We start from the raw sequence: 288,358 nt of genomic DNA on the forward strand, positions 1-288,358 counted from the left end.
ATCTAGAGGGAAATAATTCAATATTTTTTTTCTTCAGGAGTACAGACTGTTGAATGAGATCTGTGTGTTGCACTGCCTTGAACTGTAGATAACATAGTTTTGGTTTAAGCTTTGATAACAATAATTCTAAATAAAAGGAAGTTGGAACAGTGAGTGGTCATACTAATGAAACATATGCCTTTGATAGCAATAGAGCCTTTGTTATTTACCCAACTTGATGTGCCTTTTACGAATGTCAAAATACTATTGTCAGTGTGAGCTTATAATGAGTTTGAAATTTGTAACAAACTTGATGTTAAAATTTTTAAGTTTATTTAGAAACAAACTTAACTGTTCTGTGTAACTCAGCATTTTCTATTATTTATTTTCTTAAAAAAAAAAAAAAAAGATTTTAGAGCAGGAGAAGGCAAACTGTCTTTTAAAGGGCTATACAGTAAAAAAAAAAAAGTTTAAGGGCCAAAAGGTAAATTGAATGATACTATGTATGTACTTGCATAAACTTGTCAAATGTAACCATTTAAAAATGTAAGAACCATTCTTACCTTGCAGACCATTAAAAAAAAAAAGGCAGATCTGGTCTGTGGGCTATAGTTTGCAAGACCCCTTGTTTAGAAGAAACATTTGAAGGTCAGATATCTCTATTCTTTATTACAAAATTTATTCCTCAATTTATCTTACTATAGTGAGTTAAAGCAGTTTTGCATTAGCAGAGGTTAATGATTATGTTAATTAATATAGCTAACACTTCTTGATTTTCCCATTTCAAACATATTAAAAAGTAAATAAGCATTGTAACTAATGACTTCTATGTCTTACCTGGATCACAGTTTACCACCACGTTGGTGCAGGTTTACCACACTGCGGTCAAACTGTTCCAGAAGGCGTGGGAAGGGACATGGAAGAGAGAAACATTTTGCAGTGTTAGTACAGCCAGGCAGAAACTTAAATGCTAAGCTCTATAGACATTATTGCAGAGACTTAAAAGCCACATATTCTTGACACCACAGATGCCCGGCACATCCTGGAGTAGGCAGTAGATTGTGTGGTTTTTATCCTAGCATTTAATTCCTTCTTAAAACATCAGTCTAGGGTGATGAATTCTGCCTTCTATGGCCTCAGGGCCTAGGGTGAAGCTCTCTACAGCTGCTAAAGGTAGTTCTTTCTTTAGCCATCCCATCACCACCACATGATAACTAACCAAGTCACAGTTATGTCTAGCTTCATTAACATTGATTAAAATGTCAGTAAGCATGGGCGAATCATAAGTGCCATGAATAAACACTTAAAATAGAATTCTAAGCAATGTTGGGACTTCCCTGGAGGTCCAGTAGTTATGGCTCCAAGCTTTCACTGCTGAGGGCCCGGGCTTCAGTCCCAGGTCAGGGGACTAACATCCACAGGCTGTGAGGAGTGGCCATTAAAGAAGAAACGATCCTTAGTATTGTAAAAATTGGAGCAAGCTCTTAGGTCCTTGAAGTAAATTTGACTTTCTGTATTTTCAGTTGTTAATGAGCATCTTCTGAGATGTTTATTTCACATGAAGAACTCTGAAAAAATATTCTGAAAAAAAACTGGGTAAATAGGCATTGGAATAATGTGGAACTAGTAATTTTAACAGTATAATTAGAATTTTGCATTTCTGAACTTGACTTTGCTATTGAAGAACTGTGGATATATAGCTAAAATCTGACTTTCAAACTTCAGCTATGCAATAGGATACCTTTTAGACTTGTAATTACCTTGTGTTTCCACAAGGTGGACCCCCTATGTTAGGTGTTTTTTTAATCCATTTCAGTTGTCCAGAAATTATGTAATGTCACGGGACATTCAGCCCCTTTAAAATTTTGTAAATGTACTTTTTACAAAGTCATAGTATGTACTATTCTTCCTAACATACTGGCTTAAAACTTGATGCTTCTGGCTGTGATTCAGTTTCTTGTCACAAAATTACTAATTAAAAAAAAATTTTCAACTCCTTAAAAATAATTTCTTTAATGACTTAATATTGTTACTTTAATAGTCATTTTATTCTGTTAAAATAATTTAAGTCAATGCACAAGAACCTTATTAATGACTACTAATAGTAGTCTGATAATTCAGATATTGTATCTAATTGTTATTGAATAAGAAAGAATTGTTTTTTCTAAGTCTTCAGCTCCTAAGTATATAAACTTTCTCTTCAGATTTACACAATATGTGTAAATTTAAATTTATATCCATTTGCATGTATATCACCATTATCATGTGATTAATGAATTGCTTTTTATTTCTGTTCCTCCAGCTAACTAGGATGAGAGACTGGAGATGCCACGTCATACACTTACTTAGTGTAGGATTACATACACTTAGGTGCCGAGTAAACATACATACTTGATTCAGTTTTAGGTTATCTCAGCCTCTAAAATACCTGCTAAGAACATGAAATATGGAAATATAATTTAGGGTAATAGTTTATGATTAATAATACAAATACAGTAGTAGAAGTTAGGTACCTTTGCAAATATTTTGATTATAATGAAAATGTCTTCTGGTTTTATATTTTAGAACTGTTGAGTCTTGACCAAACCAAACTCTGCTTTGGATATCTTGTACTTTATCATAAATCTTTAATTTTATTTATCTATTAGTTGTGCATCTTTAGTTGGGCAAAAAACCTGAATTTTTGCCCCATCTATCAGATTGTCTCTAACTATAGCTACAGTTTAGATATATTCTCAGCAGTGATCCTTTTTGCTTTGGGGGCCAGAATGGTTTCTAAATAAGGAAACTTTTTTCATTTTTTGCTTCATAGTAAAGCAATTATGTGGATAGTTCTATGTGATGAAGATTGAAATCTTATTTTTATATAGGTTGGCTCTAATATTTTAAATTGAATAAAATATAAAATAGGAAGCTGCTAATATGTAGCTTAAAATAGAAATTAAGTATTTAGAGGGTTGACTGGCCACAAATAACAGCTTACATATAAAATATACATACATAAATATAATATATATATATACACACACATAAATGCTTATAAAATTAAGAGATTGGCTTCTAGTTAGAAAGGATTTAGGTATCATTTCATAGACACAGAAATTGAGGCTTAGCGAAGTCAAGCGATTCACAGAAGGTTACACAGCATGAAGAGGCAGAGCTAGAATTTTTCTACTCTACACTGATTTCTTACAAAAAGACTCCAGTTCGACAAACTAAAAGTATGTTTGCTTGCATCTAGGATTGATCACAAATCCCTTAGGACAGAGTGCTGCCACAAGGGCTGAGCAGTGGGCTCCTGACCCAGTGCAGCCACAGAGCAGCACAAGAAAGGTCCTGGGAAGTAGTGAGGTAGCTTGAGCGGTGAGAAGTCACGGGACATTCAGCTGCCCCAGGGCTACCTGGCAACCACACCCACATGATGGACTCGACACTTTGCTGGTACTTTACACACACACTTCCCCTCCTTTTTCTCATTTAGAGATTCCAGTGGTGGTGTGTGTGTGAGAGAGAGACTGGGGCAGGGTCGGGTGGGGAGCAGGTGGGAGAGCTTCCTGCAGAGAAAATAAACACCTTGCTGAGTGGTGCAGAGCTGGGATCTGGGCACAGGTTCTGCAAGATCCCAACGTCGTGATGGAAGCACTGTGCTCCTGGACTCAGGGGACCAGGAGGGCAGGCTCATTTTTGCAATGATACTTACTCAAAGGCTAAGTAAAAATATATTCCAGGGAACATTTATTCTTATTTAACTTACTTTCCCCTCTTTGTGCCAAGATTACCTTTTACCTTTGTGCTGGGATAAACATCCTCTTAGAGCTCCACTCAATCTAAACCTTTGTCTCTATTGTAAAGTCTCTGTTGTACAGAGTCTTTAATAATGTTTGCAAATACGAAATTAAAAATACTCTTAGAGGTCATCATTTTCCTTTTAGTAGAGTTTTTCAACAAGTTGTTACTTATTTCTAGGTTTATTACTCAAATGCTTTATAAACTTAACTTGAAAAAGGTAATTTGATTTCCTAAGGCACAAACCACAAATACTAAAAGAATTTACAAAACACACACAAAGTTTGAATTCTCCTTTCTGTGTTTGGCTTCTGATGGCTCAAAAATAATAAAATTTGACTTGTTCCACAGATCCTTTGTCTAAAAAAATCTCTTACCCCACCCCAAGAAACTGTAACACCCAGGTTAATTTCCTGCAATAAGTAGTCATTTAATTAAAGAACAAAATTAACAGGAATCAAAATGTTGCAGCTGTATTTTTTGTTAGACATTATATAAAAAAAGAAAAAGTATAATACAGTAAATCATTTTGTATAACAGGAACTTAAAGAGTTCTCTAATTGTGATGAGAATAAAAAGGTCTTTTGCACATGGTACTGAAGACACTGCGTACATGTCCCTTGGTCACAGCCTCAGTGTGGTGACCCTGCACACGCACGTCACCATCCTCAGTCACACCGCAGAGCTGCAAGACAAGGCGGGAAGGCAAACAACAGTTTTCTTCGGGTCGAGTCCCTGGGGTTTCTCCTGTCCCCAACAGTTGACACTCCTCAGGCCCCAGAGAGTGAAGGGTGTCCTCTGGTCATTCTCTCACAGGTGAGCGTGGCCAGGATTTCACCTGTGTGTGTGGTCCTGCTCCTCTGGCAAACACAGCAGGTAGTAATGAGCTGAACTTCAGGAAAGCTCCCTGATGGATGTTCAGTGTTGGTATCAAAAAGTAAGCACAATTCTTCTCAGAAGAAAATCTCTATGGCCTGTGGAATCTAGAAGTTGTAAAAAAAAAAAAAAAAAAGACAAGGTTATACATTTCAAAGTTTAAATTGCCAAAAACCTTCCACAAATGACTCTGTTGCTATTAAAATCTTTGCAGAAGTTCAACATGTAAGACATGAAGATGGACCTGCCTGGGTTACAGTGGTGTACAGCCTCAGAGGGCACCCACCACTCAGGCCCCATCATAACCCAAAAGGAATCGAATGGTGAATTCTTAAGCCTATCTAAAACTTAGCTTGAAAACTGCTAGGTAGGCCCTTGAAGTTCACAGAAACAGCAGGGCTTTGCTGAATCAGCAGATGTAATGAACTGATTAACAAATGATTGGATATTATAGTAGAGTTATAATTTTGTTCTTGTAGAACTGAAAATGTGTTTGTGGTACTGTTTAATGCACTTGAAATTTCATATCACTAAAATCATTGCTCTTTTAAAAGTGGGCATTGAATGCTAAAATGTGGTGGTATAAAAATCTTAATATTTCCTGATGTGTAAGTTTTGGGCTCACTCTGAAAATTCTGTCATCTAAAAAAGCTATCAAGGACTTATGAGAGAAAGTACATATCTTTAGTAAATATATTTTAATAATGTATAGTGAGAAATGTATTAAATATTTTCACATTACCATACATAGAATATGCAGTAATTACATCTTTTTTCTGTAACACGGGATTGAACATTAAAAATAACTCTGAATATTTTACAAAGAATGTTTATTTCCTAAACACTTTTTAGTGTTCTGAACACTCAAAAGTAAGATGATTTATTCCTACCCCAAAGTGTGTCAGTCATGGGGGAAACCTTAAACATCTTTAAACAAACTACTTGCTTCATTTTTCCTGCTCTTCCAACCTCTTCTTCCTCCCTTGATATATTCAAAGTCATCTATCTCATAGGACAGAATTCTGTTGGCTTGGTTTCTATTCCATAGCCACATTGCACTTTACAGAGTAAATCTTATAAACAACAACCATGGTGGCCACTTTGTGCCAAACTGAAGAGAAAAGGAGTCCACTGTTTTGACTTAAGGCAGTATCTCCATTCAGGATTTCCTTTCTCTGTGTGTCTGGGGCCTGAGCATCTCTAGCCCAAGGGAGAGATGACCAACAGCTGGTGCAGGTGAAGGCGTGTGACATCAGGCAGTCCTTTGAGGATAAACGTGTGTGAGAACCTCATCATGGCTGTTCATGGACAGGAAGAGAAAGTGCTGGGGGAACATGCCACCCGTGAGCACACTGGCATCAGCAGGCCAACCCGTGCCACCCCTGTTTATGGGTGTATTCCCCTTGGATGAAAAGTCTTTGATTATGGAAGAATCAGCCATGTCCCCATTGGGATATAAGCTCCTTGAACACGGGACCCTCCTTTACTTATAGCTGACTCGCAGCATAAGAATGGCACACAGTGATACTGACATATTTGCTGAAGGAACAAAGGCTGTTGGAAGACCTTCGGGGCAGCGTGAGCTTGTGTTAAAGATGTGAGTATAAACTTAAATAAAGTGGGAAACAAGTGGGATTGGTGCGGAGAGTAATTTCACAGCACTCCTCTACATATAAATCGAGGGGGTGGGTGCAGGCGGGTTCTGAATATGAGAGAAGGGGAATACAGGCAAATTACTTTCAGTGCTTTGAGACTAATGTCTTTAAATATACATTAACTACTTAAATAAAACAATGTGTAATACTGTTCTACATCCCACCCTTCACCAAAAGTGTTAGTCCCACAGTCCTGTCCAATTCTTTGTGACCCCAAGGACTGTAGCCCACAAGGTTCCTCTGCCTATGGAATTCTCCAGGAAAGAATACTGGAGTGGGTAACCAGCCATTCCCTTCTCCAGGGGATCTTCCCAACCCAGGGACTTGAATCTGGGTCTCTGGCATTGCAGATGGGTTCTTTATCATCTGGGCCACCAGGAAAGCCTGCCAAGCCCTATGTGAAACCACAGGAACCAACAGCACTTTCAATTGAGTTGCATTCTGTCTTCAAGACAGTTCTCTGCAGACATACTGAATTCTTTTTCACCCTAACATAGTGATTTGTGACATTTTTTTCTCTTAAAAAGTACCATATTGCAAGGATCATGAAATTCATACAAATAGAAATCTGACCTTGTCAGATGCTTGCTTGATGCATGTACCTCCATTTCATTACTTTTGTATTCATTCAGTTCTTTACGAATTGCTGCCTGGAATTTAAAAACAGCACATTATTTTTCAGGACTTTAGAAAGTTAGCATGGGAAATGAGTATCATGGTTGTGGATTGATAGTCATTCCTAATACTTGCTGACTTTGTTATTTTGTGATAGAGTAAAAAAATTTTTGTGCTTAGCATTTAGGCTTTTACTTATTTTTATAGCCCTACCAACCTAGTACATAACTGGTGTTCTGGAAGTATTTAGTGAATTTATTTACTGTGCTGGAGTGGGAATATATCACCCCCCTGCCTTGACCCCGCCCCCACCCCCGTCCCATGTCACCAGGATACATAACAGATAGATCAAGCACATGCTCAGGGCACTTGTAAGAACCTCAGAATAATGAGTGAGGTTCAGGTTTTGGTGAACTTACTTGGAATTTTGCAACTAGATAATCTAGAAGTTATTCTAACTTTGGCATACATTTATATTTTGTGTCATTTGAAACATAATCTTCTTGTTACATGTGGGTGAGATGTGCATCTCAGTCTTTTCAGGGCTTCTCATCTGGCCCTCCAGCTTCCCAACGCCCATTTTCATCGTGTGCGTCTCTCAGATAAACTCTCAGGCCAGGGAAGACAAACATCAGACACAGCCTCTGGGGCAAGGAAAGGCTGCCAAAGATGCCTGAATTCTCCCTTCATGGCTGGGCTCCTCTGAGCACATCCACCCTGAGCACCTAACTATAGCCTGTCTGCATTGTTCCAAGAGGATGCAATGCTTACGTGCGTTCATGTATAACCTCACAGAGTCACACTCAGCTTATGAAGACAAGGAACCATTAGCAATTTCAGCACACACAATGGCTGAATGTATTATGTTCCTCTCCTTTAGGGATGCTTTAAAAGTTCTGGAAGTCACTCGAAGTGGGGAGGTAGGAGAGACTCTGTAGACAGAGACTCCCAGGTCTAAGTCCTGCCAGTCTTTCCCAGTCACCTGTTCAATGGCACCTCTACAGGGATAATAACAACACCTCTCTCTCAGGAATATTTGGGAGGATTAAGTACCTGGCAGGCTGGGTTCAGTCCAGGCAGCCTGAGGGCTCTTGGTGGTGGTGGTGGTGGTGGTGGTTTAGTCACCAAGTCATGTCCAATTTTTTACTCCGTGGACTGTATGTAACCTGCTGGGCTCCTCTGTCCATGGGATTCTCCAGGCAAGAATACTGGAGTGGGTTGCCATTTCCTTCTCCAGGGGTTCTTCCCCACCCAGAGATTGAACCCAGGTCTCCTGCATTGCAGGCAGAGTCTTTACTGACTGAGCTATGAGGGAAGCCCATATGGTGGTAACCAAAAATGTCCCAGCCATTGCCAAATGTCCCTAGGAGCAAAACCATCCCTTAGTTGAAAACACGACCCTAAGCCCAGGTTCTATTTGTGATCCCACATCCGGTCAAGCACAGCCTTATTTCAACAGCTGATGGTGCCCACTGTCTTCTGACACATACACACCCATGAGCCAACGTGCACAAGTCTGCTCAGTACCTTATCTGCTGCCGACAGTCTCGTCCAGGGTTTGTCTGCCCGTCTGTCATAGTCCTGTGCTTTCGCCACCTCCACATAATCACTGAATCGTATCAGAATTTTTCTGTCTCTCAGTTCATCAACCGTGGGTCTCTGATTAAGCTAAAATAAAAGATCACCATAGTTAGGTCTCACATGCCAAACTAGCTTTCTTAGTTTGTTCAAGTACCCTGAACAAACCAGGACCCTTCTATAAATAAATGTAAAGCTCTGAAGCTGAAATATAACCCTAGTGCACACACACACACAAAATCTCTAATGTGAAGGGCTTAAATTATACACTCTTAAAATGACAATCCCTTCCCCTTAACACATCTTGTCACGAGCACTCACACCCCCAGGAAGCTAGGGGTGCCCTGTCCATGGCACAACTCAAGGAAAGCTGGATGAATTACCTAAGGAAAAATTCTACAGCACCAGTTGTTGCTTTTCAACTATCATTAGGTAAGGTTTTCCCAAAAAAGCTTCTGATAAAGTTGAAATACTAAATACTACTACTAGCACTCATAATTCAAGCTCAGAAAGGATATTCTATTAACTTCAAGTAGGACAAGATTTTACTATTATTATTATTATTAGAGAATACAGTAGAGAAAGGGAACACCAGAAGACTTGAATTTAGAGATGGTCAGGGCTTTAGAAGGAGACCAAACTTTACAGACTTGCTACCTATATCGGCCATAGTACATTTTGACTTAACTATTTGAGTCTCAGACATAAACTCTTGAAGCTGATGAAGTTTTCTGTAGTCAGGAGCTTCTAGACAAATGGAAGGTAACCAAGGAGTGTGAAAGGCAACCTGACACATTGATATCCAGGCATGCTTTGCTTGAGCACTGTGTAAAGAGCGCAAATAAATGAAGAGCATGCCCAGTCAGCATCTGACTTCCTAGAAACAATTGGCAATATCATCGAGGCCACACGGCTGCAGTCATGTACTCCATGGCTGGGTGAGCACGTAGTCCACGGGGACATCAGTCACCCCCAGCTTGATGCAAAAGGCACTGCTTTTTCACTGTCCAGTGAGTGAATTCACTGTTGCCCAAGAAATCACAGGTCAGCATCACAGAGTGATGGCCTGCATCACCTATCCCAGTCTTTCCTACCTTAATATTCAGGAAAGAGATTCTTAAATGATCATACCTTTCTTGTCAACCTTTGCTTGATTTCTCTTCTTTCCTCTTGCTCTGTCTGATCATTCCTTTCTGTGAAAGAGTAAAACAAAAGAAGGGAAAAACAAAGAATCAGGTTGAGACTTTCTCCTCTTTAGCAAGGACATGTGCTCAGATCTGGACATTCTGGAGGCTACAGGTGTAACAGGAATTCCGGACACCTGGCAGGTGACACTTTTTTCCATATCATTGCACTTTGCCAATCACTGCTCAGGGAATTATGGTCTCATTGTTCCACAAAAACACTTATAAAGGAAAGTTTTGCCAACATCACAGCCTGGTTCTCCTGGGCCCTTTTCTGTGTTAGAAATAACCACACAGATTGATGCTGGGCATTGATTTGCAGGAGAAGCAGGAAGCAATTCTCTCCTAATCAAATATCATCTCTGTGTGTATTTACAAGTAGGAACATAGATGGCAAACAAAATTGTTTTAGTAGGATAAGTTTTATATACACACACACACACACACACACAATATATTCAAGTATATATGAATGAATATTGTTAGAACTGTCACTGCTTTTCCATGTAAAAGGGATTCATACTTTTAGCCAACCAACATAAGGAACATTTGCCTCAGATTCTGGGCAACATATGCCTGCCTGGAATTCATATTTTCTGGATACATTTCAAATCCAAACATACCCAGGAACCCAGATGATGCTCACTGCAGAAGTGAGACACATGACCTGCCTTTTAAAGGACCTGAGTCTCTCACCAAAATTGGTTTTGCCTAGTGAGTGTCACTATTAACATGCAAGCCGTGCTTACACCTACACTTGGAAGCTAAAAATGGAGCAGAATGCTGAGTCTTAGTGTAAAACGTAAGCTCCGCCCTGGGATACCAGATAATGGATGTCCTATTTCTGGCTCTCTCTGTTGCTAAATAAAGCCTCAGGTCCCTGGAGGGGGCCCAGAATTCCATTCCTGGGAAACAGCCCTCATCTGTCAGCACTCCTAGAATCACCGCCAGGTTTGAGGAAGGGAAATTCTGCAACTCTCCGTTAACATAAGCTCACGTTACCTGCCTTTCTTTGAAACATTTTAAACATCTGTGCAGTTAGGAGATTTGGTGATGGGCATTTAACATACTAGCCATTGTACTTTTAAGTAATTTTTTTTAAAAAGGAAGATTCATCTTTCATTTGGATGTTTTAGAAAAAGAAACCAATCCCTGTTATGTTCTCTGTTCTTAATCTAAGTGAAAAACCAGAAGAAATCACAGTTATAAGCTTTCATCTGAGAGCTGATAATACAATTAGAAAAAAAAATGTGAAAATACCACATAGAAGGCTAACCATAAGAGATTTAAATGATGATATGAAACTAATTCTTTCGATTTTTAAAAAATGTTGGCCATGCCGTGTGGCACTCATGATCTTAGTTCCTGCCCAGGAATCGAACCTGTGCCCCCTGAAGTGGAAGCAAAGAGTCTTAATCACTGGACAGCCAGGGAAGTCCCATAATTCTTCATATTTCTTAAAAACAGGCCATGAACAAATCCTCAGTACACCCTCCATATAGAAACACTGAAACAAGAGCAGATCTTTCTGTTTTTTAAATTGTGGACAGCATCAGCATCATTACAAGGTCATCGGAGCACAGCAGGGGTCGTGGAGGTGCCCAGGGAGTGTGCCCCTGCAGGCCAGGTGCTCTGTGGGGCGCCAACTCCAAGGTCCTTCCTGAGAGCCTAAGCCACAGACTCTCTGAGCTCCCCTGAGCAATGGGTTTATAGATCTCTTATCCTCAGACTCAGAAAGCCCTGTGCTTTATACAAAACAAGGGAGAAATAATCAGAGCCTCCATACCCAGATTTTCTGGAAATAGTGCCAGTAGCTTGGACAGTCACACAAGCACCTTCTGTAAATAGTCAGATGCACTATTGCTCCTTAGGCAGTGGTCAGAACATGGATGATGGAGCCAGGCCACCTGCGCATGAACCTCCACTCCTTCCCTCGGCCAACACTCATGTAAAAAAGTCCTATTACCTCCCAAAGTCTGAGCTTCCTTACAAGGAAAGTGGGAACAGCCATGCAAACCTCACAACTGTCTGGTAACAATTCAGCGAGGGAACAGAGGCAAGCCCTGAGTACAATGCCTGGCACAGAGTGGGCCCACCTTGGAATGACCACTTCTAATACAACCATATAAAAGAGGGCCACTGTGTTTTGACAGTCTCGTATCCACAAACGCACAAGCCCAGTTCTAAGCGTTCTTCCAACATGGTCACAGTTAGCCATGAGGCCCCATTTGCAGGGGAGCAGGTACAATGTGATGATATTCTAAGCCATTGACTCAAAGCAGAAAATACAGCAAGAGTGGAAGCCAGTGTCAAGGGCTGTGGGGATGATGCTCTAGGCTGGACCATATATAGTCAGTCGATCCTCATCTCCACGGAACCAAACCAAACCAAACACCCACCTCAAACCAGCAGTGACATTCTCAAGGATGCTGCCCAGGGCACTTGAGAAGCTTTCAACTAGGGACGGACCTGACTGGCTGAGTGGCAAGGAAGAGACTGTCAGGGCCGCAGCAGGGAGCCTGTTTTCCTGCCCTGGAGGTGAGTGCCCTCAGTCCGGGATCCACCTGCCATCTCTGCTCACCAGGCACAGTTCTGATATTCAGGCGTTCACGTCTAAGTGTCTATGTGCAAAGACTAACACAATTATAAGCACTTGCTGGTGGGAGGACCTGGTCATCCACTAGAGCAGAGAGGAAGTGACCACTGACAGGAGAAATGGTTCCTAAGAGAAAAGCCTCTGCCCACTCTGGGCAGCAAACCAGGCTGAGGGCAACACTCCTTGGGCCTTTAACTTGCCCCATTTGAGTCTTAGATTACTACCTGAGGGGGCATCTGTGACTGATGAGCTTTATAAGTCAGTGACTTAATTTTTTTAAATTCAAATATTCAGTAACAGCTTCACATTTGTATGTACCCACCTGATTAAGCAAGCTATCCATGAAAAGATGTTCTTGAAATTCTCAGATACGGCTTAGTTGATGTAATATAGAATAGTAGTCACCATATCAAGTTTAAAAATAACACTTTTTTTTTTTTTTTTTTTTTTGCTGCACTGCTCAACATGCAGGATTTTAGCTCCCTGACCAGGGATTGAACCTGTGCCCCCAGCAGGGGAAGCCTGGAGTACTAACCACTGGACCACCAGGGAAGTCCCTAAAACAAAAAATTCATAATCTTAAGGTTTAAATATTTCCAACAGTCCTTAAAAGGGGGAGTCTTCCAGGCAGTTAATAAAGGTGCTGAAGTCAAGAAAGAGGAAAGAGTCAGTTAGGACTCAACACTCAGACCAGAGGTTCTGCCTTCTACTTTTGGACAGTAGGTCAGCCATGGGACTATCTTAACTTTGTAAAAAAGGCATTCATGGAATGAAAAACCAAATTCAGAGAATGTCTGCAGTGCTCCCTCCTAAAGAGAGAAAAACATTTTAAAAATCCAGGCCCTTAGAAGACATGCTATAGAAAATACCTCGCAAACTAAGTCTGTTGACCAGATACGACAGAAGTATCTGGGAAACACCTTTGAAAGGGTTCTACCACCCAAATCCTCAATGCCTTTAATGAGATGGAGCAGTGTCCTCTGCACCACGGAGGCTCTTCCTGCATGCTGGTGCTCAACACATGTTGGAACCACAGCTCTACCTGGGAAAACCCAAAGGATGTGAAGGAGGGAAGGATCTAAAATTGCAGAGTTCTAAGCCACAGGCAACTTCCTAGGCTTTTCTGTTCCTTTGAGCTGGTACTTTACTCCCCCCAGAGGGAACTACAGAGGGCTGAGCCCTTCCCTGGTAGGTTTCATACTCTGTCCACACCTGCCTGTGATGTCCGTGACCATGAGGAGCCCTAGTCCCAAATTTCCAGCGACACCTGCTTGAAACCCAGCCTGCCAAAGGACATCATTTCTCTTCCATCTAGAGAGCTGACTCATGACATAACCCCGAAGTAGGGACATTTTAAATGATGCCAGGAGAGCTTTTTCCTTTTTAATTTTCAACGGGATGTTGCTGGCTGTTTCAACTTTCCCGGGGGCTTGCTTTCAGAGTTGCCAACAGTGGCTCAGGGCGAGGGGAACACAGGAGGGCTCAGTCAGCCTGCAGAGCCAGGTTCCCGCAGCAGCCTTGGAGCACACGTGAGGGAAGCCCCAGGGGGCCGACACTACTCACGTTTCAAGATGTTTCTTCTCTCCAGTTCCTCCACCGCGGGTCTTTGGCTCAGTCGTCTGCGGAAAAACACTAGAATTACATTTTGCACCATGGTGGCTGCCGGCGAATTGCATCCAGGGTCTGTGAGGGTACGGGGTGTCTGGCGCACCCCCTGAAGATCGCCTCCCAAAAAACGGGAGGAGGGAGGAGGTGGGGGGACCTCCGTCGGAGGCAGCCTCCTGCTGGCAAATCGAGTCCGACCCCCGCGCGGGAGGGAGGTGGCCCTCTGTCACCGGGCGGCTAGGGCAGCCTGCGCTCCCGCTCCCGCTCCGGACAAGCAGCTCCTCATGTCCAGATCTGCTGCCAGCCCGGCAGGCTGGACGGCTCCCTAGGCGCAGGTCCGAGATCCAGCCAGGAGATGGTCCCCTGTCCGGGGGCGCAGGGAGGGGGGGGGGGGCAGCCGCGTCTCCAGCTTCTGTGTCCCAAGCTCCCAGCGACCCGAACACTGGCACTCGCCGGGTTCTGCTCTAGCCGCGGTCCGGCCTCACCCGACCCTTCCTGCAGGGAGGCGATGGGGAAGCTCCTGCCTCTAGCGGGCGCGGAGCCCAGGCGCGTAGGGAAGAAGCGCATCCAATCCTGGCTGGGAATCTCCTGGGCTGAGCGCGCGCGCCGGCCACGCCCACAGCCGCCCGCCCACCGCCTGCTCTGCTAGTCCGCTTGGTGAGATAGGAGGACAAATTATCATTTCCTTTTAAATGGCTTCTCATCGAGGGAGTTGGAGGACGTAGCCAAAAAGAAGAAATACATAAATAAATAAAAGGCTTGTCAGGAGAGGGAGGCATAACCAGTCAACATTAATGCCAAGCTCCAATTATTTCTGTAACTCCAATAATGTTATCCCTGGGGCAGAGCCAGAAACGTCCCCACTTCCGGATCCTTCTGCCACTGCAGGGAGGTGACAGGCGGAGCCTCTGAATGCCCACAATGCGGGGCCATAATCCTATTTATAACCCCTGTCCCAGCACAAAGCCCAGGCCCCCGGGGGCTCAGCTGCTCCTCCTTCCACACTCAAGGCGACACTGTGCTATCGGCTCCTAGGCGGGCTTTGTGTGTCTGCTGGCTGGTGGGTGGTTGCTTAACATCTTGTCTGCATGTCTGCTGAGACTTGAGCGTGCCCTCAGACAACTCCTGGCTGGCACCCAGGGGCCAGGGCCTCCCGCTCCCTGGCAAGCAGCAGGCACCAAACCAAGCTGTTTGGGTGGGGCTCCCTCAGCCTGGTCAAACCCGCCCCCCCCCCCCCCCCCCCCCCCCGCAGATGCTATTTATTCATTCACTAAGTGACGGGTGGGGTGGGGGTACCTGCTCTGCAGCAGCCACTGTCCCAAGCCCCAGGACACAGTGGTCCTGCCCTTAGAAAACTCAAGTCTAAAGAGGAAGGCAGACAAACAGCAAGTGAGCAATCATCCCAGTGAGCGGGCAATGGCATGGAGAAGAGAAAACAGGGGTGGGGACGTGATGGATGAGGGAAGGGGCAGGGGCAGGGGAGGTCCATTTCCTAAGAGATAGCAGAAAAGAAGGAACCAGCCTTGAGAAGCTCACATTTCTAGACAGTGTCTCCTAACTGTTCTGGTGCTGAGCTTGGAGACAGCCGTGGGGGCAGTGATCAAGGAGGACTTCCTGGAACAGGAAACTTTGGGCAGTGTTGAGGAGAATCCACACGAGGTGCAGAGCCTATTCCTTAGGGGCTGCCAGCTGACCAGCTACGATACCCACAGGGACAGCTGAGGATGGAGACCATACATCTCCTCAAGCATGAAAAGTACCCCAAAACTCTACTCACTTTGCCCCCGTGGAGGGCTTTTTCTTGCTGGAGCCCTGTGTTCTCTTCTAAAACGAGGACTAATAATAAATCTTCACACAGGTGAGAGAACTGAATGAGAAAATGCACAAATACACTTGTTATACCAAGCTTGCTTGGGACAGAGATTTCTCAAGAAATGTCTGGAGAGAACCCAACCTGTGGGTTGTCAGCTGATCATGGACTGAGTTCCCAGAGAGGCATTTCATCCAACTTGCACGTCTCAGAAAGGTGTGGATATCTCACCACCATAATCTCCGCTGCTGGCTCTAGAGGTAAAGGCAGGCCTGCCAGGGTGAGGGCCACAGCAGGCCCCCAAAGCACCTCCGAATGGCCCAGAAGGGGCAGTCCACCAGCTGTGAACAACATGTGACTGCTGGGTTGTCAGCAACCTGCCCCTGTACCCAGAGGGAGCCCAGGAGCCCACAGCTGGACTGCAGCCAGAGCCGCTCCCTGGGGGACCCCAATCACAGGGAAGGGTGGTACTGCAGGTCGAGGGTCCCCATTTGGACTCACACCTGCCTGTACCTGACACCCCAGCTCAGGAGCCTGAGAACTAACGGGTTCACCAGGCCTCTTGTGTCAGAGGTTTAGTGAGCGCAGAGGACACGCCCAGTCCTGGGATGTGGCCGGAAGAAGTTAGACCCAGCCCTGCCCTCGGGGAACACAGGCTCTAGAGGGGACAGACATTCAGTCTGTTATCACTCAAGTCAGTCAGTCAGTTCAGTTGCTGACTCTGCAACCCCATGGACTGTTGCACACCAGGCTTCCCTGTCCACCACAAACTCCCAGAGCTTGCTCAAACTCAGGTCCATTGAGTCGGTGATGCCATCCAACCATCTCATCCTTTGTTGTCCCCTTCTCCTGCCTTCAATGTTTCCCAGCATCAGGGTCTTTTCTAATGAGTCAATTTTTTGCATCAAGTGGCCAAAGTACTGGAGCTTCAGCATCAGTCTGAAGTTATCACACAAACCACCTTGCATTTCCATAGTGACCAGCACTAGGAGGAGGAACCTACAGCATCATGATAGCCTAGGGGGTAGGTGGGCCAACCTGGACACACACGAGGCCTGGGAAGCTGATGTTGAGTCAAGATCGGAAGGGTAAGTGGGGATTGCTGAGCCTGGAGAGAGTGGAGGAGCACACGTCCTGAGAAGAGAAGGTCTCCTAAGTGTTACTGGACTGAGTGAAGGTGTGTGTGCACCTATGGGGCAGGGGTCAGGGCCCACCCAGCCTGCAGTCTGGATCTCTGGAGCCCCAAATGTGCTGAAGGGTGTGAAGCAGGCAGGGCGGGGTGGAGAGGATCTGTCTTTGGAAGCACCTCCGGACTCTCCTGGACTGCAGTCCAAGGAAGGACAGGGCAGAACCTGCCCACAGGAGATGTGGAGCTGCTGGGGTGGGGTGGGGGGAAGGATCTCCATCAGACAGGAACCTCTGGGAGCCAGGCCCACAAATGGTCACAGGCCAGTGAAGTGTTCCAGACAAGGGGAGATATTGGCTCCAGAGTAAGAACACTGCAAACTCCAAATTACATCATACACATTGGACTAAATACATATTAAACACAATATTCCATTCATTTACTACCTGAGACTCGGCTCCACTCTCCATGTGGGGATGGGGCTTCCCAAAGCAGGAGTGACTACGACCTTAATGTCAAGGACAGACAACGTGATTATGCCCATTTTACAGATGAGATCGGCGGGGCTCAGAGAAACAAACTTGTAAGCAGGTGTTATTCCTCGTGTAGACCCCAGAGCCTGGCACCGACAAACATGCGTGGCCTGAACAAAGCAGCAAACCATGGGCTCCCTCCGTGTGACACGTTCTTGGTGTGGCCCTGGAGGGGTGCTGCTAAAACATCCCTGGGGCCTCAGTCGCAGAGGGTTCTCTGGGGACCAGCGAAGACATAGCCCCAGGCTGGCTGCGCTTTGGGGGAGAGGGGGCGGGGCCCCAGGAGGGGAGGGGCGGAGCCTCGGGAGGGCAGGGGAGGAGCCTCGGGAGGGGTGGGCAGGGTCAGCACTCTGAGGGATTCCCCAGCTCTGCCCACACTGTCCGCTCCCTCCTGATTCAGAAGCTGCTGCTGTGGGTGATGAACAGGTGCCGCCTGGAACTGGGGAAGCCACAGTCTATTTCTGACTCTCCCCTCTGAGAAAGCACAGCGTGGCAGCCAGTTACAGCACTGCGTGGGCGTGGGAGCGACACCAAGAAAAGAAACCAGGAGAAAAGAGAGGCACCTGCCTATCCTCCCGCCCCATCCTTGGGTGGTCCCCAAGGAGAGGGAGCTCCCGCCTCCCTTCAGGGGGCTGTGGGCAAGATGGCAAGGTGGCAGAGCCTCCACATGGAGTGGTCAGGCTGGCCTGTGCATGAGGTTGGCTGCCCTGGAGGGTCACCCAGACACAGCAGACTTCTCCTGCAAGAAATAAGCCTTTTCTAGGTAAAGCCCCCAAGATCTGGGGGTTTCCACTGCAGCACAGCTGCACCTAACCTAGTACACGCGTGCACAGCTGGCCATGACGCTGGCCCTGTCTCCCAGGTCACCGTGCAACCAAGGCCAGAGCCGCCTCCCCCTTGCTGCCCTCAGCCAGGTCCAGCCTGGAGCCTTCCCCAGCGCAGGATCAGGGCTCCGGAGCCTCAGAAGTCATATGCAAGCTCCCCACTCCCTGAGCCCACCTGAGATGAGGGAGGACAGCCTGGTCACCACCCCCATCAGATGACCGTGGTCCAAATCCATCCAGCAGCCTCATCGCTGCCCCCATGACACTTTTTAGAATGTGAATATGAAACAAATGTTAATCAAATTGGAGTTTTTACTCTTAAAAACATCAGCTTCCCTTGAAGACATGGGAGAGCTGGCTCCTCAGATCCATCAGCACCCCTACCCCACCCCCAGCTCCGCAGAGCAGCAGCCAGGCTGAGGGGGCCCTTGGTTCCTCACCATCCCCACGGCCCACACCTCCCAGTGGCCTCGCTCCCGCGTGGACACTCCACCTGCCTCACCCATGGGACCAGGCTCCTGAGTGAGCGGAGCCCCAGGAATCCCCTCCTTGTCCTGAGACCCCGTGACCCCCATCTGCCTCCCATACACACTGGAGGGGAGTGGCTGCATTCTCGGGAGCACCAGGTGTGGCGGGAAGGCGACCTGAGGACAGCAGGTCCAAACCTCACCTCTGAGCCCAGTGGTGGACAAATGGCCCTGGCTGGCCACCCAAGGAGCATCCGGCAGCTGGTGTATCCCTCAGGGAGGCTCAGCGCACAGTCAGACTCTTTCCAAGCACACTCATCTCCATGAGTTGGCTCACACAGTCTATGGGCACAGGCCAGTTCCTCTCTCTGAGCCCGTTTCCTCTCCTAAGATGGACTGACAATAGGCACCTGTTGGGGTTGCTGTGTGGTAAGAGAAATGGCCCAAAAAGCACCAACCAGGTGCCTGGCACTCCAGGCCTGTCTATGTCAGTGGCCATGTCTGAATTGTCCTTTGCACACCCCTCCTTGAGAGTCCCTTGGACAGCAAGGAGATCAAACCAGTCCATTCCATCCTAAAGGAAATCAACCCTGAATATTCATTGGAAGGACTGATGCTGAACCTCCAATACTTTGGCCACCTGATGCAAAGAGCTGACTCATTGGAAAAGACCCTGATGCTGGGAAAGATTGAGGGCGAGGAGAAGGGGGCAACAGAGGATGAAGATGGTTGGATGGCATCAATGGATGTGAGTTTGAGCAAACTCTGGGAGATAGTGAAGGACAGGGAAGCCTGGCATGCTGAAGTCCATGGGGTTGCAAAGAGTCAGACACGACCGAGTGATTGAACAACAACATCATCAGACAGGAACTGAGCCGCAATCTCCCTAAGCAAGGCAGAACGCCTTCCTGGAGAGGAAAGCCTTAGTGGCAGACAGACAGCTCTCCGCCCCCAGGGATGCCGGCTATTTTGGGAGCTCCTCCCTGGGAATACCATCCTGCTTCACCAACCAGCCTTGAGTCACCAAGGAGGATCTTGGTGTCCCTGCCAGGGACGGGGTTCCCCAGCAGAGGGGAGTAGGGGGGGAGGGGGTGTCTCACTCCATCGTCACCATGACTCCTGAACTAGATGTGTGGCTCAAGAGCTGTGATTGAGAAGACAGCTCCTCTGTTCCCACAGATGCTGTCCGGGCGACGGGACCACCAGGGACACATGGATGGGCTGGGGAGCAAGAATCAGGGAGGGGAGCCCTCTCCAGGAGGTAACATGAAGACGAGGCCATGGACAGACCAGAGCCAGGCTGCAGGCTCTGAGGGGTGCAGCTCATCCATGCTGAGAACAATAGACTCCCAGACCTTAGCCCCCTCTGTCCTTGCAGTTACCTTGTGAGAATGAATTATCAGCCCACTGAGGGTTTATCCAGCGAGGTGCTGGCTGTTGGCCCCCCATCACGGCATCTCACAACCCAGGAACCCCAACCCCACCTCCTCACATGTCCCCATTGTCCAGCATCCGTAACTCAGAGGCTGGTGCCCACTGTCACTCCTACACTCACCCCAGACCCCAGGGCCACCCTCTGCTCCTCTGGTTCCACATTCACATTCCCATTCCCCAAGGGTCTCCAAGTCCACTGGGTTCTAGAGCCGATACCTCATATGTCCATCTGTCTCTCCATCCCCAGGCCACCAGCCTCTGCCAGCCCCCAGCTTCCTTGATGCCCCATGGCAGCAAGCAGGCTGGTCATGTTTCTGAAACATGACCCCCCGCTCCCACCATGACCTCAAACCTGGGGTCCCCACCAAACTCCAGACAAGCCCCACAAGGTCAGCAAGTCTGCGGGGTCCCCTCCCCAGATTCTGTGCACTGTGATCCTCACACTGAACTGCCCACACTGCCTCCCTCAGGCACAGCCATCCTGCTCCTAACTCAGGTCCACAAGCTCAGATGCTACACCCTCTTTACAACAAGAATTCGGTCTCATTTCCCTTACTCCAGTCCACCAACATGCATACTTTTTAAAAATTGATGTGACACCCGGCTGTAACATCCAGGAGGAAGAAGGGAAGTTTTAATCCAATAACATCCATTCAACACACAAGTGTTCAACAGGAGCACATCAGGTGATGTGGTGAAGGCGGCTACACAAAACAGTTGCCATGACAACAACATCAACTACAAACACAGAGAGACTGGGGTCCGTGCTGGTCACTCACACACCCACAGAGATGACACCATGGGGGAGCTCTTCCTGAAATGAGTGATTCTTGGTCAAGTTCTGAATGAAACAAGGTGCGTCAATTTCCACCAATTTCCAAGACACTTATGTTCAGGGAAACTCAGCGACAAAGCTCTGCCGAACCCCTCTGTGCGTGCACGTCCACTGCACACCCGGGTTGCAGGCTCAAGTCATACTAACATCTCTGGACCCTCCTGTTTGAGTGTCCAAGGGAAACCGTTTGTGTCCTGTTTTTGATGGCCCTGTTTGAGCGTCCAAGGGGGTGCGGGCAAGTCTCCCCGGCTGGGGCCTGGCTCATCCCAGTGACAGCCCACGAAGTCTCCCCACATGAGCCAGGGGCACCACTGACTTAAACCTTGTGGTCCCAGGCAGACCCCTGTCCTCCTCCAGGAAGATCCCAGGCTGGAGAAGGAGGCCCATCCTTCACTCCAACCCTTGGCCTTGGGGTGTGCTGAGTGGGTGAACTCTGGTGATGATGATTTGGTCTTTACCAAGGTTGCACCTGGGCTTCCCTGGTGGCGCTGGTGGTAAAGAACCCACCTGCTAATGCAGGAGATATAAGAGACACAGTTTTGATCTCTGGGTTGGGAAGATCCAAGGAAATGGCAACCTACTCCAGTATTCTTGCCTGGGAAATTCCATGGACAGAGGAGCCTGGTGGGCTACAGTTCCTGGGGTCACAAAGAGTCAGACATGACTGAGGCAGCTTAGCACAGCACAAGGTTACAAATGCAGGTATTTATCCTTTGCCCAACAGCTCAGGGCTAAGAGGATGTTCTCTGGAGAGCTCATACGGACACCGTGTGTGAGAGCCAGATTCAGGGCAGAGCTCTGGCATCCACTCAGAGCCTGGGTGGAGATGCCGTGGTCAGCTGGCAGTACAGCTCCAGGCACATGTGAAAAAGCACGGGCATATCTAGACTGATCCTCCCTGGAAGCCCACCTGGCTGGTCTCTGGAGCATACATCAGTTCAGAAGATGCAAAATCATGCCACGATTAAGCAGTGGAGCTCTAAATCCAGTCATGGCATGAACTCGAACGCCACCCTGTCCGTTCACAACCTTCTCTGACCACCAGTTGGTGGAGGTCACCTGGCGAGGCCCCGTCCCCAGTTCTTCATCAGTCACTCATCTAGGTGCCATGGTGGAGGCGTTTTGTAGGTCAATGTCCATAAGCGGGTGATAGTCCTAGATGGCCCAGGTGGGCCTGGTCCAATCGGTGGAAGGACCTGCAGAGCAGGGCTGGGGCTCCCTGGTGAAGAGGGAACTCTGCCTGTGGACGCCAGCTTGGGTCCAGGCACGGGAGTTCCGGCCCTTCCTGACTGCCTGCCCCATGGGTGGGCCAGACCTGTGCCGCCAGCCCCACACCACTGCCACCAACGCCTTGCCATAAATCCCTCAATACACACCTCCCCTGGGGCCTCCCAGGTGGCTCAACTGGGAAAGAATCTGCCTGCCAAGCAGGAGATGTGGGCTCAATCCCTGGGTCAGGAACATCCCCTGGAGAAAGAAATGGCAACCCACTCCAGTATTCTTGCCTGGGAAATCCCAAGGACAGAGGAGACTGGTGGGCTTTGGTCCATGAAGTCACAGAGTCAGACATGATTGAGCAAGTAAACACCACCACCTCCCCTGGGAGCTGGGTCTCTATGTCACAGTCACAGCCTCCTTCTCCATAAACAGAGATGACTATACCGTGGGAAAAGCTCTCTCAAGTTCCCTCCACTGACCTAGCCTGGATTAGCCGACACTCCCAGTCCTTCTGGAAAAGGAGACCCCACCGAGCACATGTGGCCGGCATCCCGGGCCCCGTGTCAGCAAGCGGGTCCCTGTCAGGAACACAGGTCCCGTGTTCCCAAACCTATGCGAACCAGGTGAACATGTATCTGTAATTAGGTGATTTAATCAGAATGTATACACATTGATTTAAACGATTCAATATGGATGGAAAAAGAAAACATTCTTTCTAGGAGAACTGAGTTGGCTGCCTTGGAGCCAGTATAGGAGGGATGCTGAAACATGGCCACGCAGGCTCGTGTGGGAGAGGAAGCTATAAGTGGTGGGGCTTCTACCTTAGGAAGGACTCGGCTTCCATGAGTCTAATTCTCACTCCTAGACAACGCATCACACAGGAAAGAACACTAATTGTAGAGCCTTCTGCAATGAGAAGTCTTTGATTCCACCTCAAAAGACAGCGGAATAAATGCACATCTGAATTCCTTAGGTTAAAATAAAGTGTTCTGAGCATGAACACATCACATTGATCACTTCTTCCTTTAGCCACCTTTGGGGGTTTATCACCAGTGCTGTGTACAGAGGAGGGGGCTCTGCTCCCCTCCGTCATGGGTCTGTGGTCTCTTCCCAGTGATGCTCAGCCCCCGTGTAGGGAGGGTGTCCCCGAGCACAGGGCAGGGGGTGAGACTCGCCTCCGGGTGGTTCCGAACAGCCCCTGGACACTGGCAGCCTCTGATGGGGTGGGAGTGAGACGCGCTATTTAAGATCTATCAGGGGTGTTGGTCCCTTATTCAGATTTGGGAAATAAAATAATACACGATGCTTCCTGCTGCTGCCTCTGGCATGAGGATCACTTGGTCTCTGGTCCACACATTTATGGAGCACCTGCTGGGAACCAGGTCCTGCCCCTCCCCCATCCTCCACCGCTGCATTTCCTGCCCTCCCCCACATCTTCCCTTCCCTTCCCTCTCACCTTCCTGGGGCAGCTCTCCTGGGTGGTGGGTGGTTGAAGGCCACCCCCCTGCATCCCTCTCTTCATCTCTCCAACTGGGGTATCCTGAACATCCTGCTACTTCCCCAGGGCCCTGAACCCCAGGCTCCTCCTTGGCCAAGATCTCAACCACCCTCTGGGGCTGCATCTCTTGGTTCCTACCCCTACCCAGCAGGTTCGGGAGTGGAAGTCAGGTTAGTACAGTACCCCAGGCCCAGGGCGGAGGCTCAGCAAGGCTGCAGTGAACAAGCAAATATCAGGTGAGGAAAAAGCAGGGCAAAGAGACACACAAACTCCACAAAACTGCCCTTGGTTTAAAAAAGCAAAGGGCATCACCCCACACACCAAATAGTCTCAATAGGAGACAGAACTGCACAAGTACTAAGAAGCCTTGACTTCACCAGCCTGGGGAGAGAGGAGGTTAGGATCTACCCGGGGTGAGTGGGAGGGAACACGGGACCTCCACAGCCCCCTGGGCACCTCGCAGGCCACTTCCTCTGTCCCCCACGTGCTGCAGGGACCACACTCTCTCTTGCTTGACCTCCCTCCCCATCCCATGTCCTGAGGACGGCTCCTGCATCTCTTATTCCTTCCTCCATCTTGAGCATCCCGTGCCAAGCGGGGGTACACCAAGGCTGCCCAGGAAGTATCTCTCCTTGAGCTTCATTGTCATTTAGGGGTTACCACTGAGAAGGTTTCCCCGTGGCTCAGATGGTAAAGAATCTGCCTGCAGTGCAGGAGACCTGGGTTCAATCCCTGGGTCGGGAAGATTCCCTGGAGAAGGGACTGGCAACCCGCTGCAACATGCTTGCCTGGAGAATCCCTGGTAGGCTACAGTCCATGGGGTCAGAGTCGGACACAAGGGAGTGACTTCCACCACCAACACCAGTGGTGAGGAAGGGACACTGGTGTCTGTTCCAGTCATCCCAGGGGCCCCTCGGAGTCTGCACCCCTGCCCCCGCCCCAGCTTCCTGCCACCTCTGAAATCTCTGGGCCCAGCACTGGACAGTCAGGAACACAAGGCACTTATAAATGCCCATTATAGGGACTCCAAGGGACTCCCCAGACCAGACTGTTACCTCACAGACACAAGGTTTTCCACTCACTCATCCACCTGTTTACTCCCCATTTCCCTTCTTCCTTCAGTCTCTCTCACAACAAAATTAGCTTGAACACCAATAGTAGCAGAGACCTCTAGCTTCCTACACAATCTTCACTCTCCCCTCTTATGTACATGGCATCAGAAAGCCGATTCTATTCAAAGAAGTCTCTTTTCCAGCTAAGCATAGCCATATGAAGAGGTTCTGACCAAGAAACCGTAGGGAGAAGTGTGCCAAAAAGCCTCTAAAGAGCAGTCCTTTTGAAGAGCTGACTCAGCTGGGATCTATGCACCTTTGAGAGTTGAATGTGTCTGGCGCTCCTGAAGCCATCCTGGACCATTCAGGGTTAAGTGTCAGTGTGAGGATAACTGAGCAGGAAGACAGAAGGAAGCCTGGATCTTCAGTGACTATGGAACAAACATGCCAGCCTGACTGTCTACAACCATTCCATGAAGCAGGGTACCTCCAGACCCAGCCTGACTGGGTCAAATCTCAGCTCTAGGACATACTAGCTATATGTTTTTGAACATCTTACCTAACCTCTCTGAACCACCATTTCCTAAGCTATGAAAGACAGCTAACAATAGCATTTACATCTTAGGCTTCAGTGAATGCGGCAGAACACAATCTCTAGCATACAACCCACATTTAATAAATGTTAACAAAGCTACCCCCCTTCATGGATCACTGCCTTGTCGTGGCAAAGGGGCTTGTGCAACTCAATGAAGCTATGAGCCATGCTATGCAGGGCCACCCAAGACAGACACGCCATAGAGAAGAGTTCTGACAAAACGTGGTCTACTGGAGGAGGGAGGGAATGGAAAACCACTGCAGTATTATTTCTGCGAGAACCCCATGAATATGAACAGTATGAAAAGGCAAAAAGACACGATACCAGAAGATGAGCCCCGCTCCCCCCCTCCTCCGGTCAGAAGGTGTCTAATATGCTACTGGGGGAAGAGCTCGGGGCAATTACCAATAGCTCCAGAAAGAATGAAGTGGCTGACCCAAAGCAGAAGCAATGCTCAGCTGTGGATGTGTCGTGGTAAAAGTAAGGTCCGATGCTGTAAAGCAAAATATTGCACGAGAACCTGGAATGTCAGGTCTACAAATCAAGGTAAATTGGATGCAATCAAGCAGGAGAAGGCAAGAGTGAACATCGACATCTTAGGAATCAGTGAACTTAAATGGATGGCAATGGGCAAATTTAATTTAAATGATCATTTATCTACTCCTGTGGGCAAGAATCCCTGACAAGAAATGGAGCCGCCTTCAGAGTCAACAAAAGAGTCCAAAATGCACTGTTTGGGTACAATGTCAAAACAACAGAATAATCTCGGTTCGTTTCTAAGGCACACCATCCAACATCACAGTAATCCAAGTCTATGCGCCAACCACTGATGCTGAAGAAGCTGAAGTTGAACAGTTGTATGAAGACCTATAAGGCCTTCTAGAACTATTACCAAAAAAAAGATGTCCTTTGCATCATAGGGGATTAGAATGCAAAAGGAGAAAGTCAAGAGATATCCAGAATAACAAGCAAGTTTGGTCTTGGAGTACAAAATGAAGCAGGGCAAAGGTCAATAGAGTTTTTCCAAGAAAATGCTCTGGTCACAGCAAACACCCTTTTCCAATAACACAAACGACAATTCTACACGTGAACATCACCAAATGATCAACACCAAAATCACACTGATTATATTCTTTGCAGCCAAAGATGGAGAGGCTCTATACAGTCAGCAAAAACAAGACCTGCTGCTCACTATGGCTCAGATCATAGCTCCTTATTGAAAAATTCAGGTTTAAATTGAAGAAAGTAGAGAAAACCACTAGGCAATTCAGGTATGACCTAAATCAAATCTTTTATGATTATACTGGAGGTGCCGAATAAATTCAAGGGATTAGATCTGGTTGACCGAGTGCCTGAAGAACTACGGATGGCGGTTTGTAACACTGCACAGGAGGTGGTGACCAAAACCATCCCAAAGAAAAAGAAATGCAAGAAGGAAAAGTGGTGGTTTGAGGAGGCTTTACACAAAGCTGAGGAAAAAAGAAAAGCAAAAATCAAGGGAGAAAGGGAAAGATATACCCAACTGAACGCAGAGTTCCAGAGACTAGCAAGGAGAGATAAGAAGTCCTTCTTCAATGAACAATGCAAAGAAGTAGAGGAAAAATAAAAGAATGGAAAAGCTAGAGATCTCTTCAAGAAAATTGGAGATATTAAGGGAACAAATCATACAAGGATGGGCATGATAAAGGACAGAAACAGTAAGGACCTAACAGAAGCAGAACAGATTAAGGAGAGATAGCAAGAATACACAGAACTATGCAAAAAAAGTCATAATTAGCCAGGTAACCACGATGGTGTGGTCACTCGCCTAGAGCCAGACGTCCTGAAGTGTAAAGTCAAGTGGGCCTTAGGAAGCATTACTGCAAACAAAACTAGTGGAGGTGATGGAATTCCAGCTTAGCTATTTAAAATCCTAAAAGATGATGTTGCTAAAGTGCTGCATTCAATGTCAGCAAATTTTGAAAACTCAGCAGTGGTCACAGGACTGGAAAAAGTCAGTCTTCATTTCAATCCCAAAGAATGGCAATGTCAAAGAATGTTCAAACTACATTATACTTGTGCTCATTTCGCATGCTATAAGGTTATGCTCAAAATCCTTTAAGCTAGCCTTCAGCAATACGTGAACCGAGAACTTCCAGATGTAAGACCTGGGTTTAGAAAAGGCAGAGGAACCAGAGATCAAATTGCCGGAATTCATTGGATCACAGAGAAAGCGAGAGAATTAAAAAACAAAAATCTGCTTCATTGACTATGTTAAAGCCTTTGACTGTGTAGATCACAATAAAATGTGGAAAATTCTTAAAGAGATGGAAATACCATACCACTTTACCTGTCTTCTGAGAAACCTGTATGCGGGTCAAGAAGCAACAATTAGAACCTTACAGGGAACAACGGACTGGTTCAAAATTGGGAAAGGAGTAAGACAAGGTTGTATACTGTCACCCTGTTTATTTAACTTTTATGCAGAGTACATCATGTGAAATGCCAGGCCGGATGCAGCACAAGCTGGAATCAAGACTGCTGGGAGAAATATCAACAACCTCAGATACGCAGGTGATACCACTCTAATGACAGAGAGTGAAGAGGAACTAGAGAGCCTCTGGATGAGGGTGAAAGAGGAAAGTGAAAAAGCTGGCTTAAAACTCAACATTCAAAAAACTAAGATCATGGCATCCAGTCCCTTCACTTCCTGACAAATAGAAGAGGGAAAAGTAGAAGCAGTGACAGATTCGGTTTTCTTGGGCTCCAAAATCACTGCCAATGTTGACTGCAGCCATGAAATTAAGACACTTGCTCCTTGGAAGGAAAGCTTTGACAAATCTAGACAGCTTAGGATGTGAGAGTTGGACCACAAAGAAGGCTGAACACCGAAAAACTGATGCTGGAGAAGACTCTTGAGAGTCCTTTGGACTGCAAGGAGATCAAACCAGTCAATCCTAAAGGAAATCAACCCTGAATATTCATTGGAAGGGCTGACATTGAAGCTCTGATACTTTGGCCACCTGATGCAAAGAGCTGGCTCATTGGAAAAGACCCTGATGCTGGGAAAGATTGAGGGCAGGGGGTGAAGGGGGCGACAGAGGATAAGATAGTTGGATGGTATCACTGACTCAATGGACATGAATATGAGCAAACTCTGGGAGATAGTGAAGGACAAGGAAGCCTGGCATGTTGCAGTCTATGGGGTCACAAAGAGTCTGACATGACTTAGTAACAGAACAACAACCAAGCTACCACTGCACTGTTACTACTGGGACTATAACTTGTGCAGGATAAGCTCTGACTCTGGGTAAAGAAGGCAAGCATCACCAACCATTTCACAGGCTCAGACAGATGGAGTAATTACCCTGGCTCCCTCAGTCTGCACCTCCCAGCCACGTGAGCTAGCAACCACCAGACCACCTGTGCCCCTGGGTATGGATCATGTTTTATTGATGCTGAAGGGAGACTGGTATTGCTTTGCATCTCCTTATAAAACATGCTGTACTTTCCTGGACAGACTCCCAAGCAACCGAGGAAAACCAAGAGCAGCTGACGCCACGGGAAGTCTCAAAGGCCACGAGCTGGTGAGAACGAGGGGGCCTGAGCCCCACCTGCAGGGGGCCTGGGGCCCTGGGTGCTGCTCTTCCTTCCCTGCAAAGGAGTAGGGGAAAACACAAGAGTGGGAAAGACTAGAGATCGCTTCAAGAAAACTGGAGATATGAAGGGAATACACAGTGCAAGGATGGGCATGATAAAGGACAGAAATGGTAAGGAGCTAACAGAAGCAGAACAGATTAAGAAGAGATGGGCAAGAATACACAGACCTATTAAAAAAAAAAAGCCATAATGAGCCGGATAACGTGGTTATCTAGACACCATGTGCTCCACCCCAAGACCAATTTGTATGCATATGTCCTCGGAGGCTTAGATTTTGTTAAACCTTTCCTGATTTGGAAGTGCCATTTTCTATTGCTTAGCTACTTCCAACTCAAACCAGAACACGTGAGACTCAGACTTCACAGCCACTGCCCTGCCTGCATTGTCCTGGCCTCACCCACCTCCCAGACCTTGTGGGACCACCGCATCTCTCCCTCCAGAGTTGGGGGGGGTTCTCGTCTTACCCTCCCCCCAACATCCCACAGGGCCCACACTCAGCTCTGCCCTAAGAGTCCCTCTTCTGTATTTTTGCAACAAACTGTTGCAGGTGCCTAGTTAGCCCCAGCATTCCTCTTGACCTTGGAGGCTACATCATATTCACACGGGGCTCTCACCACAATAGCGGAGCAGGGAGGTAGCGCCAAGCTAGGGGCTGGGATGGTTTATCTGGATAGAACAGGCCCGACCTCTGTGTCCCCTGAGGTTTCTAACCAGAGAGAGACTATGAGCCTCAAGAACATGCCCAGAGTTGCTGAAGGGCTGGGGAAGTAAGTCAGGTACATTTGCTTCTCCACAAAAAAAAAGAAGAGAAACTACTAACACAAAGGTCTTTGCTCCTGGGATCTCAAAATCCTCTTTGGAGAGTTGTAGAGACCTGGGCCCTGCACCTCTCAGCCTAGGGGTGGCTAGTAACTTGAGATCACCACCCCAACCAGTTACTGCACTGGGTGCACCCTGAGCTGGACTGGTAGGGTCTGAGGGGTCCTCACCCCACCCTCAGCCTTCCACCACTTCAGGCCCCCCTTCTCTCCAGGCAGGAGTCAGCATGAAGCTCAGATGTGGGCTTCAATTCTCCTGGAAGTGGGGTACCTGAACTGCAAGGAGACTGAGAGCCACTGTTTCCTAAGTGCTTCCCATGTGTCAAAGACGGACAGTGAAGGTGCTGATGGTGATGATAAAGCTGTGGATGAAGAGGTTGTTAAAGATGATGGTAAAGAAGATGAAGATAACAAAATGATGAAGATAAATGATGTAGAAGAAGAAGAAGATGGATAAGACGCTGATGAAAATGATGGTGGTGATCACGAAGATGAACAAGGTGACGGACGAGGTGATGAAGATGGTGAAGAGGATCAAGACAGTGACAGTGATGAAGATGTTGCGGAAGAGAATAGTTAGTGAAGACACAGATGAAGAAGAACAGGATGGTGACACTGATCATGATAATGGGTCTTCATACAAGTATATCCCTCAACCCTTGTGACAGTAACTGAAAAATTATTGAGTGCCCACATGGCCCAGGTACTGTTCTAAGGATTGGAGATAAGGCTAAGGGGTGAAGGGCTCCTTTGGGGTGATGAAAACTTCCTATAATTGCTAGTGGTGATGGACGCACAACTCATGGATATACTAGGACCACAAGACTGTGCACTTCGAAAGGGTGGATTGTATGGTATGGAAGTTACATTTCACACTATTAAAAGAAACTCTCTAGTTTCATATTTATTTGTTTTATTCTCTGGTGCTTCCTCCCTACTACACAGAAGTTCAGACAATTTATGTATCCTGTCTCTCTGCACCCTTTCTGCAGCCCTAGGGAATAGGCTTTGTTGTAATAATTCCCATTTTACAGAAGAGAACAGTGAGGCACACACCAGGGAGGTCACCTGCCTGAAAACAAAGCCAGAAAACAGCAGAACCAAGACATCCTGCCCAGAGTCCATGCTCTCTCCACCACACAGAGACGCTTCCTCTGATCAGGATGAGAGCAAAGGGGGTCACACACAAGGCCTTCCAGGTCAGCCCCCTCACCCACTAGGTGCAACGATAAAACCCGTCGGGGCTGCACAGGGTGCTGGCACACAGAGTCTCCGGTCTTGATGCTTCTAATGCTGACCATCAATTCAGACCCTGACCAGCTGTTTTCCCTACAGAAATTCAACAGTCACAACCCCCCATTCTCAGCACAAACAAGAGCAAGCTTCTCATAAAATAGGTGATGTATCACAGGGTGACCTCCCCCAGGACCAATACAGCCCACAAATGTGTTTTATGGGGTCCACACTTCCTTTTTTAAAAGCACTGATTTAGAAAGATGATACAACGATCCTAGGTGCAAAGCAGCAAAGGAAACACGGATATAAAGAGCAGAATTTTGGACTCAGTGGGAGATGGCGAGGGCGGGATGATTTGAGAGAATAGCACTGAAACATGTATATTACCATATGTAAAATAGATGACCAGTGCAAGTTCAATGCATGAAGCAGGGCACCCAAAGCTGGTGCTCTGGGGAAACCCCAGGGGAATAGGGTGGGGAAAGAGAGAGTTCAGGATGGGGGTACACATGTATACCTGTGGCCGATTCATGTTGATGTATGGCAAAAACCATCACAATATTGTAAAGTAATTATCCTCCAATAGAAATAAGTTAATTAATTTCAAAAATTTAAAAAAAGCAAGATCCTTTCCTCAATGAGAATCTGCTCTCTACGTGGAGAGTCATACAAACAATCGTGAACCAGGGAGCGGTCCATGGACCAGCTTCAGGGTGTTATGAAGTGGGTACTTCAGGCAGGGCATGCTGAGAAAAGAACTCTGAGCTGAACAAGTTCAAGTTCATTCCCCACTCAGCTACTCACTGGCTACTAGCAATTCTGAGCCTCAGTTTCCTCACATGCAAGGGAAAGGTTGTGGACCCGCCACATGGGAATGAAACGCCATGAGTCCTCAGCACGTGCAGATGGTGCAGGACAGAGGGTGAAATTTCAGAAATCGTGGGAGGAATTTTATACCCAGTAGGACTGACCTGTGAAAGTGTTAGTCACTCAGTCCTGTCTGACTCTGCAACCGCATGGACTATAACCCACCGGCTCCTCTGTCCTCAGAATTTTCCAGGCAAGAATACTGGAGTGGGTTGCCATTCCCTTCTCCAGAGGATCTTCCTGACCCAAGGATCGAACCCAGGCCTCCTGCATTGCAGGTGGATTCTTAACTGTCTAAGCCACCAGGGAATTCTCAACTTCATGAGCCCCAAGGGTCACTAATCACAGACTCAATCACCTGCTTTGTAGATTCCAGGTTCCCTATGAAGTGGGGCCCCAATAGGCTAAGCCTCGCCCTTCCCACCCAGCTGTACTTCCTGCTGGGGGGGCCCAGCTGTTAGTTTTCTGATCAAGAATTACCTTGGGCAAATGAATTATCTCATCACTCAGCTCCCTCTGCTCCTCTTTTGTCTGAAAACCCCTTTAGAAGCTGTCCCCCCAGCCGTTTCAGAGCCGGGGCAGATGCATGTCCTATCGTGTACAAGAACGCTGAGTCCAGCCCTCTGAGGCTCTGGCCATGCAGTCGAGCTGGGCTGGGAGAACACCCTGTGCCTTCCTTGCGGATGGCGGCTCATTAACCAGCAGCCTCCTTCAACAGCGGCCTCTTCTGACTCAGTCCAGCTGGGCCCCCGATGGCAGTACCATCGGCTGCAAGTACCACCTGGCTGCAAGATTCCACCTCCCGAAGTCGGGGAGTCCAGGTCCAGCCCCTCCTCAGCAATGTGAGGAAGGACTCGGCTGCCCTTGTCCCATTTCATTCAAACAGAAACACCTGCCCTGATGTGCCAACCGAAATCCCCAAATTACTCAGCATCACCTCGTGGGTGGAGCCCTGCAGGCTTATGGAACAGAGGAATGTGGGTTTCAAATTCCCTCACTTCCCTTGGATTACATTTAATGCTGCCCACTTTCCATAGATGGACGGGACTTATTAAACCCGACACACCTGTTCTGTCCCCAGCGGTCCCCCTCGGGAAAACAGCCGGCCACTTGCTGTCCCTCTGTTGTGCTACGAGTTTGGAGGGAACGCACTGCGGTAGGAAACACACCCACGATCAAAGGAACCGCACAACCTGGAAAACGTGCCGGTGTTTCGGTGACTCTGATCTTGAGCTGATGCTGCTGGTAACTTGCATCCTGAGTTCAACACCGCCAGGGAGGCGCCTTCACGTGTCCTCCCACTCCTGCTCATGGGTTGGACCCCCAGGAAGAGCGCCAGGGACGCATGTCCAAACGTGGATACAGAGCCTCCCTCCTGCACCTGCCTGCCTTCTTCCTGTCTTCCCTCCCCCAGCACAGAGCATCAACTCCATCCTGTTGGGGCCACCTCCTCCAGCCCTTACCCACGTCCTGCTCCCCGTCCTCCCCCGGCTCTCAGTCCATCCCTCTCCAGCCCCATCATCACGTGCTGACGTTTGTCTCCTTGGGTCTTACAGACCAGAGTCACGTGCCCCCTTGAGGCCCCCTGCTGGTGGGGGCATCAAGGGAGGGTCCTCTGGGAAGGACCAGAGGTGGCTGTGTGTGGACCAGGAGCAGAGGGCACCCACCCCCTGGTCCTGCTGAGCCCTTCAGCCTCCCCCACCCTGCCCACCCCAGCTCCTCACAACCACAGCACGTTCTCCAAGGGGCAATGTGGATTCAGGCCTTGGTACACTCTTGCAGCTGCTCTCTGCCTGGGACATCCTTGCACGCCAGCCCACCACGTGGACTGACACGTATCAAGACATCAAGACCATGCTCCACGTCACCCACTCTTCAAAGCCTCACCCCAACTCTGCCTCCCTCCTGCTGGCTTAATCTCTTTCTCCTAGACCTCTGCTTCCGTAGCTGATTCATACGTTTATTTTGTACATATCTGATTAGATATGATGGTTCCCGATGCGCCTCTGCACCCCGGCACCCAACCCCTACGCTCTATAGGGACCTGAGGTTTGTGACGGGGTTTGTGCTCCCGGGAGACATGCAAGGGCGTGGAAGCGATGCCGTGGGAGAAACGGTCCTGCTCTGCTGCAGTCTCGACCAGAATCCCTGTTAAGTCATCACAACATCCCCTTACATTACAGTGAGCGTGCATCCACCGTGGGGTAGGAGGCAAATCTATGAGGAACTGAAGTGCGGTGCTAACAGCTGTCATTACACTAGTTGGGGGTGATTGCACCAGGCCCTCAGGAGCTGCACCCTCAATGATGCCATGGCAGGGGTACATGGCCCCCCCATGGCAGAGAACAAGAAGGAAGGTTCTAGAGCTGCCAATGCTGAAGCAGACAAAAGACCAGTGGAGGATGTGGACCTTATCCGCTTGTTAGTTCCGATGCACCAGAAATGGATGCTCCCCGGAGTGGAGTGTTTGGTTAAAATATGCGCCTTGCCATCCTGGCTGTTCCCCTGCCTGGCTGTTTTCAGTCACATGCCTGCCAGTGGTGGATGGCACGTAAACCACCACCCTCCAGGATGGGGTGTTCTTAGTTCATTATCAGTATTTATGCTAGTAAAATATAATGTAAAATATTTAAAAATATTTTAAAACTTTCCAGTCACTTTAACTGGGGATGAAAGTTTCTTTGTTACTTCATAGATTCTTCATATCTCTAGTTATTAGTGAAGCTGAATTATCTTCATATGTTTATTTAGAAATTTTGCTCCCTCCTTCCCAAACCATGAATTCCAGGCTATTTCCCAGTGATCTGCGGAGTTCTGCTAACAACTGGTCTTCATTCATGAATGATGAAATCATCTCACTCAATGCATTTTCCTTCCTCTTTTCTCATTTCTGGAAATGTTGTTTTAGTCGCTTAGTCGTGTCCAACTCTTTGGCGACCCCATGGACTGTAGCCTGCCAGGCTCCTCTATCCATGGGATTTTTTCAGGCAAAAATACCGGAGTGGGCTGCCATTTCCTTCTCCAGCGGATCTTCCTAATGCAGGGATTGAACCCATGTCTCCTTCATTGGCAGGCAGATTCTTTACCACTGAGCCAGTAGGGAAACCCTCTAGAAATGCTGTTCTTATGAATAATACATAAAAAGAATAAAACCACTGATGTGTGGAAGTAAGCATTGTAGGTAGTTTTATATTAAAAGTAAAGATTTTGACAGCAAGAGAGAAAAGGGAAGCTGGTTCCAGTCTGTCCCTTCCTTACACCCTAGACTACTATATTACAAGTGAAAATTTAAACACTAGCAGAAGAATGGAAAACCCTCTGCCCACGATGCTAGGTGGCAAAATCTCATGCATGCCAAGAGGGCCTCCACAAAAATATGTACTTTTAGTTATACTTTTATATTTAAAGTTGAGAACTGGATTTGAAATCATGTATAGAAAAATATACTTCCTAAAGATAAAATTAAGAGTTGAGGAAATTAAAGTAACATCGCGGAAAAAACAACAAAACAATCCCGCTCCTGGGCACATACCTGAAGAAAACCATCATTCCAAAAGATACATGCACCCCAATGTTTACTGCAGCTCTATTTACAACAGCCAGGCCATGGAAGCAACTTAAATGCCCATCAGCAGAGGGATGGATAAAAAATCTGTGGCACATATATGCAATGGAATATTACTCAGTCATAAAAAAGAATGAAATTGTGCCTTTTGCAGAGTCATAGATGGACCTAGAGACTGGCATACAGGGTGAAGTAAGTCAAAGAGAAAAACAAATATCATATATTTAATGCATATATGTGGAATCTAGAAAAATGGTACAGATGAACCTATTTGCAAAGCAGAAATAGAGACACAGATGTAAAGGACAAATGTATGGACACCAAGGGGGGAAAGAGAGGGGTGGGATGAATTGGGATTAACATTATACAGCACTATGTATAAAACAGATAACTAATGAGAACCTACTATATAGCACGGGGAACTCCACTTAATGCTCTGTGGTGAACTAAATGGGAAACCCAAAGAAGAAGGGATACATATACACATACACACACACGCACACACACACACTCAGCTGATTCACTGCTATGCAACAGAAAATAATACAACACTGCAAAGCAACTATACTCCAATAAAAAATTTTTTTAAAGCAATACAACCAGAGCACATCTGGAGAACTACAACAGATGGGAAAGAGAGGTGAGAAAAGAAAATTCAAACTGAAACAGAGATGCTCCCCAATAATCCTGTCTCACTCCTGGCTCATCACTCTCTCCACAACCTCAGCCTCCGGTGGGCATCGACCTTGCATGAATGCGTTAGAAAAACTTCAAGTTCTATGCCTTAGAAATTACTGGCAATTATCCAAAATCTCCAATATGAAGTCAAATGACAGGAGTCTATTTTAATACCGACATATTTGGTTTCTGGTAACCATGACAAAAATGTAACACAGGTGAGTTAGAACATAGTATGATCAATAAATGTGAGACTCCTTCCTTCCAAAAAAAAGTTGATGAAATTAAGACAAAGGCCATACAACAGAGGGTCAAACATAGACACACAACCCAAATGATACAAGGCAGTTAGTTGCACACTTGGCTCCGAGCTTCCTGGTAGCCAAGACAGAAAGGGAAACATGATTAACTACAAACATGCACGCTCCTGAAAAAACCAACATAATAAGTGTGGCTCATTTTGGTCCCGAGCCCTCCGAGAACAGTCTCCCAAGGGTCCTGAGGGAGGGGATACAGTGCAGCACAAGACAGCAGTGACACTCAAGGGAAGCGCTCTATTAAAATGCAGATTCCTGCTCAGGAGATTCGGGGTGGGGCCTCGGAATCAGCACTTTCACAAAGCTCCCTGGTGACCTGGATGGATGCTCTGATGTGGGCACTGGCGAGGATGGGATGACCGATGACCCTGCCCCCCACACTTCCTGCTGCGTGACAACAGGCAAGTGACTGCACTGTCCTGAGCCAGTTATCCTCATCCGAAGAATAGGGCCATTAACAGTTCCTACCCTACAGAGCTCTCACAAGGCTCCAAGGAGGTGATGTGTTTGAAACACTTGGCAGGAAGCTGGTACACAGAAGACACTAAATAAATGTTAACAATGACCATCATTAATAACCATGCTTCTCTGTCCCCAATTATATGATGTCTGCAGGGCTGGACTCAAGACACCCAGGAGGAGCTGGGCTCTTACCCAGCACTGCTGAAGAGGGAAATCAGCAAGTGTTCATCAATATCCGTTATTATGCAATCCCCCGCCCTCTGCAAGGACGCCTCAACACTTCCCAAAGGAGCAGCTTCCTTTCCAGCAATTAAGTCATTTTTTTTTTCCTGCTAAGCCCAGAAAAAGTCAGGTTTCAATGTTTTCAAAACCCTGTGTCCATAGAACTGAGACCCTGCTCTTTGCCCCAGCTTCCCTGGCACCTTCAGCAGAAACAAAGCCCCATGGCTAATACCCCATGATTATCAGGGGTGCTAATCTCCACCGCCATCCTGAAAAGCAACAAGCCTTGTCCTTAAGTTCTGCAGTTTTCAAGGCAGGTGCGGGGGAGGGGAGCAGTAGCACAAAACACTTATTTTCTGGGAACTTGTGTTTCCTGGAGGCCTGAGTGGCGGCAGTTTGTTCTGGAAACGGGAGAACAGGACGTGCAGAGGGACCAGCTCAAGGAGCATTTAATGCCCACATAAACGTTCTAACTACCAGCTCCTGGAGGATGCTACTGAGCATTCATCAGCTTCTCACAAGGCACCCCTTGTGAGCAGAGGAGCCCCCAAGGGAGACTTAATAGAAGGTCGTGCAGCATTCTGGAGGCCCCTGGCACCCCGCCCCCCAGCTCCAGGCAAATTGCACCATAAGGGCTTTCCTGGTGGCTCAGATGGTAAAGAATCTTCTACAATGCAGGAGACCTGGGTTTCATCCCTGGGTCGGGAAGATCCCCCAGAGGAGGGAATGGCAACCCTCTCTAATATTCTTGCCTGGGAAATCCCACAGACAGAGGAACCTGATGGGATACAGCCCATGGGGTTGCAAAGAGTCAGACACAACTGAGCGACTAACACTTTCAAGGGGAACAAACACAGAGTCGTTACCAACTACACTAACACAACCTGAGTCCTCCAGGTGCCGCTTCTATAGCAGCTCAGCACCCTGGCCTGGCCTCCGCCCCTCCCAGGAGACCACTAGTCACGTGCATCCAGCCAGGACCACCAGCAGCAGCTCCACATCCCTCCCCTCCCCATCGGGAACACACTTTCACCTGTCTGCAGAGGGACTACCCTAGAATCTTCCGAAGGGCCCAGGGGAAAAGTGCTGCCACGGTGCTGAATTTACAAACCAGGGGGAGATTCGGAGAAGGCGATGCTGGCCCAAGCCCACAGCACTGTGAGGGAGGTCTGGGATTTGAACCCGCCTGGCTGCCTTTCCCCAAAGCCCATGGTTGGCCCAGGGTCACTCTCTGGATATTTTCACTAACCATGCTGTTCCAGGTATAGGGGGCACATTTGCATCCTCTCCAGCAATCCCCACCTTAACACAGGCATGAAGCATTTTGCACAGAGGCCCAGGGCCTGGCTGGAGGCCTGAATGTCCTGACGAAAGCCACACAGCATAAGAAAACCCAGAGACTCAGATAAGCCAGAGACTGCCTCCGAGAACCTGCTTCGCCCGCCACCCAGGCTGGGGATTCTGAGGAACCTAGCCCGCCTCCTCAGAGCTGTGTGACCCCGGGCAAGTCTCTAAACCTCTCTCATCAAGCCTCAGTTTTCTCATCTGTAAAATGGAGATGATGACAACTGGTTCCTACAAAGATTAAATGAAATGAGGGAAAGCAAGCAAAACTCACTGCACGGGCTCTGCACTTAGAAGGCAAAGTTGTCATTTAATAACTTTGTAAACAAATGCCGAATTCTAGTGCTGGACACCTCAAGCTTATAATAACAACAACAATAGTAATAAAGAAAGCTGTCAGGCATCCTTATTACCGGCTCCACCTAAATGGTGAGCACACAACCGTACTGAAGCAAGACCATAACTTCCAGAACTCGCCCACTGTGAGAGTCCCTGGAGCTTTGGGCCTGTGAGACACTGCAGGTCCATTTACACACACAGTAAAGGTGGGCTGGGCTGCTGAACTGAAAGGGGATGAAAACTACCATGAGGCTTTATTCCCCCAAGCTGACTCTGACTTCATATGCCCCCGCCTAACAAGCAGCAGCACAGAGTTGGGGAGACCAAGACCACTTCATCTAAAAACGCTCTGGGACTGCCCAGAAGATGAAAGAGTAAGGGTCTGGAAATTTTTTAAAAATACACAAGACGAAAACACCAACTGCACTTCAGGATATGGTGAATGGCCGGTTGCCATGGCAACCAGAGGCTGAATTATTCAGCAAGTGAAGGCAGAAGAATCTCTGAAAGGAGGCAAAACAAAGACAAAGGATCCAATTAAACCACTTCTGTAGGGAAACAAACCAGGCAGCTGGGAGGGCTGTGTCTGCCCCCTGGGATGTGATTTCTCAGCCCTTCCGTGTCTAATTCCGGGCTTGCTTTTCCGTTTTTAAACATGGTGACAAACAGCCAAGGAGCTACTATGTTCTACTCCAAGATTTAAAACAAGCTACAGACTCAGTGATTAATGGAGGAAGTCTAGTCCAGGGCCTGCGTTTGGGGTACCACTTAATCAGAGGGACTTCGAGGTCCCAGCACCCTACCTTTTTCCACCTCCCGTCTGCCCTGGGAGACAGGAGTGGAGTCCCCAGAGTTCTCTTAAGCTGAGCATCATTGTGATCGTTTTGTTTTCCTTGAATCTCATTTACTTACAATGCTTACTATTTTTTCTTTAATTTGCTTAATATCTTATTTTGAAGGAAAGCTTGGTTTTGTTTGAGTGTGTACATGCTAAGTCATTTCAGTCATGTCTGACTCTTTGTGACCCTATGGACCATAGCCTGCCAGGCTCCTCAGTCCATGGGATTCTCTAGGCAAGAATTTTGGAGTGGGTTGCCATTGCCTCCTCCGGGGGATCTTCCGGACCCTGGGATCAAACCCACATCTCTTAATGTCTCCTGCATTGGCAGGCAGGTTCTTTACCACTTGCCCCATCTGGGAAGCCCCTGGTTTTGTTTAGCAAATAGAAAATCATTATTGGCTGGCACAGAAGACAACTGCAAAAGCAAATGTGTAAAAATCATGTTTTTGACATCCGGGCAGGGGAGGGTGTTTTAAGACTGGGCACAAATAGTATGAACCATAAAGTACATCAGGGGCCGGGTGGGCTGTTGTTCATGTTTGTGCATAAACCTCCATTGGACCCCGGCCGCACTCACTCACCACGCGCTGGCCGTGACTGAGTGAGTGTGATAACAGTTGTGTGGTCACAGCAGACACGGTAGGCCCCCAGAGGCAGCAAGACTCAGTATCTGGCTCTTCATGGAGAACATCTGCTGACACCAGAAGTACATGATCGATCATCTGGTGACTTTAGAAATGAAGAGCTTTCACACATCAAAGGGAAAGATCAACAAAATGATGAGACCGGCCCCAAAGAGGGAGAAGAGGTGCCATTCGCAGACCTGGAGAGGGCTGGGAGCTGAGATTTCCAGAGTAAACTCCTCAAGTCAGTAAGATAAAAGAAAACTTCGGGTAATGGACAGGAAAGGAACTGAAAAAAACAAAAAGCTAATAAGCACTAAAAAAAAAAAGAAAAGAAAAAAGTTTAATCTCGCTAGAAATGAGAGACAGAAAACCATGCCTCCTATGATAGTGCGTGGCGTCGTGAGACAGGCAGCCGGGACACAGAGCTTGATCGGCTGGCACATCCCCTCAGCCATGAAATCCATGCAGCTGTGTTCCCAGCCCACCCTCCTTCCCACCCACATGCACTCATTGAGCATCTGGTTGGTACCAAGCCCGAGAGTGGGTACCACCACACAGGAAGAGGTCTGAGGATGCTCTCAGGGGTGTGGGGCTCAGGGGACCTCTCCCCCTCATTACCCACAGCTCTATCTCCAGCAATAACCACAGCACCAGCCTGCCCTTCATTCAAGTGGGATAAGCCTTTGTTGAATAAGAGGAACAAGTGCTTGGGGGTCTGACAGTCTCACTGCAATCATCCAACGTGGAGAGACTCCTTCAACCCATTAAAATCAAGGAATTTAATAAAGTCCCCCCTCATCCCAGAGACGGATCCAGGTTGGGGGGTGGGGGGGTGGGGCTCAGCAATCAGTACTTTTAAAAAGCTTCTCCACAGGGAGCCCTGTTCTGGGTTTGGGGCCACCGGTCACCATGGGCACCTCAACAGCCATCCACAGCGGGCACCCTCGCCACGCAGCTCAGAGCCAACACAGAAGGAGAGGCTCCCAGGCCCTACCAGCTACGGTGAGCACTGATTTGAAAAATGTTAGTTGCTCAGTCATGTCTGACTCTCTGCGACCCCCTGGACGCTAGCCCACCAGGCTCCTCTGTCCTTGGGCTTCTCCAGGCAAGGATACTGGAGTGGGTAGCCATTTCCTTCTCCAGGGGATCTTCCAGAGGTCGAACTCAGGTCTCCCGAATTCAGGCAGACTCTTTATCATCTTAGCCACCAGGAAAGCCTGAGCACTGACTTACTGAGCACCTACTACACGCCCCCAGGTGTGCAATGCACCTTCCTTATGGGATCTCCCCGCAACTCACAATGATCTTGAGAGCATCAACACCCCACTTCATGAATGAGAAAACCAAGACCTGGGGAGGTGAGTCCATTGGCCCAAGATCCCCAGCACATTAGCACAGAGCGGCAATTCAGACTGGGACTATGTGATTCCAGGCCCTCAGGACCCCAGCCAGGGACCCCACAGCCTGTGGAAACATGTACCTGTTGAGCCCCCTGCTCCTTCTCTGTGAGACCACAGCAGGTATCACCCCATTTCACAGGCGAGAAAACTGAGGCCCAGAGAAATGCAACATCTGGCTGCTGGGTTTTACCAATTACACTCACTGCCCTCGGCCCTGAAAAACCTGAAGTAAAGGCATTCAGAGGGCGACACACTGGGCCCAAGCTCCCAGCAGGATGGGAAACAAGGGCCCATCTGCCCGCAGTGAGGAGGCCTGAGCCTCAGGCAGAGGGACGACCTGAAGGAGAAGCCCAGGGCGACCTTTGGGGGAGTGGTCCTAGACCAGGGGTGGCAGTGGCTCTATCCCCAGGGGATGTGTGGTTGTCACAGTGGTGGGGGGAGGGCGGGCTGTGAGCATCTCCAGGGCAGAGGCCAGGGATGCTGCTAAATGTCCCACGGTGCACAGGACACCAGAGTCACCCAGCCCCAAACACTGGGATCCCCGAGCTCGGGAGCCCCTGCTATAGACCCCCGCTTCTCCGAGGGTGCCACAGACCAGCGGCACTGGCAAACCCCACCCCGTCCCCCCAGAGCTTGCCCAAACACAGGCCCTGCTTCTATAACCAGTCCTTCTCCACAAGGAAGACTGGGCCCGGGCAGGAGGGACTCAGCAGTGTCTAGGGACATGTCAGTTGTCACAGGAGATGTCATGGGTCCAGGCCAGGGAGGCCACCAAGCATCTGATGCTCCAATGGCCCCCACGGCAAGAAACTTTGGTCCCAAACATTGACGGTGGTGGGCGCAACGCAGGGTCGGGCTGTGGGTGGGTGGGACCAGCCCCTCTGGGGCCCACGCACCCACACTTACTTGGAGAGCTTCATTTCTATCTGCTGCCGGATCTCCTGCCGCTCCTCATCCGTCCTCTGGGGGAAGATGTTTCGGTCCTCCAGCTCCTGCCTGCTGGGCCGGTTCCTCAGCTTCACCGCTAGGAGCTCCTTCTTGCATTTCCTTGGCAGGGTCCCTGGGAGAAGGGGTGATGAGATCACAGGTGTCAGGAGGTGCCGGCTGCCGGGCGAGATGCTCCCCATCCCAACTGCAGGGAAGACCCTGCACCAGAGCCACAGGGGTGAGTCCAGCAGCTGTGGTGCCCCCCAGAGAACGGTGGGCAAGGCACCTCCCTTCACAAAGCCCCCTCCACCCCACACCTTCCATGGGTGGGGTACCGATTGTGCATGCAGGTCTCCACTGACCATCATGAGAGACACTTGCTGTCCCAGAGCAATTATCAATAGCACCTCCTTTTCTTTCAAAAGTGTCCGAGTTTGGGTCATAAATTAGTTACTTCTATCCATGGAGGCCCTTCCCTTCCTCCCCACTGCCTGCTACCCCGTGGCCACCTGGATCCCCTTTCATTCCTGGAACATCCCAGCTCAGGGTCTCAGCAACATGTCCATCCAGTGCTGACCACCCTACTCTGCCTGGACCATCCTGGGCTGGCTACCTTCTGAACCATGTCGTTGGCCTGGAACCCGGCCCTCAGAGACCCAATAGGTCCTCTAATCTCCGTCACCCTTAGGATCATTTCCTCCCCTATCTGGTCTCTTTCTGGTTCCTTAGTTTATCGTCTGTCTCCTCCACTAGACTGAAAGTCCTATGACAGTCTGTTCTCCTGGGTCCTGGAACAGTGTTGATGCAGCAGGTTATCCAGTCGAGTGAGCCTGACTCAGGGTCTAGAAGGCTGACACTGATCTTTCTCTCTCCCTGTGTCCAGAAGCAGCAGAGTGACATCTGAGTGCACCTAAGATGTAAGATCTTAAGGAATGTTGTTCAGATTTACCTAACACATTATTGACCGGGAGATTTTTGCAGAAACTAGCATCTGTAGCTGGCAATTTACAAAAGTGAACATTGAAACACTCCAGTCACTAATTTTCTGGTAACAAAAGAAAGTGAAAGTGTTAGTTGCTCAGTCAAGTCTGACTATTAGCAACCCTATGAACTGCATACCCTGCCAGGCTCCTCTGTCCATAGAATTCTCCAAGCAAGAATACTGGAGTGGGTTACATTCCTTTTCCAGGGGATCTTCCCAACCCAGGGACTGAACCTGAGTCTCCCACATTGCAGGTGGATTCTTTACCATCTGAACCACCAGGGAAGTTGGGTAACAAAAGTAGTAGTAACATCTCTCTTGTCAGTAAGTTGCTAAGAGCAGAAATGGGGATTGGCTGCATTCAAGGCCAGAGAAGGGTCATGCCTTAGGTGCCAGGACATGGCACTGAGCTTTCTGAACACCAGAGTCCGTATCTGCCCCAGCCAGCGCACATGCTGACAACTGGCAAGAAACTCCAAATATTAGTACAACGTAGACTGTGATTCTGAGGGTATATGGTTTTGCACTTCTATTAGGGGGTAGGTTTAATTCCTGGAGTTTGAACCATCATCCAATGTGGTCACCCCACAGCTGGTGGCGAACTATTTATTAAGAATCATGGCTCCCTAAAGAAAGTCAATTCCCAGCGTGGGGTATGGATATACAAAGTAAGAAATACATCCAGCAAGGTGATAGTTTAACAGAAATTTGGGATAAAGTAAGATATAAAAAATCATACTTGACTGAAACTTGACTTTCTAATGTGAACTTGTTTACTATGTGTTTTATAGACAAAGGGAAAAATAATGACCCCAGAAACCATTTCAGCCAGGACTCCAGCCTGATTTTGCTTTAATAGCTTTATACATCATTGGAGTCCTGTATTTATAGAATCATAAAAGCCTAAAGCAGTCACATGCATTTTTCTGTTGATCTCTGCTGCATGGTCTGGGGAAAATTGAAAGCCAAACTGGCATTTATGAATCGAGGGAGCCTCAAAGGTCTCGGGACACGTCCTTCGTGAATGTCAAGGGTCTCATACATGGCGGGAAGGCGAGGGGGATTGCCATTTCAGACGAGTGTAATATGCTTAACCGTGAAATGACACTGAAGGCAGTTTAATCTTTTCAGCTTTTGATAAAGAATGTCTTTAAGCCTACTGCAAATGTCTCAGGCTTGTCATTACGAACTTTAAGCATATTTGTTCTTAACTGAAAGACCCTTTCATCAGAGATTTCTAGATGTGATGAGAATCTACTGCACAGGAAGTCTTAGTTCTAAGAGCGGGTAATTCTCCGCTTAATCTTTCAGCTTCTGTGAGCACAGCTTGGGCACCTACAGGGCCATTATGAAAATGTCCGGGCTGACAGTCTTTCCCAGGCTATTGGGGGTTACCAGGCTTGGCTACTTAAAAGTCAAAGAGAAATTTCCAGACAAATGGCTTAAAATGCAGGTTTTACATGAATTTGAGTGGTACTTCTACCAAACTGACAGCATTAGTCTAAATGAGCAGGTGATCCAGAGCAGGGTGTGATGCAGAGAAACTGAGGCTAGGAAATTTCCCTTCCTATGGGGACCATCATCTCTGCAAGTGCCCACAAACACACTTGTGCTCCTATCTTTGGAGCCAGAAATCCCCCTTCCAAGAGTATGCTCCCCAAACAAATGAGACAAGCACATAAAACACACATACAAGGGTGTCCACCCAGCCTTATTTACAAAATAAAGAAATTAAACACACCCAATACATTGGAAAAGACCCTGGTGCTGGGAAAGATTGAGGGCAGGAGGAGAAGGGGGTGGCAGAGGATGAGATGGTTGGATGTCATCACCAACTCAATGGACATGAGTTGGAGCAAACTCTGGGAGATAGTGAATGACAGGGAAGCCTAGTGTGTGGCAGTCCATGCGGCTGCAAAGAGTTGGACACAACTTAGTGACTGAGCAACAACAACAACAAACACAGCCAAAATATCCCAACAAGACAGCATGTGCCAAATTACGGCACATGTGTCATCTGAATATTCAGTTCAGTTCAGTCGCTCAGTCGTGTCCAACTCTTTGCGACCCCATGAACCGCAGCACGCCAGGCCGCCCTGTCCATCACCAACTCCCGGAGTTTACCCAAACCCATGTCCATCAGGTCGATGATGCTATCCAACCATCTCATCCTCTGTCATCCCCTTCTCCTTCTGCCCTCAATCTTTCCCAGCATCAGGGTCTTTTCAAATGAGTCAGCTCTTCGCATCAGGTGGCCAAAGTACTGAAGTTTCTGAATATTATCAACCTATTAAAAGTGGTAGTTGTTATTGCTTAGTCACTCAGCTGTGTCTGATTCTTTGTGACCTCATGGACTGTAGCCTGCCAGGCCCCTCTGTCCATGGGATTCTCCAGGCAAGAATACTGGAGTGGACTGCCATTTCCCTCTCCAGGGGATCTTTCTGACCCAAGGATAGAACCTGTATCTCCTGCATTGGCAGGCAGATTCTTTACTACTGAACCACCTGGGAAGCCCTGATTAAAAACAGTGGTATATTCATTATTGAGAGACAAAAAGACAGTCATGATACGTTGCTAAAAGAAATAACTTGTAGGAAAATATGCACCATATATATATATATAAATAGATATAGATATATATCTTTATCTATATTTGCATTTAATTTTGTAAATATATACAACCTTCTTATAAATTGGCATAGAGACACTAGAAATGGACTTTACTTATTAATTTATCTGTATTTTATTTTTAATCATCAACATAGTTTCCTTATCTCTAAATAATTGTTTAAAAAGAAAGACCCTAGTGGAGTTAAAGTAGCAAAGATAGTAGAAAATTCTCTCCTTCATAAGAGCAACAAGAAAATTGGAAATATCATCAGGGTCAACTTCTTCAGAATTCTAAAAATTAATCAAAGTAATTTAAGGCAGCACAGGGAGTCTTTATTCAAGAGGAACTGGTGGAATCTCAGTGAGAATGTTTTGCTCCATCCACTCCCCTGCCCCTCTCTCTAAATTGGAGCATGCTTGCAGCAGTTTGCTCTCTCCTGAGGACCAGGTGCCTGAAAGCCACTGTGGGGAGAGGAACGGCCCTCATCCCCAAACAGCTGCATCATTTGACGTGCCTCTGGTACCCAGAAGTCCCCACTGCAAGGCTGCCTACCTTGGATCTGACTCAGAGCCAGCCCAGTGCAAAACATCTTCTCCCTGGGGGCGTTGGTTGAAACAATATTGTCTTTCCAAGCACAAGGCTTTCATTTATCTTCAGACCACTCTTGTTCAATACTCTATAGAGTTCTTAATTGGCCAAAGCGAATAAAAACCAATGCATGGGCCAAAAATCCTAAGTCAATTAAAAGTAAAACCTTGGACTTTCCGGCAGCTCAGTGGTAAAGAATCTGCCTTCCAATGCAGGAGACATGGGTTTGATCCCTGGTATGGGAGGATCCCACATGCCACGGGGTAAGTAAGCCCATGCAGCACAATTACTGAGGCTGGGCTCCAGAGCCTGGGAGCCACAACCACTGGAGCCCATGTGCTCTAGAGCCCATGCTCCTCAACAAGAGAAGCCACTGCAGTGAGAAGCCCATACATCACAACCAGAGAAAACCCACGCCGCAATGAAGACCCAGCACAGCCAAAAATAAATGAATAAATAAAATTATATACAAAAGGATGTTACAGATCCAGTTCCTCTCCAGCCAATGCTGGAGAGCCTTTCCCAGACACGGTTGGCTGGCAGGCAGGGCTCAGCAGGCACGGTAGGCAAAGCTGGCTCTTCTCCCAGGACCCAGCATGGCCAGAGAGCAGCAGACCCCAGAGCTCTGACTCCACCTCAGCCGGCAGGGGGCAACCTCCTGACTCCATACAGGCTCACCACCAGTGAGTGCGGGATGCAGAACATCCCCCAGCCCTGTGTCATCAGCACCATTATCCACCCGGTAGGGAAAGGATGCTTGTGGGGGATGTCAGGCCTTGGACCACTCTCTTCCTTGTCAAGCCTACCTCTTCTCTCCCTAGGCACTGCACTGGCTGGCGTCCTCCCATCAGTGTCTTTGGCTGGTTCTTCATCATCTCCCCTCTAGACAAGGGTGTGCCCAGAACTCAGCCCTCAAACCCTCCTTCATGTTTGCTTCCTACATGACCTCACCTGCCCCATGACACTAGGGACCAACTACTAACACTCAGATTCTCCCTCCCCAGTCACATCTTCTCTCCTGAATCCATGCTGCATCTTCAGGCTGTCTCCACTCAGGTCCCAATCAAGTGTCTCAAACAGCATGGCCACAACCGAGCTCCTGTTTTCTTGCTGATGTGTCAACAGGTTAAGCAACAGAGCCAAGATTTATACCTGGGCTTGACCCCAGCATCCACACTCTTAGCTGTGACCTTCATGAATCTATTAGGTTCAGAAAGGCACCATTTCTAGTGGACCTGTTATTCCTGTTGCACACCTAGCTCAAGAGGAGAAATGACCAGGTGGGGCATACCCTGCTGAGCTCATTTGGGTGAAGCAGATGTGAAAACAAGCACCTCTAATGATCTGAAACACATTATGTGTGTTCCTATTTGCACACTCTCACAACATACCCCAATTATCTGTGTGGCTTCCTCTAACCATGGTCATTACCCAAGCTTGAAACATTTTCACTCAATGGAGGAAAACAAATCTGGTGAGCTCATCCACAGAGAGGATTCTGCCTTTTTCATTTCACTTCCTGCACAAACTCAGGAAATGTCTGCTGAGTTCCATAGTGCAGGCAAGAGAAAACAGGCCACACAAGGAAGGAGACTTGAGGTCAAGATCAAGGAAGGATTTCTAGAGGAAGCAGCATTGGGGCTGGATCCTGTAGGATCCTGTAGGAAGGATTCCCTCTGGGGGATTTGTCATATCAGGACACAGTTTGTTCCATGGAAGAATGTGCCGTGAAAATTTGTCCAGGGCTCCAAAGGAAAATTGATGATTTTGACTTCTACTTCTGACCAAGATAGAGTAATATATGCTGAATTTCCCACCCACAAATAAACAAAAATCAAAATATATGAAACAGTGGTTTTGACGACACTGGGAAGGATAGTGACCCTTGAGATGGGAACCAAACAGTGAGCTCTATGATCACCCAGCTGACTAGGTCTTGAGGTCATGGACCAGGAAGAGCCTGGAAAGCCCCTGAGTGAAGAAGACAAAGCCTGAAGACCAAGGAGATGGAGACAGCGAGAGTCTGCAGGGTAGGGGTGGGAAGGGGAAGCAGCACACAGAGAGGCTGGAGATCTGCAAAACTAAAGAGTAGATTTAAACCCAATGAAATCAATGGACCTGTGAAGTGTAAACAGTCTGAAGAGCTTGAAAGCAAAAGTGATCGTGTCCGACTCTGCAACCTCACAGACTGTAGCCCGCCAGGCTCCTCTGTCCATGTGATTCTCCAGGCAAGAACACTGGCGTGGGTGCATGCGTGGGTGCTAAGTCGCTTCAGTCATGTCTGACCCTTTGCAGCCCCATGGACTGCAGCCCTCCAGGCTCCTCTGTCCGTGGGATTCTCTAGGCAAGAATACTGGACTGGGTTGCCATTCCCTCCTCCCAGGATCTTCCTGACCCAGGGATCGCACTCAAGTCTCCTGAATTGTTCTCAGGCAGATTCTTTACTGTCTGAGCCTCTGAATAGCTTAACTAAAGGCAAAAATTCTCGGGAAGGACAAAAAAGTAAGCACAAACTACATGCTGCCTACAAAACAGGCATTTAAATAAAAACATGAAAAATAAGTATCGCATATTAACGCATATATGTGGAATCTGCAAAAACTGATATCGACAATCTTCTTTACAAAGCAGAAATAGAGACACAGACGCAGAGAACAAATGTATGGATACCAAGGGGGAAAGGGGCTGTGGGATGAATTGACTTTGACATATATACACTATGTATAAAATGCATAACTAATAACAGGCTACTGCGCAGCACAGGAAAGTCTACTCCGTGTCTGTGGTGACCTTAATGGGAAGGAAATTAAAAAAACAGAGGGGATATATGCATACTTGTAGATGATTCACTTTGCGGTACTAGAAACTAACATATTTTAAAGCAACTATTGTTGTGGTTCTTCAGTCACTAAGTTGTGTCTGACTCTGCAACCCCACGGACTGTAGCATGCCAGGCTCCTCTGTCCTCCCCTATCCCCTGGAATTTGCTCAAATTCATGTAAAGCAACTATGCTCCAATAAAAATTTTAATAAATAAAAAGATGCAAAGAGATGAAAATTATAAAGGGAAAAAGTACCATTCTGAGGTTAATCAAGAGAAAGTTAAAGTGGTCCATTAATATCAGACAAGGGAGATTCCAAAGCAAAGAGGTTTCTCAGGGATAAATAGGATCATCCCAAATGACAGAGGGACAGCTTAGCAGAAAGACAAAACAATCCTAAATATTTATGACCCTATTATAAGAGGTTCAAATATATGAAGCAAAAACCAATAGAACTGAGAGAAGAAATACATAAATCTATAGTTAAAGTTGGCGATTTCAGACCTCTGAGCAATTGACAGAACAAGTAGATAATGTGTAAGAATATGGAAGATGTGATCAACACTGTATCAAGAAATCTGATCCAATTAACATTTATAGAAACACTCTAACACACAACAGAAGAATACACATTCTTACCAAGAGCACAGGCAATGTTTACCAAGACATACTCTGGGCCATAAAGCAAGTATCAGTAAATTAAAAAATCCTCAAGTCATATAAAGTATATTCTTTGGCCAGAGTGGAGTTAAATTGGAAATTAATAACCAAAAGATCTCTAGAAATATGCCCAAATGTTTGGAAACTAAATTTTAAAATTCTGAACAACCTACAGTCCCAAAAATGTATCACAAGGAAAATTAGGAAGTATTTTGAAGTAAAAATAAATACAGCATGTCCAAGTGATATTGGGGGCAATTTACAGCATTAAATGCCTATATTTGAAGAAACTAAAAGGCCCAAATCCATGACCCCTGATTCTATCTTAAGAAACTAGAAAAAGAGCAAATTAAAACGAAGGATGTAGAAGAAAGGAAATAATAAAGATTGGAACAGAAACTGATGAAACAGAAAATAGAAAACAATAAAGCTAATGCTTTGAGAAGAGCAATAAAACCAATTAAACTCCAGGCAGACTTCTCAGGGGAAGTGGGGAGATAGGAGTGAGAAGGGAGAGAAAGACAGAGAGAGACACAGACAGACACACACACAGATTGTCAGTGTCAGAAATTAGAGGGGCAATATCCATCCAAACACAAACCATCAAGACTCACTTAGGAAGACACATACAACCGGAATAGATCTGTATATACTAAATAAATACAATTTCTACTTTAAAACCTTCTCCCATTTAAAAAAAAAACCCCTGCAGCCCCAGATGCATGCATTGACAAACACGTAAGAAGTAAATAATTCTAATTCTATACAACATATTTCAGAACACTGAAAAGAAGGATAGATGGTAAAACTCATGCTATGAGGATAGAATTTAGAGATGTCAAAACTAAGAAAGATACCCTAGTAAAGCCTACTAGAGACTAATAGCCCTCATGAACAATGATGTAAAATTCTCAACAAAACAGTAGCAAATCACATCCAACAATTGATAAAAATGACCAACTGGGAGGCAAGGTGGTTTAACATTTGAAAAGCAACCCATGTCATTTGCCAAATTAACAAACTTTGGAAAAGAAAAAAATATACTATTAGACCACCCTTTGACTGATGGGGTGCCGACTCTATCAGAGCAGACTGGCCCCTCCTGGGTTCTGCCTGGTGTCTTACTGGTGAGACAACAAGAGGGAAGGTTAAGTTCATGGAGGTGGGAAATGTCCCAGGTCACCACTGAGAGCAATGCTAAGGCAGGCTGCCTTCTGGCCCAAAGAAGCCTGATCTCTCACTCAGCTATGAGAACAGTGCAAACAACCAAAGCCCAACAGCATCAGTTAGAGGCAAGGATCCCCTTCCCCCACCCACATCTCCTCTCCAGCAGAAACCACTATGGCTGTTTTGCGGGACTTGCTTCCAGATCTAATTTGTCTGCCATTAACAACTGACACCCCCATTTAACTGTTTCACAGAAGTGGGATCGCACCACATACAGCACAGCAAAGGCTGGCTCGTTCACACATCTGATTCTAAAGCAGGATGACCTGACCCAACTCTCCCTTCAATGGCTCCAGACATCCCCCGAGTGTGGATGTCCCCTGATCCCATTACTTGTTGGTCCAGCTCCCCTGTGAATAGACATCTAGGTTAGGGCTTATTCTGGCTCTTTTAAGCAAAGCTTCAGGGACTGCCCTCATTTCTGTGTTTCCCTGCACATGAATGAAAATTCCCAACAGTTCCATTTCTGGGAAGGCAAGCATTCCTGAGCCAAAGCTGCTGTGTATTTTAGGTTTAGACAGACACTCCTCTCCCCCCTCCACCCTGGATCGTCTCCTCGCTATTCCTCCCAGAATCCCAGTCTTAGAGTACCATCTTGAGAAGAGGGAGGAACATAAATGGGGTCGTGTATAAATATGAACAGAAGGCTGAGGAGTTAAAAATAAACTCAACACGAGATCTTTTTCTCAATTAGTCACATTTCAGAATTTATCCTAAGGACACACTCATGGAGATGTACACAGCCTTAGCTATAAAGACGCATATCCCCACACCACTAATGCAGCCCTTTTCCCAATAAACTGCATGTCTAGACTGGTGATCCTGGGGGGTGGGGGGTGGGGGGAAGCCTCAGGTCACGTGAATGGGAGGAGGAAGGCATGAATGTCCCCCTACCCACCATGAGCTATAGGGGCCCCAATGAGAAGCCCTCACATCTGCTTTGGCACAAGCATGGATGCTGTGGGGCCGTCTTAAAGCTGCTGGGGATTTTTTGGTTCAGATATTATACTTTTTAATTCTAGAATTTGCATTTGGTTCTCTTTAATAGTGTCTGTCTCTCTGTGAAGATTCTCCATCTGTTCATTCATCCTGTTCTTTAAGGCTCTGAACATGTTTGCAACAAAGGCAGGTCTATTCCAGTTTTGAACATGGTTGTCTACTCCACAACACACTCCTTACTCCGAGGTTTGGCCTTTCTAGGGTTTTAAAATATGGTCCATGGTGCTCACTGAAATCTCTCTGTGGTCTGGACTGATCCCAGCATCCCCATTCTCCAGAATCACACACCTTCCTTGCTCCTACAGGTGATCTCTGCTAAGTCCTGAGGAATTTTGTCTGCCCCTGGTTGGCTGAATTTCCTCATGAACTTCGGAAGGCCCCTTCACATACCCCCCTTTTTCAGGACCCTGTCCTACAAACTCCAGCTGCTTCAGCACCACAGAACTGTGATTTGTTTCCCATATCAATGTGACCACCACTCAGCTTGGAGGTCACCTCCCTGCACCCTCCATCCTAGGAGGATGTTCCAGGCAGAAAGCAGACAGTTGGTTGTGGGGCTCACTCTGTTTCCCCTGTCATCCAACGATAAGAGTGAATTTCAAATGTGAGCTAGTACTGCAATTTCAGTGGATAATTCCGTGCATCACTGTAATTCCACACCCCCAGAGTTCTCTGGAGTCTGGAGCCTAGTTTGGGTTGGTTGTTGATACAATAGGAACTCTGTTGTATCAGATTATCTCTGGGCCTGTGAGTCCCACACACAACTCTGCTGCTTGGTGCTTTTGGTAAGAACCACCCGAGTCTCACAGGCCCCACCACAAACAGCCCACTCGCTTGTCCCAAAGCATCCCGGGATGCTGGTCTTGGGAGCATCCTGCATCCCAGTGACTCTCTGCAGCGCCACCTGGTGTGCATGTGGGGAATGGCCAGTTTCCAGGTGATGCCAAACCCAGAGCCCCAGGCCAAGCAGGAGCAGTGACAAGCGGTATACTCTGCGCTCATCCTTGTGAGGACAGGCAAGTTCTCACCCCATCAGACTGTGGGTGACTCTTCACATCAGAGGATTCGCTACCAGGGGCTGTTCAACATACCCTCCACCACATTTGAAATAGGATTCAAATAACACAACACACTTTAGCTTTCACTTTTCACCAGCTATGTCCAGGGGGAAAGGATGTCAGAGTCTGCAGAGAGGGCCACCCTTTCCTTCAGTTCAGGCAAGATCACAAGTGCCTGGCCCTGCCGCCCCCCACAGTGATGTCCCTGTATCATCGCATCGTCCAGCCCAACGTGTCAGGATTTCTCATCCAGACATGGCCCTCCTTCCATCTCTTTGCCTTTATGGCAGCTTTCAGTATAGCCATGAGCTCCCTCTGGTGCTCCAGTTTTCCCTGAGAATATCCAGGGACCCAGAGCTGGGACATGCATGTCCAATAAACAACAAAGCAGATTTTTGTATAAGACGCGGTAGCAAATTCTAGCTTTTATACTAGGGTGGACCTATCAAGGATGAGATGGTTGGATAGCATCACCAACTCAATGGACATGAACTTGGGCAAACTCCATGAGACCGTGAAGGACCGGAAAGCCTGGCATGCTGCAGTCCATGCGGACGTGACCAAGACACTGAACAGCAGCAACCAAGGATGGATTTTGGACAAAGTGCACCAGACACTGACCACCCCACCCCACCCCAGCTATGTTCTTCCTGAAATGCCGATCTCTGGGCCTCACTTTAAAGATTCAGGAGGTCAGGCTGTGGTAGAAAAGAAAAATATTTACACAATGGCTATTTCATGTCATCTTTCCTTCATTACTACTTTTGTGTACATTTTACAATGTTTGCAATAATACATGCATGTATATAAAGTTTATAAATAACTAAATGAAAATGAACATAATACACAATGAAATAACATACAAATACCCAGTGTGTGTGTGTGTGTGTACACTCCTGGGATGCACCAACAGAAAACTCGGTGACCCTCTCTTTAGACATAGACACTCAGTTCTAAACGCTCATCTGGTTGCAGCCTCACTGAGAATGATTTGCTAGGTCCCTTGTTTCCCGGGTAAAGCCCTGCCCCTGAGGGTCTCCAGCTGTAGAACCCATCTTGGGGGTTCTGTTTAGGTTCAAGTAAACATTTGGATGGCCTTCCCTGGTGGCTCAGTGGTAAAGAATCCACCTGCCAATGCAGGAGACTGCTTGCAATGAAGGAGATGAGTTCTATCCCTGGGCCGGGAAGATACCCTGCTGGAGGAAATGGCAACCCACTCCAGTATTCTTTCCTGGGAAACCCCATGGACAGCGGGCTACAGTCCATGGGGTTGCAGAGAGTCAGACATGACTGAGCAACTGAACGACAACAAACATTTGGAATCCTAAGACTATCACAGACCAGATGCCACACCTGTCTGCTCAGGACACAGGGCAGCCCCAGGGTTCCCATTGGGCAAGTCCTCAAAGCAGGTCCCACGGCTCCCCAGGAGCTCCTCCCCCAACAGGTGACACAGCTCAGCTGATGGATCAGGCAGGTGTGGGAGCTGCCCTTGAGCCACACCGGGGCCTCCCTCTCCTGTGGCTGTTGACTGGGCTGTGCTGCTGGGCCCCCTCAAAAATCACTGCCATTTCCTTCTCCAGGGGATCTTCCTGACTCAAGGATCGAACCCAGGTCTCCTGTGTCTCCCACACTGCAGGTAGACTCTTTACCCAATGAGCCACAGAGGAAGTCCTCTTCCCCAAACAGATGCAATGTACCAGTCATTAGTGATATTTTTCACCATTAGCAATATTGGCTGGTGACACCATGGCTGGGATTCTCAGCCTTCTCAGATTACCTAGGAAAGTGCAAAACGCGATGGAGGAGATTCTCCCATCAACCCTACGCGGACACCAACAAAGACTCTCCAGATTGGACCCCTTCTGGGCTGCAGGTGGTCCACGCCAGCTTTAGTTTCCTAAGTGCGCCCACCTCTGCCGTATCTCTGAGACTTCACCTGCCTGGCAAACTCTTACTCATTCCTCAAAACCCTATTAAATAGCCTCTGGTCCTCCTCCTGACATCTGCCCACCACCTAACCTGTTCTTAGCCCAGGCATCAGCTCCTCTGTTGCAGGCTTTGTTGAGTTGTATTACTCTTGCCTATCTGTGTGTTTGTAAGACTGAGAACCCCCCCAAAGCAAGAATGAGGGCTTTTCTAAAAAATACCTATCCTTACTGGTTTGCTAATGATAAAAGTAAGACATGTTCATTAAATCCGAAGTAAGCAGAAGACATGGCAAGAATTAGAGCAGAAATCAGGGAAATTAAAAATAGAAGAACATGGAAAAATCAATAAAACCAAAAGCTGGTTCTTTGAAAAGATCAATAAAATCAATAAGCATCTAGCCAGACTAAGAGAAAAACATAAAGGACACTAATTGCCACCAGTCAGAAATAAAAGAGGGACTATTAGTATAGATAATAGAATATAGATAATAGAATATTATCTATACTATTATCTATAGTATATTATCTATATATACTACCTATAATAGTGTAGTCAGTCAAGTTGCTCAGTCGGGTTCAACTCTTTGCGCCTACCAGGTTCCTCCATCCACGGGATTTTCCAGGCAAGAATGCTGGAGTGGATTGCCATTTCCTTCTCCAGGAGATCCTCCCAACCCAGGGACTGAACCCGGGTCTCCCACACTATAGGGAGACGCTTTACCATCTGAGCCACCAGGGAAGTCTTTATACTTTGTAATAGTATAGATAATAATATATTATATTATTAGTATAGATAATACAGATGTTAAAAGGATATTAAAGGAATACTACAAATAACTTTGTGCCCATAAATTGGATAACCTAGATGAAATGGACCAATTCCTAGAAGACAATCAGCCAAAACTCACACAAGAAATTGATCATCTGAACAAGCCTCTACTAAATAAAATGAATCAATAAATGATCCTCTGAAACAAAAAGCAGCAGGCCCAGAGGGGTTGACTTGTGAATCTACCAAAACTTGTGAGGAAGTATTATGTCAATTCTCTACAATTGATTTCACAGTTTAGAAGCAGAGGGATTACTTCCTAACTCATTCTATGAGGCCAGCATTACCCTAACACCAAAACCAAAGATGTCACAGGAAAAGAAAATCAAAGATGAGAATCTCTAATGAACACAGATGCAAAAATCCTTAAAAGATTAGCAAAATTGAATCCAAAAATGTGCAAAGAATTACATACCACAACCAAATGTAACTTTTACCAGATATGCAAGGCTGGTACAGCTTTTGAAAGTCAATTTATATAATGAATCACATCAACAGGCTAAGACTAATAATCACATGATCAAATTAACTGATGGACAGACCCAATACCACCCATTTATGACTTTAAAAACTAGTAAAGAATGACGTCATGAAATTCAAGCCATGAAATTAAAAGACGCTTGCTCCTTGGAAGAAAGGCTATGATCAACCTAGACAGCATTTTCAAAAGCAGAGACATTACTTTGCCAACAAAGGTCCATATAGTCAAAGCCATGGTTTTTCCAGTAGTCATGTATGAATGCGAGAGTTGGACTATAAAGAAGGCTGAGTGCCAAAGAATTGATGCTTTTGAACTGTGGTGTTGGCGAACACTCTTGAGAGTCCTTTGGACTGCAAGATCAATCAGTCAGTCCTAAAGAAAATCAACCTGAATATTCATCAGAAGATGCTGCTGCTGCCGCTAAGTCGCTTCAGTCATGTCCGACTCTGTGTGACTCCATAAATGGCAGCCCACCAGGCTCTCCCGTCCCTGGGATTCTCCAGGCAAGAACACTGGAGTGGGTTGCCATTTCCTTCTCAAATGCATGAAAGTGAAAAGTGAAAGTGAAGTCGCTCAGTCCGACTCTTAGCAACCCTATGGACTGCAGCCTACCAGGTTCCTCCGTCCATGAGATTTTCCAGGCAAGAGTACCAGAGTGGGGTGCCATTGCCTTCTCCAGGAAGATGAATGAAGCTGAAATTGAAGCTTCAGCTTCGATGCTGAAGCTGAAGTTCTACTCTGGCCACCTGAAGTGAAGAGCCGACTCATTGGAAAAGATGCTGGCAGGAGGAGAAGGGGGCGATAGAGGATGAGATGGCTGGATGGCATCACCAACTCAATGGACATGAGTTTGAGCAAGCTCCAGGAGATGGTGAAGGACAGGAAAGTCAAGTGTGCTGCAGTCCATGGGGTCTCAAAGAGTCAGACACAACTGAGCAACTGAACAACAACAACAAAGAAGGACGTCAGCAGCATGGTGGACGAGAAGCTCCTTGTCTGTCCCTGTCAATCTACAACCACGGCTCAAGAAAGCTGCCTCTGCCCACCATGTCAGGACCCTGGAGAACTCCACACACCTGTGCATCTACAGCGGGGTGGACTGGGAAACAGAGAGGCAATGGGACCTGGGCAATGGCAGAAGTGGGGCCTGTGATCCCAGACCCCCAGCTGCCAAGCCTGCAGCCCCACGGAACCCAGTAGTAGCACCAGAGAAGGCAACACACACAACTCCAGCCTCCTGGCCATGGTAGTGCTCACAGCCACAGGGAAATAGGTGGCCGTGGAGGCAGGGCCGGTGACCTCATCCCTCTGGTCACAGAAGTGCCCATAAATGCCCCCCACAGCCTGCAGCAGCAGTGCACACAAACCCCAAGACCCCAGACACACCAGAGCTACTCAGGACCCCGGCGCCCCCCCCCCGCCATAGTGGAGCCTGTGACGCAGGAGACCCTGGACGCAGTGGAAGTGTCCATCATCTGTGTCCCGGGTGGTGACCAGAGACAACGAGGTACCAAGACGCCGGACACACAAGCAGAGGCAACAAGGGCACGAGGTGGAGGGTGAAAGTGCTGATTCTCAACCAAGACCAGAGGTGGTGCAGGTAAGAGAAGCCAGAAACATGTGCTAGAGCACCACCTACTGGCAAAGGAAAGAAACGCTTCTTACTTCTCACCTGGCTAACTCATGTCCCACTCTTCTGCAACCCCATGGACGGTAGCCCACCAGGCTCCTCTGTCCCTGGGATTTTTCCAGGCAGAATACTGGAGTGGGTTGCCATTTCCTTCTCCAGGGGATCTTCCTGACCCAGGGATGGAGCCCACGTCTCCTGCATTGGCAGGCAGATTCTTTACTGCTGAGCCATCAGGGAAGACCGTTGAATTGTTAGAATCAAGTTAAAAAGTTAAAAAGCTTTACCTAAAGAAGAAAGTGGTTCACAGCTTCAAATGCAGCGGCAGAGGAACAACTCATCAAGTGCCATGGAGAACCACAGTAACATTGCTCCACCAAAAAAAAACAAAAACAAAAAACAAACATGACAATTCTCCAGAAACCAAACTTCAAGTCATGGAATACTGTGATCCAACTGATAGAGGATTCAAAACAGCTGCCACGGAGAAAAGCAATGAGCTACAAGAAACCTCAGAAAGGCAGTTCAACAAGCTCAGGAATAAAATTAAAGAACAGACGGAATACTGTACCAAAGAGATTCAAACTCTAAAAAAGAGCAAAGATTATGGAGCTGAAGACTTCAATAAACAAGATAGAAAATGCACGTGAAAAGCACTGGAGATAGAGGAGACGACAGGCAAGAGAGAATTAGTGAGCTTGGAGACAGAAATCTAGAAACGATTCAGGCCCTCTAGAGGAGAGAAAGTGAAAGGAAGCGAAAGTCACTCAGTCGTGTCCGACTCTTTGTGACCTCATGGACTATACAGTCTGGAATTCTCCAGGCCAGAATACTGGAGTGGGAAGCCAATTCCCTTCTCCAGGGGATCTTCCCAACCCAGGGATCAAACCCAGGTCTCCTGCATTGCAGGCGGATTCTTTACCAGTTGAGCCACAAGGGAAGCCCAGAAGAGGAGAGAGAATATCTCAAAAAATGAGGAAATTCTAAAAGAACATTATTAGGACTCCTTTAGGAGGGACATTAGGAGAGTGAGAAGGCAAGCTTTTATTTAAAGAAATAATAGCTGAGGACTTCCCTGGTGGCCCACTGATTAAGAATCCCCCTGCCAATGCAGGGGGGCACGGGTTTGATACCTGGTCCAGGAAGATTCCACCTCCTGCAGAGCAAATAAACCCATCCTCTACAATTTACTGAGTCTGTGACAGCAACTACTGAAGCCTGGGTACCTAGAGTCTGTGCTCCACAACAAGAGCGGTCACCTCAATGAGACGCCCACACACTGTAACTAGAGAGTGTCCCCTGCTCGTTGCAACTATGAAGACCCAGCAGAGCCAAAAATAATAAATAAATAAATAAAAAATAAAAATAAAATAAAAGTAATAATAATAATAATATAATAAAATAATAAAAATAAAAATAAATAAAACTCTAAAAAGAAATAATAGCTGAGAACACCCCAGACCTGGGGAACAAACAGAACAGACAAGTCCATGAAGCTAAGGGAACACCTAATTACCTCAAAAGAGACCTTCCTTCTCTAAGACACACAGTACCAAAACTGTCAAAAGTCAATATCAAAGAATTTTCAAGGTATCCCAAGGAAAAAAAAAAAAAAGGTGACCTACCAAAGAACCCCATCAGGCTGCCAGTGGAACCCTACAGGCCAAAGGAGGGGCCTGGCCTCCTCAAAATACTGAAAGAGAGGGACTGTCCCCCAAGATTCGATCCAGAAAAGTTATCACTCAGATAGGGAGGAGAAGTAAATGCTTTCCCAGACACACAAAGGCTGAAGGAGCCAGACCTGCTCTGGACCTGCCTTATAGGAAATGCTGAAAGGAACTCTTCCATCTGAAGCCAAAAGGGGACAGCTCACACCTATGTGAGTAAAACGGTAACAGGCAGAGTCAGAGACTGCAATTCTATATCAGAGTGGGTTTTTTAAGGTGGCTCAGACAGTAAAGAATCCACCTGCAATGCAGGAGGCCTGGGTTCGATCCCTGAGTTGGGAAGATCCCCTGGAGGAGGGCATGGCAACCCACTCCAATATTCTTGCCTGGAGAATCCCATGGGCAGAGAAGCCTGGTGGGCTACAGTCCATGGGGTCACAAAAAGTTATACAAAACTGAGCGACTGAGCACACATCATAAAGGTTAAAAGAGGAAAAATTTAGTAAAAATAACTATGTGGAAGTGTTAGTTGCTGAATCGTGTCTGACTCTGCGACGTCATGGACTGTAGCCCACCAGATTCATCTGTCCATGGGATTCTGCAGGCAAGAAGACTGGAATGGGTTGCCTTGTCCTCCTCCAGGGGATCTTCCCAACCCAGGGGTTGAACCTGGGTCTCCTGCATTACAGACAGATTCTTTACTGTCTGAGCCGCCAGGGAAGCCGCCAAATAACTATCGCTACCTTCAATTTGGTAACAAACTCAAACATAAAAAGGAATAATATGAAACATAAAAGGGGAAGAAGGACAGAAAGCATATAGGCCAAAGAAGATGAGAATGCTACCGGTAGAAAGAGGACCATTGTATCTACGATACGACTTATACAAACAGGGTGAGCACAAAACGTGAATCTAGAGCAGAGACACAAAGCATGAAAAAGAGAAAACAGAAAGTTTCATGGAGAATCACCAACCTCAAATAACAGAAACACAAGGGAAAAAGCAGCAGTGGTGAAGGCGCTACCAGAACCCAGACACAGAATGGCAGGACCAGGCCCTCTTTTATCAGCAATCACCCTAAACGTAAACGGATTGAACTCCCCAATCCAAAGACACAGACTGACTCACTGGATTGAAAAGTAAGACCCAAGAGGCAGTTCTCCAGGGCTCCCTGACCCTGCTGCTCTCTGCGCGAGTGGCCCTTTTCAACAAAGCCTTTTGCTTTGTCAGAAAGACAAAAAAACAAGACAACTATATGCTGCCTCCAGGAGACACATCCTGGCTTTAAAGACAAACACAGGTGCAAAGTGAGGGTACAGAAGATGATACTACAAGCAAACAGCAGCTAAAAGGAAGTGGATGTAGCCACACTTATATCAGACAAAATAGACTTCAAGTCACAAAAGTAACAAGAGACAGAGATGGACTTATGTTATCTTCAACAAATGGTGTTGAAACAACTGGATATCCATACACAAAATTGAAAACAAAAAATGAACCTAGACACAGACCTTCCTCCCTTCACAAAAATGAACTCAAAATGGATCACAGACCAAAATATAAACCATTACACCATAAAAATCCTAGATCACACAGGAAGTAACCAAGGGGACCTGAGTTATGGCAGTGACTTTTTAGATACAAGAGCAAAGGCACACTTCAAAGAGTAAACCAGTTGATCAGTTGGAGTTCATGAAGTTAAAACTTCTGTTAAAGACAATGTTAAGAGTATGATGAGAAGAGTTATGGACTGGGAATCAACACTTGTGAAATACATCTGATAAACAAATGTCATCCAAAATATACCAAGAACCCTTAAAACTCAACAATAAGAAAACAAACCACCCAATTGAAAAATGAGCCAAAAACCTTAACAGACACCTCACCATTTGCCATACAGATGGCAAATCAACAAATGAAAAGATGGTGCATCTCACGTGCCACTGTGTGTTAGCTGCTCTGCCGTGTCCGACTCTTTGCGATCCCATAGATTGTAGCCCGCCGGGCTCCTCTGTTCGCGAGATTTTCCAGGCAAGCATGCTGGAGTGGGTTGCCAAAGATGCCCCATGTCATGTGCCACTAGGAAAATGTGAATTAAAACAATAGTGCGATACCACTACAAACCTATTAGAATGGCCAACATCCAGGATACCAACAACATCCAGGACACCAACAACCAACCAAATGCGGGTCAGGATGTGGAGCGACAGGAACTTTCACCCACTGCTGGTGGGAACACAAAACGGTACAGTCATCCTGGAAGACTGGTGGTTTCTTACAAAACTCAACAAACTCTTTACCATATGATCCAACAACTGCACACTTTGGTATTCACACAAAGGATTTGAAAACTTATACCCACACAAAAACCTACACACGGATGTTTATAGCAGCTTCGTTCACAGTTGCCGAAACTTAAAAAGAACCAAGACTTCCTTCAGTAGGTGAAAGGGCAAATAAACTGAGGTCCATCTAGACAGTGGAATATTATTCTGTGTGAAAAAGAAGTGAGGGTGTGAGAGGGAGAGAAACAGGTGAAGGAGATGAAGAGGCACGAACTTCCAGTTAAAAAATAAGTGAGTCACAGGCAGGAAATGTACAGTATGGGGGATATGGCCAATAATTAAGTGATACCTTCGTACGGTGACAGATGGTAACTAGACCTACGGAGACCATTCTGAAATGTATAGAAATATTGAATCACTGTGTGTGTACCAGGAGCTAACACAGTGTTGCAGGTTCAAAAGCAAACTCACAGAGAGATCAGACTTGAGGTCACCAGCAGCAAGGGGTGGATGGAGGAGGAATTGGATGAAGGTGGTCAAAAGGTACAAATTTCCAGCTATAAGATAAATAAGGAATGTAATGTACATGATAAATATGATCAGTAGAGTTAACATTGATGTTTGGTATATATGAGTTTCAAAAGAGTAAGTCCTAAGAGTTCTCATCACAAGAAAAAAAATTTTTTTTTCATTTTGTATCTATGTGAGCTGATAGATGTTTACTAATGTGAAATTCATTTCAGGATGTAGGTAAGTGAAGATTATGCTGCGCACCTAACTTACACAGTGTTATTTGTCAATTATATCTCAAAAAACTGGGAAAAGTAAAAATAAGGGGGGAAAAAAGAAAAAAATTAAATGAGTCATCCAGCCACAAAGTGACGTGGCAGAAACATAAAGTGTATATTACCACGTGAAAGAAGCCAGTGTGAAAAGACTGCCTACGGTATGATGCCAACTGTGACACTCTCGAAAAGGCAAAACTATGGAGATGGAAAAAAGATGAGTGCTCACCAGGGGTTGAGGAGAGGGAGGAGTGAGTCGACAGAGCACAGAGGATTGTCAGGGTGGTGAAAATTCTCTATTGATACCATAAAGATGGACATGTCATTGTCCATTTGTTCAAAATCACAGCACATACACACCGAGGACAAACCCTAATTAAAGTAGGGACGTCGGGTGATGTGTCAACACAGGCTCATCAGTTGTAACAAATGCTGCCACTCTGGAGAGGGTGTTGATGATGTGGTGGGGGTGGGGAGGCTGTGCAGGTATGGGGCAGGGGATAAGGGAAAACTCTATTCGCTCTTAATTTGCTGTGAACCTAAAATTGCTCTAAAAAGCAAGATACTGTTGGGTTAGTCACTCAGCCTCGGACTCTTTGTGATCCCATGCACTGTAGCTTGCCAGGCTCCTATGTCCATGCGATTCTCCAGGCAAGAATACTGGAGTGGGTTGCCATTCCCTTCTCCAGGGGATCTTCCAGACCCAGGGATTGAACCCAGGTCTCCTGCACTGCAGGCAGATTCTTTACTGGCTGAGCCACCAGAGAAGCCCAAACAAATGCTTCCCTTACCAGGAACTGAACCCGGCCCGTGACGGTGACAGCACTGAACCCTAACCACTAGATCACCAGGGACCAAAAAGCAAACTCTTTGCTAAAAGTCAGCTTTGATGGACCTGAGAACGTGCTGCGTGTCCTGCCATTGTCTGGGGCTGACTGCGCATGCCCATAAAGGTATCAGGTACGCGGGCGGGTATGTGTGCAAATGTGTCTGAGAGCATGGACACATGGTAAGAGACTTAAACACATAGCCCGTAACACATCTTTCTGTACTGATCAAGGCACCATGTTTGCCTTGCATGGAAATCCAACAGTCAGACGCAGACTATAGCAAATACACTTTTCACTTCAACCGGATCCAACAGGACAGTCTCCTAGCTGGTTCAGGGGCAGGTCTGCCTCAGGTGGGGCCCCCACCACCTCAAGAATTAAGCCCTAATGTAGAGGCTACTAGAGGATTCTGGTGGACGAGATGTTTGATAACAAACACTTCCTGAAGTGATGACACTGGACAGACATACCCTGCAAAGGCTCCGTCGACACCAAGTTATGAGGATAAATAAATATCAGTGTAGTTTCTTTAAGAGAATTAGAGATACCAAGGGAACATTTCATGCAAAGATGGTCACAATCAAAGACAGAAATGGTATGGACCTAACAGAAGCAGAAAATATTAAGGAGAGGTAGCAAGAATACACAGAAGAGCTGTACAAAAAAAGATCTTCACCACCCAGATAATCACGATGGTGTGATCACTCACCTAGAGCCAGACATCCTGGAATGTGAAGTCAAGTGGGCCTTAGGAAGCATCACTATGAACAAAGCTAGTGGAGGTGATGGAGTTCCAGTTGAGCTATTTCAAATCCTAAAAGATGATGCCATTCAAGTGCTGCACTCAATATGCCAGCAAATTTGGAAAACTCAGCAGTGGCCACAGGACTGGAAAAGGTCAGCTTTCGTTCCAATCCCTAAGAAAGGCAATGTCAAAGAATGCTCAAACTACCACACAATTGCACTCATCTCACACACTAGTAAAGTAATGCTCAAAACTCTTCAAGCCAGGCTTCAGCAATACATGAACCATGAATTTCCAGATGGTCAAGCTGGTTTTAGAAAAGGCAGAGGAATCAGAGATCAAATTGCCAACATCCATTGGATCATGGAAAAAGCAAGAAAGTTCCAGAAAAACATCTATTTCTGCTTTATTGACTATGCCAAAGCCTTTGACTGTGTGCATCACAATAAACTGTGGAAAATTCTGAAAGAGATGGGAATACCAGACCACCTGACCTGCCTCTTAAGAAATCTGTATACACTGACAAAACCCACTGAAAAAAAAAAAAAAAAAGAAATCTGTATATAGGTCAGGAAGCAACAGTTAGAACTGGACATGGAACAACAGACTGGTTCCAAGTAGGAAAAGGAGTATGTCAAGGCTGTATATTGTCACCCTGCTTATTTAACTTATATGCAGAATACATCATGAGAAATGCTGGGCTGGATGAAGCACAAGCTGGAATCAAGATTTCCGGGAGAAATATCAATAACCTCAGATATGCAGATGACACCACCCTGATGGCAGAAAATGAAGAAGAACTAAAGAGCCTGTTGATGAAAGTGAAAGAGGAGAGTAAAAATGTTGGCTTAAAACTCAACATTCAGAAAACTAAGATCACGGCATCTGGTCCCGTCACTTCATGGGAAATAGATGGAGAAACAGTGGAAACAGTGACAGACTTTATTTTGGGGGGCTCTAAAATCACTGCAGATGGTGACTGCAGCATGAAATTAAGATGCTTGCTTCTTGGAAGAAGAGTTATGACCAACCTAGACAGCATATCAAAAAGCAGAGACATTACTTTGCCAACAAAGGTCTGTCTAGTCAAGGCTATTGTTTTTCCAGTAGTCACGTATGGATGTGAGAGTTGGACTATAAAGAAAGCTGAGCGCTGAAGAATTGATGCTTTTGAACTGTGGTGGTGGAGAAGACTCTTGAGAGTTCCTTGGAGACTGCAAGGAGATCCAACCAGTCCATCCTAAAGGAGATCAGCCCTGAATATTCATTGGAAGGACTGATGTTGAAGCTGAAACTCCAATACTTTGGCCACCTGATGTGAAGAGCTAACTCATTTGAAAAGACCCTGATGCTGGGAAAGACTGAAGGCGGGAGGAGAAGGGGACAACAGAGGATGAGATGGTTGGATGGCATCACTGACACAGTGGGCATGAATTTGAGTAAACTCTGGGAGTTGGTGATGGACAGGGAGGCCTGGCATGCTGCAGTCCATGGGGTCGCAGAGAGTCAGACACGACTGAACTGATCTGAACTGAGTGCAGTGTCTGTGATTAATAACTGATGAAGCCGCCACCTGGCACTTCTCTCATTCTGCACCTCCGTCTGTCAGTCCTAAGTCACTTCAGTTGTGTCTGATCCTTTGTGACCCTATAAACTGTAGTCCCTCCAGGCTCCTCTGTTCATGGGATTCTCCAAGCAAGAATACTGGAATGGGTTGCTATTTCCTCCTCCAGGGGATCTTCCCAACCCAGGGATTGAACCTGCGTCTTTTATGTCTCCTGCATTGGCAGGCAGGTTCTTTTCCACTAGCACCACTTCTGCACCTCAGAGATCTACAAATAACATACCAGCTGTAACCCTAGGGGTGAGGTCTGAACTCAAGAGAAGCCAAGAAAAGCTGATCTTTGCTGCTGCCCTACTGGGCAAAGCAGAATGTGTTCATGGGTTTTTCCCATGGTGAATCATTTTCCCCCAAAAGTAAGATGTGTAGACTCTTCCCAAAACAGATATGGAATTTCTCCCTCCAAGCATTTTGTCCCAGCGATCCGTAACCCTGAGAGAGCTATGGACACATACGAGAGTGTAATAAAGGTGAAGAGCCCACATTCTGTACTGGGTTTCACGGTTCAGGGATCCCAGATTGTGTACCATGGCCCCAGTCACAGATGTCAGGGCTCCCCTCTGGATGTGGGGGTCTTCAGGTGTGCCTCACTGTGTGCAATGGGCCCAGCCCTCCACGGATGCTTGAAGGGTTGGTTGTGAGCTCTTGACCTTGAGTCCCAATGCTGGTACCCACAGGAGGGGCAGCTTTGCCCAGGTTTGCAAATATAATCAGTGCAGCCCTTCCCAAGCACAGCCTGGTGGGACCCTGGGCACGTTAACACCAGCAGAGCTTCTAGAATGAGTTCTACCCTCCCTGTTCCCATCACTACTGTCAATCTCTAAGTTCAGTTAAGGACACTGGTTTTTGGAGACAAACAACAAGAGACTCAGGTTTGACCCACACCCTGGGAGAAACCTCGAAGGAGGAAAAGTGGCTGATCCCCACAGGAGACTACAGATGCCACCTTCTTCCATCCCGACACCCAGTCACGCATGACATTTATTATGTGTGTAGCACGCAGGGCTGCAGATGTGGCAGGAACCTCTACATGATGAAGCCCTGACCTCAGGCATCTGTGTTGGTGGCGAGAGGACTCAAAGACAGAAGGTGAGGGAGGGGCCAGCAGGGCCGTGGTGGGGAAGAGTCACTTGTTTATACCTGCCACCTTCCTGGAGGAGGTGGCGTTTTAAACCCAGTGGAGCTGCACATACCTCCTACTCAGTGGGAATGGGAGCCCTGTGGTAGGTGCACATGGAGGTAGGGGGTGTGGCCAGGTCCCCGGGGGCCCAGGAGGAGACAAGCCAGGTGATGGGGACAGGCCACAGGGGTCTCAGTGAGGACCTCATTAAACCCTCAGGAAACTCCTGGTGGGGTGTGAGCAAGAGGTGACATTGCCCGATGTCCATTTGTGTGGAGGGGCTAGAACAGAGGTGATGGCGGAGGCAGGGGGGCCCGGGGGAGGCTGAGTCCAGGCAGGAGTGGACGGAGCAGCTCAACAGAGGAGAATCGGCCTGACATCTCCAAGGAGGCACCAACTGCATGTCAGGTGCAAGATCAAGAGTGGCGAGATGGTCCCAGGCCATGGAAAGTCAGAGGCCCTGCTCATGGGGACAGGGAACAGTCTGGGTTTGGAGGCAAAGATCAAGAGCTCAGATCCTAAGGGGTCAGGTCAGAGACACCTCTGAGACCCCAATGGACGTGCTGAGTCCATAGGGGACCTCTTGGAGCTCAGGGGACATGGGCTGGAGGACCACTGGATAGGCAGACAGCAGTCAAAGCCATTCACCCAGCAGCTACCCACACACTCCTACTTAGAACTGGGAATGTATGGACGAGAGGCACCAGCCCTCACGCGGACAGCAGTGAAACATATAATAATCGAATAACTGATAGATTTGTGAAGAGACAGAGAGGCTTCCCTGGAGGCTCAGACAGGAATGAATCCACCTCCAATGCAGAAGACCCAGGTTTGATCCCTGGATGGGGAAGATCTCCTGGAGAAGGGCATGGTAACCCACTCTAGTCCTCTTGCCTGGAAAATCCTATGGACAGAGGAGCCTGGCGGGCTACAGTCCAAAGAGTTGCAAAGTCAGACACAATTGAGCAATGAACACTTCACTTCAGAAGATAGATAATCACAAAAATCACGGTAAAATCGCAACTGTGTGGAGTGCTGAAGCAAGGGTCAGAGTGCTGTCTTCAGAGTGGAGGGTGAGGGAGTTTGATCTGATCAGTGAGGAGGAGGCAGAGGTAGGTGGGGGCGGGACCGCCCAGGCTGCAAGTCCCAGCTAAGGCAGGTGGTCCCGCAGCTGAGGACCTGATGATGGGGTTGGTGGGGGTGGGGGGTAAAAGGCCTTGGGGGTGACCCTGGCTCCATGAGAAGAGGCACATGTTACACCATCAGGAGCAGCCGCTCCAGGTAGACAGTCACCCCCAAAGATTGCTGTACCCAGAACCTGGGAACATGACCTTATTTGGGGGAAAAGAAAAAAAAAAGATGTAATTTGCTTTTGCAGATGTAATTAAGGTAAGGATCTTAAAATGAGGAGATCATCCAGGATTATCCAGATGGGCCCTAAATCCCATGATAAGGAAAGGAGAGGACACACAAGAGCTGATGCAAGATGATGGCAGAGATCTGACTGACGCAGCCACAAGGCGAGGACCACCTGGAGCCCCCAGCAGCTCAAAGAGGCAGGAAGGATCCTCCCCTTGAGCCAGAGGGAGCACGGAGCAGTAGGCAGAGGCCAGGGAAGCTCCAAACACTGTACAAGGTACAGGGCAGGCTCACACAGAGGATGGTCCAGCCCTCACTGTTTCTGAAGTTGAAGGACCTGCTTCAACCCCGATCTGTCTACATCAGCCGTTCTCAGACGTCACCCTGTCCTGTGTGTTTAAGGGGAAAAGTTCCACTACCAGGTAAGTCTGGGAAACACCACAGGCTTCAGCCTCTTCTCAGATGTCCAGGGTCTTTGGCTCTGGGTTTCTGACAGGAAGACCCTGGTTTGACTTTCGTCAGCCACTTCCAACCACATGTTAGCTTCATCCCACGCCCCCACACACACTACGGCTGGTGCTCCCGGAAGTGCTTCACCAGCCAAAGTGGACAAGGTCCAGAGGGATGCAAGGTCACAGGAGGGGGTGACAGCCAAGGCCAGTATCCAGTCCTGGGCTCCCGGTCTGTCCACCTGGTCACGGCTGCCCCCACCTGACCCCCTTAGCACCAGCCAAGTCATAGTCAATACCAACCCTTCCTGTTTTCCATCAACACTGGGACCAGGTCCCCAGGAGCTCCCTGCAGACCGTCATGATTGTTACCACGAGATGCTTTCAGGAGGAACAACAACCCTCCCCTAAAGGCCTTACAGCCATGTCACTCTTGACCCTCCTGCAAGAGACGGCGCTCAGCACAGCTCACATCAGGACTGAGTACCCATTATCAGGAGGGGCTACGATGCTTTGTCTTGCGAGCCCCCATATCCTCAAGGGTAAGGCTGAGCAAATATTCTAACCTGGAGAACATGTTGTGAGGACAGACAGACCTCCAAGGACCTGGTGGACACATGGTCCTGAACAAGTAGACACTGCTGGGTTTACAGTAGTTCTGAGATGACCACTGGCATCAGCCTGCCCTCCCTTCCTCTCTCTTCCATCTCATCTTGCTTTCTTATTAGCATTTTCTGCCACATCTTCCAAATGCTGGCAATCCAAGTGCCACCAACACAATGACATCCTGCCACATCATCCCAGGCATCGATGCTCTCAGTCGCTGGCTGAGCCACTTTTGTGTTTTCAAATACACATGAAAATGTATATGTGACTGTCAGAATCAAACAAGTTTCCTCGGGTTCCTCCTAATTGTGCCCTGAGCCAGCCCACAGGCCCCTGCTCACATACAAAGGGGCATCTCTCTCCACTACTCTCTGGCACATGGCCTCCACCCAAGAACCCCCAAACCTGCCCTTGGGCTCCATGCCTCTGGAAGGAGGCTCCTGCCCCAAGAGACCCACCCTCTGCTCACCAGAGATGATGGAGTCATTCAGGGCCTCTTCGTCCTGATACAAGAGCAGGTCGTCCTTGAGTTCCACATTCAGGATCAGGTTCTCCTTGTTCTCCTCGGACTCCTTGGCCGCCGTCCGCTTACCGTCAGAGGCCCCGTCGAAGCTCCAGGCCTCCTCCCGCTCCTTGCCCCGCTCCACGCTGCATGTCCTCGACAGCCGGACGTCCACGCGCTTCTTCGGGGACCCTTTACTGTCCCTGCCTTGGAAACTGAAGCAGAGATGCAGCTCAGGTTATACACTGTCCCTATCACCCGAACACCCTGCAAAGTTGACCTGAAGACTTCTAATGGGTTTTGCAAAGATGGCCCCCAAGTGCGTGCAGCTGATACTCAGGACAAGAAGTGCCAGAGGCTCACAGGGCTTTCAGCCCAAAGTTGCTCAGAATGTGTTGTTCTGAATGATGCTGTAATAAAACCTGCTGAGACAGCGCAACCAATGCGCAGATCAAGGATTTCCTAAGAACCAAGCAGGGCATCTTCTTTGTCCAATATTTCCCAAGCCACATGTGTGTTCTGGTATCTGTTTTGCCCTCCAATGACTCACTAGTCTTCAGCCTATGAGGCGTGTGAGGTCAAGAGTAAGAGCCAGCTTCCGGGCAGGTTACTTGTGCTCTCTCCGGATGAAAACAGGCCTCGATCAGAGTCCCCAGACAACATAGCGGCTACTTCTCCCTCTTGATCCTCTCGTGTGATGCTCCCACTCGACCCTGGGTCCCTGGACCCTCCAGGGAAAACACAGGGGCTTAGGGCCTGGTTTTCACCCTCTCCCTCTCAGAATGTGGCCACTGAGAACAGCTGCCACCCGGCTGCAGAGCCCAGTGCAAACCCGAAAAAGGGAGCGCCCTGCTCAGCAGCTGAGAACTCCAGGACGGTGAGAGCAGAGCGCTGAGGCCAGCCTGGACCCACCCCCTGTGACTCCCCCGAGGGGGGCTGGCCCTGGACGGCGGTTCAGGCCCTCACCTGTCCTGGCGGTGCTTGGTGGCCAGTGCCCTGTGCAGCTCCTCAATGACGCGGCTGGGGGGCAGAGGCCGGTGGACAGTGGTGAGATGCGGAGACCCCGTGGGCGTGGAAAGCTGTCCTCGGAGGGAAGGGTCAGTACTTTTCCCGCCAGAGCCTTGGAAGAGTGTGGCCTGGCCTGGGGCATGAGAAGAGCCAGTAAGAAGGTAAGTCTTTGGGGTTAGAGACGAGGGGCTTTGCTGAAACACAGAAGCCTGTGAGCAGAGAAGACGCAGGGCTCCTGGCCAGGTGAACCCACTAGCATCCTATCTGAGACGCTGTGTCAGGCTCCCTCCCCACAGAGACGGAGATGGGTACATCCCTGATCAGTTCCCCTCTATCCTTGGGACCCCTGAGCCTTACAGACAGCAGTGCCCACAGGCCCTCGGCAAGGTCTCGGGCATGGAAAGCTCTCTTCCTATTTCTCTACAACAAACTTAACATCCTGAAGCCACGCTTCCTCTTGGGGAAGCTGGAAGAACTCCCCAAGCTGTCCAGCCATTGCTGAGCCTGGACCACCACCACAGCCTCCCTGTGCTTCCCCATCACCCACTCACGTCTGCCTGCAATCTGCACCTCTCCTTGTGGGAGTCTTCTGATCAAGGCTCTCCCATTCTCCTCAGGACAAGATCTGGGCTGATGACAAGTCCTAGGGCCCCACAGGTTGTTCCTGATCATATTTTAACATGCTTCTTTCTTTCTTTCTTTTTTAAATTGAAGTATAGTTGATTTGGGCTTCCCTGGCAGCTCAGCAGTAAAGAATCCACCAGCCAATGCAGGAGACGCAGGTTTGATCCCTGGGTCAGGAAGGTTCCTGGAGAAGGGAATGGCAACCCACTCCAGCATCCTTGCCTGGAAAATCCCATGGATAGAGGAGCCTGGTGGGCTGCAGTCCACAGGTTGCGAAAGAGCTGAACACAACTTTGCAACTGAACACTCACACGTAGTTGATTTACAATGTTGTGTAAATTTCAGATGTACAGCAAAGTGATTCAGTTTAATACTGAGACATATTTTGATGTTTTAAAAATAGGCAACATATTTTTAAAGTACTGAACACCACGCGTGTGTGTGCTCAGTGGGACTGACCCCATGGACTATCTCCTGACAGGCGCCTCTGCCCTTCCTCCTCCTCCTTTGCTGCCGCCTAGCTGAAGCAAACATTTCCCGGAAAAGGAAATGAAGACAAAGTTGCCAAAATGCAGACTCAGCTACAAGAGATCCAGGCAGAAGTCCACAGCAGGCAACCCTCCTGTCCTCTCCCAATCCTAATCCAGTCCTCAGACTCCTCACCCCTGAGGGCGGGTGGAAGTCAGAGGAGCTGACCACTGGCCCCTAGGACCCACGATTTAAGACGTGAGGAGAGTGGAGGGGTCATGGGAGACGAAATGGGCTGAGGTCTGATCACGTCCAAGCACAATGCGGGCAGAAAGTCTCCAAGCAAATTACACAGAAGCCAGAATAAAGTGGGGGGATGGTGCCTCAGCCAGTGGATTTCCAACTGATTTATGTTTCAATGGATGGAATGGGGATTATCGCGAAGATAGTAACAAAATACAGGACAGCATTATTTGCCTCAAAACTTCATCTGTGTGACCACATCACCCAAGGACTAAATGCTCTGACTCATTCCCAGAGATGCAGAAAGAGGCAGGAGGCAGACGAAGGGGGTCAGATCACCTGACTGTCCCTTTGATCAGTCACCTGCACTCACTGTGCAGACACTGGGGTCTGGGGCTGAGGGCAGAGTTCCCTCCCTAGAAAGGCTGGTCCAGGGATCAAGGGCTGGGCTCCTGGGAGTGCCTGGGGCTGGGCAGCTCCTGACAAGTGGTGAGTCGTCATATTATCGCTGGTGGTCAGGGATTAGAGCAATGCTGCTGAGCTCTGCTATCCGCTGTCACCTTCATGCCCACTGCCCGCAGAGGCAGAGTGTAAGGATTTATTCTTAAAAACAATCATAACTTTGTGAAGGGCCTGCTTTTCCTGAGACCAGCAGTGTCTCCTGTTTCCAGCAGTGATGAGACAAGATGCACCAAAACTTGAAAAGTCAATGTCTCCGGGTCCTGGGATCTTTCAGCCAGGGTGGCCAAAGCTACAGAAGGAGATGCCCTGGGAGGGGGGCGGTCTCTGCTGAGCTGGGCTTCCCGCTCTGACTACCACTCTACATGCTGGTGTGGATTCCTGGCTCTGCCTTGCCGGTCGGAGTGCCCACCGAGGTGAACAGAGATCATAAGTGAAACAGAGAGAAAGAAAGGGAGGGGAGACAGGGCTGGGGAGGGAGGGAAGGAAGAGAGAGAATGAAAGAGAAGGCGGGGAAGAGAGGTAGAACAGGGGGTGATGAGAGGGAGGGACAGAGGTAAAGGGGAGGGAGGGAGGAGGCAAGAAGAGACAGACAGACACTGACCCAGAAGCAGAGAAGGACAGTCAGACACCTGAGTACCCAGATAGAAAGGCTGTGGTTGTGTCTCCTGCCTCCAGATTCTGGAAGAAATCTTTGACAATTGCCCCATGTTTGCTTAAGGGAGCCCCAAGTCCCGGCTTCTGTCAACCAAGCTCCTCAACAAGGGCCGCCCTCCCGCCTCCAGCTCTGCTCCCCAGGACCTGCCCAGAACCCCACTCACAGAAGCAAAGGGTGAGAACCAGCCCACAGTGGGAGCCCAGCCAGGACCGGTGGGAGGCATGGATGGATGAGAGAAGGAAGGACAGAGGGTGGATGGGTGGATGCTCGTAGACCCACCTGTGACACTTCTTGTGGTTCTGGAGCCTGCCTTGGGTGGTGGGGTGGGCAGCAGCGGGGGGCTGGGGAGCTGGCCCACGGATCTCTCCAGGGGTCTGGGAGGACTGTCCAGGGAGTCGGACCCAGCTAAGGCTTGAGAGGGCTCGTCTGTGCTAGGTGGGAGGCTGCCGGCGGCGTCTGCTTCTTCCTCTCTGGATGCTGACGACACCTTGGCTGGTTCAAAGGAAAAACAGAGGTCACAAACAGCTGCTTCTCTGACTGGGGCAGGTGTGAAGACAGTGAGGGGCTTTGGCTGGGTGGGCTTGTTATCATGAGACAGAGGGGTCACTTCCCATACACACACAATTCCCTGTGAGCTCAACAATCAACAGAAACATCAGAAGCAGAGAGAGGAGGGAAGGAAGGAAGAGGGAGACAACTTCAAGAGTGTGGGTGACTCTGTCTCTTCCCCCCCTCAGCTTGTGGTACTGAGGCTCCCACCTCACCTGGGGTTGCTGGTCACCAACACAGGCTCTGGAATCAGGCCTGAGCTGGCCCTGCACTTTCTCTGTGCCCTTGGATGAGTTACTGACCTCCTGTGTCTCCATTCACACTGGATGACCTTGGAGTAACATCCAGAGTCCCTCCCAGGATTGCTGTGAGGTTTAACCAAGAAGCAACAACGACATGCATGCCTAGCACATTGCAGACCCTCAAATCCCTGAGTCACTGATTTTCCATGCCAGATTTTCCACAGCCCTGCACTGGGTGAGCCTGTGAGCTGAGTGGTGAGGGAGAAGCAGGGGGTTTAGCTTTGAGGAAGGGTCAGCCAGCCCAGAGGCCCCTATCCCCTCTCCTTCCAGCTGCTGGTCAGGCTCTTCCCCCTCCAGGAGCACTGCCTGTCCACCCCTGTGCCTTCTCCCCACCCATCAACCCTCTCCTTTCCCCCTTCTCTTTCCCCAGCTCAAGTTCCACCATCCATCCCTCAACCACCATCTCACCAACACCCCTCAAGCCCTCTGCCACCCTTCCTCTCCACTTAGCTAATTAGGAAAACCCCGTCTCTGGATGCAGCCTCCGTCTGTTGACTCCTGTCACTGTGGAGCATTGTGGAAGAAAGGCAGTGACATGGGAACCCCCATCCTGGCATCTCAGGACCACCTCCGTCCACGCCCTTGGCTCTGCTCCATCCTGTGGTCACTCAGCTTCAGACCTTCTCTGTGTCTCTCCTACCTCGACAGTTTCTTACTCCCTCCTCCCTTGCAGCCTCACCTCCAGCTTTACAGAGGAAACTGAAGTCATCAGACCAGGGGGTGCAGGGGAGCTCAAACACAGACCTACCATTCCTTCTTCCCTGACACAAGAAGAGAGGCAGCCTCCCATCCCCACCTTGGGACCCCAGACTCCCTACCCTCTCAGACCACATCCCAGGTGCCCAGCCCTGGGCAAGGCATTGCCCCACATCATGTAATTTCATCTTTGCAATCACCTATGGGGGAAGATCCTAACTCCCTCTGCAAAGCTGGCCCCAAAGTCACTGTGTAGTATTCACCCATCATCAGTCAGGGAGAATGCCTAGCAGGGAGGGGTGCTGTCCGTGGTGCTGACTGAGGCAGGCCTGATCCTGTCCTCACAAATCTCTGAAACTATAGAAGGGACACTGCATGTCCCATACACCCCACTGTCATCACCATTTCCATTTTCTTATTGCCCCTGTTGGAAGCTGAAGACCTCTCTGGCCAGACCTTCTCCCTTGTGAAGCTCATGGAAATGCAGAAGGGCTGGGCCTCCCGAATCCTGATGAAATGTCCCCTTCCCACCCACTGCAGATGTCAGAGTCAGGTTTGTATCACTGAGAACAGCAATTACAGCATGACCCTCACTTTATATCCTGCATGGATATGCACATGAAAACATTATGGTTTTGTTATTATTACATCTGCCTTATTTAGCTTTTAACTCGAATTTTTTTTAATTGGAGGAAAAATGCTGTATAAAGTTGTCTTGGTTTCTTCCATACAACAATGTGGTTAGTCACAATTTTATGTATATATATATATATATATATATATATAAATATTATATATATATAAATAAATATAAATATTATATATATATATATATATCTCCCCTCCCTGTTGAACCTCCCTTCCCCCCAACTCACCCCTCTAAGTCATCACAGAGAGCCAGGCCAGGCATCCTGTGTTATAGAGCAGCTTCCCACTAGCTATCTGGGCTTCCATAAGGGTCCAGCAATAAAGAATCTGCCCGCCAATGCAGGAGATATGAGTTGGATCCCTGGGTGGAGAAGATCCCCTGGAGGAGGAAATGGCAACCCACTCCAGTATTCTTGCCTGTTGAGAATTCCATGGATAGAGGAGACTGGCAGAGTACAGTCCATGGGGTTGCCAAGAGTTGGACATGACTGAGCATGCATGCATACACAGCACTACTCATCTGTTTTATGCATGATAGTGTGTATATGTCAAAGCTACTTTCTCAACTTGCCCCACCCTCTCCCCTTCCCCTGCTGCGTCTACAAGTCCATTCTCTACTTCTGCATCTCTACTCCTTCCCTGCAAAAAGGTTCATCAGTATCATTTTTCTAGATTGAATGTGTGTGTGTGTATACACACACACATACATAAATACATATTTGTTTTTCTCTGACTGTATTTCACACTGTATAATGGGCTCTAGGGTCATCCACCACACTGCAACTGACTCAATAAAACTGTCCTCAAAAGTGTGATTTGTTCATAGAAATTTTTTTAAGACTCCTAGACTTCAAGACTAATGTTATATCCTATGAACTGTTACCTGTTACTTCTAAGAGTCTACAAATCTGATTGTTTTAGTGAAAAAAGTTTCGCAAAAATATTAAAAGAAATGTTCTGCTTCTGGGTAAAAACAGACGTGTGGTTTCCTTGTTGAGCCATAGGCGAGTGAGAACTGTCCCTTTTCTCCACATGGGCAGCAGCCCTGTGACTGTGTTGGGTCTCCTGGTCTGTGTAAATCAGTGCAGGGCAGTGGACCCTGATTCCTGGGAGGCCATGCTCCTGGTCCAGGCCCTCAGTGGCCATGCTTGCAGATGCAAGCACCAGGAGTGGGGCTGGCATGAGCTTGAAGGACTAGTTCCAGGCTTGGTTCCTATCCTCTGAGCACCCAGCATGCTCCCCATGTCATGGTTTCGGGGCAGACAGGTGACAAAGGAATGACTCACCTGGCCTCAGGCTCCCCACTCTCCCACATCCATCCTTTTCTTCTGTTGTGATCAACTTATTCAAGAAGCGTGACCTTGGTTTCTAATCGCTAAACCTCAGTTTCCTCATCTGTATAAAATACCCGCTCCTGCCCACCACCAGGGAGGGAGGGAGACTTCCATGAGATCACAAAGAGGCTGTTAGAAGCTATTCAGCACTTTGGACAGTTACAAGCCACTCTGCCCGGAAGAAAAGCATTTTGGAACAGCATTCATGGGCTCCATCCACTAGATGCTGTGAGACAACCAGACTGTCTCCAGACGCTGCCCAGTGTCCCCTCCAGAGGGATGCCCAAGGCTGAGAGCCCCTGCTTGAGGAAGACACTACTTATACTTCTGAGGAGATGCTCTGTGGGGTCTCGTGGAGAGGGCGGCCCCTCATGAGACCCACAGCTGTTTGATATTAAGTCTCCTGGGTCCTGTCACCATGGACACTCCAACAGGCCAGTTTCTCCCTCTGGGCCTTGGTCTCCTCACTGGGACCTGGAAGTATGGACAAGGTGGGCATGTCTGAACTGGGTTCCACAGGTTCCCTTGGGAGGGTCACCGAGAGACAAGGAGACAGAGCAGCCCAGGGTCAGGGTCTCACACCCTTGTTGGCCAGAACAGGTCCACTTGGCTGTCTCAGCACAATCCTCCCACCTCTGTCCCCTCGTCTGTGGCTCCTGGACACCATGTCCCCTGGTACCCTCCCGCTGGTCTCACCTGCTCAGCCCCTCTCAGGCTCCTCCAGACTGCCCCAGCACTAAGCCCTCAGTCCTCTTCTCCTTAACTCACTCTCTCATCTAATTCTCTCCTCCAGTCCTCTGGCTGGAATCCATCCCATCTCTGCCGACCCTTGACCCTTTCCCAGCGCTCCAGACTCATCCATTACTGGCCACTCTGACACCTGTGTCTGGAGGGCAACATCAAAATGAAACACAGGCAAACCCATCTCCTGATTTCCCAGGAGAAATCCCTCCCCACTCCCTCTTCTCTCTCACTTATCTACCCATCCATCTCACAGGTGTCTTTGCCAAGGCACCCTCCTAGGAGCTGTGGACAACAACACTGATCAAAACAGAACCCCACCTTCACCAGACTCAGTTCATGGTCCCACAGCCCGCAGCTGTCCAGCCAGACTGGACAAAAGACTCTGTCCCTCTCCTGTCCTCCTCACCATCCAATGCATGAACACATCCTGGGCACACTACTTCCAAAATAGTTCTCAGAAATACTGTCCTCTCAGTGTCAGCCACTCCAGCCTCTGCCTGGACCTCAGCAGTGGCCTTCAAGCTCCTTTCCTCCTGCCCATGATGCCCCAAATCAAGTCTCTAAACAAGAGGGTGGCAAACTGTTGTATAAAGGGCTTTGACTTTGCAGGTTATAAGGTCTCAGGAATGGCAACCCACTCCAGTATTCTTGCCTGGAGAATCCCATAGACAGAGGAGCCTGGTGGGCTACAGGGCTACAGTCCATAGGGTCGCAAAGAGTCGGACAAGACTGAATGACTAACACTTTCACATCATGGCCCAAATCTATTGTCTAAAATAGGGGCGGCAAACCTTACTGTAAAGGGCTTGACTTTACAGCTTATAAGGTCTCTGTTGGTCTCAGCAGAAAACTCTGCTGGCGGACACAAAGAGCAAACTCCCCTGGCCACCCACCCAGGTGGATGTGGGGCCACCTGTCACCCCCAGGGTTGCCCAGTAGACCTTTCTCAGATGATGGAAATGCTTCCTCTTTCTCTGCTACAGCAGCCACGCTGGCCAGTGAGCACCTGACCAGTGGCTGATGGAATAGGAGAGCTGGATTTTTAAATTGGTTTTGGTTTAAATTCATATAAATCACCATGCAGCTAGTGGACAGGGTGGCTCTGGATTTCTGGGAGTCAGTGGCCACAGCCCTTCAACCAGAGAGATCTCAGGGTAAGCTTCCAGCAGACCCGTGGAGGTCCCCTCACCCCACTGGCCCAAGGTGGAATGTGGGTCCTCCACGTGCTCTTAGGGATCTGGGACTCAACACACAAGGCACTTGCAGCCCAAACCTCCTGTGAGTCTCTCCTCAAAACTCATCACACATTGAGCTCTCACACCCCAACCAGTCTGAAGGGTCCTAGTCTGGGGAACTGGTATCTCAGCACCTCCTCTCTAAATCAGCATCTTCCTTCATACCCTGTGTGAGCATGCAGCTACCACTGAATTCCAGAATACTGTGACGCTGAAACATTAACATCTCAAGTGCCGTGTTGATTTTTTTTTTTTTTTTTTTTTTTAAGGGTTAAAAGCGGATGTCAGTTTTGCATGTTCACTGCGTTTGGAAGTCCACCCTCAGGGTGTCCCTTCCTGTCCTGACCAGCAGAGGTCGCTGCTCATCCACTGAGCTTCCAGTCAAAGTCCTTCTGCCTGGGACATGCTGATGAGTGGGGGGGCTTGCTTTATAACCAGTTATTACCCACCAGCTGAGAGAGACCAGCCTGAGAGGAGGATGGGGTGGGCTGGGGGGGAAAGCTGCCATGGTCAGTTTCACTGAACCCCAGTGACATCCAGCACGCTTGGACATGGGCAAGGAGACTGGCCAACTCCCAGAAAAGGCCCAGCAGTGGACACTGGTGATGTACGGACACCTGCTGAGAGGCTGGTGTTGGGTACAGGGAGGGTGCTATCTCTGCCTGGTCCAGGTTCACGGTGCCAGCCCATGAGCTGATTGTACAGACAAAGGCAGCCTGGGCCTGACCTGTAGCCAGCAATCTGCTAACCCTCCTCTAGATGACAGAACAACCCACATTCCAGAACATGCCAGAAGCACAGCAAAGTCTGGCTATAGTTGGGGCTGTCGAATGTTATACTTAAGAGCATGTCTGGAAATCAAATCCCAGCTTCACCACTGATGCGCTCTGTGGCCTCAGGGAAGTGACTTATTCTCTCTGGTCCATCTTAAAAAAAATGGGGGACTTCCCTACAGCTGACTCAGGCTGGTGTTTGGCAGAAAACAACGCAATATTGTAAAGCAATTATTCTTTGATTAAAAATAAGTAAATTTAATTTTTACAAAGTGGAGGCCTTCCCTGGTAGTAAAATGATAAAAGATTCTCCTTGTAATGCAGAGGACACAGGTTCGACCCCGGGTCAGGGACCTGAGAACCCACATACCGTGGGGCAACTAAGCCTGTGACCACAACTCCTGAGCCCGTGAGCCCTAGAGCCTGTGCTCTGCAATAAGAGAAGCTGCTGCAAGGAGAAGCCCCAGCACTGCAACTGGAGAGGAGCCCCGACTCACCACAAATAGAGAAAAACCTGAATACAGAAGTGAAGACTCAGCGCAACCAAAAATAAAATAAAATATTTTAAAATGGGGCTAAGATAATCCAGCACACAGAGAACACACTCCCTGAATGCCACTTTCCCTTTAAATTCACGTACGCGTGGGAACACCGGAGCTCAGCCCCAGCCCCACAGAATCCGGTCCTGCTTAACATCAAAACAACGGGTCCTCCCAGGACTTTTCATGAATGTTCTATGGCTGATGCCACACCATCCACACAAATCCAGGAATCACCCCAAACACAAAAGCCCAAAGTCAACCCAAATCACTGAATCCAATCTTCTCAGCTCCCAGCCACAGTGACTGTGTGGGAACAAGAGCCCAGGGGGCGTGGACTTTGATGGCTGAAAAGCAGCTAGCTACACACGTGAATTTTTGTGAATGCTCCTGAGTTTTAAGCCCAGGCAATGTTGGAAGTGGTGAGTTTAAGGTCTCTGCATTAGATTTCAATCCATTTCCTCACTGAAGGGGCTTTGCTCAAGGTCAGGCTTCCAGAAGAGCCTGGAGCGGCAGTCCTGGTCCATGTTCTCGGTGCAAGATTTGTGACCTACAGCACTGCCAGAGATCCGGGGGAGTCCCCGTTCAAAGCAAAACTCAGGTGCACCCACATCCCCAAACATGCATGCTGTTAGTGTCAGGGCCTCTGGGGGGCATCGGCAAGCAATCCAACACCAGGAGTTAATGCATCGCCCTCCCACAAAGGGCTACTTTTCCACAATGTATGTGTGTGCTCAGTCGTGTCTGACTCTTTGTGACCCCAGGGACTGTAGCCCGCCAGGCTCCTCAGTCCATGGGGTTCTCCAGGCAAGAATACTGGAGTGGGTTGCCATTCCTTTCTCCAGGGGATCTTCCCAACCCACGGGTTGAACCCTCATCTCTTAGTCTCCTGCATTGGCAGGCAGATTCTTTACCACTAGTGCCACCACAATGATGATGACAAAAGTGATGATGATAAAGGTGACAATGACAGCAGCAAACACTTGTGAGCCCTCAGTGTGAGCGGCAACTAAGCTAAGTGGTTTCACCGTAGCAACCCCAAGAGGTGTGCGCAACATGACCCCATTTTCGGTTGACGACACAGGTTCAGAGAGGCTAAGTGACTCGTCCACGGTCACACAGTGAGGAGTTCAGTCACATCTTAAACCCAGGTCAGGCTGATGTCAATGACATTGCTCTCAAGTTTCTAGTTCTATACCTTTGTAGCTTCCCTGGTTGGCTCAAAGGTAAAGAATCTGCCTGCAGTGCAGGAGACGTGGGCTTGATCTCTGGGTAGGAAATAGCAACCCACTCCAGTATTCTTGCCTGGAGAATCCATGGATAGAGGAGCCTGGTGCAGTACAGTCCATGGTGTCACAAAGAGTCAGACACGACTACAACTAAAACAACAACAAAAATCCTTGGATGAGTTACCTGTTTAGCTCCTTTTCATCAACAAGTGAAAGGGGGCAACAGCATCAGTCATCTGGGTGTTCTTCCAGGGTTCCACGTGCCAACATACGTGACAGCACTTAGAACGGTGTCATGCACACAAGCAGCCATGTGCGTTGGCTCTTGGGGTCGCCAGCGTTATGATAAAGGTCAGTATTGGCTCTTGGGGTCGCCAGCATTATGATAAAGGTCAGTATTGGCTCTTGGGGTCGTCAGCGTTACGATAAAGGTCAGTAGCTGCTGTCACACTGACCACACCTCAAAGGAATGAACCAGGCCTGCTGCCTCTAAGGACAGCCTTCCACCAAGGCTGCTGCCCAGCGTGGGCCAGGATCCTTGTCTCACCCAGGTCAACAGCCATCCTCGGAGCAGCTCAACCCCAGGGTCCAGTCAATACCTGCATCGTCTGCCTGGTTATCCGAGGCCAGCGGCTCGTCCAGGGAGGCCTGGTCTGTCCCTGTGGCCAAAGGGCTCCCCGGCGTGGCTTCCTCTGAAGGCAGCGGCTCCTGCCGGGGTGTGGAGGGTTCGCTCTGTGCGGCACGGGGCTCTCCGTCGGGACTGCATGCTTTGTTCTCAGTATCTGCAAGAATGTCAGCTGTCAGCCGGGCCTGACTCCCTTCCTACTGGCTCTCACTCACACACAGTGACTTCCTGGAAGAACACCCTCCCAGGCCTGGGGTGGTACCCTGCATTGCTCGCACACCCCCTGGGAACTCTTCTCCATCTCCAGTCTCCCTAGGGCAGCACCAGTGTCACAGCACACCTGTCCCGGCCTCTGCCTGCACCACGTCCAACCCACACCTGAGCCTCTGTGATGCCCCTGTCCCACCAGCCAAGGCCACCCAGACAGGTGATGACAAGCGCCGATTGCTGTTCATCACCGAGGTGCTAGGTTGTTACCATCATGGCTATAAATAACCTTCCACTTCAGCACCCCCATCCCACCACTTGGTCCCCAACACACAAATGCTTCTCGTTTGTCAGATCTGACATTGTGCCAACCCTGGAAATCTGCAGGTTAACAAGACAATCCTTACCCACCTCCCACAGGAGGCTTAAACTCTGGGCGGCCACACATGGCATCACCAGCCCAGGAACCGGGCACAGCCCAGGACTGAGCGGGAATCAGGGAGTCCTTGGTCTAGAGAGTGGCCATCCCAGGACGGAGGATACCAGACTCCTAGCAGGACACCTCAAGAAGGACCAGCACCGCCCCTTGCTTGGGGCTCAGCGGCTGGAATCCTTGAGGGTCTGGCCCTTGCCTGGCTGATTGCCCCTCTGGGGTCCTATCTTAGTGTTGAGGGGTTCGATGCTCTGGAGCATAATGACTGATTGGTCCAGGTCACACAACCACACAGCGCAGGTCCAGGCTGGAGGCCCAGCCAGTCAATCATGGTCAGCTCTGAGACACAGCTCCCAGCCCTGGGCTTACAGCACCCACACAGCCCCTGCACACCCTAATCCCCATGGCTGGTTCACCCGGCCACCATGGGGCGGGGTGTCAGCGTAACCTGTGCACATCCACATGGCTGGCCTGCTCAGCACTGTAGGGGCGCCAGCCTGGCTTGGAGAACACGGAGGCGGGGGAGGAGAGATTTATTTCAGAGCTGGGGGTCCAGTGACCAAGTCAGGTGGCCGTGTCCCTTCCACTCCTCAAAATGTCCAGGTGGGACAAAAAGTATAAGGTTGCCCTCTCCACCCATCCCACCCCATTGCCCCCAGTTCTTGTGCCCGGGCAGCAAATGGCTCCAGGCCTCAACTTCCACTTCTGTAGAATGGGGCTAATAACTCCTTGCTTCAGAGAGTCAGTGCAAGGATTCAGTGAATTAATGTCTACAACATGTCTGACATAAAGCAGACACCACGCATGTGCTTTCATTACCCTCACTGCTGTTGTTGAGGAGGAAGAGGGAGAGGATGACAAGGGTGATGGTCTGGCCACTCGCCTGGGCCCCTCTGCCATGTGTTATCAACAACCTTCCTGAACAGGGCCCTCCCCAACCCAGGACCTGGGCCAGGCCCGTGATGAGACACCCTGGAGGGACATGTGCTTGTCTTCACTGTTGTTCATCTGCTGCATGTCCCCTCAGGGGAGGCAGGTGGAGAGGGCAGAAAAGACAGAAGTCTGAAGATCTGGGGCCCATAAGATGACATCTGTGCAGCCATGTCACCTGGCCGGGGGCAGGGTCTAGACCAGGTACTGGTGACCCCTTCCCAGAAAAGAGAAGTGACCAGTATTTCTATTTTAGACTTTCTGGACCACAGGCCGCAAGATCCATATTTTTTTTTATTTTTATGAGAATACTTTAAGTTTTAAACCATTTTAAGCTCAAGGGGCTTTACAAAAGCAGATCCTTGGCCAGATCTGACCAGCAGTCAACCAACCCCACCCCAGGAAAAGACCAAGACACAAGCCAAGAGAACTCGCCCAGTGGACACAATTAGAGGTCACCAAGCTCAGAACTACAGCATCTTGGGCCCTCTCTCATGACTGGTTTACACACACTTGGCCCACAGCCGTGACAGTCCCTGCTACCAGCTTACCTGTCTGTTGGTGACACGTGACAGCCAGCACTGACTGAGGCTTTGCGGGACTGTAGGTACTCTGCTAGCACCACCTCACCTGAGCGTCATAGCCCCCCACCCCTTTAGGTCCTATATAGATGGGGACCCCAAATTTTAGAAGCGGTGGCTCATTTGCTGCTGGTGATGATCCCTGTTAATAATAAAGGCATCTCCATCCTCCTCATCAATAAAATGGTCAGAACACTGAACCTGAAAGAGACCCAAAGTCCCCACCCTCCACAGGGCTCAAGAAATGCTGCACCCCAACACACGGTTCTGGGGTTCCTCCACCTGCTTCTACAGCTTAGCAGGTTTGCACGACTCTTTTGGGCTGTGCTCAGAGCTCCGGCTCATGATCATGTTCAATGAAAAGTTACAGTTCTCAAAATAGCCCGGGTGGCTGGGTCGTTGCTAAGCAACGCCGGGGGGTAGGGAAGCTGTGGGCAGCTGGTCCCCTGCTCCCCTCACTGTACGTCGGTGCTCTGTCCCCGCCAGGCCCTTCCAAGGGCGGCAGAGGAGAGCACGAGCCGGGGTCATTCACAGAGCAGCCACGGAGAGAGAGGACGTGCCACAAACATACAACACGCACCGTGCAAGCACACGCATGCATGCACACACATGCATACAGACACTGCCCTCGGCGTTCCCACCAGACTTGACTTGTCACTGCCAACCGCCCCAAGGAAAGGGACCCCGTGGTCTCTTAGGTCACTTGAACACAGCACAGGGGTAACCACCATCTCATTCTCGGACCACTGATGCAGAATGAAAGTCCTTAAATTATTTAAGATAAAGCCAAGAGGACACACACAGGAGGATCAGGGAAAGTCACTCAGGAGCACATAGAGCAACTGGCCAGAGAAGCGGGGGTACTCCTGTCCTTCCTCAATGTGCTTGGACCGGGGAACCCCATGTGGGGCTGGGATGCCGGCCAGCCCTTGCCTGACACAGACACATCACCAGCCAAAGCAGTGAAGAGAGAGTGAGGGAAAGGTCAGCTCCTCACTCCAGGCGGACCCGGTCCCATCTTGAGTCTCCTAGCAATGCCAGCAGGGTCCTTCCTGGATCCGGCAGATTCTTAGAGCTTCAGGAACCGAGGCGAACTCAGAAGAGTTCATACAAAGCACATGTTCACAGTATCACAAAATAACACACCACCCCCCTCACCAGGAGCGGGGAGGGCAAACGCACTCGCTGGACATAGGCTCGTCTCGGGGATGCACGGGCACCCCTGCAGGCCCGTCCACAGCCAGCTCATGCTGCCATGATCCTGATTGCCTTGTGGGCAAACTCTGGAGCCGGGGGCATGTCCATGTACACGTGAGTGCCCACCTGTGCGGGGCAGAGGACCTTCCTGGGTTTGCCTGGCCAAGGGGGTCCCAGTGCGAATTCCTGGGGCTGTGAAGGACTCCAGACCACTCTGGGCCCCTGGGTGACTATTACAGGCTCACTTGGCCTCCCAGGTGCCCCCCAGTGTGAAGTCCAGGCTGGGGTAGGGGAGACTGACCACAGGGGGGCACTCCTGGCTACAAAGCTCCTGGCTACCTACTGGCCCAGTTGGGCAGGTGGGGAGGGTGGGGTGGGGAAGGCCATCTTCTCAACTGTGTGGGGGGTGGATGGTTCAACTTGCAAGGCTACAGATTCTTATCAACCCAGCAGGAACTGTGCTGTCCCAACTGCAGGACAAATTAGGGACCAGGCCTGACCAAGAGCTGGACTTCACCTGCAGTGGGTACAGGCATTTTCTGGACAAGTGCAGGACCGAAACTATCAGCCCAACAGGCATTTGCCCCAGGAGGCCGCAGCCAAACATTCTCAGGTCTCCTCTCATCACTGTGTGTTCATTACACAGTCGGCGCAGAGTTTAAGGGGTACGAGTGGGTACTGAGCCCACATCCCTGCCCCCTCCCTGACCAAGGTCTCTTCCGAGGGCAACCCTTGCTGCCCGACTTCTCCCACGTGCCCCCCAACCAGTGACACCCCCCGCCACCAGCAATGCCCCCCAGCAACACCCCAGGAGGCTCACCCTAGGCTCCGCCCACTCGCCCTGTGGCTTTCTGGGACCCCCGTGGCCCCAGAGGAGCCTGTCACCCAGCCGCTCCTGGGGAGTCTTGTTCTCTTGGCTCTGTCCACGTTGGAGGAAGAGGCAGGAGGGCGCTAGGCCCTGTGAGACACCAGACTCTCTCCCTCTCCCCATTCCTGACCTCCCCACTTCCCCACCCACCTTCTCTCAGCAGCTCCTTCTTGAGGTGCCTGCTCCCTTCCCCCATGGGGTCCTGCACGGGCTGCTCCATGGGGCTGGAAGATGCTCCCCAATTCCCTATCGCTCTCCGTGTCTCGCCAGAGGCGGCACCAAAATTAGATCCAGCTGGGGAGGTTTATAAAGCAAGATGCCTAAGCCCCGCCCCCAGCGCCTTGGACAGCAGAGCACCCAGGTGACCCTAATTGTAGCAAGTTCGAGAAGCACCTTTGGACCCTCCAGCATCAGCCCCGCTTACGTTCTCCATGAGCTCCGTGCCTCTCCGTCACCACACTCAGCTCAGCTGTGATTGTATGCTGACTTGTGGGATTATCTAATCTTTTGTTTCCCGCCAGACTGTTGAGTTCTCCGGTAGTTCAAACAGTAAAGCATCCGCCTGCTAATGCAGGTAGACCCGGGTTTGATCCCTGGGTTAGGAAGATCCCCAGGAGGAGAACAAGAAAACCCACTCCAGTATTCTTGCTTGGAGAATCCCATGGACAGAGGAGACTGGCGGGCTACAGTCCATGGGGTCACAAAGAGTCAGACACAGCTGTGCAACTGAACAACAATCATAAAATTAAAACAGTCTGCATTTCCATCTCAGCGATGACATTCTCCTAAATCTGAGACACAGACTAGACCATTTAACATCTGAAAGTCCCAGGACTTGATACCAACCCCCCCCCACCTTTTTTCTTGTACCAGGCAAAGTTGGATTTTTAGCACTAATTTCCCATGTAGTTTTCCCTGAAAACAGTATCATTAAACTACTTTTCTTCTTAAATCCAAAGGAGAGGACATGAGGGCCCTGCCTGAAGCAGAGCATCTTATAAATCTGGATTCACTGACTCCATGGGCTCCCTTCCTACTTCCTGATGCCTGGGCCAAATCGCCAAGACACTAGGAATATCTGAGTGTCTTATCTTAGTATATATCTTCATATCTTATGGAAATAGGAATTCCACTTAGTCACATGTCCTTGGGGAACTAGCTCTGTAAGGCTGAGTTCCTTAAATCAAGGGGGCAAGAACTTGGTTCAGCTCCAGAAACACTGGTAAACAGCAGTGAGGTTTTCTGAGACCCCACCCCCACCCCGCCCCGCCTTTTCCCACTCTCGCCAAGCTTCAGGGAACTAGAAAGCAAGAAGCTTAAGGTCAGAATCCAAGTCCTATGCCTCACACCATCACCAAGGGAGGAAGATGGGGGATCTCAAGCATTCTGTAAATTAGTTGTGATGGTGATAAAACTGTGTGTTTCTCAAAGAAGCATACACAGGCAACCACGCAGATGCCACGCTGAGTACTGTCTCTGGACCAGAGACTGAACAGCATCGGGGCCCTCCCTCTGGCTGCGTGACCCAGGGCAGCCACCTCCCAGGTGCTCCCATTCCTCATCTGGAGACAGGGATAACACCACACCCAGTCCCGAGGATGCTGCGAGGACCAAAGGACAAAGGTGAAGCCAGCACAGCAGCAGGCGTATAGTCGGCACTTAAAAAACAGCAGCTGCAGTCCTAGGCAGTCATGGGGAACAAAGACTCAACAAATCAAGGACTAAACTACGAATGTGAAGAGACAAAAGTCACCGCTACGACTCCAGAGGAATTGGCACAAACCATCCACACCCGGCTGGGGTGGGAAGCAATCCCTCATTCCCCAGGGCGAGTGGCTGACTCACACTCATGGAGGGGTCCCTCAGAGGCGGGGGTTGAGCCATGGGTCCCGACTTGGAAAACTTCTCTAACCATGGAGGCCTCAATCCAGTGCAGCTGCCACCTCCGGACAACAGACTCCTGGGACACTCCACCCTGAGGGATTTGCTGGGCCCCCGTGAGACACCCAACTCTGTGTTCCCGGGCCCACTTACCTTGCTCCATCATCTCCAGCAGCCCCTTCTTGATGAGGTCCTCCCGGCCCTGCCTGCCGGCCATCTTCTTCTCCAAGGCTGCATGCAACACAAACATCAGGTGAGTCCTAGGCTGAGCATCTCAGGCCCCACCCTGAGCCCCGGCCAAGGCCACCTCCAGTTCAGGAAGACAGCAGTGAAGCAGCAGGTGACCGTGGGTCAGGGGGCTACAGGCGGGGGTGCGGTCAGAACCCAAGCTCCCTCACCAAGCAGTGTGCTGATCATGTACCGGAAAGCCGGGCCTTGGGGAGGTAAATGAGTTCTGTTTAAGGCAGTGGTTTCCTGCCTTGTCTGAGAAGCGATGCCCGGAACACCACCCTCCTCTAAGTTCTCACTGGCCATTCCTTGGCTGAATTCGCCTTCACTTACCAACCCAGGGCCCTGTTCCCTCTCTGCCCTCAATGCTCTGGGGTGCATGTCTGTGGTTCTATACATCCTGGCCACCCTTTTGTCTGTTCACAGATCAGCCTTCTGCACAACTGCCCCACTGGAGGCTCTTTCAAGAAGCCCAGGTTCACCCTTTCAAAGACTGTGCCAGTCAAATAGGAAGGAGGCAGGCTGGCCCCATTCCCCTCCACTGATTCTAATGTGCGGAAGGACCCTTGTCAATTTCTCCTTCAGAATAGCCCTTTGGCCCTTCTCCCAGAACAAAGCACTCCAAAAACTCGCCCCTGCCCCTCCCTCTCCCCTCCCAGCTCACTTGCTTGAGGAGACCCTTTTTCCCCTAACTGTCCAGAAACCAATCTGCCTACAGTAGAATGCAATTCCCAAATACAAACCCATGTCATTCCTCAGATCCTCTCCTTAAAAGATGCAAAGTGCTGGCTATGAGCCTGGGTCACCAGGGGCCCTGAGTCCCCCACACATGTGAGTGCTCAGCCCAGTGCAGGTTATGATGGAGAAGAGAACTGCCATCTGACCAGCGAAGCTTAAAGTCTAGTGGCCGATGACAAACAGATGATGTCAAAGGTCATCGAATTTATTCAAAAATATTTACTGAGCACCTATTCTGTGCAGGCATGGGGGAGCAAGAGAGGCGTGAGCTCTGCCTGTGGGCCAGCACTTTGGCACAGAGGACTCACATCTATTACAAGCAGGCCAGTGGCATCAACCAGAACCAGACAGCCTGGGACAGGGCGTCCAGGGAGCCCCGGTGGCCTCCCTGAGGGCATTGACTCAGGTATGACTAGGAAAACCCCAAATGTATCGCGAAAAGACATTTGGGGCAAAGGGAACTTAATTTCCAAGCCAATTTCCAGGTGCCAGAAGTCTGGATAAAACTGAGTAATTTGGTTGCTATTTCCTTCTCCTGACCCAGACCTGATAGAACCCAGGTCTCCTGCATTGCAGGCAGATTCTTTACAGCCTGAGTCCCCGGGGAAGCCCCATGAACTCTGGCTTTGGGAGGTACAAGCAGAGAGGCCGCCATCCAGCCCAAAAACAGGGGTGAGCACAGCCAGAGTGGGGTCTCTGAACTGAGGGACCCCGTCGTCCGACCAGCACTGGGGGGTGCTCACGGGAGGCTGGCCTGGGTGCAGGACATCACGTGTGCTGGCCTGTGAGTCCTCCCGATGTAGGAGGCAGAGCCAGGAGCAGGGTCCGTATCTCAGGGACACTCACCCCCAGCAGATACAGGCTGCACTGCCTCTTCCAGACTTCAGGCTTCGGGAGCCACCTTCATGGTGTCGCCCAATCCCCACTCTGGCCAAACTACTGTCTGCTTTGTTTTTTCCCTTTAAATCATCTTTATTTTTACTTCATCTCATCCTGGCCAAGGATGCCTGTGAAATCAGGGATTGGATACGCTGAAGTAAATAACATCCCACACTTTGGGGGGAGAGGATGGTTTAGAATAAATAAATGAGATGCAGTACTGTCTGCAGAATTCCAAATGCTTGATAAAGGACCCAGTGCTGGGGACGCCAGCCTGAAGGCAGGGGTTCACCTGGAGACCCTCAGTCCCCTGGCAGGGACCCCACAGTGCTCTGATAAGCTCACAGGTCACCTCCCGCAGCCCAGTGCCAAGTGAACCAGGGGCACAAGGTCCCAAGAGCACACAGCTCACCCTCCAATCCCACAGCTCAGAGAGCACCAGGGGCTCTCCGAGGTCACAGAGATCACCCTATTCCAGCCCCCTGAGCCTTTCACTGATGCCCAACCTGGGGCATCTGCACGGCCGTTCCCACAGCTGCGATGCTCTTCCTTGCTTTTCTCCAGGGGCCAATTACACCTCAGCTCAGGGTCACCGCCTCACCTGGGTCTTCTCAGGCCACCCATCCCAAGGCCATGCCCACCCCACCCACCTGCTCCCCAGCGCCTGCGCCGAGATGCTGACTGTCACGTGCTCATTCCCTTGCTTGTCTGTCTGTCTCCCGACGCCCCCCTTGGAGGAAAGCTCCAAGCAGGCAGTGTCTAGTCCCCCTTTCTAGCTCTCTGGCATACGGAGCCGCATCAGATTCATCGAATATCAGTGTTTGTTCTGCTTTCATTCTTGACAAGGAGAGCCTATCAATCAAATTCTTGGGCAGTTAGAAACATAATCTTGTGAAACGCGTACACAGTGTGAATGGAGGACTCGCTGCTGCTATTAGGAGCCCCCCGCTCCTCACAAGTGGCTTTGCCGCCGCTGTGCTCTGAGCGCTGGAGTCTGCGCCACTTCAAGGCTGGGACCCCCGGGGACCGTCAGAGGCAGCAGCCCGAGGAGGGCACTTCTCAGTCAGGTCCCCGGGGCCCAGGACTAATTCCACGCCAGCGCCTCCCTCGCTAATTGTTTCCAGCCGCAGCTAACAGGGCCTGTGGGAGCTGAGAGCCTCTCTCTCCCCCGGGTTTACCTCTCAGGGCACCGACCTCCCCTTCACCCAGGGCACCAGGCACCCACCCTGGCACCCAGGAGCCAGACCTGAGCCCGCCTGCCCCAGGACCCACTGCTGCTCGGCCCTGGAGGCGGCTGCCCATCTCATCCCACCTCCCACCCTGATACGGCAGGAGCACAGGCGATGGGGTGGTTCTGAGCATTTGGTTAGAAACATGCTGTGTCGCTTTTACCCTGACAGTTCTGTCATTGTCACCAAATCTATCCCATGGGTCTGGCTCACAGCTGGGGCAGGGGCAAAGGTACAACCTCTTGTTACCCAACTTCCCACAGAGCTGAAGGTGACTGAGGGGGGCTTCTAGAACCTCCAGTGGGTGGGATGCCCAGATATGAAGTCTCTTCAGGAAGAGCTTAGGAGCTGGCGAGTGGCAGGCCATCTTCTGTAGGAGCCTTGAGGCATCACAGCCAAACTGATGGCCTTCACCATCTGAATAACCGGGGGGACTCTTGGGGTCAGTGGTTGTCTCCAGGCCCCGGGTTGTCAAAGTGAGTGTTCTGGTGCAGAAGGGAGGGCGGTTCCTATTCAGGTGTGGTCAGTCAGGAGAGATGGTTACCAGCTGGGTCTCGCCCCAGACTGGCCCTGCACCGACCCCCAGTCTGCATTCTTAACGAGGTCAAGGGGGTCATGTGTGCCTCTTGGGGTCTGGGTGGTGCATGGGCTATGGGTGTGCCTGGGGCTGATGCCGCACCCCCAGCCAGGGACCTGGAGGGACCAGAGGAGGAAGGGACCCGCAGGAGGCCGAACAGCTCCTGTCATAGAGGCCACAGAGCACAACCCACCCCTCCCAACATCTGCAGAAGAAAGCGAGGTGATAGTGACATCAGGCCTCCGCCCCCCCACCTTCCCCCCAACCTCTCTCCCACACCCACACTCACCTGACGTGGTCTGCTTCAGTTTTTCATTTTTCTTTTTCCTCCATTTCCAGGGTTTGAAGATTCTGCCCAGGGTGGCCAGCTTGCTGTTCCTCCTCACGGGGGGAGTTCGAATCCCTGAGACCAGATATTCGGAGCGCACTGGGGGGGTTTGGTCCATCTCATCTGGAAGGAGAAAACCCAGAGAGGGGTCAGTGGTGACCAAGCCCACACAACGCCCTGGTACCACAGCGATCCTCCAAAGCCTGGGGCTCAAGAGGATGGTCCAGGCGATGGACACACACACTCATCTTCCATCGTGTACCAGCCCACGTTCAAGTGCACACCCAATAGGTTAATTCACTTCTTGCTTCCTGTGAGAAGGAGCTGGGAGCCTAAGTTTTTCCAGAACCAAGAAACCCCAGAGAGACCTGAAGACGCAAGAAGAGCAGGGCTGGAATGAGCGAGTACCAGGCCAGAGGAGACCGCCAGCAGTCAGAGGGGCCAGGGCCTGGGGCAGGCTGGTCATCACCAGACCCAGATGCCCCATGTGACAGGCCCCCTGGCCAGCAGCCTCCAGAGAAACCCCCAAGGTTTGACTTCCCAAGGGCATTTCTCATCAGCAGCCCAAGCCACTCAGCCCCCTGAGCTTCTGTGTCCACATCTGGAAAACAATGGTCATCCCTCATAACTCGGGTGGAGAGGAAGTTTCCGTGTGACCATAAGATGGCCATGAAGTCTGGAGACATATGGAAGCACACGAAATACACAGTTTATTGATAGCATGTTACAATCCATGTAAGGTACTATTATATGTGTTTTGAAACTGTAGATACTCTGATTAACATGGCACACCAGCATGGGGGACTTTCAGCATAAATTTTCAAGATATAATTTATATTATATAAGCAATATAATATTTCTTATGGAGTGAAAGTCACTGCTTGTTCAGGGCTAGATGCTATGGTATTTTATTCCCACATTAAAACTATGAAGTGGAGACTGTTATTACACCCATTTTACAGACAGGCACACTGAGGTTGTCAGAGCAACAGAATTCTGGTCTCAGGCAGTCTGACTCCAGAAACCTCTCTCATATCGCTAAGCTGCTTCTAGGTTGATGATACAAATTTATTGCCCAGAGCAGGAACCAAATGGATGGATGGATGGAACACAACAAGAGACATAAACCAAGATGGTCCCAGCCAACCACTCTCTCTAGCTGTCCCCGCATCCTCCCCCCGCACACAGCCAAGGGGGATATGGAATTTTAGTTCCCTGATCAGGAATAGAACCCGTGCCCCCTGCAGTGAAAGTGCAGAGTCTTAACCACTGGACCACCAGGGAAGTCCCCCTCCAGCTGTTATTAGTCGAATGTTAAATATATACTGGGGACTGGCTCCACAAAGCAATCCCATGTGGACAGACAGTTCAGGGGTGTCTTATTTGAGAACTTCTGCCCGCAAACTCAGCAAACCAGCCAGACTCCTAAGCCAATGCCATCCTCCACCTTGTGTTCACCTAAGACCTCAGGGCCAAACATCCACGAGGGGCCCAGGGCTTTTGGGTCAGGGAATAAGTGAGTCAGGGCAGTCCAAGGACTGGTCACGGATCCCCAGCTCCACGCTCCAGGCGTGCAGGTTGCAGACGGCCCTTCTTTCCCCAGAGGAGGTTTATTCCATGTTACATCCTCTCCCTTCCTTCCCCCGCCCACGGACGCCAGATGGGAGCAGAACGGCCAGAACCACGTGGCCCCAGGAAAGCTGACTGTCCTGAAGGCATTATTGGCACAAAGGGGAAAGAATTGGCCAGGTCTCCCCAAGGTTCTGGGCTGGTTTGAAGATAAAGACAAAGATCCCCAGAGATGTACCTGGGGATGGGGAAGAATTGCCATCACCTTGTTTATATTAATGCCTCTTCTCACTCCACAAAGGATGTGTGGCCATTACATAAACACATGCCCAACAAGATACAATGAGTGAGGAAATCCAAAAGAAAAGGAGTATGGACAGGGCCACCGCATCAAGGATTAGACACCACGTGTCACTCAGAGCTTCCTAGCAGCCAAAGCAAAAAGGAGCAGCCCAGAGAATAAACCACAAATCAGACCCCAAACCTCACTCTGTCTGCACCTGAATAGCTGGACTTCAACCCAGGTCACCAGCATCTCCATCCCAGAAGCCCACTTACTAAGTCATTTCAGTCGTGTCTGATTCTTTATGATCCATGGACTATAGTCCACCAGGCTTCTCTGTCCATGGGATTTCCCAGGCAAGAATACTGGAGCGAGTTGACATTTCCTTCTCCAGGAGATCTTCCCAATCCAAGGACTGAACCCATGTCTCCTGCATTTGCAGGTGGATTCCATCTGCTAAGAAACATACAGTGCAGTGGTGGCTCGAGAAGTTTGCAAAGGAGATGAGAGCCTTGAAGATGAGGAGCACAGTGGCTGCCATTGGAAGTTGACAACAACCAGTTGAGAAGATCATCGAAGCTGATCCTCTTCCAACTAGACAAGAAGTTGCCGAATGTCAACCATTCTAACAAAAGCCCATACGAGTCTTCAAATTGCTGTCCCCTGTGAACCCCGACAATGAAACTCTGCCCATATCACTTTCCTGCTTAATCCCCGTGACCTCTCTTCTCATTTAGGACAAAACCACCAAGCCTGCAAAGGGTTCTGAGGTCTGCTCCTGACCACGCCCACCTCACTCCTGCCCACTGGCCCCCCTTTCCCATTTCATCATCATCACCCTATGCATTAGTGTCTATGGCACTTATAGAAACCAGAATGTAACAGGTGTTAGGATGCAGGTGCCAGAACCAGGCATTAGGGCTCACTCACTCAGCTCTGTCACTCACTCCCTGGGGCTGAGGGGCTCACACCCACCCTCCTTCTCCCCTCTGCATCCTTACCTTTGCCATGGCCTTGCTGGGGGAACAGGGAACAGGGGACTTCCCAAGTCCTCATCTGCTTTGCTTGAACCCATGAGAGGCAGGCAGAAGGACAGCGAAGCCCCTTCCCCATCACCCCCTCCCCTCTCCCTCCACCATCACCACCATCACTATTTTAATCTATGGTCTCCTTGCTCCCCCACCTCACCTCTGCCCCCTAGTGGCTTGAGCAGGTACTGTGGTTCCCACCTCACTTTGGACACACCTGGATCCTCACAGTACAGTCTGGGACACAGGCAGCCCGTGGTCACTGAGCAGACTTCACTCCACACTCCTCTTGAGAGACCTCACTCATTCATTTATTCAACAAAAACCTACTGACACCAGGCATGTGTCGGGAACTACACCAGGCATGTGTCGGGAACTGTACCAGGAGGAGGTACAGAGGTGAACAGAAAGGATCTCTGCCTTCGTGGGGCTTCTACCACCTGCGGGATGAACAACAGGTGTGGCTATTAAGAAACCAGGCCTGTTCGCCACCTTGTTCCCTGTTGCCTTCCTCTCCTGATTTTTCCCCATCACATTTATCACCTGGAGTATGGGCTTTCCTGATGACTCAGCTGGTAAAGAATCCTCCTGCAATACAGGAGATACAGGAAGCGTGGGTTCGATCCTGGGTTGGGACCATCCCCTGGGGAGGACATGGAAACCCGTTCCAGTATTCTTGACTGGAAAATTCCATGGACAGAGGAGTCTGGCAGGCTACAGTCCATGGGATCGCAAAGATTCAGACATGACTGAGTGACTAAGTACACACGCACGTGTGTGTGTATGTGCCTGCATGCACTCACACACCCCTGCACAATTACTTGTTTGCCTGCTGCTCACAGTCCCCTCCCTAATTGGAAGGCAGGGTCTGCCTTTGACATCTGGTTTGCAGCCGAACCCCTGGTGTCCAGAACACATGAGGCAAGAACCTACGTGCTGAAGGCGATCTTTCCAGACACGAGGATGGATTGACAGAACCCAGCACCTTCTCAGGGAGCTGGGGGAATGTGGGGGTGACTGTAAACAGCCGGTTATGAAAGGCTGCTCTGAGCGGGGCTATTGGAGCAAAAGCCTGGATGAGAGGGAGCCAGCAGTGTAGACGGGAGTGGGGTAGGGAAGAGGGTCCCAGGCAGAGGAGGAGTGAGCTCAAGGGCTTGGAGGAAGAGCACAGTGGGGGAGGGCTGTGGATGGCCTGGGGAGGCAGGCAGAGGCTTGAACTTGATTCAAAACCCAGCAGGAGCCTCTGGGGTTCTTCAGCTCAAACAACTGGATTTGTTCATTTTTCAAATATCCAATGTGTGTGACCAGGAAGACACCTCAGTCTGAGGGACTCCCTGCGGTGGTGGGGGTGGGGGGGTGTCCTGCTGTCGTGGGAGGAGTAAAGACCCCTGAGCCCTGGTGGGGAACCCCTCCAGAGATCTGAAGGCTGTGCCTCCACCGCCCTCTGTCCCTGCCTGCCCCCAGGTGAGGACTAGGCCAGGTGAGGGCTGTGGCTTACAATCCAAGGTCAGAAACTTCAGAAGAGATGCACAGTCAGCAAAGGAACCGCTTACAAGCCACCCGAGGGCATGCATGTGTCACTGATGGCCTGTCTGGAGGTCTGAGTGAGCAAAAGTGGGGTGGTCCTCCCAGGCACGGCGTGGCCCACTCACACTGGCAGGTGGCAGTGAATGTGGCCAAGTGTGTATCTAGGAGAGAGGGTGTGCATATGTGTGAGCCTTTGTGGGTGGGCACATGTGCACCCGTACACGTGTGTCGCATAGAGAAGAGAGGCTGAGGGGACTGCCGCCCCCCTCCCCAGCCCCTGAATTTGCTCAGCATCCCTGGAGTTGCTGGGGAGCCTCCTTCCCACATCGGAGAGGATTCCTGGAGGTGCAGACACATCAGTAGACTCTGAATGGTGCAGTGGCACTCAGTTCCAGGGGCATCTCTGCCACCTGTGAGGCATTAGCAGTTAATTAATGAAAACTGTTTTCTCCACATCTGCTGAGGAAGTACAGCCTGCAGCGACAGGGCAGGCAGGAGGGGGGCCTCGCAGGCTCCCACATGATGGATGGGGCAGGCGCCCTGCCCTGGAGCTGAAGGGGCCAGCCCCAGTCCCTCCCTTCTCTGATCCCTTGGACCAGTGGTCCACACCATTTTTGGCACCAGGGACCGGTTTCATGGAAGACAATTTTCCCACGGACCAGTGCAGGGGTGCAGAGGATGGTTTCGGGATGATTCAAGCACATTACGTTTATTGAACAGGAGGCAGAGCTCAGGGAGTAATGCAAGTGATGGGGAGCGGCTGTAAATAAAGATGAAGCTTCTCTCATTCACCTGCCGCTCACCTCCTGCTGTGAGGCCCAGTTCCTAACAGGCCATGGAGCAGTAAGGGTCTGTGGCTCCCAGGTTGGGGACCCCTGCCTTAGACAACTCCAATCCTCTCCGGGTTCCCTCTGAGGCTCACAGCAGGGGAGGCGCTTGTCCCCCAGGACCCAATGCCCATCCACACCCATTGGTAGATCCCACAAACCTACAAGTCAGGAACTGCTAGAACAAGGCAGTGAAGGATACCAATTCCATGGCCAAGGAGGTCACTGAGCTTATAGGCTAATTTCCATGTCTGTCTCAGGCTCAGCTCCTTTATTCCTAATATTCCCTTCCATCCTAGCTCTGATCACAGTCAGATCTCATCTTGGGATGTGCTATTTATTGTTATCATCTGTCTTTCCCATCAGAACAAATATAAGCTTTATGAGAATAGGAACTGTGGCCATCTTGTTCATCACAGGTCCCTGGCATCTTCACAGGCAACTGGCACCCAGGAGGTGCTCAAATAAACACCTGCTTGATCTGTGAATCTGGGAAGCAGAGCTGCCAGGGCTGGAGCCCCCGTCCTCCTAACTGCAAAGTCCTCCTCTTAGTGACATCAGGCATTTCGGCTTCCTTGTCTTCTATCCATTGACCTGTCCTTGTCCCCTTCCACGTCACCAGGTCACCTTCCCCAAAACACCCTGGGAGGGAAGCCCCCCTCACTGATCACCAGGGGCCATGTGCTGAGCTACTGGCCTCACAGGGAAAACAGGCCCCATCTGTATCAGACAATACTGAAACACTTTTTGCTTGTTTCATTCGTTCATTCATGAATTCATTCATCAAGCATCAGCTGAGGCATGCTGTGCACCAGGGCTGCTGTGAGTTTGAGACAGAGCTGTAAACACAACTGACACATGGTTTTGCTCTGCATGAACCTCACCTGCTTACAGAAGAGGAAGAGAAGCAAGGACACGGTGACTTCAGGGTGTGATACGAGCTATGAAAGAAGCAAACAAGAAGTGGGGATGTGGGTCAACCGCACGGCCTCTGCTTCTTCAGGGAGTCCTTCCCTTCCCCAAAGAATCCGTCTGGCAATATGCAGTGCCCATGTTATGTAAACAAAGCACTGTGCCAGGCGTGAGGTGAAACAAAGAGATGCTGGACACTCCCCTGCCCTAATGGACTCACTGACTATGCAGGAAATCAAGATGCACAGAATCACCAAGACGGAAACCGACAACTGCAGAGGAAGCAACTCTTCCTGCCTGGACTGGGAAAACTCTGAGAAGGCTACCAGGGGTGGGGGTGACATTGGAGTTGGGCCTTGTAGGTTAACTAGGAGTTGAATAAAAGGTGCACACCCATAAAAGCATGGTTGTATGTGGTGTCTGGTGGATAACAAAGAATGCGAGGGAGTAAGATCTGACACCTCCAGTCTCTGAGGCTCAGATGCCCCATAAAATCTCCACATATAAAATTGGGATCCACACAGAGATTCCATCTGTCTATGGTGCCAACTCATGACCAACACACACCCACAAATACACAGACACAAACTTATCATCATTATCATCACCACTGACTATCAATAATAGGAAAAGATAATCTCAAAGTAAGAAAATAGTCTTTCTTATTGCTATATCAATAAATACATGGATAAATGAAAAAATAGCAAGTGTTGTCCTTAGTGTTTTTAATTTGCTGGCATGGGTCTGAGTACATGAAAACCCTTAGGCTGGAGCTCTCCATTTCTGGATGGAGAGGACGGAGGGGTTCAGCCAAGAAGAGCCATGTGTGGCCAGGATGGAGCCTTGAGGGCATGAGAATCACTTAGGGATCTGGTTTGAGACCAGTCCCATGGAAAGGCTCCAGAGAACATCAGTGTGGACAGCAGCTTCAGGGAACAAGGCTGAAGGCCAGGAGGCCCACTGAGAGAGGCCAGGCGGGTGAGGGCCATGGGACAGCAAGGAAGAGTGGGGTGGTCCAGGGATATCAGTGCAGCAGAGTCTTCACCAGATCTTGGTGAGAAAACAAGGGGCCAGTAACACAGGCAGAAGACTCAAGAAAACCAAGGTTTGTTTTGTCATCACTGTCGTCAGCAACAGCAGCATCTGTTGGGCACCTGCTGCGTGACAAGCTGTGTTCTGAGCACCTGACAAGGATCAGCTCATTCTGTTCCCATCAAGACCCGAGGAGGCAGGTCGCTATCTTCATCACTCACATTATGGTAAAGAAAATGGAAGCAGGGATGCGAAACAGCTTTCCCAGGTCACACGGCTAAAGTGACAGAGTGGGCTTGGAAATCAGGACACCTGCTCTGAAAGCCCTCGTCCTAACCCCAACGTCAGACCACATGGAGCAGATGATAACAGCACGGTTACCTGGGATACGGGATGAAGGAGGAGAAGCGGGGCTGGAGCAGAGAGCATCATTAAAGCAATGTACACGAAAATCATTGCATTTAGGGTATAAAGACCAATAACTTGTGTCCAGGCTGCAAGAGATGTGGCTTTATGGTGTCTGTCTATTAAGAAAGTGCTGGGTGCTTTCATAGACCCACCAGCTGGATGGTGCTGAAGGTCCAAAGCCAAATTCATGAAATGGATTTGAAGTTGCCCCAATATAGAACTAGTCTTGGTTTGACCTTCTCCTGTCCTCCTGGAGTTTGATCCAGAACCTCTGCTTCTGGAGTTCGATCCAAGTTCTGGAGTATCGATCCAAGAGCAGGATATGTTGGGGAGGGGTACTGATAAACCCAAGAAGAACTGGGCCACATGTGGACAGCTTCCAGGGAGCAGTGAGACCACATCCCCAGGTCACACTGCTCAGAATGCAGGAAGGAGCTGGTTGCTGAGTGGGGCAGGGGAGCAGGGCTTAGGAAGAAGAATGAATTTATTTAAAGTGGGGGGGTGGGAGGTGGAAGAATTCCTGAAGGCCTGTGGCTCTATGCCCAGCAACTCTGCGGACGTTTCTCTACAGTTCTGCAAGTGTATCCATCAGAACCTGTCAACAGTGACAGCCCCCTGCAATGGAAATGCTTCCGCCTTCCAGCTGGGAGGGAACAGGGGCCCCCAGAGCAGGTGCCCAGCACAGCAGTGGGTGCAGGAGTAAATGAATGAAGAAGAGAATGAATGAATGAGAAATGGATCCTGGAATACAAGAACTGAAACGGAATCGGAATGCAGGTCAACGGAACTTAGCAAGACCTGAGCACCTCTGTGCCCCTTTACGACGGCAGGTAATTGTAATTCTTGAGCAACTTCCCGGCCGCATGCTGGCCTGCCATTTTTCCTGGCTGCCACCTAAGCAGACGGCACCTCCTTTCTCTCCCTCCCTCATTAGTCGAGGTGCTAAGGAACATACAGAAGGAAACACAAGGCCCTGGCTGAGCTTAGAGTGAATAACTGGTCCCTGGAATACTGCAAATTGAACAAATGCTTCATCATAGAAGAACATACCTTGGCACGCTCAAAGGAAGGCCATCAAACTCTTCTGGGTGTTTAATCCAAAGAAACAACCCCAGGAGGTGGGGACATCTTCTGCTCCATTTTATGTTTAGGAAACAGAGGCTACGAGAGGCCCATGTGGAAAGTCACATAACAGGGAAGTGGTGGGTCTGGCACCGGATGGCAGGTTCTCTGACCCAAGCTCCGCATCTGGGCATGACACTGTGTTGCCCAAAGCATCTCCCATGGAACCCTAGCAGTGGCAAGGCTTTGTGAATGAAGACACTTGGGAAAACACTATCTACACTGAAAGTCTTGCCTGAAGAGCCCACCACATACCATCATAGTAAAGGCTCTGAGAAGTCCTGCAATAAACAGTCTCATTCAGCCACTTGGCCAGCTTCTCCTAAATAGAAGGACCAGCCAACCCCTATTTGCACCTTGCTGCCCAGACAGTGACAACCACACAAACTGTCAAATGGAGCTTGAGCAATAAACCTGAGATTAAGCCCCTTGAATGTATTCTGCTAAGTAGTGCTAATGACAATTTATTTAGGGAGTTTAAAAGCCTTTTCCCCAATATCTGTTCCCAAAGGTAACAGGATTCACTAAAGTCTTAGCAGAGGTGTCTCTAAATTTCCCAAGTCTCTAAGCCTCTTCCAGCTATCTCAGGCCCCCTGCACAGAAATGATGCTGAAATTAATTCTAGATAAATGGGCATCATTCATGCCTCTGACACCAGTGGAAAAAATCAAGACCTTATTAAAGTGGCTTCTTTTTTTCCCTCATATGCATCGTGGAAAAAACAGCACATCTAGCTAGAAAGCCCATCTGTTCAGCATCAACTCCATAATTCTGCCAATGGTGGCGGGTGTCTGCCAGACATATGGCCAATTCTCCAAGTGAAATCAGCTCAAATCTGTAAATCAAGTGGATCCAAAAAGGCTCCACAGAGCTTAGAACCAGGAGTTGAAACATGAAGATGACAGGGTCACACAAGGGAAAAGGTGGGATCTGGAAAATCAGCTTTGCTGTCATTGGGCTTAGAAGGATGCTGCACATGAGCAAACGCTCATAAAAATGATTCTGCAAGAAGCCCAGAGACTTTGCAAAGCCTAAAAGCTGGTTTTAGAGGCATCCTCTTAAAGATCCTATTTAACAGAGTGGAGACAAATGAGTGTTTCAGAAAGAAGAGACATAAACAGTGAAATAAGACATCAGGAGAGTTTAGCATCGCAGGATAAATTTAGACAAAAAACATCGCCCAACATCTTCAAAGCCCAAGCTCTAACTCTGACTGTCCAACCTCAAATGCAAGATGAAATTCTTAAATAATGTCAGTCAATGCTTAAGGATATATAAATGTTAATTTTAAAATACACATACTTTAGCATTTTTCACAGGAACCAAACAAGTTATAAATTCTGGGAAGATTCTGAACCAACAGATATGTATTTAGATAGTGTTTTCCAGACTCAATTTTGCCTAGGTCAAGGATGGGAAAATGTGTTCTGAAAAAGGCCAGATGGTAAGTATCTTAGGCTCTGAGGGCCGGACAACCTGTCACAATGACTCAACTCCTCTGCTGCAGCATGAAAACATCAGGAGATGCTTGTAAATTAATAGGTGTGGCTATATTTAAATAAAACTTTATTTGCAAAAGCTGGTGACAGGAGGATTTGGTCCATGGGCTGTTGCTCGCCAACTGCTGCCTTAAATGGTCCCTTTGAAAAGGTCTTCAGGGGAAAAGTACTACAGGACACTCCTGTAGTAAAAGAAAAAGAGAGAAAAGGAACATTTTCTGATCTGAGCCTTTACCTACTAGCCCACTCCTAACCTCCAGGCTCCAGGCCAGCATCACTCTGCCCACCTAACTATGCAGCCTCCTCGCTGGTTCCCAGGCATCCACTAATCCTGCTCCCCTAAGCAAACAGGCTTTTGCATCACTTCCCTGCTTAATGTCATAGCAGCTTCTAGAATGAAATACACAACCTCAGCTATAATCCCAGAGTCCTGGCCTCTGCTTATTTCACATCATGCCATGCCCCACTATGCTCTACTTCTGTCTCTTTCTGCTCCTCCCACCACAGGGCTGCCTCCAAAGCCAATCACTCTAACAGTAACACTTTTCCCTGAAAAACTCCTACTCATTCCACAAGGCCCCATCGTCTATGCTCATCTGTTAGGTTTTCTGTTGTTTTTTCTACCGTAGTCTTCAACACAATTTATAACTAGCTATTGATTTCATGTTCATTAGTTTTAATGTCCATCTTGGCTATTTGACCATGAGGGCATGTAAAGGAATCCAAGCTTGTACTGTTCTCTGCACCAAAGCCCCGTAAATCAAGAGACAAGTTGTTGGGGTAAGGAATTTCAGAAAGCTGACAAACCAAGAAGATGGTGGACTTGTGTGCCAAAGAGCCACCTCGCCCGAGCTGGACTTCAGGCTTCTTTTTATACTTAAAGGGGAGGGAGTAAAGTCAAGCATTTTCTGGTTCTCATCAGTCTCTGGAGGGAAATATGCTAATTTCTTCCTTCCTGCAGTTACTCACAGGTAGGTCTAGTCAGGAGGTTTCCTAGGAGCAAAAGGCATTTAGCCTAATGCTCATTATCTGGCAGGCAGGGTTTCCAGAGATGGGCCATTATGCATCATTTTAAGCTTATAGGCAGCATCCCTTTAGTGATGAACTTGTAACAGAATACAAAGATTCTTCACTATTACAAGCAGAGACCAAGTGTGTCCTGTATAATTGCCTCCCTATGTCCCAAACAGTCCAGGTGGGTCCAGCAGGTACTTGAGAGAAGCTGAAGACTTCTTCTTTCTGTGCTCAAGTTCATAGCCCTTGCCCACGGGGACCTGTCCAGGAACATCTGAAGGCTATAATCCTACCAGAATGAGGCGTGGTTCTCAGGATTTACCAAGTAGAGTTCCCTGGCAAAGCTGATGAGGTTTCCTGCTATACTGTTAATGTTTCTGCAGCTGCTTACCGAGAACTTTCACCCAAGAGACAACAATGTGATGCTTGAACACCTACAAGTGTCTGCATGTGTGTTGTCGCCAGGGCCCCTGCTTCTCCCTGGGTCCTGGTGACTGTCACGGAAGCGACAGAGCGAGAGGGAGACAACAGGCACGCCGGCAGCCATACCACGCATGCTTTCCGGGAACAAGCATCAGCTGGTGATGGGCCAGTCCCGGAAACCTGCCCCTGCAGGTGACATCTGTCTGCCCAGACCGTCCCTAAGGGCTTCCCGCTGCTGTTGGACGACAGCCCCCTCTGGCACCCCCAGCAAGGGCTAGCCCCGGCGGCCCCACTTGCAGCCACCGTTCCCTGACATTCTGGGCCACCAGAGAGTCACTCTGGGTGGGGGCTGCAGCCAGTTCTGTCCACTCCCCACCACACCCGCACTGGACGGACCCACTCACACTACAATCCACTTTCCTGAGCGTCTACTCCATACCCGAGACCCAGCCCTGCCCATCCACTCCCAGGGGCTAGAGGTGAGGGAGGGGACAGTCATGTAAGTAGACAATTAGGACAGTGGGCTTTACCACTCCACCCTCCCCTGCCACCCACCCCAGTCCTGGTCAACCCCATCACTCCCAGGTTCCTGCAATGTCCTCCCTGGGTCATGTCCCCTGACACCCATTTCTCCCTGCCTAAACCCCTCGCATGGCTTCCATTTGTGACTGGAATAAAATCCCACATGGTTCCTCACGCCCCATGACCCCTCCCCTCACCACCAGCTCTGGCCCTGGGGGTCATCAGCTTCCCCTCGCTCCTTCCCACCTCCAGAACCCTGCGCTTGGCGGCCCTTGGAGGACCCCTCTCCCTCCCACCTTTACAAAGAGCTGCCTCCTTCTGATCTCCCAGGTCTTGGTACCATGGTCTCCTCTGTGTGGAGGTACATTGAGCCTTGGCAAGACCAAGCCCAGGCCCAGCACACCTCACCCTGGCAAGGCACACTCCCCCCAACCCCCGAGATGAGCTGATTTCCTGGCCTCTGCCCACTGGGAGATGCAGGCCTGGCCACAGAGGGCTCCTGAGATACTCTGGAAGCAATCAGTGAACAGACTGATGATGGATGAGGCACCATGACCAAGAGTGAGACAGGACTCTGTGGGCAGAAAAAGGACTGGTCTCTGGACTCAGGGGAGACTTCCTGGGAGACTGAGGACACCTGAAGTAAGCTTTGAAGCATTAGTAGTTCAGTGAGCTCTAATAAATACCAAAGTAAAAGGTAATATTCCATCATATGAGTAGAGTTGTTTCTTCATTCATCCTCTGATGGCCATTTGGGTGGTTTCCACCTTGTAGTGGTTGTGAATAGTGATGCTATGAATATTTATGTACAAGTTTCGTTTGAACACCTATTTTCAATTCTTTTAGGTATATACCTAGGAATGCAATCGCTGGATCCTATGGGCTTCCCTGGTAACGCATACAATAAAGAATCCACCCGCCAATGCAGAAAACATAAGAGACAGAGACATGGGTTTGATCCCTGGATTGGTAAGATCCCCTGGAGGTGGGCAAGGCAACCCACTCCAGTATTCTTGCCTGGAGAATCCCATGGACAGAGACGCCTGGTAGGCTACAGTCCATGGGATTGCAAGGAATCGGACATGACTGGGGGACTTAGCATGCAGCAACACATGGTGGCTTTAAGCGTCACTTTTTAAAAGAATTCGAAGTACGGTTGGTTTACGATGTTGTGTTAGTTTCAGGGGTACACCAAAGTGATTCAGTGATATCCTTTATTGCTGTTTAGTCACTAAGTGGTGTCCAGCTCTTTCGCAAGTCCCTGCACTATAGCTCACCATGGAGAGGCTCCTCTGTCCAAGGAATTCTCCAGGCAAGAATACTGGAGTGGGTTGCCATGTCCTTCTCCAGGGGATCTTCCCAACCCAGGGATCGAACCCTCATCTTCCTGCACTACAGACAGATTCTTTCCCACTGAGCCACTGGGGCTTACCATATATTCTTTAGAGGTTTTTACAAATTCTGAATATAGCTCCCTGTGCTACACAGCAGGTGCTCACTGTTTATTTTATATTAAATATTTATGTTTAATTGTTTCTTTATATTAAATATATCTAATATATTTATATTAGATATATTAGTGTGTGTCTGCTAATCCCAAACTCCCACTTTATCCTTCCGCCCGCCCCACTTCCCTCTTTGGAACAGGTTCACTTTTTGAGGAAGTGCTCGTCTGTGGTTCAGGGGGGCTGCACTGTGTTACATCCCCAGCAGGAATGAAACACTCACGTGCTGCAACACGGATGAACACGGGAAGCATGAAGCCAGTCACCGAAGGCTACATACTGTCTGCATCCATTGAAATGCCCAGAAGAGGTAAATCCACGGGTCAGAATATAAATAAATTCATGGCTGTCAGGGCTGAGGGTAGAAAGGGAGGGGCAGTGACCATGAAATGGGTCCAGAGTTTCCGTTTAGGGCTTAAAAGTTCTGGAATGAGAGAGTGGGGATGGCTATGCAACAATGTGACTTGTATCCTTTAGAATGGTTAAAAAATGTCCCATGTTATGTCATGGGCCTTTTACCTCAATTAAAAAACCGAAAAAAGCATGTCCTGACCCTGTGAAGCTCCCTGATACCTCCTGCAGCCAGGGACAGACCGGCCGAGCCCACCCAGTGGAGCAGTGGTTTCTGGGTGAGCGAGAAGCAGAGCCTTGCGCAGTTTTCTGCCCGCCTGCCCACATCTGGGTGGGGCCTGGCCTCGTGCCAAGGAAGCCCGGTGTCCCTGGGAGTAAGTGATGCAGTTATTCCAGCCACAGCAGGTCTGCACCGGGCAGAGCAGCCTTCCGGGGACTTATGTCGACTCGCTTCCGGGCTGCCTCCAGACCTGGCCTTCGTTCGCACATGTCAGCCCAGCTCTTTGCAGAATCAGGACCCTGGGGTCCAGAAGAACACTAGCCAGGATGCCAAACAATAACCCCCACACACATCAGGGCTGGGAGTCACGCCGTAAAAGAGCCGTAAAAACAAAAAGCCTCATGCAATGTGCACACTCTGCAATCCCCCTAAATTAAAAACTCATTCAGGATCACACATTTCAAAGCATTCTGGCTGCAGAGACCATAAGCTGGGCTCAAGCCCTTGCCATGTGGAGGCAAGACCCTATCTGACGATCAAAACCACTCTCCCCTGGAGAAGGAAATGGCAACCCACTCTAGTATTCTTGCCTGGAGAATCCCACGGACAGAGGAACCTGGCGGGTTACAGGCTATGGGGTTGCAAAGAGTCAGACATGACTGAAGCTACTTAGAACACACACACAAGAGAGCTCTACGGGAGCATGTGATGGGGGACTAGACAAATCTCCCAGAGGAGGTTATCCAGACCAGATGAGAAGGATGAGCTAGGCTGGGGAATTTCATCCAGGGAAAAAAAATGTGCAAACCTCCCTAGAAAGAGGCAGCTTGGTCTATTCACAGTCACGCCATTCTCTGAACATCTTCACTGCCCATTCGTCTTACCAGCATTAATATCAGGAACAATGGGGATGGCAAGCGGCCCGGAGTGTTCTCCCCATGGCGTCTGGTCCTGCCTTCTCTCCACCTCATCACTTACCACCCTGACCAGACTGGCCACGACTTTGTTCTGCAGGGTCTTTTTTTTGGCTTCAAGGATTTTACCCAGGTTTTCCTTTAGAAAACCCTTCTCCTGGCCTGGCCAACTCCTGCTCTGGGTCACAGTGTAACTTTTACCTCCTACAAAAGCCATTCACAGCTCAGAAGTGGGGGCTCTGCCTTGTGCACCTCCAGCCCCTGCACCATCACCCACCGTCATCACCTCTCACACTCAGCATCTGAACTGTTGGTTCTTTGGCTCTCTGGCTAGAATCACTCCAGCAAGGCAGAGAGGCATGTGGGCCTTGCCCACCAACACCAATCAGGCCAGAATCTCACACAAAGTCAGTCCTGAGGAAGGGCCTTTGACCCAACGGCAGCCGATGTGGGTTTATCCCACAAAGCACAGGGTAGCATTGCCACGCTCAGGTTCCAGGAGTCAGAATGGACTGGGTGCGGAGGCAAGTTTTTATTCACTGTTGAAATTTGAACAGGGTACTTCACCTCTCTGATACTTGGGTTCCTGACATCCATGACATGGGCATGACATGAGTACCTACTGCAAAGGGTTTTGGGGAGGATTAGATGAGTTCATGCATGTGGATGGCTTAACATGGTACCCGACACACAGCGAGGTTCAATCAATGTCACCTCCCATCACCGCCTTGCTCTGCCATCCGTTTTCCAGGCTCCTTGGGTGTCCTGGATCACAGTCTCAGGGGACAAAGCAGGCACTCAGTAAACACCTGATGAATGAGTGAAGATACCTCAGAGAACCTGGCCCAAATCTCACGATATTCAAGGGGATCATCAAAAGTACTTTTACCGAGCCTTTTGATTTCAACAGAATGGGTATTCCCTTCTAAAAGCAAAACACCAAAGACAGATGAAAAAAAAGATTAGTGGTTCCTTCTGGAGTCTGTAAGGACTGGGTTGGAAGCTTTCAGGAGAAGTGGCCATTATGGCAGGACACTTAAGATACCTGGAAGAACAATTCTTTTTAAAGACCTGGAGGGAAAATGCACAGCAAACAAAACTGGGAAGGACCAGAGTCCTCAGATCAAAGGAAGGTAGAAAACTCTGTGTGGCTCACCCTCCCTGAGAACTCAGGCTGAGTAAGGAAGACCAGCCCAAATGCACACACACAAGGACCATCAAATGTGATGGCAGCGTGCCGAACAGATGCAGGCAGCTGTGTGTTACCAGCATTCCTGGACCGCTGCAATATTGGGCCCTCAAAAGCAAAAGGGGACAGGGACCGGGAAACATAAGAGGTCGTGGCCTCCACCTGATTCAGGCTCCACATACTTGTCCGTGTGAGCCCCTGGGCTCCTCCTTGGGTGGCTTGAATGTTTACTGATAGGTGTGTGCACCCAGCATGCCGGCCCCACTCTGTGCCGGCCTCCCCCAAGGAAATGGTCAGATGCGCTGCCTCCCAGGGCATCAGTGTTGCCGTCTCTTCCTCACTGGATCACCCCACCCCACCCCAGCCCGCCCCCAGGGAGAGAGCTGGGGGCTGCAGGGACAGTGAGACATGTAAGAACAGGGCCCCCACCTTTAAGGAACTCACAGTCCTGTCTGACATCCTGGAAGGAGCCTGGGCTCCAGAGGCAGGAGAGGCGGGTGGCTCCATGTCACACCAGCCCCATGACCCCAGGCAGGTCCCAGTCCTCTCCAGGTTTCCCAGGGATGCTTGACGGTGACACATGACAATGCTGATGTCAACATCAGTCACTCCTGTGATGGGCCTGAAAAGGAGCCAGCCTCTAAGACACATGCATGGGCGAGCCTGGCAAATCCCCCACAGCCTGTTTAAAGCCCCCCACATTGAGGCTCAGCTGGGGACTGCCGGTCTGATTCATCCATGTCTCTTGGGGAGGCAGGCTAACAGGCTTGACTACTCCATCCCGCAGGGTAAAAGCATGAAATCCAGTCAAAATGCCTAAGCATCTGCCAAACTTGAAATTTACCTCGGGAAGAAAAACAAAAGGCAGGAAATCCCTTTATGGAAAAACCACAAATAAGAGAGAGAGTGGGGACTCCCTGGTGGTCCAGTAACTAGGACTCTGAGCTCCCAATGCAGGGGGCCTGGGTTCAACTCCTGGTTGGGGAACTAGATCCCACAAGCCACAACTAAGACCCAATGTAGCCAAAGAAATACAAACATAAATATTAAAAAAAAAAAAAGAAAGAGAATGAATTTCACCCCTGTTTGCTGCCTGTCAGCACCACAGCTTTGGGGGAGGTCCATTATTAATATATTTATTTGGTGTTACCGGATGAGATGGTTGGATGGCATCACCAATTCCATGGACATGAACTTGGGCAAACTCTGGGAGATGGTGAAGGACAGAGAAGCCTGGCATGCTGCAGTCCATGGGGTCACAAAGAGTCAGACATGACTTGCAACTGAACAACAACAATTGGTATTACCAAGGGCTACGAACTAATTTATTTTTTTAAAAAAGCCATCATCCAACTAGACACTTGGCCACATTACATTTTCATGAGATGTGATGGCTTATTGAGATAAGGAACATCCCTTGCAGATAAAAATTCCCGCCACCTGGACAGCAGGGAGGTTTTCAGTGACAACAGGAAGCCACGTGTAGGGCAATCACAGTGATGTAACCATTAACAGTCAATCACAACACACAGCAGAACCAAGGCTGAAACAACCTGATAGCCTTTTGAAAATCCAGAGCCAGGCTAAGAGTTGATTTGCATATTCCTCCAGTTTAATTTAATTTGCTGTAGATTAGATTGAGCCATTCGAAACTGCCCAAATCCGGCTGTCGCTGACCTACAAAAATGGCAGTTTCATACAGACTAACCTAATAGAAATTAAAATTAGATCTTATTCTGTAAATGAACAAAGATGGAAGAGGATGAGAACTGTCTGGGGGAGGGTTTTCTCTCCATCAGTGTGAGGGGCCATCCGCTGTCACCGACTGCCCTTCGCTTGTACTCTCACACACAAGGAGAGATTCCTGCAGGAAATTCAGGCAGGCGGAGCCAGAGATTCTGGGGTTGGGGTCCCACTGACGCTCAGCCACAAACACAGCAGCCCAGAGAGCAACCAGGTGGCCTTGGACAGCATTCCATGAGCAGGGGAGACTATGCAGGTCGCTGACACCACTACCTGGCCCTCAGGCTTCATGGAAGCCATCTCAAACCTTCCAAGTGACAAAGTGCTTGGAAGAAAAACAGAAGAAGTATCTTTTTGTTCTTGGCCACATAACTTCTGATCCCTGGGAAGATCCCCTGGAGAAGGAAATGGCAACCTGCTCCAGTATTCTTGCCTGGAAAATTCCAGGGACAGAGCAGCCTGGAGGACTACAGTCCATGCAAAGAGTCAGACACGACTGAGTGGACACACACACACCTAACTTCTAGGTTGCCCCAGCCACCAAGCATCTAAGAACACAGGAGGATACTGCCAACCCAGGTTACCTGCCACTTGGGACCTTTCCCCAAACCTGGAATGGGAGCTCCACCAGGATGTGAAGTCACTGCCTAGGAGGAGAACTCCATCTACTTAAGCCGGCTAAGTCGAAAGACTATTAATTGGACAGACGTCAACTCAAAGAGCTTCTTCAAATACTTGGGTGCCTTGAATTTTGGAAGTTTTCTTTAGGCTTTAAGAGAATATGACTCTGAAGGAATATTAAAAAAACACACTTGACAACACAATTATTTTTTTTCCCAAAATCATCTTCTTCTCTAAAGAGGGGCAGATCCCAGATTACGGTTCCCATCAACATGGTTAAAAGCACAGGCTAGAATGTCAGTCTTCTTGGAGTGAATTCAGCTTTACCGCTTCACATCTGCAAGGCCAAGGCCAACTCACTTCATGAGCCCCTAGAACATGACAGTTAAATGAGATGAAGCATTCCACACAGAGCCACAAATATAAAAGTTTCTATTACAAGTTCATCGCTAAAGGCATGATGACTATAAATTTAAACACAATGGCCCATCTCTGGAACCTCTGCCTCCCAGGTAATGAACGTTAAGCTAAAGTACCTTTGTTTAGCCCACAGGAAACATTCTGAGCAGGACCACCCGTGAATGGCTACAGAGAGGAAAAAATTAACACAGCCCCACCAGAGGATGACCAGAGGCTGACCAGAAACTGACCAAAACCTAACCAGAACCAGGAAGTGTTTGACTTTAATTCTTCCCCTTTGAGTATAAAAGAAGCCTGAATTCTAACTCAGGCAAGATGGTTCTTTGGGACAGGAGTCCACCCTCTTCTCAGTCTGCTGGCTTTCTGAATAAAGTCACTATTCCTTGGCCCAACAACCTGTCTCTCAATTTACTGGCCTGTTGTCAGGCAAGCAGTATGAGCTTGGACTCAATGACAGGATGAGGGGTTCTAAGTGCATGGACACATGCTCAGCTCTGAATTGAGAACAGTCCTCTGTCCCGGGGGCAGGACCTCTGTGTGTGGCTCCCTCACTGCATATCCCTGATGCTTGGCATTGCCTGGGACAGGCCAATAACATTCCGGCTGGATGAATGAATCCTTCCTACTAAGGGGAACACAGACAGGCACCTCTGCCTTCGTCTCTTTTCATTTTCTTAATGTGCAATCATCTAAGAATGATGTCACCTCTTCTAAACACTCAAGTATCTGCTGAAGGATGCGTTGGCTTGATGGCAAATCCCTCCAAGCTCTTAAGGAAGAAATAACATCAATCTCGGAGAGAATAGAAAAAGAGGGAACCTATTTTAGGAGGCCAGGATCCTACCTCCATGCCAGGACAAGAAAAAGGGCATCGCTTGAAGTGAGAACAGGAGGCCCATCTCTCTTGTGAACAGACGCAGAAACCTACACATAAGTTAAAATCAGAGAGATGTGTAGAAAGACAAACATCACAAACCAGCTGGGCTTATTCCAGAAACATAAGGTTGGTTCAACATTCAAAAACCAGTCAGTGGATAAACCACATTAACTAAAAGGGGAAAGGTCATATGATCATTTTGATAGATATAAAAATAGAATTTTCTAGAATGCCACACCCTTTCATCATTAGAAGTTTTTAATGATGGCAAATTGGGACAAGGAAGAAACTTCCTTCATCTCAAAAACAATACATACAAAATATCTGTCACAAACTCATACTTAATGATGAAATGCTGAAAAATTTCTTTCTGAGATTGGAAATGAGACAAAAGTGGCTTTCTCTAAAATTGTACTGGAGATCTTTAACCAGTACAATAGGAAACAAAAAGTTTAAGGACTGGATAGGAAGAAATGAAGCTATTTTTTCCCCCGGAGAAACATTTTTGGAAAATCCAAAAGAATCTCTCAAATCGGAATAACATAACACGTGGGCTTCCCAGGTGGCACTAGTGGTAAAGAAGCCTCCTGCCAATGCAAGAGACGTAAGAAATGTGGGTTCTATGCCTGGGTTGGGAAGATCCCCTGGGGGAGGGAATGGCAACCTGCTCCAGTATTCTTGCCTGGAATATCCCATGGACAGAGGAGCCTGGCAGGCTACAGTCCATTGGGTCACAAAGAGCTGGACATGACTGAGTGACTAAGTACACACACATAACACTAAATCTAAACAGTCCCACAGCAAGAGGAATGTCTAGACATACTGGACAAGAGAGGACAGAATTCCAAGCAAGCAATAAAAATCATATATTTAAAAAATATTCAATGATGCTGAAAATTTTCAAGATGTAATCCTATATTTAAAATCAATATCTATAATTGTATCTAAAATATGGTATCAGTATAATAAAGGAGTTTTTGTATATGTTTGGATTAAAAGGATAAATGGGACAGATGAAAATATTTGCAGTGATTAACTTCGGGTGACATGATGGAAGATGATTTTTGTTTTATTTATAAGTATTCTACAATAAGCATGTAATGCTCTCAGATGCAGGAAAAAAAATTCCAGTTTTCCCCCTAAAGTCTTCATGAAAGTGTAGCATTTGACCTGGCCTTTGAAGGCTGGATAGAATCCTGACAGGTGTGGAAGAGCTTTCAGATGAAAGGAAAGCTGTGATGTAGGAAACCCAAGATGCTGGGCTGGGGGGTGAGAGGAAGCAGTGGAGAGAGACATGAGATGGGAAGGTGGGGGCAGACCCTGGAGAGACATGAATGCCAAAATAACAGCTAATGAAGATGAAAAGAGGCAAAAAGATGCATCTGGGAACTAGGAAGTCACTGACGGAACCGCTTGTGAAACTGGCAGAGCTGGAGACTCTGTTGAAAGAGGTCGACTATTCCAGGAAACAAGAGTTGAGAAAGAATTTAAAAGGCTAGTTGGACAGCACTATTTACAACAGCCAAGATGTGGAAGTGTCCAATAACAGAGGAATGGATAAAGAAGATGTGGTATATATATACACAATGGCATATTACTCAGCCATAAAAAGAAGGAAATAACGCCATCTGCAGCACCATGGATGGACCTAGAGATTATCATAGTAACTGAAATGTCAGACAAAGACAAATACCATATGATATCCCTTCTACATGGAGTCTAAAAAAAGTGATACAAATGAACTTATATAAAAAATAGAAATAGACTCACAGACTTAGAAAACAAACTAACAGTCACCCTAGAAAACAAACTTATGGTTACCAAACTTATGGTTTCCTGGGAAGGAATAAATTATGAATTTGGGATTAACAGATACACACTACTATATACAAAGTAGACAAACAACAAAGTTTATTTATAGCATGTGCTAAGTCACTTCAGTCATGTCCAACTCTGTGCTGCGACCCTATGGACCACAGCCCACTAGGTTCCTCTGCCTATGGGATTTTTAAGGCAAGAATACTAAAGTGGGTTGCCTTACCCCTCTCCAGGGGATCTTCCCAACCCCAGGGATCCAACCCACATCTTTTATGTCTCCTGCATTGTCAGGCAGGTTCTTTACCACTAACGCCACATGGGAAGCCCGTTATATATACTTATATATACCTTATATACTTACATATCCCTTACGTACTAATAGCACAGGGAACTATATTCAATGACTTGAAACAAATTATAATAAAAAGAACTGAAGAAAGAATACATATATATATTCGAATCACTTTGCTGGACAACTGAAACTAACACGATGTTGTCACTCTACTATACTTCAGCGAAAAAATAAATAAAAGTAAAAGGCTAACTGGAGACTGGGGAATTAGGAAGTGTGTGTCTGCCTGAAGGAGGTGAAGCGTGAACTCAGCTGTTACTGTGTTCATTTTGCCAGGTCAGATGATGCTCTAAACCCCAACTTGACCCTATCCTGTCTCCCAAAGAATAAACCAACCTCCAAAAATTAGGGCCTCATCACAACCCAAGGAGAACTGTTTTCATCTGATGTCTCCCAGACTCACCCCTCCTGAGGTCCACTCAGACCCTAGGAACAGCCAGCTTGGAACCAGAAGTGGGAGAAGGGGAGAATACATGAGGTTGATTCTATCTTTTCAATTCTTGTCCACGATACCCAACAGGACTCTGTGCTTGTTAATCTTAACAAGATTAACTAAGATTAATCTTAGTCTACTGAAGGACTTCCCTAGTGGTCTGGTGGTTAAGACTTCATGCTTCCAATGCAAGGGACGCAGGTTTGATCGCTGGTAAAATTTAAGTAAACCTTTCCAGGAACCAATCTGTAAAAGTAGAAAGAAGGAAAACTCCAAGCCGAGAAGACTTGGTCACCAATCCACACTCTGCCATTCATCAATGCCTTCCCTGAAACTAGATTGATTCTCCTCCCAGATAAGAAAAACCAGAACCCAGCAGGCTCTGCAAAGGATCAGACAATACAATATACCTGAGGACCCCATGAAAGACCACATTCCAGTGACCATGAGTAATCAGGGCAGGGACTGGGACCCTGACACAGCCCTGGGACCTCATCAGTGGCCTGTCTCATTCCCACCACTTCAAGTCAGACCCTTCTTCCCCGGCATGGGTTAGGAAACACAAATAGATAGTGTTTCTTATGACAAACCTGGACAGCGTATTAAAGAGCAGAGACATCACTTTGCTGACAAAGATCCATCTAGTCAAAGCTATGGTTTTTCTAGTAGTCGTGTATGGATGTGAGTTGGGCCATAAAGAAGGCTGAGCGCCAAAGAATTGATGCTTTCAAATTGTGGTCCTGGAGAAGACTCCTGAGAGTCCCTTGGACAGCAAGGAGATCAAACCAGTCAATTCTAAAGGAAATCAACCCTGAATATTCATTGGAAGGACTGATGCTGAAGTTGAAGTTCCAATACTTTTGGCCACCTGATGCGACGAGCTGACTCATTAGAAAAGACCTTGATGCTGGCAAAGACTGAAGGCAAAAGTAGAAGGAGGTGGCAGAGGATGAGATGGTTGGATGGCATCACCAACTCAACAATGGACATGAGTTTGAGCAAACTCTGGGAGATAGTGAAGGACAGGGAAGCCTGGTGTGCTACAGTCCATGGGGTCACAAAGAGTCTGATGTAACTTAGCAACTGAACAACAAGAAGGAAGAAAACAGTAGGACACTTTCAGAGAAGCTCTGAGGAAAAGGCCCACAGACCTTTGAAGGCCCGAGCAGTGGTGGGTGTTTTACACCCAGGAGAGGATGCTGACCAGCTCCCCCCAGGTCATTACAGGAAGAACCCAGGGTCGCGCCTTAGGGAGCTAGGCTCAGGACGGCTCCCCTTCCATCTGGCAAGCTTGGGTTCTCCAACAGAAGGGCTCAGTTGTTCTGGTTCTTCACATATGTGTGTGAGCGTGTATGTTCACATTCTAAGCAAAACGTTAAGACTGGAACAAGCAAAGCAGAACAAACACTTCCCTTCCCAATTAACAGCTCTCAGGGAAACAGCTCAATTATCTTTCCAGGCCCAAGTGTGATGTCCATTAATGTTAATGGGATCCAGGCAGGAGGCTGAGGCCCTCTGGCTTCTGGGAGCCGGAAGTGCCTTGTTTCTGGTTTGTGGGGGGACGGGCACTGATGTGCATCTTTCCATCTGGCCACTGGGATAGGGTCAGGGTGCTGTTTGTGCCTGTTGCCATGTTCTCAAAATCCTCAGAAAAGACTGTCAGAGAGGCACAGAGGAGGAGTTATCTGAAAAGCTGCAGTTTTGGAACCTCTGTCATTTCCTCCTCTGGAGAACCCAGACCTCAGCTGCCCTCTGAGGGGCCTCATCAGCAGCACATGGATTCTTCTGGATACAAGTGACAAAAACCCATAGTCAGAAATTCCCTGATCAACTGTCCTTTGAGGATACACAGACACTGCCGGCTGGCACCCTCAGCTGTCCACCTGTTGAGTGGGGACAGACTCAGACAACAAACAGACCTGCCTGGAACCCTGAATTCTCAATGACTCCCTCATCATTCCCCAGACACCTGCCAGGTAGATGCTGCAAACACAGAGTGCTCACTCTGTACTGGTCCCCAACAGTGGACGAGACACAAGCGCCCCTCCTTCAGGAACTGACAGTCCTATGGGGAGAAATGAAAACGCCCTGGCCCTCAGAAGTCTGGTTCTGGCCCTACATGACCACACTGCTGACTGCAGGTGAGCTGCTTATTCAGTCATCCTGGGGCTTACAGCCTACGGGAGAGAAAGGGCACATTAACGCTAGTTGGAGCATCTTCACAGAAGACGTATTAGGAGCTGTGGACCAGAGCTGCCCTTGAACCAGGGCCATCTCAGTTGAGTAGACATGGCTGAATGTTTTACAGGAAGAGCCACTCATCACGGGCTATGTGGGCAGCTCATCAATCAATCTATGCTCTGAAAACTGAGGAGAACCAACTAGAAAACTGTTTCAAATGCTATGAGAGTTTTCAAGACAATTTGTTACAAAATGGACTCAAACCAGTGTTTTTTCCTAATTAGTTAGCAATAGTCACCCAACTAACTCAAAGAAAATGAAAATCTCATTCACAGTAACAAATGCAAAATATTAAACACAGAGACATAAAACTCATAAAAAAATGCTGAATTCCTCAGGAGGAAATAATAATATCTAAACTGAGAATTACATTGATTTTTTTAAGTCTCAAAAAACAAAGATATGTATCTGGTTCTTGAATGGGATACTCAATTTGGTAAAGACATCAATTCTCTAAAATGATTTTGTAAATCTCAAGCAATTCTAACTGTATATTATAATCTAGTGTGATATAACTCATAATAATAATTCCTATAGAATACGTATGATAGAATGGCCAAAGAATGAGGGAGGCCTCCTATCAAAGTGTATACTAAGTATATTTTAATGAATATATAATTATAATTAATTTTAATATATAAATATGTTTTGAGGCAGTCTGGATATTAAAATACACACTAAAGCTGTAGTTATTAAAAGGACAGACCCAGGTAAATAAAAGAAAGTTAAAAGTCAAGGAGGAGAACTTAGTATAAATAAAAGAAGTAGGTATATTATAAAACATGCATTTCAAATCAGTGACAAATATGAACTATTTGAAGGATGGGGCTGAGTTTCTCACCCAACTCAGAAGGTCAGGACATCAATCCTCACATGAAAATGCATAAGCTGAAGGTCAAATTTAAGAAAAAGAACCTAGAGGCCTCCCTGGCAGTCCAGCGGGTAGGACTCCACACTTCCAATGCAGGGTGCCCAGGTTTAACTCCTGGTTGGGGAACTAAAAGCCCACATGCTGCGTGGCACAGACAAAAAATAAAATTTAAAAACTAGTGTACACCTATGGCTGATTCATGCTGATGTTTGACAGAAAAACACAAAATTCTGTAAAGCAACTATCCTTCAATTTAAAAATAAATAAATTTTTAAAAAAGAAAGAATTAAATTAAGAAAAAGAACCCAGAAAAGAACTGGAAGAAGGTCTTTCTGGTGGGGATGACCTTACGTATAAAAGCAAGTGACAAAGGCGTAAAGAAAAGATACTAGTATATTTGCTCTAAAAGCTTTTAAAACTTCTGAGCATGAAGACATACCATTAGAAATCAACCCAGAATCCTCCTGAGTCACTGTAGCAAATGTTTCTAACATACATTTTAGGAACATATCAATATGGGAAGAGGACCCCGCCCCCCTGCATTTCAAAGGGGCATGCATGCGTACAGGAACTAGTTTCTTCTTTGCTGATGAAAAGGAACCTCAGCACTTCCTCCCTGGAGAGTTATTTAGCAAAAATGTATAAAAGCCTGAAAAATTTTCAGGCCCTTTTTCCAAGAATTCTACTTCTAGAGAGGGATTGTAAGGAAATGAATGAAAACGATCTCAAACTCTACAGTACAAAGAGGATTTCCAACACAGCTTTTCATTCAATGAGATAACATTCCACCATTAAAAGTCTTGTTTTCAAAAAAAACCTTTTGAAAGTAAGGAATGGCTGGCATTGAATGGAAAAAAAAAAAAAAAGCAAAATACAAAACTAAATACAGAAAACTATCTAAATTTTGTTTTGAAAGATGTGACAGATACCTAAGTTCATTCGGTAAATTGGCATTGAGCATCTTCTCATGGTTAGACATACAGAAGGAAAAAACAGACAAGGGGCTGCCTGGTTGGAGTTTACAGTCTAATGAGATTACACACACACCAAAATGTTACTGATATTTAGATGCACTTGCATAATAATTATTTTCCTTCTTACACTTATCTGAAAATGTTTCTAAAATACACATGTCTGAAATGCATAACTAAAAAAAGAGACTTCAGTTAAAATTTTCATCACTCCCTACTTTGGACACAATTCTTCCTCTAAGAAAATATGCAAACACCTCACCAATGTGTGTATAAAGCTATATTCCTCCTGGGTTGGTTGTGTATCATCTAAATCTTCCTTCCCTGAAAATAATTTCCTTTGTTAAAAGAAAGAATGGGCAAGGAGAAAAAATGTGAGACAGGAATCCGCCTACTACGTTTGAAAAATCTAAATGACCTTTCAAAAGATTTAGACTTAAAATAAATGCATGAGTCAGGAACAAGTGATCCCCAGTGACTAAACGTCCTCATAAAAATGCCTTCAAACCGTCCCTTCAAACACAAACTGTGGATCACTCACCACACCAAAAAAAGGCCATTCGCGCTCGTGAGGACTGACAGGACAATGGAAATTATGTCAGTAAATTTCAAGACCCATTCAATACTAACATGTTCATGGTGCTGATCTGAACCTCAGGAATGGAGAACGGCAGAATCAACATAAACATCTTTCAAAGTCTAAAGAGATGGGGAGGAAAAGGAGAGAAGAGGCATTTCTAAAGAATCTCTTTGGAATTGATTCTCACAACATGGTGGTTTAGAATGATACAATACTGATGGCTCCATCCCTTCTATTATACTGATGGCTCCATCCCTTCTGTCATGAAGGGAGGGGTTGTGTAGACTAACCCCCAGCAGAAGCTGCCTGAAAACGAGTTACAGTTTCCCCACAAGCAACTGGAAACACAGTGCACTTCGCTGCAGATGCACTGTCCCCATCTTATTTTTAATGGGGGAATGTGATCCATGTAGAGGTAAGGCTAACAATTTGAGGGGCATTAGAGAAGTCATACCAAGGAATGAGTCATTCACTCATCCCACAAATATTCTTTGTTCCCTGCACCCCAGGCACTGTTCTAGGGCAGTCAACATGACCAGAAAGGAACCTGATGGTGTCCCGTGCTCTGTGGGGAGACAGGAAACCAACAAACAAACAGATAAGACCATTTCAGGGAGCAAAAAATACACTAAAGAAAATCAGAACAGGAGTTTGTGAAGGAAGGTTATTGGACAGCGTGGATTTCTTTCAGCAAAGGAGGGCTTCTCAGAGGAGGTGTCACTTAAGCTGAGATCTAAACAGTGAGACTCGGGGTAGCAGCTGTCTGGACAGAGGGCAGAGAAAGCAGGAAGGTGTAATGCAAGATACAGCAAGGCAGGTGGGAAAACAGGAAGAGAGTAGCTGCAGGTAGGAAGGGGTGAGGCCAGGCAGGGCGGTGACAGCGATGGCGACCAGGCCATTTGGACCTCAGATCATGGGAGCATCTGATGGTGCTTTAAGTGCAACAAGATTCACAAGTGAAACATAACCACTTTGAAAATGTAAATTTCAAAGTTTTGTGTGTGCCAAAAATTGGAAGCCATCAAGACGTCCTTTAACAGATAAATGAGAAAACTGTGGTGCATCCAGGCAATGGAGTGTTATTCAGTGATAAAAATAAAATGAGCTATCAAAACACAAAAGGACATGGTGGAAACTTACAGGTATGTTGCTAAGAATTCAGTGTGTGCTAAAAAAAAGGTTGCAAAATATATGTTTCCAATGATACAACACCCTGGGAAAGGCAAAGCAGTACTGGCAGTAAAATGACAGGGTTTGGGGGGGTGGTGGTGGTGAACAGGTGGCACAGAAGAGACTCTCAAGACAATGAAACTGTTCTGAATGAGTCCAGAGTGGTGGCTACACAACATGACACATTTGTCAAAACCCATAGGACATGCACCACTAAAAGCAAGCCCTAACATGTGGACTTGACTTAATAGCAGTGTGTCGGTGTTGCTTTATTTATTGTAACCAATGAACCACATTAACACAAGACACTAATTTTTTTAAAAGTGGGAACTCTGTGCTTTGTTACCATTTTTCTGCAAACCTAATACCACTCTTAAAAAATCAGAGCTCTTTGAAAAGATGAGTTGCTGTTGCAATGCTTGAATAATCCATTCACCTCAGTTACAGTCTCGCCTGTCCTGTTAGAGTCAATCTGCTAACTAGACCTCAGAGTGACCAGTATCTCCAGAGCCTGGCAGGCAGGTGGCATTCAGCAGAGGCTGCCAGGCAAAGTGACTGCCAGTCATACATGGTGTGGCACTGTGTTAGATGTCTGGGTTTTCTGGTCCTGGACCCAGTGAATCTCTCAGAACCTCTGTTTTCTCATCTGTAAAATTGAAATAAAATCATCACCTCCTAACCTTGCAGAGATGCCAAGAGTGAGTAAGATGACCACACCAGGAACTTCATCTGTTGCCTGGCACATGATGGGCTTTGACTAAATGCAGGCAGAAAAATAAAAATCCATGATAGTTTACCACCCAAATTTTTACTGTGAGGGTCAGATGGTAAAACTGTTTCACATGTGACTTGAAAATCCCCATTATAAAAAGTATAAAGAAATGCAAGTACCTACAAAAGTACGTAGCATGAAAAAAACAAACTGCCACATCCCCATGGCTCAGCTTCAAGGACTCCTAATACATGGGCGATCGCTTCTCATATACACCCCCACCAACTCCCACTCACCACCCCCACTGCATTACACTGAAGAAAAGGCAAGACATTTTATCATTCCCATGGTTAATACAGCTTGAATTTAAGTCAAAAATGTCTTTTTAAGGACCACTCTTATTGACACATCTGTTAAAATTTTCACTGACCTGGCTTAGTGAGGGGGTTGGAAAATAGAGTGCCTGCTAATTTGGGGGTGATTATAAATTGGCATAATATATTTGCAGGGCAATTTTTCATATCTATTCAGACTTAAAATGCATGCATGATTCAACTCAGCAGTTACAATCATCAGAACAGATGTCACAAATAAACCTGAACCTGAGAATAAAGATGCACACACAGGGATAAGACTGTTCACGGTAGAGCTGATTCTACTGACAATGTTTAGAAACAGCCTCACTATTTGCCAATGGGGCACTGGAGAAGAGCAGTTTTGCTACATGTTCTCCTTAGAATACTAGGAACACGTAAAAAGAGTAAAGAAGATCGACCTGAATAGATATGGGATGTTCTATGAAAAATACTGGCGAGTAAGAAAAGGCACCATGCAACCTTGATGGAATGATGTGAAGTATACCATCATTAGGGCTTCTCAGGTGGTGCTAGCGGCAAAGAACCCACCTGCCAATGCAGGTAGATGGAAAAGGTGTAGGTTCGATCCCTGTGTTGGGAACATCCCCTGGAGGAGGGCACAGCAACCCACTCCAGTATTCTTTCCTGGAGCATCCCATGGACAGAGGGAGCCTGGAGGGCTGCAGTCCATAGGGTTGCACAGAGTTGGACACAACTGCAGTGACCTAGCATGCACACACACCATCATTAGCGTGAAAAAGGCAGAGTCACACATGCACACATATGCACAGATATGACTTGAGCATATTTGCCAAGAGTCACAAAGAAGACACTCATAACAGTGGTTACCCTGGGTGGAGAGGACTGGACCACCAGAAAAGCAGAGAAGGGAGCCTTTCCACTGTCTAATCCTGGGTCAGGAAGATCCACTGGCGGAGGGATAGGCTACCCACTCCAGTATTCTTGGGCTTCCCTTGTGGCTTAGCTGCACAAAGAATCCACCTGCAATGTGGGAGACCTGGGCTTGATCCCTGGGTTGGGAAGATCCCCTGGAGAAGGGAAAGGCTACCCACTCCAGTATTCTGGAATTCCATCAACTGTATAGTCCATGGGTCACAAAAAGTTGGACACGACTGAGTGACTTTCACTTTCTGCTGCTGCTGCTAAGTCGCTTCAGTCGTGTCCGACTCTATACGATCCCATAGACGGCAGCCCACCAGGCTCCCCCGTCCCTAGGATTCTCCAGGCAAGAACACTGGAGTGGGTAGCCATTTCCTTCTCCAGTGCATGAAAGTGAAAAGTGAAAGTGAAGTCACTCAGTCGTGTCTGACTCTTAGCGACCCCATGGACTGCAACCCATCAGTCTCCTCTGTCCATGGGATTTTTCAGGCAAGAGTACTGGAGTGGGGTGCCATTGCCTTCTCTGTTTCATTTTCTGCTGTCTAATAAAAGTGATGGTAGTAATAGTCTTCACAGTAGAAATGCCCATCTTTTCATGATGCTTAATTTTTTTTTTTACTACAGGCATATATTATCACAAAGAGCCATACATGATTTAGTGACTGAATGAGAACAACATGTATTATCTATTCAAATATTTTTAAAATAAATGTAAGGAGGAAGGGAAAAAAATATCTGCTAGACCAAACATAATAGTCAAGCACATACAGAAATTTGAAAGAAATCACAGCATACAGGAGACCAGCGTCAACAGAACTGGTAGCCTTGTTTTAACAGCATAAAAAGGAATGCCAGGTCTTCACCAGTCACAAAGGTAAGTGGGGGATCAATGGATTCCTCAAGAACCAGTGACTCCTGGGTTGGAGGTGGTTGGTTGGGGCTGTGTTTCCTGTAGCTCTGGGCCCTCAATCTAGAGAAAGCCATATGGGTTCCAGCCCAGGACTTAAAAAAAGATCAGGAAGTGCTGCTGTCTCCTTGCAAGCCACACCCCGAACCCCACGCCGTGGAAGCAGATAAAGGCGACAGCTATGCGCCTGGCATGTCTGTGCTCTTCTGAACTGTTTCCCTACTCTTGGAGTCCTCCAGGCTCACAGAAAGTAGGAAATGACATCCCTTTCCACGTAGTATGCCAACAATGTTTTGATGTTTTTGTACTTATTTTTTGGCCTTGGGAATTTGGGATCAGCAGAAATACTGGAACATCTGGGAAAGTCATGCTTCTGAAAGTGCATCCCAGGTGCTGATCCTCTGTTTTCAATATTCCATAGCTTATGTGGGCCACACATAATGATGTAAACCCTTATCAGAAAAAAAAAAACCATCAAAGATGAGCTCGTGTAATGAGGGGATTTATTTGTGTGCCTAGTAGTTAAGGAAATAGCACCATGGACAGTTCTGCAGACTGTGTACACAACAGGCAATTAATAAGTGTCTGATGAAACACACTCTCTAGGAGAAAAGAAAATTACCAAAGTAAGTCAAATTAGACCTTGAACTTAAAATAGGAATCTTCAAGTATCCAGCCTCTTCCCCTCCCCAAATAAATCTTTTTTTTAAAACTGTTTTTCTAATTTCTCTGAATAATTTTTTAAAAATTTAAAGTACACAGAACAAAATATCAAATATATTAATATAAAACTGGGAGTTGTTAAAGCTGTCATCTGGTGTGTGTGCATATATGTGTGTGTGATATATACACACACATAGTGAAAGCCGCTCAGTCATGACTGCCTCTTTGTGACACCATGAATATACAGTCCATGGAATTCTCCAGGCCCGAATACTGGAGTGGGTAGCCATTCCCTTCTCCAAGGGATCTTCCCAACCCAGGGATTAAACCCAGGTCTCCCACATTGCAGGCAAATTCCTTACCCGCTGAGCCACCAGGGAAGCCATATATATATATGATATGTAATAATATAATAATACATAGTGTACAGTGATATATATTAATATAACATAGTGTATATGATATATACGGCATGTAATGACATATATAATATATATAGTGTATAATAATAATAGTACACAGTGGAGAAGGCAATGGCACCCCACTCCAGTACTCTTGCCTAGAAAATCCCATGGACGGAGGAGCCTGGTGGGCTGCGGTCCATGGGGTCGCGAAGAGTCGGACACGACTGACTTCACTTTCACTTTTCACTTTCATGCATTCGAAAAGGAAATGGCAACCCACTCCAGTGTTCTTGCCTGGAGAATCCCAGGGATGGCAGAGCCTGGTGGGCTGCTGTCTATGGGGTCGCACAGAGTCGGACATGACTGAAGCGACTTAGCAGCAGCAGCAGCAGCATATTTATAATATATACAATGAAGCATTATTAATGTAAAATCCTCTTTTACTCCATTCAACACTCCCAAAAGTGACAATTATCATGGATTTGGCATATGTCCTTCTGGTGGTAGTTTAGACTCAAAATAATGTCTGACTCTTGTGACCCCATGGACTACTGTAGCCTGCCAGGCTCCTCTGTCCATGGGATTTTGTTCAATAATTAGCATGCTCACTAACACACTCTCACTTATTTTCACTTGCTCGCTCTCTTTCTCTCTCTCCTTTCCTCCCTCTTTCCTTCTCTCTCCTCCCCATTTCCTCATACCACACTTATCTGACATGCATCATATTGTTTTGTTGGGGGCAGTTACGTTTACATACATAATGCATGGATGTATGTAATGTGCATGTGTATGCTAAGTCACTTCAGTTGTGTCCAACTCTTTGTGACCCCATGGACGTAGCTCACGAGGCTCCTCTGTCCATGGAATTCTCCAGGAAAGAATACTGGAGTGGGTTGCCATTTCCTTCTCCAGGGGATCTTCCTGACCCAGGAATCGAACTGGTGTCTCCTGCATTGGCAGACATGTTCTTTACCACTAGCACCACCTGGGAAGCCCACATACATAATATCACACTGTAAATTTTGTCATGCAAATTCCTTTGGTCATAGAAATTTAGTTCATTGCTTTAAACTACTGCCTAGTGTCCCAAGGTAGGGACACATCACCTCTGACATATCTGACCCCTAACTAGTAGCCATTCAGGTTGTTTCCAGTGTTTCATTATCATACACAATGCTCTAATCATCAAGACTACCACAGCCCACCCCTCCTCACCCGCTTATACTTGCCTAGAAATAGACAGTGGGTGTATGCACATTGCCAGTTTCACTTGATGTTGCCAGGTTGCCACTCCAAAATGGCCATCCCAAATTATAGCTGAAATGTAAAAAAGCTGTTTCCCCGCATTTCTGCCAACATGTGACACTGTCAAATTTTAAACGTTTTTTTTGCTGATCTCTTGGTGGAAGATGCCCTGCCCTTTATTTCCCCTCTTCCTTCTAACCAGCTCCAGTCCAGACATCCACAACACAAATGACCACCTCCCCCTCCTTCCTAGTAGAGGGTGGGGTGACTAGTAGCCACAGTTCCTATGAAGTTGAGGAAAGGGGGGTGACTTGCCAAAGGCCCCATAACAAAGAAACAGTGGCTAAGTCTACAGCCAAGTCTCCTGGCTTCCAAAGTCCTCTCTCCCCACTTGATATTTGTTAGGTGCCTCTGCGTTGAGGGCAGGGATAAAGAAGTGGGTCTAAATTGCCATGAAAATTAGTAAGATTTTCCTGTTTCCATATAGTTATGACATGGATCCAGGGAGCATCTGAATTCAGTCTTCCAGCAGCAATCTATCAAACATGATGAGCGCACACACTGAGAAGAAAGGATGAGATCCCCACTGGGACCACATGTGCCTACATCCTTTATGGAAGGCTCTGGAGAATGGCTCCTGGGTCCTGGCCAAGTCTGGGGGGCAATTACCTCCACCCCTAAGCCTGCGTTTCATAACCTGGTAAGTAGGGCAACGCTAACCTCACATGTCCCTAGTGAGACGCAAAAGGGACGACATATGTGACTGATTCCTGTCACATCATCCTCTGACTCCATCCCCAGCCTGGCTCCTCCTCTATGCACAAACATCTGGGATAAACCCCAGCATCCTCTGTTCAACTCTGCGGTTGTTTTATTATCCTTGCTGACAGCCTCAGTGTCCATCCACATGGTGAGCCAGAGAACTCACAAGAAAAGACCCTGATGCTGGGAAATATTGAAGGCAAAAGGAAACAAGGCTGGCAGAGGGTGAGATGGTTGGATGGTATCACCAACTCAATGGACATGAGTCTGAGCAAATCCAGGAAAGAGTGGAGAACAAGGGAGCCTGGAATGCTGCAGTCCATGGGGTCAAAAAGAGTCGGACATGACTTAACAACTCAATGACAATGACAAAAGTAAGAATGAAACAAAGACGAAACTCATGACCTTCAAGGTCTCCCCAGAGCAGATCTGGGTATCCCAAGGGGCTGCTCTGGGACCTGTCAACCGCAAGTGGTCAGAAGCTGACCAGCCTCTCATCAAAGACCACTGGCATGTGTTTGTCCCTGGACAGCTGCCCAGGGAGCAGGGCCCAGGCTAGACCAAGGCAGGGGTTGTTCCTTAGTATTCTAAGAGCCACCCCTGCGCCTTCTGAGCAAAGTGGCTGGAATACAAACGCCCCAACTTGAATACACAAACTCCACTGAGGTGTGATGAGCATCCCAAAGCAGCGAGGAAGCAAAAAATACAGCCTGTGGTGGACTCCCAGCACACTCAGCCACTTAGGAAGAATGGGCAGGTCCCTCCCTCTGGGAGGGTCAACACACACTTACAGGAGGCACTCAGGTCATCACTTCAATCTCTCCCTCCATTGTCGCCACTCTTTAGAGGGACTCGGTAAGCCTTGAAAGAAGCTGGCTGTCCATTGTTCGGTGCTAATTGATGCTGTGTTCAGAATCTTAAAGGCAGCACCACTGGACCATTTCTGTAATTTACAGCCAACCCTTGTTCTAGACACTCTGGGAATCCCTAAGTGCGCTCTGCTTGGACCTCCATTTAATTTTACTTTGTGCTAATACCAAAGCCTTCAAAACATTTCTCTCTACACTTGTTGTTGTTTAGTCACTAAGTTATATCTGACTCTTTTGTGACCCCATGGACTGTAGCCCACCCAGCTCCTCTGTCCATGGGATTTCCCAGGCAAGAATACTGGAGTAGGTTGCCATTTCCTTCTCCAGGGGATCTTCCCAACCCAGGGATCAAACCCATGTCTCCTGAATTGCAGGGATGTTCTTTACTGCTGAGTCATCAGGGAAGCCCTTCTCTCTGCATATGACATGGTGACATGGACCTTTCAAATAGCCTAGCATCCTGTTTGCTCTCATCCCAAATAAATGCACATGTATAAAAGTTTACAGCTTCACAGGACGGGGCTAAGTGCATGAGTTCATTTAACCCTCCCCAAATCGAAGCAAACTAGACACCTTTGATGAGGTAGATCCTGTCATCATCCCCACTTTCTAGATGGAAATTAAGTTCAAGAGGTAAAATACAAATGCCTGAGCCAAAAATACTCAGCCAATAAGATATTCATGTGAAAATGTTCACAAAGTAACATGAGGTTAAAAACACAGGATACAGCATGAGTGGAATGTTGCAGATAGAATCTGTACCTGCACACACAGAGGGGGAAACACTGCAATGGGCTTGACCAGGATGTCAACAGCATTCATCTTTGGGTTGTGAGGTTTTGTCCGATGCTGTTTTTATTTTCACATACCTACATCCTAGAGTGAAGTCACAGGCAGCAAGGGGCTCTGCCCTCCCCTCTCTGGGGCTCAGTTTGCTCATCTGTAATATGGGGATAAAAACAGCACCTGCCTCAAAGGGTTATGTGAAGACTGAAGGGTTAATTCCCAGAGCATGTGGAGGATGGTGCTGGGCATGCGGTCCAAGAATGCTCATTGCTAGTATCAGCAGCATCTGTCATTGCCTCCCCTCCCCCTCCAAGTGAGGTCACAGAGACTCACGGCCAGCACAGGCCTCCAGCAAGGGACAGTCAAAATCATCATCGGGCAGCTGGCCAGATGCTATTTATAAGCCGATGCTCACTCTGCGCAAGCACAAACAAGGACACCTCCAGAGTCGAGCCACGTGTGACCTTTGGATCCTCACCCAATCCTATTTATTACGATTCCAGTCCAGCGGCCCCGCTGGGTCAATGCTTGCGAGGTCTTTGTTCCTCAGACTCGGTCGCACACTGCTTGCTTCCTTGCTCGATGCCTTGCTCTGGGTAATTTTAAAATTTTGCCCACAAGTTCAGTGGAGCTGACCCTTCCAGTGGAAGGAAGTTTGATGCTGAAACAAAAAAGTGGTGGTTGGCTACATTGTAGCTTTGCTCAGATAGTGAATAGCAAAATGAAAATCAAGGTTGAACCCTTAGCTCCATCCTCTCCTCTGAAATCAGCACTGGCAGAAGTCAATGCTTTGACTGAGATTAAATTTAAATCATCTAGGTGCACTTAGCCTCACTGATGAAGTGTCTCCTTGACCATGGACAAGACCAGCCTTGGAGCTGGAGGTTCTGATTGGGGAGAGGGGAATCGGGGTGGGGAGCAGGAATGGGGGCACTTCCTGGTTCATCACCACTCCTAACGCACAGCATCACTTGGATAGAATCTCTGTCCTGTCTAAAAAATGAGAGAGTTAGACAAGGGCTGTCCAAGCCTTCTTCCAGGTTTAAATCTAGTCATTCCTATGGGATTAAAATCCTACTAAATTTATGAGATTTAAAAGACAGAGAGTTAAAAAAAAAAAAGCCAGATAGTAGACAAGCAAAATTTAAACAAACAAAAATAATAATAATAATAAACAAAAAGAACCAGGAGAAGGCTGAGAGAAGAATAAGGATGAAGGGAACAGACTTCCTTCCTATCAAAACATATAATACTGTGACGATAATTATAACAATGTGGTTTTGTTGTGAGAATAAACAGGCTTCAATGGGACAAAATGAAAAACCAAATATAGACTTCAAATCACATGAGACTTAATATATTTATAGAGAAGGCAATGAAAATTGGGGGAAAGTGGGATGACTCGATACATGGAGTTTGGACAATTGCTGGCAAACTGGAATAAAAGTAGGACAGGTCTGTCCCTCACATTTATATCAAGATAAATCCCAGATTTGTGAAAGGTTTAAGTATAAAAAGAAAATGACAGCAAAAGTAAAAGAAAACACTTATTTAAAAAAATTTTAGTGAGGTCACACTGGTTTATAACATTATATCAGCTTCACATGTATAATATTTCTACTAAAACATTAAAAAAAAAACAAATCCTGGACTAAAGAAGCCCTTTCTAATAATGTCATGACACTCAGAAGCCATAAAAGAAAGAAAATCTTGATATATTCATCTACATAAAAATGAAAATTCCTGTATGACAAAATCACTGTAAGTCAAAAGAGTGTCAAAACCATGAAAAAATATTTGCGACTCATATCTCAAACAAAGAGCTAAACTCCCCAATATATGAGTATATAGAGACAGAAGAGAGGGAAGAAAATCAGTAGAGAGGTGAGCAAAGTGGAGGACAAGTCCAGCTGGAGAAAGACTAGGTTTCCACCACGACATGCATAAGGTCACATGGGAGGTGCAAAAGACCCCTCCTATGCATGAATCCTGATTCCTTACCAAGACAATCCATCCAATTTGCTCTCCCAGCTCCTCACCAAAGACCACTGAGATCCCCACATTGGAAGGGCACACGTGACAATACCCAGTCTTGGGCTGGCCCTAGCTTCCTCCTAACCATCCCAAGCCCTGAACCCTGTTAAGAAGCCCCTCCCAGCCCTCCAGGCCAGGATGCTATCAAGGCCCCTGGGTGAATGCCCTCCTGCACAAACCCTCCCACAATCAACCTAGCTTTGTTTGACTGCAGGACATTGCTGGTGACTTTTGATGGCTAGGCTCTGGCAACATGACAGATAGCAATCAGTTAAATATAGATTAGTGGCCATAGTCCTGGCAGCATTGGAGACTCTTCTAGGGTGCAAAGGGCAGGGGCTCTGAGGATGGTGAATTGAAGATGGTCCCCCTGCCTGGGGTCCCTAAATCTGAAAGCTCACAACACGATGCTTTGGTAACCCGATGAAGAAAGATTTTCCCAGCAGGATGAAGAGGAGAAGGAAGACACTTCCTGCTTGGACCTAAGACTTCTGTGTACCTCACACCATCACTGCACAACACCTAAGGTCTCTGTCCCCTCGGGACATACTGACTGCATGCTGGAATGCGCTGCAACTCGGGGGGCATGAGGCAGGTGTGCCTGGCTTCCATGGAGCTGACAGTCCAGTGGGTGAGAGAGAGAAAGACAGAGAGGGCCCCAACTCAGACACTGACAGTTGGTTCTGGGTGTCCCAGGGAACCAGGAATGTGCTGGGGCGAGATGAGCAAGGGAGGCTTGAGCTAGGATGGGAAGGGAGAGCAGGAGTCCGCCAGGAAACATAAGTGTGTACATGCTGGAGAGGGTGGTTCCAGTGCAGGTTACAGCAGGTGTCAAGGTCATGAGATTGGCCACACCATCAGGAGGCCAGAGAGGCAGGGAGGGGCCCAAGCAGGCAGGTGGGACCAGCACAGTAAGGAGTTGGGGGTGTTTTTAGTCTTACAAATCATGGGCAGCCCCTGAGAAATTTTAAGCAAGATAAAAACATGGCAGAAGGGGCGGGGTTGAGGTGGTTGGATATTGCCATAATGAGATTAACGGTTTAAGATCACTCCAGTTACCCAGCGAAACCCAATTAAGTGAGCCTACCAGAGGGAGGGGGTGGGGTGGAGGGGGGCGTCAGGATGCAGCCGCCTCCTCCCAGAGGAGGCAGGAGGAGGCCTGGACCTTGGTGGTCGGGGCTGGAGGTGATGAGAAGCAGATGGGTACTCAGGGGCAGAGCCTGCAGGATGCAGGAATACTGCGGAGATGTGAGGTGAGGAGGGAAAAGGCCGAGTCAGGTGGATTCCCAAGTTTCTGTTAGCCAGGTGGGACGCAGAGCCTCTCCTGGGAACACTGCAGGAGGATGAGAAGTTGCAGCCTTGGGTTTCTTTCTGAGCCTCAGTTTCCCCAAGTGTCAAGTCAGGGGGCTGGGCTACTGTGGAGTTTCCCCCTTGTCTCATCACCCAAGTTTGGGCCCCCAACCAATCCAGATAGCACTCTCATATCCAAACGAATCACACGGGAGGGGACAAGGGACAGAGCGCTCAGCCCACACAGCTTGACAGGGCCCCCTGGGGGACCACCCCCTGCAAAAGTCTGAACCATCTTCAGACACATGCGAAAAAACACAGGACTCAACTTCACCCAGCCCTGCTGTCTCTGTCACACTCCACTATTTGACAAGCTGTCTTTCTCCTGAGTCATTCTCTCCACCTGGCCTCAGACATGACCTTCAGGCCATTTGGCCTCCTGGCCACTCCAGCAACTGTGAGGACAGACACTAGGAACTGAGTCCTGCCCTGCTCAGGACTGACCTCCCATGGGTTACAAGGCGAAGAGCTCCCCTCCCTTCCCAGGGGTTAAAGTCTCTGCCCTCCGCCCTTGCAAACCCACATGGCAACTCCCCTGGCACAGTGATAAGCCCGCTCCTGCAGAAAAGTTGGTTCTTAAGATGTGCATTTAAAAATACCCATGGGATGCTGTGGGTATATATAGAGAGAATGAAGCCAGGCACCTCAGCCCACACAGAATGTAAATATATGCCTTGAAATCTATGTTGTATCCTAAATAGAGGCCTGAGATATGAACACCACCAAATAATAGAAATTAGTCTTCAGAGCAACCGTGACGTCAGCCAGCCCGATTCCCAGAACAAAGGTTTGCAGCCTACAGGGTTCTGCTGCCTCTGGTCTTGATCACTTCCAGATAACTCCAGTAACAGAGCTGCCCCCAATTTCACAGTCTGAGGGCTCATCATTAATTCATCCAGCATTTATTCACTACCTCCATCATGTTCCAAAAAAGGAGGTATAGAGGCTTACAAAAATGCCTATGGCAATTTAAAAAAAAAGATAAAACAAGAGGAGAAAAGAAAACACATAATTTTGGCTTAGATACACAAAAAACACACACTATAGGATTCTGTGCAGATTGGAGCTTTGAGATGAAGCTGGACACTGGGCTTCCTAGCAACCCCGGTGAAGACAGAAACACAATTAGACACGTTCTCAGAATCCGAAAAATGAAGCAAACTCTGATACTAAGAATAACGTCTTCCTCTGGCTTCTCACTAAGTGGATGTTCAAGATGGAGTGGGCATGTTCTTTATGCTGTCCCACCAGGGAGGGGGAGGGGCTCATACAGCCCCAAATGACCCCCAAACTTCACTCCATCAATTCCCACCTCCTGACCCTGCCTTCCATCAGTCTTCTGAAAATTTGTCAAGAATCCTTCTTGTACAGTTTTCATTAGTTTTGTCATATATGTACAATCAGCTGTGGGATAATTTATATTTTAAGTCTACTGACTTTTTGGATCTACATAAAACTTTATTCCTCCACTTTAATAAGAAAGTCAGAATCAATTTCCAGAAATGTTAAGCAGCCACAAAGTAAATACAATGGAAACAAGTCAATGTAATTATATTCTGGCAGACACTGTACCCTTGCAGGGCTCCGTGCCTGAGGCTGTTCTCTGCTTGTTAGAAGAGGGAAACCAGCCAGCATCCAGTGTCAAAGACACACCAGCCACAAACTAAAATTTTCTCCTTGATCCACAACCAGAAGACTGAAAGGGAATTCAAAGAGAGTAGCCCTCTCACCACGGGATTCCCATATGACAGTCAAAGCCCCATCTAAGTTATATCAAAAACAACAGGGCTCACAGGGCATCCGGGACCACTGCCCACCTGGCAAGTGTGTGTAGCCAGTGGCAAACAGGTAAACGGATCTGTCCCAGGTACCATCCACTCCACCCTCTTCCCTTTATGGTGAAGTGTCACAACATTTCCCTGCACACTAAAGAAATTAGTTTGTAACACACTGGAAATTTACAAACAGGTCCTACTCCACAGAGAACATGAAAAGTACTGTTGGAGAATCATCTCTGATATCTGCTGGGAGCAGTGTCCACACTCTGGGAAATGGGTCCCGTCATCAGCTTCAGTGCATTCCAGTGTCAGTGAAGTTCATGAGTCTGAATCCAACTGATACTGCAAACAGGGCTCATTCATTCCCTGGCAAACATTCCCTGGGTCCTGGCTTTCCTGTCTTTAGTTCATTAGACTTTTCTTTAATTCTCTGCTACTCTGCTTTTTGAAATCTACTAAAAAACATCATCAACATCATCACTGAATCAGTGCCCAGGTACACAGCAATCACCATTGTGCCAGATGTTGACACTGTTTCAAACCTTTAAACATAACTCATTTAATCCTCCCAACAGCCCTTGAGACAGGCACTGTTACTCTCATTTTACGGATGAGGAGACTATGGCATTGAGGGATAAAGCTGGCCGAGGGCACTGAGCTAATGAGATATAGGAATCAGGATCACATGACCTCTAGGTCCATGATTCTCACCACTCTGCTCATCCCTTTCCTCACCACTCTGCTCATCCCTTTTCAGTCTCACAACGTGAGGCTGCACCTAGGAACCAGGCACCTCGCGTGGCGCAAGCTGGCAGTCCTGTCCGTATGGCTTATCAGAGGGAAAGCAGGCGGGAAAGTGAGGCACAGGGTGCCGCCCACACCGCATGCCGCGTGAGTGACACAGCCCCGCCCACCACGGTTCAGTGTCTCTGTGTTCACGCCTCCATTCATTCATTCATTCATCCATCCATCCAACATGTACCCAGCAGGACCCTCTGGGGCCCTACCAGGACAGACCCTTCCCGCTTGTCTTCCTCTTTAGCTCTTGTCTGAAGTCCCGGGATAGCAGTATTTACGCATCTCCTGAGTTGTTTTCAGATGCCAAAACCAACACCAAATGAAAGACATTAACCACTTGATGACCATGAGCATGCAGTCCCCAGACCTACCGGCTCTGAGGATAATGTTAACTGTGACATCGCTCGCCCTCTAACCTATCAACCAATCAGAGAACTGTTCACAAATTGATCCCACAACCTGGACCCTTTACCTGACCTCAAAAAACTGCTTTGCTAAAACCCATCAAGGAGTTCAGGCTTTTTGAACACTAGCTGGCTGAACTCCTTGCTTGCCACCTGCAATAAATACTGTATTTTCCTTCATCACAAACCAGGGCCAGCAGACTGGCTGCACTTGGTTTGGTAACAAACAGAATCATTGGTGGCCTCCCTCCAAACAGTGGGGGGAACTACAGGCGAGGTCCCCACCCTGTGACAGGCACATTCCGGTTGGCACAAACACAACTCACCAGCAGACAAAAGCATCAAATAGGTAGGGCGGTGCCTACCTTAAGTGGGGTGGTCAGAGAGGAGGTGACATTTAACCTAAAACCCGCAAAATAATGGGCTGAGTAACAAGCTGGGGGACATTGTCCTTAGTGAAAGGACAAGAGGAGCAACCATGAGAAATAATCTGACAAGTTCAAGAAACATGAAAAAAAAAGCTAAAGGGGCAAGAAGGCTGTGCAAAACAGGGAGAGATACAAGAAGAAACTTGGGTGGCACCAACCATGAGCCTGGAGTTGTGTTGTCTTTCATCCTTGACTCAAAGGACAGCCTAGGAGGTGGGTACTTCCAGCATCACTAGTTTACAGAGGAAGCAAATGAGGAAGGAAGTCTCAAAGCTAGCATGCAGGGAATGGGTTCAAGCCCAGGCAGCCCAGGGTTCCGATTCCACACTCCCAACCAGGGCCACATGGTCACCGCTCATGGGATGGAGGATGTGGTGCCTGAGGGAGGCAGGTCTCAGAGGTCATGGTTGGGGGTTTGGGCTTTATCCAACGGCATTGGGGCTTCCCTGGTGGCTTAGACGATAAAGAGTCTGCCTGCAATGCAGGAGACCCAGGTTCAATCCCTGGGTCATGAAGATCCCCTAAGAAGGAAATGACAAGCCACTCTAGTATTCTTGCCTGGAAAATCCCATGGACAGAGGAGCCTGGTGGGCTATAGGCAAAGAGTCGGACAAGACTGAGTGACTAACACTCTATTACTCTGTTAATGGGAAGCAGAGTGGGACAAGATCTATTGGCATTTTGAGAGTCTCTCTGGTTTCCCCAGAGGCAAGGGCAGAAGCAGAGAGACCATCAGAAGCCAAATGACAGTGGGTTAGAACTGGATGATGGCAGAGGGGCCACAAGGCAGGCAGAGGTGGAGGTGGTGGGTCAAGATTTCATACAACACAGGGGCCTGGCTGCACAGACAGGATTCAGAAAGCAGAGAGGATGTTCCAGCTGAGACAGGGGCTGGACCTGGGGGCCAAGCTGGGCTCAGTGACCTTGAGTCAGACAGCTTGCTTCAGTGGAAGAATACCTTCATCTGACCACCCGTCCACCCAATTAGCATTTCAGAGCCTGACCAGGGCTGGGAGTGATGCGATAGCAGGTCAGCAGGTGTGACCCTTCAGGCGCTCCCCACCCAGGGAAGGAGTCTAGCAGGAGAGGTTTCAGGGGCAAAACTACACAGACACACAACAGGCAGGACCTCAGGGGCCCAGAAGCCCTTCTATCACAGAGAAAAGCCTCATTCAGCTTGCACACAACCTGTGACGGTGAACTCCTGTCTCACCATCAGCCGTAGGGTAGACAGCAAACAGCACAGACAGTTCCCATCTTCCTCTGCCTGACCCCAGACCACCCATAATGAGAAGACTCTGCAGGTGCCCTCAGCACAAAAGTCAGCTCCAGACCAGAACCGCACACTACACTGAGGCCAGCACCTGGCCCATGTGCATGTCCAGCTCTCTGCTGCTGCTTTCTGAAGCAGAAAAGGTCAACCATGGCACTAGAGGTAAGCCTGCAATGTGAAGAAGAGACCACAAGAAAGGGAAAAAAAAGAAAAAGAAAAACCACAGAAGAAAGAGATGAGTCAGGAAGCGGATGATTTAATTTAAAAACACAAACTCCAGTGAGGATTCTCAGAGTGAAAGCGTGTGCTCTAAGGGAATTGAAAGCTGTCTGCTGTACTCCCCCCACCACTGCATGTCCAGGGGCCACCTTCTGCAACCAGGACTAACAAGTCCCACCCTCTTTTTTAGGATTGTTATCTCCCAAGCTTGTTCTAGAATAAACAGCCACAGTCCTCAGTATTCTTGCAAATTCCAGTCTGCCGAAGTCCTTTAGAAAACATAACATCTCAAGGGAACTCAACCTTGAGCAGAGGGTCAAGGTGGACCCCAAACTCCATTATTATATACAATCTCCATTTATCAGCTGCTCAGCTCGGCAAGATCCAGGCACAGATACGAGGGTGATAAGGTGGTTTTAGGGGACTCAGGGACCCAAGGCACAGTCACAGAAATTAGTCCCTTTTCAATTCGCCTCTATGCTTCCAGAGGACATTAAGGGAGAACCTTAGTTTGGTGCTAAGATGATGCTGACTCCCCCAGACCCTTGCAGATCTTGGTGTTTTAACAAGCAGAGAGGGTCCCTTGGGTTAGAAACCTTAGTGGGAGACCATGAATGCATGCTAAGTCATTTCAGTTGTGTCCAACTCTTTGCGACCCCATGGACTGTAGCCCACCAGGCTCCTCTGTCCGTGGGATTCTCCAGGCAAGAATACTGGAGTGGGTTGCCATGCCCTCCTCCAGGGATCAAACGCACATCTCTCATGCCTCCTGCATTGGCAGTTGGGTTCTTTACCACTGGCGCCACCTGAGAAGCCCCAAAGGGAGACCATGTCTAACTAAATGATATTTTATATTCATTGTTTAACTTTTATGGTTACCTTTTATCAAAAGCAAGTGACACTGGTTTTCCACTTGAAGTCGCAGCAAAAGATTTCATTTTAAAGTGGGTTTTAGGTAAAAATACACTTTCTTTTAATAAAAATTAAGAGAAAATATTCAGCAAAGTCACTAAAGGTGGCAGATGTGTGGGTTGAGGAGGGCGCATCAGAGCACGTGGTGTCTGCCTGTCTGTCTGCCACATCTGTGATGTGGAGCCGCCGCTCAGCCCTTTGATGGATGCCGGCTCAGGCCACCAGGTGCCACCTGCCATGTCCACGGGGTGTCCCACTCATGCCTCAAGCTCAATGTGGCCCAAATGAACTTCTCTTTCCCCATAGCCTTCTCCTCTCTGAGCGGTCCCCTCCCAGGCCAGGAAGGGAACTCCATCCTTCTGATTCTCAGGACAAAACCTGAGGGCCACTCTCAGCCGGCGCTGTCCCCCTCTTCCTGATCTGCGCCCCCAGTTGGTCCTATTGGCTGCCTCTCTTCCTGTGCCCACTGCCCCCACAGTACTCAGCCACCACCATCTCGGCCTGGACCATCTCAGCGACCTCTAAACTGGTCTGCCACCCTGACACCTGCCTGCCCTCACCCCGTGGCCTGGGGTTCCCCAAATCCTAGGTCCAATCTCTAGTCTCTGGGTTTTAAACCCTCCAATGGCTCCTGGCATGCTGGGAGCAAAACCCAAAGTCCTGGTAGCCCCCTCCCACGACCTGTCCGGCTCTCTCCTGCTGCTCCCTGACCCACCGGGGCTCCCGCTGGGGGCCTTTCCCCTGAAGCCTCTCCCCCCTCATCTGATGGCTCATTTCCTCCCTGCCTTCTAGTCCTGGCTGCAGTGCCCCCTCCTCAGTGAGGCCCACCCTGACGCTGCATTCAAACACTCAGCTGTCCCCCGCCCACCGCAGGTCGGCTTCCCTCCCCCTGACCTCCCTCCCCTTGTAGGCAGGGTGAGCTCCTACTGATGATGAGTACCAGCTACTGCGGATCTCCCCATCGGACACAGGGCCCCAGGACCTGCTGACATGCCTGCTCTGCTCACCGACCTCCCCACAGCCAGAAGTGTCCACACTCCAGGGCAACAGACAGCAGTTCAGCTCAATGAAGAGACCTGATTCCTATTCACGTCTGTTCCTGGTGGCGCCTGGGCTTTGTGAATCCAAGCTGGGGACTTGAAGTTTATCAACATTAAACTTCTCCATGTTGGCTCAGCCTCCCAAGTGGCCTGTTGAGATGTGTGTTTGACAGTTTGACGCTTAGTCACACCACTAATGCTTTTATCAATTCTATCATCTACCCAATTGTTAACCTGCCAAGTTGTTAAGGCAAATATTGACGGTTCACAACTTAGGAGAGAGCCCTGTGGCACTCCTCTAGAGAACTGGGGGGTCATCACTATTACAGTTATCAAAATGTTTTATCATTTTTTTGAATATAGCAAAAAGTAGAAAAAAATAGTAAAATGGACAATTACATATACACCACTGAGACTCCAAAATTGTTACATCTTGCTGCATTTCCTTTGCGTGTGTGTGTGTGTGTGTCTGACCACCACCCAGAGAGCGACCTCATAGGAAAAATCACAGGTCAGCAAACTTTGTGATAGGCCAGATAGCAAATATTTTCAGCTGTATGGGCCTACGGTCTCTACCTTTTTGCCTTTTTATACTGTTTTAAAAAGCAGAGACATCACTTTGCCCACAAAGGTCAATCTAGTCAAAGCTATGGTTTTTCCAGCAGTCATGTACAGACGTGAAAGTTGGACCACAAAGAAGGCTCAGCACCCAAGAACTGATGCTTTTGAACTATGGTGCTGGAAGAGACTCTTGAGAGTCCCTTGGACAGCAAGGAGATCAAACCAGTCCATCCTAAAGGAAATCAACCCTGAATATTCACTGGAAGGACTGATGCTGAAGCTGAAGCTCTAACACTTTGGGCATCCGATGTGAAGAGATGACTAGTTGGAAAAGACCTGGATGCTAGGAAAGACTAAAGACCCTGATGCTGGGAAAGATTGAAGGCAGGAGGAGAAGGGGATGACAGAGGATGAGATGGTTGGATGGCATCACCGACTCAATGGATATAAGTTTGAGCAAACTCCGTGAGATAGTGAAGAACAGGGAAGCCTGGTGTGCTGCAGTCCATGGGGTCTCAGAGTCGGAAAAGATTGAGCAATTGAACAACAACATGGTGTCTATCGACTACTCCTGTTTGGAGGGTCACATGAATTACTTGCTGGGGGACGTGGCCCTGGGCAGTCTGCCTCCAAGCCCAGAGGCTTAGCACTCAGTCACCCCGCCTTCAGGGAGTAGCCAGGCCTGAGGGTGGGCAGGAGAGCCCAGAACAGACTAGAAGACCCCTCAGCCTGCTCTGCGCTCCCCACCACACTGTTGGGGAAGATTGTGGGTTTGGGGGTCAATGGCCTCATGATCAGGGTGAGGGGCAACTTCCTTAAGCTTTGAAACCTCAGTTTGCCCATCTGTGAAATGGCAGCAATGGAAGGACCATCCTCCCAGGCCCTGGTGAGGATGACAGGGGATGTGCAAAGGGCTGGCATGTGATGTGTGCTCCCCGAGGGTGCTGCCAGGAAGTCAAAGGTGAGCTGTTTGTTTACCAAGGTGAAACTGAACAATTCTAGATTCCTATTGTGCTACTTATTCGGATCAGGAGCCATGTGGGGAAAAGGAAGAGAGAAACAAGGACAGAAGGGAGCTCAAGGAAGGGAGGAAGCAGACAATCCTCAGGGCCAGGGGGCAGTGACCCCCTGGGGCCCATGGTCAGCACCCTGCAACCTCCACTTCACGCTCCCCTTCTGTTCCAGAACTTTCTCCAGCTATTGCTAACTCCACTCATCTCTTGGTCCCCACTCAGCTTCTAGGAGCTTATCCCCACAGTGTCACAGGCCCTGAGCATATGGAATTCTCCTTTTAACAACCGGGGTTAAACCACAGGGGCACAGCTGCAGAAGGAAGCTTATATGTCAGGGCAGAATCGACATCACTGAGCCAAGCTCAGGAAGGACCTTTATACCAGTGCCAGTAAAAGAACCTGGAAGAGAAAGGAACCAGGGGCCCGATGGTGTCCCAGGGACTAACTGTGACAACAACAGCTGCACATATGCTCGCACACATGCCTGACACATCCAGAGCAACTAAGCTCTAAAAACCCACCGTGGTGCACATGCAAAAAAAAAAAGACTAGATGAGCCCTCAGTCCTACTATGGTTCCCAATGTGTTAATAAGATTTTTTGCACTTGCAGAAAAGTGGTAAGACTATATAATAAACACCCCCCAGGTTCAGCAATAGTTAATATCTTGCTCTGTGTATTTCATATATTCCTACACACATGCTTCTCTTATAGACCATGGGCACTGTTCAACCATCTTAGAAGTAAGTTTTCTAAAATCGTGACACTTCACCTCTAAACAGTTCCGTCTTCAGCCCCCTAAAGCAAGGGTTCCCAACCTCCAGGATCTAATGCCCAGTGATCTGAGGTGGAGTTGATGTAATAATAGAAATAAAGTGCACAATAAATGTAATGCTTTTGAGTCATCTGAAAACCATCCCCTCAATCTGGTCTGTGGAGAAATTGCCTTCCGTGAAACCAGTCCCTGGTGCCAAAAAGCTTGGGGACAGCTGCCCTAAAGTAACATCACATCAAACCAACTAATTCCCTGGATCATGTAATACTCAGCCCCTCTATCAAATAAACATTTTCTCTAAACTTGGCATTTCTTTTTCAACTGAGTTCATCTTCATCCATGTGGACAGGATACAAACAGAAATCACCCACTCTGCTGTCTGGACATTTTCTAAAATGGTTCTAAAATCAGGCCTCTTCTCCCCACTCTAATTATTCCCTGACCTTCACTGTGATTCTACAGCAGTGGTCCTGAGTGGCTGTGACCAGCGGCAGCAGCCGGGAATGCACTAGAAATGGAAACCCTTGCAGGTCTTCTGCAGACCTGCCCCAGAGCCGCTCTATCAGAAACTCTGCAGGTGGGGCGGCAATGGCTGCTGTGACAAGCCCTGCCCCATCTCGGGGGAACTCAGATGCAAGTTCACAAACTGAACCACTGCTCCCTGCTCTCTGAGCCAACATCTGGAAGAATACTTCCTCCCCTCTAGGTACTCACTGTGTCAGCTGGGAAATTAACAACAACAACAAAATAATTGGCTAGGTTTTATTTTGCGTGTATCTTTAGAAGTAAAAGGGTAATACCTTAACCTCCTGCCTAAGTAATAACAATGTGATATGATCAGGCAAAGACTATTTCTGCCCCACAAAAAAACAGGCTGCAAAACACTCTAAGGTCTGCAAGTAGACGGGGTTCAGCTGTGACATGTCAAATTATGTCAAGATGCAGTGAAGAAAGAGAGCTAAAAATAGCACCACCAGGCTGAGCAGAAAGGGTTCTGGTTCATCAACTCCAGGACCAGAAAGAAAAACATCCTCCGGCCACGCCTCAGGTCCTTGGAGGCCCCGGACAGGAGCCTGTCCATATGCCACATGCCCTTATGCCCACAGCTACATGGGTGCAAAGGGGAGGACTCCAAGGGAGGCAGGAGTGAGCAGGTTGCTCCAACGATGATATTTTATAGTTTAAAAATAAAATGTTCTGTGCGTGCAAGGTATGAACAGTCACACCACAAGCAAAACTACTGCCTTACGTAATAACAACAATGTAATTAACAATCCTGTAAGTCATGGGCTATGAAATCGATCACAAAGACTCAGGGCTCAACTGCTTGGCAACCAAACAGTTAATACCAAAAATAAATAAATAAATAAATAACCAAGGGGAAAAAGTCTAAATCTATTCCATGTAGACAGAGAACTCAAACTGCAAGCTGCTCAGGGGTATGGCTCTGGAGAGAAGGTCATTTATGGTAAGGAAATAGTACATTGTCATGAGGGCTTCTTCTGTTAGCTAGCCTGGAAAAAGTTGTGAAATTAAACAGCAGCAATTTTGCAGCGTGTCTGCTTTTCCGGGAATGTTTGCTTCTTGGAGAGTCATACCGAGGTGACAGCTAAAATGATTGCTCCAGGACAACTGTTCCCTTTCTCTCCTTAATCAAACCATGTATCCTTGATGATTTCTGAATGAACTTCAAGCATGGTGTTTGGGTTTTCTTTTATGATGTGTTATGCTTAGATTTCTGTAAGTGGTTACCATCATTATGAATTTGCATAAATCTGTAATTCATCCTCACAGTATAACGTGCCAAAGACATCCCACAAAAGGACTGCTACGTTACCATCTTTGCTCTCCCCACACCCTCTCCCCAAGTGGCCCCCCACCCCCACCACATGCCCGGCTGAGAAAAAAAGCAAGCATTTGGGGGATGGGATCTGGCATTCAGAGAACCACCCTCTCCTGAAGAATTTAGGATCTACATCACCATTTCCCTCCGGGTCCAAAAACTTGCCATTTATAAAGACAGTAGGGCATGATGATCAGGAGCCAACTTTGCTTCCAAAAACGTCCCCCGACCCACATTAACACTGAGAACTAGCCTTCCCATCTCCCTCTTTGGCCCCAACTCCAGATAACCAACCTCACTGGCAAACCATTTTTCAGAACCCCCCAATACAAAAAACGGTGCTCAGTGCAAACTCACAGAAAAGCAGGCTCCTCCCCATCCCCCACCTCCCAAGCAGTGATTCTGTGGAGGGGATTCCAAGGGATAATGACTTCTGCTGGTGCAACATTTTTTTCCAGATGCTAAACGAAGCTTTAAACCTCCATGGTTGGAAACTTCCCCTACTTTGAATTTTGACAAAACCCGGCTGTAGAAGAGGACCCGGTGCACTCAAAATGCACATCGATTTCAATCTATTATTTCCTGGAAATTATCTTACAAGCTGGAGATGAAAAGGCATCCAGGTGGAATTTTTATTTTTAGCCCAGAAGTAATAGGTTAAAATAGCATTGCTGTGGCAACAATAGACTCTTTTTCTGGTCTCTGTGGCTGGAGGGCAGGGCGGCTGGCTAATCCTGGCCTGACCCACCAGAAGCATAAGATACATAAAAATGACCCATCTGTGGGGAGCAGGGCACACCCACCCCTCACCCTAGACTCCCAACCTGACCATTTAATTCAAGAGGTCGGGGAGTGGGGGTGGGGGGGTTGGGGAGGGGAACTCTTCCCCCCTCGACTGGGCCTGCTGCTGTTCACATATGCAAAGTCTGCCTTTAAGAAGCCTCCCCCCGCAAAAAGACGCCCACTGCCCTCCCTCCCGTGGTGGTGTCTGGGGAATCCTACTCACCTTATGGTCAAAGAATGGTACCGAATTAAGGCCCTCATCCTCCCAGGAAACTCTGCCTCCCTGCTGGCGCCCGGATCCCGTCTCCCCAAACCTCCCTCCAAGGGAGTGGTTGGCAAACAGCCCTGCAGCGTTCAGGGCTAGCTCAGTTCCCCGAAAAAACCTCCAACCCGGAGCAGCACTGCAATTGTCAGGACGCTCCCGTCTGCCTTTGGGGGCTGAACACCATTATTATCCGTAAAACATTTTTAAATATAGACATTGCAGGAGTGCGGCCGGGGGCGGGGTGAGGAGCGCGGCCCAGGGCCCGGGGAACCAGCTCGGGACCGGTCCCTCTTGCTCCGCTTGGTCCCCATGGCTTGTCCCCCAGCAGTCAGGAGGCTGCCGGGCCGGCAGCTGGCCAGAATCTGAAGCAAGCTCCGAAATCGCACCCCTCCAGCCACCTCTCCTGGCCTCAGGCACGGTGCATTGGTTACAGGGGTGCTCTCCCCACCCCCACCACTGCCTCGCTGACCTTGGGGAGAGGGCGCGCCCTGGCCTTGCACAGCCGAGAGGCGGCTCTGCAGTCTTAGGTCAGGAGGCTGCCTGGAGCCAAGCCCGGAGGGACCAGAGAGGGCCTCTGACCTCCAACCTCAGTCCAAGGATGCTGAGGGCAGGACCCCTCTGCACCCTCTGTCCCAGGCCTGGGATGGGCTCACGTGAAGGCCCAATATCTATTCTGTCTGTACCTGTGTGACTGGCTCAGGGGCTCCGCCCAGCGAGGAGGGCCCAGAACAGGGTTACTGGGCCTCAGTACTGTCGACATCAGGGGCCACACCCTTCTCCACTCTGGGCCGGAGTATTGTAGGATGTTTGGCCTCCCCATTCTCACTCCCTACGAGATGCCAGGAGCCCCCAACCCCAGTTCTGACGACTCTCCAGCCACTGTGATATCCCCTGGGGGACAGAACTGCCCCTGGCTGACATTTCTGCTCCAGAGAATGGCAGCTGTGGGTCTGGATCCTGTCCCACCACCTCACGACAGTGTGGACTTCGGAGAGTGGCTGCTCTGAGCCTTGGTGCTCTCATCTGCAAAGTGGGGTAACAGGCTGTCCAGCACTCAGTCCAGGGCCAGGAACTGATTAGCAAAGATCCTGCTACTGGGTCAGGCTCAGTGCACCCAGAGGGGCCCAGATCCTTCCTGAGGATGGAGATAAACCCAGGGATGAGGGCTGGATTCCAGAGCGAGGCTGACCCAGGTGTGAGTTCTGCATCCACCGCACTGTTGCCGGGGTTTACCCCCGTGTACAGTGCACACCTCCGCAGGGCTGTAGTGAGATGAGCTGAGATTAGGTGAGCAAAGTGCAATAAAGGTTCCCCGAACAGGAGCTGGGGGGCGGGGAGGGGAGGGGAAACAAAGGGAGGGGGGCAACCCCAAGAGCAGGGCCCAGAGGGGAGTCAGCCCCCCCCCACAGCCCTGTAGTGAGCACACACAATGTGAACATGGGACACTTTTGGGGAGTTATTCCACATTTGGGAGCTTCCCAGGTGGCTCAGGGGTAAAGAATCTACCTGCCAGGCAGGAGACCAGGGTTCGATCCCTAGGTGGGGAAGATCCCCTGGAGAAGGAAATGGCAACCTCCTCCAGTATCTCTCTGGAAACCTCTAATTCCAGCAGGCACAGATATATTGCTTCTGCCTTTCAGAAAAGAGGCCTGGCCCTGCTAATGATACCTTTCTGTTCTCCTGCCGGGGAGACGTGGGGGGGAGACCTTGGGCACTGAGGAGCCAGCCGGAGGCTCTTACAATTGAGGGGCAGCTGATTTCGGCCCCTTTTCAGCATCAAGAAAACCGAGGACTGAAATCTTGGCTGAAGGCAGAGGATAGAATATAAACAGTTTACAGTTCACTGGGTAGCCAGGCCTGGTCTCACCCTCACTGTTGATGAGCCCAAGGCAGGCCCTTCTGTGACCCCTCTGTCTGGTGGGGAAATTCAGGCTTGGACAGGTAGAATCAGCTGCTCCCAGGCCACATGTTAGGAGCTGGCCAGGGGGCGGGGGGCCAGGCACAGAAACCACCTCTCTCTGAATTGGACCTGGTGTGACCCTCTGCAGCACTGAGGTGACAACATCAAGGGGCCACAAGTCACTGTCCAGCTCAGGGACAGTCCCAAGAGAGCACCAAGTGAGGTCAGATCCAAGGACCGCTCCCGTGAGCCCTCAAGTCAGCTGAGCACTGGCCACATGCTGAGCCCCAGACGTAGCTGTGTGCAGAAAAAGAGAATTCAAGGTAGTGTCTGGGCCAAGTCACTGAGCTAGACGGGGTTAATCACAGAAGTACCGCTTAGCCCAGTACAGGGCTCCTAGGAGGCATGCAGCCCCCTGGGACCAGCTCTCAGGAGGATGATCCACAGTCATGCCCTCCTGTCTGTACTAGGGAGTCCACCACCGCTGGAGCTCCCTGACCAGGTCTAACTTAGTTCTCCCAGGGGCTGTGGAGGGAGGTACTCCATCCCCCTTGTACAGATGGGGAAACTGAGATCCAAAGAGGCTCGCGGGGGAGGGAGACCCCAACCAAGTCTTAGGACATCCCCATCACAATGATCCTAAATCAAGTGAGAGATGACAGATGAATCACAATTGTTCCAGAGGGATGCCCCAATAGCTCCAAGCTTACTTAAATCCACCAACCATGTTGATTCAGACGATGGGGAGACATGAGTGAAATGAGGTTGCCCTCCTGCCCTCAGACACCTCCCAATTCTGGAACAGACCCCTTGATCGACCCAATGGCAACTTCCTGGGCTCTACCCCCCAGGGTCTCTCTCAATTCCATCCCCTCGTCCCCATCAACACCAGCCTAGCCTAAGCCACGCCCACTTCTCCCCCAGAAATCCCTCTCCGTCCACTCACCAAAGGCCAGGCACAGCGGACTTCCTGAATCCTCCTGGAGAATGGGGTCAGGGAGGGTTTGCCCACCTCGTGGACGAGGAATGGGGATGGGGGGTCGGGGTGGATTTACCTGCCTCGTGGATGAGAAACAGGGATGTGGGGCAGAGAGAGAGGCGGAAGCTGCATAAAGGGCCCGGCTGTGCCTGGGGAGACCAGGACCATGGGATGCTCGCACTTACTTTCCTGCCCCATCTGCTAAGTAGCAACAAAGTCCTGTTTTATCTCACATCCCAGGAGGGTACACTATCATTATGTCCAGGTGGGGACACTGAGGCTCAGGGAGGGCATGTGACGAGCCTGAGGTCATGGTTAACATGCAGCAGAGGGCTAGAAGACTGTCACCTCTCTGAAAACTAGAGCTCCAGTCCCAGACAACCGGGAATGTGTCTGCGCACAGATTACTTCCTTTACAGCCCACATGCCCACAAGGGATGAACACTTCTATCATCCCCAAATCAGAGATGGGAAACTGAGGCTCAGGGAGGCAACAGGTCAAGGCCACATTGAGGAAGCAGAGCTGGGGGAGCACCCTGGTGTCGCGGCTCCAGGACAGGACTTCCCTGCAGACGCTGTGGCCGAGCGATTTTCTGCAGTGGGGGCAGCCTCTCACACTGCAGTATACTGAGCAGCATCTCTGGTCTCCACCCTCTAGAGGCCAACAGGACTTCCCTCCCAGTTGTGCCAACTAAAAAGGTCTGCGTGCATGCATGCTCATTCCCTCAGCCATTTCTGACTCTTTGCAACCCCAGGGACTGTAGCCCACCAGGCTCCTCTGGCCATGGGACTTCCCAGATAAGAATACTGGGGTGGGTTGCTATGCCCTCCTCCAGGGGATCTTCCCCACCCAAGGATCAAATCTACATCTCTTACGTCTCCTGCATTGGCAGGTGGGTTCTTTACCACTAGAACCACCTGGGAAGCCCCAAACAACTACATCTACAGGTTAAACATGGCCCCCAGGCTGCCTGGACCTCAAGATTCTATCCTTTCCACTAGATTCAGAGAGGAGCAGAGGTGGGTCACCTCCCGGGGTAGCCTCTACACCTTGTGGCTTTCAACCCAGGCTTAAGAGAGAGAGGGGAACACATCACAGCTCAGGGGGATCCATGTCTTACTTCTGACCTTCTCTGGTGAGGAGCAGGACAGCGAATGGAGTGCTCTGCGGGCAGCCCCAGCTGGTAGAGACAGCCTCTGTTCCCATTTTACAGATGCGGGGAGTGAGGCTCAGAGAGTTCCAGCCACAAGGCTGAACTCACACAGCAAGACAATGAGAGGGGCAGAATTTGAAGACGTGTCTTTTAACAATGCTTAACTTCCGCTGCTCAACTGCATTGTCCATCTCTCCATCATTTCCAGGAAGGAGCTGACTTTGGGAGAACCCGGTCTCATATGGAAGAAAGATTCTCCATGAAAAGGGAGAATGTATGTCTCTGATGGAGGACAAGAAGCAAGGGGCTGTACCACCTCCATGAAACTAACAAGCCCCACTTGGAACTTAGCCAAAAGCCTGACAGTCCCAGCACACTCTTGTGGCCGACTCAGCAGAAGCCGCTGGTCATTTCCAGCTGTTAATTAAACAGACCATCCTAACTCTGAAGCAAGAGCAGAGTCTGACTGACTCATGCAAAGCTCACTCTCCCAGCACACACTCTTGGTCAGACTCACAGGGACTCTGCTGCTGATAATGAAGTTCTGCACAGTTGCTTGGCAGCATGGCCAGCACTGCGCTCCCACGTCCTCTGGTGTCTGAGACTAAACCCCAGAGACAGGTGACCCCCTGAGTTGATATGAGATTGGGATGTATCTTACCTTCAGGATAGAGGTGAAGGTCAGAGAATCTCTCCTGCCATCCCTCTGTGATCAAGAGGGCTGGACTCATCTGGCCTGAACTGGCTCACTCCCATCACGTTTGCTCTACTGAGCCGCCTTTTGCTTTTTCCACTGGGCCCTGCGTGCACACTACATGCTAAGGTTGCTTCAGTCATGTCCGATTCTTTGTGATCCCATAGACTGAACCACTTCAGGCTCCTCTGTTTAAGGGCTTCTCCAGGTAAGAACACTGGAGTGGGTGGCCAAGCCCTCCAGGGGATCTTCCCGACCCAGGGATCGAACCCACATCTCTCACATCTCCTACATTGGCAGGTAGATTCTTTACCACTCATGCCACTGGAGAAGTCCCTAAGGACCCCCAAACTACCACTGACAAATGGCCCAGAGCAGGTCCATTTAACTTCCAAGCTTGAACTCTAACCAATTTCCTTCTCCTCTCACAGTGAAGATGCTCCCTCGGCCCCTGGGATCTGGAGCCCCAGTGGACTGGATGCATCTTTGTGATCCTCTGCCCCAGTCACCCCACCTTCCCACCAACCTGTGTTGAATATCCCTCCTTCTTGGATGCTCAGAACATGCAGCTCCATGAGTCCTAACCTCTGCCCATAATCACCCTCATCTCGGACACTCCCCCAGGGCCATCGTGCCCAGGAGATGGCTCCAGGATCCTCCCAACTATCACCCAGACAGCTCTGATGCCCACGTGAGGACCAGTCCAGCCCCCTGGCGTGATGAATCCTTGATGTTCCCAATACCAACCCCACCTCCAGTCACCATGACCATGGCCAACATAAGATGGCTTTCCTCAGAGATCTGCCCCCCTACTGAATATGTGAAGCTCCCATGTCTCACCTCCACCTGAGTCACCCATCCTTCCATCTACAGACTTCCAGTCCACAAGGTTCTCATTCCTGCTCTTGGCCCCTCAGCCAGCCCGTCTCAGGTATTCAGTTCAGTTCAGTTCAGTTCAGTTCAGTTCAGTCACTCAGTCATGTCCGACTCTTTGCGACCCCATGAATCGCAGCACACCAGGCCTCCCTGTCCATCACCAACTCCCGGAGTTTACTCAAACTCATGCCCATCGAGTCAGTGATGCCATCCAGCCCTCTCATCCTCTGTCGTCCCCTTCTCCTCCTGCCCCCAATCCTTCCCAGCATCAGGGTCTTTTCCAGTGAGTCAACAGTTCGCATGAGGTGGCCAAAGTATTGGAGTTTCAGCTTCAGCATCAGTCCTTCCAATGAACACCCAGGACCAATCTCCTTTAGGATGGGCTGGTTGCATCTCCTTGCAGTCCAAGGGACTCTCAAAGTCTTCTCCAACACCATATCCCAGGTATTACTTCCATTGAATTCAACCTAGGGCCCCATGGTCAGGATGTCCTGACAGCACCCAAGACTTTCTCACTCCCCTGACCTCCGCCACACCCTCCTTGCCCCTGCCTTCTGCTTTTTTTTTTCTTTTCTCATTTCTGCTCCCAAGCTGAATGGAGAAAAAGTCCAAAACCATGCTCCCTGGCAAACTCATTTTATTTGACTTCAGCTGGACACTAAGCACTTGCAGGCTCTCTCCTCATCCCCAGCTGATCTTCTATCTAATTTTCCAATCCTCGAGGGGAAGTGGTGAAATCAAACACCTTTGTGTACTTCTAGAAGCACTGTAAATCAACGCAACCCTCCAGAATGGCAATTCTGCATTATTTTTCAAGAAGCACAGAACACTGAACTCCTTTAATCTGTGTCTCAGAATCTATCCTGAAGAAAGGGCCCTAAATACAGAGAACACCACATGTGTGAAGGCTACATGGTTTTATTAGTAATCAGGCTGAAGATTTTGAAGCACTGAAATTATCCAACAGGAGCAGGGCCAGTTAAGTAAATTTCACCAAAGTGGGTATTCCATTGAAACATTGCTTATGCCTGCAATTTTGGAAACTAAACTCCAATTTCAACTACTTGAAATAAATCCTTTTATGTGATGACAAAAGAAAATAAAACAAAGTGAATCAGGTGCAGAGTAAGCGTGTTATACTCTCGGGGTGGAAGATGAGAGCAAGCACATAATGCAAGTATGAGGGTTGAGAACGTGAAAGTGGCCAGAAGAAGTCTACACCCAGGCTATGATGGTCAACAGAAGGACATTCACTGTCCTCTGATGAATCAGGGCAGAAGGTTTCACAGGGGAGGTCAGATTCCGGGAGCCGACTTGTGAAAGATGGCGTCTTGGCAGCCAGACAGTTGGCAGAAGATATCTGGTGCTTCCAGTAAGTGATGCTCGTGAGACTTGAATCAAGGTCTTCATAATTTGTGACACCAGGATATACAAGAGGATGGGCAAGCAGCCCTTTGACCTTGGTCAAGGTTGGGGAAATAGCCAAGGCATGGCTATGATATCTACCATTAATGAGAGGCCAAATCCCTAGGACCAAGAAAGGGAAGGTTGAGGATGGGGGTATCAGTCAAAGCTGAGGTTAATGGAAGGTGAGACCCTGCATGGTCCTGGGATCCAGGCTGGGTCAGAGAGGAAACTGTCCCAGGAAAGGGCTATGAGACAAGAAGGGGGACTGGAGGACAATGTCACCTGGAGGTTGAGAACAGGTGGGGCTGGACGAAGCGCTGGCTGTTTGAGTTTAGTTCTGGAGGAAGAGCCCTTCTAAGGATGTGGCAACGAAGCAAAGAACTGAAGGATACTGAAGACAGTGGTAAAGAACCTGCATGCACTGCAGGAGACGTAAGAGACTCGGGTTCTATCCGTGGGTTAGGAAGATCCCCTGGAGAAAGAAATGGCAACCCAGATATGGTCTCCAGTATTCTTGCCTGGAGAATCCCATGGACAAAGGAGCCTGGAGAGCTACAGTCCATGGGGTCACAAAGAGTGGGACATGACTAATCGACTAAGCATGCATGCATGAAGGAACTGACAGCTATGCTTCTGATCTCTCTCAAAATGGAAAGTCCTTTAGCATCATCACTCCTTTTGGGGATTTTTTTCACTTCCTTGTCTTCTTTTTATGGGGTAGCTTACTGTTTTTTCTTATCTATCTGCTTATTACCGGGTTAACCAAAGAGATCATTTGAGTTTTTCTCTAACATCTTACGAAAAACTCAAACAAACTTTTGTCTAACCCAATATTTATCCATCAACTACCATTTTCCCAGGCTCCTAAATCAAGTATTTCCTTAATAAAAAAAAACAAAAGAGTCTACAATGAAATGGGGTTTTTCTCTCCTGAGCATAAGAAAGGAAGAACCACAAGCACCTGTCGATAACTCACATGTAAGAGAAATGTGGATGTCTCAACAAGCATCATGTAATCATGGACACTCTTCAGTTGATATATTTGGTGAAATATGAAATAGACTCCTTATACGGAATTCTTCCATCAAAAGTAAAAACAGAAACCAGACGATGTGTTGAGCACTTTCAAGCATTATGGGATTCTTTCTGTGGCCTTGTTTGTTGGTGTTTTCAACCCCACTATGCAAAAAAGGCTTCCCAGGTGGCACTAGTGGTAAGGAAGCCACCTGCAATGCAGGAGATGCAAGAGATGTGGGTTCAATCTCTGTGTTGGGAAGATCCCCTGGAGAAGGAAATGGCAACCTGTTCCAATATTCTTGCCTGGAAAATTCCATGGACAGAGGAGCCTGGTGGGCCCCTGTGGAGAAACCACCTCTGCTCCCACCCCCACTCCAGGCTAAGTCAAGGCTTCCTGCTAAGTGCCCATCAGACCCTGGCTTCTGCACACACTCCCATCTGTCATTTCTTGTTCAGAGTCCATCTCTCCTTCTAGACTATGAGTCCCCTGTAGGCAGAACTGTCTCCTGCTTACCCCCATCACCCCAAGGCCTCGTATGAAGCCTGGCACATAGTAGGTCCCCAATAGATGTGGATAAGTGTGTGAATGAATGAATGGTTCACCTGGAAAGTAGATGCACCTGGAAGGTCCCTGGAGCTCCAGGTCTGCGCCTCCACATGACATCCTGGTAGCACTGATTCCCTTTTTTAGGTTCCTGAGAAATGGATCCAACCCAAGCCATCCAACCAGAAGACAATGGACCCACAAATCAGGACTGATGGTGGTGGTCTCTTTATGAACTAGTAAAGCCAGGGCAGATTTGGGTTTTTGCACCATCCAACTGCCAAGACCAGTCGTGCATCCAGATCAGATTTCCATCCGATTAGACATCCTGAAAACTCCCACTGAGAGGCAGGTCTGTCACTGCATGGCCAGCCTGTCGTCCAAGGGAGTCGAGGCCACAAGCACGTAGGAAACTACATGTATTGGCATCTTTGGCCACAGAAAGAGTGCCCTACAGGAGGCCAGGCCAGACCGGTTCCCAACACGGTTAAGAAGATTCAGCCAAACATATTCGTGGACACACGTTGCAGTCATGGGGCCAAAGAATCAAGCCCTAAAATGAGGATCCTGGCAACTATCCATGGAGCATCATGACAGACGTGATCACTTGGATTTGTCCCTACTGTGATCACACACCACACACCACAGCAATACAAGAACAGCCCAGTTGGAAATGACCACTTTCTCTGGTTTAAACTTCCTTAAATTAGAACAAAGTCGTGGTACTTGGGTGAACTCGTCTTCTGATCAGCCTTCAGCCCAATTTTCCTCTCACTACCAGGTAATAAGAAGCTTTGTAAACTTGAGCAAGCCATTGCCTGCTTTAAAATTCTGAAATTTGATGTTAGAAAAATGAGAAACCACATCACGTGAGGCGATCTGGTCAAACAGACATTCAGACAGCCCCATTCTCTTCCTCATCCAACAGAATTGTGAAAAAGTGAAGGACATAAGCTATGCAAACAGAAAGTACTTTCCAGAAGTGAAGTGACAGTCTCCTGGTTTCTCTTTTCTATAATTTTCACAAACAAAGGCAACAACTACTGTAGAATTTCCATGTCTTTAAAAAAATTGACTAAATTAGAGATGTTTCAAAAAAAACAACTCACTTTCTGGCTCTCCAAGGAAATGATGTCCTTACTGTGAATATGAAGTGTTTACATATGACTAACATTTGTATGAAATCCAGAGTATGGAAGTGGAGTGACAGAAAAGATTATTTAAGGAGTTTTTCAGCTGACTGTTTTCACCTCTGAGAATGCAGTAAGGGAAGAACAGGAGGAGAAACATTCTGATAGTTGAACGAATCTCTGATGGCCAGGTGACAAATGAGAAAGTGAAGAAGCTCCAGTCACAGAATGAGTTTGTACCCATGGGCTACTCTTTCCCACAGTTGAAGCCAGAAAACTGAAAGATCCCTGAGATATGGAGGGTCTTCCCCCTATGGAAGTGGAGGGCTGAGGAGGAAACTCAAGAGAAATCCATCCTGGAAAAAAAAGCTCCAGCTACGGAGACCTAGAGAACAGGAGCAAGTGGGAAGAATCCCCTTCAAGGCAATGCAGACCTATACTGAGTGAGACAGCTGCCCGCCAAAGTCTAGGGGCAGAGAAGCAGATCTGAGAAACTCTCCAGTAGACCCAGAGGGCAACCGTTAGTCTCTAGGGCCCCTGTATCTGCTAGCCAGGCTGTAACATGGAGACAGGACTCTCAAGGTTCAGAGAGGTGGAACCTCAGATGTAAAGCACAAGGAGACCTCTCTGAACAGAGCCCAAGCCACGTGGAACGAAAGCCTTGACCCTCCTTTGAAAGCACTTGAAACCTATAGTGAACTGAATCAAACCAAAACTACAAGAGTCCAAACTCAGTTCAACCATGGATGGGATTGACTTGGCGCTCCAACTCTGACAGCTTGAAAGAAGAGGAATATAATGTTGTTTGGTACAAAATGTCATACAGGTTGTAAAAAATAAGATGCATGAAGAGGCAAGAAAATTTGAACCATGATCAAGAGCGGAAATAGACAATAGAAGATCTGACTAGGACCCAATTATAAATTCTTCTTAATTTCAGTAGTTTAGCTATAGAAATTATTAGATAGGGACTTTAAAGTAACTATGATAAAAAAAATTCTAAAGCATAGTGTGTAAATGGAAGATAACATGTCTCAAGAGATGCAGAACTGAAACACATAGAACCTATAAGAATGATCCCAGTAGAAATGCTACAGTGAAAAATACAATATCAGAAGTAAAGAATTCTTTATATGGGCTTAATGACAGACTAGGTAGAGCAATGGAAATGACCCGTGAACCTAAAGACTGGTATACAAGGCTCCATGATAGCAACAAGGTAAACTGTAGATCAGGTATATTATCAAAGAAAGAGACAGCTAAAAAATAGCCCTTTTGGCCAAAGATTGGCTATTCTGCAAAGGAATCCAAATATAATTGGATCAGACTACAGAGGAACTTAAGCCCTTGTATACTGTTGGAAATAATAGAGCGATCAGCTGGCAATTAGTGGAGCCTAATAGCTGGGTTGGTGTGATATCAACAGAAGCCAACAGCTTAAAAGAAAAATTAGGGAAGAAACCTTCAAAGAGAGACCTACTAAAAGTACCATCATCTCAGAGTGACTGTGCACAGCTCCAAGGATGCATCCTCTGAGAAACAACATCAAGGGCTCCACAATGTTTGTGAGGGTGGGGGGTGGTAAAACAACAAACTAGCCTACCTAAGTCACAAAACATATAAGTAAGAAAACAACAAGAGTGAGGGAAGGGAAAATCAGTATCCAGTGTTGCTAAAATATATTATCTAAAACACTCGGTTGGGGGGCAGGGAAAGTTATGAAATGTGTAAACAAACAGGGAAATGTAACCAGTATATAAGGGAAAAAGCAGACAAACAAAACAGTCTATGAAAGGACCCAGATGTCAGACTTAACAAAGACTTCAAAGCAGCTATTATAAATATGTTCAAAGACTAAATAAAACTATTCTTTGAGAAGAAATGAGAGATCTAATGGCAATGTCTTACCAAAAAGAGATTATCAATAAAGAGACAGAAGTTATTTAAAATAATCAAATGGAAATTCTAGAATAGAAAATTACAATATCTAAAATGAAAAATTTACAAGAGGAGATCAATAATAGTTTTGAACTTGCAGAAAAAAGAAATATCAAACTTGAAATTGAAAAGTATTCAATTTGAAAAACAAAGATAAAAAGTAAAGATAAAGGACAATTAAGTGAACCAACATATGCATAACAGAAGTACCAGAAGGAGAGGCATGTGAGAGAGGAACAGGAAGAAAATGCTGGAAGAAAGAATGGCTGAAACATCTCAAATGTGATTTTTAAAAAAATTAATCCAAGAAGCTCAAAAAGCCCTACAGAGGATAAATTCAAAGAGATCCACATCCAGATACAAATGTTGAAAGATAAAGACAAAGAGAAAAATCTTGAAAGTAGCACTAGAAAACTGACTAGTGTCAAATAAGGTGACCCAAGATTAACAGTTGACTTCTCATCAGCAATAATGGAAGCCAGAAGGCAGTGGGATGACACATTCAAACTGCAGAAAAAGAAGAAAGACTGTCAACCACAAAACTTATATCCAGCGAAACTACCTTTCAAAAATGAAGGTGAATTAAGATATTCCTATATAAATAAAGCATAGGACTCATTGCTAGCATACCTACCTTATAAGAAATGCTAGGAAAGTTTCTCAGGCTGAAAGCAAGAGATGCCAGACAATAATTCAAATCAACATACATGCAAAAACAAAGAACATTAGCACAAGTGATTATGCAATTATAAATGTGTGTTAGTGATTATACTGGGTTGGCCAAAAAGTTCATTCAAGTTTTTCCATTACATCTTATGGAAACTTTTCTTTGTTATCTGATTTAAAAAACAATTACATAACAATACAAACTAAGTGTGTGGGAAAAGCTGTATGGGGAAGAAAAATACACCAGATGGTAACTTGAATCCACAGTAACAAAGGAAGAGAACCATAAATGGTAAATAGGTTCATATAACAAACATTATAAATATCTACTTGATATTGTTTATTCTCTTAGCTTCTTTAAAATATATAAGTTCATATAAAGCAATAATTGTAAAAATGTTTCACAGGGTTTGCAACATATATAGATATAATATGTATAATAATTATAGCAGAAAAAGAAAAAAGAAAGAATTTTATAGCAATAATGTTTCTGTCCCTCACTGAAATTAGCATAAATCTGAAGTATTCTGATAAGTTAAAATGTATTTGGTAAGCTCTAGAGAAACCACTAAGAAAATAGCCAAAATAAAATTAAAGAAATAAAAATGTGACACTAAAAATTCACTAGTTCAAAAGAAAACAGTGAAAGAGGAATAGAGGTACAAAAAAGACATATGCATCATAGGAAACAAAAAGTGAAATACCAATTGCAAAACCAACTATGTCAACAACATTAAAGGCGAATAGATGAGACAACCCAACAAAAGGGAGAGACTGACAGACTGAATAAAAAATCAGATCAGATCCAACTACACCCTGTCTACAAGAGAAACACTTTAGATCAAGGATGCAAATAAGTTGAGTGTAAAAGGATAGGAAAAGATGTTAACACTCAATGATAATTACAAAGACCAGTTTTTTCATTAAGGTGGCCAAAAGGTAATTTTCTAATTTTATCTTTCTTTCAATATTTATTAATTAGAACTTTTCTATAAAGGAAAACTTTGCAGCATCAACTATTCAGATACCCTGAAATATAGAGAAGGCAGAGTAAATGCTTGATTCTTATTTAGTGACTTTGAGGATAATGTGCTGTGTGCTTAGTCACTCGGTTATGTCTGTCTCTATGTAACCCCATGGAGTGTAGCCCATCAGGCTCCTCTGTCCATGGGATTCTCCAGACAAGAATACTGGAGTGGATTGCCATGTCCTCCTCCAGGGGATCTTCCCAACCCAGGGATCGAACCCAGGTCTCCCACATTGCAGGCAGATTCTTTTCTGGCTGAGCCAGCAGGGAAGCCCAAGAATACTGGAGTGGGTAGCCTATCACTTCTCCAGGGGAACTTTCCAACCTAGGAATTGAACTGGGGTCTCCTGCATTGCAGGCAGATGCTTTTTGAGCTGAGCTACCAGAGAAGCCTGTGCTGGTGCCCTGGAAACATATGATGGTGACCAATAATCTTTTCAAGTATCATTCTGAGGGCATGGGTTTTTAAAAAAAAATAATTTTGATGTATTTCAATCAATTTTAACCATTATTCTCTTTGATACGCAAGCACCTCAGTTTAGCCAGCAGAAAATCATTCAGTTTGGTTCCTATATTCTTTTCTTAATTAATTAATTATTTATTTTTCGTTGTTCTGGGTCTTTGTTGCTGCACGCAAGCTTTCTCTAGTTGTGGCAAAAGAGGGCTACTGTTCATTGTGGTGCACTGTGGTGGCTTCTCTGGTTGAAGTACATAGGCTTCAGGCACACGGGCTTCGTAGTTGCAGCACGCAGGCTCAGTAGCTGTCAGCTGCGGGCCCTAGAGCACACGGACTTTAGCAGCTCTGGCACAATGATGGCTAAGCTGCTCCGCAGCATGTGGAATCTTCCCGGATCAGGGATCAAACTCGCGTACCCTGCATGGGTGGGGGGATTCTTATCCTCTGTGCCACCAGAGAAGTCCAGTTCCTATATTCTTTTGACATAACCTTGTTAATCTTGGATAGCTTCTTTGCTTTCTGGCATGATAAATAAAGCATCTCAGACCAAGAATCAGTCATTTCTCCAAGAAATACTGCTCCCTTTTAATGAGAAATGGGACTTAGCTAGCAAAATCTGGGCAATAGCGGGTGTTCATTGCCACAGTGCTATCACTACTTGCAGGTCTTTTCAGTGAACAGATTTATAAAGTAGATATTTTAAGACTAAAGATAATTATGAATAGATATTGGTATTTCCAATTCAAATTTAATATTATAGGACTCTAGGTAGCTTAAAAATTGTATCTTTTCTATTGTGCTAAGAATCTTGATTCCTAACAACAGGAATGTATTTCTTATTCACTTTTTCCAAAATTATTCCTATAATAACTTCAAAGTAACAATATCAATGTCACAGTTCACAGTAAGATTAACAAATGTAGTTATGGTTTCTTGGCATTTACATAAGCACGTGTGTCCTTAAACTGGGTTTCCCAGGTAGTGCTAGTGGTAAAGAAACTGCCTGCCAATGCAGGAGACTTAAGAGACATGGGTTCTATCTCTGGATCAGGAAGATCTCCTGGAGGAGAGTATGACAACCCAGTCCAATATTCTTGCCTGGAGAATCCCATGGACAGAGGAGGCTGGAGGGCTTACAGCCCATGGGGTCACAAAGAGTTGGACATGACTGAAGCGACTTAGCACACATTCACACACATCCTTAAACTATATCCCACTAGGGATGGACAGTTAAAATCAGTGGTTTTAAAGTCACTTGGAGAAATTACTTTCCCCAAGGTTAAGCCACCAACTTGATATACAGTTAGGGTTAGGTTCAATGATGACATCTGATTCAATTTTTCCCTTTTTAATTTAATGTTTGAATATATGCAGTATATATGTTTCAAAACTTAAAATTATGTAGCTAAGTACACTCACTTTTGTAGCTATCTCCTGTACTCCGCGGCTCTTTCCCCAATGAGCAAGCATCTTCCTTAGTTTTTGCTTTGTACGTCCAGAGACTCTTCTGGACAATCTAAATACACATACACATATGTACATATGCATGCACACAACCCCCCTCAAAGGTAGTATACTATAAACACTGTTCTAGATTTTTTCCTCCACTGCCAATATATTCTGGGGATCACCCCATGGTGGTACACAGAGCAGCCTCATTTTTCTTTACAGCCATCCAACATTCCACTGTGTGGACATACCACTGTTTATCCAGCCAATCCACTAACCATGAACATGTGGGTTGTTTCCATCATTTTGCTACAGTGAGTAATGGCAAAATGAAGAGGCTTGCATTTGTGCTATTTCATATTTTGCCAAGATATTTTGGGATGGATTGCTAGAAATGGGATTACTGGGTTGGAAGGGTGAAAGTGAAGTGTTAATCATTCAGTCGTGTCTGACTCTTTATGACCCTATGGACTGTAGCCTGCCAGCTTCTCTGTCCATGGAATTCTCCAGGCAAGAATACTGGAGTGGGTTGCCATGCCCTTCTCTAGGAGATCTTCCCGACCCAGGGATTGAACCCACGTCTCTTATGTCTCCTGCAATGCAGACAGATTCTTTACCATCTGTGCCTGTAATTTTGCTAAATACAGTCCAGTTGCCTTCCATAAGTTTTATACAGCTGCTTTGTAATGACAATAGAACAGTGTTTTTGTTTAACTATTTTTATATGGTTTATTAGGTAATACACACTCCAGCACATTCTGACAACTAACTATAGATGCAATAGCTCATGATTTACAACATACTTCAGTACTTTGACTTATTATAGTTTCTAATATAATAAGTTCCACTACTTTAGAGGATGCAGTATGAATGGATTGATTTCTTGTAAATAACACACATGCACAGAAAAGAAACATGCATGTATCCAATAGCCAAAATTTGCAAAGATAAACACTCAATGATGAACATAGATGCTTAAGATGGGTTTTCTTTTTATTACAATAAAAAAAAAAAAACACTACAGATGAAGTTTAAGCCCCTGCAGTAACCTCGGGAGCCCAATCACAACTCCCAACTCTGCCAGCCAGCACTGCAGCACAATGACTCTACTGACTAAATTGTCAATTTTCCTGCTCATGATTTCCTGTCTCTCTATTATACACACACATCCCCCTTTTTTAGCATTGAATCAATGCTATGATAAATATCCCTTGATGACTGTTCTTCTACTCATGATGTTATCTTCTCCAGGGCAAAGGTGTGGGTGGGCATTCCTAGGTCACAGTGTTCTGAACTCAAGGATGTATGCCATGTTAATTTCCTAACTGGTTGTACTCATTTATGTTAACATCAGCAGTGCATAAAATTTCCTGCTTCTGCAAAGTTCACAAACACTTGCCATCGTCATATGTCTTGACTTTTGCCAGTCTCACGGGTGGAAATAGTATCTCATTGTTTTAAATTTTCATGGAATGAGAAAATTTACTTTCCATTGGCTTTTTAAAATTAATTTTTCCCCTTATAGGAAAAATCAACATAATGCAAAAGACAGGGAACAGCTTATATATCTATCCTCATTCTTGAGAACTTAGCATCTTTATGTCTATAGCCCCTTGTATAAATCTTGGATATGTGCATATATAGAAAGAATATACTTCATTAATTTTAGAGAAATGCAAAGATAATCACACAGATCCATTTGGAGTTTCCCCTGATTTGCTTGTTTTAACTGGTAGTTCTGCTGATGGTTAACTATTTCTTCGTTTTCTATGTTTCATAGAAGAAATATAGACTTCTAAGAATTGTGTCTTTGAAAATATGACCAAAAAACTCTCCACATTTTCTGTTATGACTATTTTCCTGTACCCAGAGCCTAGTATTTCATTTTTTATAGTTTGATTTTTTTATGCTCATTTGCCTAAAGGAAATGCTTTGCAAGTCCCTTGATATCTATTTCTATACCCATAAAAATAAAATACATTCACATTTACAAATTATTCATCTATATCTTGAGAAATTTACCTTTTGACCTTAAGGGAAAAAAGTATGCAGGAAAATGCCACTTGAGTTTCAATACTGAAGAATTTGGAAACCTACCTATTAGCAAGTATGTAATAATATGAAGAATATCTTTGGGGCTTCCCTGGTGACTCAGACAGTAAAGAATCTGCCTGCAATGCAGGAGACCTGGGTTCGATCCCTTGGTTGGGTAGATTCCCTGGAGAAGGGAATGGCTACCCACCCCAGTATTCTTGCCTGGGAAATCCCATGGACAGAGGAGCCTGGCAGATGACAGTCCACAGGGACATAAAGAGTCGGACACAACTGAGCAATTCAGACACAATAACACCTCTAAAATATCTCAAGTAAGACCAACCTAGACAGCATATTAAAAAGCAGAGACATTACTTTGCCAACAAAGGTCCATCTCGTCAGGGCTGTGGTTTTTCCAGTAGTTAGGTATGGATGTGAGAGCTGGACTATAAAGAAAGCTGAGCACCAAAGAATTGGTGCTTTTGAACTGTGGTGTTGGAGAAGACTCTTGAGACTCTTGGACTGCAAGGAGATGCAACCAGTACATCCTAAAGGAGATCGGTCCTGAGTGTTCATTGGAAGGACTGATGCTGAAGCTGAAACTCCAATGCTTTGGCCACCTGATGCAAAGAGCTGACTCATTTGAAAAGACCCTGATGCCGCGGAAGATTGAAGGCAGGAGGAGAAGGGGACAACAAAGGATGAGATTGTTGGATGGCATCACTGACTCAATGGACATGAGTTTGGGTAAACTCTGGGAGTTGGTGCTGGACAGGGAGGCCTGGAGTGCTGTGGTCCATGGGGTAGCAAAGATTCGGGCACAACTGAGCAACTGAACTGAACTGAACTGAAGTCAAATAAAAGCTAATTTGTAAAAGTATTCTCAATACCAACAAAGATAATGTCGAAAACTACATTATGAGGTTTTTGTTTCTTATTTTTCACATGTGAAGGTAAACATGGACCAGATACATACAGGACATTTATATCTTGTATAGAAGGTATACTCCAACTTAACAGTAACACTTTTGCACTACAAGAAAGACACCACTGAATACCACTGAGTCTTGAACTAGTAAAAAGTTTTCAAATCATTGATTTGTACTGGCATCTGAATTCTTAATAGGAATAAGCATTTCTGTGATTCTAAAAGAATGATTCTTTTTAATGAGGTACAGAGAAGTCCTTCAAGCCCAAATAAAAATATTGTCAAAAAATCTGCCTTGTATAATTTAGCCCCAATTCACAACATGAAATATACACTGTATCTAAAGAAAGAAAACAGCAGGCTGCTGTATATGGTTTACCCTTTGATGAATTTACTTCACTAATGCAAGTGACTGTGTATGAAGAGCTCATATGAAAATTCATGTGCTCAAAAAATCCTTTAAGAAAAATACAATTCTATATCTTGGCTGGAATCTCTATAACCATCAAGCATTAAATAGAGTTGTTTTACTCTAACCATTACCATAATAACTTTTCTTATAACAATTTCATAGATGGGTTATTTGCTATTTGCTTTTCAGTATGCTTAGCATAAAATTTCACTCTCATTAGCCTTTTTTTTTTTTAAATATGAGGTCAAGTCATATAAAGAAAACTCAGAAATTAACTCAGTAAGCAATTACCCAGCACATAAACCCTGGGAGGGTGGGGGGAATCACTTGATTCCTGATCATACTCTTTTTTTTTTTTTTTTTTTTTAATTTTTTTATTAGTTGGAGGCTAATTACTTCACAACATTTCAGTGGGTTTTGTCATACATTGATATGAATCAGCCATAGATTTACACTTATTCCCCATCCCGATCCCCCCTCCCATCTCCCTCTCCACCCGATTCCTCTGGGTCTTCCCAGTGCACCAGGCCGGAGCACTTGTCTCATGCATCCCACCTGGGCTGGTGATCTGTTTCACCATAGATAGTATACATGCTGTTCTTTTGAAACATCCCACCCTCACCTTCTCCCACAGAGTTCAAAAGTCTGTTCTGTATTTCTGTGTCTCTTTTTCTGTTTTGCATATAGGGTTATCGTTACCATCTTTCTAAATTCCATATATATGTGTTAGTATGCTGTAATGTTCTTTATCTTTCTGGCTTACTTCACTCTGTATAAGGGGCTCCAGTTTCATCCATCTCATTAGGACTGGTTCAAATGAATTCTTTTTAATGGCTGAGTAAAATTCCATGGTGTATATGTACCACAGCTTCCTTATCCATTCATCTGCTGATGGGCATCTAGGTTGCTTCCATGTCCTGGCTATTATAAACAGTGCTGCGATGAACATTGGGGTGCACGTGTCTCTTTCAGATCTGGTTTCCTCAGTGTGTATGCCCAGAAGTGGGATTGCTGGGTCATATGGCAGTTCTATTTCCAGTTTTTTAAGGAATCTCCACACTGTTTTCCATAGTGGCTGTACTAGTTTGCATTCCCACCAACAGTGTAAGAGGGTTCCCTTTTCTCCACAGCCTCTCCAGCATTTATTGCTTGTAGACTTTTGGATAGCAGCTGATCATACTCTTAAGTGACATTACTGAGCTTGATGGAGCAAGGGAAACTGAAGACTCAATGGCCACACTTCCTGTCTCATCTTTTCATCCCAGGTTTTTTCAAACAGAGAAAAAGAAGGTCCCCCTAATACAAGCAAGCCTTTTTTTTTTTTTTTAATCTTTTGGCCACACTATGCAACATGTGGGATCTTAGTTCCCCAAGCAGGGATCGAACCCACACCCCCTTCATTGGCAGTGCAGAGTCTTAACCACTAGACCACCAGGAAAGCAAGCCTTTTAAGGGGCAGTAGCTCCAAAGTCATCCCCAGCTCTTCCATGGGTGAGGCAGGCTCTCTACCATTCCTTGGAGGTCATTTCTCTATGAGCAAGCCTCTCCCACTCTTACTCACCCCACACTGAATCTCATCGACCCAATCCATCATCCTACTAATCCGAAGGTGTCCCCTTTAATTAGCACCAAGACAACGTGGCAATGATGGATGCTGGTGAGCTGAGGAAAGGACAAGCCCACGTTAAGCACCAAGGTCAGCGCAAGTACATTTCAGGGAAGGAAAGCAAATGGGACCACCAGCCCCAGAAGGTCAAGTCTCCCAACTCCTCCCCCCTCCCCCGACTCAAGCCAGCCTCTCAAGGGTTCAGGCATCACTAGGAAGTTTTACTTTCCTTTTTAAAGATTGGTTTTGATGTGGACTGTGTTTAAAGTCTTTATTGAATTTGACATACAATTGCTTCTGTTTTACATTTTGGCTTTTTGGCCACAAGGCATGTGGGATCTCAGCTCCCATTCAAAGACTGAACCCCCACCTACTGCACTTGAAGGCAAAATCTTAGCCACTCGACCACCAGGGAAGTCTGAGGAAGTTTTAAAGGACACCTTTTTTGAAGACCACAAGATGGATGTATTTTCTCCTACCCAACAGCCATCATACCCTTTTCCTGGTTGCAGCCCTGGGTTTCATTGGAGGGACCCACTCCTTGCCCCTTCTTATCATATGGTTTCAAAGAGGCTGACCACCTCCAAACCAACAAGACACAATTTCCTAGAGTTTTGTTTTTTCTTTTTGAACTAATAGAAAAGGGGAAGTCTCCTCTTTTTCCGAGTTGGAGGGAGCCTGCAGCCTACAAGAGGCCCAAAGGAAAGAAGAGCTGGCCTAGGAGTGGGCCCAGCATAGGGTCCCAGGTCAGGAGATGGAGAGGGAGCGGGGGCTGATGATATAATAAGATCCTCTGGATCCACGGGCCTACATCATTCTCCCCCTGGACTCATCAGATTTGACAACCAACATGTACCCTTTACATGAATCCAATGTACTTGGGTTTCTCAACAACAACTAAAACCACAAGCAACCAAAGAGTCTTGACTGATGAGATGAAAAGACTTCTGAATGGAAGGTGTCTTGTCTCCATCACCCAAAATTAATCACAAGGCCGTGTTCCACCATCAACAGGCTACAGAGAACAGTGTCACATGGAAAATTTCGAAGCTGGAAGAAAACACAGAAATGACAAAATCCAAGTTCTAGATTTGAGGTATCAGAACCAAGAAAGGCCACGAGGTCATGGGCAACAAGGACATGGGACAGGGACCTGGGTCACATGGGACAGGGACCTGGATTCAGGGACCCTGATCCTGGTGACATTCCAGGAAACCAGATTAGGAATCTGGATGCTGTGGGAGATGACTTTCTACAGGGCATATGTGCCCACATGTGGAAACATGATGATAACATGTTTCTACCCTCCTGAAACTGTGGAACTCGTCCACCAAAGGGATTTGGGAAATCAGAGGAAAAGGAAAAAGGAAGGGACAAAAGATCACAGGGGACTCAGGCAGGCCTGACACCATCTCTGTTGAGACACACACGGGGTCCCCTCAAAAAATCAGGGGCATTAAGACCCTGCAATGGCCCATCATTAACTCCCCAACCTCGGGACTACGGGGTCTGCTGGGTGGGCTCGAGCAGTGAGCAGGGTTTCTGGGCTTCACAGTCTCATGAAAAATACAGCCAAGTGGAGGGAAAAGGGAAAGTCATGCATGCATTCCAGTCATAGTTCAGCATTCACTGTGCGCCAGGCACTGCACTTGGTGCTGGATGACTGTTTCCATTTTAATGAGATTCAGGCAATGAAAACAGGCATGCACACACGATGTGTATCATAGATATTTGCATTTCATATATACTTGATAGAAGAAATATTCAATTGTGCATAAATAATCTATTTCTGGATGGTGCTAAGTGTGTCCAGAGAGAATGCGGTGGGACTAGGAGGGGAGTGCAGGGGCGGCTGGGGAGGGACTGGAATAATGAGAAGGAGCCAGAGATGCTGAGATCCAAGGCAAGGCTGCTCTAGGCAAAGCTCTTCCTTCTTTTCTTCCCTCCCTCCCTTCCTTCCCCTCCCCTCTGAGTCTAAACAGGACTTCTGTTTGTTCTAAAAAGACTGAGCACCTGTTATCTGGAAGAAGGGAGGTCAGCCCAGCCCTGTTAGGCAGTCCCAGCCAGGTGGAGCAGCTGATATGAAGGAAGTGGCAGGTGCAAAGGCAGTAATAGGAATCAGCTCCGACTGGGAACTCACCTCTTCCCCACAGCGCCACCTTCAGGTGCTCAGACACACTGCTGCCTGGAAGGAGCATGTTATGTAGACTCAACATGTCCCCAGCGTGTTATGTAGACTTAACATTTCCCCGTCCAGCCATCCCACACACACAGGTCCCACTACTAAGTGCTGGACTAGACCCTGGGCTCCCACCTTTTCAGAGTTTACAGTAGTAGGCTATGGGCAGGCAGAGACGAGGAAGGGAAGAGGAACTTGACACTGAACAACTGATGTGATGGGCATTTTTCTCCATCCTTCATTTCATTGTATATCACAAGAGACAAGTTTGCTTCCCAGGTGGCTCAGTGGGTAAAGAATCTGCCTGCAATGCAGGAAACACAAGTGACACGGGGTTCAATTCCTGGGTCAGGGAGATCCCCTGGAGGACGGCATGGCAACCCACTCCAGTATTCTTGCCTGGAGAATCCCATGGACAGAAGAGCCTGGCGGACTACAGTCCACAGAGTCGCAGTCAGACACAACTGCAGTGACTGAGCACGCACACACTCAGACAGTTCATCAAGGCTGTTTTCACTGCAAAATGCAACACATACATGTTTCTCCAGATACACCACACACAGAGCTCCCTTTTCAATATAAACTTGCTGTTGATTCATGGATAAGCAGTCATCTTCTCCATCAGAGGGCCAGCCCCGTGAGGAAGATGTTATGTCCCTTTTGATCCTGGGGTAGCCATGGCCCCAGCTCTGTGCCTGAATGTAGCCTCTGATGGACCTTAACTTCTTAAAGGAGTCTTTTCTACCCCACTAGACTCTAAGTTGCCATTGCATCCATGACATTTAGAAATCATGAAATAAACATTTGCAGAGTGGACCGGTGGATGAAGGGTTTGCTCTTGAACATTCAGGGTCAGCTATGTTAATCACAAGCTGGAATCAAGATTAACTGATTAACAACATCAGATATGCAGATGACACCACTCCAGTGGCAGAAAGCAAAGTGGAACTAAAGAGGCTCTTGATGAAGATGAAAGAGGAGAGTGAAAAAGGTTAGCTCAAAACTCAACATTGAAAAAACTAAGATCATGGCATCTGGTCCCGTTACTCCATGGCAAACAGATGGGGAAACAATGGAAACAGTGACAGATTTTATTTTCTTGGGCTCCAAAATCACTGTGGACAGTGATTGCAGCCATGAAATTAAAAGGTACTTGCTCCTTGGAAGAAAATATATGACAAACTTAGTGTACTAGAAAGCAGAGACATCACTTTGCTGACAAAGGATCCCATAGTCAAAGCTATAGTTTTTCCAGTAGTCATGTATGGATGTGAGAGCTGGACCATAAAGAAGGCTAAGCACCAAAAAATTGATGCTTTTGAACTGAGGTGTTGAAGAAGACTCTTGAGAGTTCCTTGGACAGCAAGGAGATCAAACCAGTCAATCTGGTTTGATCAAAGTCAGTCAAACCAGGAAAACAACCCTGAATATTCACTGGAAGGACTAATGCTGAAGCTGAAGCTCCAATACTTTGACTACCTGATATGAAGAGCTGACTCATTGGAAAAGACCCTGATGCTGGGAAAGATTGAGGGCAGGAGGAGAAGGGGTTGATAGAGGATGAGATGGTTGGATGGCATCACCAATTCAATGGACATGAGTTTGAGCAAACTCCGTGAGATAGAGAAGGACAGGGAAGCCTGGCGTGCTGCCGTCCATGGGGTCACAAAGAGTCAGACAGGACTGAATGACTACACAACAATGACATGTTGAGGCAGAAAAGGGTGCTTCAGCCCAGAGCTGTCTGACCACCCTCCTTCCTCGAGGCCAAGAATGCTCTCCAAGGAGCTCACAGAGCAACAGGAAATGGGACTGACACCCCCTCAGGGCTGCCTGCATAGGATCCGTGCACTGGGCCAATGCAAGGCATCCCGGAAGGCCTCCAAGTTCTCCTCCTTTAAGTTTGGAACCCAGTATTTTTAGACAAGGTAAAGGGATCACGTCAGCAGCATGCAAGCATGTGCCCTGAGCGCCCCACAAGGACCAGCCCCCACCCCTCCCTCTCAGCCTCGCGCTGCTCCATCAGGCGTGCACCAAAGTTCGCCAGCGCTGCCAAGAAGGCTGAGTCCCCCTGCCTGGGGTTTTATTTAGATGCATTCGAATGTGCACCGTTTGCCTTCTAATTTTAGAGTCTAATTAGTCCATGAAGATTGAGGCAAATATTTGTTCTCCTCTCGGAGTAAGGACATAGTTTTGTGGAGAACTGCTCAAAAAACAGGCAAAACTTAACCAATCACATTAAATCAAGATGCTTGAAATAATAACAAAAACAGATCGCTCTTTGTGTGTGTGTGTGTGTGTGTGTGTGTGTGTGTGTGCGTGTGTGTGTGTGTTGAATCCCCCCAGGGCTCCTCACCTAAGGCCAATTTAAAGAGACAAAGACTGGAGAAGGAAATGGCAACCCACTCCAGTAAGCTTGCCTGGAAAATCCTATGGACCGAGGAGCCTGGTAGGCTACAGCCCACGGGGTCGCAAACAGTTGGACATGACTGAGTGACTAAAAAAAAAAGAAAAAAAAAAAGAGACAAAGAGAGCAGGTGTAATTTTAATTCTCAGAGATGGGGAAAGTTACTAGAAATAAAGGGGAAAGGCATTCATTGAGTGTCTGCTGCATGCTGGGAATGGGGCTAGGTATTTCCACCTGCTCTGAACCCCAGCTTTCAGGAGCAGAATTAAGTCACTTAAAGCTATCTACTTCAACAAGATTGCTTTCTTTCCATGAATACTCCACCTTCAGCTGGAGAACATGCTGGTACAATGTATCTACATGCTAGCTTTGCTCTTCTGCACTCAGGAATCTTATTTTCAGGAATTTCTCCTAAAGAAATCATCAAAGATACCCACAAAAAGATATGCAGTCTGAAGTCCAATACAGAGGTCTTTATTACAGCAAGAAACAAAAAATAAATGGAAGACTCAAGCCAGACTAAGTTTCCCATGAAAGGCAAATGAGCAATCAATAAATTTTGGCAAGTTTGTCTTCTGGGATGTTAGGAGACCATTAGAGACCATGGTTTCAAGTATACAGAGAGACACGATACAATGCTATGACACATTAATTTAAGAACGTGGTAGTTACTCAGTTGTGTCCGACTTTGCAACCCCATGGGCTATAGGTCGCCAGGCTCCTCTGTCCATGGGATTCTCCAGGCAAGAATACTGGAGTGGGTTACCATATGTTCTCCAGGGGATCTTCCCAACCCAGGGATCAAACCTGGGTCTCCTGCATTGCAGGCAAATTCTTTACCATCTGAGCCACCAGGGAAGCCTAATTTAATAAAGGAGAGACTGATAGAGCACAATACAGTAAAAAGTATGCTGTGTAGAGTACTTTTACACAGAAAAATGTCTGGAAGGAAACATTAAAAGTAGTCCTAACAGTTATCTCTGGATGGTGGTGGAGAGTTTGTGAATGGTTATTATTTCCTTCGCACTATTTTTGTGTTTTCTGAATTTTCAATAATGAGTATTTTTTTCCTTAAAAATAAAAAACAACAAAAAACACCTAAAAAGAAAAACAAAATAAAGGGACATTAGACAAACAAGCAAATAACCAAATAGTGAAGGGCCTACCCTGCCGGTCTTGTGGTTAAGACTTCATGCTTCCAGTACAGGGGTTGCAGGTTTGATCCCTGTTCAAGGAAATAAGACCCCACATGCTGTGTTGCACATCCAAAAAAAAAATTTTTTTTAATTTTTTAAAAATGGTGAAATAACCCAACACTCGCCCAAATCAAGGAAGCCAAAGAAAGTAGAATGGAGGCTGGCAAGCTTGTCCATGTGTCTGAGTCCCCTTTTCTATGTAATTCTGACCTCTTCTTCCCATTATCTAGTTTGTAGAGAGGCAATCTACTCTATGTCCAGACCTCAGCAGGATAAGGTCATCCAGACAACCAGGGAGTCGATCACAAGGGAAGCTGTCCACATTCTCTGTGAGACTAGAACAGCCACTCGTCATCAGGTTTCCTAAGTGACGGGACCTGATTTTCATGGGAAGACTGAGGCTCTGAGAAGCTTAATTGACTTTATACAGACTAACAGAGGAGTACTAAATAAAACAGAACTAGGGCATCATCGCTGTATAATTTATCTGTACAAAAACAGACACTGAAAACCACTAAGTCAGAGTTAACTGCTCTCTGAAAATTCTGAGATCTCCTTGACAAGATAATTAAATGTTATATACATATGTGCTGGATCCACACATATCCATAGATCTATTTATCCATCTATCTCTCTACCAAGGGAGAGAAAGACATAGAGACACAGAAAAACAGAGACAGAGGGAGGATGAAAGGAGTGGAGGTGGGCAGGAAGATGGAAGAGAGGTATAAGAATAATACTGTACATTCAGTTATGTGTCCCTACCCTGCTGGTCCATTTTTGGTAACTTATAAGCTGAGTGCTTGATCTCCAAAGACACAATCATGGTCCTTTTGCATGACAGGTATATTTTTCAGTATCCTTATAGTTTGTTACATTTGCAACACCCCTGTTCTAAAGTTGCACTGCATTCCTCCTAGATGCAAGGTGAAAGTTTACAACTGCAAAACCACCACAGCCATCCAGGTGATCTCCCTAGAAACCAAGCACATGTCCCCTCTTACTGCCTTCTGTTGGTTTGAGGCACTCACCAGTCTGGCCATTCATATTTTCTGTTTCTTTCTATCATTTGACTTGCCATCTCTACCCCACCTCTGCCTTCAGCAATACTAGGGCAAAAAATATGCTGTTGGGTGTACATTGCATTTTTTTCTTGCTGTTTAGTCACTCAGTCATGTCTGACTCTGCAACCCCAAGGACTGCAATATGCCAGGCTTCCCTGTCCTTCACTGTCTCCCAGAGTTTGCTTAAACTCATGTCCATTGAGTCAGTGATGCCATCCAACCATCTCATCCTCTGTCACCCCCTTCCCCCCCCTGCCCTAATCTTTCCCAGCATCAGGGTCTTTTCCAGTGAAAAGGGTCTTTTCAGCTCTTCACATCAGGTGACCAAAGTATTGAAGTTTCAGCTTCAGCATCAATCCTTCCAATGAATATTGAGGATTGATTTCCTTCAGGATTGATTTCCTTTAGGATTGACAGGTTTGATCTCCTTGCTGTCCAAGGAACTCTCAAGAGTCTCCTCCAGCACCACAGTTCGAAAGCATCAATTCTTTGGGGCTCGGCCTTCTTTATGGTGCAACTCTCACATCCATACATGACTGCTGGAAAAGCCATAGCTTTGACTAATAAATCTAAATTAATTCAAGCTAAATACAATGTAAAATTCCATTCCATAGGCACTGACTTCATTTCAGGCATTCAGTAGCCACCAGTGGCCAGCGGCTGCCATACTAGAAAGCATAGCACAAATGCAGAGAGCTGCTGCTGCTGGTCTGTGAGGACACCTCTCAAGTGCTCCCAGAGAGGATAAAAGCATGAATGATGTCTCTAGGGCAGGGGGCAGCAAATGAGTTCTATGAAGGGCCAGAGAGGCAATATTTTAGACTTTGTGGGCCAGACATCTCCGGGCAGCTACTCAACTCTGCTGCTGAAGTGTGTAAGCAGCCACAGGCCATATGTGGATGAATGAGCACGTCTGTGTGCCAATAAAACTTTATTTACAAACACAGGAGGTGGGCTCCCTGGTCACAGTCTGCCAATGCTTGCTCTAGTGAACATTAGTATTTATCATAATCACTAATAGCCGACAGCCTGTTATCCCATGTTGGGTACCACTGGAAATGCTGTAACTACATCTTTAAATTTATTCTTTAATTTATTTTCATTTGTTCACTATGCTTCCCTGGTGTCTCAGATGGTAAAGAATTTGCCTGCAAAGCAGGAGACCCAGGTTCAATCCCTGGGTAAAGAAGAGGCCGTGGAGAAGGGGATGGCTACCTACTCCAGTATTCTTGCCTGGGAAAATCCCATGGACAGAGGAGCCTGGCGGGCTACAGTCCATGGGGTTGCAAAGAGTCAGACATGACTGAACGACTAACACACACGTGATCCAAGTAGATTAAGACTGCCAGCATCCCCATTGTACAAAGGAGGAAACTGAGCCAGACAGGTCTAGCCACCAACCCAAGTGGAGGGGCTGGGATCCACACCCAGGTCACCCTGACCCTAAAGGTCGCACTTGAAACCACCCACAGTCCCATGAAAATGAAAGGAAACTTCACCGTGGAGTTTCTGGCCTCCAGGGCATTAAAACTGCCTTGTGTTGCAACCACTTCCATGGGCTTCAGAAAGTCTGAATCCACTCTATGTATTTCACAGGCAATAAAAAGAAGACCAAAAGCTGTGAACTGAATGGCTTTGGAAAAATAAGAATATTAATATTTAAATTTCACAAAGAAATGATGTAAAAATCAGCTGTTTCCCAATAACTTTCCACAGCTGAGTGGTTTTGGAGAAAGTATTCTTTGCAAAATTCAAAATGATAATTAAGTTAGGAACCTATTAATTAATCTATTACAAAGTCTTGGTTTTGTAAGAGCCTCCTGTCTCCACGTTCTAAATAATTAATTGTGCGATCCATTAACCTCGAACTCTTAAACCACTCAAGGAACCAGAGTCAAAAGCCACAGTGGGTAATAAATAGTGAGCATGGGTGTCTCATTATTGAAATTAAATATGACATTAGCAAATCCTGAGAATATCCCTTCAGTGACTTACAGAGCCCTCCATGACACTCAAGACCAGGCAACATAAAAGTGTCCAAGCAAAACCCCACATCCGTGAAAAAAACCTGAACCCCCAGTATCACTTAAGTCACGGGGGTCAGACAGGTCCTCCCAGCAGCAGAGGCCCCACAGTTGCCTCCTCTCAGGCCCCCATTAACTCCCACAGTCCTCCAAGGACACTTCTCTTTCAACAGCCTCAGGGATCTCCAGCTAGCCAGGTGCCCTGAAGACTGTTGGGGAAGAAGGGTCATGCTCTGGCGTCTCCCTGAGGCTGGGCAGGTACGTGGGAGAAGGATGGAGAGCATAAAGCAGGAGAAGCAGGAGGGTCTTTGGATTTTGGCCCCAGCACTTCCATTAGTCTTATGACCTGGACAAAACCGCTTCCTCCTTCTAAGTGCCTGTGACAACTGGAGCTCTTGGTTGTAAGTGATGGAACTCCATGTCCAACCAGCAGAAGCATTAAAGGGATTATAAGTGATTCACTGAGACACGCAGGGGTGTACCAGCTTCACTCACAACTAGATCTAGGACTGAAATGAAATTTCTGCCCACAGAAATCAGTCCTCAGCCCCTGATTGGCTGGTTGGAAAGCCGGTGAACATCGGAACCTCCCCACGGTGGCCTGGGATTTAATCCACTGCCCAGTGTTCTTAATTCTGCCCAAGTGTTTCTTCCTTCGGCTGCAGGGAAGTCTTGGTCTATAGCCACTCCTGTGGGTGTCATTTATCATCACTGTCATCAGGAGCTGGGGTGCTTCCTCCCAACGACTCTCCATCAGTCACGGGCGTCAGAACTCAAGTCCACAGTGGCTGTCTTAACGAGAAGGAGGCTCGTTCAGTGTCACCCAATGGGACTGTTCTGAGGACAACCATGGAACCAGATTTTCTTTTTATGTTTTGAATAACTTACACAGAATCACAAGAGCTAATCTCTGAACCCAGAGAGACAATTGTATTTATTCTGCTCCATTTTCTGACATGAAACAGAAGGTTCCCTTAGACGGTGCCCCTGTGCAGCGTCTGGCAGCAGCCTAGACCCTCGGGATCCACTGGTAACAGACATGTAGCTCTCATGCCCATGGGACCTCTCTTAGCAAAGACCACAGAGGCGGGACATGTGCTCAAAAGGTAAACATAGAGAACTCATTTCATCTCTCACAGTGAACCACAAAGCACAGTAACGTGACCTGGGGAAAAGGATGACAGGGAGGGTGAGAGTAGATCCTCTAGGGATTAATACTAAAGCTTCCCAGCTGGTGCAGTGGTAAAGAATAGGTCTACCAATGCAGGAGATGCAAGAGACAAGGGCTCGATCCCTGGGTTGGGAAGATCCTCTGGAGTAGGAAATGGCAACCCACTCAAGTATTCTTGCCTGGAAAATTCCATGGAGAGAGGAGCCTGGTGGGCTACAGCCTGTGGGGTCACCAAGAGTCAGACACAACTGAGCAACTGAACACTAAAGCAGAGTAACATGACGTAGAAACAGAACCCAGATCCTAAGAACTTTGTTCATTTCTTACAAGATGCTATAACCTTGTTTCTAAGCATTTAGCTCCAGAGAAGCAGCATGTGAGTTGCAACATGAAAGTAATAGACACCAATGACAAGAACAGCACCTACCACTTCTGTAGGCTCACCTAGCCAGGCAAGGTCACAAAAGTGAAAGTGAAAGTGAAGTCGCTCAGTCGTGTCTGACTCTTTGCAACCCCATGGACTATAGCCTACCAGACTCCTCTGTCCGTGGGATTTTCCAGGCAAGAATACTGGAGTGGGTTGCTATTTCTTCCTCCAGGAGATCTTCCCTACCCAGGGGTTGAACCCAGGTCTCGCACATTGTAGGCAGACGCTTTACCGTCTGAACCACCAGGGAAGTCAGCAAGGTTACAGGTGCTCTGCTAATAAATAACTCCTGTAGGTTAGTGTAACCGCTACTCTCACTTTACAGATGAGGAAACTGAGGAACAGAAGTTCATGAACTTGCAGAAGGTTACCCAACTAGTAAGTGGAAGAAGCTACACTAGAACCCGGGCAGTTTAATCACCACGTCCCATCGCCTCTCACAGCCACGCCAGCCACAAGAGCCGCAGGATCTATTTGTTCATCTCTTCCTAAGTGCCAAGCCCTACATGCTTTTCCACAGGCTGTCTCGTGAAATTATCACAACAAACCTGTGAAGTGAGACCCGTGATCAACAGAAACCCAAGACCAGAAAGAGGTTAGGTAACTTGTCCCAGGCAACACAGCTATTTGGGAAGCAGCTCATCACTGTCCTGGGTGCTGGTCACTGCAGCAGAACACAGATGGGCTCTCTTCCTCCCTGGAGCTCATAATTGGAGGGGTAGTAGTAGGAGAGGTGGAGAAGGCGATGGCACCCCATCCAGTACTCTTGCCTGGAAAATCCCATGGACGGAGGAACCTGGTGGGCTGCAGTCCATGGGGTCGTGAAGAGTCGGACACGACTGAGCTACTTCGCTTTCACTTTTCACTTTCATGCATTGGAGAAGGAAATGGCAACCCACTCCAGTGTTCTTGCCTGGAGAATCCCAGGGATGGGGGAGCCTGGTGGGCTGCGGTCTATGGGGTCGCACAGAATCGGACGTGACTGAAGCGACTTAGCAGCAGCAGCAGCAGCAGCAGGGGGAGAGGGAAATGGTAAACAAATAATCTCTAGAAGCATGGACAAATTATAAAAGCAAAAGGAAGAACAGGATGTTAGGACAGAATGCTCACAGGCTCTGAGAGAGAGAATGGAAGAGAGGGGGCCAGGGATGGAGGCACACCCAGAGTCCAAAGTGGAGATGCTCTGAAGATGAAGGTGGCTGATGGCAAGAAAGCTGCAACAAACACAGCTGAGAACCACCCAGGAACAAAGGTGGGACACCTGCCCTCAAAAGCTCACCCTCCACTCCACTGAGTGGCCATGACAGTTACCCCCTGCCCCCACTCTCCCTGCATCTGGCCACACCCAGCTTCCCCTGGGTTCCACCCTCCCCATCTCAGTCCTCAGGCTTCAGTGAAGCTGACCCACTGCAGGTGCTCAGGGCAGGTGTGTTACCCGGCTGGCCAATGAGCTTCCTCCATCCTCACTCCCCAAGCAGTGATTGGTCAAGGCTGGACACGTGACTGAGGCAAGCTGAATCAGCATCAACCCCAAGCAATTTATTTGCCTTTCTGGAGAACTTGCTTTTTGCTGAAATTGTTGAGCTGGAAGGTTATGAGTGTGGAACTGCCAAGAGCCAGCCTATGAAGACAGCCTGCCTGAGAAGGAGTCCAACACGGGGAAGGGCAGAGAGGAGGGAGGGAGAGAAGGAGATTCTGGTGACATGGCTGAAATCAGGGAACAGGAGGCCAGGCTTACTTCCCACCGTCCCCCCACCTCCCTAGGGTAAGCCGGGTTGAATTAGGATGTGTGTTACTTGAGGCTGAAGGCTGATGGGCTCAGCTTTGAGGGGGATGACATGCTAGGAAGCAGACCCTGGGGGCACAGGTGGTAGCAAGGGTCACAAGTCACTGTTGCCAAGGTGACAAACCTCTTGTCTGAATCCAAGGGAGAAGGAAGGGGAACGGAGACCTGAGAGGCATCTGGGGTGGGCCAAGAGGGACCTAATAGGAGGGGATGGTTCAAGAAGGTGGGCTGCCATTGCCCTCTGGGATGGGAGGGAGGGCCACTGTGATATCAGGACCATGTCCCTAAAATTCCATGCAATTCACAAGCCGGAGTCCTAACCACTAGTTTCTAAGAATGTGACCTTATTTGGAGAGAGGGTCTTTACAGGGGTGATGAGTTAAAATGAAGCCATTCAGGTGGGCCTGATGCATTACAGCTGACCCTGAGCCAGACACGCATAGAGGGAAGGAGATGTGAAGACCCAGGGAGGAGACGGCAGTCTGCACGCCGGCAGGGAGAGGCCTGGAACGAACCTGGAGAGGCCTCAGAAGGAACCCTCCCTGCTGACACCTGGAGCGGGGCCTTCTGGCCTCCAGAACCAGGAGGGGCCCATTTCCCTTCCTGAGGCCACCCAGTCTGCAGCTCTTTGTTAGGACTGTCCCAGGAAACCATGGCAGCCCCTAAGGGGGTGGGGATAGAGGAAAAGCAGCCTCCCCAAGGCCCAGCCTTTCAAATGTGCAGAAAGGGCAATGGTGCTGAGCCTCGCTGGGAACCAAGGAAGTGGGGCCTGGGGGGTCTAGAGGAGACGGCTCCCCACCCAGGGGCATGGAGGGAGCACAACGTGGAGTCAGGCGCCGAGGGGGAAGGGCCCACCACGGGCTGCCTGGGCGCCAACACCCCTGACCATTTCAGGGGGCCAAAGGGCTTTTATCTGAGTCGAGTCTCCTCACCTGATCGTGGTGATTCTATAAATGTAATAGAGTGTCCTGCAACTTACACCAAAAAAGGTGCATGTACAGTCTTGTGACATTCGCTGTGGCCCCTGGTTTAGTGACAGTGCTGTAACCTATGTCCACTAGCATCCTGTGCCAGGTCAGGGGTCACCATCGAGAGAAGCTGGGGGAAATCTAGGTACTCCTTTTCTGCAAGTTCCATGTGAGTTTAAAAGTATTTATTTTCTAGAATATTTATTCAGCTGCTTTGGATCTTAGTTGGGGCACTCAGGATCTTGGCTGCGTCGAGTGGATCTTCCGTTGCAGCACACAGACTCTCTAGCTGTGGCGTGTAGACTTAGCTGCTCCTCAGCTTGTGGGATCTTAGTTTCCTGACTAGGGATGGAACCCACATACCCTGCATTATAGGATGGGTTCTTAACCACTGGACCACCAGGGGAGTCCTTAAAAGTATTTCCAAAAAAAAAAAAAAAGGAAATATACAAAAATGTAAAAAGTCTCACCTCCTCCATGTGGCTCCCACTTTCCTTTGTCTTATTAACAGGCCATCAGTCTTTCTCAAAGCCAGCCTCTTTTGGCCCCTCTGAATATGAGTTGTGGGGAACCTTCCAGGACACTGCTGCACCCCTGAACAGGCTTGGAGGCCTGCTAGGAGCCAGGAGAAAAAGAACAATCCTCCCACACTTTCAATGCTCTGTGTTTGGGCTCACTGGGGAGAACACAGAGCAGGCTTTTGCCCCAGTGAGAGGTGCCTGCTCAAGCCGCAGCCCCTTGGCAAGGACTCATCCAGGCTCTCGGAAGCCCACTGGGAGATGGTGCGGGGCTTGCTCCCTGTGAAATGCCTAATTCTAGCTTCCAGCCATCCTTCGCTCAGGCACAGTGTCCCCTGGCTGTTCTCAATGGCAAGCCTTGTCCTGGAGGAGCACAAAGAGGCCCTTGCCCGGGAGCCAAGAGCGGGGAAGTTGCAGCTGAGATGGGGGTGTCTCCCCCTGCTCCCCAGTGACTGGCCCCATTCTTCCCCCTGCCCCCTCGCACTGGGGGCCTGGGAGCACGCACAGCTCCAAACTCCTAAGTGCCTCTCCTGGCAAGTGGAGAGTGTAAATAAACCCTGGGGGGAGGAAACAAGAGTGAGGCACCGTCCCCGGAAATGGTCCTGGGAGTTGGAAACCCAGGGTTGGCAGCGGGGAGATTTCTCTATCACTGGGGGGCATTAAAGCAGGAGCTAGACTCTGTGAAGGAATGCCAAAGAGAGGCTGGAGGTAAGCACGTGATACATGGACAAATGGGTACATGAAAGATTGACAGATGGGTGATGAACTTGAGACAGAAGGACAGACAGCACCTGCTGCTCCCTCTGCCTGGAAGGCTACTCTCCAAGGTCCCTACATGACTAATTCTCTCTTTTCCACCTCATATTACTACAGATGCCCTTGCCTAGAGGTCCTCTAACCCCTCCCAACCACTCTCCTTCCGCCAGTCCGGCTGCAGGCACTGAAAACAACCTGGCGTTTCATCACACACCTATTTCTTTCTTAACTACTTCCCCTTGTCCCAGGAGACTATTCACTCTTTGAAGGGAAGGACACCACAGTCCTTACTGGACCTTCCTAACCCCCAAAACAATGACAGGCATACAATAGGTGCCCAATAAATACTCATTAATGCCTGGCAATCACAAAGTCCAGGGAGAAAGTTTAGACTGACTTCATTTTTAAGCTCCCCAGAGGGGGTCGTGAAGACCACTCCTGGCTCAGAACTCCTGGGTTGAATGCCCTTCAAACCCAGCCAAGCCCCGGTGCCCCAAGAGGGGCTGGCTGGCCCCAGCATAGCACAAGCCGCAGGATCTCCAGACCCTGGCTGTCAGGAAAGAAACCTTCACATCTGCCACCACAACACAGGGGCACACGGCCACAGATGTAACGAGCGCCTGCTCCAAATTCAATGCAGAGTCAGAGCCCGCCAGGCACAGAGAAACCTCATTTAAAACTCAGCACCTGCCCAGCAGCTCGGAACAGAGGATCACTGTGTAACTCAGGGCAAGAAGTGGCTCTGGCCTCTTCACATGTACTGGTCGGAGTGGGTATCAGTTACCTACGAGATGTAACAAACCACCCCACTACTCAGCGGCCCCAAATAATAACCATTACATCTACTTGCTGTGGCCAGGGCTTGGGCAGGGTCCCTCTGTTGGACGTGGTGCCAGCCAAGCTTGAGACACCTGGAAGGCCCCCCTATCAAGAACCATCAGCTGGGGCACCCAGTTTTCCCCAGCAGGATGATCCAAACTGGTGGCAGGTGAGAGGGCCAAACAGAGGCTGCTGGGCATCCAAGTCCTGGGTCCAGAAGTCACACTGTGTCACTTTTTCTATGCTATGAGCAAGTGTAATACATGGATGCAAGGGGGCAGGTGACAGCCTCCCCCCAACCCCAACAGGAGGGGTGACAAAGTCACACTGCCCAAGGGCAGTGAGGTCGGAGGGAACGCTGTGGCCTCCTGTAGAAACAAAGTGAATAGCGACCCCTTTCTATAGGAGGCGGAGGGCACAGAGTGGGCAAAAGACTCACCTGAGGTCACACAGAGTCAGGATTGGAAGCCCCACAATATAACCTAGCAACCTCCCTCTGACCCCCGCCGCCTCCACCCTGGAATTCAAGTTCTGAGTCCTACACAAGCCACTGGTGGCCCAGCAGAGGTCACTCAGCTTCCAATAGGATAAGCTTGAACTTCTCCAGAGGGCAGCTCATGGCTTCCAGGAGGGACATCTCTCTCCTGAGGGCACCAGGAATAACCAGAGTCTGGCCAGAGGGAGGACCCTGGCTGCCTGGCCACCCTCCTCCCCATGGGACTGGCGCCTGGCACGCTCATGGGACATCTCTGACTCTTGGAGCTGGAGGGGCTAGAAACACGAGAAGCACTTCTGTGTGTGGCAAGATGGTTAACTACACCGGGTCAAGGTCTCCTAGCAACCATGGAACATCACCCTCTGCAGGCAGGGCAAGCTGACCTCCTCGCCAGATCCACTGCCCAGCGTGACCCAGGAGAAGGATGGAGGGTGTCGTTCCCCCAGGCTGAGCTTTCTGCTCTATGAGCTGAATTCATGGACCATGCACCTGGGGACAGGAAACACAGTTACCTTACACTCAGCTGCAGGCGCTGGGCTGCGGTCAAACACCTCACCCAGCCTCCCAACCACCCACATTCTACGAAGGAGGAAATTGAGGTGATGTCTGCTAGAGGGATCTGCCATCAGCAGAGTCAGGGTTCCAGACTGACTGCAAGGCCAGCTCCGAGGCCCCAGGCACCACGGCTCCACCTGCCTTCAGGAGGGACAACGGCCATGTCACTGACCGCGTCCATGACCGCCTGTGGCTTTCACAAATGAGGATAAGTTATAGCAGGACACACACACACACACACACACGTGTACACATGCATGCTATGACTCATTCATCCACCCCCCATCCTCCTCCAACCGCTAGCTGACTTCAGCCCATGACACTCCAGAAGCTCCCTCCTGCCTCCTGGCCTCCGCCCAGCCGTTCTCTCTGCTCAGCACACCCTTCCTGCTCATTCGGCCTGATGGACTCAAACTACCTTTTGGGTCTCAATTCATAGCCCCTGAACACCTTCTCACAAAAAACCCCAGCCAACCAGCCCCTCCCCGTTTCCCCGAGACTGGCATCTGAGCCCATCCCTACTAGACAACCCACAGGGTGGGCCACATCTCTGCTCTCTGTGGCCTAACAGGCGGCCCTTGATTTGGTGGGTGGGAGGTGGGGCGGAATCTCACTTACGATGAGCTGTGGGCATCATCCTGCATCTCTTGTCTCACACTCTCCCTCCAACCTACAATGGCTCCCGGGATGTCACACTGAGCAATGTTAACTGGGCCCTCACAGCCTCCCACCAGAAGAGCTCAGCGTGTGAGATGCAACAGTCAGCTCTGTCCAGGTCAGAAAAAGGAAACAGAAAAACAAACCAACACACCAATGATTAGAATCTCTATTTCCTATGAGCAAACAGCTGCTCTGTGCTAATATCCTCCTGGAATAAACTGTTATTAGTTAATTTAAAAAACCACACAGAGACCAATTATTAACAAATCTGTAAGCTTATTTTTAGCCTGGCATATTACTGATAAGTTGCCCTCTGAGCTACTGTCCCCTCTACCTGTCACTCAGCTCCAGGAATTTCCAACAGGGCAAGACCACTTAACCTGCTCATCATGCTTTGCTGTTGCATTTCTGGGGATTTTTTCCCCTCAGTTTTACTTTTCCTTATGGGTACATGGGACTAGGAATAAGAAAGGGCTGCTAGGTGTCATTACCATGTTTTTACAATAAAAGCAGTTTCTTGTGCACCTTCTATGAACAAGACACTCACACTTTGGCTTTTGGAGCCAAAGAAACAAACGTGGACAAGACCTATCTTTAGAGTAAAAAGATACAAATATGTTTCCCAGAAAGAGTTTGAAAAATATTACAGGAAAATAATCACATTAAAATGCCAATGCTGTTTGCAATAAGAGTCTTGAGGAAGAGACAAGTTCCATGAGATTCCAGGAGAAGACAAACAGGGTTTGGCCCCTGTGTCCCCCCACCCAGAGCGCCTGCCCAGGAGAATACAGGCAAGAAGCAGCGCTTGGTTTGTTCCATGTGGCATGTTATTAGATGCCCCCCTCCTTATTTACCCTTCCCTCTGAAAGGATGAGATAAATAATAAATTATCCCTAAATCCTGCACTAGTTCCTATTAAGGCAGAGGCTGCTAGTTGCAAAAATTAGGGGAAGAAAGCACAGAAGTTGAAAAACAAGCTGGTGTTGCCTCCACTACCCACATGCCCTCCTTCCTGAGACCAAAGCCAACCTCAAGGAGCCCGGGGTCAGCTAAGCACATTGCAGCCTCATGTCTGAGCGTGTGACTCAGCCTTTGACCTAGACCTTTGACTTGGGCCAGTTAAACTAGCCTTGCATTCCAGCTCCCCTGGACCAGCTCCATGATTAGGAAATGGGCACAATCCCCCCAGAGGAGCTCCCAGCGTACACTAGTGACCCCCGGAACCAGCTCCAGGGCCATGCAGGAGGGAGGGTGGGGGAATCCTACGGAGCTACCTGATATCTCTCAGCAAGAGTGACCTTAGGCCAGAAAAGACCCTTCTTTCAACCTCGAGAGGCACCATGGGGGAGCCTCAAAACTGCACAGAATCAGGGATTTCCGCTATTACCAACAAAAATGTTCAAGGGCCTCAAAGCGGCCTCTGGTGGAAATGTCTCCAGAATGACAGGTGGGGATAAACACCAGCTCATCATGACCCTGTCTCCTTGTATTCCAAGCACTCTGCTAAATGCTTTACAGAAACCAACCCGTTGAATCCTCACCACCATCCGTCCATGCAGGGACACTTTACAGGGGGGAAACAAGGCTCAGAGATGTTAGGTAGGATTGTCAAAGTCACGTAGACCCAGGTGACACCAAAGAGTCCACACACCTGCCAGCTTCCCTCAGCACCTTGTCTGCTGGCCTCCCAAAGCCAAGGCCCAACCATGGTAGAATACAGGCTGCAGGAAATCCCAGCATGAATGTGACCAAGCCCCTCCCATCAACCGGTGGACTGTATTCCCTCCCCTTGACCTTAAACTGGGCATGTTCCCACTCTAACAGAATCAGGCAGAAGTGAGGACCACAGCACCTAAGAGGGCCCATGCATACCGCCATGGCCAGGAGACAACGTCACTGGGTCCAAGGAGGATGGGGTACAGGTGAAGAAGAGCCACCCTGCTGAGCCCAGCCTAGATGGTCAACCCTGCCAACCTGCAGACAGCAGAGGAGACAGCACCCAGCCTGCAGCACACAGGTCTGAAGGCTGTCCTTACAGCATCAGAGGATACACTGGATGCCACACAGAAGAGGACAGATCTGGGAGGTCTGGTATTTATTATCCATGTGTCCTGTCATTTCACAAGTCAGCACCGTATGAACCGCCCCCAGCCAGAGGGTGAGATTCCAGGACAAGCAATCCTTCTTTACATCACCCCCAACACACCCATCATGCCCCCTGCACACAGGGGCATTTCCTACATCAGCAGATAAACAAATAAGAATGAGACAGTCACAGGTCAAGATGACAATGCACAAGAACATCTCTCATTTCACAGAAACCCACCCCATCTTAGTGATTTCCGCCACACCTGTATCTCCTCAGTGGATGACAGTAACTACTTCATTAATATTTGAAGCCCATATTCTTTTGTTTGCAAATAAATTTGACTTAAAGGAGGACTGCAACCTACCACTCTCTATGGAAGTGCATCCCCATTTACCTGGACGATAACAGGAAAATGAAGAAGGTGGGGGCGGCCGAAGGAACCCTACAGAGCAGTGCTCAGATGGGGACAGCCCTGATGCTGGGGAGCTCTGCACAAAAGACCCTGCCAGCAAACAAGCCAAGGTCAGCAGTGACTTGCCCCATGTGACTGCAGAAAGGCAGTCACCCTACAATTAACATTGCCGAGACAAAGTTTTCCTGCCAAAGGGAAGCAGAAAGATCATTTTTGGCAGGTCTTCCTGCCTTTATTTAAATCCCCTGAGCTAGTGATTACAGCAAGGCAAAAATTTTCTCTGCACATGGCTATAAACTTCCAAGAAGTAATGGGACCAAAAAATTAACTAATGACAATACAACTCAATAGTAAGAGTACCAACGGCAACTTTAACAAACTGTTACATTGAAAACAACTGCATAACAATGTGTGATAAATACATTTATTAAGTCTGTAGCCACAGCTGCCACTCTCTACTCAGATCTTGGCAAATTCATTTTCTGACAGCTGACCAATCGACGCCAAAGTCTACTTATGTCCCGGCCATGAGATAAGGTGTGTTGCCAAGCAACCCACCCAAAGAGCTTGCTTTAACACACATGGACACTCACCCCAGCCCATTAAGGCAAGGCCTGCAGCAACTCTGCCCATGGCTGGTTCTCTGCCAGCTCCTTACCTGACTTCCAGTAAATAAATCTTGTCCTGGTGGCCATTCTAGTTAAATGAACTAGGAAAGGGAAGAGTACATCTGTGTCTGTGTGTTTATGTGACTACAGATTTGTATGTATTTGTGGCACAGGTTGCTTGAAACAGAAATGGGATAAACACATGGATCTGCTTCATCTAAAGCACAGAAAGTGAAAATATTAGTTGCTTAGTCATGTCTGACTCTTTGCAACCCCATGGACTGTAGCCCACCAGGCTCTTCTTTCCATGGGGTTCTCCAGGCAAGAATACTGGAATGGGTAGCCATTCCCTTCTCCATGGGATTTTCCCAACCCAGGGATCGAACCCCAGTCTCCCCCATTGCAGGCAGATTCTTAACCATCTGAGCCACCAGGGAAGCCCAAAGCACAGAAGGCCTTCCTGTAAAAAGATGCATTTTGAAGCCAGTAATGGGTGGGCAGGGCCTAGAGTGACTGGGGCAGAGTAGGAGGGGCTGGGGGTGGGTGGGGCAGAGTGGGTAGGGTATGCAGAGTGGGTGGGGCATGCAGAGTGGGCCAGGCTTGAAACTCACCTAGATTCTAACTCCTCCCTACACAAATGTCCCCAGGGCCATCTGGCCCTTTGACCCTACCTCAAGGGTTTGGAGGAAGATTAAATAAAAGGAAGCAAGATGCCCCAGTGTAACACTGAACTGACAAGCATGTTTTCAGTTCAGCCACTGAAAATTTACCAGATTATCAGCCAGTTAGAGAAGGGGCTGCAGATAGACCCACAGGCTGTCCCCACCTCTTCATCACAGGGTCCACTGCCTCCCAACTTTATTCACAGAGGATGGAATGATCTCAAGGTGATTAGGAGATATCTGAGGAGACTGTTACCCCCTCAAAGCTGTGAAACCAATGACAGTGTCTGTTAGAGACAATAGCTCAGTGATCCTCACCCACCTGGAGGAATGGACAATACTGACCACCATGTTACAGACAAGAAATGGAGGTTCAGAGAGGTGAAGCAACTTGCCCAAGGTCACACAGCATGTATGTGGCAGAGCCTGATCTGGGACTCCATCCAACTCCAGGCAAAGAATCTCTGGATGCCATTGTTTTCTTTGTCAAAGAGACCCATCCAGCCAGAGCCAACCATGGCACATTGTAGGCTCTCTGGAGGAGCTCACTGAATTGAGATAAATTAATCTTGTGTGGATAAGAAATGACCTCTGTTTGGGTGTCCTCCCCTTAAGGATGTGAGACGATCAGCCAAGGGTCTCCAGCACAAGGCCTCCCAGACCATGTCCATTCTGTCTTCACTCTGACTTGTCTGTTCAGTCCATGGACAACCACTGGGGAACAGCCACGGGCTGCACAGCCAAGGAACAAGGGATAAGGACCTACCTGAGGGGTCTTCCACTCCTGAGCAGCGCTGACTGAGCCACCCACAAGGATAGAATATTCTAGACCCATGCTATCGAACATGGCAGCTGCCAGCCACATGTGGCAACTGAGCACTTGAGATGTAACGAGTGTGACCGAGGAAAGGAAATTTTAAGGTTGATTTATTTAATTTAGATTTAAATTGCCATAAGTAGCTAATGACTACAGTAGTGCAGAGTGCTACCCAGCAGGAGAGACAAAGCATAAGCGAGTGGGTCAAATAAGTGAGATCATTTCAAAGAGTGACCAGTGAGGAGATGGAAAGTGGGTGAAGTGACCACAAGGGATGGGGTGCGGGCGGGGCATAAACCCTGGACCCTGACTGTGTCTGACCTTCTGCCAAACAGCCACGCCTGGCACCTGGGAAGGTCCCAGGGACAAAGCTGTCCCTTGTCACTGGCTTCTGTGTCCTCTTAAGGGAGTAGGGGATGAGGAACAGAAATTTCAGAAGCTTTCAATCACTTCCTATGAGGAATGTGCCGTTGTTTTCATAACCAGGAAAAATTCTAAGTTTTTAAACTCTGTATTTTTTTAAACTCTGTATTTTTTTAAGCACCCAGCTTTTATGTTTAATAACCCCAAAGAAGAAGCTAACAAGGTAATTACAGCAGAGTTCTATTGTTAATTAAGCCATGGAGACACTCTGCAAGGGGCCAGAGGGAGAACCCCAAAACTCAGGACTTCAGAGCAAGAGAGCATTTGAGGAAAGAAGCCCCGAAGAACCAGGCCATGGAGAAAGCAGGCTGAGACCCCTCATCTCCACCCCAGGCGGGGTGCCCATAAACAGCAAAGGAACGCCAAACCTAGAGTCTGGGGGCCGGGGCTGTGTCTGTGCGTCTGTCTGCAGCTCAGGAAGGGAGTAGATGTTCTGAGGGTTTCACCCTCTCTGGGCCATGAGCAGAGGTGGACCTGTCCCTGCAGAGGGGCATGGCCCCCGCCCCCTCCACACTGAGCCTCCAGCCATCTCAAGTTGCCCCTGAGCAGCTTACCCACAGTGGGCCCATCCAGCCACCTGGCCAGCCCCAGGCCTCGTTCACTCAGACACTGTGCTTGGTCCCATAGATGCTTACCAAGGCCTCCAGTGGGCAATGGGCTCCCAGCCTGGTGGGGATGGTCCACTGAGAATAAGACCTAAGTCCCAGGCAGTGATGAACATCATGAACAAGTTGGGATGAGAACTGGGTAGTGCGAGCAGGGCAGCTACTTAATCTCATCAGATGAACAAAGAGGGCCCTCTGAGGAGGCAACATCAGATCAAGACCTGGGCAAGCAGGGAGTCAAAGGACACAGCGGTCTGGGGCTCAGGAGGCAGACAGGTCAGGGCAGAACCCACTGGACACATACTTAGACACACACACACAGAAGTTGTCAGCAGAGACTGAGACAGTGGCTCAGGGAGGACTAGACTCAGTGGGTCCCTGGATCTGGTCCCCCGACCCGTACCATCAGCATGACCTGGTCACCCGTTAGAAATGCACTTCACCGGCATCCACCACAGGCTGAACTGGAAACAGAGGGGGTGGGGTGAACAGGTGACTTCCAGGTGACTCTAATCCACACCAGGGTTTGAGAATGAAATAGCTACATCAGCAGTCCTCCAGGGAGATTTTGCCCCCAGGGGACACCTGGCAAGTCTGAAGACATTTTCAGTGGTCACAATCAGGGGCTGGGCTGCTACAGTTATCTCAAGGGCAGAGGCCAGGGATGCTGCTAAACGTCTGACCATGCACAGGTCCCATAGCAGAGAAGGACCCCATTACCAATGTCAGTGGTGCTGAGAAACCCATTCGGGATCAAAAGGCCCCCCACCTGGTTGCACAGAAAAAGACAAGTTGCAAGTCCCCATGGAAACATTCTAAACAGCTGACCCTGGTAAGTCTTCATTTAGTCTCTGGTCCTGCTCTCTGGAAACCAGGAAAAGAGCTGAGAGTGGAGGGAAAAGACAGCAATGGATGGCCCTGCAGCGACCGCTGTGTGTTGAGCGGGGGAAAGGAATAGAGGGATGAGCAGGGAGCTGAGAGAGGGCAGTGCAGCAAAAACCCAGGGGGGAGAGAGTGGTGGGGAGAAGGGGGCCAGAAGAGCAGCAAAGGAACGAAATGAGGAGGTGGCACGTGACTGGATCGGGGAAAGGTCCACACGGGACCAAAGCCACAGTCTGAGAGCGGATAGAACTCCTCAAGACTATGAACTCAGAGGCAGGAAAGGCGATGGGGATGCCGAGTTGCCTTGTGAAAATTTTAAGTTGTGGGGAAAATCCTGACCATACTTGTGGGCACAGAGTGAGGATTTGCAGACAGGAACCCTGGAAAGCTGCCTACAGAATCATGAGTGGAGCAACAATGTGGAAAGAGCATGAGGGTTGGTCCTCAAGGAAAGTCCTTCACCCTTGCCAGGCAGTCCACAGCCACAGACGCAGTCGCAGAGAGATTTAGCACACTAACAAGGCCACAAAAAGATGCTCACACTCGCCAACAATCACAGAACCACAAATTAACACAATGAGACACCCCTTGTCACCCTTCACGAGAGAGAAAGCCAGATGGACGACCCCAGGCATCGGGAAGGCTTTGGAGAAAGGATGCACTCAGATCATGGGTCCATTTTCCAGGAGGAAGCGATATCAGAAAAATTTTAAATGTGAGCCTCCTGTGACCTAGACATACCCTACAGGAAATTCACATGGGAGCACAAGGAGGCTTTGCCTGGATGACCACTGTGGGATCACTTGTAATGGATGAAAAATGGAAACACACATATAGCTCAACTGAGAGAAACATATTCTTCAGGATACTATACAGTTATTAAGAAAAGGAGATGGAGATATACTTGCCACGTGGTGAGACCTCCTCCAAGATCCAGTGTTGAGTAGAAACCCAAACTGGAGAAACCCAAACCACCTTCCATGTGGTGTGAAACCACTTGTGTTCTCTTAAATGCCTTTCCCAAGAACCTGTAGATATAAACACGCAGGAAAAGGTAGAGATGCTCCACGGAGCTCATCACAGAGATAACATCCAGAGAGGGAGGGAGAGGGGTGTCGCTGCTTACTTTCCTGTGATATTCTGAGTTTCTGTTGTGACAATACTGATGCATTAAAAATGCACTTTGGAGGGGAAAAGGGCAAATGCCATCACGAGCTGTTTTATAAAAACAAAAAAACTGTTGTTTCCAAAGATGGAAGCAGGTGACTGTGCACCAGGTCACTCCACAGCCAGCTCACCAGCCTCACTTCAGAGCAGCAGGTGGATGAATGGGAGAGGTTCTTCAGGGAAAGGGAACTGAAAGACTGGACTCTACAGCCTAGTGAAGAAATGCCTCAGGTGGGTGTGACAACACCACAAGATTCTCTGGAAGCCAAGGTACCATGCATCGGGAGACAATCCCATTAGGACTGACTGACAGCAGACCATTTCGAACTATTTGAAAACGAATGTTTGAATGGGTTTGCCCAAAGAGAAGCATGCACTGCCTCATAAGGAAGTGAGTCCCCCATCAAAAGAGGTATGCAAGCTCACACCGAGCCAGCCAAGCAAAGCAGTTGTAGAAAATGCTCCCCTAATCCACCCTTCCCGCTTCAAGCTCCCAGGCTGCTTCCGACCTGAAGATTCTGAATCTCTTTCCACTGGAACTCCTGTGTCTAACATAGTTCTTAAATACTTCATTTTTCCTTTTCAGTAAGGTTCTACAACTCATAGAATTATATCCATAGAGACTTTTCACCCCGGGTCTCTGCTCTTTGGGTCCCCTTTTGTGCATGTGAACCTGAGACTAACTTGGGCTTTCATCCTCCCACGCCATCACTGCATCACAGACATCCAAGCCCTTTCACCTCTCTCCCAAGTGGACCGGCACGAGTCACCTGCCAAGCCCCGTGTTCCCACCCACGGAGGCATCAACTCACAGACAGCCAAAACGCTAAATCCTCCATAATTCCCATTTCAAGTTTGCATCCTCTCACTGCCAGGGAGACAAAAGGAGCTGAGAAGGCTTCTCTCGTGACGAGCCACTCAACTTCCATAATTGGAACAATCATGGATGTGCATCTCCGACACAGAGAAAACCAATCCATCATGGAGTGCTGAAGGCTTAATCCCCGATTTCTAATAAAAGGATTAATTAAAGCCTTAAGGGTCTGCTTAGAGCTGCCTCTGCCTGAAACTCCAAGGAAATTAACTTGCCCTTCCAGATACCGAAAACAAAAAGGCAGGGATTTCCTCAGCCTGGTACCTTAGTTTGACCAAATGACACAGTGTCAACAGTCCTAACAAAGAAATCTTACAAGCCTTGTATGGGTTTATTGTTTAAAATTTCAGATTGGGTCCTGGCGCCCACAGAGCTGCCTCTAACGGGTCTTTCTTTGCAGTTAAATAGTGAAGCTGCTCTGTGTTCCAGCAAAGTGAAGGAATCTCCCCACAAAGCCGGATCACCCCAGCCCCAGGGGCCGTGTGGAGCTGCACGCCCACAAGTTAAGGTGATCAAGTCCCCATCTGGGTCTGGTGCCTTCAGAGAGAAAGAGTCATCAGAGGAAGGTAAGAGCAACTTATTGTCAAAACAGAACGTGTGAAGGGACCCTGCTTCCCTAGGATACGAATGGAGTCCTGTGGCTCCATACCAAAACACCAGCTTTGATTCTTTTTTTGAACCCTACATTTCAGAAGCTCAGACTTCTCCCTGTGAAGTGAAAATTGCCTTCTGGTGGAGAAAGGTTTTAATGATCACTTTGCTTCCTGGGTCTCCATGGTGACGGGCGCACAGCCCACCACCCCCCCTCCGCTTTATTAGGCCTTTCTTCCTCTCTGGAAAGTAATCAATCAAGCCTTATGGACGCCTTTGTGACCGGATTTATCACCTAAACAATCGACGTTGCTGTGGGGGTGGGGGAGTGAACGAAGTCCATATAATTTAATGAAATCGGGCTCCGTCCTGGCGCACGCACGCCCTTCATCTCCCCGTGGCAGCTCTGCCAACACACCTGTCCCGGGAGGCGGGTGGGCGCGCCCAGGTGCGCCAGGCCCCGCCGACTTGGGAGCCCCGTGGAAGCCCCTCTGCACGGCTGCCGCACCAAGCGCTCCCTGCCCGCGAGGGGACGCCCCAGCCAGGCCGCTGGGGCCACCGGAGCTGGGGTCCGGGGGAGGGAGGCAGAGCTCGGAGCCGGCACTGGCGGAGGCGGCCACGGTTCTGCCTCTGGTCCCCCAGGTGGTCAGCACCCGAAGGAAGGCAGCCCCTCGGAGAGGACAGCAGAGCCCACCAGTCCTCAAGGAGGGCGGATGCGGAGCGCCGGTCTCTACCAGGAAAACCGGCTCCTCCTCGGACAAAGGGCTCCCTGCCGCCTTACGGGGAGCCTGAGCGCCCGGGTCCTGCCGCGGCTCCCCAAACGCAGACCCGACGCGGAGCAGCGCCGGGGACGTGCGCCCAGCGCCCCCTGCCCTGGCCTTCCCCGCCTGCCCGGCCGCCCCCGCCCGCCCATTACCTGGGTTCTCCCCGGCGTCCGCGGAGGAGGTGGCCGAGGAGTCGGTGAGGACGCTGGGGTCACTCTGAGAGCGGCCCCGCGACACGAGGCAGCTGCTCTCGTCCTCGGACGCGGCCATGGGCCCGGCGGCGCTGGGGCAAGTTGGAGGGAGCCGCGTGCAATCAGAGCATCCAGGCGGCCAAGGTCACTGGCCAAGGGACTGGAGGGGGCGTTTTTTAAAAAAGGAAAATCAAAAAGGACAGGGAAAGGGAAGGAGCCGGAGGACGAGGCCAGGGCTGGCTTCAGGGCGGTGAGACAATAGCCTGGCGGCGGCAGCCAGGCACATCCCGGCGCGCGCGGCCTCTCTCCGTTATTTATTCGTGTTTATTCCCATTCTTCAGTCTATATTCCAGGAAAAAAAAAAAGTTGAACCAGGAAATAAAAACTTTTTCTTGTCAGTGTTTATTGCGTGCTTGGGGCAGGGGGTGATGTCCAGGAATTTCTGGGGGCGCCCCCCCCCCCCACCCCACCCCCCCACCCCCCAGGGAAAGAAAGGAAAAAAGAAGAATCTTTGCTCTGGCAATAGCTTTAATCTGAAAGCTGTTCTTGGAGCATCTGTTGGAAAACATTAGGATTCTCCCATCATGCCGCGCGAGAGGAGCCTGACGTCACGAGAGAGGGGAGTGAGAGCCAGCGCCGTGATGGGGAGGGGTCTCAAATACCTGAACTGCACGCCGCCAGCCCTGAGGGAAGTGGGGGCTTACTCCTGAGTTCTGGATAGCCCACCCCCACCCCAGCCGAGCTCTAGAACGAGGAGTCCGCATACTGCTTCCTCCCCCTCCCCCAGCTGGAGAGGGTGCCTCCCTCGGTGGAGGCAGGGCCTGATCTCCTCAGCAGCTTCCCAGAGGTTCCCGGCCCGGGTTTGCACTCTTGGGGATTTAGACTGGGGTCTTGTTGCCCAGGAGCCCCCTGCAATGAGGGGGCGGGGCTTTCCCAACCTGTATCCCCGCCCACCGCATCCTCGTCCTCTCTGCCCACCCTTTCTTGCCCCACCTCTCCTTGCCCGGGAGGAGAGAGGCAGGAGGGGAGCCTGGCTCCTCCAGGGAGGCTTCCCCCAGATTCCTTGATGGAGTTGAGGGGGCCAGGGGAGGGAGGTGACACCCGCTAGGGCTGCCACTTACAGAGGTGTCCCCTGAGGTGTTAACGAGCAATTCTCACCCTGCTAGATGGAGGGGGGCGGGGGCAGGGGGCGGGGAAACACAGGCAACTCCCACATCAGCTAAGGCAGGGACCGGAGCGCAAGGAAGAAGAGGCCAGCCTTGTAAAGGGCACAGAGAGGGACACGGTGGGGAGCGGTGTCACACAGCCTGGGCTAGGAAGGGGGCCAGAAGCCTAGACGGTAGGCCCCCAGGGACACCGGGGGAGGGTGCATCAAGCTCCGATGGGCAGGATCCCATCTCAGCCCCTCAAACCACTCCAAGGAGCAGGTGCCGCTCTCAGCCCCACTGCGATGACAAAACCAACTGGGGCTCAGAGAAGGAGCGTGCCAGGCGTCCCGCAGCTGGGCAGGGCCCAGGGACTTTCCTGGGCTGCTCGTTCGTATCTGGCCCTGAAGCAGGGCTGGGATGCAGGGGGAGCACCTGGCAGCATTGGGTGAAGGACCAGGACAGAACTAAGACATAAGGAAATGATGGTCCTCACTGCACACAGGGCTTTGGGCTCTTAGAAGCAGGTGCCCCAGAGACACCAAACCTTCCTTCCTTCCAAAAAACCCCACAGCCCACTGTGTAGTGGGTGGGCATGCCAGACATTGGGGATCCAACAGAAACAAATGAGAAACACTCCCAGTGAGTCTTCCAGGTGGCGGGAGGATACAGCCGAGAATGGCGGCCAATAAATCAATAGAGGACCCCCAAAACATTTCATCGGAGTTGTCAACACATTGTTGTTGTTGTTCAGTCACTTAGTCGTGTCGGACTCTTTGTGACCCCATGGACAGTAGCACGCCAGGCTTCCCTGTCCTTCACCATCTCCCAGAGTTTGCTCAAACTCATGTCCATTGAGTTGGTAATGCTATCTAACCACCTCATCCTCTGTCGTCCCCTTCTCCTCCTGCCCTCAATCTTTCCCAGCATCAGGATCTTTTCCAATGAGTCAGCTCTTTGCATCAGGCGGCCAAAGTGTTGGAGCTTCAGCATCAAAACATACCATGAGGCAAAGAGGAACCTGGTAGGACATTTTACTAAACACTTTTTATCCACATAAAAATGTGCTGGGTGGGGAGCACCTGGCTCCGGGCTGAGCCCTTTTCTGGGGTGGCAGTGGGAGGGGTGTATCATTTCTTCCTCACAAGCCTCGGAGGTGTGAGCTACCTTAGAGGTGAGTGTACCTGCCCAGGTCATAAACCAGGACAGGCAGGGCTGATGCTCCTGGTCCGGGATCTCTCCAAGTATGTCCTCAGGCAGCCCCAAGAGCCTTGCTGAGTCCTGGCCCAAACACAGGTAAGTCTCAGGAAGCCCTCAACCTCATCATCCGTGCCTCCCACATCTACATGACAAGACCTGCAGTGGGCCTAGCCAGCAGCAGATGCAGAGATGGACCAGTGGGGTTGGGGCGGGCAGGGGAGCAGGGGCGACAGCAGCCCAGGGTCATGGGCAAAAGGAGGAGAGAAGGAAGGTGGCCTCACAGGTTTCCAGCTGTGTTCCCCCACCCCCCCCCCCACCCTCATGCTTTAGGGCTTTCCCTACTCAGAACCTGTATTGCTACTCACAATATTTTTCTTTTAATCAATCAGTTTGGTTGGAAAGATCCCCCGGAGAAGGAAAGGGCAATCCACTGCAGTATTCTTGCCTGGAGAATCCCACGGACAGAGGAGCCTGGTAGGCTACGGTCTATGGGGTCACAGAGTCACACGACAGAAGTGACTCAGCACAGCACAGCATGGCTCAGCACTTAAATGCATTTTAAAGGAAAGCATCACTCCAGCGACAGAAATGTAGCCTGCCTGTCACACCTGGGGAGGACGAAGGACACAAGGATTGCCTATAGTTGCCAATATTCCCCCAATGCCTTGTCCGTGTATGTACCACCTAAAACCATTTCTAGTTCCTTTGGGTGGTCTACATAGCTGTGCCTGCTCCCCTTAAGTGCATGGCGAGACAAAGGCACAGAAAACGATAAGACTTAGCATTTGCTCCAGGAACTGAGGTGGAGATTGGCAGGGGGGAGGTGTGGTGCACAGGCAGAAGACAGGGATGACAACCAAAATGTAGTCCTTAAACATATATGTCAGTACCATATTGATTTGTTTGAGCCAGGAAGGGAAAGAGCTAGCCATTGTATTTTTCTCTGGCTTTGAAATGTTCCATAATAAAAACAGTTTCAGGTTTTAAAAAAAATTAGTGATCCCACCTCTACTGATCAGGAGAAATAAAAGTCTGGTGAACTTCCAGAAGGAGAAACGTGGACCTTCCAAGTCACCCATGCCGAGACTGGGGCCGGCGGGAGGTCTGCAAAGATCTGGCCCCTGAGGTGTGTGCAAGGCTGCTGTCTGCAGGTTCCAGCCTGCAGGAGCCCCAGGAAATTGTGAAAGTCATCAACTGTCTGTCCTCAAGATTTCTGCAGGGGCCCAGGAAATAGATGTTTGTTGACTGAACCAATGAGTACGCACACAGTGGGGTCGACACATCACTGCTCCAGGAGAAGGCGCTCAGCATCTTCAGAACCCCAGTAGCTCCAGGCTTTCGGGGACAGAGGTGGTCACTTCCTGACCTCCCTTCCCCAATCCTGATGTTTCTCCTGAGGCTCCAGGAACTGTCCTTCCCCATCACAGGAACAGAATTAAACCAGAAAATTCAAATGCTTAAAAAGAACTATTCCAGCCAAGCTCTTAGGGAACCAATGAAAGAGGGTCCAGAGGTCATCCCCCAGGATGGGGATCCAAGACCAGAGGAAAGGGGAGGGTGAAGACAAAGCAGGTCCCCCAGAACCTGCAGTGAGGAGGGGAGCCCTGCCCTCTGCTGCTTACAGGAGGAACTGCACCCAACCGTGGCCCTTGGGAACTTCCCTGACCGGAGGGCTGACCTAGCCTTGAATTTGGCTTCTTTTGCCTTTTGCCCTTGGTGGGGTCTCCACCACTGGCCTTGCCCATTAGGCTACCCAGGGTGATGCTTCATGCAGTGCCAGCTGTGGCTGTGTTCTAAACACACCCAACTCTTCTAAGGCAAAATCCTTCATGTCAGCAACCATGGTCCCCACCCTGAAGGGCACGGCAGCCAGCGCTGGCCTGAGAAACGTGCTAAGTCTGCCTCGCAGTGTCTTCTGTGCTCAGGCTGCTAGAGAAGCCCTTCCAGCCCAGAGTCTGAGATCCAGGCAGGAGAGGGGTTTTAATCACTTTCTGTGTCTCCCCTCTCGGTGAGGTTGGGGGAAGGGCATTGCTCACAGGGTGAGGGCATTCGATAGGGCACCCAGCTCTTGGGACACAAAAGTCCTCTGATGCAAGACACTGACCTAACATCTTACGTGCCTTGAGCACCTGCAGGCGACCAGGGAGGACCACAGAGGATGGCAGTGATGGAGGCAGAAGAACGAGGAGAAGAAGCCCGACCAGGGGAGGGACAGGGTGCCCTCTGCAGGAAGGACAGAAAACAGCCCCAGGCAGGCTAATCTGTGTCACAGACCCTCCCATCCTGTCCTGGTTCATCCTATTTTCCTTCCTTGCCAGGGGATGTTTCCAGCTAATGAAGGGAAGCACCAAACAATTGATGCTTTTGAACTGTGGTGTTGGAGAAGACTCTTGAGAGTCCCTTAGAGTACAATGAGATCAAACCAGTCAATCCTGAAAGAAATCAGTCCTGAATATTCGTTGGAAGGACAGATGATGAAGCTGAAGCTCTAATACTTTGGCCACCTGATGGGAAGAGCTAACTCATTAGGAAAGACCCTGATGCTGAGAAAGACTGAAGGCAGGAGAAGAAGGGGATGATAGAGGATGAGATGGTTGGATGGCATCACTGACTCAATGGACAGGAGTTTGAGCAAGCTCTAGGAGATGGTGAAGGACAGGGAAGCCTGGCATCCATGGGGTCGCAAAGAGTCGGACATGACTGAGCAACCGAACAGCAATAACAAATGAAGGGAGAGGGGCTGGTGCAGGGCCTGGAGAGTCACACAGAGAAAAGGCAGCTGTCATCATGACCCTGGCAGATGCTGACGGCAGCGTCCCTGCTCCCTGCCTGAGTGTCCTATGTGGTCCTGGAGCTGCAGCAGCCACCTGTGACCCTGGGGGGACACACATGAGGATGGGATGCCCAAAACTGTGGAGAAAAGGATTATGAAGGACATGGATGCTTAGAACGCTGACAACAAGGAAAAGGGCAAAGGATAATGCTCGTCGGAAGTCACGCTCACCGCCTCAACCATCCGGCCACTTGACTCTTTCAAAAGGAGATAAGTCATGTTTAAATAAAGATCACTGTCACCCAAACACTGTCTCTTTCCTCCGATTCAACATGTACACTGTAATATGTTTACTGGATTTATATTCTAAAGGGACCAGTTTCCTTTCCCACGGGAGACCCCGGAGCTGGGCTCACTGCCTCACCACACACAGATTTATGCCTCCAACACCCCATCGCAGCAGGAATGGGAGACAAAGTACTTCATTGTAAAATAGTTCAAACACAGCATGGTGCCCAATCCATAAATTACAGAAAATCCATAGCACAAGGCTTATCGGTAGTACTTTAAAAATACATCTTAAGTTCCGCAGCTGGAGTGATAATTCCAAGAATCCACTTGTACAAACCTATAAATAATGATGGTTTGTCCATGTTTTCACAGAAGCCATGATCTCTTTCAGGGCCCATAATTCACTAAACTTGTATGTGGGTTAAAGCTGGTGGGTCCACTGGGGTTTCATGGGGGAAGGGGAAGTTATTTAGGCAATTAGATACTGGCATCCTCACCAGGCCCCATTCTGGAATATTAACAAGAGTTCCTGTGACTTCCACGGCACACGGGGAGACAGGATTCATATCTGTGCTTAGCAGAGGCTTCATCAGTTCAGCGAGTTGGGATGCAACAAAGATTACTCCTGGTACTTCACACTGCAGTTTTGGGGGATTGCTCACCCTCCTACTTCATTTTTTTGAAGGGTCACCTGGGAGACCCAGGATTTTAGGAGAATGGGCTCTGGGGGTCTATCAAGCAGGAGAGAGTGGAGGGGCCGAAATCTAGAGTGAAGTGGGTTCTGTCTCCCACCAGAACCTGAAACACACAGCAAAGACCCAAGGGGGTGGGGCCGCTGGCACTGCATTCAAAAAGGCATGGGTCTGAAGACCACACGGAGCCCACAGCCTTGATCTAAGAGATGTCCTAGAGAACATGAGGCCCCTGATTGGGGTCTGACTGATTCACTCATTCATTGTACATGCCAGGCACTGTAGGGGGCAGGGAAGGGGAGGGGAAGGTCCCTCCCCACAACAGCACATGCAAAGGCCCTGGGGTAGAGGTACTGGGCAGTCAGAGGGCTGAAAAGGGGCTGGGTGGTTGAAGTGCTGAGGGCAGGGTGGCAGGCAGGGAGGGTGGGGGACAGGCCCAGGACTCAAGGGGGTCTCATGACCCATGGTGCAAAGCACAGATTTTATCCTGGGAGGCATGAAAAACCCAGAAGGGTCCCCAGTCAGGAAAGAAGGAATGAATTTCTCTTCTCTGGGGAGGTTATGGGAGGCAAAAGGGGGCCAGGAGATGAGGGGGTGGGCTGGGGCTGCTGCACTGGACTGGAAGAGACACAGGCAGCCTGGAATGCAGAGTGGTGGATGGAGCCCAGGTACATTGTATGTTCCAGCCACTCTTGATACAAAGGTACCCAGTAGCTGAACTGTAATAAAGAAAATTCCTACACAGGATTACTGTTACAATTCAGACAGTTACCAACTGATTCCCATGCTCTGTAATTTGGGCAAGGGGGTTGTTCCTTGAAGTTGGATGTGACTGCCCCTCCCCCAACACAAATTCATGGAGCTGGTGTAACCTGGTCCACCACAGTGGTTTCACCCTGTCCTTACCTAGAGCTCACTGTGGGCTGGACCCTGGGCTAATCAACTCAGCCAAGAGTGTAGACGGGAATACCCTCAGATTCCAGTCCCAAGTTACTCATGCAAACATGACTCTAGGCACTGTAGGGAAGGCTTTTGTGAACAAAAACTGGGTTATCATCAGCTGCCTGATTGATATCATCAGTCTTCTGATGATGGGAGATTATCCCAGATGATCGGACCTGGCCATCTAATCACAGGACCCTCAAGGCAGAGGGAAGACAGAAGAGGAGGAGTGGGCAGAGGAAAGACAAGGCATTGGAAGATGCGGCCCACCACTGCTGGCCTTGAGGGAGCCACAAGGGAACACAGTGGCCTCTGGAAATGATCCCCCAACAGCCTGCAGGGAAATGGGGACCCGGGTCCTGCCACCCATGAGCTGGACTTGGCTTCCCTCTCGGAACTCCAGGAAGGACCACAGACCTGGCCACACCTCAACTCCAGCCCATGGGACTCAGAGCAGGGCACCAGCTGAGTCCACCACACCTCCAACCCACGGGAGGATACGTGACGATAAACAGGTGTCACTTCACCTGCAAAGTTTGTGGTCCTCCGTTTCGGCAGTCACACATCCTCCCATCCATCTTCCTAAGTGTCTGAGGCCTCCAGTCCTGGTGTTATCCTCTAGCCACAAGGAGGGCGAGGTTCAGAGGGGAAGGTCAAATGAGGTCAGAGGGGAAGGTCATGCAGGTCTCCAAAGGTCCTTGTCCCACTGCTGCATGACCCTGGGTGACCCTGCACAGACCATCTGCGAAGAGGGATGTGTGTACATCCAAGGTCAACCCAAGACTCAAATGAAGGGTATGACCCATGCAGGAAGACTGGGGGAAAGAACCACCCTGGCATCCCCCCTACGGGGCAGAGACACCCACCTGAGGGGCAGGGCTCTCTCCTGCCACCAGTCACCTTGTTTCCAAATCAGGCATCTCCCAGGTGCAGCCAGAGTTGGGGCACCCAGAAAGGACTGTCCCCCTGCTCCCACAAGAGGCACCAAGAACTAGCCTTGTCTTCCAGGGTAAAAGGCAGAGAACATAAATCCTGAGGTAGGAGAGCAAAGGCTAAGAATCCAGAGGCTGCAAAAGCTGACCACCCAGGTTCAGGTGCAGCTCCAGCAGCTGTGTGACCTGGGGCTACTTACTCCATCTCTCTGAGCCTTGGTTTTTCTCATCTGTCAAGTGGGGTCATGCCTCCCATAGAGACATCAGACAAAGGGGAAGAGCTAAGGACAGGTCTGGCCCTGGCTGCTGGATCATCTCTGTTCCCACAAAGGAGGCTTCAACCTGGCCTCTCCCACCGTGGTGACTCCCATGCAGACCCAACGCAAATGACTGTTACCAAATATTTGTCACTTTCACCATAATTCTCCAAGTTAGAAATCAGTCTGTTGCCTAAATGAAAGAATACCTCCTCTTAATTTTTATCATCCCAATGTTTAACCAAGAGGTAAAATATTGAAGCTAATTTACCAAGAGTTTTTACTGTGGCTTATAGGAAACAAGGGGCTTCTCAGGTAGCTCAGATGGTAAATAATCTACCTATGATGCAGGGGACCTGGATTTAATCCCTGGGTCAGGAAGATCCCCTAGAGAAGAGAAAGGCAACCCACTCCAATATTCTTGGCTGGAGAATTCCATGGACAGAGGGGCCTGGCGGGCTACAGTGCACGGGGTCACAAGGAGTCAGACACTCACTTTTTCATAGGAAAAAGCCCAGACAGCAAAGCGATTAAAGTAAAAATAGAAATTTGCAACAAGCCTCACCTGTGCCAGCATCCTCATTATCTGAGTGCGTAAGAATTAAAAGAAATGTAGCCACAGATGAAAGATAACATTCTCTTCACACAGATGTTCTGGCACTCTTAAGTGGAAAGAGCGGCAGTCCTTCATTCGTACCAGAGACCTCATTGAGGGCAGGGTCTATTTCTGGTCCTTGCCCTGCGGGTCAGTGGCAGTGGCCCCAAGATCCAAATGCACACAGTGCAGGTAGGAGGTGCCTGCCCGGCTTCCAGGAGACCTGCTGGTAACAGAATGGGACACAGATGGACAGGGAAGCGGGTAAGGTACATGCTTTGATAGGAGCTTCTAAATTAGGAGTAAGTGTAATAAATTAGGAGCTTGGGAAGGAGGTGACTGCTAAGGATGCCTGTCTGTACCTATACAAAGTACAAGGGGTCAGTATTGGAGGAGAGGGCCCAGGTGGGCCTCCACTCACCGGCTTTAAGTTTGCTACAGCAAGGGTGTGTTAATATTTGGAAACAGCCTAGAAATACGATGTGCTTTCAGAAGAACGGGGCAGATTCAAACAGATGCTGCGAGCTGCTTCCTATAACTCTGGAGGGAAATCGATGCCAAACTGGGGGATTTTTCTGCTACATGGGTCTCCTCTGGGGAGAAGCCAGAGGCTCCATGTAAGAGAAGATTCTGTCCAAAGGAAGAAGCTTCTAGAGCCCAAGGGCAGCTCTCTCCAGGGGCTGAGAAAAGGCAGGATTTCCCAGGTCCTGCCTGCTGTCCATACACTCAGGAAGGCCACCTGCCACTTGTGTGGCAGGACATGGGTGTGCCCAGAGCAGTGAACAGATCGCTGCAGGACCAGTTCACACTGGCCGCGGAGGACAGAACGCTAACAAGCGAGTGAACAGAGGGCTGTGGTATGGGGTCTCCGGGAGCTGCAGGCCCCTCTGGTCACCACAGCCCCAGCGAACACCCAAGTCCAGCTGGGAGGAGTCTTATGCAAGAGGTGTACAGTGCTGCTACTGCTCTTCCTTAAAATAAACTGCAACTGTATTCAGTAGGAATCTCAAAGGCAGCAGGTTGCCTTAATGAAGCTCAAATGGAGAAGGGGTCTGGGGACCCAGTGCCCTGGGTTTATTAAGTCTTGAGATGCATGTCTGCGCGGGCACACAGGGAGGGGCTCCTTCCGGGGTCAGGGGGCAAGGGGCAGGTTCAGCCTTTGGAAGCAGCAGAACAGCAAAGAGGGGCACCTAGGATCCTCCAAACACCTGACCCTGTGGGCTGGTGTTTCTGGGTAAAAGCGAAAGTGTCAGTCGCTCAGTCGGGTCTGACTCTTTGCAACCCCATGGACTGTAGCCTGCCAGGCTCTTCTGGCCATGGAATTCTCCAGGCAAGAATACTGCAGTGGGTTGTCATTTCCTTCTCCAGGGGATCTTCCCAATCCAAGGATTGAACCCAGGTCTCCTGCACTGCAGGCAGATTCTTTATGATCTAAGCCACTAGGGAAGTTCTCTGGGTAAAAGGGGTTTCTTAAATGCAAAATGAAGTATTAATTATGTCAATAAAACCATATAAGTTATCAAATCAGAAAGCAAACTCTTGTCCCAAACCTGCTTCAGTTTAAGGTTCAGGAGACACAGGCTGTCTCGTGGTCACGTGTCCACTTCCCTCCCGCAGGCCACTTTTTCTCCTCTGCTAACACATGGCTGGACCTTTCCATCAGAACCAATGACTCCCTGAGTTAAACATTTTGACTCCTGGAATCCCTATTAAAAATCTGCATTCAGGAGAAATAAATCAAGAGTTTTGGATTAATAGATACACACTACTATATATAAAACAGGTGAGCAACAAGGACCTACTGTATAGCACAGGCAACTACAGTTAATATCTTATATTACTGGGGAATGGAAAAGTATCTGAAATATATCCATCTATTGACAAGTGTAACTGAGTCACTATACTCTATACCTGAAACAAACACAACATTGTCAGTTAACTGTACTTCAATATAAAAAAATCTGTATTCTACCTATTCACAGAAGTATATTATAGTAGATTAGAAACAAATGTAAAGAAAAAAGCTATACACTCATTAAAAGGAAACAGGGGTGGAGGTGTTCATGATGGATCAATCATCCTGGTTTGCCCAGGACTCAGTGGTTCTCAGGACATGGGAGTTTCAACACTAAAACCAGGACCATCCTGGGCAAACTGGGACAAGATGTTCACTCTAAATTTGAGGCAGAAAGAGACTTCTTAAAGAAGACACAAAAGGCAAAGACGTAAAGAAAAAGCTGAATGAACTTGACTATATCAAAGCTGAAAACATGGAGATGAAATGTGCAGCTTGGTGATGACAGAAGTATATTGCAGGTTTGAAAGTTGCTAAGAGGGCAGATCATAAACATTCTCATTACACACACACACACAAATTATAACTATTTGTCATAATGAACACTAACCAGACTCATTGTGGTGGTCATTTTGCAATATATACAAACAGTGAATCATTATATCATATACCTAAAATTCACATGTTATACGTCAATTATACCTTTAAAGAGCAAACTAAAAACTTCTACTCAACCAAAGACACAATAAACAGAATTAAAAGCCAAGCCACAGGGAGAGCAAAAATCTCTGCAAGCAAACAGAGGATTAGAACCCAGAATATACACAGAGCTCTCAAGACACCAATTACAAAAAGAAATAACAACCCCACAGAGAAGAAGCAACTCACAAAAAGTGAATCCACATGGCCAATTAACATGAGAAAAACCTTCTCCCGAAATCGAGAGAATACAAATGAAACCAAGGAAGTCCCACTCTTCTGCTGTGGGACTGACAATATTTAAGAAACTGAACAAGAGAACTTTTCAGACACTGCAGTTGGGAGTGATACAGCCACTCTGGGAAAAAATGTCGCTAAAGCAAGAGAAATTTACAACAGGCTCCTTCTATGCCCCAGAAATTCCACACCTTATAACAAGCCCTGAAGACAAACTCATGTACAAGTACATGGAGAAGATGCTCAGAGAGACACAGCCTGTAACAAGAAGGACTGAGGACGCCCTCCATGGGCAGCAGCCACAGAAAGGTCTCAAATGGTGGAATATTCTAAATCAAATAGGAAGACTCTGCAAACCCAGATAAACCTCCCAGACATGCTGATGAATGAAAACAGTAAGTTTCAGAACAAGACGGCTGTATTCAGTCAGACACCATCTCTTTAAAACACATACAGGAAACCATTCTGTACAGCTTCTACCAAGACCCCACCCCCCACACACACACATGAAGACAGTCTGGTGGGAAAAGATTCATGGTAACAGGGGTTCTCTCCCGGGACGGGGAGGAAGGAGTCACTTTCACTTCCCACTTGGAGAAAGTTTGTGACCCCATGGACTGTAACCCACCAGGCTCCTCTCTCCACGGAATTCTCCAGGCAAGAATATTAGAGTGAGCTGCCATTTCCTCCTCCAGGGGATCTTCCCAATCCAGGGATCAAACCCGGGCCTCCTGAACTGCAGGCAGATTCTTTACCACTGCACCAACTGGAAAGCCCATTCATGAAATACTAGAGTAATTATATATTTTTTTTTCCCCAAAGAAACCTGTTGCCTGCCTAGAACACTGCAGGCGTTCACCTGACAAGTATATACCAGGAACAGACAGACCCATTCTAAAACCCAAGGACCACTCATTTCCCTTCAACCAAAAATGGAGCCAAAGACCAATTAATCTGGCCAAGCTCATCAGCCATCCTTACGGGGGTGAGGTACCCTTTGCCTGGATGCAGAATACGTGGCAGGAGAATGCCCTGGGCAGGTGACAGGAGGGAAGGGAAGAGCTTGGCTAGACCCTCACAGGGTCTTCTATTGCTGCCTGGAGGTGGCAACCCCTGCCTTTGCCTCCCAGTGCACACCAATCACAAGAGAGACGACTGAGGCCAGAGGGTGATCCAGACCCTGGGGGGAGGGGGCTTCTGCAGGTCAGGGGCTCACAGGTGTGGGCTTCCCGTGTTGCTGGGGGTGGGGCATTGGAGACAGGCTGGGGTTTGCAACACCCAGCACTGACTCTCCTCCTGCTGTCATCCCGTTAGGGGAAACACTGACCGAAACCTGCCCAGGCAAGAGAATTACCACTTGCATGAGTTATCCTAACAGTAGGCGGTCCTGGTAAAGAACATGGAACCAACAAGTTACCATCAACCAGAAGAATTTGGGAATGGTCTAAAGCAGAGAGGATTTGCCAGTCCGTACGTCCTACCAACCTCCCAGGATCCTCCTTGCTGGAATCCACCTTGGCTGAGCGATGTGTTCACCACCAGGAAGGACCCTGAGTCAGAGTGACTGGCCAGAGACAACCCGGGAACTAACCCCATCCCCATAAAACCTGAGACTGGGAGCCTCGTGGCGGAGCCGTGCTCCTGGGTTCCCTTATCTTGCCACTCTCCGCCCAGGCACCCCTTCCCAATAAAGTCTCTTGCTTTGTCAACACATGTGCCTTCTTAGACAATTCATTTCTGAGTTTTAGATAAGAGCCTGCTCTCGGGCCCGGAAGGGGTGTCCCTTCTTGTACCAATGTCACTGATTTTCCTGGGGCTGGGGGAAGAGAGGTCTCAGGTCTGGCTACTGAAGGGACGCAGGCTCCATCCCTGCCTGGGACTTGCCTGTGCAGCCCCCCACCCCCATTCCCAAGGGCAAGTGGTGTGACCTAGCCTGAGCCCCAGACAGGCAAGGGGACACTAGTTGAAGCTACCCAGCCGCCCGCCTTTGAATCTCCAGCTTCCTGAATTGCTCGCCACTTGCTAGCAGGAAGCCCTCCGAAGTACAGGGGTCATCCTGACAATTTCAAGAGTTGAGCAGCTCAGGTTCCTAACTCTGAGCCCTGGTCAAAGCCTGGGAGACGGGGCATTACATTTCCAAGTGCCTCCTGCAGTCCCTAAAGCCACAGCCTGTAATGAGCACCAGCTGGGACATGCCATGCTCTCATCAATCACTCCTTTCCCTTCAAAAATTTAAAAAGAAAAAACTAATTTGGTGCAGAAATATCCTAGTACGAGTCAACTTTGAAGTTCAGAAGAATAAGCAGCTCACTTGTTCCTAAATTCACTCTGGCCACAGAAATAGTCCAAGAGCCCATCAGGGTTGGGAGTGAGGACCCGTCCCCCAAGCAAGCTCCGGGAAATGGCTGCAGAGACTGAAAGGGCAGAGCTACAGGTGGCAGCCCGACAAATTCTCCCAGTTCCAGGGGTGAGAGGACCCCCCTTCAAGGTCCAGCCATCAGAATGCCCAGAGTGGTGGGCACACAGCCTAGCTGTACCCTGGGTCCCTGGAACCTCGCTCTGAAACTTGGCAGTTGGACCAACAGAGAAAGGCAATAGTGAAACCCAAAGCCTCAGCCCCACACCAGGGACTCTCAGATGGGAGGCTCCAGGCTGCCCGCCCACCCCAGCTCCAGACTCGGACAGGCAGCAGCCTACTTGGCACATTCCTTGAAGACATCAACAAGCCTGTCCAAGTGGACGTGGCCTCCTCTCCCCAACTGTCTCACCCGCTGACCAGTCTCCCCACCCCTCCACTGAGCCTACCATAGCTTCATAGACGGAACCCCGACCCCCCAGGCTTAAGACACAAAACCTATGGCGATCCTGGATTTCAGACCCCCAAGGCTTCAGCAGGTCCTATGGGCTCCAGCCCCTGTGCTGCCCACTTCCATTACCTCTGTCCTCCCTCCAGTTGCAGGTGGCCCTCTCCCCACCAGGAGCCTGGTGCCCCAGGACACCGCTGGCTGGTCATGCCATTTCTGAGGCTAAAGTGCACTAATGGCCTCAGATTGCACAAGTGGAACCCCCACTGCTCATCAACAGGTCCAGGGCCCACCAGCCATCTGGCCAGGCACGGGTCCTCATCTCCCCTCACCTGGGGTTTCCAGCCTCATGAGCTTCTTCAACTCCACCAAGCCAACTCCAAGCAGGGCCTCTGCCTCTCCTCCTGCTGGGAATGCTCTCACCCCCTCTCCTCACATGGCTCCTGCTTCCCCCCATTCAGGTCTGCACCCAAACATTCCTCCTTAAAACCCTCCCTCGCCACCCCCCACCTGCTGCCCCAGTCTTCCAACATTTCTCTGCAGACAGATTGGGCTCCCCTCACCAGAATCAAAGCTCCCTGAGGGCAGGAAGCCGACCCCCTGCTCTGCCGCATCCCCAGCATAGAGGTCAGCGCCTGAGCCATTTTCAGCGATTAATATAAACATCTGCCGGCCGGTCTCTCAGTTGGCTTTCTCCTCGGCAAAAGTGGGTTAGCAGCGGCTGAGCCCAGCATCCTTCAAGGCCCGGGCAGAAGCCATAGAACTATTTTAAAAATGCCCAACAACTGAAATGAGCATGTGGGGCAGGAATTGCATCATGTCCACAGGCAGGTCATGTACTTGTGACAGCTCTAAATACGCTGCCAAGCTGAAGGTCAGGATGTGAAAGGTCCGCTTTCAAAATCTGACCCCAAAATGCTTCGCTACAAACTCAGCGCCAAAGTATTGCAAGGGTTGGCGGGGGGCTGCTTTCGGGGGAGGAAGCTGACACTCCACTGTGTGCAGTCACGGGGTGAGGGCGCTTTCGACCCCACTGGAGGGTGAGTGCGCCTCCCTCTCGTTCACCACCTTACCCCAGGGCTCTGCACAAGGTCTCCTGTTAGCAGGCGCTTGATAATCATGGTGTGTGGAGTCAACAGAAGGGCCGTCCACCCCCTAGATGGGGCTCCACTCACCACACGGAGGTGCCCCCAAACTTCTGTGTGGGCTTCTCAGTGTGGGCACCGCAGAGGGTCTGGCACGTAACAGGCTCTCAAATGATGCCCGCTGGTCCCAACAACCCCAAAATCCCATCCTTCCCAACCCTATAACTCCAGGTATCTCAGAGTTCCCCAACCTCCGCACGGTTGCCCTGCTCCTGAGCATTCTTTTTCTTTCTTTTCCGAGGAGGGGGGTGTTGGGGAGAGGGGAGCTTCCCAAACGTCATAGGATGTTTGGCAGCATCCCAGGCTTCTCTCCCACAAGATGCTTCAGGGGACACCCCCCCACCCCTGCCCCCGTTGAGAGTCACTGGTGTTTCTACTCCAGAGTTCCCAGACCGGCCTGAAATCACCGGGGGCACTGCTTAAAAATACAGATTCCAGGAGATTCTAAGGGGCAGGCCTGGGGTTGGATTCCCCCAGAGAATTCGAACACTGGACTAACTCTTTGGGCTGCCCCAGTGTTCAGCCTAGTCACCAACTATACCACCAGCCTCCACGGGATCCAGGCAAAGCTCTCTGGCCCCCTCAAGGGGAGATCTAATCCTCTGTCCACTCCCAGGTCCTCTCCCCTGGCCCAGGGGGAGCCCGCACCACTTCCAGCTTCCCTAGCTCCTCTCCGGAGATCCTGTCCCTTTAAAGCGGCTGGACCGACTCCAGGAGCAGGTGTCTATCCGCAGGGGCCCTTGGCAGCGCCTGCCTGCACAGGTGGAGGGAGGCCCACGATCCTCCCTGGGGACAATGGAACACGTGTGGAACTCTCACCGGGTGGCGAGCGCTACTTACGTGATCCCAGCTACTGCCCCAAGACTTAAGTGTTGGATCGCACCCCATCTCACAGACACGGAAACTGAGGCACAGTGAAGTCCAGTGCCGTGAGCACTGGGTCACGCAGCCAGCATGGAAGCGTTCTCATCCCGGGACGGCCGACCCCAGCAGCGCTCAGGACCACTGCGCCCACTGCCTGCCCTTGTTGTTTGGGGACGGAGTCGCCCGCCTTGGCTGCGGGGACAGCCCGAGCCAGGAGGCGCCACCTCTGTGCTGGGGGCGCAGCGGATATCTGAGCCACTCCGCAGCGGTCAAGGGTAGGACGCAGGCTCCCGGCCCGCGGGCCCCCAGCCCCGCGCCCGCCCCTCGCGCCGCGCGCTTACCTTGCGCCGGGCCTCGAGCGGTGGCGGCGGCGTCCCGAGCCCCGAAGGCGCGCAGCAGCGAGCGCACGGGCGCCGGCCAGGGGGCGCGCCCACCGCCCCGGCCGCGCATCCCACCGGAGGGCAGCTCCGGGAGGCGTCCACGGGGTAGCCCAGCGCCGCGCAGAGAGCCCGGGGCTGCTGGAGGGCCGGGGGCGGGGCGGGGGCGGGGCGAGGTCGGGGCTGCGGGAGGGCCGGGGGCGGGGCCGGGGGCGGGGCCACCACGCGAGGCCAGTCCCTCCACCTCGCGGGGGCGCCGCCGTGACCTTGATCTAGGGACCCCTCGCCCTCCGCAGCCCGAGATGCTGGACCTCAGTTCCAGGACGCTCTGGACACGTTAAAAGGAGAGCCGGGTCGGAGGTGTACCGCCCGCTTAATTTTACCTTGTAAAGAGATTGCCCAGCTGAGCCGCTGTGCGACGATGACCGAGTCGCTTGACCTCTCTGAGCCCCAGTGTTCATGGGCTTAGGGAAGGCAAAAGATGAAAGTAAGCCTAGCTCAGCACCAGGGCCTGACCCTCCGGATGTGGGTGGCGCCTTGGCCGCCTTTGGTATAACTGCTGTGAAATGCAGAACGAGCTTCTCATTAAAACGGTAACAACAACATATATTTCTTAATAAAATAAAACATAGCTATTTAGCTTGATGAGAACTGAATGCCCAGGCCCCCCTCCCAAGGCTCTCTTAGCTCTCCTCCCATCACAACCCTTCCTCCACTCTCAAGCGCCTGGGAGCCTTCAGTCCTGAGAAGCTAAGGAGGCCCTACTCACTTTGCGGTGGGCCTCCTTAGGGTCTCTGGCCTGAAGGATAGGGTCTCTGGCCTGAAATGGGCTCAGGGACCGCGTCAGCACCAAGGCCATCAGACTGACTCAGTGTAACAGGCATAGGTCCTGAGAATCCCAAAGGTGGTCACCTCCACCCCATCCCCATCACTGAGAGCTTTCTATGTGCAGCTCTGCTCACGGCCTCAGAGGTCCTCCTGTTGAGGCCCAGCAGCAAACATGAGCAGGTCCATTTCACAGATGCAGAAGGGTGGGCAGCAGAAAGGAAAGCTTGGTCCACAGCCACGGGGATGTTGAATGCAGTTGCAGGCACCTGGATGGAGCCAGCTGTCCCATCCATCTGCATTCTCCCTGGGGCACACACAACTGGCTGCTTCCAGCATCTCCCCCACTGGAAGACCACTCACTCTCATCTTCAGAACTTCATGAGAATGATAACAGTTACCAGCTAACAGTATGTGGCACCGTGATGTATAGTCATATATTCATTTGCTCTTTGTGACAACCCCTTGAGCAGGTTGCAGTTACTATCCCCACTTCTGTTGTTGTTCAGTCGCTAAGTTGTGTCCAACTCTTTGTGACCCCATGGACTGCAGCATGCCAGGCTTCCCTGTCCTTCACTATCTCCCAGAGGTTGCTTAAACTTATGTTCATTGAGTCAGTGACGCCATTCAACCATCTCATCCTGTCATCTCCTTCTCTTGCCTTCAATCTTTCCCAGCATCTGGATCTTTTCCAATGAGTTGGCTCTTCGCATCAGGCAGCCAAAATATTAGAGCTTCAGTTTCAGCATCAGTCCTTCCAATGAATATTCAGGGTTGATTTTCTTTAGAATCTACTAGTTTGATCTCCTTGCTGTCCATGGGACTCTCAAGAGTCTTCTCCAGCATCACAGTTTGGAAACATCAATTTCCCACTTTACAGATGAGAAAATACAAGTTCCAGGAGAGCAGAGACCTTGTCAAATCTATCGATTCATCTACTAGCTCTTGTAGGAGAGCACAACAATCACCCTCTATTTTAAGAGGAGGAAACTGAGTCTTAGAGAAATGGGGGAACTTTCCCTAGGAAGTTAGGAAGAGAGAGCATCGGGATTCAACTCCCAGTTGACATCTGAGTGCCCTTGCTCTCTGCCACGCCCCCTTGGGCATGCCCTGATGAACTTCTATTCATTCTATAAGACTAAGTCTAAGCACTGCCTCTGCTCTTCAGCCTCCCTGCTGCCCCTCCCTATGCACTTGGTTCTCCTGTGTCCGTGCCCCCAGCAAGGAGTGCACCTTCTGGTGGGCATCTGGTGGCTCAGATGGTAAAGAGCCTGCCTGCAGTGTGGGAGACCCGGGTTTGAGCCCTGTGTCAGGAAGATCCCCTGGAGAAGGAAATGGCAACCCACTTCAGTATTCTTGCCTGGAGAATCCCATGGATGGAGAAGTCTAGCAGGCTACAGTCCATGGGGTCACAAGGAGTTGACACGACTGAGCGACTTCACTCTCACTTTCACTTTCTGTTGGGCATTGTGCAGTGAGATACCCACATACCTGCCCCACCCACGCTGGGCTGGTCTTCCAGGGGACAGGTGTTGACCCTAGTCACTGCCTTCCCAGGCCCACTCAGGGTCAGTGAGCATATGTTTTGCAGCCTCTGTCTTTCTCTGCTAGTAAAAAGAAAAAAAAATTCCATTTGCCTCTGGGCAGCTTCCTCCCCAAGGCTGGTGGAGCCAAGTTCCCTCCCTCCCAAATGCCAGGGGTGGGCTCATGACCCAGTCTGACCAATCAGCAAAGTCTATCCATCTGACCTTGGTGATCAGGAAAGTTTGTTCAGGGAGGCACACGCTTGAGACTTTCAGTGGGTGGAGAGAGAAACCCTTTTAATCCACTGGCCCTGATTCTGGGATCAGGGATTCTGAGAGCCATCACATGCTTCAGAACTGAAAAGACAGAGAAGGAGGAGGATTCCAGAGGTGCTGGGGCTGAGCACCTGGATCCAGCTATGCCTGAAGGCAGTCCCATGTAGTGTTAGAATTTACAATCACACTCCCTGCAATCTCCTTTCCAGCTCATCCTTGGTGGGAAAGAAGTCATTAGAAAGAGAGAGTAAGTAGAAAGATGTTTATTGTAATCACAAGTCAAAGGTGTACTTTGGGAAATCCACAGAATGGGAGAAAATATTTCCAAATTATACATCTGATAAGGGGTTAATATTCAGAACACATAGAGAACTCCTAATATTCAAAACCAAAATCAAACAACCTAATTCAAAAATGGGCAAAGGATTTCACTAAACAAACATTTCTTCAAAGAAGATTTACAATGGCCAGTAAGCAGGTGAAAAGGTGTTCAGCATCATCAGGGAAATACAAACCAAATCTATAATGAGACATCATTTCTCACCCATTAGGATGGCTGCCATAAAATAAAAATAAATAGCAAGGGTTGGTGAGGATGTAGAGAAATTGCAAGCTTTGTATATTGTTGATGGGAATTGACAATGAAATAGTAAAGCTGTCATTAAAAAAAAAAAAAAGTAAAGGTACTAGGACAGGTCTCCCTCTCTCAATACCCTTCTCTCTCCTCCCTCCCTGCCTCCCAGTCCTTCCACCCCTCCCTCTGTCCTTCTGTCCCTCCCTCTCCCTCCCTGTCAGCTCCTGGGCTCCCCTGCCTGTCCACAGACCAATGCCTTCAACACCTCACATCTCTTTCCAGGTGACATCACGCCAGACCACAGGACGGGACCGTGTGGTCTTACCCAACCTGCATGACTGGGAGTGAAGCTGATCAGCCTCATCTGAGGCCAGCACACACCCCATAACAGCTGCTGTGGCCTGGGGATGGATCTCTGGTCTCTCGGGGGCTGAGCAGTTTCTTTCAGGAGAGCATGTGATGGAGTGGCGGGGGAAAGTGTGACAATCACTCACATTTATGGAACACTTCCTACAGCCAGCTGTGCTAAACACTTTATCCCAGTTAATCTTCACAACAATCCAAAGAAGGGATTACGACTTATCCCCTCTTACAAATCAGAAAGCGGAAGCTCACAGAGGTTACTGAGGCCCCACAGCTAATGCCTGGATGACCAGACTCAAGCCTGGGAGCTGGGCTCCAGACCCACACTCCTGGCCATGGACCACATTACTTGTAGGCAGTTCTGAGGCTGAATACAGCCTGGTCAGGCCCTGTGAGGAACCCAGAGTCCTATGACCCCCAGCAGCCCTCTCCCAGGCCCCTGAAGGCCCCTTAAGGCCAGTCCTCTGTGCAGCATCTCCCATCCACAAGGGCCCATAGGGGTACTGATTTAGACCAGAGCCCCAGGAGGCTGGCAGTAGGTCCCCCGCAATAGCCCCTGCCTGGTTAAGTGGACAGACGCCCTAGGACCTCCCACGGACTGTAGCAGTGGAAGGTCCCGGGATGTCCGTGAATGTGTCTGGACCATCGAACAGAGGAGGGGCAGCTGGAGCCCCTGCTGATGGGGTCTGGGACAGGCCAGGGCTAAGAGGGGTGAGGCAGCTGGGGCTCCCTCCAACCACGACAAATGGGCATCCACTTGGCCCAGCCATCCAGCCCCACGCTGGAGCCCACTCACTCAACTCCAAGGGGCCAAAATCCAAGAGCATCAGGCTGGAGCAGAAAGGGGATGCATGAGCTTACAAGAGTCTAGGAAGAGGGTTCAAGGGGGCACAGCTGGATCCAAGGGTTCATATCAAGAGACCTTCGTTCTCCTCCGCATGAGCCTCATAGCTGGTCTTACACCCATGGCCAGGGACTGCCTCTGAACCAACTGTTATCCCCGAGGGATGGAAGATACTGATTGGCCAGGACTGGTGGCCCAGGGGAAGGGATGGAGATGGGGTAGGATCTGCTCACCTGACCCTCAGGATCTGAGATGGGGGAGAGGGAGGTGCTCCAACCACTTGGGGGAGGGGTGGGGCACGAGAGGACCCAAGTGCTGGCCCAGAACACTGCGCTCCGGGCCAGTTCCTCTCGCTTCTAAAGATCTGTGCTAGGCCATGCTGTTCCGAGCCACGTGTCAGAGATAAGTGGGGCAGCTTGGCTGTGACCAGAGCTGCTCCAGGGTGTGTGACCTGGGCAGTTACCAAGGTGGCAATAGTGGTAAAGAACCCATTTGCCAATGCAGGAGACGCAAGAGACACGGGTTCCATCCCTGCGTTAGGAAGATCCTCAGGAGGAGGGCATGGCCACCCACTCCAGTATCCTTGCCTGGAGAATCCCATGGACAGAGGAGCCTGGCGGGCTACAGTCCATGGGTCGGAGAGTCGGACAGGACTGGCTGAGCACAGCCGCAGCACGCTCGAAGGGCCGCCCGTGGTTCACTGCTCTGTCGTCATTATTCTGCAGCTCTTAGCAGAGCGCTCACTAAGGGCACTGCGTTTCATCTGCAGGTTGGGCAGCAGGTCCAGGCATTGAGCAGCCTCCCCTCAATACATGCACACACAGTCCCAAAGCAGTGCTTGTCCAAGTTCATTGTCTCTGTGTGTGCCAGGAATTCCTCCACATCCTCATGTCCCCAAGGAGTCAGTCAGAGCGATGACACACGTTCTCCCTGAGATCTGGGAAGGGGCTGTGAGACCATCTACATGGCTGTAAAACCCAACGACTCTGCCGCTTATGAACAAGTCAGGCTAGGGTTGTGGGATCATAGGATGTGTGTGCGCGCACGTGTGTGCGTGTGCATGTGCGTGTGTGTGTGCACGTGTGTGTGTGCACATGTGTGTGTGCGTGTGTACGTGTGCATGTGTGTTTCTCTCCTGGCCACTGAGAATCTGTTTTCCCTCCAGACAGAGATTCTTAATGTCTAAACCAAGAACTTCCAGATGTTCAAGCTGGATTTAGAAAAGGCAGAGGAACCACTGATCAAATTGCCAACATCTGCTGGATCATAGAAAAAGCAAGAGAGTTCCAGAAAAACATCCACTTCTGCTTTATTGACTACACCAAAGCCTTTGACTGTGTGGATCACAACAAATTGTGGAAAATTCTTAAAGAGATGGGAATACCAGACCACTTGACCTGCCTCCTGAGAAACCTGTATGCAGGTCAAGAAGCAACAGTTAGAACTGGACATGGAACAGTGGACTGGTTCCAAATTGGGAAAGGAGTATGTCAAGGCTGTATATTGTCACCCTGCTTATTTAACTTATATGCAGAGTATATCATTCGAAATGCTGGGCTGGGTGAAGCACAAGCTAGAATCAAGATTTCCGAGAGAAATATCAATAACCTCAGATATGCAGATGACACCACCCTTATGGTAGAAAGCTAAGAGAAACTAAAGAGCCTCTTGATGAAAGTGAAAGAGGAGAATGAAAAAGCTGGTTTAAACTCACATTCAAAAACCGAAATCATGGCATCCTGTCCCATCACTTCATGGCAAATAGAGGGGAAACAATGGAAATAGTGACAGACTATTTTCTTGGGCTCCAAAATCACTGCAGATGGTGACTGCAGCCATGAAATTAAAAGATTCTTGCTCCTTGGAAGAAAAGCTATGACAAACCTAGACAGCATACTAAAATGCAGAGACATAACTGCTGACAAAGGTCCATCTAGTCAAAGCTATCGTTTTACCAGTAGTCGTGTATAGATGTGAGAACTGGACCATAAAAAAAGTTTAGCGCCAAAGAACTGATGCTTTTGAACTGTGGTGTTGGAGAAGACTTTTAAGAGTCTCTTGCACTTCAAGGAGATCAAACCAGTCAATCCTAAAGGAAATCAGTCCTGAATGTTCATTGGAAGGACTGATACTGAAGCTGAAGCTCCAATTCTTTGGTCACCTGATGCAAAGAGTTGACTCTCTGGAAAAGACCCTGATGCTGGGAAAGATTGAAGGCAGGAGGAGAAGGGGATGACAGAGGATAAGAGGGTTGGGTGGCATCACCAACTCTATGGACATTAGTTTGAGCAAGCTCTGAAAGTTGGTGATGGACAGGGAAGCCCAGCCTGCTGCAGTTATGGGGTCGCAAAGAGTCAGACATGACTGAGAGACTGAAATGAACTGAAATGCACATTGGAAGAAAATCAAGATGTGCCCTGCAGTGGTCTAGAACCTAAACACACACACACCCCTGATCCCAGAACCCCAGCCTGACTAGTCCATAAGTTGCAGGGCGGTTGTGTTTTACACCATGTAGATGGTCTCATAGCCCCTTTCTTGGTCTCTAGGAGAACATATGTCATTGTCGTGTCTGACTCCTTGGGGACATGAGGATGTGAAAGAACTTCTGGCACACACAGAGACAAAAACTTTTGTTATAAAAATCCATGAGACTTTGGCAGCATCTCCACACAGAAAATTTCCCTCCAAATCCTCCCTTAACACTGATTTTTCAGGGACAAGTTGTCAGCCTCCTTCAGTCTCCAGGCTGGACCAGGGGCCCCAGGAGGGCGAGGGGCCTGGCGCTCTGATCAAGCCAGAAGGGAAATCACCAAGAGCCAGCTCTCTCTCCCTCATCCCAGTCCCTGGCCCTGGTCTCCTTCTGCTGCTGGAGTTGGCAGGTGTTTCTACAGGGACGGTCAGCTCTGTGCCGGAAACCCCAGTTCACATGAGACGGTCCCCTCTTGTGCATGCTGGCCTGGACTCATTGTTAATATCACTGCCTTCACTCCCCACAGTACCCTCACCTGGGTGACCCAGTCTCTCTGGAGTGATGGTTGCTTCTGTGTGTCAACTTGCCTGGGCCAAGGGAGGCCCAGCCCAGATGCTGGTAAAAGGGTGTTTCCGGTTTGTCTGAGAGGGGCTTTCAGGAGACGTGAGTATTTGCATCAGAGGCTGAGCAAGGAGGTGCCCTCCCCAGCATGGGTGAGGATCACACAGTCTCCTGATACCCAAATAGAACATGGAAAAGAAGGAAGGAATACCCTCTCCCTGACCTGCACGTCTGGCTCCTGCCCACGGGCGTCGGCCCTCCTGGTTCTTGGGCTTTTGGAATCACACTAAGACTGTCACTCTGTGGCCCTCCCCCCAAGCCTTTGCACTGAGTTAAGCCCTGGCCTTGTGTTTCCCAGGCTTCAGTATGGAATTAGTGGACCGTGGGCCTCTTTGGTCTCATAATTACATGAACAAATTCCTACAATGACTCTCCTCTTCCGTGTCTCTCTCTAGTCTCTTGGGTCTGTTTACTTGCAGGATCCTGACTAACACACATGCTGCTCCTGAGCAGAAAGTTCAGGATGAGTATTCCGCATCGGTTCTGGGGTTCCTGGAATCTGTTCTCTGTCCTGATTAGATGGAAAGATGCTAAGATTCGATTTCCAGTAGTCGAATCAGCACTGGCCATCCTGTTGATTTGTTGTTGTTGTTGCTCTTGAGTTGCTAAGTTGTGTCCAACTCTTTGTGACCCCATGGACTGTAGCATTCCAGGCCTCCCTGTCCCTCACTATCTCCTGGAGTTTGCCCAAGTTCATGTCCATTGAATCGGTGATGCCATCCAACCATCTCATCCTCTGTCACCCCCTTCTCCTTCTGCCTTCAATCTTTCCCAGCATCAGGGTCTTTTCCAATAAGTTGGCTCTTTGCATCAGGTGGCCAAAGTATTAGAGCTTCAGCATCAGTCCCCTAGTGAATATTCAGGGTTTATTTCCTTTAGGATTGACTGGTTTGATCTTATGTCTAAGGGACTCTCAAGTCTTCTTCAACACCACAGTTAGGAAGCATCAGTTCTGTGCTCAGCCTTCTTTATGGTCCAGCTCTCACATCCGTACGTGACTACTGGAAAAACCGTAACTTTGACTATATGGACCTTTGTGGGCAAGGTGATGTCCGCTTTTCTTTCTTTCTTTCTTTTTTTTGTTTTTTAAGACGATGTCCACTTTTTAACACGGTGTCTAGGTCATCCTTATGTGGGGAGGCTGTGACTCATGAAATTGTGCCCTCTAGTGGCCACTGGAAGGATTGCACAAGAATGTCACAAGTTTTCCCAGAAGAACTTAACTTGTGGCCAGTGGATGCTGGGACATTTTGTTGTTGTTCAATCACTCAGTCGTGTCCGACTCTTTGCAACCCCATGGCTGCAGCACGCCAGGCTTCCCTGTCCTTCACCATCTCCTGGAGCTTGCTCAGACTCACGCCTGTTGAGTTGATGTTGCCATCCAACCATCGCATCCTATTGTCCCCTTCTCCTCCTGCCTTCAATATTTCCCAGCATCAGGGTCTTTTGTAATGATGCAGCTCTTAGCATCAGGTGGCCAAAGAATTGGAGCTTCAGCTTCAGTATCAGTCCTTCCAATGAACACCCAGGACTGATCTTTAGGACGGACTAGTTGGATCTCCTTGCTGTCCAAAAGACTCTCAAGAATCTTCTCCAACAACACAGTTCAAAAACATAAATTCTTTGGCACTCAGCCTTCTTTTTGGTTCAACTCTCTCATCCATACATGACCACTGGAAAACCATAGCTTTGACTAGATGGATCTTTGTTGGCAAAGTAATGTCTCTGCTTTTTAATACGCTGTCTAGGCTTGTCATAGATTTTCTTCCAAGGGGGACACTTTAGGAGTACCATAAATATATTTTTTCAAAAACCACTTTATCTTATAAGTTTCATTTTAATTTCTTAAATTAACTCAAAATATAACCATGTTTGTTTTAATATAAGGACATGTTTGTTTTATTCTATTTAAATAAAGCTCTCCATGTGGTACCTGAGGGCCCCTTTGGGTGCACACCCGGCCATCTTACCAGGAGGGTCTTAGAGATAAATTCCCGGCCATTCTCTAGTCTCTAGGCAGAGAAGGCTTTGTCATATAGGGCTGTCAGATGAAATAATCCACTAAGTTTGAACTTCAGGTAAACAAGGAATGACTTTTCGGTATAAGTTTGTCCCCAACATTGCCTGGGAGAAGACTGGAAATAAAGCCTGTCAGGTTCTGTATGACCCCCGTCTGCTCTGACTCGGAGACTAGCTGGTCCAATGGGCCCTGACCCCTATAAGAACACACTTTGCTCACAGAGTCTCTATCATTTAGAGGCAGAACTTTGTCAAGGTTACTAGGATAATCAGACTCAGACCTCTCCAGGGAACAGACCTCAACCTGGAGTCCCAGATTTGGCAGGTGTGCCGCTGACAACCACCTGCCCATGTGAGGACCTTCTGTCAGTTTCTACTTCCCCTGAAGGATTGATGTGTACCCAGCAAGGGGTGTTGGCAACAACACAGGTGCCACCCGGCTCTGCCAACAGATCATAGAGGGTCATATTGCTGTCCATCACCACTTGGCTGGGCTTCGCCGGTGGCTCAGCGGTAAAGAATCTGCCTGCCAATGCAGGAGATGCGGGTTTGATCCCTGGGTTGGAAAGATCTTCTGGAGGAGGGCATGGCATCCCACTCCAGTATTCTTGCTTGGAGAATCCCATGGACAGAGGAGCCAAGTGGGCTACAGTCCAAGGGGTTGCACAGAGTCGGATACGACCGAAGCAACTTAGCACGCACCCACACACACCACCTGGCCGGCTAGTTCGCTGAGTCTTGTTGATCTTGGGGAAGGTCCCAGTCATCGTGTACTGGTGAGAAACGGAGTATTTCCTGCCACATCAATAAATAAGGATGCCACAGCCATCAGCGATTCCTCCAAATGTGACTTTCTGAGCCCCAGTTGTCCCCAGGAAGAACAATAGCCGCTATCTGGCATTCATCAGCCACACCCCACGGTGAGCACTGAGGATGTTGGGGGATGTGAAAGATGCAGGATACTGGCCCCATATAGCCAAGATGCATATGAAAGGGATGACTCCAGTGATCCCATCTCTTTGCATCTTCCCATACACAGAAAAGTGCTAAGAGCCTTAACTTGAGATATCTGATTTTCTTTTATTAACAGTAATCTTTTGATGTTCAGACTACCTGCCCCTCATTGCAAACTTCTACATAACCTGACTGCCCACTGTCCACCTCCTTGGAGCAGTTCTCTCAGGGTCACTTGAAATACTGTCTCCCGGGCTTGAAGTCCTAAAAATTCCCAGCGAATAAAACATAACTCTCAACCACTATAGGTTGCACATATTTTTTCAGTTGACCCTGTCCAGGAGGATACAACAGGAGTGGGGACGAGAGCCTTCATGCCCAGTCAACAAATCTACATGAAGTCCAGGGCTGTGTTGATTTTTATCCAGGGGCTGCTTCACCAGGAGCAGCCTAGGATTCCACAGGGCAAGGTTCGTGCCCCCTCCTGCTCCATGGAGCTCTCTGGGCTGAGGGGCTTCTCTCCACTTCCCTGGGAACCCTCTGCCCCTGCAGTCTCACCAAAGCTTTTCAGTCCCAATCGTCCAATTCTGGGAGGGAAGTCACTCCCTCAATGCAACTGACATGCTCTTGGTGTCATCCTGTGTGTTGAGCTTGGGGATGTCATTGTGTCAGGGACTCAGGGCAGAGCTGCACCCCCTGTTCCTCCTGAGGCCAGAAAAGCAATCAGCCAAGTCAAGAATGACTGACCCACCTGGGGAATGGGCTGTCACTGACCACTGCAGTGAAGACGTCTGGCACCCTGGTGGCATCCAGCCTGGGGTGGCCCCTTGTCAGTTTCTGTGTCCCTGAGGCCCTTTTGATCAGCCAGGCAGTTAGATGGTGGCAGGATGGTCTATAACGTTCCTGTGTGTAGCAGGTCCTCAGTTAGCAACGTCCCACACCTGCCGGGAGGGCAGCCTAGCTTGTGATGGAGCCCATTGGGCTTGCGTGACTTAGGAGGTTGGGTGGGAGTAGACATGCCTCACTATTTCAGCTCAGATTTTTTGCTGAGGGTTAGAGGTCTTCAGACAACACTGACATTCTAAGCCACAAGCTGCCAATATGCCAGGGCCCACCATGCGCTCTGCTGTGAGACTGGCCATCGCCAGCCCCCATAACAGTCCAAAGGCCCCACCCACAGGGGTATCAGCACCTGTGTGTTAGAGCATCAGTTCACCCTCAAATCCCCCAATTTCAGCCATTTAACCCCCCCCTAATGGGGACCTGGAAATATCATGTGGTCATGAACACTGGAACCCTAGAAGAGTTTGAATCCCCGCCTTTCTCCTCTTTAATCTAACAGGAGTGGAGGGTCACTGGTCCCAGTGGGGGCTGGAGACCTCAGTCCATCCCTGACTGCCAAATGCCTGAGACAATTGGGTCTGAACGTCCCTTCAACAAACAGACACTAGACTGCACAGGGCTCCCCCCGCTTCTACCCATGTCTGTCCTTCACTCTGTGCGTCATCCTGAGGGAAGGACCTCGTTTCTGCAGTGCCATCAATGGCTGTGTGTGCTGAGTGAGGCTGGCAAGTGACCGACCTGGTGGAGCCCCTCACAGGGCCCTGCTTCCCTCTGACATCATCCGTGGTCCCTGGGACACCCTGGGAGCATCCCTGTGGCTGGAGGGCACCTGAGCAGCCCATCACCCCCACTCCCCAGGGAGCTGGCGTTGCCCTAGGACAGCAGGCTGGAGCCTGGTGCTCCCACCAAGCCACGGGATGCCTCTGGGTGACCCTGCTCACTGCACCATTGTCTAGAAAGTTGCCTCTGTCATCTGCTACCAGGAGCAGAAGTTTGAACGATCCTGCCCTTGGCATTGTGTGGTACCCAAGTCTCCAGGGAAAAGACACCAAGCTCTGGAGGGAGCCACGCAGAGAAGACACATCGGATCAGCCTCAGCAGTGGAAGCGGCCCCTGGGGGCGGGAGGGCATCCAAGCCACTGGCCTGGCACAGCCCTCCTGGGCCCATCAGAAGGGCCCCGCCCCTCCCCTGAGCAGTGGGTGGCTGGGTGCCATGTGACACAGAGCAGTGGAGTCTGGTCCTCTCCCCGTGGGGACGACACACTCCAGGCCCCAGGTCTGTCCAGAAATAGGTGGTGATGGTTTAGTCGCTAAGTCATATCTGACTCTTGCGATCCTATGGACTGCAGCCCGCCAGGCTCCTCTGTCCACGGGATTTCCCAGGTGAGAATACTGGTGTGGGATTGCCATTTCCTTCTCCAGAGGATCTTCTCAACCCAGACATCGAACCTGGGTCTCCTGCATTGCATGCAGATTCTTAACCAACTGAGCTATGAGGGAAGCCCTCCAGACCTGGATGAGTGGGGTAGAAAGACTGCACATATGAGACCACCTCTCACAACAATCCCGTCATGATCCGGCAACCCCACTTCTGGGTATAAACCCCAAGGAACTGAGAACAGGATCTCAAAGAGCTACATGCATTTCACCACAGCGTCACTCACAATGGAGAAAATGTGTAAACAACCTAACATCCATTGGCAGACGCTGGTACATACCATGTGGTACAGACATCAGGGGAATGGTATCAGCCCAAAGAAGAAGGAATTCTTACTGTGCCGCATACAACAGGGATGAGCCACGTGGACCTCGCACTGACTGGAACAAGCCAGACATGAGACAGGCCCTGCGTGAGACCGCTCCCTGAGGACCTACGACTGTCAAAGTCTTAGCAAGTTTGGCACTCAGGCCCCAGGTGGGGGAGGAAGACTTGCTCCATGGGTGGAGTTTCAGTCTTTCGAGGGAAAAAAGTTCCAGAAATCAGATGCCTAGCAATATACACAGAGATGACACCACTGACCTGCACACTAAAGCTGGGTCTGGTTTTGTGATAGGTGTTTTTATCACAATAAAACAATGACAACAAGAACTTCCATTTATTTGTCCCCAAACCACTGCTTCCAGACCCCTGGGTAGCACTCCTTACTTCTGTGTACTATGTGACCTCCCAGAGCCGTCCATGCCAGAATCCACAGAACCTGTGATCATGTTAGGCGATGCAGCAAAGGACAGTAAAGTTAGCTGATGAGTTAAGTTGACTAATGAGCTGACCTCAGATGGGGAGATAGCTCATGAATTTTGAGGTGAGCCCAGCCTGAGCGTAAGAAGCCAACAAATAGGAAGAAGTAGGTTGAAGAGGAGGTCAGAGGGAGTTGTCCTGTGGGATGAGCTGAATTGCGTGCCAGTCTCCCACATGATGTTTATAAGTTGATGCCCTAACTCGCAGAATGACTATGTTACAATATAAGGACTTCAGCAGGTAGCTGGATGGTTGGATGGCATCATCAACTCAATGGACATGAATCTGAGCAAACTCTGGGAGATGGGGAAGGACAGAGAAGCCTCGCATGCTGCAGTCCATGGGGTTGCAACGAGTCGGACAGGACTGAGCCACTGAACAACAACGAGAGAGTAATTAGGTTAAATGAGGTCAGAGGGGCAGGGGCTGCAATCTGAGCCTTTGCAAGAAGAGGCAGGACTTCTCCAGCGGTCCAGTGGTTAAGACTCCACCCTGCAATGAAAGAGGGTGTGAGTTTCATCCTTGGTCAGGGAGTCAAGATCCCACATGCTGCAGGGTGTGGCCAAAAAGTTAAAAAATAATAATTTTAAAAAATTAAAAAAGAGGCAGAGAAGGAGGTCTCCTTCTCTGTCCCACATGAGGACAGTGGGAAGGGAAACGTGGCCACCAGGAAGTGAGACCTCCCCAGAAACCAACCCTGACAGCACCTCGAGCTCAGATTCCTGCCTCCAAAATCGTGAAACAGTAAACATCTGTGGTTTAAGTCCCCAGCCTGTAGCTTTGTGTTATTTCAGCCTGAGCTGACGGAGATAACCCTCTGGCTGGCTTTGATGATGGAGGAAGTGGTCAGGAACCAAAGATACAGACAGATGCTGGCAGCTGGAAGCAGATTCTCCCCGAGAACCTCAGGAAGGAATGCATACAGCTCTGCCCACACTTGCGAGTCCAGCCCTGCAAAACCCATGTCAATGTCATGATGGGTTTAGTCGCTAAGTCATGTCTGACTCTTGCGACCCCAAGGACTGTAGCCCACCAGGCTCCTCTGTCCATTGGATTCTATAGGAAGAAGAACACCGGACAGGGTTGCCATGCCTTCCTCCAGGGCATCTTCCCAACCCAGAGATCGAACCGTATCTCATGTCTCCTGCACTGGCAGGCGGGTTCTTTACCATGAGCGTCACCTGTGAAGCCCTCTTTAATAACACCCTCTGGTTATTTTAGACCTCTTTCCCCAGGCCTTCTTCCTTTTCCTTGCCCCTGGACACACATGATGAAAACTATTGCAGAACTCAGGATTTAGCCTTATTCCGCCTTGGGATAAGGTCATCATGATGGCTTAATTTAGCTAATTGACTCTGTTAAAGTCGTTGCCCAGATGCTGTTGGCCCTGTTGACTGTGGCAGCAGATGAAGCCAGTGTCTGTGGGAACAGCAGACAATGGCTCTTTATCGCCTTTGTAACTGACTTCTCACAGCTATCATTGTAGAGTCTGGGTTGTGTTTCCCTAAATGTAACAGGCTCAATGCCATCTTTTAACTGGCTCACTGTGCCTGGAGGAATTTGCATGCATTTTGCCACCTGGAGGAACTTCACATCATCTGTGAGGCTGGATATTTACCAGCACATTCTCTACTTGAACACACTGCAATACAATTTTTAGTAGACACCAGCCCTTCCATTTGGGCTTCCCTGATGGCTCAGTGGTCAAGAATCTACATGCGGTGAAGGAGACACATGTGGGATCTCTGGGTCGGGAAGATCCCCTGGTGAAGGAAATGGCTATCCACTCCAGTATTCTTGCCTGGAGAATCCCATGAACAGAGGAGCCTGGCGGGTTACAGTCCAAGGGGTTGCAAAAAGCTGGACATGACTTAGTGGCTAAGCAACAACCACAAGCCCTTCCACTCAGCACTTAATCATATTTCATCCAAGAGAAAGTCAGTGCATATCTATGAAGTTATCTGGCCCTAATCTTGTCCCAGACATGACTTTCCCTTCCTCCAGCTGATACCCTGCCCCACTGGTAGCTTACTAATATCCTCCCTGTGTGTTTTACATAGTTTGAATTTTGTTATTAGGTTGTTATTGTTCAGTTGCTCAGTTATGTCTGAGTCTTTGTGACCCCGTGGACTGTAGCACGCCAGGCTTCCCTGTCCTTCACCAATTCCCAGAGTTTGCTCAGACTCATGTCCATTGAATCAGGGATGCCATCCAACCATCTCATCCTCTGTCATACCTTTTACCTCCTGCCTTCAATCTTTCCTAGCATCGGGGCCTTTTCTAAAGAGCTGGCTCTTCTCATCAGGTGGCCAAAGTATCAGAGATTCAGCTTCAGTGTCAGTCCTTCCAATGAATATTCAGGGTTGATTTCCTTTAGGATTGGCTGGTTTGATCTCCTGGCAGTCCAAGGGACTCTCAGGAGTCTTCTCCAGCACCACAACAGCATAACAAATATTCAGTTTCTTCAACAGATAAACACCATGTCCACCCTCCAAATAACAACAAAAATCAAACCAACAAGGAAGCAAATAAAAATGAGAAAGTCAAGAAATCCCGTAAGTGAAAAGACATATTAAAGACATTTTATCCAACACAAATGCACTGGTCCTGTTTAAATGAGGTTTGAACAAATGCAGAGAGGCATGTTGAGATAATCAAGAAGTTATAAAAGCTGAACCTGACTTATATGGTATCCAGGCATTGGTGGTGTTTTGTTAGGTGTGACAATGGGTGGTGGCTATGTCCAGGGGTTTAATGAGTCTTTTTCTGGAAGAGACGCATATTGGATTATTTTCAAGTGAATCCAAAAATGTGGGAGGTTCAGGAGGGAGGGGACATATGTATACTTAAGGATGCTTCACGTTATTGTATGGCAGAAACCAACACAACATTATAAAGCAATCATCTTCCAATTAAAAATAAATGGAAGAAAACCAAAAATTTGCTTTAAATTAAGAAAACAGGTTTACAGGTGGGATGGATGTAACAAAACTGGCCAAATGTTAGACAGTATCAGGGCTCAGAAGGGGTGCCTGGAGGTTCATATTCCTATTCTCCTTAGTCCTATGGAGAAAAACTTTCCAGAACAAACAGGAATATTTATACTCCCGCGCTCCTCTCAAGAAAGCCGTAGGAATCCCAGATATACTCATGCTGTCCTCTAGTGGTGGCTGGGAAGACTGCAGTTGAGATTCTGCAAGCTCGCATCAGAATTTCACAGAAGGAACACGCCAGGTGCCCAGCAGAGAGCGCCAGGTGGGCCAGCAAGATGGGATGCTTTTGCTGAATGCAGGAGACACAAAAGCGGGGGTTCGATCCCTGGGTTGGGAAGAGCCCCTGGAGCAGAGCATGGCAACTCCAGTATTCTTGCCTGGAGCCTGGACATAGGAGCCTGACAGGATACAGTCTCTTGCAAAGAGTTAAGAAGACTGAGCACATATGCTCTGTACTATACTGTACTCCAAGTGGCTGAACGTCCATATTAACTGCTACAGAGTGATTCCAAATTAACTGCCTACATAGGGATGTTTGGTCAAAGCAATCAAAATGGAATTTAAATTTTTCAATGTTAGAGGTAAACGATGCATGGGGTTTGGACACCAGGTTCACATAACCCCAAGACCTGGCGGAGGACCACGTATGGTTGGTGATCCCCTTGGTCACTGAGAGTCACAAGCTCAGAGTCTATATGTGCGACCCCATGTGGCTGGTCCTGGGACCTGGTGGGTCACCCGAACCTTGCCCAGGACCATTTCATGGCCAGACCCTTGTTTTTATTCATAGTTCCCCATCTCTGTCCCTCCACAGAAGGAAGGAGTGTGAATGAACACCTAGCAATGGGAGTGTGTGTATAAATTAGCTTCTACTTCCCAAAGACCCTGTGTGATATCACAGCTGCACTGAAGGTGGAGGTCCCTGTCCACTTTTGAGAGGACACAGGTGCTCAGAGAGGCCACAAGGGGACAGAGCTCATGAGTCACACTGCCCGGGGGTCTGCCCAACTGGGCCTGAAGGGACCAGCGCATCCTCAGAACAGGGAGTTCCCTGGGGTCCTGCGTCTGTTCCTGCCCACTCCAGGGAGTGGCTGCCTGCAGGGCCATGAGTGAGCTGCCCCCGCACCCTCGGGGGAGACCTGATGATGCTCTATGATGCTCTAGTGTCATGACAGCCAAGGAGGCAGACAATCCAGTTCTCCATCCCACGTGGAGAAGCTGGATTTCTCTAGAGAGCATAGGTTGCTTTTATCTAACAGTAAAAGAGAGTAACTCAGTCTTTCTCAAATTCACATGTGCAGACCCAATAGGGATATGGGGGATGTTTGGGGTATATGAATATGTATAACTGATTCACTTTGCCATACACCTGAAACTAACACAACATTGTAAATCAACTATACTCCATTATAAGAAAAAGAAGCAACTCCTGGTGATCTTAATGTTAAATTGAAGCTATCAATATAAACATATGTTTTCTTTGTAAGATATCTTCTCTGTCTCCTAAAAAGACTTAGAAGACTACAACCCAGTAGTATTTAAAAATGAGCACTCCTAGGCTGCAGATTTTAGTCCCTAAATATTGTCTCCATCTTGTTATTCTGAAAAATTGATACACAACTGGAAACAATAAAACAATTATCTCGATAGTCTTGTATGGACTGGACTACATTTCAGAGCCACCAAATAGGTAACGAGGTAAAGCCTTCTTTGGAGGAAAATGCTCAGGTGGCACTAGCGGTAAAGAACACGCCTGCCAATGCAGGAGATGTAAGAGACACGGGTTCGATCCCCGGATCAGGAAGATCCCCTGGAGGAGGGCATGGCAACCCACTCCAGTATTCTTGCCTGGAGAATCCCATGGACAGAGGAGCCTGGTGGGCTACAGTCCATAGGGTCGCATAGAGTTGGACACGACTGAAGTGACTTAGCATGCAAGCATGCATGCCAGTTAAGATAAATTTAGGAGGAATGACAGAGTTTTAAAAATCACCCTTTTGTTCCCCTAATAGTAGCGGAACTAGGCAATAGTTATCAAGGGACATTGAAACCAGGAAGCGAGATAATAGCGGGGACCATTTTACTAGCTTGATCAGGTGACCACGTGGGAAGAAATCCCACATGCGTTCATCATCCCCAAAGTGAGACGATAAATCCCGTGCCCACCTGTGCAAGATGCTTGCCTCATCTAGTGACACTTCTGGGTTAGGTATCTATTCGTACAAACTACAAAAATACAGCAAAAGAAGTAAGTTACTGTAAAGTAATTAGCCTCCAATGAATAAAAATAAATGGAAAAAAAAAAAGAAGTAAGTTTCTGTACAAATCCAGAATGTGAGTCCTTCCAACAACTGTTAATAGATGACAGGCCTGTGCTGGAGTTGGGGGTGTCTGCACCGGGGAGTAGGGGGATGGATATGCAATAAACAGGAAGCAGAAAAGTGCACCAAAACGCAAATGGCCTGGAATAAATAAAATGAGGCTTAAGTTTCCTTGGAACAAAGGAAATGCTGATTAATATTAATTGAGACACCATTTTTCTTCGGTCAATTTGCCTCAAATCCAGAAGTGTGACTCCATTATCGGTAGGCAAGACCATGAAACAGGTATTTTCATAAGTTTCTGTTTGAAAAGAAAAATTGGACAACTCCTAGCAAGGGGAATTTGACATTTCTTTGTTTGCAAAAATGGTATGTGCATTTATCCTTTAACCCAGCAACTCAGCCCCGAAGGATTTACTCTAAAGATTCATGAGCAAAAACGCAAAAAGGCATATGTGTAAGGCTATTCCTTGTATCTCTTTTTGCAGTGTCAAACATCTGGAAGCAATTCAACTACGCACAATTGAGCATCATTCAGCTGAAAAAGAAATGAGCAGTATCTTTATATACTGCTGGGGAGTGAGTCTGGGATGTTTTATTAATCGAAAATGCAAGTGAAAAAAGGTTTTTATGACATACTACGATTAATCTAAGAAGACAGGCAGTGCAGGGGTGTGTGTGTGTGTATACTTGTCCATATTTTAAAAAGAAAGAAACACCAAAAATGTTAAAAATATGTCTCCTTATAGAAAGAGAAGGGGACCAGGGTGGAGGGGACAGTATTAGGAGTTAGACTTCTCATGATGTATTGTTTATAGAGATGACTGTGGAACCATGCAAATATTTTTATATGTTATACAAACTAGTTCTAAATATGTAAAATTAACACAATAAGTAATCATTATGTAATTATATATAGATAATTCTTTTAAAAAATCAATCCCTACTAGTTGCAATGAAAATGAAACTAAACCTAATTAGTGATTGGCTGGTAGAACAGTTACACGAAGGAACTCTCTTTGCCGACTTTAAACACAGTTATTTGACAGAATAGCCCCAGTAAATTACACCAAAAGAAAAAAATATTGGGAAAAAAAAACTTATTTCTGTAATCCTAACTTTGCTGGTTTTGATTTATTTGGTGTGTACTGTACCAGAAAGCAATAGAGTGATTGCCATCAGAAGCTGGAATTTTCAGAATAGGAGAAAGAAGGGAGAGGTGTAAGATCATTAAGGTCAGTAAAACTCCTACACATAAATCTGTATTTGATTTGAAAGTCTCAGGGGAAATTCAGAAGATATCTTACCTTTAAAATCTGTATGTTTCCTATTTGTGTCCACTGGCAAGGCCTAGAAACAATGGCCTGGACAATGTACACAAGTGTTGAACAGCCCCAAGCACACACACTGTGGTCTCTATTCCATTGTCCTTTCAAATGAACCAGAACTCCTTGGAGAAATAATGATTCCAGGTCTAGGGCGAGAAATGTCCCAGATGGTCCTAGGAGAATTACAATTTCAAAGCCTACTAAGTTTGTACAAAAAAGGCTCAGGTGCCAACTTGAATAAGCTCTACCCCACAATGGGCTAATTTAAGCATCAAAATGAATAAAAACTGTAATGAGCTGAAACATTCGAATAATGTTTAAATCAACAGCATCACCGTGGCACTAAAGAGAACCTAACTGGTCATATTCTAAGAAGTCTAGGAAACCAATTCAGTAGTTTTAAAATTGGTTTTAAAAAAGAGAGAAAAAGAATCTGAAAAAGAATAAGCATGGACTATACATACAGTCCATAGGGTCGCAAAGAGTTGGACACAACTGAGTGACTTTCACTTTCAATAAACTGAAACATTCAAATAATGTTTAAATCAACAGCATCACCATGGCACTAAAGAGAACCTCACTGGTCATATTCTAAGAAGTCTAAAAACCAACTCAGTAGTTTGAAAATTGGTTTAGAAAAAGAGAGAGAAAAGAAGAATCTGAAAAAGAATAAATATATATGCGTATACACTTGTATATGTGAACTACTTTGCTGTATACTTGAAACTAACACAACTATACTTCAGTAAAAAAACAAATAAATTTTAAAAACAATCAAAATAAATTGAAAAATAAAAAGTAAGTACAAAAATTTAAATAATTAAAGAAGAGAGAGAGGATCAAGACTTCCTGCCTCCCCGGTACAAACTATACCACGGGGTGAACAAACAGTTGGGCAACCTTTATAAAGCATTTCAGCTCCAGGTAATAAGTAAAGAAGTCATGGAATTAAAGTATTGCTATGTTGCAACCCCTAATGAAATAGCAGATTTAGGCAACAGCCCTAACAGGCTTGAAACATCGTGAGACAAGGAGCAGACAATATATGCTCCTGGTATATGTAGACAACTTGACCTATGAAAGAGTCTTATCCTCCATCTCCCCCAAAATGAAGCAAACTTGAAATTAATCAAGCCTCCAGGTTTAGTTATCAGTTTACATGAAGTACAGAAATAATAGAGAGCAGAAGAATGTATTAAAAGATTACACTGGAAGAAACAATGGGTTACACTGGGACTTTCCTGGCGGTCCATTGTTTTAAGACTCAGTGGCTTTCAATGCAGGGGGCATGGTTTGGTCCCTGGTTAGGGAACTAAGATTCCACATGCTGCACAGTGCATAGCCAAAAAAAAAAAAGAGAGAGAGAGAGAGAGAGGGAGAGATTACACAGGAATGCAGAGAGAGAGAGAGAGAGATTACACAGGAATGCAGTCAGCAAAATCCAAAAAGTTGTGGGAAACTTTCCAGACAACTGACCTGATTATGTTAACAGATAGATTCCAAGAGGTTATGGATGATGGATTGTGAAACTGAAAAGAGTTATCGAGCGATCGAGATGAAAGCCTCTTATTTGGATACTGGTTTGAATGCACAACTGCTCACAAAAGATAATTGAGGCCTCCAGATGAAATAACCATTGGCTAGTAGAAGAATGCCCCTCCAACCTTAAGCGAGATGTCCACAACCTGAATCCTGGAACCTGGAGTATGCTAGGTTATGTGGCAAAGGAGAATTCAGCCTTAAAACAGGGACCTTATCCTAGATGATCAAGTGAGCCCAATATCATCACAAGGGTCCTTTAAAGAGGAAGAGGAGACAGAAGAAAAGTCAGAGTCAGAGTGACAGGGTGTGAGAGATTACACTATCCATCACCAGCTTCAAAGACGGAAGAAGGGTCCAGGAGCCACGCAATTCAGGTGTCTCTGGGCCCTGAAGAGCAAGGAAAGAGACTCCTCTGAAGCCCCCAGGAGGAACCAGACCTGCCTGCCGACTCTTTGATTTCAGCCAATTTCAGGCTCTGGCCTCCAGAAACATGAGACAATAAATTCCTGTTGTCTAAACCCCTAAACTTGTGGTAATTCATTATCGCAGCAAACATATATAAACAGATGTCAACTCAGAGGCCACATTGGAATATACAGAAACGGGCTTCCCGGAGTAGAGACTTGAAGATCGCAAGGCTTCATCTGTTACAGGTGAAGACGATGTTCATGACTTGGTCAGTCTCCTGTGCTGTGCTGTGCTGGTCTTATTTACTCAGTCGTGTCTGACTCTTTGTGACCCCATGGACTGTAGCCTGCCAGGCCCCTTTGTCCATGGGGATTCTCCAGGCAAGAATACTGGAATGGGTTGCCTTGCCCTCCTCCAGAAGAATCTTCCCAATCCAGGGATCGAACCCAGGTCTCCCACACCGTGGGCGGATTCTTCACCGTCTGAGCCACAAGGGAAGTCCAAGAACAGTAGAGAGGGTAGCCTATCCCTTCTCCAGGGGATATTCCCGACCCAGGAATAGAACCGGGGTCTCCTGGATTGCAGGTGGATTCTTTACCAGCTGAGCTACCAGGGAAGCCCGGTCAATTTCCTACATGGTAACAAATGACCACAAACTTGGCAGTTTAAAGACGCCCGCATTCAGTATCTCACAGATCTGTGGGTCACAAGACCTGGCACTGAGTTCAGTGGTTCTCTGCTCGGGGTCTCACGAGGCTGGAATCAGCCTGGGGCTGGATCCTCAGCTGAGGCTCAACCGGAGAAGGAACACTTCTGAGCTCAGTGACCCAGATGTTGACAGACTCATCAGCTCCTTACTGGTTGTTGGCTCTCAGTCTTGGGGGCACCTGAAGCTCTTTGCTCCACGAACAGCTCACAGTGTGGCTGTCTGCTTCTTCAAGGCCAGCGGGAGGGTCTCTCTGCAATGTGCTGAGATGGAGTCAGGTCCTGTAGCCTAATCAAGGAAGTGACATTCTATCACCTTCGCTATAGTCTGTTTTTGTTCAGTTACTCAGTCGTGTCTGACTCTTTGTGACCCCCTGGACTGCAGTATAGTCTGTTGGCTACCATCAAGTCACAGCTGCCACCCTCACTCAAGGGCAAGGGATTATACAGAGCTTAACACCAAGCAACAGAGCTCATGGGACCACCTTAGAGTCTGCCTATCACAGCGGTTGGTTTAGAGATCTCCGTCGGGCAGGACAAGGTGAGGATGCCGGTATGTGAGCTGTTTATTTGTATATTGTGGCCTGGTTTTGCAGCTCTCAGGCTTCCCTCGTGGCTCAGACGGTAAAGAATCTGCCTGCAAAGCAGGAGACGTGGGTTCGATCCCTGGGTTGGGAAGATCCTTTGGAGGAGGGAATGGCTACCCACTCTAGCATTCTTGACTGGAGAATTCCATGGACAGAAGAGACTGGGAGGGATGCAGTTGCAAAGCATCAAACATGACTGAGTGACTAACACAGCAGCTCCTAACATAGGATTTCAGTTAGAAGGAAGGAATAAAGAAGGAAAGACAGATTTTTAAATTTTATTTTAAAAGCCTTTATGTCAAATGTGTGTGGGTTTCTCTGGGCTTGACTGAAGCCCAGAACAGGCAGAGTACAACGCGCACACACATGCCCCAGGGCCCAAGGCTGGAGCTGGAAGCCCACCCCCACATTTGCTCCCGGGCTCCCAGAGGTGAGCTGAGTTCCAGCCTCTCCAGAGCTCCTTCCACGTCCTGACCTTTGAAGAGGGAGCCTGGAAACTCACAACAAAGGTGATGTGATTAGATGAGAGCTCGCTCTGCACCTGAGAGATTGTGTGCCAGGACTGTGGTTTGTCTTCGCACCCCCACCTTCCCTCTCACACACGGAGGCCAGAAAGGATAATGAATTTACACAGATCACACGTGCCTTTGCGTTTGTGCTGTGACATATCTGATGGATCAGACTGGAGAGCATCCTGTAACTTCGGGAGGGAACCAGGCCATGGGGAGTGTGAGTGCGCCATGGGAGGCAGGAAGTCCGCAACGGATCAGTGATGTCTGATGAAGGCGGGAGGGGGAAGGGCAAGCAATGGAACCCAAATAACGGAATTGCAAAGGACAGTGATAATATTAGCAATTAAAATATAAACAGGAAAGAAGTAGGTGAGGGAGATTAAGAGGTACAAACTCTCAGTTACAAAGTAAATGAGTCACAAGTATGAAATGTACAGTGCAGGGAATATAGTCACAAATTATGTGATATCTTTGCATGATGACAGATGGTAACCAGAGTTACTGTGATCATTTTGAAAAGTATAGAAATAGCGAATAATGATGTTGTGTAACAGGAGCTAACATAACGTGGGAGGTCAATTATACTTCAAAATCAAGCAAACACACACACTCATAGGAAAGTGGCTACCAGAGGTGGTGGGAGGAGGGGAACTGGATGAAGGTTGTCAAAATGTACAAACTTAGATAAATGAATACTAGGTATATAATGCACAATATGATAAATAAAATTAACACTGCTCCTGTTATCTTTGAAATTTGTTAACAGCACAAACTCTAAGAGTTCTCATCACAAGGAACACGTTTTTTTCCTGTTTCTTTAATTTTGTATATATGTGAGAAGATGGATGTTCACTAAGCTTATTATGATCATTTCATGATGGGTGTAAGTCAAATCATTATGCTATACACCTTAAACTGGTACAGTGCTGTATGTCAATCATATATCAATAAAACTGGAAGAGAAAAGACAAAAAAGGACAAAAATGAAAACAGAAATGGTGTCTTTGTTGGACAATAGTTTTGTTGTTGTTCAGCTGCTCGTGTCCCACTTTTTTCAATCCCATAGACTGCAGTTTGCCCGGCTTCCCTGTCCTTCACTATCTCCCTGAGTTTGCTTGAATTCATGTCCACTGAGTTGGTGATGCCATCCAACCATCTCATCCTCTGTCGTCCCCTTCTCCTCTCGCCCTCAATCTTTCCAGCATCAGGGTCTTTTCAGTGAGTTAGCTCTTTCCATCAGGTGGGCAAAGTATTGGAGCTTCAGCTTCAGCATCAGTTCTTCCAATGAATTTTCAGGGTTGGTTTCCTTTAGGATTGACTGGTTTGACCTCCTTGCTGTCCATGGGACTGTCAAGAGTCTTTTCCAGCACCACAGTGGGAGATTTGTTTGTGCTCACAGGTAACTGTTCAGTCCTGGGAGGCGAGAGCATGGCCCTCTGCTGGATGCTACAGGAATTGCAACCGACTCTTTCGGCTTCTTGGTCCATCCCTCCTCTTGAGAGATTCCCAGGTGGCCTGCAGAGGTCGGCCCCCTTGAGTCAAGGGTGCACTGCCTAAATGTCTTTGGTTTACTTTGCTTCGTGCTGTGAAATCCATGAAAACATCACATCTTAGCTTCCATAGCCTAGAGATGTTTGTGAAAAGGGATGGTGTTTTTCTCTAATTGGATGATAGAGGAGCATCAATTGTGTCCTTTGACTCCAGGTGGTCCCAGCACTGGAGCAAGGACTCCTGAGGGTCAGGGACCCCCATCTGGGCGCCCAGCCGCGTGCAGCCCGCCTGCCAGGCATGTGCCTAGGCCTGGGTGCCGGGTGGGTGTGCTGAGGCCTCTCCCGGGGCTGTTTCATGTCCTGACCAGCCCCTAGCCTGACCTACTCAGATCTGTGTGCCATCATGACCCTTAGAAATCTGCCTGGAGACAAGAGGGCATGTGAATAAGTGGGAGACTTGACTGTGAGCCCCGTTCAGGGGTGACTAGAATGATCTGACTGTCTGGCTCAGGTCGGGGAGCAGTTTCTTCACTTTGGGCAAACCTGAGACGCTGTGGGCCATCCACGCTTGGTCCCCTTGTCCACCTAAGCCAGGCTCTGTGGGGGTAAGACTCAGCACCAGAGGGTCCTCAAATCCGGCTCACAGGTGCCTGACAGATGGCCAGCTCTCAGGACGTAGGGGGGAAAACAGCCCCCTCTGCAGCAGAAAACAAGAACCCCCGTCTCAAGGAAACACGGCAACGGGATGAGGAAGCTTACTGCACCTCGCTGATGTGAGGAGGCGGGGCGGAGGAAAGCGGCAGGAACTAATATCAAAACCCATCCAGAACAGTCACGCTTCCGTGAGACTGCTCTGCTCCGCATCCCTGGGTGCTGCGAGTCGTGGAGGTGATTATGTTTCTAAAGGCCAGGAGAGGCACTATAGCAAAGCCTCACCGGTTTTCCCATCCAAGTCCTCCCAAGTCGAACAAATAGAATTCAGCATCTGCCCTGCTGGGTTCTGGAGTGATAGCATGAAAGCATTTAATTTCCTTCATTTTTTTCCCCCTTGAGCTTTAAAATTAATGGAAATTTCAGCTTTTACTCCCTAATATGGGCATGTTTCTTTGGGTATAAAATAATGGCATTTTTTTAATCTTCAAAGTGTCAAGTTAGAAGGTGAACCACGTTTGTCCTGGGGCTTTATACCACCCCAGCCTGGGGGCCAAGTAGCCCAAGGCTAAGAGGTCTTTGTCTGCAAAGCACAGGCTCACAGCCCAGGTGACCCTCCTCCCTGTAGCAGGGACCTGCCCTGAAATGGCAGGCAGGCTGGGGGTTGGGAGGGTGTGATCTGGGTTCCTGCCTTCCCCTGGGGCCACCTGGGGCCCTCATCCTTGAGTTCATTGCTGAGGCCTCACTTTCTCACTCACCTTTCAAGTTCATATCCATGGTGAGCTTCCAGTCTCCCCTCTTTAAACCAGGAGCTCCCATTTTGGGGAAAGCGTGCAGTCTTCTCACTGGCTTCCTTGCTGAGCCCCCAGCACTCACTGGGGGTGACCATCCCCTTTTGAGAGAGGACCCTGACATCAGAAAGGTTAATTCCTTTATATGAGGTCATGGGGCAGGTGGAATTGGACTTGAACCAGACAATCTTGCCAGTGGTCAGACAACAACCAGCATAGACATCTGTGTCCATCATGTAGGTATAGAGAGCAGCAGGCCCCATCTACAGGGAGCACATCTCAGAGGATGGCTGCGTTTCCTCAGGCCTTCGGGCAGTGGGGCTGTGATTGATTAGTGATGTCTGCCAAGAGTAGGGGAGGTGGGAGTGGCCGCCCTTCCACCTTCATTACTGACACTGAACTAAATAGACCTAGGGCATCCAATCAGCTCAGCCAAGGGAGTCTCCAGGAAAGAGGTTGAATTAACAGCGTCAACCTTGACAGGGGCCACCGTTTTCATTTTTCTTGAGCATCAAATTTGCTTTATCCAGAGGGACAGTGTCAGCCTTGCATCCCAGTATTTCTCAGACAGGTCCTGCAGACCCGGTAATTGTGTGACCTTTAGGGCACTCTGTAATATGCTTTATCATTTTCTGGTTTCTTTCAGTAATAATCTTTTAACAGTTTTTTAAAACAAATTGAAAGAAATCTGCTCTGTTGAATTGTTCATTTACAATTGAAAGGCATTTTCCATCCTCCGAAACATGAGATTCTTCTTTCTTTTTTAATGTGAGATTCTTAAATCAGTAGATTTCAGCCAGGGTCTTCAGACACCTTGAAAACTCTGTGCAATTTCTTTGCCTCTGAAAGAAAACTGGCTTGAGCTTCAGAAATACTGATGGAACTGATGAAATTTGACCATAATGATGGAAAGAGAATGGACAGCTTTGCATTTCAAGATTCTCTGTCAATGTGTCTCAGAGGTACAAGGGGAAAAAAAAACAACTTCCCCTAGGAAGTCTCGGGGGGGTTGGAGGAATCTGACGTGGGACGGGGGATGCAAAGTCACGACATTTTCACTATTTCTTCAAAATGCATTCAAAGTGTGTATTCCACTAAACAATTGATTTTCTTTATGTGGAAAATGTGTTTCTAAATAAGGTTTCATATACTATAAATTCTCAGTAAAGCCAAAGCAGCAGAGTATTAAAAGTAAATACCTGGCTGTACATAACAGATTGAAAGTATGAATTGGGAGATACACAGCAGGGGACCAAATTCTGGCTCTGGTCTTCATTAGTTCTATTTTTAAAGCCTTAAGGAAAACCTTAACTTCATTGTGCCTCAGTCTATGCACAGTGATAATGTTGGGATGATAGCTGAATCTACATCACAGCACCATTGTTAGGATGAAAAGACATAACCCATGTAACATATCTGGAATTGCGCTGGGCGGAGCAAGCGCAGTGCATAACTGTTAGTATCCTGGTATTCTTGGAAGGGGCAACACATCATCCCGCAGCTTCCCCAGCTCTTGGTGTGTGGCCTGTGCTCCTTCCAGGACAAGCCCCAGTTTGACAAGACTGTCTTTAGGCCTTTAGTCTAGGATCAAGTTTAGTACGGAGGCTTCCCAGGAGGCACAGTGGTAAAGAATGCGTCTGCCAATGCATGAGATGCAAAAGATGCAGGTTCAATCCCTGGGTCGGGAAGATCTCCTGGAGAATGAAATGGCAACCCACTTCGGTATTCTTACATGGAGAATCCCATGGACAGAGGAGCCTGGTGGGCTACAGACCATGGGGTCACAAGGAGTCTGACACAACTGAGCACATACACACTGTTTAGAAACAAATCAGTGGTCCTTTCTGGCAGGTACACATTTCTCATTCCTGGTTTGCCTCACTTTAAATTTTCTCTATTACCTACTTCTAATTTTTTTTTGTTGCTCTGCTTTATACTTCTACACAACCACTGAATGCCAGCTCTGAAACAATAATGGCTTAGTTTTCCTGACAGCACTGTGCTGGGCTGGCCATCCACTCCATCACACTCTCAGGATGGTGGGCTCAGGTGGAAATTACCGCCCATATTTTATAGCACTGATCCATGTGCCCAAAGAGTGTATATAATCTACCTGCAAACATATAACTGAGAAGTAGAAGAGGTGAAAATGAGAGCAGAGACGAAAAAAATCCATTCATTTGTTCACATAAACACACACATACAATGTGACACAGGCAAGAGGGAGAGAGAAAGAAAGTGAAAGCACAAATATCCAGCGTCAGGAATGAAAAAATAGAACCTTTTTGTTGTCGGCATTAAGAACATGAGGGAAGGTTACAAGAAAACATTTATGCCAAGAAGCGTGAACATTTTGATAATGGATGATTTTTTAAAAATAGCCATACCTTATTAAAATTGGTATATTATCTAGGGTGAAACAGATCATCAGCCCAGGTTGGATGCATGAGACAAGTGCTCGGGCCTGGTGCACTGGGAAGACCCAGAGGGATGGGATGGAGAGGGAGGCGGGAGGGGGGATCGGGATGGGAAACACATGTAAATCCATGGCTGATTCATGTCAATGTATGACAAAAACCACTACAATATTGTAAAGTAATTAGCCTCCAACTAATAAAAATAAATGGAAAAAAAATTGAGGCAAGAATAAAAAATCTGAATGAGCAGCCCAGGCCCCTTCCCAGGGCTATTACATCAGACCCTCTGGAGCCTGGCAGAGCATCAGTGCTTCTGGACTCCTCCTGGAGACCATTGGGGCAGCTGGGGCTGGGCACCTGGAACTGCAGGGCAGCCCTTCCCCCAGGTAAGAGGTCACGGATATCACAGGCTTTGCAACTAGGATGACCCACGCTTCAGGCTTGCAAGGGGCTTACAGGCTTATACTGGCGAGTACTGGGCAGGCTGGGACAGCAGGTCAGCCCCATTTACAAAGAGAGAGAATTCAGGGGGTGGAGCATGGGAGGGCCTGGGGTGACCACCTCACCCCTGTTTGCCCAGGACTTCACTGATCATAGCAGTGAAAGTCCATGTACTGGTTGGGAACTCTGATCCCAGGCAAACCAGGATGGTTGGTCACCCTGGGGGCACCTATCTTGGGAGGAACGACAGAGGAAGAAGAGAATAAAAATAACAGTGACAAGAATAAGCAAGATTCCCAAGATGGCTAGCTTGCTCTCACATACTGAGACCCCAGGAGGGGCTCCGTTCCCCACCCCCGACTCCCCGGGCAGCACTTAGCTTGACTTTGTGTTGGAATCACGAGCCGGGAGGAAGGGAGGGATTTAAAACCCTGACGCCCTGTCCCAGCCCCAGAGGTGCGGCTCTGCCTTTGTCCCCTGCATGGCCAAGGGACCACAGCTGAGTGGCTTAAAAATAAGAACTGAGTCTCTCAGTCCAGAGGCCAGAAATCAGAAATCAGGACCCCAGATGGGCTTCGCTCCTTCTGAGCCCCTGGCTGGACCGTCTCTCCCAGCTTTGGGTGGTTGGGGGAGAGGGGAGGGAAGGGAACTGGGGACAGTCCTCAGAATTCCCTGGCTCATCACCCCAACCTCCATTGTCTCTGTTGCCATGTGGCTTCTCCTTTTGTGTGTCTGTGTCTCTCTTCCTCTTCTTGTAAGGGCACTAGTCATGTTGAATTAGGACCCACCCTCCCCTGATCCCCACAACTACACAAAAGCCCAAGCAGCAACAAAGACCCAACACAGCCCAAAATAAATAAGTAAATAACATTACCAAAGAATTGACCGTTCTGACCGTTTGTGAGGGTACGTCTCAACGGTACTCCCTGCATTCACATTGCTGTGCGGCCATCACCACTGTCCACAGAACTTTTTCGTCTTCCCAAACTGCAACTCTGTCCACACTAGGTGTAATCCTTCATTTCCCCCTCCCTCCGGCCCCTGACGAACAGCCTTCTCCTTTCTGTCTCTGTGAATTCACGAGTGAATGAATGAATGGAACCACCCAGGAATCGTCTTTTTGCACAGGTTTGTGTCATGTAACCTGATGTCCACCAGGTGGCAGTCTTTACTAGAAATAGATTTTCTACATGAAGGTTCTTAATGAAAAAGTGCCTGGGTTTGTCCCCTGGCTTTACATAACCCCCAGCACAGGGACACAGAGTTAGGGACCTTGGAGGGGCAGGCTCAGGGCCCAGCATGTGGCCTAGACCCGGGGCACAAGTGGGGACCAACGGGACCTCCTGGGTGCCAGCCCCACCCCTCTCCCTGAGCTTGTTACCTGGGCAGCCTTCTGCTCCAAGCCACAGTCTTGGTCCTACTGCTCTTCTTTAGGAGCCAAGAAGCCCTTTTTGAAAGGACAGGAGTGTGTGAACAAGCCCACAACAATGTTTGATTAAAACACAAGCCCCATGTTCTAGGGGCGTCCATGCCCTGTCAGGGACACCACGCCCTCCCCCACTTTATCCCACACAAATGGAAAGGTGAAGGTTTATTACTCTCATTTGATAGAGGCCATCATGGCCCCTAAAGGTTAATTAATTTTCACAAGGTCACGCTGTCAGGTGGAGATGAATCATTCTGGTCACATCCAAGGTGGAAAGACACAGGGGTCACCAGATTTGGGTGATAAATCGTTTGCCCCTGCTTGTCGACTGGGATCCAGGGCTCCTGGCAGTCTGCGGGGCAGGGAGGCAGGCTGTATCCTGTATTGAGGTCCCCAGGAAAATGGCTTTAATGGAACAGAGATGCTGGGGAAAGGTGGAGTGCCTAGTAGATGGCCAACCACACTAGTTTATCCAGAATTGCAGGGTTTCCTGGAGGGAGCTAGCTGAATAAGAGCTCCCACAGAGGTCCACATCCTAATTCTTGGAATTTGTGAATGTGTTACTTTAGACAGCAAAAGGGACTTTGCAGATGTTAATAAGTTCGTGATCTTGAAATGGGAAGGTTATCCTGTGTTATTCAGATGGCCCGAAGGAATCAGGGAAGCTTCTACAAGAGGGAAGCAGGAGGGACTGAGTCAGAGAGGGAGAGAGATGCTTTGAAGACGGGAGAAGGACCAGAAGCTATAGGATGAAGGTAGTTTCAAAAGCACAAAACAGTAAAGAAGGAATTCTCCCCAGAACATTCCAGAAGGAAAGAGGCTCTGCTATAATTATGATTTTAACTTATTTGTGAGACTTATTTGAGAACTAGCGACCTCCAGCAGGCCAAAGGAACACATCTGTGTTGTTTGAAGTCACTAACTTTGCAATCCCAGGTGGTGCTAGTGGTAAAGTGCCCACCTGCCAATGCAGGAGACTTAAGAGACCTGGGTTCGATCCCTGAGTTGGGAAGATTCCCCTGGAGGAGAGCACGGCAGCCCACTCCAGTATTCTTGCCAGGAGAATCCCATGGACAGAGGAACGTGGTGGGCTATGGCCATGAGGTCACAAAGAGTCGGACACGACTGAACGACTTAGCACCCTCCATAGTCAGGAAACAAGCACAAAAGGACATAGGACATTACAGGCTGAAATCAGAAAAACCAAAGGCAGTAGGACAAGCTGGTCACCTTAGAGCCCAAGAACCTTCTGTTAGCTGAGGCTGATTTAGAAATGCAGCTGTGTCCTTCAGGAGCATCCCTGGGTCTCAGAGCTGTGCTTCTCCAAACTCCTCTCATGCCTTCCTAGAACCAGCAGAAAGTGATGTCTATCTGTGAGCCCTGGAGTGGGGCAGGACCCATAACTCACTGGCAAATGCTTAAGTACTGGCTTTCCAGGAAAAAATAATGTGTGCACATGTGTACGTGTATATGTTTATGTTTGTTATAAATTTTACTGAATAGTTTGTAGCAAACAACCCACAAATGATATTACAAGTCTCGACTGTAAATTCAATGCAACTCTAGCTTCAGTATAAGTCAGATTTCTTGCAAAATCCATTGTCAGTTTTCAAATTTGATTGCCAACGCAGAGGCAGGTGAGCAGGTAGCAAAGGATCGCTTGATTGAAATTTGACTTAGCAAGGAATTTGGCTCACATCATTGACAAACAACTCTAGTTCTGACCATAATTTTGGTTGATATTTTCACTTATGTTAACGAGTAATACAAAAGTGAACTAGCAAAGACAGCTGTCAAAACTTCATTCACTCAACAATGATGGGAGTAACTTCCTGGAGGAGATAATAGCTTTCAAATACGGATAGAATATTTCCTCCATGTTTTGTGCTGTTCACAACGCAACAGCCACAGACAAGACACAGATTGGAGGTTAATTTGCATTATTAACATTTTCCCAACCACTTGCTTAAGTCTAGACAATCAACAGAACAATATAATAAGGGCTGATTTCCAGAGCGTAAATACTCCCACCATCGATGATTTCGAGCTATAAAGTGACATTGCTGAAATGGAGTTGGGCAGAGATGTGCACCTTTGAAGTATTTCTACTATACTGATGCAACCGACATAAATAGCCTGCAAACACAGAGCATGATAAAGTGTAGTCAAATAGTAAGTGATGGTTTTAAAGCAATTATTTCCTTTGTTTTTTTATATAATTTATTTAATCATTATGTGTGAAAATTTTAATTTAAAACAATTTTATTTATTTATTTTTAATTATTTTGGGGCAATGCCACGCAGCATGCGGGATGTTTTCCCCAACCAGGGATCGAACCCATGCCCCCTGCCCCGAGTCCTAACCACTGGACAGCCAGGGAAGTCCCATGAAATTTTTGATTTTTAATAATGTTAATAAGCAGCTTATAAAACTCCTGAAAATTTCTGATGAGCTTTCCCAAGCAGTTCTTACATGAAATTAGAGGAAGCAGCCTAAAGGGGTTTGACATTAGCACCATTTCTTTTTCTTCTTCTTTGCTAAAGTGTGACAAATAAAATTATAAGATGTTTAAAGGGTACATGGTGGTGCTTTCATGTGTGTCTTCACTGTGAAAGGATTCCTCCCGTCTAGTTAATTAGCATTCATCACAGTGTATATTTATCTTTGTATGTGTGAGAGAGAATATTAAAGTTCTACACTCATTGGATATTTCAGTTATAATAATGCTATCAACTGCAGTCACTTTGTTAGGCATTAGATCTTCAGACCTGATTCATCTTACAGCTAAAACTTTGTACCTTTTACCCACTCCTCCCTATTTCTCCCACCTCCCAACCCCTGCCAACTACTTTCACCGTTTCTTTGTGAAGTACTCTGTTTTCCCATAAAATACATTTAGGGTTTGTAATTATTAGATGATACAATTGTTTATTTTAATATAAAAATTGCTTTTCTGAATTTTTAGTGAAATGAAATCTTAACAAAATTGAATATTATAATGAAGAATATTATTCTAGTCTTCCAACTACACAAATTAAAATTAAATTAAATCCACAGCAATGAGATACCACTTCACACCCACTGGGGTGACTCATCAAAAACAACAACAACAGAAAATAAGTGTTGGTGAGCATGTGAAGAAACTGGAATCTTTGTGTGTTGCTGATGGGGATACAAAATGGGGGAGTCTCTGTGGAAATTAATATGGTGAGACCTTACGATAAACAGGGTTATCATATGATCCAGAAATTTCACTTCTGTGTGTGTACCCAAAGAGATATTAGTACATCCACATTCATAGCAGCTTTATCCACAGCAGCCAACAGGGGGAACCAAACTCCCTGTCATAAATGGATAAACAACGGTGTATATCTGTGCAGTGGAGTATTATCCCACCTTTAAAAGGAAGGAAACTTTGACATACGCCCCAATATGCATGAGTCTTGAGAACATCATACCAAGTTAAATAAGCCAGTCACAAAAGGACAAATGCTATATGATTCTGCTTATATGAGATTCCTAGAGAAGTCAAGTTCATAGAGACAGAAAGTAGAACGGTGGTTACCAGGGGCTGGAGAGAGGGGGAAATGGGGGGGGGGGCGGGTGGTGGTTATTGTTTAACAGGGGCTTGCCTTTTGACTCAGACAGTAAAGAGCCTGCCTGCAATGCAGGAGACCTGGATTTGTTCCTGGGTTGGGAAGATTCCCCTGGAGAAGGGCATGGCAACCCTCTCCAGTATCTTGCCTCAAGAATTCCACGGACAGAGGAACCTGGCAGCCTACAGTCCATGGATTCGCAAAGAGTCAGACACAACTGAGCGACTCACACTTTCACTTTTTCACTTTTGTTGTTTAATGGTGGCAGAGTTTCACTTTGTGAAGATGAAAAAGTTCTATGCATGGTTGCCCAATAGTGTGGATGCAAAAGAACCGTGCATTTAAAAACCTACAGTTCTCAGGACGTCCCTGGTGGTCCAGTGGTTGAGAGTCCACTTGCCAGTGCAGGGGACATGAGTTCGATTCCTGGTCCAGGAGGATCCCACATGCTGGGGAGCTGCTAAGCTCAAGCACCACAACAATGAGCCCTCCAGCTGCAATGACTGAACCCATGTGCCTAGAGCCCGTGCTCCACAAGAGAAACCATCACCAAGAGAAGCCCACGTACCCCAATTGGAGAGCAGCCCCTGCTTGCTACAACTAGACAAAGCCCATGCACAGCAATGAAGACCAGCACAGCAAAAAATTAATTAACTAATTTCTAAAGACCTATAGTTCTGAGGGCATATAGGTCTAATGGCATAGAAGGACACCTTTACGATGGTTAAAATGGTAAATTTTCCTTGTGTCATCTCACAGCACCAGAGGCAGGTAGGAAGTACCCACTGTCAGGAGCTGTCCAGGGGGCTGAATTCCTGCTTCTGCAGTTACCCCCTCGAGGGCTGGGGTCCATCCTCTGAGTGGGGTCCTGGTTAGGGTTGCCCCCATTTAGCAAACAAAAATATTGAACACCCAGATCAATTTGAATTTCAGATAAACAACAAATATTTTTTTTTCTTTTTAGTAGAAGATCGCTCCAGGTAATATTTGGGGCAAACTTGTACTCTTTAAAATGCGGTTTCTTTGAAATTCAGATCTACCATTCTGTATTTTAATCTGCCAACTCCAGCTGGGCCTCTGTCCACGGTCACCCTTTCCTCTGTCACCCTCTGTCACCACAGGGGCCTGACTGGCCCCAAGCCCTCATCTGAGGGCACAGCTGACCACATAAGACCTGCCCTGTGCTGGGTGGTGGTCAGCTGTCTACATGTGTGTGTTAGTTGCTCAGTCGTGTCTGACTTTTTGCGACCCCAAGGACTGTGGCCTGCCAGGCTCCTCTGTCCATGGAGTTCTCCAGGCAAGAATACTGGAATGGGTTGCCATTTCCTTCTCCAGGGGATCTTCCCAATCCAGGGATCAAACCCAGCTCTCCCGCATTGAAGGCAGGTTCTTTACCGTCTGGGCCACCAGGGAAACCCCTGGCCCCTCCTGAAGTCCAGCTCAGCTTCCAAGGCAGCCTGAGTTCCCCGGGAGTTCAGGGTCTCCAGCGTGCCTGCTCTGTAGAATCACCGGACACTTGGTACCACCCCAGGGGTTTGGATTGAATTGGTCTGAGTGAGGCAGGAGATAGATGGGCTCCAGGCCGGACACGTACAACTGGCCTCCTGTTCACACTTCCTGGGGTAACAAAAGGATGGGCTCCAGGCCGGACATTGACTACCAGCTCCCTATCTACATTTCCTGAGGCAAAAGACAAATGGGCTCCAGGCTACATATTTATGACCAGACTCCTGACTACATGTCAAGATCTGCGTCGGTATAAGAAACAACAACAGGAATAGGGCGGACAACCGGACACTGGACATTTTCTGGCAGGAACAGAGAGGGGCTAAACCCTGTTAGAAGATCAAGAGGTCATACGTTTCCCATCCTTGGGGCAAGGCAGACACGGCACACGTGCAAGAAGAGAATGGACAGGGTCAAAAAGGCAGAGGATGCGAGTAAGTCTTTTCTGCTCCTCCCATCGGCCTCTGCGCTGAAGTCCATCTTGACCGAGGTGTGTGCGTGCACCCAGTGGATGGTCCTGAGACAGGGTAGCCAGGGGGTCAAAACAGGAGGCTTGGCCATGAAGAAGACCAAGAACCGGAAGACTGCCCCCTTATAAAGGACTTAAACTTCCCAAAGGCGACTCTCGCAGAGTTCACCCAAGCGTCTTTCTCCATATACTCTGCTTTTCTAATAAATATTTTCTTTCCCTCTATACCTTCTGTCTCCTTGTCAGATTCCTCCTTTCAAGGTAGACAAGGACTAAGGACTTGGATTGCAGCACTGGCCTCAGATCTCGAGGTTAAGGTTCATGGTTTCCACCCAGGTGACCAGGTCAAGCAACTATGGTCTTGCTTTTAGCCGTTGCTCCCTGCAAACTACTGCTCACTGCTGCATGCATCCAAAACCATGGAGACAGCCCTGATAAAGCTGGCCAGGGGGTTCACCATGCAGTCTGATCTGAGGCCTGCCCTCTCAGAGGCTGCCCTGACTCAGGGACCCTGTCTGAGAACCAGCCTTGGAGTGAGAAGCAGAGTACCTGGCTTTGGCCACTGGGTTTGGGATCAGCAGGCTTGTGTTACAGTCCTGCCTCTGTTAGTTTCTAGCTGTAGGGCCTCAGGCACGTTGCCTCTGCCCTCTGAACTTCTGTTCCTTCCTCCCTCCCTCATATGGCTGTTGTGAACGTCAGTCAAAATGGTGGCCTTCAAACGCGGTCTCTGGACAAGCATTGCCTGGGGATGGTTAGGCATAACTTCTCCTTCACCCAGATGTGTTGTAAAGCAGGACCTCAGGTTGGAGGGGGGCAAGAGTCTAATTTTAAGAAGCCCTCCCAATGACTCAGATGCATGCCCAACCACAGATATAAGGTAACAACAGTCAAGAGCAAGAGGTAAAAAGATGGATAAAGGAAAGCTAGTTACAAGCCTCCAGGACCGACTTCTGAATCCTGGACTTCCGCCTCTTAATTCCAGGAGCCCTGACTTGAGACTCCTCTCCTCTGCCTGTGGGGGTCCAGGCTGCTGATCACCACGCCACAAATCCAGAGTTCTTCCCTCCTTGGCCCCGGGGTGCTCACCTGCAACCTGGGAGACATTAAAGCTCTGGCAGGCTCCTGCCTCTTTCCCTGGCTCCAGGCCCTTGATTCTGCACCTGTGCACAGGGCAAGGTCCCTGTTGCCTTCTCCCCCGAGGCCCCCAAGTCGAGAACTTTTTGCTACAACAGTGCTTCACAGATTCCAGGTTCCACCGAATTGCTCCAGAATCTGGAATTGGGACACAATTCAGGGAGAAACTTTTAATTTCCCTCTGATTCTTTTGACCCTACAAACTGTCAATTGCTTGAAACACACACAAAAAAATTGTAAAGTGATTGCTGATTATGGGATAGGACAGAAATAATACACATTTTCTTACTTTGACCAAGTTAAAATAGCTTCCATCGTGGCATGAGGCTTTGGAATCACAGAAACCCAGGTGCTCTGCCCAGATTGGCTGGACCAGTTGATTTCTCTGAGCCTCAATTTTCTCTGCTCAAATAAAAGTAATAATTGCCATTATGATGATGAGGACAATAGCAGAGTTTGTAAGTGCTTTATCCTTACAGCCGCCCTTGGAGGCAAGGCCATGGTTTGCCAACTTAAAGGCTCATTAGAATCACCTAGGGAGATTTTTGCAACCATATTCCTAGGCTTCATGGTACCAAGAGAATCCTGGGTGGCCGGGCCATCTGCATTGTTCCAACTCCCCCATGATTCAAACGTACAACCAATTCAAAGAGCGGATGGCCCAGTGGACAGCTCAGATCACCGCCCACTGAGCCCAGGGCCCCTTCTTTGGGAAATAGAAGGGACCGTTCTCCTTTAGGGACTCCCTTTTCAGATATACTCATCTCTTGGGTTGACAAAGGCACTTTGGGGTCTTGGTCTTCAAAGGCGGGGTTACCTAAACTTTTGCAAAGGGAGCTAACCCAAGTCGATATACGGCGACTTTAAAAACTATTAACTTCATTTAAGAAAAAAAAAAAATGAATTTTTGGTTGAGTTTACAACAACAGAGCAAGGCTGCGTCATTAATGGGAAGCAGATGGGGGGCCTCTTTGCAGATTGCCTGAGCACAAATCCATCCGTCTTCCCGCGCCTTTCCACCCGCACATGCGCAGGATGGCTCCATCCTCCAGGCCGGGTCCAGCCGGTTGCGGGTGCAGAGCCGCTGGCTCTGGGGCCTCCACCTGCCTTCATTCCCTCATCAGCTCAAACATCTGCCACCCTGAGCCTGCCTTGTGTCCTCTGGACCTGGCAAGGCCGTTAGTCATCGTCTCATCTGGCGATGTCACAAACGCCTGCGTGATTTGCTCATTCCAGCTGGTCCTCGGGCTCAGGGGACCGAGGGGTGGGGTGGGCTCCAAGGCCCCCTCCTGCGCCTGTGTCTCCCGGATGCAGACGCCAACAAGCCGGGACCCTGCGTGACGGCCCGTTGGCGCAGGCCAGGGTCAAGTGGTGGGGCAGAGGCCACAGCCCTGATACTGGCTTTTGCCTTACTTTGTGGGGCCTCAGCTCTCTCTGGGTCTCCACAGTCTCCCTTCCCATGAGACCTGGAAGACCATGGCGGGGAACCTGCAGGGTTTGTCCCTGCCCCAGGGCCTTTGCACTCACCCTGGTCTCCTCACTAGAGGCGCCTCCCCCAGATCCCTGCCTAGCGGCTCACTCTCCTTATTTGGGTTTCAGGTCTTCCATTGATACACATTGCCCCCCACCTCCACCCCATCTAGTCTTCCTCTTTCCTGAAGATTTTTAAGATCACATCAACTTGTCATTTTATTTCAAACCATTAACACTCTATGCCTGCGTGTGTGCTAACTCGATTAGGTAGTATCTGACTCTGTGCGACCCCATGGACTGTAGCCCGCCAGGCTCCTCTGTCCATGGGGATTCTCCAGGTAAGAATACTGGAGTGGGTGGACAAGCCCTCCTGTTTTCTTATTTGCTTGTTTTGGTGTCGTGTTGTGTCCCCCCGGCATGTGGGCAGGGACACATCCGTCTTGGACACAGGTGTAGCACAACCTTCTTGTGTGGTCCTTGCACATAGTAGGTACTCAAGGAACATTCTAGATGTTGTCTGCCTGGGATAGCCCTGCCTCCCGAGCCCATGGGGGCGGTGGGGCGGGGGAAGGGGGAGGGCTCTCACGCGGGTCTCTGCGTCCCCGCAAGCTGTGGAAGGGCAGGAGGATGGCCAAGAAGGGCTTGGTGCAGTGCCTGGCTCAGCGTGTGAGGTGGGGGGACCCACATGAGCTTCCCTGCAGGTGAACCCCAGGCCTGGAGACTCAGAGGTGGATGGGGCGGGGGGCGGTGATCGTGAATATGTCATGGGCTCGGTAGAGCACAGATCCGCCCTCCCGGGGGGGTGGGGGTGGGGGTTGCTGCGGCCACTGCGCATGCGCCGACGCCCCTGCCACCTTGCGGTTTCTTTCAATGAGCATCTGGCCTGACCTCACGGTGCTGGGAGACGAAGCAGGCTCTGTGACTGCGATATAGACGTGCATGCCTGCGGGAACTGCACGGACTATTTTAAACACTCGCGAGGCTTGGTTAGTTGGCAGGAAGCCGGGAAGACTCATGTGGGGCTCGTGGGGAGCCCCCCACTGATGCGTTTTGTCATCTTGCAAAGCTGGGTTCAGATATGCCTGGGGGTGGAGGACAGGCTAGTGCCCCCCTTCCGGATAAGATCCAGCACAAGCTAGCACGGGAATCTCGTGCTGCCGGTGTTGGGGCGGGTGGGATGGAGGAAAGGCAGTCACATCTTGGCTTGCAAACCACTTCTGCCACGCCGAGCTGAGGCACACCTTGCTCTGTGTCTCAGTTTCTGTCGATAAAATGGTCATGGAAACCACCTCCCCTTTGTAGCTATGATTAGGAAAGACGATGCGTGCAAAGCATCCTGCCTAGTCTTTAAAAACATTCTAAGAGGAAGTCCCTGGTGGTGCAGTGGCTGAGACTCCCGAATTCCAAAGCAGGGGGTCCAGGTTGGATCCCTCCTCAGGGAACTGGCTCCCGCACGCCTCAACAAACGAGTTCACATGCCTCAACTAAAGATGCCGCGTGCCACAACTAAGACCCGGCTCAGTCAAATAAATAAATATTAACAAAAATAATAGCAACCAGAAACGTTCTGGGTGCCTTGATAAACAGAATGATTACCATTACAAAACCCAGAGTTTTGAGCTGGGACACAGAGCCCAGTGAGTTCAAATCCCAGTTGCCCTGTGACTGTGACACATTGCTCACCCCAGGTGAACCTCTGTTTTCCAAACTGTGAGATAGAGACGATGTTCATACCTCCCTCGGACTGTTGTGAGAGCTCAGTGAGTTTCCAGACGCGCCTGGATGTGGTGAGGATGAAGGTGTTCCCTGCCTGCTGAGGGATGCTCAGCCTCGCTGTCACACGTGCTTATGAGTCCTGTTTCCGGTGGTAGAGACTGGACCGCCATCACCATCATTCACAAAATCCAGGTTGCCACTTTCTCTAGACTCCACCCACAGGGAGCTTGAGAGCTCTGGGTCTGAGCGAAGCTGCTGGGAGAGATCTGCCAGGCTGGCCCCAGAGGTGAGGAGGGGAGGGGCCTCTGAGCCCCACAGAGTTGGGAGAAGGGCCCCTAGGGGCACTGGTCCCCTGCCCAAGGTCACAGAGCTGGACTCCACTGGAGGCCACGTCTTCCACCTCTGGTCCCCTTCTCGGACCATCCAGGAAGCCACTGAAAAACCTTGCTAATCTGGGGCAGGGGAACGGGGTGGGAGGGCCACCAAATGGATGGACCTTGTGTTTCCCTTTTCTTCAGACATCGCCCATGGAGTCTGACAGATAAACAGACCGCCAGGTAAGCCTGGCTCTCTGGAGTTTTCCAAACCAAACAGCACACACGTTTCCAAGGTCGCTGTGCTTACTGGGGAGGCGTCAGTGCCAGCGGGGGTCCAGGCAGCCCCAGGGGGGCAGAAGTCCACAATGAGCTTGTGCTCAGTCAGTGCTGGGTGTGGGGGGGGGGGGTAGCGGAGGGAGGTGGGGGAGGACCAGGAGGGTGAACCGTGGACCCTTCAGATGCTGACCCTTCTTCTGCCCCCCTGTCCTTCCCCATCATCAGAGTTCAGGAGCAAGATCAAGAGGCAGGGGTCCATGACCACAACTATGGAGGCAGGAACCCAGGCTGCCTTTATTTTCCTGGAGGAATCCTGTCCTTGGCAGGACCCTCCCTCCCCCCCACCAGGAACTCAGCAACCGTCTTCTTACTCTTGGGGTGCAGGTACTTTGCCAACAAAGGTCCCTATAGTCAGAACTATGGTTTTTCCATTAGTCTTGTATGGATGTGAGACTTGGACAGTAAAGAAGTCTGAGCACTGAAGAGTTGATGCTTTTGAACTGTGCTGTTGGAGAAGACTCTTGAGAGTCCACTGGACTGCGAGGAGATCAAACCAGTCAATCCTAAAGGAGATCAACCCTGAATATTCACTGGAAGGACTGACGCTGTGTTGAAGCTGAAGCTGAAGCGGAAGTTCTGATACTTTGGCCACCTGATGCAGAGCTGACTCACTGGAAAAGACCCTGTTGCTGGGACAGATTGAAGGCGGGAAGAGAGGGGGACAACAGAGGATGAGATGATGGTTAGATGGCATCACCAACTCAAAGGACATGAGTTTGAGCAAACTCTGGGAGATGGTGAAGGACAGGGAAGCCTGTCTTGCTGCAGTCTATAGGATCACAGCGAGTCGGACACAACTGAGCAACTGAACAACTGAAACTCAGAGAAAGTTCTAGAGGAAATACCACTCTCTGACCAGAGGAGGGTGCTATTGCCTCACAAATAAGCTGCCCAAGGTGGCGGTTGGAAGAACTTTCTGCGGTCCAAGAATGAGAAATTTCCATCCGCAGGCAGCTAGAACAGGGAGTTCTAACAGCCTCGGCCTTTCTCCTGCTGGCCAGGAAAGGCCCCCTCCAGACCCTCACAGGCTGGGGAGAAGTGGGGGAGAGTTCCCAAAGGTTGGGAATGCAACTCAATGTGCCCCCCCCACACACCATGAGTTATCACAAACTTCTACAATATGTCACGAGGTCGCAACACCTGACCCTGTGCTAAATGCTTTCCAGACATTTCCTGGACTCCCTACAGTCACCCCAGTGGGGGTGGACAGGGTGGTCCCTGCATTGCAGAACCTCAAAACATCTATCTCTTGCCCAAGACCTGGGGTATCCAGGTAGAAAGAGAGTGGCCTTCGGACCAGGGCTTTTGTAGCTCCAGAGTGGTCGATGGGCCTCTGCACTCCCTTGCAGTGTTTGGGGGCCAAGGGGCTTCATGCTTCAGATGGCGTTTCTGTGCGCTGACCGCCTGTCTCTGTGCAGGGGAGTAGGTGTCTGGCCTCCCCATTTGGGGATGTGGTGCTGGCTGGATCTGGAAGTTCAAGTCCTGGTTCGTCCTCTCTCTCCTGGCTGGGCTGCAGAAACTTCAAGTCCAAGCAGCCCTGGAGGGGGTCTGGCATGCACAGAACTCTAGGAGAAGTTTCCATGAAACAATCATCTCTAGCCAGATGTTCTCGGTTTTTAAGCCACATTTTTTTTTTTTTTTTAAACCTAAGAGGGACCGATTTCCCCATTTCTCGGGAGGGGAAGAACAGAAGGGAGGAAGCCCAGCTCAGGCAGTCTGGTTGACACTGCAGCTCAGGACGAGAGGCCAAGGCCTGGGCCCCCGGAGTCCGCTGAGCCAGCAATCAGCAACACTCCGGCCGTCCATCAGGCGGGGGAGGACAGGAGGCAAAGGATGTGTTTTCTTTGCGCATTTATGCGTTAAGAAAAGAGAGAGCACAGCATGGAAAATGGACAAGGCGGCCGTGAGCACGCTTCCTCCCACGCCTGGGTTTATGGAAACGCAGACGTCAACTCAATGTCCACAAAAGCAAACTTTTTTTCCCCCAACGTCGACAGTTCTGCCAGTTCATCTAGTCCATTTCTCGGGGCCGCTCTGAGTTTCTGTCAATAAAGCTGATGAGGACCACTTGCAAATATTGAATGTTGTTAGGGAAAACTTGTTAATCTGCCACTAACTAGAATTCGCTGGGCACGCTAAGATCCTGGGGGGCTTTAGATGACTCTGGAGATGGAGGGTTGCGGGGTGGGGGGAAGTTCTAAATGTTCTAAATGGCTTGACATCTGTCCAGTGTTGCTCACTGGACTCCAAGAGGGCTGGTCCTCAGAGAGGTTTGACCCATGTCCCGATCCCGAGGAGATGGACAAGATAGCGGCCCCTCAGCCCCTCGGCCTCTGAATTCCCAGGGCAGGGTCTCCCCCACACACTTGAAAGGGATGCAGACTTTCAAGGGGAGGCATGTTCTGGAGGCTTCTCTTCGCTTCACCAACTTTCTGGATGCTTCCTGCAGCTGCAGCGCCAACCAGCAGGGCGACCTTCTCTCCAGGAGGCCTCTGTCTGCTCTGCTGGCCATTCGCAGGGGGTGGTCTTCTCTGCCGGCCAGGCCCCATCCGGCCTGCTTGGGGGTTCTTCCCATGGTTGTTCCCTCAAGAGAGGGGGCTTCTTCTGGGCCCTCCTCAGGGTCTTCCCAATCAGTCAAGGTTTTCTCCCTTCTTTGCGGGGCTGTGTAACGTGACAGGGTGTGCGTGCATGGGAATCCAGGGGGTCTCAACCCTGGGGGGACCAGGGCTTCTCTCCTAGGGACATTTGACAATTCTGCAGACATTTTGGTTGTCACAACCAGGGAAGGGGGGCCACTGGCGTCTAGTGGGCCGAGGACAGGGATGCTGCTAAACGTCCTACAACTGACGGGACGCCCCACAGCAGAGAATCACCCGGGCCTGAGCATCAATATTCCCAGGGTCGAGAAACCCAGCCGTAACCCACTCAACCCACTCCCTAGTGATGGACACTCATATTGTTCCAAATGTTTTTGCTGTTAGCAACATTGCTGTCAGAACTGCTCTCACACCTTGGCCCCCCGGCTGTGGGTGAATGTAACCGGTGATGTCGACAGTGTGGTACCACTTGGGCACCAGAAAGAAGTCAGAACACACATCTATCCTGATAAGACGCCTCTGGAAGGTGACACCAGAAACGTGCTTGCTTAGGGCAGGAACTAAGGGGAGCAGTCCCCTGGGGCTCTTACGACACCCTGGACCCCTTGTGGTCCTTTCTGATGTGGGGGAGGGGAGCAGAAGGATCGGGAGGACCAGGGCTGCATCCTGAGGGCCGACACAGCTCTTGCCCCGACAACTGGCAAGACTCACACTGGTTGCCCAGCGCTCCATCCTGCCCCTCGAGTCTGAAGAAAGAGGCTGCAGTGGGTAACCTGGCCTGGTCCTGCATGGCCTGCCTCCCCTCCATCTCCCCCTGGCCCCCAGTGCTCTCCCCTCTGCGCCTGGGGACCTGAACTGCCCCACCTGGGCTGGCGGGTGTCTCCCGTGCTGTCCCCTCCACTCTCTTGACACTCTGCCTGCTCTGCCTTCAGGGCTCAACTCCTGAAAAATCGCCTGGGTGTGACCCCAACCACAGAGCGCTGGCCTTGACCATCTCCTCCCGGCCCAGCCCTCCTTAAGGCACCATGGCTGCAATCTATTCCCAGCATGGAACCCAGTCTGAATTTTTTCTTGCTCCTCTTCAGGCCATGAGAGTCTCATGCAAAGGAACTTTTTCTCTTGTTCATGGCTCCTTGCCCAGTGCTTGTGTGGTTCCTGGTCCCTAACAGGGTTAGATATGTTCTAACCCTGACTCTGACCCTGACCTTAACTGATCTTAGGACATATAAGTGAATGAATGAATTAGTGAAAGAGTGAACAGATAAGAAATGGAGAGCTGGGGATAAACAGGCTGGACATCACGCCACAGTTTTGCCCCTCCATTCTCCCATATGATCTTGACAGCATCTGTGAACAATATTAGTCTATTTTATAAATCTGGAAACTGAGGCCCAAGGTGGCTTAGCTTGGCCTCTGAATAGTAAAACCAGTAAGGAGCCTTTTCCCACCGGAGCCCTCTAACTCCACAGTCAGTTGCCTTTTATGACCACCAGGGGGCACACCTCCATATGTGCCTGTGTACAAATGCTTCCCATCTTGTATGAGGCAAAACCATAAACTCATCCCTTCCCTCCCCAGCTGAACGTTTATTCCAGCTCTGTCTGAGCAGAACTGTGTCCTTGGGAGAAAAAGGGGATCCAGATGTCCCCCTGCCAAGAGCGATAATCATCTCCTAGGAAATCTGAAAAATGCTCCACTTCAAAGTGTCACTCTGTCGTCCGGGGTTTGGGGCTCTGGCATGGCTGGCCCTCTTGCCCAGGCTGCCCGCGGACTGGCCCCTGATGCGATGCACTGGGGTCTCACAAGTGGTGATGGGGTGGGGGGGGGCAGGCTTGGTAACTCTCAGCAGCTTTGCTGTTGTTGCCACTTTGGGGAGTAACTGATTTGTATTTCAGATTTTGTTGTCACTTGAAATCTTAGCTATTTCAGAGGAGAAATGGCAAGTTCGCAGTGAGCTTTGCTTGCTCAAAAAGAGGGAGGAGAGAGAGAAGGGGGAAAAGTATCAGATATTAAGCTGAGCAGGTGTTGAAGCTGATGTTTGAGGAGCTAAAAAGCCTGAATCTGAGAGGGAATTAACAGTCTCTCCTGATACCCCAGTGGAAGAACTTTTACGCAGCATATAGTTTTAAACCTTGATAAACACTGGTGCCCGACAGCTGTGTTACCCACAGCCAACTTTTTAATTTCTCTCTGCCAGGTTACTCATTCTTGAAACGTGTGTGTTCTTTACACCCCGGGGGAATATTTTCCATTTTCCAAACTTCCAGAAAGCTGCTTGAATAGAAAAACAGGGATCTCTGCAGCACGCCATCGGTAGCTTTTAAATGAAAGCAGAAGCGGCAGCAGTAGCCAGAGGAACAGGGACCAGAGATGCGTGGAAGGTTTTCTAATCACCTATGGATGCGTCTGAGGTTTTCTGACCACCACGGGGTTACTGAAGATGCTCACACAATCTTTTTCCACATCAGTTCCTTATTTTCGATGATGCATCTCAATGAGGAATTTATGCATCTCTCCATATGCCCCTTTGTCAATTAATTTATTCGGTGTGAATTGAATCGAGTAGTGTTCATTACGTGTAGCATGCTCTCCAGGGCGAGAAAGTGATTTTCCTAAGACCATCCAGGCTGGTCCTGTAAGGGGTGCCACTTCATCTAGTACCTCATCCCAGCGAATTCACACCAGACCTCTTCATCCTTGTCTTCAAAACAGACAGTCCAGCCAAGGGTGGGGTGGGGGGGAGGGGGAGGATGAGGCTGCAGACCCTGTCTAGGTCCTCAGCCTCCTCCCACACCAACCAGGGAGGGTGTCCTCATCTCCACTTTCTGCCTCTTCCTTGGATTTCCCAGCCCAGCACAGGTGACGGTGATGCTGGGGAGAAGCACCTGCCCCCCACTGCCCTTCTGTGCTCTCATCAGAGGACGAGACTTGGGAGGTGGGGGCAGCCAGTCCAGTGGTCTCTTGCCAAAACTTCTAACGCCTGCTCATCTCTCCCCTTCCTGGTCCGACCTTCACACCACCTGGAGTGAGCACTGATCAGTGAGACATCCTGCCCCAGTTTAGAACCTCTGTGACAGCCACAGCACCAGACCCCAGGTCATCAGCACGGTTTTCTGGGCTTCAGATCCCCCTTGCCTCCCACTTCTCAGCTCTTGGGAGCCAGCTCCTCGCCCCAGGGTGGCCTCTGGGCTCTGTGCTCTGCCATGTGGGCTGACCCTTCTTTATCCGAGCCAGCTGCCTCCTCTAGCTCTGAGTTGTCCCCACCCTCTTCCCCTGCACCCACCACCCCTCCTTTGGGTCCCTGCACCCCCCGCCCGGTTTTGTTGCTCTTTTGACAAATGCTTGTTTCCTGTCCTCACTCTCCTTGCCACGTGCTGAGCTCCACAAAGATCCAGCACACCCCTGTCACTGTTCCCCCCGCCTTAGCAAGGATGTCACACCCAGGAGGAGCCCAGCAGATGCTAGCTTCTAAAGGAAGGAACAAGAGTTCACTGCTTGTTTCTTCACGTTGTGACCCCGTGGAGACAGACGTGTGCAACGCCATGCATTTATCTGAGAGTTACAATCGCGTTTGTTCCAATTGTTGTGGGAATGACATGTTTTTAAAATGACATCATTGACACCATTTTTCATGGCCCTGTTGTCCTTCAGAATTTACTGCAGGGGCTTCCCAGGAAGCTTCATAAATGTTCCATGTCTCTGTGGACTTAAGCTGGGTCCCTCTCAGAGAGAAAAGGACAATCTGCTTTTCACTTTCTTCTTCAACAAAACATTGTTCTTTTGTTTGTTTGCCAGATACTAGTTAAAGTGTAAGAACAAATTTTAATCAGTAGTATAAATATATTTTTACACTTTTTATTTTATATTGGAGCATAGCCGATTAAACAGAACATTGTTAATAGCAGTAACAAGAAGCAATATTATAGCACCTCATTTAATTCACTTAATAATCACTAAATACAAAGAGATGGATTTACTATTATCTTCATTTTATAAATAAGGAATTGGAGGCACAGAGAAGTTAAGTAACTTGTTAAATGTCACACAGTCGGTACATGTAAGGAGCTGGGACTCTTTGTTTGCAATCTGCTTTATATTCTATTCTTTGCTCTCACATTGCCCATGAACTTTGAGTTTCTCGATGATCTGGAGAGCATGTAGAGTAGGGGCAGTCATCACCATGTTACAGCTGAGGAAACAGAGGTTCAGAGAGGTGCAGTGACTTTGGCCAAGATCACACAGCATTGTTGGCAAAGTCAGGTTCAAACCCAGGTCTATCTACTTTTTGGCCAAGCTCACTCAGCTTTGGGGTCACACCTGGGGTTACAGGTGTGCAGTGTGTGTGTGAGTTCATGGGTGTGATCCAAACCAGCCTCGAAAAGGTTTGAGTTTAGGTCTCACCTAACGGGAGACCCCAGTCTGCTTGTATGATGCTTTAGCGGTTTCATTTGGAAAATGTTGCTGTCCGTGAGCTATTTTAAGGCATTTTTAAGTCTCTATTTCAGGATGCAACATGAATCTTACTCCCATTCAATAAAACGTAATTGCCCAACTGGCTGTAAGGGATTAAAGGAAAACACAGTAAATCACAAATAGGAGATCCTCAAGAGTTAACAAAGTTCTGACTTTAGGACTCGGAACGCCAAGACTTTGGGCATTGGAGCAGGTACAATGCAACCTGGGTTTCTTTTTCTAACTCCCTTAGAGGCAGGCTCTTAATTGGACTTTTAAAATACGATGCTCATGTGCAGTTTAACGCCTGTGTCTATCTCTGAAGATAGACTTTAATTGAGTCTGTTACTTTTATTATAAGTATTACTGTTTTCATGACCACGTGGTCTAAAAATAGTATGTCCTGACCTGTGTGTTGGCGCTGACTGCATTTCCTTCAGGGTCAGAGTTCAGGGTTCAGGTGGTGGGTCCTCAGGGAGAGTTTCAGCCCTAGCAGAATGACATCTTTATGAAGAGCAGGCAAAATGAGTGATCACGGTTGGTGGGCAATTTGGGGTTTTTCAAATCTATGTTAATAGCATACATTTTCAAGTCGATAGTGTATTCAGTTAAAGGACCCAAGGAGAAAACGATAAAGACCAAATAGGGCATTTTGTTTTGTTTTGTTTTTTATTTTGTCCTCCTTCAACTCATTTTCTCTGTAAGTGCAGACTGGGGTTGTTTTTCAAGCAGAAAGTAAGCTGGGGATGGGGTATGTGGGGCCAGACTCTACAGCCACCAGAAGGAAGACCTTTGCTCTTATAACACAGACAGTATTTTTCCACGACTAGCAGCTACACACTGTTGTTAGGTCATGCTCAGGCCACACCGGTGAGCCCATAAGCCCCACTTTCCATTTCCTCCCATTTTCTGTCCTCATCTTTCTTGGAAGTTAAGAGAGAAAGGGCTTTTGGTAAAGCCCTTTGTTATTCCTACGCTTCTGTGATCTTTGTTGATGGCACTCGCCTTCTGAGACTCAGGATTCTGTCATTTTCAACATTTGGCAGAGATACAAAAAGCAAAGAAATCAATATTGCCATGGAGACTATCATTTCTGAGCCAGACTTAATTATGAATTATTAAGAATGGTTCAGTTGAATTAAAAGAATTAGGAGGGCTCCTCTGTTTAATGCAGGCTCCAGCGATGCGTGTTAAGTAGCAACTAGGTTCATTACCAAAAGTTACATTCATTAGGTTATATAATTTGCAAGTTTCTATTCTTAATTTCTTCTAGCCAATTCCAATTATTTTCTCGAAATAGCATAATTAGTGGCAGGGGAAAAAAAAACACATTAACATGACATGCAAATAACACATTTTTCTTTCCATTGGTTACAAAAACCTTTTGAATGTATTTTTGTCTCATATATAATAGTATCTTTATGCATACAGACTTATGCCAAATAGGTGTCTCTTCATATGCGTAACCCAGCCACCGACCTCACTACGTTTTGTCGGCAACAGGTATCCTGGGTAAACAATTTCGTTTTAGGTTTTGGAAAAATCTGAGATTTGCATTTGCCTTTTGGTCTCTAATTAAAATCCCCACTGAAGGTCGTGTTGGTGCCTTTGCTTTTCACCCTCTGTTCCGTTCAGGAGAATGTAATTGAGACTTGCGGACTTGACCTTTGCAAACATTCCCATTTCATATGTAGTGCTTGGAATTTTAAGGAGGGGGTGGCAGCTGGGTGCGCAGAGGGAAAAGGCAGAACCTTTTGGAAATGATTTCCAATTAGAGCTCCTGATAGGCAATTTCATAACCTGTTTGTCTCCAAAATGCTTCTGTGGTTTTCTGTATTTCTGTATTTCTTATTATCTTGCGTGACTAAGCATTCAGCTCAGGTGAGACACTGCCTGCTACAAAACAAAGAGAAAAACTGACAATTAGCCAGTTGATTTCAGCTATATAAACTACTGAACTGGAATGTTCCAGGCAAGAAATGAAGAAAGGAGGAAGAAAAGTGAGGAGGGGGGGGGGAGTGGAATGGGAAAAGGAAGGGGAAGGGGAGAGAAGGAAGGAAGAGAGAAAGGGAGTGGTGGAGGACAGAAAAGGCAAGTCCACCCTGTTGATCAATTTGTCTAGGTCAGAAGGATGGCCGTAGTCTTATCAGACTTTCTCTTCTTTTGGATGAGACCCACTCAAAATGGCACCCCTGGTCTCGACAGCACTGCCCGTTCCAGACACTATGGCCTTTAGATCACAGTGGTCAAGGGGGAATTTGATGCCTGGGTTGTTTCTGTTTATCTGGGAACGTTTTCACATCTAAACAGCTTTGGCTCAGCACCCAAGAATGGCGTCACCATGAACTGTCTTCTTTGGATCGGAGGAGCACCGCTGGGGCTCCAATGCAGCCAAATAAATCAATAAACAAAAAAAGAAAGAAATTTGGATGACATCTTCTCTATTTCAAACCAGGCTCTGTAACTTGTCAGACGCTCTGCCTGGCGATTTACCTGATAACCACACAGCCACCCCCACCCCTGAGCCTGGCTAAAGGGACAAACTCATAATTGATCACGTCCTCCAAATTAGAGCAGCCTGGAAAATATTTAATTTACAATAAAAACAAATGCTTATTATGCTGTGTTTTGACAGGAGAACTCAGCTAAAGAGATACGTGGTTTAATTCAATCATTTGGCCCATTAGACGGGCTTCTGGGAGTGTTTTTAATGGCCTTTCCCTTCTTTCAAAAGGACTCCGTGAATCGGCAGGACAGAAGCATGGGGCGTGGGGGGTCGGCAGTGAGCTTGGGAACTCCGCAGTTCCCCTGGCTTGCTCGAAGCAGTATTGATAGGTATACGCATGTTTCTATGTAAGGGTCCAGGGTGATGCTTTGATCCACATATACATCCTGAAATGATACTTCTAATAGAGCTAACTGACCCACCCATCACCTCACATACTTTGTGTGTGTGTGTGTGTGTGTGTGAAGACTTAAGACCTCCTCTGAGCAAATTCTAAATGTACAACAAACTATTGTTATCCACAGTCACCTGCTGAGACTCTTCTGGGGGCAGGGGGGTGCTTTACACAACCTCGGTGTCCCTCACCCAAAGGTGATCTCCCCCGCTTTGCTCTTTCGGGCCATAGAGGAGCCTCAGGGAGACAGACTTGCTGTGATCCCCAGGTGAGAGGACCCTGCCTGCAAACGTGGTTTCCTCTCTTCTCCTGACTTCTGTGCCCATTTTCCTTGTTGCCAGAGATCGTGGTGAATCAGGGAGGTTTCATCCTAATTAAACCTGTGAAACATATGTGAGCCGAGAAGTGAGGTGGAAATGGGTCCAAAGATGGAAGAAACGTAAGCCAGGGGAGTGCAAAGTCAAGGTTATTGTGCTGTCTAAGTCCTACAGATGCCAGCATTTGGGAAAGAAAGTGCTCAACATGTGATTTCTCCTTAACCCTGATTGCTAGAAGTCTTTTTTTTTTTTTACATCCATTTATATCTTATCAGCAGGAGGATCAGAATCTGAGAATTCTGAGCTCTGGGGTCACCAGACGACCTTCACTCTTACATTTTTAGCCTTTCCACCTTCCAGAAAAGGCCAGGAACACTCTCCGGGGTCGAGGATGTTCTTGGCTGCTCATCTCCCAGGTGAGGGCCCTGTTTCCTGGAAGAAAACTGAGTCAGACCCCTACTTTCCATAAACCTCTCCCAAGTACAAGACAGGCCCAGTTCCCAGGTGGGGTCATCCCCTCGACAGCCTTGCAGAGGGCTCTGCTGCAACATTAAGACCAGAATCTGAAATGTCCACACTGGTGAGAAAGTTCCAGAAAGTACATTCGAAATGAGCTGCTTTCCGGGAAGAAAAAATATCTTTTTAGGCCTCTGCCTTTGAGTCTCATGTCAACTATAGGCCAGGACATCCTTGCTATTAGCAATAATAACAGCCAGCATTTATTACACGCCCATGCTGCACACCTAGTGATTCTCCCAACCACGCTTACAACTGACCTAAGTATTCCCATTCTACAGATGAGGAACTTGAGGCTTAGAGGCTGAGTGAATCACTCAAAGTCCCATGGCCAAAAACTAGTAGAGCTGGGATTTGGCATGAAAACTCTTGCATTTTTAAATTTTATTATTAAAAAAAATTTTATTGGAGTATACTTGCTTTATAAAATTGTGTTTGTTTCTAATGCACAGCAAAGTGAATCAGCTATACCTATATAAATATACGCCTTCTTTTTTTGGATTTCTTTCCCATTTAGGTCCCATAGAGCATTGAGTATAGTTCCCTGAATTATAGAGTAGGTTCTCATTAGTTATCCATTTCATGTGTGTGTGTGTGCTAAGTCGCTTCAGCTGTTTCCTACTCTTTGTGACCCCATATACTGTAGCTCACCAGGCTCCTCTGTTCATGGGATTCTCCAAGCAAGAACACTGGAGTGGGTTGCATTCCTTCCTCCAGCAGATCTTCCCCACCCAGCGATCGAACCCGAGTCTCCCGCATTGCAAGTAGATTCTTTGCTGTCTGAACTACCAGGGAAACTCAGTGAAGATTCATACATAGTATCAATAGTGTGTACATATCCTTCTCAAAGAGCTGGGATTTTGAATTCAGATCCATTTGAGCCCCAACTCATCTCCTGGGCTGTTTCCATCACCCATCGCCCCCCACCTTGGTATCCATGTTACAGACCTGAGAAGCCAGGGTGGGCCCAGCTCTACGCCCAGACTTTTAGAGAAGAGGCACACATCCTAACGTTCTTATCCTTGTCATCATTGTCATATTTAATTAGGCAGCTACAAGGGGGCATCTGAGGTTCCAAGGATGGAAAAGCTGCAGCCAGAGGGCTCTCAGATGGCAGGACACAGACTCAGTCTACTTGGATCATGAAAAACAAGAGTGGCTCTTTAAAGATGCCTCCTTTCTCTCTAGTCTGGCAGGAAAAGAGTTCTTTCTGGTCTCCCAGACTGCCTTGTCTTGTCACGAGGGGCTGTTTCCACTAATTAGCGAAGTGTTGCCTGTATAGGGCAAGAGCCTAGGTCGGAAACTCAGTGGAGGAGTTTGCATCAGCCAGAACACGTGCTTTTTATGGGGTTTTGTCTTTCAGGGGCACTTAACTAGCAGGCTTTGCAAAGCACGTCGGTGAACCAGGCAATGGGGTGTCTCTTTCCTGTCTCCAGATGGCCCAGGGTCCTGCCACAGCCTGGTGTTGAATGAAAATATATCTAATTAATGCAGCCCCCTCGGGGAAGAATGGTTTCTGAACAGGCGAGGATACGCTTTGTTAATGAGGCAACTTTCTGCTCTGTGTGCGCAGCCTGAAAGCTTCATGCCATCATTTATCACGGCCCAGCCAACTCAAGACAGCCAGATGGCTTCTTGTCTTTCCTGGGCAGGACGCAGCAGAGGCTAGTTAGGGGCCTGCATAAATACTAGAAAAGGGGATGTCCCTGGCCATGCAGTGGTTAAGACGTTGTGCTTCCAATGCAGGGAGTGTGGGTTCAATCCCTCATGGTGGAACTAAGATCCCGTATGCGCAGCCATAAATAAATAAAAAGAGAATCAGTATTTTTAAAATTCAACTATATTAAAAAAATACTAGAAGGGATCAAAACACACTTTGACTGGAAATAAATTAGCAACCATGATGACCTCATGTCACTCAAAGGACGAGGGAGTTTCGTAGGGTGCTACATGGGGACCCCCCATCTCCCATCTCTAGATGAGGAGGCAGAGGCAAAGAGGTCAAAGGTCCTGTGAAAGTTCACACAGTGTGCTGGTGTCTGAATGAGGACAAGAAGGTGGGGAGAAGATAATGTAACTTTAGAGCAAACCCTTGGAGAAGGCAATGGCACCCCACTCCAGTACTCTTGCCTGGAAAATCCCATGGACGGAGGAGCCTGGTAGGCTGCAGTCCATGGGGTCGCTAAGAGTTGGGCACAACTGAGCAACTTCACTTTCACTTTTCACTTTCATGCATTGGAGAAGGAAATGACAACCCACTCCAGTATTCTTGCCTGGAGAATCCCAGGGACAGAGGAGCCTGGTGGGCTGCCATCTATGGGGTCGCACAGAGTCGGACATGACTGAAGCGACTTAGCAGCAGCAGAGCAAACCCTTGGGGCAGCATCGGCCAGAACTTTCAGTCTTTAAGACTGAAATCCAAGCAGAGGAAGACTCAGAGCCAGTGACCAGAGCCCAGTGACCTGGTGGTACCCACTTCAAATGAGGGCTCTTCTCCATTATCATTTCTAACCGCTCCTTGGTTGAAAGCATCTTCCAATGCTGGAGACAGTACTCAGGCTCCAACGCCCACCCCCTCCCCAATCCCAACACGGCCTCATCTGTCAGGCAGTTAATGATCTGTAAATAGACATTTCAATCCTCTGGTTAATGGAAATCATTTGGGCAGCTCCTTTGGAGAGTCCACAATTCTTTTCTTACACGTGAATAATCAAAACCAAATTTACCATTTTATAAGCTGTCTGCCCCTAGGTTGAGGTAGAAATGGAAGGCCTCCTGCCATCCAGGGGAACTTTCCACAGTGATGGGGAGACTCAGGGCTAGGCCATATGGCAGCCACTGGACATGCATGGCTGGTGGGCCCGAGAAATGCGTCTGTTGTGACTGTGGCACGGAATTTTAAATTCAGCGTTCATTCATGCAAATGTAAGTTGTCCCATATGGCTGGTGATAACTGCAGGGAACAGGATAGTGTGGTTTAGACAGTGGGGTGCAGTGGTCCAGGGATGCAGGAGCCCAACTGGGTGAGCTCCAATCCCCATCACAGGAGTGTAAACTTTCAACTCCTCTGAGGCTCAGTTTCCCATCTTGGAGATGATGTGGCCCCTACCCTGTTGTGGGGATTCAAGAAGATCATCCCTGGAGTGTGCTTAGCATGGAGCAAACGCTTCAGTAAACCTCAGCTTCTGGGACCGGCCTAGTCAGGATTCAGGAGACAAGGTTCAAGGTGAGAGATCACCCTAGTGATTGCTAAGAAAACCAATTTCTTAACAACACACTTCACATCCTTTCTCTGTAATCCTCACCAATGCTAGAAAAGTGAGCATCGTTTTCCCCATTTACAGAATGTAACTCGACTCAGACGTGTAGGAGCTGCAGCAAGAAAAGGAGGTGGTGGGTCTGGAGTCAGACCTTCAAGGCCCCTGTGGACGGCGGCTGCTCCCCCAGCTCTCTGCACCCCCATCTCCCGCTGCCCCGGCCCAGACTGCAGGCATTTCCCCACTCGAGCTCACATAAGGCCTCCCTGCTAATCTGTGTTCAGAACAAACTTTGGAAATCACTCTTCCCCTGTGTGACTGCAAACATTCACCAGGACTGAACTTGGCCTGGTGGCAAAGCACCCAGCGGAGACCAGCATCATCCGACACGGAATTACCGAGATTAGATAAAACGAAATCCTACAAAGCAAAATTGCAACACTGCAGATTAAAAAAAAAAAAAATCCTGCTCTCTCCCACTTATTCAAATCCTTGGGATTCTTTAGCCTTGGAAACTGTATCCCTTCATTTGGGACCCTACCCCCACCTCTTCACCCTGGAACCCTCCCGCTCCACCATGTTTGGGAAGCATAGATTCCCTTTGCAAACTGGCCCCAGCCTGAAGTTGCCCCAGATCTCCTGGGCTTGGCTTTTTCCAAATTTCTTCTAATTGTCTTCGTTGTATATTTGATTTCCACTTTAAAACTTCTGAAGAAAACATGTTTCTACATATGATCTCTGGGATGACATTTTTGTGGTTTACAAAATCTGGATTCAATGTATTGGATAAACCATGGCTCCAGAGATTTTTTTTTTTTTTTGGTTACAGCTTGAAACTTTCATTCTAAAGTGGCAGAGTCTATAAGGTTGTCATAACATCGCTTGTGGTCCCAAACTGATTTCTCTAGCATTTCTTCGAAGGCAGAACTTTAGAAGTGCAGTTCGATGTGGGAAAGATTTGGTACCTATTTCTCTGCGTATGTGTCTTTCACGTGCTTCCTCTTTCTATTGTGCAACTTTCAGTCAAATGCTTGAAAGGAGAGGGGTGAAGATTTTCTTGTTTTTTTTAATCCCCACAGGCCTCCCCTGAAATCAATGTTACCCCAAGCAAGGCCAGTGCACAGGGCAATGAGCAGTGAAAATCTGTTTGTTATTCTCATTTTTTTTTTGGCCATATAGCACAGCATGTGGGATCTCAGTTCCCAGTTATAGTTCAGTCGCTAAGTTGTGTCCAACTCTGTGACTCCATGGATTTCAGCACACCAGGCTTCCCTGTCCTTCACCATCTCCCAGAGCTTACTCAAACTCATGTCCATTGAATCGGTGCTGCCATCCAACCATCTCATCCTCTGCTGCTCCCTTCCCCTGCCTTCAATCTTTCACAGTACTGGGGTCTTTTCCAATGAGTCGGCTCTTTGCATTTGATAGCCAAAGTATTTGAGCATCAGCTTCAGCATCAGTCCTTCCAATGAATATTCAGGGTTGATTTCCTTTAGGATTGACTGGTTTGATCTCCTTGCGGTCCAAGGGACTCTCAAGAGTCTTCTCCAGCACCCGGACCAGGTAGCAAACCTGGGACTCTCAGCAGTGAAAACATGGAGTCTAAACCACTGGACTGCCAGGGAATTCCCCTTTTTTATCTTTTTAAAAATTTCCCTGAGAAGTTTCCAGAGATGGTTCTGATGAAGTGGGCAAAATCACAGCTGAACCAAATGAAAGGAGGTTCAAGAGACAAACATGTAGTCACTTTCATATCTCACCTAAACATTTACCTCCTCAGATGCTGGAAGTCATAGAGGAAAATCACGTCTGTCAACAAAGCCATTGAAAGTCCATCGCTGAATAGAAAGATACGCACTTTCCCCGTATACCCTTGAACACGACAGAGAGGAATGTATTTCAGTATTTTGTTGAAATATTGTTGTGTGTGTATCTGTAGGAGAAAAGAGGCAAAGGCCGGGAGTCTTCTAAGAAAATATGCAAATGAGTTGGTGCATCCAGCATTCAAGTATGGAAGAGGAGACAGAAGGAAGAATAATTCAAGAGCATCTCTCTAGTAACATTTTCTGCAGGAGAACTAAGAGCCTCTCTCTTCCTTTTACATTCATTTGCATCCTGCTTGTATTTAGTGAGGTAATTAATTCATTTCCAACATTCCTTGACTTGTAAATCTGGTTTGAAGGTTAGGCGAGGGAAAGAGTCCCCAGGGTTTTCACAGAACTGTTATTAAAGTTGGAGGAGAGAGATCGGCTGTGTTTGCATTTGAGAGGCAGAAGGTCTCTTGAAAGGCAGAGAAAAATCAATCCCCCCTCATTTCCCTGTGATACACAGGTTTCCCCAGGGCCCCACCCACCTGCTGGTACAGGCAGACATACGTGAACATGGGTTAGTGACTCCATTTGTGTGTGTGTGTGTGTGTGTGTATCAACTATGAAAAATAGTGTTTAGAGATGTCTTGTTTCCAAATAAAATCGGATGTACATTGGTGCAGCCACTACAGAAAACAGCATGGTGGTTCCTCAGAAAACTAAAAACTGAACTATCATATGATCCAGCAATACCCGTACACACTATCATTGGAAGAGATACATGTACCCCTATGCTCATAACAGCACTATTTACAATAGCCCAGACATGGAAACAGCCTGGTGTCCATCGACAGATGAATGGATAAAGATAGAGGAATACTACTCAGTCATGAGAAAGAATGAAATGCCACTTGCAGTGTAAAAGATGGACCCAGAGATTATCATACTAAGTGAAGGAAGTCAGGAAGAAAAAGACAAATACCATGTAATATCACTTATATGTGGAACCTAAAACATAACACAAATGAACTTATTTACCAAACAGAAACAGACTCACAAACATAGAAAACACACTCGTGGTTGCCAAGAGGGCGGGGTGGAGGGACTTGGGGGATGGATGGATTGCGAGTTTCAGATTAGCAGCTACAAACTCTTATACACAGGATGGAAAAACAACAAGGTCCTACTGTACAGCCCAGGGAACTATATCCAAAATCCTGTGACAAATCACAATGGAAAAGAATATGATAAAGAATAAGCATAGGTAACACTGAGTCACTTTGCTGTACACAGAAATGAACACAACTTTATAAGTCAACAATGCTTCAATAAAACTAAAAGCAAATTTTAAAAAAGAAACAGGGACTTTCCTGGTGGTCCAGTGGGTCTCAAGTCAGGGGTTCAATCCCTGGTCAGGGAACTAGATCCCACATGCCACAGCTAAAAGATCCTGTGTGCCCTGATGAAGACTCAAGAGTTGTGTGCCACAACTAAGATCTGGTGCAGCCAAATACCCAAATATTAAAGCAAAAAGACAAAAGATCAAATTAAATGGGTATTCTAAAAAATTAAAAGGAAGGTCTTCAGTACCCTCTCGGGTCTATGAATTTATCATTCACTCCAAATCTGTCTGTCCTTCTGCGTCGAACTGAGAAATTTAGGGCAGCTGAGACTTTTTCACTGCTAATCCCAGGGGACTAGCATGGGGCCTGGGGGCCAGGGATGTGGAAGGGAGGAGGGAAGGGGTGCCAGAGTCTTTCAAAAGGCAACCTATTTACACGTGTTAAGTGAGTCTCCTTGAAGAGCAATGTTCAGGAAGTGCTACTGCCTGTCCTCTGTGTGAGGAGTGTTTGAGGCAGAGGTTCTCTGCTTCTCCCCATCCTCACCTCCACCCACAAGGGCTGCACCTCCCTTCATTCGGAGACCCCTGAGGGACCAGAGTCACTGTTCCTGGAAGCAGTTCTCAACCCCATCAGTTAAGTGTGCTAAGTTGGGTTCCCCCAGGAGCAAAGCCTGAGATGCCGATTTGAGGGCAAGCAGTTTATCGGGGATGGGGTCCCAGAAAACACCTGGAGAAGCTCAGGAAGGGAAGCAGCTGAGGGCGGGTCCCTGATGGACCGTTGGCCTCTGTGGGCAGCAGAGGCTCAGAGACGGTGTAGGACAGTGCTCTTCACACTTTCTGTCATGCAGAATTCACTCGTCTTGGCAAACTCAGGAGGGCTGATGTTTTTGTAAAATATAATAAGATGGAGAGAAAAAGTGTACAAAATCCAAGCCCCATATTGCTTGTTATTCATGGCAACAGTCATGAAGTTAAAATACCAAATTACTCTAAAAGTTTCTAATCTCTCACATTCAGTTTCAGTCCCTGGCTCGTCATAGATCAGTAACAAACAGCTCAGAAAACAGTACCGGTGCCGGGACCACACTTGGAGTTGTAGGACTTTTGTAAGCCACGGCTCAGGATGACCGTATCCGAGGGGTAGGGAACCCAGGGTATTTATCCACCACCATCTTGCCTGCGGTTAATTAAGGGCTGCTTCCAAGGGCATGAACTGTCCATCACTGCAGCATCTCTGTAGGCCCAGTGTACCCCTGCAGTGAAGATTAGTCGTGGATGCTGTGATAGCCTTCAGGTGTGGAGTTGGTGATGCTACAGGGATGCGGACAGGACACCAAGGGATGCGGACAGGACACCAAGGGATATGGACAGGACACCAAGGTCAATTGCTACCTGGAAGGCTTATTGCTTCATTTTCACTCTATTGCTATGATTTTCAGCGTGTGATATCCTGACCATCAGCAGCAGCCCCTGGGAACTTGTTTAGAAATGCAGTTTATCTGGCCTCATCCCACAGCTCTTGAATCAGAAACTCTGGGGGGTGAGGCCCAACTGTGTGGATTTCAACAAGCCTTCCAAAGGGCTCCGACACTTGCTCCAGGTGGAGACCCTCCATGCTACTACATCTTAGGGTGATTAGGCCAATCAAGATTTAAGGATGGGCTTCCCTGGTGGCTCAGTGGTAAAGCATCCTCCTGCCAATGCAGGAGACACTTGTTTGATACCTGGTCTGGGAAGATCCCACATGCCGCAGAGTGACTTAGCTTGTGTGGCACAACTATTGAGCCCGTGATGTAGAGCTTGGGAGCCACAACTGAAGGCCACACACCCTAGAGCCTGTGCTCTGAAACAAGAGAAGCCACTGCAGTGAGAAGCCTGTGCACCACAACTGGAGAGTAGGCCCCCACGCTGCAACTAGAGAACAGCCCGCAGAGCAATGAAGACCAAGCACAGCCAAAAGTAAAAAAGTAAATAAAATTATATAAAAAATGAAAAGATCAGTGGAACTGACAATAAGAAGATTATTTTTAAAAAAAAAGATTTAAGGAGAAATAACCTTGCTCTCACAAACAACTGATTCAAACTTTAGGTTTAGGTACCTTTCTTTCAAAGGGCTCAAAGGAGCATATTTTCCCAAGGTTTGAATTCTTGAAATAAATACAACCTTAAGCTCCATATCGCCTTTCTTTAAAGCAGGCCAATAAGCCCAATGCATAAAAATCACTTTCAAGTCCAACTTTGAAGATCTGGATTTGGTACTGTTCCTCCAGTCCCTCCTCTGGAAGATGTCAACAGTGGCAGATGATAAACTGTCTTCTGCAATGTGACACCTTCCTTATACTCACAGGCCATTAAGCTGTCTGAAACGGAGTGCTTGCTGATTAAACAGGAAATGCCATCTGCAAAGTCTGGTATCCTTCCAGGGTCTAGAAGATGGGACCCAGACAAAGAAGAAGGAAAAACCTTTCATGCGCTCCAAGTGTTCTATTCCTCAAGGTGCTTTCGTATAAATAACCCACAGGGAGCCTGGTGGTAGCCACGTGAGAAAAAAAGGCGCAGTGATGTCTACACCTGGGTTGGTGGGGGGTGGGGGGGCAAGGAGACTGAAGTCAGGGTGGTGGGGGATTGGCTGGGGAAGTGGTGTCTGCTGAGTGTGGGGTCCCTCTTCACTGCCCCATGCTCTTTCCTCCCTTGAACCAGAACTTGGATGGATTTGCTCAGACACACACGGTTTCCATCTTCTCCTGAAGTCATCAAACAGTTGCTAGTGAGTGGAGTGGGGGCTCAGCCCCCCAGCCTGGCTCAGTGTCCACAGCCTCACATCTCATACCAGAGTTGTCAGGGTTTCGCCAGAACTTTGGTGTCAGGACTTCCCTGGGGGTCCAGTGGTTAAGAATACACCTGCTAATGCAGGGGACATAGGTTCAATCCCTGGTCTGGGAACTGGGATCCCACATGCCAAGGAGCAACTAAGCCCAAGAGATACAACTACTAAGCCCACACCCTAGAGCCCACACTCCACAACAAGAGAAGCCACTGCAATGAGAAGTTGGCACACCACAACTAGAAAAAGCTCTTGGGCAGTAACGAGGAATCAGTGCAGCTAAAAATAAATAAATTAATTAAAAACAAACTTTGCTGTCACCCAGGAGTCTAAGATCCCGTGGAGAAGGAAATGGCAACCTACAGTATTCTTGCCTGGAGAATCCTATGGACAGAGGAGCCTGGTGGGCTACAGTCCCACCAGGTCGCAAAGAGTCAGACATGACTTAGCAACTAAACCACCACCACAAGTTGGATGAAACCAAAAAGGTTTAATTAAATAGATCATCGGCCCTGAGACTAGAAACACGAAGGAAGGCCCAATGAGTATGTTTTGCTGTTTGTGGATATTTGTCACCTGTAAGTGAGCAGCCCAAATTAATCAGAAAGCTTAATTCCTTGCCATTTCAGCTGTCTCTATTATGTGCGTCTTCACAGGGGTGGTTTTACCCTCACCCTCAGCCGGCGGGCGGGGCGGGGGGGGGGGCGGCATATGATAATATCTGGAGACATTTTCCATTGTTAGAACTCTGGTGGGGGCAGGCAGAGATGCTGATGGAATCTCATGGGTAGAGACCAGACAGGCTGCTTCATGCACGGGACGCCCTCCGCAGAGAGGGGTCTGGTCCAAGGTAGAAAAATGTGGCTTGATGGCTTTCTGTGGGCACCATTTTCCACTCAGCCATACCTAGCAGATTGTAATCAGCAAAACAACACACTAGAAACACAGTGGGGAGAAGTGGGCAGGTCTCGACCATTAAGAGTACAGTCTCATGGACCAGGGAAGCTGGTGGTCTTAGCTACATACTGTCTGCTGGAGGGAGGAATCTGCCTACCGAGGGTTCATTAGTTAGTGTCTCTGGGCCCTATTTTAGGCAACCAAATAAGCACTTTATTTTTTTAATGAAGGTTTAAACCCTAACCTTAGGCAAACTGTATTGAAATATGGATTAGGGGTAAGCCAGCTCTCGCACTTTCTGTTCTGGACTCGGGCTGGTTACCATGTCAAAAGTAGCTAGACTTTCTTGCTCTAACAATTCAGTTCTGTCTGAGGGATTTTTATTGAGTGTGTACACTGCTGGTTGCCGTGGGGCTACTTCAGAGTGGAAGAAGGGGCTGGGAAGAGAAGAGGTGAAGGAAAAGTACAAAGCAGGGTGTCAGAGGACAGTGAGGAGCTAAAAGGGAAGAGGCTGAAACAGATGGAGCTGATGAGAGGAGAGAAGGGAGAGGCATGGGGTCAGAGGGGTCTTTGTGGAACCAGAAAGCCCGAAGGATGCTCGTTTCCCCTCCATGCACAATTACTCTAAAGCCCTGGGGAAAATTCTCGGCACTTATGCAGGGTAGAAATGTCAGCGGGACTCAGAAGTGTGTGCGCCTGCTAAGTCACTTCAGTCGTGTACGACTCTCTACAACCCTAAGGACTGTAGCCTACCAGGCTCCTCATCCATGGGATGCTCCAAGCAAAAATCCTGGAGTGGGTTGCCATGCCCTCCTCCAGAGGATCTTCCTGACTCAGGGATCAAACCCACATCTCTTATGTCTCCTGCACTGGCAGGTGGGTTCTTTACCACTAGAGCCGACTGGGAAGCCTAGAAGTGTGCAGATCTATTCTATCTCCTCCCTTCAACTTCTTTTTTTTCCCACCTGCTTCACATCCCAGCCTCCAAATAAAGACAAACATCTACAGTGCACAAGCTCCCTAGAGCCCCGCACCAGGTTTTCCAGTTTCTTAACTGGAGAAATAAAAGCAGTCATGCCTGCCTCCTGCCTTCTGTGTAAATGAATACATTTTGGTAAACTCTTTGAGGATACACTGGGAGATACAATTATTCCAGGCTGAAATGGACCATCACAGACTCACTTCATGAAACATCTCATTTGCTCCTTCTCGTAATCGGATCTCCATGCTCTAACTTTATTAGTGTCAAAACGGAGCCCGAGTGCCTGGCGAGGGATGAACTGTCATGGGAACAGTATTTACTGCATCCAGCGTGCCTGCCCTGGAGCTGGCTGTCAGGAAGAAGGTTGGGGTGGCCATAAAGTCACTCCCATGATGGAAGCGTGGACTCCATGGGGAGCAGGCACCCTGAGGCAAAGAGAAACTCACTCAGAGTCCTAACTCGCCTTTCAAAAATCGGGCAGAACCAGTTACTTCTATTTCCAAGCCCCCTGGGGCTGGGACAACTCCATTTCCTAGGGAGTTGGTGTGATGGCTTTTGATCTTCAGAGCAGGTGAGTTGGTTCCAGAAGCTTTCTCGATGTTTTTACAGAGATAATAAACACCTTTCAAGGGAAGTGCTTTATCTTAGCCCACAAAACAGGAGGTGGGAGGCTCAGGCTGGGGCGAGTTGGTCAGATGGGTTGAGTACCAGATCCACGGCAGTGCGGTTACCATCCTGGGAAGGACCTCACGCGAAGGCAGCTTGACAGGAAATTGGAATTTCTCCCCTCTCAAATTACTCATTATCTTCAGCGACATCTTAATAAAACAGACACGGGGTCAGTGATTTGAGCTTGGTAATTAAAGTGAAAAGGAACAGCTTAGCTCGACGGCTGAGCACGGTAATATATGCTGACACGTAATGACACACGCGTGAAGGGAAGGGACATGTAGGAGTGGCTCAGGAGACCAGACATGAGACAGATGTTCGCGTCACTGCTGAAGAGTCCCGCATTGGTGGGGGGGGGGGGGGGCGGTGGCTTTTGTTGGCTGGGGCCACTGCTGGGGCCTTGGACTGGTGGCCGGTTTAACCAGATTGTGGGATGAACAAAAATGAGATGTCTGTGCATTTCTGTTTCTTTTCAGAATGGTAGATGCTAATGATCCTGAGAAGCTTGATGTTCCAGTACAACTCCTGGGTGAAAAAGATGCTGATGGTAGAGGCAGATGGAGAGGAAAAAAAAAAAAACAAAAACCGCAGAAAACCCCAACTTGGGCTGTCACTTTCAATGTGCTTATCTCCAGGCTAATTATAAGATCTTGAGGGCTTTGCCCCAGGCAGTGGAGAGCTAGGTTGAAGAATCAGAACAGTAAGAATGCTTGGTTTATCTAAATAACAGGCTTTGTCAAATATACCCAGAGTGTGGGAGCTGTCATCCTGAGAGCTGGTTTTCCAGTGATTGTAACTGTCTACTACATCCCAACAGCCCGATTCTGCAACAAAACAGCCGACCTAGGGACTTGGAGCACCCCTGAAGCCCCTTCATAGACATCTTGTGTGCCTTTAGCCAGAGCCTCATTTGAAGGGCCTTATGGTTGTCAGGCTTTGCTCTCGTAGTTCTAAGAGGATCAAAAAAACAATTTTATGTGTCTTCCATGCAGGGAGAGAAACATCAGATTTAAAGCCTGAACAGGCGGGTGTTCCTTCTCTGAGCAAAGAGAATCCTCTTTGCTGTCAATGCTTCTTGACATTCGTGTCTTCACAATGTCCTGGGGACCTTCTTTCCTCAGGGACCCCCTCCCTCCCACCCACCCACTCTCCACACTTGCCAGCCAGTGGTCACCTCTACCTCTGCCTGAGTCCTCATCCCACCTGACTGGCCAGGTCCCTTTTCCCTCCAGGGTTGGAAAACACCTTTGCCTTGGATTTTCCAAACCCTGAGCACATCCACCCCTTGTTTCAAACTTGCTAGTTAGATGTTAGCCCAGCAGTATAGATCACTGCCCAGAGTCAGGAGGCAGATGTCCAGAGAGGGACGCTGGCAGAGAGAATCTAGCACAGCATGGCACAACGAGAGCCCGGAGCATGAACTGTATCCCTTAGCCAAGGGATCTGCTTCTCCACAGGCTACTTATCTTGTCAGTTTCCCCTGCATACGGCAATGGTCAGTGATGCTATAGGATACACTTCAGTTATTCCATTTTATCAACATTCGAGATGATGCTTAGAAACCACAGGAGCCTCACCAAGGTTCCCTCCTGATCAGAGATGGGAGATGAGTCCTGGATCATAAATGGAGTCATGCTGAAACTCTGTTGTATCATGGGCCCACTGGGCCCATGGATCCCCCACCCCCACAGGGACCATTGCTCTGATTCCTGGGTGCATGTTTAGGATTCTTGTTCTGGGCAGCTGATCCTTGTTCTGTAAGATAAGAGCCATATCAGTGGAGAAAGTCAAGTGGAAACGGGAACTTCATCCCCTCCAGCCCACATATCATACCCCAGGAAGACGTGTGGTCAGCGTCACTTTAATTTTTAAAATTTTTTTGGCTCTGCTGTGTGGCGTGTGAGACCTTAGTTTCCCAACTAGGGACTGAATCTATGACTCTTGCACTGGAAGCTCAGAGTCTTAACCACTGGACTGCCAGGGAAGTCCAAGCATCACTCTTAAAAGAGCTAAAAGATCCAGGGACAAGGTTCCCATCATATTGCTGGGATTCGTCTATCCAGCCCTCACAGAAACAGGAGGAATCCTGGAGGGTAACTATAGATGACTGTTCATAAGGATCCCTGATCAGTTTCTGTGCCAGGCATGTCATCCTTGTGAAGGAAATAAGTGAAGGTCAGCAGTCACTGATTGGACAGTTGAGCTCTATGCCCTCACAACCAGAAAAGAGTCCAGAGATGGTTTTCCAGACTGCACAAATGGATCTGGAGTGAACAGCAAGATAAACCTTCAGATTTGTCCCAGGGTGAGTGACCCTCCCTCCCCACTTTCTCTCCTAATGAAATCTGGGCCATCTGGATATCCTCAGAGAGTCCCATTGGTCCATGACAGTGATGATATGACATGGATCAGGCCAAAAGTGCAAGAGGTGGCCAGTGTGCCAAGGCCTTGAGAAGACACACGGGCTTCAGGGGCTCGAGACAGGCCCCACAAAGAGGTGCAGGGCCTGTTAACCTTCAGGGCTCCCACAGTCAGAGGCATGCCAAGACGCTCTCCCTAAAGTGGAAGACAGTGTTGAATCTTGACCCCTTGTCCTAATCGTGAAAGCAGCAGCACAGCTCCTGGTGGGTCACACCTGGGTACTTTGTCTTCATATCTTGGTGATATGGAGCTGGTAGCTTCAAGTGGGGCTGAGAGTAGGGTCCCACAATCCAGCAGAGGCCACGGGGTTGGACGTGTTAGTGGGGAGGAGAGAATTCACTGGAGATTCCCACACTTGGTGGAAAACAGGTCCTAAAGTGCCCTGGGACACCTAAAAAGCCATAAAATTAGTGCACATCTATCTTTAGTAAATAACAAGCCTCAGTTTTGAACACCATGTGTGTGCTCAGTTGATCAGTCATATCTGACTCTTTGAGACCCCATGGACTGTAGCCCACCAAGCTCCACTGTCCAAGGGATTTCCCAAGCAAGAATACTGGATTGGGTTTCCATTTCTTTCTCCAGGGGATCTTCCCAACCCAAGGATGGAACCCGAGGCTCCTGCATTGGCAGGTGGATTCTTTACCACTGAGCCACCAGGGAAGCCCGATGCTTTCTTTAGACTATGCATGAATGTCATATACATGAATTAATTAAACAAGAATGGTTTAGAGTGTGTTAAAAATTCCATTCCTGGTAGAGATGGAATGCCTAACCACAGGATATTGTGTGAACACAACATCATGACTATCCACTGGGAGCTATCTTTCCACCAAACCATGGGGCTAAGTTGGCACCACGGTAGCCACCATAACATGTAAATGGTGCAGGCAGGACCAGAGCGTTCAAGCTCACCCATGTCCCCACCACTAGCTGTGCCCCTTCTGCTTACTGATGGAAGCCCCCAGGGCCCCCATCAAAGAGGGACTGGCTCACAACTGCGGGAAAGGTGGGCAGCGGGCAGCCTGGAGCTTCTCATCCCTTTTGGGGCAGCCTCAGCTGTTTCAACAGCATCACTCCTTTCCTGAGACAGCCAATATCCATCCGGCAACAGCAAGGGGAGGACCTGGGGACATGGCCATTCAGCCTGATGGGCACAGCTTCTCATACTCCTTCCTGTTGGATCAGTTGGGGTCAGGGGACTCCCAACTGGCTCTTAATTCTGCTTTCCCCTTGGCTCAGCGCTGCCTCCTCCTTTCACAAGGGCGGGTCCCCAATGACCATCTCACACTTCCATTTCAACATCTGCTTCTGGAGAACTCTACCTGGGACCAGACAATACCGAGCAATGTCTGTCCATCAAAATTCGTTTCTTGCTCACAGGTCTATCTGCACAGTTGAACAGTTTGGTGGGATGGTTTTATTCTCTGATTGGCATTGGCTGTGACACCCACACCTTCTGTATCCTGGTGTCATCTTGGCTGCTTCCCTCCCCTCCAGCTCTCGGGGGCAGAGGAGACCACGAGGAGGAGTCAAATCTGCCTCTGAGATGCTGTGACCCTGAGGTGACACATATGACATGCCACCAGCTGCACGCAGGTTGGGCAGCTCTGGGCAGATGATCTGTGGACCCATGCTGACTCTAATGCCCCATGTCACCCATGTTGGCTTCTGTCAGAAGCAGATCTTGACACAGGGAGTCAAATGCAAGTAGTTGATCTGGAATGTGATTCTGGGAAACACTGAAAGAGGATGGAGAACGAGAGATGGAGGAGAGGAAGCCCACAGCTGTGCATTAGCAAGCAAGGTACCACGGATGCAAGTGGAGTTTATCCCCCAGAGGAGCATCAACCTTCCAAACCTCCCTTTCCATTTATCTCTGGGTGTTTCCTGGGACTCCCTCCCCAACAAAACTGCTTGCCCTCGAATCCTTGTCTCTGAGTCTGCTCTTTGGCCGAACCCAACGAAGACCCTAAACTGATGTGATTTCTTGAAATTCTTTAAAATGAAAATCACTCTTCGTCTTTAAATGTTAAACCCCATTTATGGGGAGATGTTTACATAAATATTCAGGTCTCCTGCTCCTCTTTGAAAATAAGAATAAGTAACAGCATGGGACTCACTTCTAAGCATGGCAGCAAGCAGCTGCAACGGAGCCTCGGTTTTTTCCACATCCTCCACCACACCCTGTGGTTTCCCTGAGGCTATTTTCCTTGCCAATTATCATTTAGTTGCAGGGTATTTTCCTCAAATTAGAGAAATATTTCCCCTGATCATAGTCTCCATCAAAAATGGGTACAGATAAATCAAGAGCACTGCATGTCTCGAGCAAGAAATGGAAGAAAACACATCTCCGTGGAGTAATGAAGGAACTGCGTTTCTGTGCATTTCGCAAACAACAGCAAAGACTCTCAGCCCCAGCTCTGGCCTCTGAGGGAACGGAGTCTGTGAGCTTGTGGCCTGGAACTGAGGTTTCATCTTCCACCTCCAACGACAATCGGATCAGACAGGCAGCAGGCATTTTGAGGAGTGCCAGCGGGACCTAGTAAACCAATCCTGGGCAAAATTGGAAAGCCAGTGGGGTGTGTGGATGAGAGAGCTTCCTTATCTCAGAGGACAGAGCCAACTGGAGTGTCCTCACATCCATTTCTCTCTGATGAAGCCTCAGACCAGGACACTGGGTTCTGTAGGCGAAGCCTCATCACGTTATCTTGGACCCTGGCAAAGTCACCACAGATGGCCTTCTTAGGCCCAGTGTCCCCCCTTGTCTATGGCGATGCCTTCACTGGCTTGTATGGAGCAAAACGAGTGCTTTTAAATGAATGGTTTTCTGTAAACTTTCCCAATGTTGGTTGTTGTTGTTAGCAGTGTAAGAAACATCTACTGCCAAACACCCCAGACCCCCTTCCACCATGTTTACCTAAAGAGATTATTTACAATCTACAGACACATCTCCTTGCTGTCCAAGGGACTCTCAAGGGTCTTCTCCAGCACCACAGAGGAGATCAAACCAGTCAGTCCTAAAGGAAATCAACCCTGAATATTCACTGGAAGGACTGATGCTGAAGTTGAAGCTCCAATCTTTTGGCCACATGATGCAAAGAGTCTACTCATTGGAAAAGACCCTGATGCTGAAAAAGATTGAGGGCAGGAGGAGAAGGCGATGACAGAGAATGAGATGGTTGGATGGCATCCCTGACTCAATGGACATGAGTTTGAGCAAACTCTGGGAGATGGTGAAGGACAGGGAAGCCTGGACTGCTGTGGCCCATGGGGTTGCAAAGAGTTGGACATGACTTAGCAACAGAACAATAACAACAGGGACACATCACTGCTTGAAATGCTGTTACTGCTCCTTCAGAATTCTGCTAGAGAGGCACCTGCTTTAGTCTTTACCTGGTCTCTCTTCTTTGTTCTTTGCCTTTCTGTTTGTCAGAAAGGCACCATTTTAAGCCCAAACAAGGGGAGAAGTCATGTCCTTAGAATTGTGCTACCTGGACACAATAGCCATTTCCCTTTTTCCCACTTCAGAGGTTACCTAAAATTTTTAGGTTCTCGGGCTTTTCCTCATGTTATCTCATAAACATTTCTGTATGTCTGGGCAGCCTTTCACAGTGTCCACGTGGGGTTTCCTGGACACAAGAGCTCTGGAGGGACAGGCCAGAGGCACTTAGGTTGTTTTCAGTTTTCTTGCTTGTTTATTTGTTCAGCTATTATTCTCTTGTGTTCGAAGATCTTCATGCAGGTGGCATTTTTTCCCCCTCTAAATTACTTTTTTTTTTCTTGGGAAAAATAACTGGAAGAAAAGAAGATGCCTAGGATCAAAGGATGTGAGCTTTTGAAGGCACACGAGAAAATCAGCCTCAGGACCTTGTGAACAGGCTTTACTGTCCACAAGTTTATCTCAGAGCATTAGTTTCCCAGTTTATCACTAACTGCTCTTGGCTCTAATGACTTAGATCAAGAAATCCAGCCCTCCCTCGAAGAATGTAAATATGACATTACACAGATTTTCAAATTGTGCCAAATTCTTAGTTTCCCCAAAGGAAAAGCTGCATTGATAGAGGGGCTCAGGCTCCCTGGGGGAGCCCGTTTTTCAGAGAGCCCCGATCCCCAGAGGGTCCTTTTTGCCCACACAGGCCCACTCCTGCACATCTGTGTAATTTCTTGCATGCTCAGTTGTGTCCGACTCTTTGTGACCCCATGGACTGTAGCCCACCAGGCTTCTCTGTCCATGGGATTCTCCAGACAAGAATACTGAAGTGGGTTGCCCTTTCCTTCTCCAGGGGATCTTCCCGGACCACAGATGGAACCAAGGCATATCCTGCATTGGCGGGTGGGTTGTTTACCACTTGAGCCACCTGGGAAGTCCATCCCACCTGCAAATCCATGGCCCCCCTTACCTAGAGCAAGGTGGGTTCTGACATTAAAATGTATGAAGTTAGATACTTTCTGTTTCTCTCATATTTATGTTTTTGATCCCCTGTAACACCAGTGGTCACCCCCAAGTCAACATTAACATGGCAGAAAACTCCAGAAATCCATCTTATTCTGTACTAAAAAGCCTGGAAATTTTATACAAGTAAGAAGATAGCATTTTAAATATAATCCTATCCATTCAGCTAAATGCTCTCAAACTATAAGATCCTCTCTCTAAAACAAAGGAATATGTCTTTCTAATCAGTATAATTACATTTATAAATGAAATTTTTAGAGTACCCTTTCCATGGGGCATGTCAGTTGTTTCCAAATGCTTGATTAAGTTATTAATCTCCCTTCCCTCCTTAGCAATGCACTTTGAGAGGTTACTTTATATCAAATTCATGTTAATGAAACAATTAAGACCATTTAAGATAATATATCATTTCAAAAAATATATGATTCCGGATTCCTGAAAGCATCTTGTAAGAGAAGCAAGCATCTCATTGTAGAAATGGATCATCAAAACAGGAAAGTATCTTACACAACTGGAAAGACTCAGATATTCTTTCAGCTTGGGGTGTTTTTGCCACAGCCAGAGTCCAGAGTTACCTAAAACAGTTCTATCTTTATTTCTCTCCTTTAAGATGTTCATGATTCCTAAGGATCTGAATAATCTCCAAGAGCATTTGGGAAATTAAATGAGAAAGTGTCTCTGAGATAAAGCACTGCTGCAGATCAGGAGGCTACGATGCTAGAGATCAGGATGGTGACACATGGGTGGAAACTGTTGGGAAGGCAATATCAGAATCTTTGAGAGGATGGAAATGTTTAATGTCTTATAAGGGTTCATCCATACACACAAAAAATTAAGATTTGTGAGCTTTGCTGTTTACATGTTCCATCTTAATTTGAAAGTCCAGATAAACAGTAATTAAGAGGAAAAAGGAAACACCACCAAAGAATCATCTCCCTGAGAAGTCAGGATGGAATATATTGTGTATGGGGGTCGGGGGCAAAGAAGACTATTTAAAAGGAGGCTTGGAGGGAAGGGCCAGGTGCGTGTGTGAGTGCTGCGTCATTTGGGTCTGATTCTTTGCGACCCTCTGGACCATAGCCCGCCAGATTCCTCTGTTCATGGGATTCTCCAGGCAAGAATACTTGAGTGGGTTGCCATTCCCTTTTCCAGGGGATCTTCCTGTCCCAGGGATTGAACCTGTGTCTCTCACATCTCCTGCATTGGCAGGTGGGTTCTTTACCACTAGTGCCACCTGGGAAGCCCTTCAACTATATTAGGAGTGAAGCAACTTGCAGCCCCCTGGCTGGATTGCTAACACCTTTCAGGCACACTGTTCAACATTGACATTGAGTTCAAGATTGACTTTCACTGCTCTGTTTGACCTTTCAGAGGACTTGAAGGAAAGTAGGTAGGGGAGGGCCTGTACGGCCTGAGGGTTCATGATCAGATCCAAGGATAAGATGTAGACAAGAAGGGCCAGTCAGAAAAGGCACTGGGACTTGGCCCAGAGAGTGCCTTTCACCAGCAGTCAGGCCCAGCGGAGACCCTTGACCTGCTTCCAGCTGTCAGGGATCTTAGTTATATCCTTCCAGGCTCCCACCAACCGCAAAGGCCAATCTCGGGCACCTGGTTGTGCCAGCCTGGCCCCAACTCTGCCATTCCTTGGGCTAGAGTGAAGGGTATGGAGAGAAATGAAAATGTTGGAGTGAGAAAGAAACAAAAACATGTCCTTTTGCCTTTTTTCATCTGACCTTCTAGCAGAGGTTGCTAATAGGAATTATAAAACAATTTAACGATTTAATAATTAGATCCAGGACACATGTGGTCTTCATTATGACCATGATTGCTTTTCAGTAATGTGAGGAAAAACATGAGTCTTAAAGCAATTTTCAATAATTGAATTGTGGGCCCCCTTCCCCTAAAGAGCTGCGGCTTTGCTTAGGAGGGACTTATGGGAAACCCTGATCGATAATGCAGGAAGGGGCTTTGGAACAGCTCCGGGAGCCCCCGCACTTCCCAATAGAAGGAATAGTCTTGAGAAAGAGAACTGCAACAGAGTCCCCAGTGTGCTGATTTTATTTAAGCCCCCCTGAGGATGAGTAGGTCCCAACCCCAAGCATCTTTCATGATCTTCATGAGAGGGCTTTCTTGTTCTGTCTGTTGCTGCATTGCGGTCATCGGACCTCCAGTTAATTCTTAGGTCCCATGAAAGTAGTTTAATTTACTAGAACTGAAATTAGGAAACAAGCCCCTTCGCCCCAGTACAGGGCAGCGGAGGTGACGGAAAGCCTCTTTCCTTATCAGTCTGTTCCTGCAGCTCCTTCTCCAGCCCCAAGCAGCGATGCTCTTTCTTTCAATGTTTTTTTTTTTTTTTCCTTTTTGGCATGTTGGTTGGGTCTGAGCTCCCTGACCAGGGATCGAACCTGTGCCTCCTGCAGTCAAATTGTGAAATCTTAACTGCTGGCTCAGCAGGGAAGTCCCAGGGATGTTCTTTCTGAAGTAGAAATCACATTTGTCAAATGATCCCCAGACAGTTTGACCCCTTTGCCCGACCCCCCTGGCTGTGCCCTAAACAGGCCTGCCTGCATGCCCCCCATCTTCCTTACTCCTCTCCCCCCTCCAGACCTGTAGCCAATGGTCACAATGCCTGGTTCCCTCCTGCCACCGGGACTTTGCACCAGCCATTCCGTCTACCAGCCAGAAGGGTCTCTCCTCTGATGGCCATTTGCCACCCTCAGCTCCAAAACCACTTCCTCCTTGGGTGGTCTGCCAGACCACCCCCGCCCTCCCTCCCACCAACCCGGGGCATTTCAGTCAAGGGCCTCGCCACTGCCCGCATTCTCCTTGCATTTCTTCCAAGGTCTCCCCCCACAGACACACAGCCTCATCGAGGTGCTTGTCTCCTTGGTCAAGGCCGTTTCCCTGGGTGTGCAGACAGTGCCAGGGCAGAAGTGCTCCCTGAACGAGTGAATGGAGTGACTCCCGGGTGTGGGGGCCACACTTTGTGTCTTCGAGGTAGGGGCCAGGGTGAGGGGTGAGGGGATGTAGAGCAACCAGAGCCCAAGAGAAGTCGAAGTGAGAAAAGCAGGACCTCAGCCTGCGGTCGGCAGGGCAGGTTGGGAACAGTGCCCCCTCCCTTTCTGAGCTCTGGTTCCCTTGGCCCCAGTCTCTGCCAGGTCCCTCTGCAGAGGACCCTGCAGCCAGCCCTGTTTCCCAAGCAAGGAGCCAGGGCCTCAGAGAAGTTAAGTATATTTAAAAGTTTGCAGAACTAGCAAGAGGCAGTGATGGGAACTGAGCCTGGGTTTATGTCCAAGTTCATTCTCCTAAAGCCTTCTCGGGGGGGATCGGAAGAGTAGGGCGGGGGTGGGCGATGTGGGAAGCTGGGGTCTGGGAGCTCACAGACTGGCTGAAACTACGTGTGGACATTTCAGGCCAAGGGCAGATTGGGTCCAGCTGGGCATAAGCCCCCCGCCCCGCCTTGGCAGCCCGGCCAGCAAGTCATCATTCTGCGTGGCTGCAGAGTCTTGGGAAAGCTACAGGCCACGCTTTCCAGGGGAGGGGGCCCTTCCCCCTGGACTCCAAGCCTGTTGCTCAGTCTCTCTGGTTCCTCCTTGCTTTTTCTCCAGGATTTGCAGCAGCTGACAACTCACCCAGCCCACCTGCCACATCTGCAGTGATCACGTGTCACCTCCAAGGTCATCTGACTTTCGGGAAATCTCAGGACAAAGACTGGGGCCTCCAGTCCTCTTCCAGCCGCCCGACCCCGCAGCCCAGCAGCCAGAGGCCCCCGGAGGTGCCTCATCTCCTCGGGGTCACCAAGTTCACTGCTGCACGATTCAGCCAAGAACAGAGGTCTTCCCGGCCAGGCACGCCCTGCCAAGTCACAAAGACTTTACTGTATATATTCCAGACAGAGGAGGAGGAATTTCAGGTTTTTCCACCCTGACAAAGTACTGTGGATTATTTGCAAGAAGTCTGGGAAATTCCAGAAGTCTGTTTTCAAAAGACGCCCACTTGGCTGTCCTGTCTTCTGCGAATAATCCCTCATTCAGGTATGGAAGAAGATGTATTCTGCTGACATTTCCAGGCCCCACGGTCAACTCCTTGGATGAAGAGAGCAGAGAGGGAGCAACTATAGACCCCAAATGGTGCCGCCCACCCATCATCCCTCGAGTTCTCTCTCCCAGGAGCGAGAGCCAGGCTTCCCAGGTCACCTGCCGAAAGCCAGCACCTGGCTTTAGTTTGGCGTCCATCAGAGTTTCAGCGTCTGTTTCCCATTACTTTAATTCCAGTCCTCAACTTGGTCAGCCCCCCTCTCTCTCCCCCCATAATGTGCCTTGGCTTCTACATGTAAACTCAGATCAAATCGAAATTCCAATTCATGGACGTAAATTGTCCATGTGATTTGAATAAGTGGGACAAGGCTGGTTATTTTTCCTGGATTTCTAGACATGGTATTTACATGTTGGAAAGCATTGGTTGCATAATTGAGCTATTCCTCTTGGATGGGTCTATACATTGCTTCTGTGTTGAAGGAAAATAAAATAGGACTGTGAGGGGAAAACTGGTCTTGAATTAAGTGAATTTGTCGCTTGTATCTAGGAACTGTTTATAAAACTATAGAAGGGAATTCGTAAAACATACAAGTATAAAGAAAACCTGAAGCTGAAACCCTTTCTTCCCAAATAATTTAGACTAAAACCTGAGGATCATACATTGAGTGTTTAAGAAGAGAGTTATGGTAGATCATTTTAAACATATAATTATAATGTCACTCTAGGAGTTTTATCGTGTAGATGGAATTGTTGCATTCCTAAATGTTTTGTTCTTTTATGAGGTAATTTTTATTTTAAACATTTTAAAGGCAGAAAAGTTCAAAGACTAATAAACACCTATGAACCCTCCACTGAAAATCTGACAGTTGTGAACATTTCTTCATATTGCCCCCAAATATATATATATATTTTTAAGTAAAGAAACGGAATTTTAGGATCAAGAAAATTGTGTGTATTTATTCTGTCTTTGGACTCCCACATAGAGGCAACCCCTACCATGAACTTAAATATCTTTTCAACCAAATGTCTATATAGGAAATATTTGAACAGTATACATTAATATCTATATATGCCCCAAAATAATGTGGAGGAAACTTTTCCTAGAAATGGCCTGCTAATAAACATTTTGTCGTGGGGGACCACATGGCCTCCATGGCAGCTACTCAGTTTTGCTACTACTGTGTAAAAGCAGCCCCAGGCAATATGTGAACAAATGGGTGTGGATGTGTATCAATAAAACTTTATTTACAAAAACAGACAGTGGGTGGTACTTTGCCAAGTCCTGTTGTACAGTATTACGTTGTGTATCCATTTAAATACCTGTCCATGGAACTGAAGTTCATTCTTTTTTAACTGCTCATTAGAATTCCATCATGTGTGTGATCTCATTTTATTTAGCCAGTCTTCCATTGATAGGCATTGAGTTTTCCATTCTTTTTTTTTTTTTAATACCATCTGCGTGATCCAACAGGTTAGCTGGAGCTGACATAGTCTGCCTGGAACTGAGCCATTCCATGAACTCTTGAATTGTGGAGGGTAAATTCAAGCTTCAGAGGGTGTGGTGGCAATCTGATTGGCCTGTGTCCCCATGGGGCCATTGTTACCTAGTGCCCATGGTTCAAGAGCTAAAACGTCCCGCTTTAATTACTCAGACAATTCTCTCAATCTCCTTTCTTTGTTTCCCTTGAAGATATGGCAGATTGCTTGCCCCCAGAGAGGTGGGTGCTGGCAGAGCACACAGGTCACACACAGGCACCGAGAGAGGGCAGTTCAGATGCCCGATCCTGAACGAGGGATGTGGGCTGAGGGTGTCAGCCCTGTCTGAGTGCCAGTGCTGCGTGGGAGCCTGGCTATTGTTGCCATATCCTTGACTCTTTGAGAGAGAAGCTGTGGATCTGGATCACAATAGGAATCCTCCCAATTTTCAAATGCAACAAATTAATGGAAGGATGGATGAAAAGAAGGATGGGAGGAAGGCAGGAGGGGAGGACCCCTCTGGCACGGAGTGGAACAGTTCTGGCCAGAGTTTCCAGCCTCTGAAGGAGAATTCAGTTCAGTTCAGTTGCTCAGTCATGTCCGACTCTTTGAGACCCCATGAACCGCAGCATGCCAGGCCTCCCTGTCCATCACCAACTCCCAAAGTCTATCCAAACCCATGTCCATTGAGTCGGTGATGCCATCCAACCATCTCATCCTCTGTCGTCCCCTTCTCCTTCTGCCCTCAATCCTTCCCAGCATCAGGGTCTTTTCAAATGAGTCAGCTCTCCACATCAGGTGGCCAAAGTATTGGAGTTTCAGCTTCAACATTAGTCCCTCCAATGAACACCCAGGACTGATCTCCTTTAGGATGGACTGGTTGGATCTCCTTGCAGTCCAAGGGACTCTCAAGAGTCTTCTCCAACAACACAGTTCAAAAGCATCAATTCTTTGGCACTCAGCTTTCTTTATAGTCCAACTCTCACATCCATACATGACTACTGGAAAAACCATAGCCTTCACTAGATGGACCTTTGTTCATAAAGTAATGTCTCTGCTTTTTAATGTGCTGTCTAGGTTGGTCATAACTTTCCTTCCAAGGAGCAAGTGTCTTTTAATTTCATGGCTACAATCACCATCTGCAGTGATTTTGGAGCCCAGAAAAATAAAGTCTGACACTGTTTCCACTGTTTCCCCATCTATTTGCCATGAAATGATGGGATTGGATGCCATGATCTTAGTTTTCTGAATGTTGAGCTTTAAGCCAACTTTTTCACTCTCCTCTTTCACTTTCATCAAGAGGCTCTTTAGTTCTTCTTCACTTTCTACCATAAGGGTGGTGTCAACTGCATATCTGAGGTTATTGATATTTCTCCCGGCAGTCTTGATTCCAGCTTGTGCTTCTTCCAGCCCAGTGTTTCTCATGATGTACTCTGCATATAAGTTAAATAAGCATGGTGACAATATACAGCCTTGACGTACTCCTTTTCCTATTTGGAATCTGTCTGTTCCATGGTCAGTTCTAACTGTTGTTTCCTGACCTGTATACAGGTTTCTCAAGAGGCAGGTCAGGTGGTCTGATATTCCCATCTCTTTCAGAATTTTCCACAGTTTATTGTGATCCACACAGTCAAAGGCTTTGGCGTAGTCAATAAAGCAGAAATAGATGTTTTTCTGGAACTCTCTTGCTTTTTTGATGATTCAGCAGGAATTGTGGCATGGAAGGTACAGAAAAGCCTTCTGGGCTTTTCTCCTGGGAACTCTGAAGCCCCTCACTCTGCCCTGGCTTCTGCCTCTGTCCACCTCGGTGGGTCTTTCAGCCTCACAGGCTGAGCCTGGAGTTTCCTGTCTATAAAGTGGGGGCTGAGGATTCATGCATTGTGGATCTGTTTACAAAGATGGTCGGTCACCTTGGGAAAAGCAGAAAGAAAGACACTATCACCATTACCCTACAAAACCTCTGAAATGGAGTAGAGGCAGCAGCTCTTGCCTCCAACACAGCCTCATCTGCTCTATTTGAGGGCGTGTGGTTGTTCACGAGCTCCTTCCCTGCTGTACTCAGAATCTGGACTCCTCTCTGGATTCCACATCCCTGGAGCCTGTTGAGTGCATGATCTGTTATGGGTCCAAGAAAGTCACTCCTTCCTTTGCTTTCTTGCAAGACATTTATGAGGGCAAGTCCTGCCTTTTCCCCAATCTCCAATAACCTACTTTTTCTCTTCCCCCTACTCCTCCCTCCTCAACTTGGAGAGAGTATTTTTGTAGTCATTTCCCATTGTTTCTGTTTGTTTCTGTTGAATTTCATTCCAGGTCCTGGCCAGCTGTGCAGTCCAGGCATCTTCATAAGCTTTTGGTGAGCATCATCTGACATACACTTTCCAGGTGGCTCTACCCTTGGGTTTTTCTCAGAGCTCAGTTGGTAAAGAGTCCGCCTGCAATGCAGGAGACCCCAGTTCAATTCTCGGGTTGGGAAGATCTCCCTGGAGAAGGGATAGGCTGCCCACTCCAGTATTCTTGGGCTTCCCTTGTGGCTCAGCTGGTAAAGAATCTGCCTGCAATGCTGGAGACCTGGGTTGGATCACTGGGTTGGGAAGATCCCCTGGAGAAGAGAAAGGCTACCCATTCCAGTATTTTGGCCTGGAGAATTCCATGGACTGTATAGTCCATTCGGTCATAAAGAGTTAGACACAACTGAGCAACCCTCACTTTCACTTTCCCAGGTGGTGCTCGTGGAAAAGAACCCAACTCCCAATGCAGGAGAAGACAGAGACTCAGGTTTGACCCCTGGGTTGAGAAGATCCCCTGGAGTAGGAAATGGCAACCCACTCCAGTATTCTTGCCTGGAGAATCCCATGGACCGAGGAGCCTGGTGGACTACAGTCCATGGGGTCACAAAGAGTCAGACACGACTGAGCATGCACACACACTTTTGAAGTATTTCCCTCTAAGATTCAAAAAAAGTTTTTTTAAATCCTTATAGACTGCCAGGCTTCCCAATAGATGAGAGGGAGTGTTTCCTTCAGGCATTCTAGCTGCTCTGAGGGCATCTGGAAGGAAGGGGCTATTTGGGGGTCACCGTATGCACAGAAAGCCTGAAATATCTACGTCCCTTTCCTCACAGGTAACCAAACTAGCTTCTTCCAAGGATCCTGGGTCCAAGCCACAGGGGCAGCCAGTCTTTAGAGAGACCCAGGTGGAGTCACCACAGGATAATGACAACCTAATGTTAGAAAAATAGGAAACCAGGGCAGGTCACAGCCTCAACGGATGCACCATTAAAGCTTCCTCCCCATCACTGTAACTGGCCCCTTCAAGAACCCAGGCCTATAAAAAGGAATACATTTGAGTCAGTCCTAATGAGGTGGATGAACCTAGAGTCTTATACAGAGTGAAATAAGTCAGAAAGAAAAATAAAGATTGTATCTTAACACATATATATGGAATCTAGAAAGATGGTACTGATGAACCTATTTGCAGCAGTGGAGATGCAGACATAGAGAAGAGACTTATGGACACGGACATTGGGGAGAAAGGAGAGGATGAGACGAATGGAG

The 288,358-nt window shown here is 48.3% G+C and overlaps 1 protein-coding gene and 1 non-coding gene across 5 annotated transcripts; both read right to left on the reverse strand.

The window, feature by feature from the left end:
• Positions 1–4,170: 4,170 nt before the first annotated feature.
• Positions 4,171–208,285, reverse strand: PHACTR3 (phosphatase and actin regulator 3). 4 transcript variants are annotated; one of them, XM_043884708.1, is made up of 14 exons: positions 208,104–208,223; positions 191,353–191,733; positions 92,503–92,664; positions 88,716–88,793; positions 82,440–82,622; positions 74,071–74,283; positions 71,298–71,472; positions 70,299–70,546; positions 42,527–42,680; positions 13,833–13,888; positions 9,621–9,682; positions 8,439–8,579; positions 6,870–6,946; positions 4,171–4,748 (listed from the first exon to the last, which is right to left on the reverse strand). In XM_043884708.1, the coding sequence occupies exons 2-14, from the start codon at positions 191,468–191,470 to the stop codon at positions 4,733–4,735; spliced, it is 1,683 nt and encodes a 560-aa protein (XP_043740643.1). In that variant the 5' UTR covers positions 191,471–191,733; positions 208,104–208,223; the 3' UTR covers positions 4,171–4,732. The 4 variants fall into 4 exon arrangements, with proteins under 4 accessions (XP_043740643.1, XP_043740645.1, XP_043740642.1 ...); XM_043884710.1 differs by lacking the exon at positions 191,353–191,733 and having other exon boundaries at positions 208,104–208,285; XM_043884707.1 differs by lacking the exon at positions 208,104–208,223 and having other exon boundaries at positions 191,353–191,926.
• Positions 93,753–93,825, reverse strand: TRNAE-UUC. Its single transcript has one exon. It is a non-coding gene; the product is annotated as a tRNA-Glu (tRNA).
• Positions 208,286–288,358: the final 80,073 nt, after the last annotated feature.

The sequence above is a fragment of the Cervus elaphus genome, chromosome 23 (genome assembly GCF_910594005.1).
Source record: "Cervus elaphus chromosome 23, mCerEla1.1, whole genome shotgun sequence".
Classification (NCBI taxonomy): Eukaryota; Metazoa; Chordata; class Mammalia; order Artiodactyla; family Cervidae; genus Cervus; species Cervus elaphus.

Coding starts and splice junctions, on each gene's coding strand:
- PHACTR3 (XM_043884708.1), bottom strand. CDS start 191,470: ATGGCCGCGTCCGAGGACGAGAGCAGCTGCCTCGTGTCGCGGGGCCGC. Junction 88,794..92,502: donor ACTGAAGCAGACCACGTCAG/GTGAGTGTGGGT, acceptor TGTTGCATGCAG/CCTTGGAGAAGAAGATGGCC. Junction 13,889..42,526: donor ATAGAAATGAAGCTCTCCAA/GTAAGTGTGGGT, acceptor GTTTTTCCGCAG/ACGACTGAGCCAAAGACCCG.